The 234,790-nt window shown below is 39.6% G+C and overlaps 17 protein-coding genes and 1 long non-coding RNA gene across 59 annotated transcripts; 7 read left to right on the forward strand and 11 right to left on the reverse strand.

Annotated features, from left to right (window-relative positions):
• Positions 1 to 26,234: 26,234 nt before the first annotated feature.
• LOC125500691 (zinc finger MYM-type protein 1-like) lies at positions 26,235 to 29,823 on the forward strand. Its single transcript, XM_048654299.1, has 4 exons — positions 26,235 to 26,704; positions 26,813 to 27,612; positions 27,757 to 28,769; positions 29,722 to 29,823. The coding sequence occupies exons 1-4, from the start codon at positions 26,235 to 26,237 to the stop codon at positions 29,821 to 29,823; spliced, it is 2,385 nt and encodes a 794-aa protein (XP_048510256.1).
• A 24,197-nt stretch (positions 29,824 to 54,020) lies between these two features.
• On the forward strand, positions 54,021 to 57,637 carry LOC125500692. Its single transcript, XM_048654300.1, has 3 exons — positions 54,021 to 54,139; positions 56,239 to 56,349; positions 56,892 to 57,637. The coding sequence occupies exons 1-3, from the start codon at positions 54,021 to 54,023 to the stop codon at positions 57,226 to 57,228; spliced, it is 567 nt and encodes a 188-aa protein (XP_048510257.1). The 3' UTR covers positions 57,229 to 57,637.
• A 4,979-nt stretch (positions 57,638 to 62,616) lies between these two features.
• On the reverse strand, positions 62,617 to 68,625 carry LOC125500574. Of its 3 annotated transcripts, none has more exons than XR_007277948.1 (3): positions 66,643 to 68,625; positions 66,347 to 66,560; positions 62,617 to 66,126 (listed from the first exon to the last, which is right to left on the reverse strand). It is a non-coding gene; the product is annotated as an uncharacterized LOC125500574 (long non-coding RNA). The 3 variants fall into 3 exon arrangements; XR_007277947.1 differs by having other exon boundaries at positions 62,617 to 65,739; positions 65,905 to 66,560; XR_007277946.1 differs by having other exon boundaries at positions 62,617 to 66,560.
• On the forward strand, positions 68,562 to 73,823 carry LOC125500571. Of its 5 annotated transcripts, none has more exons than XM_048653663.1 (3): positions 68,562 to 69,768; positions 72,941 to 73,100; positions 73,195 to 73,823. In XM_048653663.1, the coding sequence occupies exon 1, from the start codon at positions 68,635 to 68,637 to the stop codon at positions 69,532 to 69,534; it is 900 nt and encodes a 299-aa protein (XP_048509620.1). In that variant the 5' UTR covers positions 68,562 to 68,634; the 3' UTR covers positions 69,535 to 69,768; positions 72,941 to 73,100; positions 73,195 to 73,823. The 5 variants fall into 5 exon arrangements, with proteins under 5 accessions (XP_048509620.1, XP_048509621.1, XP_048509623.1 ...); XM_048653666.1 differs by lacking the exon at positions 68,562 to 69,768 and adding an exon at positions 71,666 to 72,488; XM_048653667.1 differs by lacking the exon at positions 68,562 to 69,768 and adding an exon at positions 71,666 to 72,362.
• LOC125500573 lies at positions 73,476 to 75,756 on the reverse strand. Of its 2 annotated transcripts, none has more exons than XM_048653670.1 (4): positions 75,403 to 75,756; positions 74,985 to 75,305; positions 74,347 to 74,898; positions 73,476 to 74,255 (listed from the first exon to the last, which is right to left on the reverse strand). In XM_048653670.1, exons 3-4 carry the CDS (start codon positions 74,693 to 74,695, stop codon positions 74,164 to 74,166), a joined length of 441 nt encoding a protein of 146 aa, XP_048509627.1. In that variant the 5' UTR covers positions 74,696 to 74,898; positions 74,985 to 75,305; positions 75,403 to 75,756; the 3' UTR covers positions 73,476 to 74,163. The 2 variants fall into 2 exon arrangements, with proteins under 2 accessions (XP_048509627.1, XP_048509626.1); XM_048653669.1 differs by having other exon boundaries at positions 73,476 to 74,273; positions 75,403 to 75,742.
• Positions 75,757 to 76,740: 984 nt separating this feature from the next.
• LOC105691166 (tRNA pseudouridine synthase Pus10) lies at positions 76,741 to 79,206 on the reverse strand. The gene is made up of 7 exons (XM_020855334.3): positions 78,918 to 79,206; positions 78,708 to 78,812; positions 78,315 to 78,625; positions 78,018 to 78,229; positions 77,797 to 77,922; positions 77,366 to 77,558; positions 76,741 to 77,247 (listed from the first exon to the last, which is right to left on the reverse strand). Exons 1-7 carry the CDS (start codon positions 79,053 to 79,055, stop codon positions 76,764 to 76,766), a joined length of 1,569 nt encoding a protein of 522 aa, XP_020710993.2. The 5' UTR covers positions 79,056 to 79,206; the 3' UTR covers positions 76,741 to 76,763.
• Positions 79,207 to 80,431: 1,225 nt separating this feature from the next.
• Positions 80,432 to 82,603, forward strand: LOC105691186 (protein Mpv17). Of its 5 annotated transcripts, none has more exons than XM_012409507.3 (5): positions 80,432 to 80,637; positions 80,731 to 80,846; positions 81,316 to 81,393; positions 81,460 to 81,537; positions 81,631 to 82,603. In XM_012409507.3, exons 1-5 carry the CDS (start codon positions 80,565 to 80,567, stop codon positions 81,775 to 81,777), a joined length of 492 nt encoding a protein of 163 aa, XP_012264930.1. In that variant the 5' UTR covers positions 80,432 to 80,564; the 3' UTR covers positions 81,778 to 82,603. The 5 variants fall into 5 exon arrangements, with proteins under 5 accessions (XP_012264930.1, XP_020711006.1, XP_012264929.1 ...); XM_020855347.3 differs by having other exon boundaries at positions 80,433 to 80,637; positions 81,316 to 81,537; positions 81,631 to 81,811; positions 81,900 to 82,603; XM_012409506.4 differs by having other exon boundaries at positions 80,433 to 80,637; positions 81,316 to 81,537; positions 81,631 to 81,811; positions 82,106 to 82,603.
• A 1,002-nt stretch (positions 82,604 to 83,605) lies between these two features.
• Positions 83,606 to 89,315, reverse strand: LOC105691184 (glutamate--cysteine ligase catalytic subunit). The gene is made up of 9 exons (XM_012409503.3): positions 88,663 to 89,315; positions 87,978 to 88,087; positions 87,172 to 87,357; positions 86,886 to 87,058; positions 86,551 to 86,768; positions 86,062 to 86,430; positions 85,636 to 85,986; positions 85,294 to 85,475; positions 83,606 to 85,196 (listed from the first exon to the last, which is right to left on the reverse strand). The coding sequence occupies exons 1-9, from the start codon at positions 88,810 to 88,812 to the stop codon at positions 85,019 to 85,021; spliced, it is 1,917 nt and encodes a 638-aa protein (XP_012264926.1). The 5' UTR covers positions 88,813 to 89,315; the 3' UTR covers positions 83,606 to 85,018.
• Positions 89,316 to 90,553: 1,238 nt separating this feature from the next.
• On the reverse strand, positions 90,554 to 92,788 carry LOC105691185 (60S acidic ribosomal protein P0). The gene is made up of 5 exons (XM_012409504.3): positions 92,726 to 92,788; positions 92,284 to 92,376; positions 91,516 to 91,926; positions 91,084 to 91,428; positions 90,554 to 90,798 (listed from the first exon to the last, which is right to left on the reverse strand). The coding sequence occupies exons 2-5, from the start codon at positions 92,335 to 92,337 to the stop codon at positions 90,658 to 90,660; spliced, it is 951 nt and encodes a 316-aa protein (XP_012264927.1). The 5' UTR covers positions 92,338 to 92,376; positions 92,726 to 92,788; the 3' UTR covers positions 90,554 to 90,657.
• Positions 92,789 to 93,301: 513 nt separating this feature from the next.
• LOC105691208 (serine/threonine-protein kinase polo) lies at positions 93,302 to 99,382 on the reverse strand. Its single transcript, XM_012409543.3, has 7 exons — positions 98,563 to 99,382; positions 97,633 to 97,857; positions 96,754 to 96,971; positions 96,364 to 96,659; positions 95,864 to 96,157; positions 95,013 to 95,413; positions 93,302 to 94,870 (listed from the first exon to the last, which is right to left on the reverse strand). The coding sequence occupies exons 1-7, from the start codon at positions 98,653 to 98,655 to the stop codon at positions 94,673 to 94,675; spliced, it is 1,725 nt and encodes a 574-aa protein (XP_012264966.1). The 5' UTR covers positions 98,656 to 99,382; the 3' UTR covers positions 93,302 to 94,672.
• A 1,312-nt stretch (positions 99,383 to 100,694) lies between these two features.
• Positions 100,695 to 107,380, reverse strand: LOC105691178 (ras association domain-containing protein 8). 6 transcript variants are annotated; one of them, XM_048653659.1, is made up of 12 exons: positions 105,610 to 105,773; positions 104,918 to 104,979; positions 104,550 to 104,678; positions 104,350 to 104,460; positions 103,812 to 104,147; positions 103,431 to 103,551; positions 103,113 to 103,351; positions 102,695 to 102,856; positions 102,509 to 102,625; positions 102,265 to 102,404; positions 101,018 to 101,325; positions 100,695 to 100,875 (listed from the first exon to the last, which is right to left on the reverse strand). In XM_048653659.1, exons 3-12 carry the CDS (start codon positions 104,619 to 104,621, stop codon positions 100,775 to 100,777), a joined length of 1,707 nt encoding a protein of 568 aa, XP_048509616.1. In that variant the 5' UTR covers positions 104,622 to 104,678; positions 104,918 to 104,979; positions 105,610 to 105,773; the 3' UTR covers positions 100,695 to 100,774. The 6 variants fall into 6 exon arrangements, with proteins under 6 accessions (XP_048509616.1, XP_048509615.1, XP_048509614.1 ...); XM_048653658.1 differs by having other exon boundaries at positions 105,514 to 105,773; XM_048653657.1 differs by having other exon boundaries at positions 105,364 to 105,773.
• LOC105691177 (pseudouridine-5'-phosphate glycosidase) lies at positions 105,919 to 126,286 on the reverse strand. 3 transcript variants are annotated; one of them, XM_048653636.1, is made up of 11 exons: positions 125,772 to 126,251; positions 125,078 to 125,440; positions 124,479 to 124,818; positions 124,196 to 124,323; positions 124,039 to 124,098; positions 116,808 to 116,810; positions 115,327 to 115,532; positions 114,701 to 114,900; positions 108,433 to 108,677; positions 107,766 to 108,085; positions 105,919 to 107,593 (listed from the first exon to the last, which is right to left on the reverse strand). In XM_048653636.1, exons 1-10 carry the CDS (start codon positions 126,027 to 126,029, stop codon positions 107,777 to 107,779), a joined length of 2,112 nt encoding a protein of 703 aa, XP_048509593.1. In that variant the 5' UTR covers positions 126,030 to 126,251; the 3' UTR covers positions 105,919 to 107,593; positions 107,766 to 107,776. The 3 variants fall into 3 exon arrangements, with proteins under 3 accessions (XP_048509593.1, XP_012264907.2, XP_048509594.1); XM_012409484.3 differs by lacking the exons at positions 105,919 to 107,593; positions 116,808 to 116,810 and having other exon boundaries at positions 107,600 to 108,085; positions 125,772 to 126,247; XM_048653637.1 differs by lacking the exons at positions 105,919 to 107,593; positions 107,766 to 108,085; positions 108,433 to 108,677 and adding an exon at positions 112,709 to 113,043 and having other exon boundaries at positions 125,772 to 126,286.
• On the forward strand, positions 109,032 to 111,442 carry LOC105691182. The gene is made up of 2 exons (XM_012409502.3): positions 109,032 to 109,434; positions 109,796 to 111,442. Exons 1-2 carry the CDS (start codon positions 109,299 to 109,301, stop codon positions 110,296 to 110,298), a joined length of 639 nt encoding a protein of 212 aa, XP_012264925.1. The 5' UTR covers positions 109,032 to 109,298; the 3' UTR covers positions 110,299 to 111,442.
• On the forward strand, positions 116,039 to 120,733 carry LOC105691180. 4 transcript variants are annotated; one of them, XM_012409498.3, is made up of 4 exons: positions 116,039 to 116,481; positions 116,657 to 116,781; positions 118,577 to 119,814; positions 119,932 to 120,733. In XM_012409498.3, exons 3-4 carry the CDS (start codon positions 118,719 to 118,721, stop codon positions 120,216 to 120,218), a joined length of 1,383 nt encoding a protein of 460 aa, XP_012264921.2. In that variant the 5' UTR covers positions 116,039 to 116,481; positions 116,657 to 116,781; positions 118,577 to 118,718; the 3' UTR covers positions 120,219 to 120,733. The 4 variants fall into 4 exon arrangements, with proteins under 4 accessions (XP_012264921.2, XP_012264920.2, XP_012264922.2 ...); XM_012409497.3 differs by having other exon boundaries at positions 116,039 to 116,781; XM_012409499.3 differs by lacking the exons at positions 116,039 to 116,481; positions 116,657 to 116,781 and adding an exon at positions 116,814 to 117,902.
• A 1,300-nt stretch (positions 126,287 to 127,586) lies between the features above and the next one.
• LOC125500693 lies at positions 127,587 to 129,516 on the reverse strand. Its single transcript, XM_048654301.1, has 4 exons — positions 129,273 to 129,516; positions 128,906 to 128,985; positions 128,655 to 128,840; positions 127,587 to 128,258 (listed from the first exon to the last, which is right to left on the reverse strand). Exons 1-4 carry the CDS (start codon positions 129,514 to 129,516, stop codon positions 127,587 to 127,589), a joined length of 1,182 nt encoding a protein of 393 aa, XP_048510258.1.
• Positions 129,517 to 129,897: 381 nt separating this feature from the next.
• On the forward strand, positions 129,898 to 131,895 carry LOC105691200 (very-long-chain (3R)-3-hydroxyacyl-CoA dehydratase 2). 2 transcript variants are annotated; one of them, XM_012409529.3, is made up of 6 exons: positions 129,898 to 130,143; positions 130,222 to 130,335; positions 130,794 to 130,911; positions 130,996 to 131,231; positions 131,320 to 131,501; positions 131,658 to 131,895. In XM_012409529.3, exons 2-6 carry the CDS (start codon positions 130,250 to 130,252, stop codon positions 131,741 to 131,743), a joined length of 708 nt encoding a protein of 235 aa, XP_012264952.2. In that variant the 5' UTR covers positions 129,898 to 130,143; positions 130,222 to 130,249; the 3' UTR covers positions 131,744 to 131,895. The 2 variants fall into 2 exon arrangements, with proteins under 2 accessions (XP_012264952.2, XP_012264951.2); XM_012409528.3 differs by having other exon boundaries at positions 129,899 to 130,114.
• Positions 131,896 to 133,277: 1,382 nt separating this feature from the next.
• On the reverse strand, positions 133,278 to 134,471 carry LOC105691201 (60S ribosomal protein L30). Its single transcript, XM_012409531.3, has 4 exons — positions 134,362 to 134,471; positions 134,208 to 134,253; positions 133,773 to 133,918; positions 133,278 to 133,505 (listed from the first exon to the last, which is right to left on the reverse strand). Exons 2-4 carry the CDS (start codon positions 134,226 to 134,228, stop codon positions 133,328 to 133,330), a joined length of 345 nt encoding a protein of 114 aa, XP_012264954.1. The 5' UTR covers positions 134,229 to 134,253; positions 134,362 to 134,471; the 3' UTR covers positions 133,278 to 133,327.
• A 1,529-nt stretch (positions 134,472 to 136,000) lies between these two features.
• LOC105691161 (probable nuclear hormone receptor HR3) lies at positions 136,001 to 229,126 on the reverse strand. Of its 20 annotated transcripts, none has more exons than XM_048653647.1 (12): positions 192,698 to 192,743; positions 191,027 to 191,660; positions 185,130 to 186,300; positions 168,709 to 168,768; positions 157,595 to 157,822; positions 149,400 to 149,565; positions 148,813 to 149,024; positions 147,971 to 148,282; positions 147,066 to 147,338; positions 146,700 to 146,924; positions 145,959 to 146,298; positions 136,001 to 145,236 (listed from the first exon to the last, which is right to left on the reverse strand). In XM_048653647.1, the coding sequence occupies exons 3-11, from the start codon at positions 185,284 to 185,286 to the stop codon at positions 146,039 to 146,041; spliced, it is 1,893 nt and encodes a 630-aa protein (XP_048509604.1). In that variant the 5' UTR covers positions 185,287 to 186,300; positions 191,027 to 191,660; positions 192,698 to 192,743; the 3' UTR covers positions 136,001 to 145,236; positions 145,959 to 146,038. The 20 variants fall into 20 exon arrangements, with proteins under 20 accessions (XP_048509604.1, XP_048509602.1, XP_048509607.1 ...); XM_048653645.1 differs by having other exon boundaries at positions 192,663 to 192,730; XM_048653650.1 differs by lacking the exon at positions 192,698 to 192,743 and having other exon boundaries at positions 191,235 to 192,609.
• Between the last annotated feature and the right edge of the window lie 5,664 nt (positions 229,127 to 234,790).

Here is a 234,790-nt window from a genome sequence, read left to right on the forward strand (position 1 = left end):
CGATGAGAACTGCAAATTAGACGGAAATAGTCAAATTTGTAAAGAACGTGAAACTGACGAAAACGGTTCAATAAATGAGAATGACAAGAAAAATGAATGAAGTGGAAAAATCAAAAATGACAGAGACCTTGATAATCGCGAAATTTGATTAACAAAGATGATGAAATCGACGAGAATGACGAAAACAATCACAACTGCGAAATCGACAAAAATAGTGAAATGAGTGGAGATCGTGAAACTGTGAATGACGATGGGGATCGCAATATAACCAAAAATTGTGAAATAGCCGGAAATAACGCGAAATATAGAAATCGTTTGAATTACAGATATGAAGAAATCGACGAAAATACCAAAAACAATGGGAACTGCAAATTTGACGGAAAAAGTCAAATTTATGAAGATCGTGGAACTGATGGGATTCGTTCGAAAAATGGTGATGACAAAGGAGATAGAAGAAGTGAAATGAACGAAAATGACGGGGACCATGAAAATCGCGGAATTGATAGAATCTCGGCATCGACAAAGATGATGAAATCGACAAGAATGATGAACACGATAAAAATCAGGCCGTTACCAAAGTTCGTGGGTATGATGAAAATTGCAAAACTAAGCTGAATCACGATAACGATGAAAATCGCAGAATTAACGGAAATTGTAAAAAAGCCGGAAATTACGGGAACTACAAAAATCGAAAAATTGACAAAAATGATGAAATCGACGAAAATCACAAAAACAAATGGAACTTCGAATTTGACCGGTAAGGTGAAATTGGTGGGGATCGTAGAACTAACGGTAATGGTTCAACGAATGAGAATGACAAGAAAAATAAAGATAGTGAAATAACCGAAAATTACGGAGACAATGAAAATCGTGGAATCGATGTGTTACGATCGGACTTTCCGTGGACCGCTGACGCCCGCAGTCGGCGGTCACAATGAGGGCAAAGTCAGAGTCAGCGCATTACTTGCGCGGCCACCGCGAGCCAGGCGGAAAATACATCAGCGGGTTGCAAAAATCCACCAAAATTGGGCAACCGACCCCCCACATCAACAGCAAACCCAGGTTTCGTTAAGAACAACGGAACCCTCGGTAGGCAGTCAAAATCTTCAAGGGGACAAGTGCACCATCGCGGCTACACACCGGGGAGGGAATGACGGCAGTGCGCCTCACTACTCAGGAAGAGATCCTACTGACGACGTCTGCACCGACACCCCAACGGGCTGGAGGAGAAGGAAAGGAACCACACCAGGCACAATCAACGGTTCAAACTGACCTAGCTTGGGTTTTTGTGGCACACTGGGCACCATCTCCCGAAACGGAACAGGGCAACGGCGGACTCTTCGCAGCTTGGCAACTCCTGGGCGTAGGCTCTCAAAGTCACGGTCCTTTTTCCTACGGTCATAGTCCCCTGGCTCATAATCCATCAGTTTTCTATTTTTCCTTCCATTCTTACTTCTTCCCCACGTTATTTTGTATTTTTGATAGTTAATCTCTCTCGATTATATCTGGTATGAGTCTCACGTATAAACATAGCAATTTCGTATAGAATTCGTGTAAATTATCTTAGTTTGGGGTTTTCCCCGTATTAATAAATAGTCATCCTTGATACACGGGTTCCTATCCACGGTTATAATCACTGGTATGCATCAGCATTTTATTCAAGCAACGAATCCCCAGTGCTGGTTTCCTCTTACCGCTCGGAGGGCCCAGTAAAGAAGACAGTGCCGCAGACGTAGCTAGAGATCCCGATCCGGCGGTACGATTGAGCAACGACCTTCCAAGCGCCACTTCGTAACGTTAGTAGCAAACGGGCAACTTTGCTGCCGCGAGACTGCTGACGCGGACATTCTATCCCTAGTGGAACACGTCAGCTGACCCATAGCCTTCCACCTGCTTCTCCCCTCCCCTTCCCGGAGTCTCGCCATCTCGATACCAACCCCCAGGGGTGCCAGCTGCAGCATGGCCAACACGGATAGCCTGTTGGAAACGCTCATCGAATATACAAGAAGCTGCAGAAGCCGAGATGCCCCTTTTAAGTCAATGGATAGGATTCCCGAGTTCGACGGGGAAAATCCACCACTTGGGGATTTCCTGCGAAGGGTTAGTGACGGTCTCACGCTGTTCAAAGACGGAGCGGAGAAGGAGTACGTCAAGTTTGTTCTCACCAGGTTAACTGGGGCAGCCCGAATCAGCGTAGACGGAAAGACGTTTACCAGAATCGAGGGGCTGCTGAACCATCTGAAGAAACGTTACGCCCCGGGGTGGGATCCTGCATCCTTCCTCGCGGAATTGGGACAGCTACAGATACAGGAAAAGGAGAGCTTGGCAAGCTATATCAGACGGACGGCAAATCTGGTCCACAGGGCGAGAGCTGCGATTCGCAGTACCTATCGGAATGGGGAGGAAAACATTGCGCAAATGGAGAAGACTGCCCTGGAAAACTTCATTCGCGGGCTCCCTGACCGGATATGCTATACCGTCGCCCCCAGACTACCGAAAACTTTGGAGGAAGCATATGACTTGGTGACAGAGGAAGATCGTGCACGCAGGAACCGGAGACAGCCCATGGGCTATTACCGGGACACCGATCGGAGCGATTCGCCCCCCAGGTATTCCGCCAACAACGACGAACGGCGTAGGTACGATTATAGCCCTCTACGAAGACCCCTGTACGATGCACGGGGTGGACACCAGAGCCGGTACCCGGGACGACGGGACAACATCGTCATGACGACCACGGACGGCACGAGCACAAGAACCAGTGAGGAACGATTAAGGCCATCCAGACGTCACGATTTCAGTCCGACAGTTTCGGCCAAGGTCCTGAACGCTGGATTGAAGGCACTGGGTGCAGGGAGTTCGAGATCACCTTTCCGAGAGCGCAACAACTCCGGGGAACGATCGCCGTACTGCATTTACTGCCAGCGCTCGGGGCATGCTATAGAATCCTGCCAAACCCTGGCCCGCAAACAGAGGGATGCGCAGCAGACACTTCAGCGCCGGATCCCCCGACACGAGAACGATCAGCCAGCCCATCTGCCTCCGCTACCGGGTCTTTGAACTACGAGGGCGGCAGACACGACACCGACCCCGATCGACCGAAGAGAAGCGTCCACTTCAGGGACCAGCAGACAGGGGAGGACCAGACGAGCTTCGCGCCCAGTACCATATTGCGCAGGCCCCCGCCCCCAGAATCATCGTCAGGGCGCCGGAGCTGGAGCAAGGTAAAGGAGAATTCACCGTAGATACTGGTGCGGGGGTCAACCTGGTCAACATCAACGCACTGGGAGAAAGGGCCCCCGTGATCAACGAAACAGTGGAGAAAATCCTGGGAATAACGCGGGATCCCCTGTATACGTTGGGCACGACTACCATAACAACGCTGGGTAAGACAAGCCTATTTTACGTTTATGACACTGAATGTATCGACGGCAACGGACTGCTGGAAGCGCCATTCTGCTTGGAACACCAGGCGGAAATTTCATTCCACCATGAGACCATCGTATCCTGCGAGGCACCCATCAAGCCGATCCCGTTCAGCAACAGGCGGGAAATCGACCAAGTAGGAAAGGAGTACCGCAAGGCCACGCTGCGACTTGAAGCGAGAAGCCGAACGCAAATTCCGATCCCTGTGAAAAATGGTGGCATCCGAGAGGGCTACCTGCCGCGTATCACAGGACGTCCAAGAGTTTTCATCGGCGAGGCAGCTGTCAGCAATCATGACGGTACGTGCTACACCATGGCGACAAATACCGGGGAGGAGGCTGTGGAAATAACCATCGCACCACAAGAACTGGAGCTGTACGACCTGACTATGGAGAGCATTAGCACCGAGAAAGAGGCAGATCCTGACGATTCTGGGAAGGAACGGGTCACCCGTATCATCGAGGGACTCAGAATGGACCATCTCAACGCGGAGGAACGTCAACACGTAGTCCAGGTGCTGAACGAGTTCCAGGATTGTTTCCACCTACCTGGGGACAGGTTGGGAAAGACAAACACGCTGGCGCATCAAATTCCTACTACAGATGACGCTCCAATACATACCCGGCAGTATCGCTTCCCACCTGTGCACCAGGGGGAGATTCAAAAGCAGGTCAGAGGACTATTGGAGAACGGGATAATCAAGCCTTTCTCCTCGCTCTACAACTCACCACTCTGGATAGTGCCAAAGAAACCGGACTCGAAGGGCAACAAGCGTTGGAGGATGGTAATTGATTACCGAGCACTGAATGAGAAGACCGTTGGCGACAGCTACCCACTACCCAATATAACCGATATATTGGACAAAGTGGGTGGAGCCAAATATTTTTCAGTGTTCGACCTGGCCAGCGGATTCGACCAGATCGGCATGGACCCGAAGGACGAACCGAAGACAGCGTTTTCCACACCCAACGGGCACTACGAGTACGCCCGTATGCCGTTCGGGCTGAGAAACGCACCAGCCACGTTCCAACGACTAATGGACATCGTCCTTAGCGGACTTCAAGGGTCTGAGCTGTTCGTTTACCTGGACGACATCGTGGTTTATTCCGCGAACCTCCAGCAACACGGATACCAAGTAAGAAGACTGCTGACCAGATTGCGTAAGCACGGCTCAAAATTGCAGACAGACAAATGCAAGTTTCTGCGCACCGAGGTCACCTATCTGGGGCACACCCTCAGCGTAGACGGAGTCCAACCCAACACACGGAACCTGGATGCCGTAAGGGCGTTCCCTGTCCCGAAGACTAAGAGGAACATCAAGCAGTTCCTCGAACTGGCTGGGTATTACCGACGCTTCATCCCCGACTTCGCGGAGAAGGCGAGACCAATGACTGTTCTGTTGAAAAAGACCGCGGCCTTCGGATGGGGGAAGGCGCAGCAAAGGGGTTTCGAGGAACTCCGCGATCTACTCTGTCGAGAGCCGGTCCTGAAATACCCAGACTTCGAGAAACCTTTCATCCTGACCACCGACCCTTCGGACTATGCCCTCGGTGCGGTGCTTGGCCAGAGCGACGAGGAAGCAGAGAGACCAGTCAGCTATGCATCCCAGCTCCTAACGAAGCCGGAAATCAACTACTCCACCTCCGAAAAGGAGTGCCTTGCCGTAATCTTCGCCATTAACTATTTCAGGCCCTACCTTTACGGAAGGAAATTCACCCTGTACACCGACCATCAGGCACTCGTGTGGCTGCACAACGTCAAAGATCCAAAATCCAGGCTGACGCGCTGGAGGCTTAGGCTGGCGGAGTACGATTTTCGAATCGTTTACAAGAAAGGCACTCAGAACTCCAACGCCGACGCATTGTCGAGGAACCCGGTCGCGCAGTGCCTACCACTGCACCTGAAGGGGAAGGACAAGGACACGGAATACCAGCCACCAATTACGACAGCCCGGGGCATAGAAACCAGCACCATCGCTAGTCGAGTACGGGACGCCCGGAGAACCGTACCCATTAACTACGCAGACGACAGCGACACACCCAACTTTTCAGCTAACGACACGACAGCCGCAAGGGAGGGGGACTGCACGACAGCGGAGCCCTGCGAGCTTACGACGGACCAACAGCAATTCCAGGAGATGCTGCAGGAGAAAGATCCCGCAACTAGCCGGGTCATTCAAGACCTGCTGGGTAAGCAATTTCCTGATCCAGCCAGCACCTGGGATACCATCATAGAGGCAGAGACGAGTAGCGGTGAGGATCCAGAAGACGACTACCCCTGGCTTCAGGACCCCCAATTCGCAGTCTTACGAACGGCCGAGACAACTCAGCAGCGATTAAATCGGGAGGAGGCGAAATTAGTTGGAGAAACCGAGGCACTTATCATGCAAGCGGCAAAACAACGAATCCTGGGACTCTCGGACACCTTACAGGGGACACCGAGGAAGGAAACAAGGCCCGGACCAAGCGAGCTGGCCGAAACTCCACCATCACGGAGCCCCAGCACACCTAAACGAGGCGGAGCGAACGGGGGAACAAGAGTGACATTCCTACCGACCCCAAGGGCGGCTCTACCACCCACGGGGCGCTCTACCCCTTACTCTACCTCCGCAGCACCAGTGGAATCTACCGACTCAGAAACAGATGAAGAGGAGGCAAAGCAAGGCAATGAAACTCGACCACACCCACTGACAATAGCAGTGGAGAGCCTCACGGAATATGATGACACGAGCGACGAGGAAGCAACCCGATACCCGGCACAAGACGCGATAGCACCGCGGCCTAAACGTCACAGACGTCCCCGGAGCAGCGTGCACGTCATCACTGACACGCTGACGCTACAGAAGGGAAACTACGCGCATTTCATATCTGCTGACTGCGCACTGACGACACCGGTGGGGAGGCAGTTACGAGAAATGGGCCTGATACGGCCAGAAAACCTTCTCGAGGCAATCCAGGGCCGAGGCCACGCGATTATCACACCTCATAGGAGAGGAGTTACCTTCTCCATCGCCTGCATGGACCGATATCACCACCGAATGACACCCGAGAGCCTCGCTGAAGGACTAGAGACGCTGAAAGCAGCGATGGAAATAGCCGGAATGAACGAAGCACGCATCGCAGCAAAGGCAGATGGAATTGATCACCTCTCAATCTCGGTGTTAGAATCAATGGCCAGGGAAATCTTCCAGGGAACATCCTACAAGATTAATCTCTGCACCGGGGAAACGGAAACGCCGCCCCCGGACAAGCGGCCAGCAATAATCAAACAGTGGCACGAGGACCACACCGGAGGACACAAGGGGGTAGCAAAGACGTACCACCGCCTCAGACGCAGATACCACTGGCCGGGAATGAGGAACGAGGTCCAGGATTGCATCAGATGCTGTGAAAGCTGCCAGAAGCAAAAGGTAACCCGCATAAAAACCCGGGAGCCCATGATGATCACCGATACGCCGGTGGAGGCGTGGGAGAAAATTGGAATCGACATCGTGGGGCCACTACCAACCACTAGCAGCGGGAACAAGTACATCTTGACGGTACTGGACCTGCTGACCAAACTAGGACACGCCTGGGCCCTTCCGGACCAGAAATCACTGACGGTCATCCGCGTTCTTGATCAGAACTATTTCAAACCCTACAGCGTGCCGCTGATCATACTCAGCGACCGAGGAAGGAGTTTCGACAACGAAAATATGAAGGAGTTCCTGCGGATCAACGGGGTAAACCACGTTATGACCTCCGGCTACCACCCTCAGACCAACGGATCGCTGGAAAGGAGCCACACTGGTCTAGTCGAATACCTGAGGCACTTCACCAACGACCGAGCAGAATGGGACACGTTACTGCCCGACGCCATGCGTTGCTACAACGCCGCAGTACACGAGGGAACTAAATTCACCCCTCACGAGATGGCATTCGGGAAACCAAAACGGACCCCGGGATCGCTACCACTGGCGAAGCACCTCTCTACCACGGTGTAGTATATAGAAAAACTGGTCACCCGGCTGGACGAACTGGCAAAAGAGGGCGGGAACAACCTTAACGCCGCCAAGCGTCGCTCAAAAGAAAGATACGACCGGAAAATCAACCCCGTGACGTTCAACGTCGGAGACCAAGTCTACGCAAAACGTGAGGCCAGAACCAAACTGGACCCCTACTACGACGGACCATACGAGGTTGTGGAACTTCTGGGCCTCAACACGGCCATCATAACGGACCGCAATGGGAAGAGGAAGTTAAAGCACCTGGACAAACTCAAACGGAAGGATGCAGGCCCCAAGGGCTAACGTCAGATCCCACCCAGAGCCGATCCTCCAGCAAGATCACCCTACGACGGCATCACGCGGCGCAAATACTAACGAATAATGACATTCCAGGTAACATGAGAACCAGCAGCCTCATCCACCTCGCAGAGCTGCTCGCAACCCTCGGCAGCATCGTCAACAGTCAGTACGACGAACCCAACAACGAACCCAACAACGTAGACTACGAGATTACCGAGCTGCAAAAGAACCCGGGGTCCTACTTCGAGAGGACTCGCACCCTGCGAGGGTACCACGCAACCTGGAAACTGGTAACCCACCTGGGGATCCAGGATTTCCTGGACCAGAGACCGGAGGTGACTGGGCAGATCATGAACCTGCGGGAGCTATGCATGAGCGCACACGAGCGCTTATGCCCGGCGGACGACATCGAAACGTCACTAATGGGTAAACTCAAAGACACCGTGAAGTACGAGGAGATGCTGCGCAATACACCTCGGGAGCAAGATGGGCCACCGCAGCGGCGACGCCGTGGTGCACCTTTTGGCTTCATCGGCAGCATCAGCAAGAGCCTGTTTGGTACCCTGAGTGACGACGACGCCGCATATTACAACGAGGAAATCGACAAGCTGCACGCAGACCAGCGTCACATGGCGCAGATCCTGGAAAATCAGACGCACATCCTGCGTTCGGAATTCAGCGGGATCTATCAGAATTTGATAAAGGTCAACAACGACACCCAGCAGCTAAACCAACGACTGGTAGCGATCACCGCGGATCTCAATGCAGCAGTCCACTACGCCGGGAAACAACAGATCGAGATGGCAATAGATCGCTGGCGGTCAGAAATGGAGAGAACGTCGAGGAATACCGCATGAGTATAATCATCCTGGCTACTGCAGTAATCTTTGCCAAACAAGGCACTCTCCACCCCGCCATCCTATCGCCTCAGCAGCTGCTGACTGCAGCAGAGGAGATAAGGCGACAAACATCGTACGAGTTTCCGCTGACGCAGCAGGAGTTGCATTCCGAAACGCTCAACGCGGTGAGTGAAATAAGACCCAGTTACACTAAGGGAAACCTGATCCTGCAGATAGAGATCCCACTGCTGGACAAGCGAGCGCACAACCTATACGAGCTACACCCATGTCCATTGAATCAGCTGGTGACCCCGAATAGAACGATCGCCACATTTGTGCTACCGCGTAATCACTACCTCGCCATGTCAACCGATGGATAGTGGTACATGACACCCACAAAGAACTACCTGGACCACTGCCGAACGCACCACGGGGAGCTCCTCTGCCCCCAGACTCTGCCCATGCATGACACCGGGAAGAGACCCACGTGCGAGACCGCCCTGATAGCCGACCCAGTACATGCCAACTGGAGCTCCTGCGACGTACGCGTCATGAACACTGAGCACACATACTGGGAACGACTCGGGAGCGAGGACAGCTGGCTCTACTCAGCTATCCAACCCACGGAAATCCGCATCATCTGCAAGAGACGAGCAGTAGGAAAGGAAACATTGAGGGGAGCGGGAACACTACGGCTGAAGGGGGAATGTAGCGCATCAACAGGAACAACGAAACTGGTGGCCCAGCGGACACTGAGGACCAACGAATTCCACCGCTACCAGCCGATAGCTGCGCTAAACCTGACCGCAATCATGCCAACCATGCACACATCGCACATGACCCCGCTCGTGAACGCCATCCTCCCACAGGAGGAAGCACCGCACACAAGCTGGGACAACAGCGAGAACGCCCTCAGCTTGAGGGACTTGGAACAACAGGCCAGGGACCTAGAGACTCACCAAAGGGCGGCGCAACATCAAGTGTTGACCTACGGGGGTATAGGTACAACTCTCGCGGTGGCAGTAATGATTATGTTGTACTTAGTCTACAGACGATGCACGAAGACTTCGACACCGAGAGTACAGCCGATGGTCCAATACGCAAAAGAAGGGGAGGACAGATCCGCCATGGTACGCATACTCACGGAGGCAACGCGCAGAGCAAACAGACCGACACAACCACCACCCAGACCACCGACATCCGTCATCCGGATGAACCAGGTTCCCGTGCCGGCGATCCGTGCCATCCTGCCAGCACCCGAAGGGTACGTCAACAACCTAGCAGCGGACTTCACGGTTACCTAACGGAAAACAAACCCGGAACAACGAGTAGAGAATAAGGTAGATCTAGAAGCTAGCCTAAGCATAGGTTAACCCACGGTAAGATAATAGGAGAGTGACCGCACGAGGAAACGCGCCCCACTGACGAGGCCCGTCCGCAGAATCAGACACACGGACCGGTACCCCGGACCAGCGTCCTGGGGGAGGGTAATACGATCGGACCTTCCGTGGACCGCTGACGCCCGCAGTCGGCGGTCCCAATGAGGGCAAAGTCAGAGTCAGCGCATTCCTCGCGCGGCCACCGCGAGCCAGGCGGAAAATACAACATCAGCGGGTTGCAAAAATCCATCAAAATTGGGCAACCGACCCCCACATCAACAGCAAACCGAGGTTTCGTTAAGAACAACGAAACCCTCGGTAGTCAGTCAAAAAATCTTCAAGGGGACAAGTGCACCATCGCGGCTACACACCGAGGAGGGAACGACGGCAGTGCGCCTTACTACCCAGGAAGAGATCCTACTGACGACGTCTGCACCGATACCCCAACGGGCTGGAGGAGAAGGAAAGGAACCACACCAGGCAAAATCAACGGTTTAAACTGACCTAGCCCCGGTTTTTGTGGCACACCGGCACCATCTCCCGAAACGGAACGGGGCAACGGCGGACTCTTCGCAGTTTGGCAACTCCTGGGGGTAGGCTCTTAAAGTCACGGTCCTCCTTCCTACGGTCATAGTCCCCTGGCTCATAATTAATCAGTTTTTTTTTCTATTTTTCCTTCCATTCTTACCTTTTCCCCCAGGTTATTTCGTATCCCTGATAGCTGAACTCCCTCAATTATATCTGGTATTAGTCTTACGTATAAACATAGTAATTTAGTACAGAATTCGTGTAAATTATCTTAGTTTGGGGTTTTCCCCGTATCAATAAATAGTCATCCCTAATACACGGGTTCCTACCCACGGTTATAATCACTGGTATGCATTAGCATTTTATTCAAGCAACGAATCCCCAGTGCTGGTTTCCTCTTACCACTCGGAGGGGCCCAGTAAAGAAGAGAGTCCCGCAGACGTAGCTAGAGATCCACGTCTGCGCTTAACAGATGGAATTGGTGAATTTGATGAAAATCTTGGAATTGACAAGAATGCCGGAAACAATAAAAATCGCAAAGTCGACGGAAATGACAAGAGAATGATGACGGGTCAATCAATGGGAATGTGGAAACATTAGCAATGATGAGATAATGGATATCGTCAGATTGACAAAAATAATGTAAACGATGAAAATTATGGAAATAATGAAAATGATGCAAAAAATAAAAATCTTACGATTGACAGCAATGGAGGAAACAACGAAAATGGTGGAGACAATAAGATTAATAAGGACGATGAGAATTGCATGGTTGACAAGAATGACGAACACGATGTAAATCAAACAATAAATGAAAATGACAAAAATGATAGAGATGTCGAATCAATGAAGATGTTGAAACGTTGAAAATGATGAAGCGATGTAAATCCCACGAATGACAAAAATGATAGGAACGATGAAAATCATGAAAATCATGAAAACGATAAAAATGGCTCATCTGCCAGAAATCCTAAAATTGACGGATATGACGATAACGATGTAGATTGCAAAATTGATGGGAATGACGAAAATATGAAGATGGTGGAACCGATGAAGATGTTCAAACATTTAAAGTGATGGAATGATGGATATCAACAAATCGACAGAAATAATAGAAACGATGGATATCGTAAACCTGACGGAAAAAATGAGAAACATGAAAATCTTGCGATTGACAGCAATGAAGAAAACGACGAAAATGGTGGAGACAAAAAGATTGATAAGAACGATGAAAATCGCATAGTTGACAAGAATGACGGAAACGATGAAAATTGCAAAATTGATTCAAAATTACGAGAATGATGAAGATGTCGTAATCGATTAAGATTTTAAAACGTCGGAAATGTAAAGCGATGGAATTCGTCAGATTAACAAATATATTAAGAACGATGAAATTCATTGGAATGATGGAAATGTTGAAAACTATGGAACTCGCACACTTATTAAAAATGACGGAAAAGTTTTGAATGGTCAAAACAATAGAAATTACGGAAACGATGGGATTAATAAAGACGACAAGGATCGGTCGATAGACAAGAATGATGAAAACGATGGAAATGACGAAAACGGTTGAAATAGTGAATATATCAATAATTGTGGAACGACAGAAATGAGAAAACCATGGAAATGACGGAAACGATAAAAATTATGGAATTGACGAAAACACTCAAAACGATGGAAATAATGGAATTGATAGAAATCGCCAACTAGACGAAAATGACAGTAGTATAGGCAAGGTATAGCGGGTTATAACAAATGTCACTGGCGCCGCCAGCTGGTCCCCTCTGCCCCCTCAGGCCCCTGCGGTTATCGTCGCGTGTGTTTTTCTCTACCCTCGTTCTGGCGGATTGTCTGAAGCCTAGACGGCGCCCCTTTCCAAAACACCAGATGGCGACCGTCTTCGGAGCACTAGGAGTGCGTTCCACTAATTGTAAGCGCTCACAACGACGTTGAGTGTAGATAGGAATAGAGGTGCGGAAGACGTGGTGGGGATATGCTTATGTACTTTTCCTTATATACAAGAGATTTGCCTCCCCACTAGTAGATGGCGCTGACAAAAATTGCCCGATTTTACGCACACACAGAGCGGTCTCGCGTACATGAGAAGGCCCACACATGCAAAGGCTCACGGACCGTTGAGTATAGATAGGAATTAATTAATTTGCAATTCTGGTCTCATAACTCGCAGTTTTCCAAAATTGCCTGATTTTACGCACACGCAGAGCGGTCTCGCGTACATGAGATTACTACCCATGCAAAGGCTCACGGACGGCCCGAGCTTTCCCTCCCCACTACTTGGTGCGCTGCAGTCGGTCACTTACACGCATACGGGTCCCTGTAAATGATATGCACGCACACAATCGATTCTCGCTGGCGCGCGGCGTTCTGCGATTTCAACTCACAACAGAATCAGAGCAATCGAGCAACTCACAAGGGGAGGCTGAGAACAACGAATTCAGACCTACATAGAAGTGTACTTCTATTGGCTGGGGTGATGCTTGACAGCTTGGGGTAATACGGCGTAGTACTTACCCCAGCCACTCTGTGTCGCCACTGCAATTTTAAGCGTGTGTAGCACACGGACGTACTCCTATATCATACACAAAGAGAGCATCCATAAGCACCGCCTCCTCCTTATTCTTTCTCTGTCGTAATCATGGAATCACATATATCCGTCTTACTGACCCACGTGAGCGCGAGATTGTTTTGTCATCGCGTTTTGCGGAGAGGGCCGTGTGCAATTTTATTACGCTTGGCGGGAACATTGTTCTGGATAAATCGGCGTTGATTCTGCCAAGTTCTACGTACTTTTTACTAATTTTCAACAAATTATCAGTTTCTTCTCCTATCACTCCTATTTCTCCTTACACTCCTACAGACATGCCGCTGAATTTGTGTGCCTATAAAGGATGCACAAACTCCAAAAAGAAACGACCAGACCTATCCTTCCACCGTTTCCCTCGAGATGAATGCATGTAAGATATCCACTTCCATCGATCCTACTCATTTTTACCTCCTAAAATCTCCTAGCGACCTTTATCATCATCAGTTATGCATTTTTTTTAGCAGTCTTGACACGGGCCTCATGTTTTGTAAATGCTGAAGTCGATTCTTGTGTGATCGTAATTCCTTGAAAATAGTTTTTTGGCGGAAATTCACTGTCGTGAGAGATTCGGTATTTTCAGTAATGGGTCGGTCTTGGCGAGATAATGGAATCGAGAATTTACTCGAAATTTATCTATTATAAGAACTTCACATTATTTCTTCCGTAATTGTTTACTTTATCACCACATCCTCACAGGGAGTGAGGGTAGCAAAGACCATTAGGGCAACGAATTCAGACCTACTCTGAATTCGTTGATTAGGTGCCCGGCCCGTAGCCAAGTGGCCCGGTGCGCCAGCGCGTATTTCACCCTTGATGATCTCCTGGTTAGGGTGGGATTGTGTCTAGGCGCTTAAATACCGAGCGACTTCGAACTATAATTTAAGGACGTCCGCTATTTAAGCGCCTACACACAATCCAGCCCTAACCAGATCATCAAAGGTGAAAAACGCGCTTACGTACCGGGCTACTTGATGCACCTAATGATCTTTGCTACCCGACCACCATCTAATTAAAGACACATTCCTCTACAACCCCCAAAAACCTCCAACTCCTGCGAGGACGGGTTGATAAAGTAAACAATTACCATTTCTTCCAATGAGCAACAAATTCAGACCCTTATGGGCAGCGTATGATAGCATTAAAAATACTTTCCTTTGATCGTCTGGTTATCCCCTGTATCTCTTTGACCTATTCCAAGACTTCGGTTGGCAAAATTAAAAATATCCGACTGAATTCCCCAACCTGTCACATTATTTCAGGCAATGGAAAGATTTTTCCAGGTACCTATAGGCATTGAACGATGCGTTAGACAACAAGATCTAACACTTGATATCTTGCAATAAAAAATCAAATAATTGTTGCCATATTAATTCTATTTATGAGGAATTATAATAACAAAATAACTGATTATGGATGAAAAAATAACGCAACCCAATTGATTTCAATACAGCACATTTGGCAATTTACTTTTCGTACTTACAGTCAGTTGGATTGGATATTGCACTCAGGGAATGATAATTTCCTTGAGCTAAGCTCAAAACAATTAATTGAAAAAAGATTGTGTTCAGAGCACTTCAAGAAGACGGATTTCATGGTAAATAGTAACAAAAATCAATTAAAAGTATCCGCTATTCCAAAGCATGCTTCACAAATAGAACTTACGCTTGATTCGCTTGAGCCTGACAGAGATTCCGGTCAGAATAGTGCTATACTACCTTCTCTTGTTCTTCCAAATCTATCAGCAGTCCCAGGGAATTATTCCTCGATACAACCAAATCCATCATTAGACATTACTTCTAGATATTCTCCAGCTATTGATACAAATATAGATTTGAATGGTACCCCCAACATCGAAGCCCCTCTCTTGTTTAATCCGTTGTCACCTGTCGTCATTGAAAGTCAACCTGAGCTCCTTTCCCAGACTCAAATACAGGTTCCACAAACATCTTATAGGCTTACAGTGTCGCCCAGAAAAAAACGACTACAAAATCGAATCCAGACTCTGACTCGCAAGCTGAAAGTACAATCTAATAAAATTCGACGATTAGAATCCAAAAGCGCACGACAGACTGAGATTTACCGACAAAAACCTCCTGTAATAACTGATATTTTGAAATCTGCTTCTCACTATTTGGAGGGTGAAGTTCTTTTATTTTTCGAGATGCAGCTCAGGCACACTAAAAGATCCAAGTGGACAGAGGTGGAGAAGCAATTTGCTTTGTCACTTTATTACAAGTCACCATCAGCTTATGTATTTCTAAGAGATGTAAAGAAATTTTTACTACCGTGCGTGACCCTTGTACGACGATGGATCAATGAATTACAGCTAACAACTGGAATTAACCAGGGTATTTTTGATAGACTCCAGAAAAAGACATTGACAATGACCAAATATGAACGGGAATGTATACTACTGTGGGACGAAATGAGTATTAGAACTTTGCTAGAGTATAACTCAAAAGCGGACGTGGTAGAGGGCTATCAAGATCTTGGATCTCTAGGTCGCACTAGGGATTGGGCCAATCATGCTCTAGTGTTCATGTTGCGTGGGTTGAAGTACCCATGGAAGCAGCCCATTGCTTATGTAGTTTTGCATGGTAGCATTTCTTCAAATGACCTGACTTTACTCATCACAGACGTTATTACTGCGGTAATTCAAACCGGACTATTACCAAAATCTGTGACTTGTGATCAAGGACCCACTAACCGTAGGGCAGTTGCAAACCTGGGCGTCACAGAAGCTTCTCCTTTTTTTGCAGTGATGGGTCGTAAAATTTTCTTCACCTATGATGTACCTCATTTGATCAAGAGTATCAGAAATAATCTTCACAATAAAGACTTCGTTATAGATGGCGAAGTAGTTTCCTGGGTACCGATTCGGGAGCTACGCGAAATCGAAGCCAAAAGTCCCTGTAGGGCCGCCCCAAAATTGACGGATAGGCATATAGATCCCAACAACTTCCAACGAATGAAGGTTAGCTTAGCAACACAAGTCTTCAGTGGTTCTGTATCTGCAGCAATTACCACAGCCATGTTTACAGGAGATTTGAAACATCCAGCAAGTCCAGCTACTGCTCGATTTATAAAAAATATGAATGATTTATTCGATTGCCTCAATAGTCGTAATTCTTATGATCCAAATCCTTTGAAGCGCGCTCTATCTTCTAAGCAGCCCCAAGTTGAGAACTTCTTACAAAGTGCTGTAGCATGGTTGAAGACGTGGAAGACTTCAACAGGACCATCACCACCTTGTTTTAGTGGACTCATATTGACTGTCAAGAGCATTCTTCAGCTTTGGCAGACGATGCGCGATGAGGGCTCCCTTTACTTACCCACTGCACATTTGAATCAAGACACGTTAGAGAATCTATTTGCAATCCTTCGAAGTCGTTGCGGTCACAATGACAATCCTTCGTCTATGCAATTTCGTAGGAACCTTCAGTATGCAATGACTGTCAATTTAATGAAGCCGCCCAGTGGCACAAACTGTGAGCGGGACGATGCCACTTCGTTGTTTGCTAACTTTCCATCTGAACAATCCCAGTCGTCATCAACTCTCCCAGCCTGTGACGATGCTCCATCTAATGCTGCCATAAATCTCGACATAGACAATTGGGTTAACTGCGACGACCAAATTCGTATTGAATTACCAGAAACAGTTGACAATACATCTTCGGATAGACTTCCCCACTCATTGACAGAACATGTAGACGAATCATTATCCTTATTTTCAGGCGGTTCTCTACAGGAATGTGCCATGAGGTATGTTGCAGGATATCTTGCACATAAGTGTTTGAAAAAATTCCAATGTCCAGACTGTTTACAGGATCTCACTAAAGACAACCAGGATCTCGAACAAACTAGTGAAACCTTAATATTTTGGAAAGCCTACAGCACATATGACGAGACTGACTTGGGACATCTCAAAGCTCCATCCGATAAATTTCACACTGCTGTTACATCAGCGTATCAAATCTTCGATGTGCAGTTCAAACAGCATAGTCATAAAGAGTTCCTCGGTCATTATCTTCGAAGCTGTATTTCTCACTGTTTTGCAAACTGTTTCGACGCCAATCACAAGGACTCCCAAAAGCATCTCGACTTTATTATTGCATTGTTTGTTCGTGTTCACATCTTCTACAATCTCAAGTGGATGTCTAAAGATCGTAGGGATCATCATAACAATAAGCGACCTCCAGTCTCTGCAGGCTCAAAACCTAACCGCAAATTACAAAAAATTACTCATCTGTAATTCACTATAATTTTTATATCATGAGCAACCAACTTATGAATTTTTTTCTTCGGTTTCACCGACCGTTTTAAATCAGTGTGTGGATTCTTTCCATACTCATTCACGCTTACTCACTTGGCTTTGCTTCTAATATACAACGTGAAATTGCGCACCCCATTTGCACATGCGCGACCGTCGGCATTTGTTTCGCAGAATGTCCAACAACACTCCGCTTTCAGATTCAGCTGTCAAATACAAGGACCTAACCTGAACTTTTCGATGCGTGTATTTCTGTCGACATTTAATTAATCTCTCATTCAATTGATCAATTTTATTTGATGCTATGCCACCCTACTTATCTGTGTCTGGTTTTGTGTCGCATTATTCACCTGACACAACATACCTCAGTCCCATTTAAATATCGCGATCTCAGCTGTATTGGTGATCGACAATTTGACAGCTATAGCTAAAATCTGAGGCTGTTGGTACAACACGCTAGCAGCTGATGAATTCGGCTGTCGTTTTGATTCACGCTTGCGCACAAAATCTGGGTGCGCAATTTCACGTTGTCCGCTCTGTACATATTGTTTGCTTGCAAATAATTTACATGAATTCTCAGTAGCTTTGCACGCTTTAATTTACATATTGATATTTGTATGTAGTAGTTACTGTATATACATAATAATATGTGCATGTATGTGTATATTTGTTCCTCCTTCAACCGTTCCTCATAACCTTTCATCCTTCATTCCAAAATCCCTTCCCGATGGAAAATGCCCACCACCTTCTCGTGGTTTCCATTGAGTAATGACAACTGACACCTAACATTGTTATTCCCATCAATTCCTGCAGAAATTAAAATTTCCCTGAATATCTATCTGTCATACTCATGTAATATCTAATAGATAAATGTCAGTTGAGCATTAGCCAAGAGTGGGTTCCATGGTGAGTTCTAACTGTAAAATAATTAAGTAAACAAGCCAAATCTAATGAGTCGAGCTAAATGTAAGTATTTCATTTTTTCAATGCGCTGACCCAAGTTTAATTTGCGCCGTATGTCTATAATCATATTTTTGTGATATCGAAACGTTTTTCTCTGACTGGTTTGTCATACTCATTTTTTCTCTCAATTTTAAAGCAGGCGCCAGTTGCCTTTCGCGCTACTCGAAATTCACCTATTTTACCCGACCACGATCTGAACCGTATAAGCTCCGCCCACTCTATCGCACAGCGCGCGGTTGCCTTACATTACATATTAGTTCCATCTCGCGGTCGATTTTTTCCCGAAATCCTTGGCATCACCTTGATCCAAAGAAGTACACTTCTATGTAGCTCTGAATTCGTTGCTGAGAACTCGTCGTCACCGATTTCGATCAAATTCACAGTATATGTTGGGCTCGACTAGAACTTAAAGTGAGTCAAGTAAAAAGACGAGATGGCCAAGCGTTTTGCAGATATTATTGTTTAAACATTTTATGCGTAGAAGACAAATTTTTTAAGTTTTCCTATAGAACAAATAGTAGTCAGCGCAGCGACAAGCATTCGGATTCATAGCATGAGGCTCGTGGGTTCGATTCTGAGTGCGTGGGTTTTTTTTTTGGTTTTTTTTTTTTTTTCAATTTTGATCTCATTGACGTCGAAAATAAAATGAAATGATGTCAAATATGTAGTATCCACTCTGTTCCAGGCACAGAATCAATTTTACTATCTGACATTTTCGAAAGATTTGATTCTCGCTGGCGCACGGTGTTCCGATTTTGATCTGACGCGTCGATCGAGAAACTGGCAATTGTGTAGCTTGCGGGGTTGCGAAAAGCTCATACAGAAAGTAATCGAATTAGCACTAGGTGAATTTTTTTTATTTCCTAATTGTTACTGTCAAAATAAGAACTAAGTAATACAATATTTTTTGCATTCTTAATTATATCATTCGAATAAGAAAGTGATTTTCAATTTTTTAGTTCTGTCATTCGAATAAGAAATTTATTTTGAAACTACTTAATCCTAATTTTTGAGTTAAAAACCCGTTTCTGATTTTTAATATTATGATTCGAATTCAAAATTACATACATAATTTTTCACTGAAAATTTAATTTCCAGTTTCAATTCGAAGTTTTGGAATTGTAGGCGAAATGAATGTATTGTTTTATTTATTAAAACACGCAGCGATAGATACAGAGTTAGTTTTGTAAGAAGTGGAAAAAAGGAGCCATTAGATTTATGTAAGGGGGCTTCACTCTGGGGCGGACAAAACTGTGAGCTTGACTACTGCAGTGGTGAACTGAGGCGACCTCTCTTCAAAAAGGGCGGGCAGTTTGAATTCATTCGTACTTAGTTGTGCCGATACATATTATCGTTGGATACTAACACCCTCCCTCAACGATATTATGCTCTTGGTTGCATACTTTTAATCCGCTCTTTTCAGCAAAATATCTCAATTTTATCTTGTTCAAAGGCTTTGTTAACATATCTGCTATCATCTCTTCGGAGGGGCAATACTCGAAATCCATCAGTTTTCTGTCTTTAATGTCCTTGATAAAGTGGTATTTGGTGTCGATATGTTTTGCGCGACGACTGCTTCTTCGGTTTTCAATCAATTTCAAGCAACTCTGATTGTCTTCAAAAATTGTAGTGTTGAACTTCTCATCCGGATTAAATTCTTTAATCAGTTCCTGCAGCCATATAGCTTTTTGGCAAGCCTCTGCTATAGAGACATACTCCGCTTCTGTTGATGATAACGATACGCATGTTTGTTTCCGACATGCCCAACTGATAGTAGCATTCATAAATTGGAACACGTAACCGCTGTTGGATTTTCGATTCTTCCTATCTTCTGCCCAATCTGCATCTGCATAGCCGATTAATTCTTCTTGACCGTTTCCGCCGAGTACGAGTTCGTAATCCTTTGTGCCCTTCAAATAACGGGCTATTCTTTTTACCTCGGTCCAATCGGTTGATGTGGGCTGTTTATTTGATTGGCTCAGTATGGTTACACTTGCGCTGATATCCGGTCTTGTATTTACTGCTAAATATAACAGCGCCCCAATTAATTGCTGATATAATTCTTGGTTCTTCATTAATGGCTGATCTTCTGTTACCTTCAAATAGCCAACATCTAGAGGTATGTATGATATTTTTGCATCTTGCAAACCAAATCTTTCCAAAATTTCTTCAATGTATCTAGTTTGCTTTATGCAGTAAAACCCGTTTTTGTTCTTCTTGACTTCTATTCCTAGGTATTTTCGTAAGAATCCTAGATCGATTAACTTAAAATTTTCTTGCAAGAAAGCTACTGTGCTGTTGATATCTGAAAGTTTTTTAGTGGCTATTAAAAATTCATCAACATGTATAATCACATATATAGCGCGATTTTTGTCTCTGTTGATATATAAGCATGGATCAGCACTGCTTTGAATAAAATTCGTGCTCTTCAATCTGATTTCTTATTCCATATGTTTGCGGCTTGTTTTAAACCGTATAATCCCTTTTTCAGCTCGCAAACCATGATCTGTCTTTCTTTATTTTTTACCTCATACCCCTCTGGTTGTTTCATATAAATTGTTTCTTTAAGATCACCGTTTAAAAAAGCAGTTTTAGCATCGAAATGCTTGATTAGCAATTTTTGTTTACCTGCGAAGGTGAGTAAAAGTTTGAAAGTAGTCTGTTTTACGACAGGGGCAAAAACTTCGTCATAATCCGTGCCGAATTTTTGTGAAAAACCGCGTGCGACGAGTCTAGCCTTATACCGGCTACGTCCCCCGTCCTCATTTCTTTTTGTTTTAAAAACCCATTTACAACTGACAATATTTCGATCCTTCGGTGCGGGCACGATTTTCCACGTGTTGTTCTGCAGTAGCGCGTTATATTCTTCGTCCATTGCTCTTTCCCATTCATTTCTATCCGGTCTTGATAACGCTTCACTTCTGCTCTTTGGATCATCTTGTGAGATTGCTGCAAACTTAAAAGTTGCCATATACCTCTTGGGCAGCACACCTTTATTATGCCTCGCAGATCTCCGTATGGGAATTTCTTGTGCATCTGCTCGTGCGTTGTCGCCGCTTTCTGTTCCTTCTGCTCGTGCATCATCGCCCACTACTTTAATCTCTTCTTCTGTACTCGAACACAATGATTCTTCCTCATTTGCACTATCCCGACTTGATTCATCTTCATTACTGTTTCTTTTAAAAACATACTCTACTTGTGAGTTTTTATCCGTATTAATTACATTCTCTTCATTATCTCCATCCAGGAATGTAACATTGCGACTTATCTTGAGTGCTCCTGTTGCCGCATTAATGAATCTGAAGGCTTTTGATTCCTCAGAGTATCCAACAAAAATACACTTTTCGGCCTTTGCATCTAACTTCTTTCGAAGTTCTTTCGGTATCTGTACCAGCGCATTACACCCGAAAACGTGCAAATTCTTGACGTTTGGCTTTTCTTGATGCCATAACTCGTACGGAGTTTTCTCTGTTGCTTTGGTCGGCAAGCGATTTTGTAAAAAATTGGCTGTACTTACGGCTTCACCCCAATATTTCTTATCCATATTTGCATCAAGGAGCATGCATCTTGCCATTTCTATTAGCGATCTATTCTTTCGCTCAGCGACTCCATTCTGCTGCGGCGAGTAGCCGGCTGTATATTGCGCTTTAATTCCATTTTCAGCCAAAAATTCCTGCAATGCTTTGTTGATATACTCTTTTCCTCGATCTGACCTTATGTATTTTACAGTTTTTCCGAATTGGGTTTTCATCATCTGGACGAAACGTTTTCACCTGGGACTCGAGACCAGTGCAAAGTTGGAAATAGCGGTGGTTAATAATAACACGGGAAATTTGAGGATGATGTTTTACTCGAAGAGGGCTTTGGTTTTATATGCTTGTCTCCTGGGATCTGATTTATTGATTTGCTTATAATCGGGAAAATTAAGTTTAAACTCTACTGGAATTTTACTCGTAAGAATCACTTGGTTCTTGAGATAACTACGGCCGGGTTAAGCGAGTTTCTCAATAGTCGCCTGATTCATAAGGAAAATCTAGAGGAAAACGAGCAACAGCCGGTTAAAGCGTGGTCGTTTTGAGACAGACTTTCCCTTTTAATAATTTTGAAATTAATAAAATTGAAGAATTAATTACTGGAAACAAGGGTGAATTTTGAATGAATACGTGGTTATATTTCCAAAATAAAATATAAAATACTAAATTTATAATATAAAAATACTAACTAACTATCAGAAATACTAATCAGAAAACTCAAGTTAGAATCGGGAGTGATATGAATTGGGGAATTAAGAATTTGGAATGAGACGAGTATGTATGAAAATAACACCTTGCTCAAATTGATTTGGATTTGGAGAAGATGGTGCAAACTGCACTGGTGGACTTTTGATTCAACTTTTTAGAAAACTGCACTGAAGTTAACTTTTTGGTGGATGAGTCAAAAAAAAGTCAAGCACTGAATGAATGAGTGGACTGAGAATAAGTGTGTAAGTAAGTAAGTGAGTGTCATTTTTTAGTTGAGTTCCAGTTTTTATACCAAGATTTTGAGGGCGGTGTTTTGTAAATTTCTACAATTGGTTAGAATTTTCTTTTGGTGGTTCTTCCAATCGTATGTGTTTATCTATTTTGTTCAAAATGTGTAAAATATCCCATTGGTTGAGTTTTTCTCCCACTTGGGCCTGGTTATGCTGGGGTAGTTTTCTGGGGTACAAACACTTGAGTTTTATGACTATCTTCGAGATATTGTTCGGTTTTTGAAAGTTTACTATTATTTAATGAACAAACTGGATTTTTACCAACTCCGAAATAGAAAATTCTTAGTGAATTTGAATCATTGATTTGTGTTTTTGAACGAAGGTTCTATCATGTTTTTTACGGATTTTATATTATAAGATTGAAATTTGACTGAATTCTTTCAATTTAACAAGTGTAATGAGTGTGTGATAATGTTTTATTAACGCGGAGACGATTTAAAATTGTTCATTAGTAAATGTTAAAAATTGGTTCTTAATAATTGAAGCAATATATGAAGCTAATGGAATATTTCGAACTCGGAGTAGTTTACAATATGAAGAAAAGGGTCTTGGCTTGAAAATGTGTGCGTGGACCAGGGATCTGTTGAGACTATTCTAGGGTTTTACGACCGACTCTCCAGATTCCACATCTGCAAGATCTCAGGTTCAAATGGTCATCTCTGGAACCTTTGTTTAGTTAAAATCTAGGGGATATTAAAAATTTTGAATTTAGGAGTCCCGTGGGACGTAACAAGACCTTACATGCACGTGGTCATGATCAATTCCACTTGCTGGGTGAATTTGTTATACATGTATGGTATTAATTGTATATCCGTATGCGACAGTACTTGTACTTCATCGGTTTACAGGGGATTCTGGTTACGCCTTACGACCATGGCTTTTGACACCAATACTTGAAGCAGCACCGGAGACTCCGGAGAGCAACTACAATAGCTGCTTTACTAGAACACGTTCCATTATTGAAAGATGTAATGGACTCATCAAAATGCGCTTCAGATGTCTTTTGAAGCATCGAGTATTACATTACATCCCTAGTGTCGCTGCAAGAATAGTAAATTCTTGCGCGGTACTTCATAATATCTGTTTAGACGCCAATGTTGTTATACCACATGATGAAGAGCCATACGAAGAACTGCATGTATGATGCAAATGTTGATGAAGAACCAGTCTTCCGTCGAGTGAATCCAGACTTGGCAAACGCAAGAATCAAACAAGCGAGAATATGGTGCGAAATTTTTTCTCAAATTAAATTGCTATTAAAATGAACACAATATTTTTACAAACACAAAAATAAAAAATATATACTGAATATCGAAATAAAATAAATATTTGAATCCCAGCTCAGCACTACCTTTTTCTGTGATACCGTATAGACCTCATGCTTTTTGCTTATAATTGAATTCTGAATTTTCACTAATTTTTGCCGATGCAAAGCACATTCCATGTAGTCGTTGAAAGTTATTGTCCTCAAAGTTGACCCTTTGACCCCTTTGGCGCGTTTTTTGTCTTCATGGTCGTTTAACACTTTAAAACAATACAATTTCGCTCTCAAGCCTATGAATTCGGTAATTATTTTTCCGTTAGTTTCATCTTTCATCAGTCCCACAACTTTTTAATTCACCAACGGCATTTCATAAACATTATCTACAGGGTATTCGGAGGTATCGAATTTGTATAAATCAGCTTTCATACATTCGTATATATTGGGAACGGTGAAATGATACAGAAGACTATCCGTGTCCGTGCACAACAATTTCGCCTTGTCTCCAAAAGTTTTTTTCACATAATTGTAATGAAAATCGTAAATGTATGTTTTGGAAAGATCGAGAATAGAAAATCCGCTGTATATCGGTTTGTTTAGTTTTATTTTTGTTTTAGTCAATTCAATTATGACCATGTTTTTATCAAAAATCGTACAACTATGGAAATTTGGTTTTGCTATGTAAGATCTGGCACCGTATCGTCCTCCCCACGTGGTAACTAATTTAACGTCTCTGTATTTTCTAACATTTTCCATCGTTTTTCCAAAAACAGCGTTGATCATTAATTTGAAAAAAAAATTTTCAAAGTCGTTATTAGATTTTTTTCGAAGATTACTGTTCAAATTTATATAGCTTTCCAACCAGGGTGCTTGTTTGACTTCAACACTCGATGAATTTTCAATAATTTCATACCCAAACTTAGACACTGTTTCAAAACTATGTAATGAATGACGTATTTTTTTTTCGCGAACAGGGTGGTCGTTAATTTTGGCTGTGCACATCTCGAAACGGGGGGTACATAGTGCGTCGGGCATAGTGGCAAGTCTTTGTGTGATTCGTGAAGTTCTTGAGGATATTGGCATGAATCGAAAAGACTCAATAAATCGATAATTTACGATTGTTCCTTTTACGAATTTTGTGAACGATATATATTTTTCTTTGTTTAAGGGTAGTAAATTCATGCAGGGCCCGCTTCAGGGGCGGACAACCCGGACATTCGTCCGGGGCGGCAAATTTGAGGGGCGGCATTTTGGCTGTCAATGTGTCAAAATATTTATCAGTCAGATACTTAGATAATCAAAATTTATACTTATCGATTTTTTCTTTCGCTAAAATCACCATGCAATTTACATTTCATATTTACTATTCTTGCCTCAGAGCTCAAAAATTATTTGTAATCCTTGATTATGAAAAAAACCATAAAAGAGCGGCATGTTTAATTAAATAACAAAAAAGCCTAGGTATCTATATCGCGCACTGCATAGACCAGCATGCAGGGCGCAGTATGAACTTGTCGAAACAGAACGAATATCGTGCATTGACTTGTATTGCTTCTTATTTGAGGAGGCGGCTTTGTTACACAATAGTATTCTTGCTAATACGTCGGTGGTGACAACAAGTGCAAGTTACTATGTAGAAGCTGTTTTAGTTTATAGAAAGCTATTCAGTACTTTTATAGTTCAGTGTGATTTGTGAACCAGAAGGTAAGTTTACCATAAATATATTGAGCTAGTTATTAGGTCTGATCGACACCATTTTATTCAAATTATCAATAAGTTAATATTTAATTCAATCATTCTGCTTAAATCTCCATACTTTTCAAGCAATAGAAGTTTATATGACAAGGCAAAATCACTTTTTTTTTACCTAGTGATCTTTTTAAGACGAGGTTACTCGTCGAAAAAAAAACGTGATTTTAGGGCTTGCACAATAACTTTGTCTTTTTAGATGTCAAATAAAATTATTGTCTGCTGTTTGTTAATTGAAGGATGGTTCTTATCTGAATAGTACCACTTCTGTGAATTATTCCATTCTTTATTTTGTCATCGTTTCGTGTTACCAAATCAAAAATTTCCTATATTGTGTGATACTTACGGTTTTAGCTATTTTAGGGAGGGTAGATCGTCATTTGTCATTTTATTTCAGAATGTCTGACGTGGAACGAACAAAACTGTCCGGTCACCAGTATAAAAAACGACGGCTGGAAAATGAAACCCAAAGACAAAAACAAGCTGGCGCTTTAAAGACTTATTTACAGAATACGTCGAGTAGTACCAAAACAAAAGACGGCTCAGAGAAACCAACATCAAATCTGGTTATAGAAGAAAAGACGGAATCGTCAAAGAGTGATGATGATAAAAAAATTGACAATATTTCTAAATCGACCAGAACTGGATCAAATCCACTGCCAAATGAAAACACTTTAAAAATTGGCATCAACCCCACTCCTACGGAAAACGAACTACAAACTCTCAGCACAGATCCAGCATTGTGGCCAAGAATTTTGGGAGATGCCGATAGGAGTTTTCTCATGAGGCAAGGTCCACCTGAGCCATTGTATAATTACAAATTTCCGTCCGATGACACTGGTCGAAAATTTAGCGCCAATTATTATAAGTGAATTTTAAGCAATGGAGAGCAAGTTGTAAGAGACTGGCTAGTGTACTCTGTTTCAAAAAACTGCGTATACTGCTTTTGCTGCAAAATTTTTGGCCATGTGATTAGTTCCCTTGCCAAAGAGGGTTTTAAAAGCTGGAAACACCTCGTTGAAACCTTAAAAGACCATGAAATTTCCAAAAATCATATTCAGACCCAGAAATCATGGCTGGAACTGAGTCAAAGGTTAAAGGGTTGTAAAACTATAGATGCGGCTGCTCAAAGAATTATCAATGCTGAAACAAACCATTGGTACGAGGTGCTTCTAAGAATCGTAGCAATCACTAAAATGCTCGGTAAAAAGTGTCTGGCTTTTCAAGGTACAAGCGACAAGTTGTTTGAGCATAATAACGGTAACTTTTTGAAAATAGTTGAGCTACTATCTGAATTTGATCCGATTATGGAAGAACACGTGCGTAGAGTGCTCAAAAAAGAGGAGACTAAAGCTCACTATCTCGGAAAAAATATACAAAACGAGATAATAGACCTGCTGCATCAGAGTGTCAAATCTGATATTATTAATCAAATAAAAAAAGCCAAATACTATTCCATAATTTTAGATTACACTCCTGACGTTAGTAAAGTGGAGCAAATGACTCTTGTAATCAGATATGTTTCAATCAATAAATCTGATTCGAATGAGGTTGAAATAAAAATTAGTGAAAGCTTTTTGGGTTTCCTTCCAGTTGAAAGGTCCACTGGAAAACAAATGTCTGAAATTATAATTAGAGAACTAAATGATTTGGGTTTGAATTTGCAGGATATGAGAGGGCAGGGATATGACAACGGGGCCAATATGAGGGGCGGTAAAGCAGGAGTGCAATCTAGAATACAAAATGTGAATTCGAGAGCATTCTACGTTCCGTGTAGTAGCCACTCTCTCAATCTAGTGGTTAATGATATGGCAAAAGCATCCTTGGAGGCTGCTAATTTTTTCAATATGGTCCAAAGAATATATATTTTTTTTTCGGCGTCTACTTTTCGATGGGCAATACTTTTAAAACATGTCCAAGGATTAACTTTGAAACCATTGAGTGACACTAGATGGGAGAGTAGGATAGAGGCCTTAAAGCCTTTAAGATTTTATATGGGGGATGTTTACGACGCATTGCTAAGTATTTATGAAAACCAAGATATTGATAATTTAATAAGAGACGAAGCCTCGGGTTTATTAAATTGTATTAAACAGTTCAAGTTTTTGTGTTCAATCGTTATTTGGTATAAAATAATAAACTGTATTAATCCAATAAGCAAGCTGTTGCAAACAAAAGGTTTCGATTTAGCATCTGCACTTGATCTTCTACAAAACTGCAAAAAATTCTTTGAGGATCTTCGATCGGATAAGTCCTTCAATGAAACTATTGTTGATGCAAGAGAATTGGCTGACGAAATTAATGTTGAGGCTAATTTTGAATCAACAGTACCACGACACCGCGTAAGAAGAAAGAAAACGAACTTCTCATATGAAGCACGAGATGAAACGATCAAAGATCCCAAAGAACAATATAAGACAGAATTTTTTTATTTTACAATCGATCGAGCACTAAATGCATTAGATGCTAGATTTGAACAACTCAGTCATCATAGTAACTATTTACAATTCTTATATGATATATACGATTCAAAAACCATGTCTAAAGAAACGCTATTAACACACTGCAAGGATTTGGAAAGTATTTTAACTGATGGCGATTCTGTTGACATAAATGGGGTAGAACTAACAGAGGAAATTTCTGCGGTTTCTGCACTTTTAGGCAAAAAAGAAAGCCCAAACGATGTACTCAAATTATTAACAACGTTAAATTTTGCCCCAAACCTAAATGTTGCCTTGAGAATATTGCTGACTTTACCAATAACTGTAGCAAGTGGGGAAAGAAGTTTTTCTAAATTAAAATTGATCAAAAACTTCTTACGCTCCACTACCACACAAAATCGTCTCAATAGTTTGGCTATTTTAGCGATTGAGCATGAAATCGCAGATCAAATAAACTTAAGAGAAATAATAAAAAAGTTCGCAGAATTAAAAGTAAGGAAAAAATGTTTCTTGTGATTTTAGCGTATAGTCAATGACTGTTGATTTTGACTGTTAATTTTATGTCACATACTTATATGTATATCCTTGGAAATGTATACGTTTTTATTATAATTTCAAACTATTTAGCGATTTTTATTCAAAATAAGATTAGGATATATATTTTTTAAAAGTATATATGTTTAACGGGGCGGCAATTTGTCTTTTTGTCTGGGGTGACGTAAACACTAGAGCGGGCGCTGATTCATGTGACCTTCAAACGAGATTGCGAGTTCTTTGATGAAAAAATGTGAATCGTAGCCGGACAAGTTATGAAAAATCACTTGAATACAATGCGAGTTCGTGTAATTAAGATTACAAACTGAGTGGGCAGCACCTCGATACTTTCCCGTGAACTGGCAATGATTACGATGCTTTGTGTCTGCACTAGTAAACGCTTTTTCACAAATATGACAAAAGGTAGCAGAACGGAATTGATTCTCTTGATCGACGTTCAGGGATTCCATTGGCGTTATTGTTTCTAAATAAATTTCGATCGAACTAGCCAAATCCTTTAGTTCATTAACAAACCACTGGATGCAATCAGGTCCACGTTTAATTTCAAATTTACAAATCGAGTCATCGAAAGAACAATGGAGGTAGTATGCTATTGTTATAATCCCACCTATTCTATTTGCTTATTATTTCTTTATCTTATGTCGCCACAGAGTGATATTGAATATGGCTGATTGCGGCAGGATGTTTAGTCTTCAGGTTTAATTCGCCGAAGTATTTACCGGCTAAAATTCACAGTAAATTCAGTTGCCATATTGGTTTTATCACCTCGGAACAGCCACTTTCAACTCACTCTCAATTCTCTCTTCGAACCAGCAACTTCACTTTAATTTCATCGGTTCACAAATAAAGTATAACCATTCTTAGATCTTGAATTTAAATCCTTTACCAGTCAACGGATCCCAACCCAACGGAAGGTAGTGCTCCCAAAAAAAAGGATCACAACAAAATTGGTGGCAGCGTCGGGATAGACTGGAGATCGAAAGACTGGTGAATTAAGTGAAAAAGGTGAAATAGTGAAAAGTGTTTGAAGTAAAAACGAGTCCGTTGTAGAAATCAACGTCATCAAAACCCGCAAGAATCAGTGAATTGAATTTCACCGTTGTAGATATCAACGTTAATAAAACCCGTAAAACCTATAGTGTCTTAAAATTCACCGAGGTGGAAGATTGAAAGAGTGAAAAATTGAAAGATTGGAAGATTGATAGGTTGAAGAAGTGTAAAATTTCGAACGAACCTACTCAAATAAAAAAAAAAAAAAAAAAGACCCCACAGTTGTGCATTATCTACGAAATCATTTGTGTCACAACTTTTGCAATAACCGTGCCCCAAGCACAGAAGATACGTGCCCTACATGAAGAGGCGCTGAAGAAACCTCAAGATCGTCAAGACATAAGCGCAAGAGGAAAATTTCGGTGACAGATCCCCGACATTTCGCCGACGGATACCATACGGATGTGCTGAAGTCAACTGGACGAACACAACGGAACAATTGCATTATGTTTATGGTCATTTCACTCGTACTGCTCCTCGGAACCGTCCAGGGAAATTATAAAGACATACCATACGAAAATTCAGCTGGACTTTACTATGAAGAGGTTGGAACAGTTAAGTTATATTCAACTGAGTGGCGAATAGTAACTTTTCTTGACTTGAGTCATTTTTTCGACCAATTAGACAGAATAGCGATACTCTCGGAAAAGGTTAAAGCAGCGTGCAGGACGGATGGTAGTAGAATGATAATATGCAGAAAGTATTTAGACTCATTAGATCATGTACTGATAGGACTCAAAGAAAAACAAACTGATTTGCAAGATTTTCTTGGCTTTTACGACGCATCCGAACCTAAGAGCAATAGAAATAAGAGAGGGTGGTTCGACGGAATAGGACATGTTTTCAAAGAAATTTTTGGTTTGGTTGATAACGAAGACGGGGAAAGGTTTGATGTGGAAATTGAAAAGCTAACCAAAGGAGAAAGAAAAACCCTCGAATTGGTTAAAGAACAAGCAACAATAGTATCAAGCACGATCCAAAATTTCAATGACACGGTCCAACATCTTAATAAGAACGAGGCGATGATTAACAAAAATCTGAAGGATATTGATGATTCAATGACGATGTGTAAACTGATCAAGAACGACTATTGGATCTGCAGACAAACGCAACCAGTATTCCTAACTCACGCTAGCAGTAGCTGCGAAGTCTCATTGTTCCTCAATGCAAGTCCAATTCCAGAAACATGCGATATCAGGCTGGCAGAATTAACAAATCCTTTATGGATTCAAATTCAGAAACAAAACAAATGGTAATACGTCCTACCGAAACCCGAATTACTTACAGTAAGTTGTTCCGTGCACGACCACATACAAGACATTAGAATGCAGAGGACAGGAATTTTAGAATTAGATGCGAATTGCAAGGGCTATACGAGCTCAGCAATGTTAATACCAAACAGAATCTACAATAAGACTGTCAATAGAATATTTATGCCAACAGTGGACATAAGGTCAGACGACTGTTGTGAAGATCTATCAGAGGTTTTGAATATTACTCAGCTCAATTTCGACGATTCCAATTTTGTAAAAAAATTCAATTTAGAAGACCTGACTATTGCTAGTCATAAGTTAAAAGTGATAAAAGAATCTGCCGATGAAATCCTAAAACAACAAGATAAAGAAGCGACTTCCCGCAGAGTCAGTTACTTAGCTTATTTTGTAACTTCAATCATCACTATTTATATTATATACAAATTATTGAGTTGGTGCAAAACGTACCAAAATCCAACTCCGGGTAACTCAACTGGACTCGGAGGAATGATTCAAAATGTTGTTGTAAACTGCTGTAAACCTCAAGGAAATCGTGCTCCAGTAGCCGTCGTCATGCCGGAAATAACGGATGACGAGGAGGAACCTGTTACCGAATCACTTAGATTGAGATGTCGTGATAGCCGAGATCTTAGAGCGTAACCATTTTTATAAACGAAAATTATATCTAATATCTTTGTATACACTGTTATATGTATATATCACTAAATATGGCCGGTGAGGAAATTATTGTAATCCTCATCTGGAGTAACCATAATAATATTAACCGATGAATATGTTCGCTTCGCTATTATATTCATTCTAAAGGGGGAGGTGTTATAATCCCACCTATTCTATTTGCTTATTATTTCTTTATCTTATGTCGCTACAGAGTGATATTGAATATGGCTGATTGCGGCAGGATGTTTAGTCTTCAGGTTTGATTCGCCGAAGTATTTACCGGCTAAAATTCACAGTAAATTCAGTTGCCATATTGGTTTTATCACCTCGGAACAGCCACTTTCAACTCACTCTCAATTCTCTCTTCGAACCAGCAACTTCACTTTAATTTCATCGGTTCACAAATAAAGTATAACTATTCTTAGATCTTGAATTTAAATCCTTTACCAGTCAACGGATCCCAACCCAACGGAAGGTAGTGCTCCCAAAAAAAAGGATCACAACACTATGCTATGTGGTGTATGATTTTGATAGATAATTACATTCGCTGATTCACTGGCTACAGGTTTCAACAAACATTCAAGATCTGCGTATATACAAAAAGGTACATCCACTTTATATCTGAAGTTTTAGAATCTCAAGAATTTCTCATCCTCTGTAGGCATAACAACCCTGTCGTTATTCAGAGCTGCACACTCAACCTTATGTGCGTTCAAATTTTTCTCAAAATTGAAATTATTCAGACACCTGTCACATAACCAAGTACGACATTTGTGTTTCGAAATTTGTGATCTTATTAATCTGGACAAATTCCGAATCCAAGCAAAGTGATACAACCTATTGTCTTTAACATCTTCGTCATCATCATTATCTTCGTCTACATGAATTGCAACCTCCACCGTAAGAAGGTGAATTACCGGCTTGTCTGATCTATGTTTGCTCAGATAAAGCGGTACGATTTCCTCCTCCTTTCTGTCACATCGGTCTACACCGTAAACGTTGATCGAAAGGTTGTTCATTCTTTCAAATTTTGGAATATTGTGCAAACACATCGGAAATCGCAAACCGTCATATTTGTGCACCGAGCTGAAATGTGGATACGAATCTGGTGCGGTGGAATTATTACTTGCGGGGAAAAGAGCTGCAGTCACTGACCAAAAAAAACAATAGGAGTCTGTGTTCCTTATGTTTACAACAGCTTTCTTATCTCTTATATGTTTTGGTAACTCTACGTAAGTAAATGATCCACCTTTCAGCGGGGTACATTTGTTTATGTTTACAGATAAATTTATGGTTTCTACTAAAGACCACCCCGAGTCCTTTTCTTGGAAGTCCTCAACTTTCACTAACAACTTCTCCTTCACATTCACGTCAAACCACTCGTTCAAGTTTGTTGTTTGTAGAACCACAACATTTTTTGTATAGAAGAATTTGCGTTCCACCATAATTTCGGAATTTTTAACAATTTAAAATTTGCAAAACAAAACCACATTTGCCTTCAAACTGTGGTTTCTCTGTACAGTTGTTCTGAGTCTCGCGGTATTCAAAGTTCTCGAGTCTTCTAAAAAATCCGTCAGATCCCTGTGACGCAAATTCAACACAGCTCCGGTTTTGATGCATCCCTCAAAAGCTGTGTCCAAATCTTCCCACTGCACTCGATCACTTCTTTTTTGTTTTTGCACACCTTCACCAGTTTTTTTTAATTGTTGGAACTTAACTTTCAAAGTCTTTAAAATTCCAATCGTTGTTAATATTTTTGTTTTTTGCCCTACGGTCAAGCAACTTTTTCTTAAAATTTTGTTCAAGAATCTAATGTTTTGAGTTCCATATTTCACCCACTTCTGAGTTTCTGTCACCGATGATTCGTTTTCGAAGAGTTTGTAAGTTTTTTCCATAACGGAAATGAGTTTCAAACACTTATCGGAATTCATATTGAAGGTGGTCTGTATGTCATCGAGTCGAAACGCGAAATGACAATCACGCATCGTTGGAGATCCGTATATATGGTAACGCCGCTTCCGCTCCCCGAAGGAATACAAAGAACGGTCCACGACGCACCCCACGGCGCTCTTCTCTATGCACTTCCAATCTCAAAATCCCAAAAATCAGAGCTCTAAATTCTTCACGCAAATCTCAAAATTAGACCGTTGGGCGCCAGACGCACTTAGCGTCAATAAATCAAACAAATTACAAAACTAACCAAAATACTCAAAAGTGCAATAGAGTCTCACGACGGATGCGCTCGGCTAACTCACCTCCGCGACAGATGTTGTGGTAGAGGGGCAGGGTTGCCAATTCAATTGTTCTTTTATTTGTATAATCATTTGGGCGCCATTTTGTAACACAAAATGTACGACTCAACAAACAAAAGTCAGTTCAGTTTTAACAATATTATGCTTTAATGCAATTAGGAGTCAGAGCTTCCAAATACAAAATTCACAAAATATGGCTCTTTGGCCCAAAAGACTCAATACAATGCAAACTCTATGCTACGGCACGACTCAGAGGGAGTCGGGGCGATATGATAGAAAAAGAGGGCAAGAAAATATAATAGTACGAGATCAAAGATTTAGCAAGGTAAACACCGCAGGCGCTGCCTTGCTGCGCACAAATACGCTAACTACAATTTAACGTGGAGATCAATTATTAATTACTCAAATTACAAATTACAATACTCAAAAATTACGCTAATTCTCCACGGCTACTTCTACGCCTGCAATACTCTCGGAAACGTGACAGTGACTCTAAATTCATGCGTCGCGATCGATCACATGGCAAATACTCAAAATTATCTCGCAACTATATCACATAGCGGATATAGCCAGGAATACGCAATATAAAGCAGCAAAATACAAAATAGCAAAATACCAAATAGCAAAATACCAAATAGCAAAATACACAATAATCAAAATAGCAAAAGCTCCTAAGCCAAATATTATCTCAGATTAGAGCTCCTAAGAGCGGAAAAGAAAAGGCGTCAGCCAGTCACGAATTAACACATTCCAAATTATCCAAATAATCAAAAATTGTCGCGACCTGGTCGTATGCAAAAGAGACTCGAAATACAAAATTACTCGACGGTAGGGCTTTCCCGGCCAACAACCGTGACGAAAATACAAATTTACTCAACGGTACGGCTTTCCCGGCCAACAACCGTGACGCAAATACAAAATTACTCGACGGTAGGGCTTTCTGGGCCAACAACCGCGTGGTAACACCCAAAAATGACCAGGCCTGACCCAATACGTTACATTTTAGGGTTAATTCGTGGCTTTACAGTAAGAAAGTAAGGCTTACCTCAGCGATAGAAGAAAAAGAAGAACGATAGATCAGAGAAGAAAGGGGAGAAAAAGCACTAATTGACTTTAAGCAAACTGTAGGGGGGGCTTTAGGGGAGCGGTACGATAATCGATGATGATTCCGTGTAGCCGGGTCGACGGTCAGACGAAGAAGAGAGAGATCCTTCAATCCGTCCTGCCGAATATCGATATCTGGAGGGAGTAGCTTCCGATGTTTGATTGGTCGCTGGATCACTCCAGCGACACCTTAGCTGCGCTGACTGCGCAGGATGAACTGGATGGCTACTGCTTCAGACTGCACGGACCCTGCTGTACCCTGATGCTTCCCTCGTTATTCGCTGGGTGTCACTCCCGGAACCACCGCCGCCTTGGAGTAGCCCCCCAGCCCTGGGCCCACACGTGACCTCGCTAGCTGGGGGTTGTTTGGCTTTGGTGCGACGACCTTCACTTTGGATCCTCGCCGGACCGCACCAGGATCGGCGTAGGGGGTCACCTGAACCCCGCTCCCGCAATTCTGCTGCTCCTTGGGGTGAATGATGTAGCCGGGGCCTTTCTGGGGCAACCGCGGAGTCAACACGGTGTCCGGAGGGTGGTTGTTGTTGGGGTGGTTCGGCGCCTGGCCGAGAAGTCGGGATGGTAGGAGGCTCTACTGTGGAGTTCATCTCACGGCCTTATACGCTGCCATCCGGCATCCACGGAGTTGGTGCGATACGATAGTTGGGGGAATATGCAGCAGTGGAAAAGTCGTCCACTGTGCTCCCCGGGAAGACATCATGTCGATACGAGATGGTAGACGCTGATCTTCGTCCGTTTCTTGCGGCAACCAGAGCTGAGCGTCTTTTGGGGCTACTTTTACGTAGTCCAATGCAGTTGGGTCCGTGAGCCTTCCACAGTAGCATCCGTCGGGCTATGGTATTCCCTCGGTGGTCGGGCTCGGGGACATGGGGAGGGTTGGAATGGGAGAAAAATACAAAAATTAATGCTATATTACAAACTACCTAAATCTGTCACTGTTTGCCGAGAGTATCCCGCCGATCCGGCCGTATTTTCGCGAGGTTGCATGACCCTGTGACGGGCATGCAAAATGCAACGTCACAATATATAATACAACGGAGGTGGCTTCACATGCAGTTCTGAGAATTAGACGTTGGATTTTTTTCGTTTTTTGTTTTTCATCCATGCAACTCAGACGGTTAATACCGATAGAGTCAAAATGAACGATCTTCGAAAAAAGATGAATCTATAGATACCATGAAAGCTTCGATTGTGTACGTGTATTACTGCATCAGTTATCGATATTAGACGAAGCAACGAGTTTCATTCCTAGAAAGAGCTTCGAAGAGTGAAGAACTTACGTATTTTGAAAATTTGTCGAAGACTTGTGCGTTTTTCGTGTATTTCTGTAAAAGTGAAGAGTAAAAAGTGAGACGAAAGGTAAATAATTGTGTTTTTGAAGTGAAATCCTCAATCGTGCTTCTACTTGTGCGTACGTTATAGCATGTTATGGCGGAAAATGTAATATCTTTCAACTTTTGTAGATCCGACATGAACGACATGAACGACAATGCCTATGTTCTATTTGAGGGGGTATACGTTTCCCATGTATGGACTGCAGAACTGTCCCCCGCAACAATAACAGGTTTAATTGAACGCGCTATGGCATTGGCAAACATGCCCGAAAACGAGAACAACCATATCTATTTCATGGCGGCAGAAACGTTATGTGCGTTTGGGCAATGCATTGATGGCAGCTATATGTTTAAAAAGTGTCGCAGAGCGTTCGTTCTGATTGTTCGAGGTATAGAACGCTTTGGTCTGGACGACGACGACGACGACGACGACGACGACGACGACGACGACGACGATCAAGACGATCCAGAGCTCGATGAGGGGTGCTACGTCGACTGAGGTATACATAATAACAACACTAAAAAAATTTTTTTCATAACATGGTTTTTTAATAATACAAAAAGTTTTTTTTCGGTATAGTTCTCTGTGTAAATATATATATATTTTTTTTTTTTAATTTGTCTTACAATTAGGTGTGTAAATATGTATATATTTTTTCTAAATATACTTATATAAAAAAGATAGAAAGATTGTTTAACAATAATTAAATGTAGTGGAATTCTATTTCAAGGTATTTCAGATTCAATTGTCCTTTTGATGCCGCCTCCAGCATTTGGTCGAACAAACTATTATCTCCAGCGAAGGTGTCATCCCCCGCGAAGAGGGATGGCAAATATACGCTGTATTCGTTTTCAATATCTACCACCACCTTAGGTCCGTATCTTGTCTGGACTTTGCGGAGTTCGCTTATTTTGTAAGTTTTGTTTACTTCAAATTCGGTCAGTTTTTTGGTTGGGAGAAAATTATCCAACCTGGCTACTTTGTTTAGTTGTGACAAATCCAATTTTTTAATTTTAAAAAATTTTTTTTATTTGTATTAATTGGCTCTGAATCTACTTTTTTACTAACGTTTGACAGTTCGCTTTCGAATTGTTGTGATTGTCGTTTCGATTCACTTTTTCTCAATGTTCCACAAAAAAATTCACTCGACAATGATGAGCTTGGTCGATCACTTGCAAAAAAGGTGAGTGTGCTGAGCGAGTGTGCTTGAATAGTACGCTGTCTAGAAGTGTTCCGATTATATACTCTAGCCCTTAACCCCTCTATAACAGTTAGAAATCCGTAATTGTTTATAAATAAAGTAACCAACGCTCACGCTAACGCATCGGTGACCCGCCTGACCGTCAGTTCTTCCCCAGCGGGGTGGAGTACGAGGGATCGAGAGGACCGGTTCGATGACCCCCAAAGTTTCGGTCGAAGCGAGTTCAAACCTACCCGCCGACGCTACGGAATTTGTTTGTTTGCAAATAACAACGACACCAACGATCGCCCCATGTAAAATGATCCCCTTCGATCGGAAGATTCGACAAAAAAAAAATATTTACGAATTCCTTTCATCTCGGCGATAGCGAGAAAGAGAAGGGCTGAGGGGGGCTGCAGGTCAAAACCGCCAGCGTTTTTGAAAGACCAAAATGGCGGTCTCACGATGATTTGTTTGTTTGCAAATAACAACGACACCGACGATCGCCCCATGTAAAATGATCCCCTTCGATCGGAAGATTCGACCAAAAAAAAATATTTACGAATTCCTTTCATCTCGGCGATAGCGAGAAAGAGAAGGGTTGAGGGGGCTGCGGGTCAAAACCGCCGGCGTTTTTGAAAAAACAAAATGGCGGTCTCACGATGAGCGCACACCGTGGGCTACCTCGCCAGCGGGGGAGGGGGAATCGACGGTGAGTCACGTGCGTCTCGGCTGACGGGTTTGCGTCTCGGCTAACGGGTTTGCGTCTCAGCTAGATTGTGGGTAATGAAGGAATTTTCATCCAGAACCCCCCTTGTATATCTACTGATATTGTCAGAAAATCACGAAGTCGCTCCTCAGAATCAAAGATAAATGAACCAAATCACGGGCCCTTAATCGGCCCGCTACACAACAAAATACTCTTTCAGAGAGGCTTCAGATTTCGTAGCACCAGAGTAATAGACCTTACCTTAAATGCAGAGATAGACGAGTAGAACAGAGAAAAAGTGCAAAAGAAAAGCAGATAGATCACAGATATAGAATTTAAGCGATAGCGGTAACAGAAAAACAACGTCCGACATATCTATGGTCCGACCATAGATATATTGAACTAGATCGGACAAGATCATGGCGGATTCTAGTGTATGGGTTTAAATGTAGGCGGCGCGCTCGGCGAAAAAACCCAAATTGAGGATTTAGCTTCAGGCCACTGTTTTACTCACAGAATTACCTAAACCCCATGATTTGCTTAACAGGTCGATATGATAATTTTATGAAACTGTTCGACTTGACCGACAGATATGTGACCAAGCGACATGAGCCATGTTATACACGGTATCCATAAATTTTTAACGTGATATATTAGATACAGTTATACATGGCTGTTTTACCCGTGATAAATTATTGCAGTAATGTCTCAACAAGCAGAACACAAAATCCAAAAATGCACGAATGCACGGCATAGTGGATTGTACCCTCCATGTAAACAGGATATATTTTTCAAAGTGTTACAAGGTGTTTTCTCAAAAACTGAGGATTATTTTGGAAAATTTTTGAAACAATAATTGCAGAATCATAGAAGAAAAATTCAATAATACCATAGATATTGAAATTTAGCTGGATTGTATGGGGGTTTTGAGGGTCACTTGGTTTTCCGAGCGGAAATCCATATTTTGTATTGCAGATTCGTAATTTACAAGAAAAGCTAAGCAGCATTCGTACAAAACATTTTTTTCATAATCATCATTTTGCAATTATAATATACAAAATTAATTTTACACGCAAAAACTAAAACTTCTGAAGAAAAATCGCAGAAGACAAAGAGAAGATATTAGAAAGTTTAGAATTCTATAAATTTCTGAACGAGGAATTTTGGCACTTGAAATGACCGAGAGGGTCATTTTAAAGGCCATGGAAAGTCAAAATCAATTTTTTCAAAAAGTACGGAAAATTTGGTAAAAAAAAAGGTGTATCGAGATTTTTTTTCATTGTTCCGAAATATGACATCCTTGGCTATCTTTGAACTGCTGAAATTAGAATCAATAATTTTCAAAAATCTAAAATTTTTACACAAATCTCAGATGAATATTCTCACAAGGTTCAGAGAAATTTTTTTTTGCCACATACGTACCCATATGTATTCTGTATTGCCTATGTATACAGCTTATGATGCATTGTACACCGAGGATGATTGTAAGATCTAATATCTGATCATAGTGTATCAATCTTAGAACACTGAAACAAAACCTGTGATTTGGCAATGTTGCACCGAGTATATATAATATATATTTATATATATATATATAATTCCTACTTTTGATTCTACAATATACTCGAGATAACTTTATGCGCAGCGTTGCCGGATCACCATTGACCACGAAAATAACGTGTTGGAATTAAAAAGAGAATGATATTTCAAATTATCGTATCGCATCCACAAAAACGGTGAAGTGCTTTTTTTTTTTTCTTTAAATTTGTTTAAAGAACTTTTTTTTTTACTCTCATAAATTTGTTCAAAAAATTATCTCAGAAAAATTATTTTTACATTTCACATCAGATTCTACCTGGTAAGAAATAATTTCATTCTGTATAGAGCTTTTGTGGAATCTATTTTGTTTCAATTGGTGATACGACTCTGTAACGAAGCGTTCCTCTTTATCAAGTTTTTATTAACCCGCTTTCTTGTCCATCTGTTTGTCTCCTCAGTAAAAATTTTGCAATCGATTTTAAACCAACTTCCTAATGAGCTAGATATTTGAAACTTCAAACACTCCTCATAACTGGATGACAATACAATATGAACTTCTTTTCGTAAAAAAAGAAATAAAAAAAAAAACGGATCGATAATCAATGAGATTTATAATAATGAAATTTAACAAAATATAGTTATTGACACGATTAAAAGCAAATAGCTTGTTCTTCGAATAAATTTTGTTCCAATATACCACGTTTGGTTTTTTGCGGATATCTCGGAAACTATTGCAGATATCCCAAATTTGAAAGAAGGTTCATGAAGAGCAGAAAACATACTAAAAAAAAGTCCAACCTTCCTGAACTGTACCGCGAATATTCATAACTTTAATTGAGCTATGAGAAAATGACCGATGACGCCTGATTCGGCTCCCGCGCGCGATGATTGTTTCAGAGGCATATGCGAAAAAAATGTATCCAACAGTCTATATATGAATATTAAGGAATGAAAAAATTCAAGTACGTACTGGACACTCTAGTAAACAATAATCAGTTGGAAAAAAAATTTATTCATCATTTTTCAATGTACTATGCTTTTGTAAATTGAAAACTCTTTCTCAATAGGCAAATAACAAAAAAACTCGGATAATTAACAAACCGAAAGTTTCAAATTCCTTCCACTTCGTTGAAGCTATGGAGAAAAATTAAAAATATAAAAAAAGGAGTGACATTTTTTTTTTAGGAAAACATTTTCTTGTTTAAATCATAATTTCAATTGTTATTTGACATTCTAAAGGAAAAAAATTTCTCAATTATTTTCAAATTGTTTTTCGCATTACAATTTGTTATAAACAAATGAATTTTCGAGCGAGATTTTTTTTTATTACTAAATATGATACAATAACAACTGTGTGTGGGTTTTTGAACAAAAAAAATTCTAGTTTTTTTTTAATTTAAAAAATTTATGGATCTTGAATTTTTTCGTTCTCTTCGAGTTTCTTACCTTTGTTACCAAAATTACTACTATCGTATTATTACTTGCCGTATCAACAGTTAATGAGTAATTCTAGTTCTAATTTTTTTCCAACTGATTATTGTTTATTAAAGTGTCCAGCAAGTACCTAAATTTTTTTATCCCTCAATATTCATATATAAACTGTTGAATAAATTTTTTTTTTGCTCATGTCTCCCAAACGAGCATCGCGCGTGGGAGCCGAATCAGGCGTCATCGGTCATTTTTTCATAGCTCAATTAAAATCATAAATATTCGTGGTGCAGTTCAGGGAGGTTGGACTTTTTTTTAGTGTGTTTTCTTCCCCTTTTGAATTTTTTTCAGATCAAATTTCAGATAGCCGCAATAGTTTTCGAGATATCCGCAAAAAACCGAACCCTACTTTTTTCCATTAAATTGTTTATTACTTTTGTAATTTTTTCAACCGCGTTGTCATGCGATTTCTGAAGTTTCTCGAGCTCATTCTGGATCCAAAAATCACCTTTACATTGAATTCGGCGAAGGCTAACTCAAATTTGACCAAAAGGCACTTGTTGACTAGACTATAGGACTAGAAGGACGAAAAAAGAGCGAGGTGCAAAAGTGATAATTTGCTGGGAAGCGAGTGTTGTCGCTTTGATGCGCGGCGAGCTAAAGCCTGGTTACTGGTGTGAGTGAGGTTAGTTTGGACAGAAATCGTTTAGACAGAATCCGTTTCTACGGAGAAAATTTGCCCAGGGTTCGTTTGGACATAAGAAATTTCGACTTAGGTTCGTTTGGATACAAATGCAAACGACCCTAAGTCGGTCGGTAGAAAATAAACTAACTAAAGAAAATGAATCGAAGAAAATGACAACACGTTAATGATAGAATTAAGTTCCAGTGAAAATTAATTGAACAATCTAATTTCTTTGAAAAACTTGTTACAAGTTTTCTTCTCACTTAGAAATCATTATTTCCCAATTGATTTTCAATTAATTCTCCTTTCCTCGGCATCTTTGGATTTTGATTTTGGTTTTGTTTTTCTAAATTTTTTCTGTACTCGAAAATCTTTCCATCGTGACATATTAACAAGTTCACAAAAAGCTGAACAACGAACAAACTCCTACTCGCAAGCCCCAACAAGAATAACAGTTATATTCAGTTTTTTTTTTTTTTTTTCGACCGATAGTTTGTGTTAGCGAACATGAAATACTACTTTTTTCCAAAGCCGTAATATTGCGAACTATACTGAAATTTTTTTCAACCGAACAAGAATAATTCTCCTTACAGAAAATATTGTATTTCAGATTTTTGTATTCAAATGTGAACAAATTTCACATTTCCATTTGCACTGAAATCATCCTAGTGATGAGAGAAGCTCATCTGCTGCACCGTAATACCGATAGTCCGGACGAGCGTGTTATATTTGTCGCGCGTCACCGTCTATAAGGATGAATTTGAAGATTGGATCTACAGATCGTTCGTGCGGTTGACCGATAATCTCTCAGAGGTCGATGAAGGGTCTGTTTTACCATGAAACGCAGAGGGCGCTCTGGGCTGGCACTCTTATTTTGCGACTTAATACCCTATGACTCTCACTTTTCGCAACTTGTCCGATCTAGTTCAATATATCTATGGTCCGACGTTAATTGTAGCTGAACACAGAAGAAGGAATCGATCTTGATCTTGATCCTCGTAGACGGTGGTTCTTCTCTTCCTTGTCCTCTGGTATGGTGGGGGAGAACAATTAGGCAATACCATTGGTCATCCATCACACGTGATTTTTGCTGTAAGATTCGGGGCGCCTCGTCAGTCGTCGGGAACTTAGGTGTTGACGGAGAGTAGCGAGACGTATGCACTATGCTGCTCTCTTTTCCTCTCGTGCAGCAAATGTGGAACTCAGTACGGTAATTGTAGAATTTGCAGGCGAGAACTTGCTGCGTATGTCATGCGGTGTAGGTGCGTTATTTGGGCTTCTCCCTGGTGCGGTAGCCTCTCGACCTTCCGGCCCTAGCTAGAAAAACACCACAGGTGGAAGGTTCACCAGAAACCAGCAATCAGCTGTGGCACGGGGAGACCTGAGAATGTTGCGCTCATCCTGTTCCTCCTCCAGACGTCGTGGGGTGCTATACTCACCCATCGACACGACGGTTACTTCCCTTTGGGATGCGATACTATCATAGGCCTTTCTGAGGGCCAATATGACGTCGGAACCGGAGACGAGAACACTAGGTGGTGTAGCTGATTTTTACCTCGAGAAAACTTCATTTCTTCCTTCGGGATTCGACCGCAGCGGGACCCTGTTGCCGTAGCGAGTAGCCCTATTTCCCACGCTGCTTCGAGAATCAGTCAGCTTGCGATATTGTTACATCCTCACCAGCAACCCCTAGAAACCTTTACTTATCGACATACGGTTACTACTAGTTTATATTCATATCTTCTGTTTTTCATTATCTTAGAAAAATCCACTTTACCTACAGTCAATCCATCTCCTTCATTCATATGAAATATGTAATTAGAAAAAACTATCCATGGTAGACATAATTTTTTCCAATTCTTTTATCAAACTCATGGTCTTGATTAACATAAATATCATTTATGTAAACTTAAACTCGGAGAATTTCTTGAAACGAAAAATCTCGTTATATTGAAAATAAGGACAACTATTTCCCCTGAGAACCTAGAACCTCCCTTCATTGCTCGTCGCTTGGACCACTTATCCAATCGACTCGCACCATGAAAACTCTAAACAAATCCTGAAAAACCCAAGAACTATCAGCCAATGAAACCACCCTCTCCAGCATCCCGCCAAACTAAAACTATCCCTTCTTTTCCAATATACGAACCTTCCTTTTTGAGTTAAGATTCTATTCCATCTCTTCTATCCAGAACTTTCAAGAGTAAAACATCTCCCCAGAATAAAAACAGTTATTCTCAGGATCATACATTCAGTCCAATAACCGTTAAGAAATCAATCAAAGAAATTCAAAGAGTGCGAGTGTAAATCAAGACCACTGTACTAAACAACATAAAGTTAAATTCAGTAAATAAAATCAAATCTGTTATCCAGTTACAATAATAAAAAATAACCAAAGATCAAAATTTAACCTTTGCAATAAACTGAATTTACCTGAACTTGTACCTAAATAATTATTTCAACTACGCTTAGTAGTGGCTGACAAACCCACATCTACCTTAGTTAGAGTTGTTAAATTGATACGATAATTATCTATCGACCTATCATCGAAGACGTAACAGCTCTACCTAGTAATAAATTTGGTGGCAGCGGATTTGGAATCGTCAGCCGGAAATAATTAATTGAGAAACATCAAGATACCAGGATTGACGGAATTAACTCTTCGAAGAACAAAAATTTCTGCACTGAAAATTATTAACACTGATAAATAAAAGAAATACTGAATCTTCGTGACTGATCATCCCCATATTCCACGTAAAAGAGAAGAAGACGTTCAACAAGATCATCGACAAAAAAAACTACTTGATTTCATCGATCCTGAACCTGATCCATCGCCGCTCAACGGACATCGCATCGCTCAGAGGACAGTGCTCAACACTTCTGCCTACCGCAACGCACACAGATAAACAAGCTCTTTCAACACATCTGCAATCGTCATACCAGTCTGCGTAAAGTGAGTCAAACAAAATTACGACAATAATGCCTAACGACGACGTAAGCAGCATGGAAATTTCCAGAGTCAATCAGACTCAGTCTCAATCTAATCCTGGACAATCACAATCATCAAACACATCATTAGGTCTTAACGATACTAACATTAATAATAAGAGATTTGATTACAAAGATTTTTTCAAAACGATACCAGATTTTGACGGTACTTCCGAAGGTTACTCAATTCAAGCTTTTATTAAAGATTGCGAAGATGCCAAAGAATTCATACCTAATTGTGGAGAAAGATTTATAGTTAGAATGCTATGTTCGAAATGCAAAGGAGAATCATTAAAACGCGTTAGCGATGGACACTTACAAACTATTGACGATCTCGTTAGTTTACTCAATCTTCACTTCAGACAGACGAAACAAATTTCTGTATGGCTTAGGGAATTCAATGACTTTGAGCAAAGACCAGCAGAAAGAATTATTGATTTTAATTACAGAATCGGGAAACATTTACAATTAACAGTCTTAGAAATCGAGCTTGCAGGTGGTCAAAATGTAGAAGCTAGAAAAATAGCAGCCACAGAAGCTGCTATCCAATCCTTTGTATCGGGAATTTTTCCAAGATATGCATTATTTTTACGCGAAGGCCCGTATAATTCACTCCCTGATGTGGTCGCAGAAGCAATGAGAATTGAAAAGCATCACCAGGAAATGAAGAATATAGCGAAATTATTCACATTTCAAGAACTTGCCAAAAAAGAATGTCTTCCGATTGAAACTAATCAAAAAAAATTTGAACCGCGTAATAACAATCAAAATAATCAACCCAATAACTCTAATAACTATAACAATCCAAATAATTCAAATTCCAACTCTCGAACCCAAAATAACAGCAAATTTTGTAATTATTGCAAACGGACTAATCACGTTATAAATGATTGCCGTTACCGTAATAAAAACTCTAATCGAAATTCCAACTCTAATCCTATCCAAACTCGAACGGAAAATCCACACGCGAATCTCGAATGTAATTACTGCAAAAAAAAGGGTCACATAATCCGAGACTGTAGAAAAAGAGCATACAATAACGCCAAACGCCAAACGCGAAACAAGCCAAACGCAAACAGGTAATAACCCTGCCGACCAGGCGGGAAACGAACAAACTCCCCTTCGTTCCGACGCAGCGACGGGGAACTCCCAACCCCAGCGTCAAGCAACACCACCAACCTCAGCGCAATAAAAAATAAAACAAAAGAATATAACATTCAAACCGCAGAATGTAAACTCGGTTCAATATCGCCTCATCATAGATCACCCTCCATAATAATAAAATCAATAGATTTGAACTCGTTAAATAACAAATTTTTAATAGACACAGGATCCCAATTGAATTTAATAAGAATCAACAAATTGAAAAATCCGGGATTAATCGATCCCTCAACCGTATACGAATTAAATGGAATATCTGAATTTGATAAACCAATGACTCTAGGAAAAATTCTAATTGAAATAAATAATGTTCTCGGAGAATTTAATGTTGTACCGCAAAACTTTCTACTAGATTATACTGGAATCATAGATATCTCTGCTGGAATCATTGGATCCGAATTTATGCAAAATCACAACGGAAAAATAGATTATAAATCGAATACCATTACCATCGATGATGTTGAAATTCCTTTCTCGGATAAAGAAAGTATTCTGCTCCCGGCCAGACGAAAGACTATCATGTTCGTTCGAGTAGGAATCCCAAATGTTGAAAATGGTTATGTACCTCAATTAAATCTTCACAAAGGTATTTTTGCTGGTGAAGCCATTGTAACAAATAACAATGGTATAGCTTATTTATACGCGATAAATACCCTGGAACACGAGGTTGAAGTGGACATCCCCGTAATTCCATTATATCCTTTTGATATAAGCGTAGACGAGGACGAAAATTCAGTAACAAATAAAATCACAGAGCACAAAATTACTCGGACGCGAGGAAACCGTGCTAATGAGATTATTAACTTGTTGCGAATCGATCACTTAAACTCGGAAGAGCGTAAATCGTTTATCGACTTAATTGAAGATTACTCTGACCTTTTCCATATTCCAGGAGAATCACTTCGTGCTACAGATACTTGCATGCATCAGATTAATACTACAGATAGTATTCCCATAAATACTAGACAATATAGACATCCACCTTTTCAAAAACCAGAATTAGAAAAACAAATTTCGGATCTATTGAAAATGAATATCATAGAACCATCTAAGTCACCATATAACTCTCCGTTATGTATAGTTCCCAAAAAAAAAGACTCAAAAGGTAATAAAAGATGGCGATTAGTTATAGATTACAGAAAATTAAATGAAAAGACCATAGGAGACGCGTATCCATTGCCCTTAATCTCAGATATTCTCGACCAACTAGGCGGAGCCAAATATTTCTCAATATTTGACCTAGCCTCGGGATTCCATCAAATCAAAATGGATCCAGAACACAAACACAAAACAGCCTTTACTACCCCTCATGGCCACTATGAATTTAATAGAATGCCTTTTGGTTTGAAAAACGCTCCAGCTACGTTTCAAAGACTTGTGGATTTGGTTTTATTAGGTTTACAGGGAAACGATTTATTCGTGTACTTAGACGATATCGTGATCTATGCGCGATCACTTGAAGAACATTCGATTAAATTTAGAAAACTTGCTGATCGATTACGTAAAGCTAATTTAACTTTGCAACCGGATAAATGCGAATTTCTGAGAACAGAAGTAAAATACCTTGGTCGTATAATTTCATCAGATGGTGTTAAACCAGACACGAAAAAATTAGAAGCCGTACAAAAATTTCCTACACCCAAAACTCCGAAAAACGTCAAACAATTTCTAGGACTCGCAGGTTATTACCGCAGATTTATTAAAGATTTTGCAAAAATTGCCAAGCCGTTATCGGATTTAACAAGCAAAAATAAAAAATTTGAATGGAATTCAGAAACTCAATTAGCCTTCGAAACTTTACGTAATAAATTATGCAATCCACCAATATTGCAATACCCAGATTTTTCAAAACCTTTCGTTGTTACAACAGACGCATCGGGATATGCAGTCGGAGCTATTTTTGCGCAAGGTAAGATTGGCGAAGACCTACCTATTTCTTATGCTTCACGCGTTTTGGACAAACATGAAAGAAACTACTCAACCACCGAAAAGGAAATGGCAGCAACGGTTTTTGCATTAAAAACTTTTAGACCGTATCTCTATGGTAGACAATTTACGTTAATCACCGATCACAGACCGCTAGTATGGGTAAATTCAATGAATGATCCAACGTCGCGTGTAATGAGATGGAGAGAACGTCTAAAAGAATTCGACTATAAAATTCAATATAAAGCCGGTAAAATAAATACGAATGCTGATGCTTTATCGCGGAATCCCGTTAATGCTGAATATAGAGAAATATATCCTATAAAATTCAAATGGCGAAAATCCCAAGACTTTAACCATCAACCCAACCCAGGCGTTGCCAGATTAAGATCATCGTCTGATTCCGATATACGGACTATTTTACAACGGTTGTACGAGTGAAACAAATTCTTCGGATGAAGAGAAGAACCAAAAATTGAAAAATAAATATTCCAGTATGAAGACAGAATCAAACAAAGAAACTTTTCCAAGCCCTGCACGTGAAAGTCATAAAGATATGCCTCTTATGAGCACTTCAGATTCAAACATCGAGGATTTCCCTGGCTCTGCACGTGGAAGTCGTAAAATTGGTGAAACAACCAAGTCTATAGATGAAGAAAACCCTGGAGGACCGCGTTTAGACTTGGTCGTCGAAACTAACATAAACCAGGCTCCTGCTGTAAACACTTCCATGGAATTTACAGACGGTCAGCCTGCACTCAAGAGGTCCCATGCGAACTCAAACACTCCAGAATACTCTCGTAGGAAAAAAAGTAAAGCGGCCATGAAGCGAAAATCTGACACAAGACGCTTTACTCCATTCAAAATCAAGGAATCATCTTCGGAAGAAGAAACTCTAAATCCTAGAAACCATATTAAACTATCTACTACTAAAACCAACCTCAATGAAAATTCTCCTAGTAAGCGAGAAATCCAAACTCAAGATGAAAATCCAAACCTAGTTCAAAACATTAGATTATTTGAAAATTTTAGTAGTCCAGATCATACTCAAAATCATAGATCCATTCAAAATGAATCTTCGATCATCTTTGAATATATCGATTCTCAATCTTCATCTAATGAAAGTCTGAGTGAAAAAGTTAAACAAAATGAATCCTCGATTCTCCCGGACTATTCCGATGTTCAATCCTCACATTCTGATAATCAAGAATCTGATAATAGTATAACTCATGATATTTCAGAAAATCTTATGAACGTAAGCATAAAGAAAAAAGATTTTCCAACTAATACTTCAGACCCTAACCACTCCCTTATTTCCTCCCTTACCCCAAACCAAGACTCCTTCGCACCCCCTCGAGTCCTAAGTGCTCAACCTCCTAGCCCCTCCCATGACTCCAGCCCCCAACCCTATAAACCCTCTACGACACAGACTAACATACCCCCTGTATCCCAAGCAACCGATACCACTCAAAGTCCTTCGAATATTCAAACTAATAAATCTTCAAGTACAACAAACAATTTTCAACGAATATTAGCAAGACAATTATTAAACAAACGTTCATATAAATCAGCCGAATTCACTCCGTCTCCAAAATCGAGAACCAAACCAAAAATTGACAGAAGTTTGATTCAACCGATTAATTTAAATTATGAACCACCGAATCATAACGTTGTTCAGGGTAACGCAATATTTTCTTCTGAAGAAGGAAAAAATGGTCCACAAACTATGGAAGTTACAGCACAAGTTCATGCAGTTGAAGAACCAACTCATTCTTACGAAAACCAATTTAATATCACAAACGAAATAACCATGGACGAGCATTTAGAACAAGAAGCTATGGAAATAGAAGAAATTCCTACGGACAATAGCGACTCGGATGACGAAAAAATATTGAAACCCTCGAGTAATATAATCATTCAAAACAGACCGGATACTATAAACAAAACCAGGAAAGCTCAAGAGGTTTCCAAAGCCAGACCAAATGTTCAAGTTTACAAAAAGCAGATGCCTGAATATATGACCAACCGTCCCTTCGAAATTCGACGCTCTACAGGACAACGTAAGCCGACTAAATGTGCAGTTGCAGTGAAAATAACCACACAGAGCGTAAAGAAAAATCGAAAGAACCTAAAAAGACTGCTATAAGTAAAAAACAAGGTCAACAAAATAAAACTTCTGATCAAAGACAGAATATTCAAATCCCTGAAATATCGGCGATTCTTGAAGAAATTGAGGAACTACAAGAAGATAATAGTAAAAATAAAGATAACACAGATCAGAATAATTTAGAAAATGAAGAACTACAAGACGACATGAACGAGGATAAGGACAATATAGATCAAAATAATTTAATTCAAACTGATATTTCGAAGAATCAATCCGAAAATTTAGACCAATTAATAAATGCCAACATAACAAATACACCATTGCGTAATATTCCAAACACTAGTATACGACCTTCAATACCCGGTATAACGGAAAATTTCAGTAACTTGATAGAAACACGGGATAACCTAGAGATGAAAAAAGATAACTACATTTGCTTTATTTCTGCAGATGGTACAGTATCAAGCGAAATAGGAAAACGTTTATTAGAAATTGGACTCCTGAATAAAATTACTCCGTTAAATAAATATAAAATAGGTCAAGTAATTATAACAGGTACTTCTAAAAAAACGGTATTCGCTCTTGTAACGCAAGAAAATGATCAAGATTCCCCGAAAGAAATAAACTTCTATAAAGCATTCAATAATCTAAAATCAACGATGGAAAACATGAAAATAAAAAGCGCAAGAATATCACGAGGCAGAAGCAACCTAAACGATACAGCCTGGATACGAATTAAAAATATAATCCGCGAAACGTTCGAAAAAACCCATATTCAAATAACAATCTGTAAGGACAAAATAATCATACCCCTGGTAGAGCAAAGACAAAAAATAATTCAGGAAAACCATGAATCACCAATCGCAGGCCACAAAGGCGTTACTAAAACTTACAATAGAATTAGACAGAAATATTTTTGGGACAATATTAAAAAACAGGTGGAAGATTTTGTCAGAAAATGTATAAGCTGTCAGAAAAAGAAATTAGTATGAATTAAAACAAAACAACCAATGGTCATTACAGACACTTCTGCAAACGTTTTTGCTAAATTAGCACTCGATATCGTAGGACCTATTAATACACCTTCTGATAAGGGTTATAAGTATATCCTTACGATGCAAGACGACCACTCAAAATTTTGTTCAGCAATACCATTAGTCAACGCAACAGCAGACAATATAGCAGAAGCCTTAGTAGTAAATTTTATATGCAATTACGGATGCCCAAAATTAATTCTAACAGATCAAGGAGCAGCATTTATTGGTCAAGTAATGAAAAGATTAGCTAAAGCCTTCAAAATCAATCAAATAAAAACGACAGCATTTCATCCGCAATCGAACGGCTCCTTAGAGAGAAGTCACCAAGTTCTATCTGATTATCTAAAGCATTATACAAATAAAAAGAACTGGGATGAATGGCTCCCACACGCTACATTCGCATATAATACAAGCATACACGAAGGTACAAAATATAGCCCATATCAATTAGTCTACGGACGTGATGCACGTTTACCTTCAGAATTTCCATACATAGACGAAGTGCTTACCTATGACGATCATGTTAAAAATCTCACACTTAAACTAATCGAATCCAGAAACACAGCTCGCGAAAATTTAGAAAAAGCAAAATTAAAATCCAAACAGTATTATGACAAGAAAATTAATCCCGTGAATTTCAAAATTGGACAAGAAATATATTGATTCAAAAATCAAAGGACCGGAAAATTGGACGATAATTACAAAGGTCCGTATAAAATTACAGAAATTTTTCCAGACAAAAACGACATAGAAATCGAATTAAATAAAAACAAAAGAAAAATAATACATTGCGATCGAGCTAAAATAACTTACTAATCCTTTCGCTCATACGAACATTCCCTCACATCAGCGTACATTTCTTTCCAGGACCGAAAGAATGGACACGTCCAACATCAGGTCAACCCTCATGGGACTTTTAATTCTTACTCTTCGGATAGGTGATAGTTTAATAGCCTACGACTGCTGCGCCCCATCTATGAATATTACAACCTTGTCCCTGCTTAATATCAAAGAATGCGATATTCCAATTTCTAAACCGATAACTAACACTACAAAAATTCAACTATTACAGACCGCAGATTTTTCCCATGTAAAAATAGTACAATGTAAAATCGAGATACACAGATCTGTATATCATTGCGGTATGCATTCGCATATCTCAATGGTATCTAACGGGGACATTGAATATATAATAGAAATTTCACACGAAGAATGTAACAAAATAATTAACACCAGATCCTATACAACATATAATAAACATCTATGATAATAGTGTGTTCTACAATATACCACAGAATACAACCTCTTCTAGAACAATTAAGTTAGCAGGAAGCGTAGATAGTGATGGAACATGTAAAGGTGAACGATTCTCAGATCACTACGGCTCTTGGGACAACGTAGTGGTTCAAGGCCAAATATTTTTTACGATCCAAGAATATCTAGCAACAGTTAACCTAGAGAAAAACGAAATAATCCTTCGTTCCGGTGTTCGATGCACCTATTCCGCGGGAGATTGTATGGATCTCGAAGGTGGTAATACCTTTTGGAATTTAATCCCGATCGATCAATGCAAATTTCATAGATTCACAGTGCTGTACGAAGGGAAGGCCCAAAAAATTAAAGACAACTCAATTCATAAATATGGCGAAGAAATCTATTCCTTAACCTCTGATGAAATAACTTTCGCACTTTCCGTTAGGGGCTACCTTCCAGTCTGTGGTTATAAACTCATTAAAACAGAACATCCACGACTCTTTATCCTGGATAGAGAGGATGGAGATTTTTTCGCACGTAAAACAGGAATCGCAGTAACTAATATGGACATGTTCACCTATATAAATTCAAAATTCGTTTACCTCGAACGCCACCTTCGTAATCAAATAATATCCCTATACAACGACGTAATTATGCAAGAATGCAAATTAGAAAACAGAGTCTTGCACAATTCTCTAGCTCTAGCTCCTCTAGCTCCAGCCGAATTCGCTTACCACTTTATGAAAAAACCCGGATATATAGCACACATCTCGGGAGAAGTCGTCAGGATAGCTAAATGTGTACCTGTTGAGGTAAAAACCCGTAAAACCGAAGCATGTTTTCAAGAATGACCAATCTTCAGAGGCAATGAAAGTTTATTCATGTTACATAGAACGCACATTCTCGTAAAAACTGGAAATCAAATCGACTGTAACTCTTTTCTTGCTCCTATGTATAATATTAATAATGCTTGGTATCAAGCCCTGCCGCAATTAGCCACCGCTATAGCACCAGAGGAAATCTCGGCACAAACTAAAAGCTCGTGGAAATATGAAAACCCCTCTAACCTTGCATCTGGTGGAATCTATTCAATTGAAGATCTAGATAAATTGCGCAACAGTATCATGTTCCCGGTCGAAAAACCAGCAGTATTACACACTATCACAAGAGAGGCTACGGGACAAGAATCCCTAAATTAAGGAATATCAGTTAACAATTTAATAGACGAAAATGCAATTAAGCGCACCATTGAAAAAGCTTGGGGACGAATTTACAGTTTTTTCTATACAGTCGGTACCTTTAGTGTTACGTTAGTCGGTGCATGGGTAACTTTCAGAGCCATAAAATTCGCAATAGATACTCTTGTTCGCGGCTACGCCCTTCACACTATTTACGGGTGGAGCTTATGGCTTCTCGGAGCATTATGGGATTCTGTAACCAACTTGCTTCTACATCTTAATAATAATCGCTCAGCTCGTACTAGGATGAATCAAAAGCCTCAAACTAATGTAGAAAACCCAGAAAACGAAAACGACAATTCCAACAACCCTCGGGCAAATCAAACAAATATTGAAATGATTCAAGTCAACTCGCAGAATAACCAGTAATCGGAAAGCCAAACCACAACTCAAACACAAGACACAACAACAATTAATTCAGCAGCTCAGCAGCGTCGTTTCATGTAAAGAACTAATACCTTAATAAAATGTCTAAAATAAGATCATTGGAATTAAACTACAAATATAAATCTTGAAACAATCAATTTATAAGCGTATGTATTAAACTTGAAATTTAACAAAAATCTTAAATGAATAAAATGTTTATTAAATTACATTCGTTCATAAAACTTAAAATCCCTCCTTCCTGCTTCCAAGCGGGGTGGACCCAATCGTTGACGGGATGATCTTTTCCCCATTGTCCCGCGTGTAACCACCTTATACCGAACAAGTCGAAGGCCGATGATCACCGATTTCGCTTTCGAACTCATCCTCAACACCGCTTCGGTGAACGCGGATCATTCGCCGCTCGTGACGCACAGCCTTCGCCCTCGCAATAGAAATACAGGGGCCGTGCTCCTTTAGGTTTAAAAGACGGATCTATAACAAATAATTCCAGCTTAAATCGCAGAAACAATTCAAACACTGATTCACATCACTCAATAAACAACTCGATAAACACTTACTCGACACCCCCACGACACCGGGATTAGCAAATTAGTTTTCTTAAAAGTCGGATGCATTTTCTTTTTTAATTTTGTTTCTTCGCTTTATAATTACTAGCTACCACAGCGGTACAAAGAGATGATCGTATTAGCCGATATCGCGCCTTAACGCGTGCTTTTATAAACTCTGACCACGCAGAATTTAAAAAAAAGAAACCACTCCCATCAACACAAACTGACCACTCACACTTTAAATTTTTTTTTATTTATTTAAAAAAAAAAACGCAAATGCAATGACCAGTCTCACAATAACCATACCTGAACTTATACCTGACTGACCAAATACCCATAAGAACTACTCCTTTTCCTTTGAACCTTGTACCCACCTTATAAACTAAATCTACGCCCACGAATATCCAGTATAACTCCAGCATGAAATTCAAGAATAAACTTATTCAAAAAAAATAAGAGAAAATCTTACATATGCAAAACTCGAATTGCTAACTACGGACAGAACTATGAAGATCATGAAAAAAAATATTCAATTTTGATTTACATTTATATACTAACAATAGCTAATAATCGAGACACTTACATTTCATAATGTGTTTAAATAATAACTTTTACACTACAATAATTTTACAATTAGTTAATACTTACCATAATTGATTAAGTAATTACTATGAATTCATACGTATACACACTTACCTCAACAATGTAATCGTTAACTATTCTTCAAAATTATATTCGTATCAAAATTATTATACCACACTATATCGAATCATGTAATCAAGCCTAGAATACTATACATTAACCTATAATTATGTAATCAAAATTAGAACATTATCCATTAGTCTATAATCATGTAATTGAAACTCAATATTCATATTATTCTCGTTAATCATAAGTTATATTTTAAGCCCAAGTATCCATACGCTAGTTTTAGAATATTCATGTCGGTACGACAGCTCCCGCTTTACTTCAAGCGAGGACGCTCGAATTCTAAGGGGGGAGGTGTTACATCCTCACCAGCAACCCCTAGAAACCTTTACTTATCGACATACGGTTACTACTAGTTTATATTCATATCTTCTGTTTTTCATTATCTTAGAAAAATCCACTTTACCTACAGTCAATCCATCTCCTTCATTCATATGAAATATGTAATTAGAAAAAACTATCTATGGTAGACATAATTTTTTCCAATTCTTTTATCAAACTCATAGTCTTGATTAACATAAATATCATTTATGTAAACTTAAACTCGGAGAATTTCTTGAAACGAAAAATCTCGTTATATTGAAAATAAGGACAACTATTTCCCCTGAGAACCTAGAACCTCCCTTCATTCCTCGTCGCTTGGACCACTTATCCAATCGACTCGCACCATGAAAACTCTAAACAAATCCTAAAAAACCCAAGAACTATCAGCCAATGAAACCACCCTCTCCAGCATCCCGCCAAACTAAAACTATCCCTTCTTTTCCAATATACGAACCTTCCTTTTTGAGTTAAGATTCTATTCCATCTCTTCTATCCAGAACTTTCAAGAGTAAAACATCTCCCCAGAATAAAAACAGTTATTCTCAGGATCATACATTCAGTCCAATAACCGTTAAGAAATCAATCAAAGAAATTCAAAGAGTGCGAGTGTAAATCAAGACCACTGTACTAAACAACATAAAGTTAAATTCAGTAAATAAAATCAAATCTGTTATCCAGTTACATTAATAAAAAATAACCAAAGATCAAAATTTAACCTTTGCAATAAACTGAATTTACCTGAACTTGTACCTAAATAATTATTTCAACTACGCTTAGTAGTGGCTGACAAACCCACATCTACCTTAGTTAGAGTTGTTAAATTGATACGATAATTATCTATCGACCTATCATCGAAGACGTAACAATATAGCGAGAACCAGTGGTAGTGGGTCGTATGCGGATCTTTTCACTCCATCTGGTTTTGATCCACAAATAACACGACTCTACAAAAAAATTTTCGTTCTTTGTCCTAAAGTTTATACTATTATTTTCCAGTTAGTTATGCACAAAAACGAAAAGAAAATACCTTTTTTCGGTATAAAGTTTGCTTTTGTGATAGTTATAATAATAATACTCATTTTTCAATTTTTTCATAAATTTTAATTGATTTTAAATTTCCAACGTTGCTGAATCGTACTCAAAAAGCAAGTTGGAACAGTTTTAAAGCAGTAGTTTCTGGATTTTTAGGAAATAATAAAGCTGAAAACTACGAAAAGTTGGTTGAGGATACGCTTACAAATTTTAAGGCCATGGGCTGCAGGATGTCATTAAAAGTACATATGCTGCATGCTCATTTGGATAAATTTAAAAACAATATGGGAGCCTATTCCGAAGAGCAAGGAGAACGTTTCCATCAGGACATCATGAATTTTGAACAACGCTATCAAGGCCAATACAATGAAAACATGATGGGCGACTATATTTGGGGTTTATTGAGAGAAAGTAGCTATGAACATAAAAGAAAAAGTAAAAGTGTGCACTTTTAAGTTATTTTCCACTTTTCTGTAAGCTAATTTGATAGTAAAACTTAATAAAAATAATAAACATTTTTATTTCAATAGTTTTATTTTCAATCAAAAATTAAAATCCGAGATTTTTTAAAATTTCGTTCAATCAGTCTTCTAAGCACAAAAGCAAAGTTTTTCATGCCATATATTTTTTTCCGTCTTATTACGACCTAAACTACCGAAATTTAATGCTTTGCAATCAAAGTCAAATTTCATGTTGACCCGTGTAATCAACAGCCCTCTCATATATGGGATGCTACCCTCGGATGCCTTTGCAACGTAGCAATCCGGAGCTGCACATCCGTGAGGTTCGCCATAGCGGTAGATATCAGTGGCATAAAAAATAGCAGGGAGTCATGGTGCAGTACTGAGAGAATCACGGGTGTGGTAGAAATGCCTTCGTGGTGCGGTAGAGATGTCTTCGGGATGCGATGAAGATGTCTTCGTTCAGTCGTAGTTACCGAGTTATGCAAACATAAATTACAAAGCGTATCAAAACTACGTTAACCTGCCTAATGAGTGTCACTTTGATTTCTCCCAGGGTTTTGTCGGTATTTCGGACGTCTTTCTGCCGTAATTTCGTTATCTGCTTCAGTTGCTACTGGGACGTTGAATCTCAAATGCAACGTCACAATCCAGCACACTGTTTATCAAACAAATGAGGACATCCCTCAACCATCGCGATTAGGTGCCGATCAATTTCTTCAGCTTCCATCGTTAAACAAAGAAGTCTCAAAAAGCATGTAATAACATTTAACAGAATGTATTAATATCGCGTATTATTTCCGCAATTTTTCGAAACAGAGGACTCGCGCCGGAATCGGTTGGCGAGGGGATGAGTGCATGATTGGCTGGACGTCTGCACGTCGCGCGGAAATTAAAATTCGACTATTTTCTGCGTCGGCGTATCGTTGAACGCCTCATTGTGAACGCTACCATACGGGGACACATTCTCAACTCCTTACGTCACGTAAACGTGAACGTCTGCGTCCATTGTAAACCATGCTTTAGTCAATGGGACGCAGCGTTCACGTTCACGCAAGAAGTTCAGATGTGTCTCTGTATGGTGGCGTTCACAATGACACGTTCAACGCATAGGGACGTCGAAAATAGCCGAATTTTAATTCCTGCGTCAACGTGCAGACGTCCAGCTAATCATGCACTCATCCCTCTCCCAAACCGATTCCACCGCGAATCACATATTTTGAAAGATTACGAACAAACGTCAAATGTTAGCACACGTTGACGCTTGTTGTTTAACTTTTTCCATAAATTTGCTCTAATCATTTCTACGATGGATACTGAAGAAATCGATCGGTGCTTAATCGTGATGGTCGAGAGATGCCCTCATTTGTTTGATAAACAGTGTAGTCATCATCATTCATCCTATTTTAAAAAGTTGATGACCAATCGAAACTCGCAGTTCGAGATGAAACGAGATGAGCCTCGTGTTTCTGAATTCGCGCAGCGAAACGAGCGAGTACCGATTGGTGCCGTTGAACGCAGCTGAGTTTTTATTCGTTTGCTGATTGGCTGCGTTAAAACTTGAAAGTTGGTCATAACGAAGCGAATAAATATGAATATGATGTTTACGATAACCAAGATTATCAATTCACATTTGATTTACAAAATGACACACACGTCGGCGTGAATAATAGAAATTACATTTTGAGTGTATGAATGATCAATTTGAGAACATGGAAGCTGAAAATGTCAAAAAAATATCATTTCCACGGTGAGCCTGTAGCAGTAGGTTAACCGTATCAATTTGTTGAAGTCTGTCTGATTGTATATTGAATTTTTTGCTTTGAGCGATTAATAAATTCTGTCGAAACTTAACATTTGGTTTTTGAAAAAATAATAAATATGAATATAATAGCAACGACTATAATCAAAATTATTAAATCGCATTCGATGTATGATGACATACACGTCGGCGTGAGCATCGATATATCCGTAATAAAAATTCCATTTCGAAATTGTAAATTATAAACTTGTGAACATGGAAGCTGAAAATGACGAAAACCATCATTTTCAAACTGAGCCTGATGCAGTAGGTCAACCGTATGTTCTATTTCTGAAAATTCGTAATCGAATGCAAAATGTAACTCAAATTTTCAGCTATGTAAAATTGAGTTCAATACAGATAAAATATCAAGTAATGCGTTACGTACAAACTGGAAGCCAAGGTCACTATGCTTACATTGAATCGTGTATCGAAAGTAGAAGAAATTCGAGAGTGCACTACTTTTCAAAAATAATAATATTTTTAGTTTTGGCTGAATCACGATAATATCGTGAACTACTATCACAAACATTTTATAATTAAAATTAGTTTCGAATATTTTTATAATTAATAAATAGCTTTAACTTAATGTGTTTCTCAAAATAAAAATAGCTCTATCTTCTACTGTAAAAGCCAGCCCGCATTTTTTATCATTATTTATCGGAAAATTGAATAGAAATCAATCCCAACTTGTGGAACGCAGGGACAGGTGTCGACTCATTGCGAAATAAGTGATTTATGCCGCTCTACATTGATGACATTTGATTCTTTTGCTGGTTGGCTGTGAGAAACTTGAATACTGCGATAAACCTTTGTTTTTCTTATCGCTTAATTGTTTGTGTCTTTGACAGCTTACAGAAATCATAAAAAGAATATGAAGAATATTATTTCACATATTTTACATAATAAAAGATTATAGTGTGCAAAATACGCCATACTTTACACGACAGATCTGCAATTCTTATCCCTCCGAAGCTTGACGACTTATGGTGAGTTTAATTTGCCTCCCAGAAATGAAAAAGTTGTTACTAAATTTGGCTGCATTTCTTCTTGTTTCTCTCTTCGAATACCTCAGCTTCCGCCGTTACCCGAATTACCACAATACCTTCCCTGACTCTACCAGTTTGAAAGACACATTCCAAATTAATACGTACATTGCCACCGAAGAGTCAAGTTTATTATATCTTGTGGTAAGTAAAATTGTTATTTTCTACACTATAGTTTCAAAACCGTGGCCTTATTATTAAAACTCCTTATTTAAGTGTGCGAATTGAACCTGTTCCATTTTTTTTCTTCCAAGGTGCGAACATTGAAGCCACAAGAACAAAATAAGTTCGTTGTGTCACCACATCTGAGCTTAGCAAATCTGCCCCGAATTTGGTGTGTGACCACACCATTTTTCTCGATTGATTTTGAATTTGAAAGAGTACTGGGATAATAATGATGATTTAACAAAGACAATGATGATGATTTTAAAGACAAAGACGAAAACAATGACTTGTTTTTATGACTAATATTTGAGGTTGTTTGAGCTTTGAAAGCCCATACAAAGGCGTTCACCCAATCCATTTAATCAATTCACAATTGAGATTTGTAATAGATTTTTAATCTATTAACAGCTGTTATTGCTGCCAGATTATATTGGCTGATCTGCCCTAGATTTCCAGCGGTTCGGTCCCGTGTAAAAGCTGCCTGTAAAAATCTTCATTTTCTACAAAAAATGGGCCGTCGAAAAATTTTGAGAAACTTGAATGAAGAAGCAGATATTAAAAAAATTCGTTCACAGTGGCAGCATGAATACCATATCCGTAAAAAAGAATTGTCAATCAAAACTACCGGAAAGGATGCCAATAAGGTGTCTAAAAGCATCGTACATCAATCTGTAAGTTACAACCATAATATAATCATCATCACACATGGGTCATTTCACCAAGGTAACGAGCGATTTTCATCATACAGCAGAGGTAAGCAGTGCACTGCTAATGCTGCAGTTTCAATCGCTATGTCTGCTGTAAAACCAGCTAATCTTTGGACCAATGATATAATTGATAGTGTATTGACATGTGGAGACAAATTATACATTGACAGTATGGCAAGCCGTAAAAATGTGCATCGGGATAAGGATTATGTAAATTACTTGGCAGTTTCAGACCTCAAGACGGATATTAGAGTTTTATCAAAAAATTGTCATTTGACATTTGACGTTGTGATTTTTGGGCATATACACAACGACACTACCAACATTGGTATGCCTAATTTGAAAAACGGTTTACATCGCTTGTTTAGTGAATCAAATTCTGGAATTCTAACATGTAATGGAATATCCGTTGCAGTTGGCAAGTTTAATGATCAATTTTGGTCATTTGATTCTCATTCCAGAGGACTGGATGGTAGAGAAGCGAGTCCAGGAAGGGCTTGTTTCATAATGTTCACATCCATCGATTCACTGTGGAAAATGCTTATTGGAAACATTCAAAAAATAATAGACAGAGCTGGAAACCAGTACGATTTAACGTATGCTCACGTGAATATCACCGATGATGCCGAAACAAGAAATCAGTCAATGATAATGGTTTACGCGAAATATAAGAATTCGCATAAAAATCAACTTTGTTAATAATTTTCCAAAACAAACAGTAATGAACACACATACTCAAATCGATTCAATTGACTATTCTGAAATCAATTCAATTGACTATTCTAACGTAAACCAAATTGAAAACGTAACTAAAACAACATGCAATGATCAACTATCTTTTACTTATCAACATCGAATTGTAGAGCTAGGTTTAAAAATGGAAACTTCTCTCACGGAAAGCCAAATTAAAGATCCAAGTAATATTGCAAATTCACACGTTAATAACAAATTTGTAGAACGAGTAGTAACAGGTAATATACCTACCGAAAGCAACGTAATTAACAATCATTGCGCTAGTCTCGGAAACCAAGTTGAAAGGATTGGTACTGACTACTTAGAATATAGACAACAATCTCGCGCACGTCAAAGATTACACGTCGATTCGCGAAATATCAATACCAGTAGAAATCAATCCACAAAAGGCACCTACGGTGCAAAAAAGTTCGCCAAGTACATCAAATGTTCAACAGGAACTACCATCAAAATATATCTCATGATTAATTAGAAGAATGCATGAATAATAGAAAAAAAAGAATCCAAATCAATTACTGTGCCAAGTACATGGAACTTTGCTACACGAATAGAAATTCTAGAGAAGATTGGAATAAAAATGAAACAACCCTAATAATTAATTGAAAGATGACGAAATTGGAAAGAATTGATGAAAATCAATTCAATGAATCAAAAAACAAAAAAGATTGAAAATATAAATTAAATTAAAAAAAAATTAAAAAAAAAATTGGAGGTAGTAGGACTTGGCGGGCTATTTCGGAGAAAAAATTCAGAATTCTCGCAGGACAATATAACATTAGCCCGCCAAGAACTACGTACTCCAATTTTTTTTTTAATTTTTTTTTAATTTAATTTATATTTTCAATCTTTTTTGTTTTTTGATTCATTGAATTGATTTTCATCAATTCTTTCCAATTTCGTCATCTTTCAATTAATTATTAGGGTTGTTTCATTTTTATTCCAATCTTCTCTAGAATTTCTATTCGTGTAGCAAAGTTCCATGTACTTGGCACAGTAATTGATTTGGATTCTTTTTTTTCTATTATTCATGCATTCTTCTAATTAATCATGAGATATATTTTGATGGTAGTTCCTGTTGAACATTTGATGTACTTGGCGAACTTTTTTGCACCGTAGGTGCCTTTTGTGGGATTTCATAACTTTTTGTATGTTCTCAAAGAATATTGCAGTATTGATTACGGTTTCTTTAGTATCCTATTGTGGTAGGATGATCATCGGGTGAGGAAACATTCAGCTACTACCACATCTGAGTTAAGCAATTATCAAAAGATTCCGTGAAGTACTATGCGTTTCTATTCTAACGATTAGTTACTCTACATATAGGTTGAGTTTATATACATCAGCAGCGGTGGATTTACACTAGGGGCAGTCGGGGCTAGTGCCCAGGGCGGCAAATTTTTTGGGGCGGCAAAATTTAGAAACTGGAAAAAATTTTTTTTAGTTTTATCAAAATTTTTTAATAGGTTTTTTTCATTCCTTCAATTAATCATTTATTATTTAATAGATAGATCTAACGTTTATTCTAAACACAATTATTTTTATATGTTATGTTAAAGTATTTAATACATAGTAAATTGTTTGCAATAGATTAAAGACTTTGATTTTTCAAAAATAAGATGTCAAAACTGTATAACTTTAAGTAAAATTTCAGTGATAGGGCGGTATTTTTTAAGTGCCCAAGGGCGGCAAAAATTTAAATCCGGCCCTGTACATCAGATCATGTGTCCAATTTGAATAAAGGCTTGATAGCTGCTATTTTGCGAATTGGCTTACACGGTTTTTCAGTTCACTAGGTGTATTTGTGCAATTATATTACAAGTCACCAGGCGCATTATCCTTGGATCATTTGTTTGACGAAATGGATCTTGGATTCCAAGCTGCATCTCATAAACGTTTGACAACATACCAAGAGAGAGATCAGTTCCTTTTCGGTAAGATGGTAGTAAAAGTCCAATTGAGCCGCATCAGTTAGCTTGATTTGTGATACCAAAACAGCAGATGATACTTCTTTCATAATCCGTATGATTGTGGGTGAGAGGAGAGCGTTAGTCATAATGAATGAGTACAGTGAGTATGAACTAAAAGAAAACAATTATGGTTGACTTATTAACAACTGCAAAGCAGATGACCAGGTTTCAGTCTGGCTGCAGATTATACCAAAGGGTAACGTAGAGATTTTTTAACTTCATACATTTGATTCACTTCAACTTCAGTTTATTTGTTTGAGAAAGCAGTAACTTTTGGTTTGTGGTATTGGAATTGAAACTGATACGTCCTTCAATATCGGTATGCTTAAATGAGAGAACGTAATATTAAACTTCATGAATCAGTATACTTGGTATGACGAAGGGCATATATTGTAGTTGGCTCAGAAATGATTGCTAGACAGGTGACCTGGACATGATTGGGCTGCAGTTCGTACAGCCATAAATCTTGAATTGAAATCATTTTCATCTCCGCGATCTCTGCTGATTACAATTACGGATTATTCAACGAGTTCCCTCCTTGTCAATCGTAATTGTGTCGGTATTGTTAATTTGATGCGTTAAATATTTTGTTGTACTTATGGACAATGTTTGATTTTCACATTTGACGCTGCAAGAATAAGATGAACGTCTGACATATGATCCTCCTCGTCAATAATGTCGACATTGCCGGACGATGCTCGTTTTATTTATATCCGCCTACTGAACTTACCCCCGAATTATAATCGGTTATTGACTGAAGATCTTTGTTTTGTAAACAACGATAGTCAGTCTTAAGCCTGACTTTTGACTATGGACGGTGTTCGGGGAGGATATAGAGCATTATTTGCCCTTGTATTTTGTTTCGATACGCTTATTTGATTAGCCTGACATTTATTCGAACGATGATTTCGATTTCTGATTGCCAATTATTATAACATTCTGGTTATACAACCAGTTATATAACAAGTTGGTCTGTCAACGGTACCTTATTTTGCCCCGTCGCTATATGGAAACCCGCTTCGATTTTCCTTTGACATTTGGATACCGCTTCAACCGTCCTTGACCTTCAGATGACTACAATACAGCAATTTCAATGCAACGCCAGAACTGAAAATAACATTGATGGTGTCTTTTGTTTCGAATACCCATTTATTACCATTCATTGCAATCACTGCTACGTCAAATAGATCAATCATTCTAATGCTTATCATGTACAGCAATTACTTTGGGACACAGTACTCCGCTCACATGACATGCTTATACCGTGCGTTTCACGTGAAAGTGGCCGCGATCAGAGCATGCGTCGAAATATTCGAATTTCTCAGTCTCCGAGCGAGCCCGAGCCTTGTTATTGCTGGAGTCAGCGTAGCCACCGGCGTAGGCATAATGTTGTGAGATGTCACTTATAAGGGCTGATCTACTGTCGAATCAGCTCTCGCGGGTGACATCCCACAACAAGACGCCTACGCCGGTGATTACGTTATCTCCAGCAAGGCTCGTGCTCGCTCGTGGACTGCGAAATTCGAATATTTTGACGCAAGCGTAGATCGCGGCCACTTTTACGAGACGCGCACGGTAGTCGTCGACATTGGCTAGTGGTGGATGTTGTTTGTTATTGCCGGTAACATGAATTACGTAAACAAACGCTTCCGCACGAATTTCACACTTTTCTTTCGATACCCTTCGTCACAACGTTAATCGATGTGCCGGTTGTTGCGTGAGGCATCGGCATGCATGCTCATTTGTTCCAGTGCGTCGGCATCTGAGGAAAATGCTTGCGAGTCGATAAAATAGGTTCCCTAGGTGACTACAAGACAGCGTCTAGCCATCGTTGATGTATCGTTAATTCAATGGATCTTCAACCATTTCGTTCAACAACAGCTTTGATCAGCGCATACGTTTACGGCAGAGCTCGTGTTGTGTGAAGGGCCAGAAAAAAGACCGTCTTTTTCCGAGTAGCGTGAGGTAGACTCTGAATTTTACGGCGGCCCTTTGTTTGAGGGTACAGGAACTTTTGATTTGCTGGTATCGGGACGGGAACCAATTTTTCCATCGTTATCGGTATGCTAGGAGGAGAGAGGATGGTGTTAGGCATTACGGATTCGTACGGCAAGTTTAGAGAGTGATAATGAATATCGTACTTGAATTACAAGAAATCGTTGGTCCGATGGCCTGGACTCGATTTCGCAAGATTTATCCGAAATAGATCTACGTTTAGAAGGTTCGTTCACCTTTTGATTCGCTACCGTTCTCGTTGCCGGGTAGAATCGCGCTGAGGAAGGTGTTTTTCGTGGGTGATGTGCCATGAGAGAAATTGGTTTCTTTCAGGTGAGGTGAGGTGAAAGTAAGCTCCGGATTTTTCAGCATCAGTTCGCTCAGAATTGGTCTTTGGGAAAAGGCTCTTGGTTTGTTGCAATGGATCAGGTTCTGACGAATCGTTCTACATCTGTACGCTATTGGAAAAAAGGAAGGTGTTGGTTATGATATGAACTATAAGGAAAAGTGTTAATAAAACGACCGACTCATGAACACTTGTTGGATTCTTTGACATTGAAGTGCTGATAGGAAATGGTCACATGGTAGTTGTGATGAATCGATGCAGTAAGCACTAATGAAAGACAAAGGTCGTAGTTGGCTTACCGAGAACTCCCTAGTGCATGATCGGGATTTTACCTTGCGTCGGACCTTGTTGGATGTAGACTTTCTTTGTTTTGCATAGTCTTCCGCGGTTCCGGGTCCTTGGATCTTTGTTGAGCGGGTGGGATTGAAGAGGAGCTTTGCGTTCGTTACGTTTCTGGAGAGGTACCTTCTTTCACGGATTTGTATAGGTAGTGCCGATGAATTTGTAGGTGTCGGTACACCTATGGAAGTAGGATCCTTTGGTATGCTTGGGGTTGGAAGGAAGGTGTTAATCGTGTTGAAACAGTACAGCAGGTACATCATAGAAGTATGAATTATGGTTGACTTACGATGAACTCCTGGGGAAATATGTTGGGTGTTGTGGACTGCGATGTGTAACGATGAGAAGCATCGGCGGAAGACTTCTGTGTTGGCGAGTCTTTCTGCCTCTGATTCTGTTAGAGTATTCAGAACCGAGTAGGATTGGAAAGGAACACTCAAGTTTGTGACGTGCCAGGAGGGAAAGCGTCTTTTTGTAATATCCAGGTGGTGGTGTTGGATCATTCGACGTTGGTTTTTGCCTGTGGGATTAGGGACCCTTGATTTGTAACACCGGAATGTGAGCTGCTGTATTTTCCAATATCGATGTGCTTGGGAATTGGGGGAAGATGTTAGTTCTGATTCGATACAGTGGGCACGTTAGAAATGCAAAGTTTGTGATCGTCTTGCATCCATGATGTTTGTTACCCACATAATTGCTTTGCAGATACGACGACCTTGAACGGCCTGCTTATTTAATTCAATACGTCTGCATTGCGATGCATTGGAAACTTTATTACGCGTTCACTGCCGGTGACGATTACCGTTTACTTACGAGCTGTCACCTCGTAACCTTACAAGTAGTCGACCTTCTGACGAGTGAACTTCCGACGTTCCAATTATCGATAAGGTGGATAAACGAGCTGCGCTTATTTAGGTTCATTTGCGAAACTGAAAGGTCTGTCACGGGCCATGTACCGTACAACCATACGTCCTACGTTCCAGCGATCACGAATCTATCTCTGTCACGTTACGGCCGCCATGATAGCCTTGCCAACAGACGACGGACATTTCACTTCCGCTAGTTCTGTATATCCCTCAAGCATCCAGCGCGGTGATCGGTATCCAATCAAAACGCTGCCTTTCTGGGGGTTAACGAATAGGATTCGCTGTGTGGTTGCAAACTCGGTGCGCTGACACTACCTGCCAGACGGCAGAAAGTAGAACCTTTCTCACTCGCGACAGTTACTACTTTGCGGTGTCACATGTATCACATTTATGTGAAAAGGTTTCTTATTCGCAAAAATATAAGCGGATGTTACGATGATGACGACGATGGTGAATCTGATGAAATGAGTCTGCCGGTGATCAAAGATTATCAGATCTCAACTCTCCGACCACCAATTCCGTTCAATTCAGGCTCAAATGAAAGTTTCACTTCACATTATATCGCAAAAGTGTATTCAAATTTACCAGAAAGCTAATGATTTAGGAAAATACTTAATAAAACAGTCGGCGCTATAGCGTTTTTCCTATCCCCTACCGGTACAGATACTCGGTAGTCCGCGCGTCCTTTTTCTTTTGAATGTATGTATGTATGTACTTGGCGCGAGACTCTACCGAGTCTCTTGATCGGTAGTCCGCGCGTCCTTTTTCTTTTGAATGTATGTATGTACTTGGCGCGAGACTCTACCGAGTCTCTTGATGAATTCGAACAGCATTACATTGGTCCAATGAACATGTTGTGTGGTAAGTGTTCTGCTAAACATTTTGCGGTTGAATGGATATCAAATAAAAACACTTTCAATGATTGTTGTTCACATGGAGACGTGGTCCTCGAGCAAATACCAAATCCGCCGAATGAATTACGAGAGTTATTTGAAAATCGTCATCTTAAATCAAGACATTTTTTCGAAAGAATAAGAAGTTATAATAGTTCCGTTTGTTTTGCTTCGTTCAACGCTAACTTGGTTAACTTCAGGGAAACACGTAATGGACCGTATTGTTTCAAAATTCATGGACAAATATATTATCAAGTAAATACTGCGTTGTATCCAGCAGTGAATGACATTCCAAGTTATGGTCAGCTTTTCATTGTAGATGCAAATGAAGCAACAGATCATAGATTACACAGAGAAATAACGAGCTGGACCGTGAATTATTGCATATTTTCGATCGGTTAATACGTGTTTGCCAAATCTTATCAGATGATGGGTGATGAAATGGAAAACCAACGCAGATCAGCAATCCAAAGGAAGGAGATCTTACCGGAATTACAATTAGTATTTACGCTAAAGCCGGGAATGGATCGTCGTAGATTTAACTTTCAAAGATGCAACGAAGTTGCAGCAGTTTTCTCGACTACAGCTGATAGCGAAATTCCAGAAGCTTTTGTAAGTATTCGGAATAAAAGTACAAAAACATTACAAAATGTAAGCTCAATAGATTCTAATGTAGAACCATGGATATACCCACTATTTTATCCGTATGGTACTCGAGGTTGGAGTAGAGATTTGACGCGTGTCGGTAGAACTGGTTCAACGTATCATAGATATATTGAACTATTGAACGTATGTATGTACAAACGTATTAGCCGTGCAGTATATGTCAAATACAGAATTGCGATCAGAGACACTGAATTTAATGTTTTTTTACTCGGCAGACGATTATTTCAGCAGTGGATCGTTGATTCTTACGTTAAAATTGAAAAAGATCGGATAGATTACTGCAAAAATCATCAGAAAGAGTTGCGTGCCGAATTTTATCAAGATTTAGTGGATTATTTGGACAAAAGAGCGGAAAACATGAATGGTCGTGTTGGTAAAATGGTAGTTTTACCTTCATCTTTCATTGGTTTGCCTCGCAGTATGATGCAAATGTACCAAGATGCGATGGCTATTGTACGTGAGTACGGAAAACCAGATTTGTTCATAACCATGACATGTAATCCCAAATGGCGTGAGATAAATGAAAATATTTTTGAACATCAGCAGGCAACAGATAGACCAGACATCTGTGCTCGCGTTTTTGGTGCTAAAAAAAGTTATTTGATAGATATGATTGTCCGCCAGAAATTCTTTGGAAAAGTAGCAGCATACGTTTATGTGATTGAATTCCAAAAACGTGGCTTGCCGCACATTCATATGCTGGTAACGTTGGCAGAAGGTGATAAGATAACAACAAAGGAGGCTGTAGATAAATAAATTTCTGCGGAAATACCAGATGAAAACGAGAATAAAAATTTACACGATATTGTGATGAAACACATGATACATGGCCCATGTGGAGACTGGTGTATGGAAAACGGTAAATGTTCGAAACTTTCCGAAAGAGTTTAGGGAAGAAACGATAATAGATGAAAACGGTTATCCTTACTATCGCCGACGAGACACGGGGCTATTCTTCGAACGACCTGGCAGATTTATGGTGAACAAACAGTACGTTGTGCCATATTGTCCTCAACTATCAATTACATTCAATAGTCACATTAACGTGGAAATAGTATCAAGTATAAAATCGGTAAAATCATAGATATATTGAAATCATTAAATTGTTTATTACTTTTGTAATTTTTTCAACCGCGTTGTCATGCGATTTCTGAAGTTTCTCGAGCTCATTCTGGATCCAAAAATCACCTCAACATTGAATTCGGCGAAGGCTAACTCAAATTTGACCAAAAGGCACTTGTTGACTAGACTATAGGACTAGAAGGACGAAAAAAGAGCGAGGTGCAAAAGTGATAATTTGCTGGGAAGCGAGTGTCGTCGCTTTGATGCGCGGCGAGCTAAAGCCTGGTTACTGGTGTGAGTGAGGTTAGTTTGGACAGAAATCGTTTAGACAGAATCCGTTTCTACGGAGAAAATTTGCCCAGGGTTCGTTTGGACATAAGAAATTTCGACTTAGGTTCGTTTGGATACAAATGCAAACGACCCTAAGTCGGTCGGTAGAAAATAAACTAACTAAAGAAAATGAATCGAAGAAAATGACAACACGTTAATGATAGAATTAAGTTCCAGTGAAAATTAATTGAACAATCTAATTTCTTTGAAAAACTTGTTACAAGTTTTCTTCTCACTTAGAAATCATTATTTCCCAATTGATTTTCAATTAATTCTCCTTTCCTCGGCATCTTTGGATTTTGATTTTGGTTTTTTTTTTCTAAATTTTTTCTGTACTCGAAAATCTTTCCATCGTGACATATTAACAAGTTCACAAAAAGCTAAACAACGAACAAACTCCTACTCGCAAGCCCCAACAAAAATAACAGTTAAATTCAGTTTTTTTTTTTTTTTTTGACCGATAGTTTGTGTTAGCGAACATGAAATACTACTTTTTTCCAAAGCCGTAATATTGCGAACTATACTGAAATTTTTTTCAACCGAACAAGAATAATTCTCCTTACAGAAAATATTGTATTTCAGATTTTTGTATTCAAATGTGAACAAATTATCATAATATCCATTTGCACTGAAATCATCCTAGTGATGAGAGAAGCTCATCTGCTGCACCGTAATACCGATAGTCCGGACGAGCGTGGTATATTTGTCGCGCGTCACCGTCTATAAGGATGAATTTGAAGATTGGATCTACAGATCGTTCGTGCGGTTGACCGATAATCTCTCAGAGGTCGATGAAGGGTCTGTTTTACCATGAAACGCAGAGGGCGCTCTGGGCTGGCACTCTTATTTTGCGACTTAATACCCTATGACTCTCACTTTTCGCAACTTGTCCGATCTAGTTCAATATATCTATGGTAAAATACTTGTACAAATATATTTACAAGGGTCATGATGCAGCTGCTGTAACAGTTGGCGAAAATCCTGACGAAAATACAGTGATCGACCACGATGAGATAAAAAATTTCATAGAAACACGTTACGTGGGACCTGTTGAAGCGAGTTGGCGAATTTTGGGAAAAAGTTTGCAGGACAAAAATCATGCTATCACACGTTTGCCCGTTCACTTACAAAATAAGCAAAACGTAGTATTCACGGATGACAATGAAGAGGAAACGATACGATCAAGTTTGGAAAAAACCGGAATGTTATTGGATTACTTTGCGTTAAACGCACGTGAGCCTCAGGCTAGGCAGTATTGCTATACGTACAAAAAATACAAAATTAACGGAAATACCGTTCACAGATGGGAACGACGAAAGACTAAATTCAATTGTGTTGGTCGTATGTATTCTGTTAGTCCGACGCAGGTTGAATTATTTCATCTGAGATTACTGCTACTGACGGTCAAAGGTGCAAAAAATTATATAGATTTGAAAACAGTTAATGGAAATGTTCATCAGACATTCACAGCAACGTGTTTAGCTCGAGGTTTAATCGAAGATGACGAAGAGTGGAAACACACGATGGATGAAGCTACAACTTGGATGATGCCACGAAGACTTAGAAGGCTGTTCGTTAGAATACTTATCCACTGTCAACCAGTTCACCCAAAAGATCTTTGGGAAGAATTCAAAGATGAAATGGCAGAGGATTATTCACGCAGGGAGGGATCGTCGCGTGGCCGAGCACGAGCCTATGCACAAATCAGTGAAATGTTGAATGCAGAGGGTTGGAGTCTTTCTGATTTTCCGGAAATGGAACAAAGAATAATTAATTTGAAATCGAACAATGAATTACTTGAGGAATCATCTACAATCGGAGTGCGACAGTATGAAAAATTAAATTCTGAACAAAAAGAAATTGTTGACGCCGTATTGGATTCGATTAATACAGCCGAATACACAGGCGGCGCTTGCTTCTACATCGATGGCCAAGGTGGCTCTGGTAAAACTTACATTTACAAAACTATGTGGCATTTATTGAAAGCAAAAGGAAAAAATGTGATTACAATGGCATTCACGAGAATTGCAGCAACATTGTTACCACAGGGTAGAACAGTTCATAAGACGTTCGGATTACCTGTTCCCCTCTATTCAGACTCAACATTTGCATAAAAGTTAAATCTAAACAAGAAGAATATTTGAAAAAAAAAAAAAAGTTATTGTCTGAGATGAAGCTCGAATGCCACATAGGTATGTACGTGTTAGAAGTAATTGATAAAACATTACGCGAAATAATGAACGATGAGATACCATTCGGTGGGAAGATTTGGATAATGGGTGGCTATTTCAGACAACTACTACCAATAAAACTGAGAGGTACACGTAATGAAACAATTAACCTATGGATTAAATGTAGTATTCTACGTAAATAATTTAAAAAGTTCAAATAAACGCAAAATATGTGAAATTTATCTGATGAAGTAGAATTTTCTGAATCTATAACAGATCTTGTATTAATGATGACAAATTGAATGATGCTGATGATCACGTCAATTGTGATAAAAATAATGTAGACTGACAGAAAAAAACCTGTGTGTGAAGTGTAATGATATGAGATCGAGACAAAACTACGGGTGAAAAATTAATACGATGAACGAAATGAAATGCGGAGCGCGCGCGTGCAGTGCTAGTGGATATAAAGATAAAGTAAAAAAAATCAATTCATGGACCTCAATCGCGAGAAATTTACAAATATCAGATATGTTTACTGTTTAGTTCACATGTACTGAAAACGTAATGTTATTAATAAACTTCAATATAATCTTCAGCTGCGGATGCAAGAAGATGTTGGAAAGTGTTGAGGGATCGTTTTTCAAAAACCAAAAAGAACCTTGACACCCCATAAGGTTGGGCAGGGACTTTGATCCAGTGTTTGTGGAAGCTTTCCGATGCTTTAAAATTCCTTTTGGCCCATGTAGAGAGAAGAAGGTACACGAATATTTCTTATAATATTATAGATATTTACCAGTAGATCATTGTTTTCTTTATTCGTAGCTATCACACTTTTTAATTATCTGTGCAGAACGATTGGAAATATGAAATGTCTACAACAAACCACATTTGATGATAATGACACCACAGATGAAACGCCTGAGCCAGAATTTTTAAAAGATGATGAAGATGTACGACAATATCTAGCGAATGTTGAACAAGCCGTACAGTCTGCAAAAAGACACAAAAAAAATAGTCCAGCGCCAAGCCATGCTAAAAGAAATGACAGTGATAGACCAACAGGAAATACAATTGATAAACAAATAGGTTTAACATTGAGTGAAATACAAAAATTTTATTCTGCAGTAAGTGTAGACAAAAGCCATGATCTCAATTGAAATTTCTGTACGTACAATGATATATGGAGCACTGGAAACAAAGTAAAAAAAAAAAATAAATAAGCATACGCAAATGCAAATTACCCAGATACTATTCGAAAACGAGTCTGAGGACAGCGACGAAAGAAATTAATATCATTGCAGAAAAAAAATGCTATTATCTACAAATATTTACCTAAGAATCGATGAGCCTATTAAAGAACAATTGCAAATGCAAAAAGAGAGTATAACACTGCACTATTTTTTGTTAACAGTTTTTATTACGTTAATTTTCTACCTTTGTAAGATACGTACAATAAAGATATGATTGAGTTATAATAAATCAGCATTTGGGTGATTAAAAAAGTTTTCAATTGCCAAAATATCGCAACGTATACCACTTCAGCGTCGTGATTCAGATTACCATCCCTTTATCAATATCGTCTTATTGCCATGGAACTTCACCTTCTGGCGAGGATAAATAATTGCACAAAATATCTCTCTGGTTAGTTGCAGAGCGACCAGGATGATTCGACCCCATTCGACCTATATTGTTGGAACTATGAGCAGGGTAAGTGTTCAGCAATTCTCCTGGGATAGCATTTCCATCAGAATCATACGTATCGACGTAGTCACTCGGACAATAGTATTGAGCCAGTTCGAGCTTATTATTCTCAGTCTTTTTAATATAATTGTGCAAGGCAATTGTTGCACAACAATTCTTTCAACAGTTTCAACCTCGGCAATAATATTTGAGCGAAGTATTCTCCATCGGCTAGATAATATACCAAAACTATTTTCGATTATTCTACGTGCTCGAGATAGCCGGTAGTTAAAAATCTGCTACGTTCTGTTTAAGTGTGTACCTGGATAGGGTTGCATGATATAGTTCTTCAACGGAAAGGCCTTATCAGCAACAAAAAAGTATGGAGATCTTGTATTTGTCCCTGGTAAAGACGTCGATTCTGGTACATCCGAAATATTTTGATCCAGAGCTTTACCATATACTGACTCTTTGGGGACGCCACCATCACTTTGCGAACCAACGGCACCTACATCAACCATTGTAAACATATAATTTGCATCACGACCCGCAAGTAGGATGATACTAAAACTTTTCTTATAGTTGAAATACTGTGACCCAGATTTGTTAGGTGCTTGTATGGTAATATGTTTTCCATCCATTGCACCTAGAAGCAATTTGAAAAATTCCATCGCCGGTAGAATTCATCAGCGATCATTCGTCAGTCTTCTTGTGAGTCTGGCGATTTGACATAGATTGGTGATAATGTATCCCAAATCACTTGGCATGTTTCCCAAACTATGTTGCTAACCATTGATTCAGCGACGTAAAAGCTCCACGCAGTCAACTGCATACAGCTGCCACTTTTTTGCTGCATCAACAGCCATTACTTGACCTGTAAGAAAATATTCTATGGATTAAAAGTAGACTATACTAATTAAATTTGAGATAAAGAATACAGTGTTTCAATAGAGTACATACCATTCAATGCCCTAGAAACCTCTGCCCATTGAGTTGCTGTAGCCGTTTTTCCCCATGAAATGATCGATAACCTGTGATCCCATAATATTGGGCGGTTCCGTACCTCTGATATCAACATCTCTTCGATGTCGATTTCAGGGCCGACTGATACTTCAGCCCGTGAAGAACAGTCATCTATGTGTCTATATGTCTATCCGTACAAGGAAAGAATAATCCGCTATCGTTTATGACAATATGTTTGTAGCCTTGTATACACAGGTGATCTGGGATGTCTGGTTCGTCGACTTCGTCCATGCAGAAACTACATCTTATAACCGTATGCTGAAAATAATAACGTTATCTATACATCACGGTAGATAAAATAATTATACGAATTATTTTATACCACTACTGTTCATCATATAATAATTATACTAACCTCAGTCATAGCACGTGCTGTCGTTGGTTACTTCGAATCAACGAATTCAGACTTTTCTGAATTCGTTACTTCGAATATATTGCCTTTCCCGCGATATCTGTGATTGTCGCACATTTTTATCGCACCAAAGTTCGTCTGTAGAAACGAACATTCTCGCGTCGATTTTGTAGAAACGACTCTGTGGGACTGAACTCTGAAGAAACGACTCTGTAGGACCGAATTCTGTAGAAATGACTCTGTAGGACTGAACTCTGTAGAAAAGAACCTGTAGAACTTTTGCTTAGTAGAAACGATTTCTGTAGAACGGTTCTCTTCCCCTTGGATAACGCCAATGCCGGCGGTAGCTTTGTTCGATGTTTCGATAGCTTCGAAGTTGAATATCTCAGCACAAAAAAATCGGAGCCACATGAACCAAACGGCATTTTGAAGGGTTGGTTTCAAGCATCAGAATCCCAGAAGGGGCCATCTTGTCTAGATCTTTTCACGCATCTACGATAGATCAAAGTACGAGTTTGATTAATCGTATTTCCAGTATCTATTTTCAGAGCAGATTACGATCGCTCAACCGGAGGGATTTAAAATTTGATACAAGCGTTTGAAAGTAGAGGAATGGAGCTTCAATTTCTTTTTTTACAAGTCCTTTTGCGATGATCTAGGCATCTGCTACGTTCAGCCAAACTTTTCGAGTCCATTTCTGCTTAAAACGCCAATAACTCGGCGGGAAAAAATCGTACGACAGTTTACAAAAAATCGTTTTGAAGCTAAAATACTGACCTTCAGTTGACACGTCTAACATTTGAAGAAAAAAAAATCCCCCGTCCCATGCGATGCTGTAATCTCAACGAATCGTTAGGGTGATTCCGCTTCTCCGAATCCAAAGAGTCATCAACTCGGCCACGAGTGACTGAGACCAATTTTTCGATGAGTTTCTTAAAGTCAAGACTCTAAGCTTTAAAATGCTTTTTTTTCAATATTCTACGAGGATTTTTCACTGCGATTCGAGTGTTTGAAATTGAGCAATTTTTTGGTAAAAAAATGGGTGTTTCCTAGGAAATTTTGAGGAGTGTATAAACGAGAGTTGTTCACTTCAAATCTTCTACCAGAAAATGACACGATAACATATTACCAGGCTCGTTTTTCATCATTTTGTCACTACCTAACTTGTCATACTTTATACAGAATACCAGCAACAACCAGAGTCGCCAAGATGAGTGAGGTACTTATGCGTATAACGTGGTTGGTGTATCGGAATCAGCTTGAAAATGCATGAATTAACCTGAAAGTATAACAAGTAACCCTTAAAGATGAGCGAATTACTCGAAATTTAGAAAACTTCAGTTTGATATCAAAAGATTTATTTTTCAAGGCCAATTCAAGTTGATGCTCGTCACATCAAGCGCTACGATGTCGACTTCAATTTGCAAAATTTCGCAGATGCTTGGCTTTGTCCGACCAAAATCTCCATGCACGAACTCTTTCACATATGTTCCAGCTTGTGTTGTTAAATCCAAAATGAATAGGTTGGTTGCCAAGTCATTGCTTTTCTCTAGCAATTCATCTTCTACTTCTACAAGTGGGTTCTTATTCGAATCCTGATCCCGACATTGTAAGTTGATCGTTTCCTTTGAACTGATCCAACTTGCTTTCATAGCGTGTATTGTTCGCAATCGAGTTGCAAGAGGGCGACGATGTAATACTCTTACTGGAGTCTTCTGAATTACTTCAAGATCACGGATTTCGTTCAGAACATCCAGAGTAGGCAATGGTTGTGAACGGCACAAACACAATGCTCTATAGGTCTTGGTTTTTGTATCTTCGCCTTCTTTCAATGTCTTCAGTTTGTCCCTGAGATGAAATATTTTTTATCAGAATCAGAATACCTCACCTGATTGAGGATGAAAGGATGAATATTAAAACGAGTCTTTTGAATTCAGAACTTACATAACTTTTATGAAATATTTACCTTGAAATACTTTGAAGATTTCCAACAATATGAACCAATTCTGTAGATGTATTTATTTTTTGCGTAAGATCCTGCAAAATTGCCTCTGACAATTTCGTTATTCTAGGATTTAGAAGTTCAACGGCAAATGGACGACCAGAATGTAACGTTCTAACATCCACATCCTCTCGTCCAGAAGATAAAAATTTCATCGCTATTAAAAAAAATCATTCATTGATGATGTACTGTATTTGCATCGAACAAATTTGAAGAGAGTTAGCTATCAAGTATTTCAAACTTTCAAGACGCTATAGCTTGAATGACGTTTTTGAAGATATCAGTCATCGAACTGAATTTTCTGAAAAGGTATTTGGCTGAAAGAATGCCAGACCTGCTCGATGTTTTAGTAGTATCACAGTTTCTCAAATTTAAAAATTTATCCATTCACTCACAATCAGCCTTGACAAATTTTACAATAGGATCGCAGAGTAGTTCTTGGACCGAAGTTTCCATCTTTTTTTGCCCACAGATAAACCATGGAGTTTGACTCAACTCTCTTGAGTATTTGTTATATCTGCCTACAAAAATATAAAATAATACAACAGGATTTTATATCTTCACGTGTACATTAGACTTAGCCAGATTATGTCAAACCTAACAATGAAATACCTACCACCGACAAAAAAACTTGAGTGTGCACATGTCACTTCATTTATAAAGGTTTGCGATGAAGGGTGAGATGGAGGACAAGGGTAGTGTTCCACAAACTGATTTTCTAATGTGTTAATCATTGCTGTTTCTACACTTTTGCGACTGAAAACTCCATCACTATACTTTTTCTTTTGTTGCAACCGTTTTTTAAAGGTATTTCCACACATTTTCAATCTATCAACAATGGGTGAAATTAGAATAGTTATTCTTATATCTAGGAAAAATGATTATTTAAGTGGCTTGAATTTACTTTACTCACAAAGCCTTGCATTCGTCCTCATCCTGTGAATATGCTAAGAATACATCAATTACAAATGGACAAGTAGCTGAGATAGGTACTCCAGTTTTATCAATCAGCTTTTCAACTTCTGGTAAGACTATCCACTTCCATACTTCTTTGATTTGAGGAACAGTGCGCTTGAAGCCAGCGGCAGCTTCTTTGGAAAATTCAAATTTGCGTGACAGATTTATTTGTAAGGAGCGTTCCCTGAGCTGTACAGCTATAGGAATTGTCAAGGCACATGTGAAGACGTCACAATCATACTCTTGGTTATTGACCTCTGCAGCAATCTGAATAAACATGTATATGAAATAACAGTGCTTGGATACAGCAGATCCAACTGCACTTTCTCTACTAACAAAAATAAAATACTTTCTCTATTGCCGCGGTCAATGTTTCATCATCAAGTATTCCCAGACAAGCAATACATGGGTAGTTATTTTTAACTTCTGACACAGAACTGTTGGTATAGCCCAGCTAGAACATATGAGTAAATATTATATTCAATGTAACCAGTGATCGCAACATCCAAAAAAAGTGAAAATGTACGTTCAATTTCTTGAATTCATTGTCAGATATTACCGTGACAGGGCTATGAACAGGATTTTCATAGTGGCTCGGACTTCGAACTCCAGACAAACGCAAACTGCATCTAATACAGCATCCAATACTCAGCGAATAATTATAAATTTCACACTCCTTGTCGATGGAAAACGACATGCCTTCAACGACGGCTGCCTTGAGTCAACCACACTGGTTTGGGGTTTGATTCCAATGCCATTAGTTCCGTCATGGAGGAACTAACCTATTCCTCCATAGTTCGGCCACGTGACTGAAATTACCACGGTTCCGTCGTTGAGTGTACTACACTCGTTGAGTGTAGATAGGAATAGAGGTGCGGAAGACGTGGTGGGGATATGCTTATGTACTTTTCCTTATATACAAGAGCTTTGCCTCCCCATTAGTAGATGGCGCTGACAAAAATTGCCCGATTTTACGCACACACAGAGCGGTCTCGTCTATATGAGAAGGCCCACACATGCAAAGGCTCACGGACAGCCCGAGCTTTCCCTCCCCACTACTTGGTGCGCTGCAGTCGGTGACTTACACGCATACGGGTCCCTGTAAATGATATGCACGCACACAATCGATTCTCGCTGGCGCGCGGCGTTCCGCGATTTCAACTCATTGCCAGAATCAGAGCAATCGAGCAACTCACAAGGGGAGGCTGAGAACTCGTCGTCACCGATTTCGATCAAATTCACAGTATATGTTGGGCTCGACTAGAACTTAAAGTGAGCCAAGTAAAAAGACGAGATGGCTAAGCGTTTCGCAGATATTATTGTTTAAACATTTTATGCGTAGTAGACAAGCTTTTTAAGTTGATGTGTAAAACAAATAGTAATCAGCGCAGCGGCAAGCGTTCGGATTCGTAGCATGAGGCTCGTGGGTTCGTTTCTGTGTGTGTGGGGTTTATTTTTTGGTTTTTTTTTTTCAATGTTTATCTCATTTACGTCGAAATTAAAATGAAATGATGTCAAATATGTTGTATCCACTCTGTTCCAGGCACAGAATCAATTTAACGGGTTCTTAACTCAAAAATTAGGATTAAGGAGTTTCAAAATAAATTTCTTATCCGAATGACAGAACTAAAAAATTTATAATTACTTTTTTATTCGAATGATATAATTAAAGATGCAAATAATATTGTACTACTTAGTTCTTATTTTGACAGTAACAATTAGGAAATAAAAAAAATTCACCTAGTGCTAATTCGATTACTTTCTGTATGCGCTTTTCGCAACCCCGCAAGCTACACAATTGCCAGTTCTCGATTGACGCGTAAGATCAAAATCGGAACGCCGCGCGCCAGCGAGAATCGATTGTGTGCGTGCAAATCATTTACAGGGACCCGTATGCGTGTAAGAGCTGCAGCGCACCAAGTAGTGGGGAGGGAAAGCTCGGGCCGTCCGTGAGCCTTTGCATGTGGTAATCTCATGTACGCGAGAGCGCTCCAAGATACCTAGTAGCGCGCCTTGGTGGCTGGATACGAAACCGTTCTTCCCCTGCCGTCTCAGGTTGGTCAAGCCCCTCGCACTAGCTTCACCTCTATACCCATTTCTACACTCAACGGTACGAGTATCAAATCTTTAACGGTGTAAACATGGCCACTGAAAAGGCACCTTAACTTATTAACAGTTTCTGACAGCTGAAAATATTCTTGTAACGATGAGCGGCATCCTTAAACTGTACAAAAGACTATTAGCAAAATTCCCGTTATATGTTCAATCAGCCCAAGCTGGTGGGTATAACTCTCATTTTCTCACGAGTGTTAAATGTGTCATGGAAACAATCAAACATGAAAAAATCTCAAATAGGTTGACCTCAATTACAGGCATTCTAATGGGAACTGGTGATCAAATTGCTCAGAACTTCGTCGAACAACGCAAATTCAAGGACCTAGATTTCAACCGCAGCTCACAGTTTGTTTGTATTGGCTCTTTCCTGGCAGTAAGTCATTATTGTTATACTTCGGTAAACAATATAGATGTTACCATTTATACTTCGGTAAACAATATAGATGTTACCATTTTATTAGAGCAAAGCTCATGTTCACAGTGCTCTACACTTCATGATTTATCAGTTCAGTCATTTTACAATATCATCATTAATTTTGAATAAGAGCGTGGGATAAGTAACTGCTATTAAAATTGTGTCTGAGTTTGTCGTTATGAGTAAAAGTAAGGCCGGTCAAACAGTTCCTAGGAAAAGAGAATTTTCAAGAAAATATTTGTTCTGAGAAGTTAGTCGCACATACATGCATATATAGCAACAATAAACAAAAAACAATTTTTTCACTAAAACCTAATAAGTAAAAAAGTGAACATCATACGAGTATAAGCAGTGAATCTGAGATGACACTTGAAAACTAAGACAGATTTACTGAGTTTTCGTTTGTAGAAAAACGTTAAATTTTTAGGGTCCTACAACGTCAATCTGGTATAGAATTTTGGAAAGAAATATTGGATCTAAAAGTTCAACAGCTGCTTTGAAAAAGGTACTGTTAGATCAAGGATGTTTTGCACCTTTCTTTATAACAGTATTATTAACAGTTATTGGAAAGTTGCAAGGAAAGGATTTTGAAGGAATAAAACGAAAACTGAAAAGTGATTACTTCGACATATTGTTCAATAATTACAAGGTAATAAAGTAGTGTTACAAAAAATATACATATAGTATGCCACTATGTAAATTTTAACGTATAAATAATGCATTCTTCTATCATATTCTACAGCTGTGGCCCATGGTTCAATTAGCTAATTTTTATTTCATTCGGTTGGAATACCAAGTGTTGGTAGTACAATCGGTCGCTATATTCTGGAATACGTATATCTCATATAGGACAAACCGGGATGTACAACCTCATAACAAAAGTACATAACTCATCAGAGTTGATGATAAATCTTATAACAAAGGTATCGTTTTGATCGTCTCTACTCTCGTGTAGGTATTTTTATGATTACCCACTATAATCACGATTGTGAAACATGAGTATTCTTTTAGATGGGACTTTTAGCTAATAATTAAACATAGTTTATGGAACATTTTTGCAAAATAATATCGAAGATATGGCTATAATTAATTGTCTGAGCTTTAACAATATGAGATGGACTTCCTCCCCACGTGTTCATATCACAAATTCGTCCATTTTAATTTTTATCACAAATACGAATAATATAAAATATAAAAAGTCATCGAATGTTACGAAGTAGGTGACGAAAGGTGAAGGGGTATTTGCAGCCTTTGTCAACCATTAGACCATTCTTGAAAAACAACCTGTTCTTTGCAATATGGAAACCAACTGGAAACCGGTTGTATCCCAACCTGGGATTACCTGTGCCTACAATACGTATGGGTGCACGAATACGCATAATGTGGTTTGATGGACAGTTTCAAATCGTTCTGTTGAAACGCGTCTATTGACGCTCATTAGCATGTATGGAACTGATGTCATCTGTGAAGGATCGAACGATACAGAAGCTGCTATTCTACATGCAACTAGACTATAAATGAATATTACAAGTGTATTGATATTTCAATAATAAGATTGTAAAAGAAACTTCGAAGTGCATAGGTATAAATATGCCCATTATTACTAGCATGACGCACATAAATATTGAGGCAATAAACATTTGTATAGTTACACAGTCATAAAAAATGTCATGAAGCAAGGTGTGGAGAAATAAATGAAGTACATTTTTCCCTAAGCGGCTTGTCAGAAAAAAGTCTGATTAGGTAACATACATATGTATAATGATCAGACACTCTGATTCTCAGATTCGTGTTAATGAAGACAACAATGCTTGAAAGTTTGACCATTAATTTATCGCCTTTTTTCGAATGGGCTTATCACTCTTCTGATGTCATGATCAATAAGATGATAGTTTTTACAACACCGAAAATTGACTTTTATGTGGAAATTGATCGTCTCTCAAAAGTTAACTCTTGACTGTGGATGTGTAAGAGTTTTGGCTTCATTGCGTTCGTCCCCGGGTCAATGTATATAAACTTAAAACTAAAACATTCTACTTAATTACTAAGAGCAAGAGGTCTATTTTGTGGGTGTTTGATTACGTGCACGTGTATTTGGATCAGGTCTGTCTCTGTCAAATGATGGTGTAGATGAGCGTCCTTTGAGTGGGTAGATATGAAGGTGTCGGCGGCAGAAGCAGTAGTCATTATGTCGTTCAGGTATCTCAGTTTAATTTAGATTGCTTAGTGATACGGCGTCCGTGATGAATTTCGTTTTTGTTGAACGCCGAGAACTCGTGGGGTGTACTCGTTCTCGTCTCGTCTCAGTGGGTCTGCTGTGTCGTTCGCTTGCATGTAAATTTGGCCTGATGCAATTGCCACACTGTTTTATCTCTGTATATTAATATGTATGATGATGACTGGGTACGCTTTATTTAGCCCCAGTTGTCACCACTGCCTCCCTGGTCACCCCTCTGCTATACGCTGCTATCAAGGTTGGATGCCGACTGTCTCTTTCCATTCTTATGTTAGTTTCTTCACTTTCTTCTCACCTCATCGTTCTTCTCTTTATTCCCAATTCTCTTTCTCTTTCTAAACCTTTTTCTCTTTCTTTCTAATCCTACTATAGTATAGATACATACACAATCCTACAGATGATAATAGGCAATATGTAAAATGTCCTAAAACGAACAGTGAAAGGTATTTCAGGGACACACTGCGTGAATTCCATTTATAAATATTATTTATATTTGATTTTTTATTTAGCTATTTATTTATTTATTTCAATTTTATCTGTCTCGTGCCATTTACAAAATAATAGTATATTTCGAAAACGTAACAAGTGAATATAAAAAGTGTAAAGGGGGGTGTTCAAAAAATCATTACCATATTATTTACAAATTTTATGAGTAAATTAGATTTTTAGAATACCCTTTACGTACTAAGTACTAGATGGTGCAGCGAAAAGTAGGTGAACAAACAATTTCAATATTTGCTAAAACGGCGATTTTCGTCATCTTTGTTTTCATCTGAATTTCGTCGCATGAACTAGATTAGTATTTTCTATATATATCGTTCGGAATGATTACGCATCGTGGTGTATTTTTACTGTACAATTAGGAATACCTTTGGGGCTATTAAGTTAATAGCACATTTTATCTAAATCAAATACTTATTGACATTGCGGAAATCTTGAATTTTGTGAATTTCATCAACATCACATTTTCGGCAATGTAATAATCATCATTTGATAGATCAGTAGATAGGTTGGGTAAAATTAAATTGAGTAAATCCTAACTAGTCAATTGGTTCCATATTAAGTAAGTACATTATGGGTAAAATACTTGAATATTAAATTGGATTTCGTTGATGATCAATCATTACCACCACCATTAAACAAATTCCATTTTGAAAATTCTCATAATTTTTAAATAAACAAGGTAACTAATAAGTAGGAATTATCAAATTTGAAGTAATACGGTCATCACAGTTTTCAGTTCATCTAATCTTTGATAAGAGATAAAATGATATTTAAGAATTATCAATGATTTTTCTTTCTTTTTACGTGAATTACCTTCTATCGCAGCGAGGGGATAGTCGATTCATATCTTATCAGCAGCATTTCGATAGCCGATTCATATCTTATCAGCATTTGTATATCCGGATGGTAACTGCGGCGTTTATATTGGATCAGATATTATATCACACACGTGCATAAAATTTCAACAAAATTAGGCATGAATTTACACGTGATGATGCAAGTCAACATTTACACGTCTTTTTTTTTTTGTCTGTACATAGAAGCACTACTTATATCTCATCAACCTCGCGTAGACAAGCAATGAGGGAATTCTGATTTGAGATAAATACTATATCATTAGAGTTACCACACATTTAGTAGAGTGTTTTTCGAAAAAAATAATTGAATAACAGACTGATGCCTCAATGAATTTTAAAACAGATCACCCCCGAAGGCAGTGTTGTTTTTATTCATTTTTTATTTTATTTGATATACTTTTTGTGTACCTTGGCCAATCTTTAAGTGCTGTTAAATATGCGGTCATATCTATCGTGTTTTGTCTACCTTGGCATTGATGAGTTATAGAAAAAAAAAAATCGATCCAACTGTGCTTTCAACTCTTCTTGGAACCTCACATATCTACAGACGGAATTTCTTCTGCTTTGGCAACAGCTGCTGGTATGGTGTCTGTGGTTCTGGACCGTGTACAAGGTCCGAGAAGTTTAGTACACGATAACTCGCCAGTTTGAATAGAATGAACCTTCTTTAGCAAGTCGTAGTTTATACGTTGAGTTACGACCGCATCTTTTCTGAAATGAAAGATTGAAAGTAGAATTGTATTGAGCACTGTGGGAAAAAGACAAACAAAATTGTTACGACTTATTTAGCGTTCGTATTTATACGCACTTGTATTCTGGGTGAGTGATTACTTCATTCCTTAGCCATGCGGCCGTTGTCATGAGGTCGCCAGAAGCTCGTCTCTGAATTAATTTCAAATACCTTTGAACGGTACAATGTGTATCTGCATCTACATCCATACTGGTCAAGTAAGAGTTGACTAATGGTATCAGGCCAGGAAAAACACCGTCCTGTTTGGAGAAGGAGCAAGTTGAATAGTTACTATTCTATTCGAATCTATTATTGTACCTACGTATATGTATATGTTCATAGAAAACGCTTTTTTAAAAACAAAGAATCTAATATTCATCTACTCATCTAAAGCAAGTGGTCCAGAAACAAATTATATACCTTTCCATTAATTATTTCATTAACCGAAAATTTGGTGTACTCAGTTTCAGTGTCAACACATTGCTTGGCATCGGACGTTATGTCCTTTCTGAACCAGAAATTTTCTTTTTTGACCGCATCCCGTTTTTGAGCCTTGGCCATATTTTCGTCTACTCTGCTAATCGGTATAAGCAAATTCAATTTGTAGCTAAGTATTACTCTAGTTAATAAAACCACGAAACAGACTATAGCCGCGTTTTCAAAGTCTGTAATTTGTACTTCGCAAGGCCTGAATTCCACGCGCCATCCGATTGAAGAATTTGGAGGCGGTGGCTTGAAGCGCATTGTTTGCCAATTTGTTGATTGAATGTTCTGAAATTTGAAAACTTCTGTACTCCTTCGTATTATTGATAATGAAACGTTTTCAACTCCGTTACTGAAACTTACTTCGAAATGATCGGTGTCCTCCTCATCGTTTTGATGAACTTTTTCTGTGAATAGCGAGACCGAGTCTCTGATGAATAAGTGAGCAACGTGTTGTGCAAGTAATTTGTCAATTCCATTTTTTGAAAGTTGCTTAAATATCTCTTCATCATATGTCAAAGGAACATCGTTGTATTTACCACCTTGTTCACTCAAGTAAGAATCTATTGAGTCATACCTAGATTTGCTAATTCTAAATTTATTCTCTTTCAGTGGCTTCAACCCACGTTCTTCTTCTGTTCTACAGTCAACGGAACATGATATGACGTTCCATCGGCAGTCAACATCAGTTACATAACCTTTATGCAAAGGGCTTGCTGCTGTTAGAGCTAACTAGCATGGGAAAAAGAAATAAAGAGTTTTTTAGTACCTTCATTGCTGGAGGCACGACTTTGGTTTTATAGATGACTTTAAAATAGTTTACCCTTTGCTTGATCTGATTGTTCGACTTACCATTATTGGACAAAGCGGAGTAAGTTGGTCATACAATGTTCGAGCCTCTTGTATATTACATGCTTGAAAGGTCAATTGTAAACAGCAGCACCCCATTCCAAAACCCATGGCATCCATGTAGACGTGATCTTCTTTGGCAGCTTGCTCACTCGTCCCATCATCTCCCAACGAGGCTAAGTCTTCTTTGAATGGTTGGGGAACCTTTTCATCCCGAAAAACTGCAAAGTGAATGAATTTCGTCAATGCTGCCAACTTAACTATTCAAACAACAACGAACTTCCGGGAAAAAACGTTAATGATTTCATCAACTGGATGCATCTCTGTTCTTAACTCACCCGGTAAGTTTATCGCCACTTTTTCACCTCGTCTCTGCCTTATGTTTCTAGTCAGAGTCTTGAACCTTGGATGACCAGGGAATATTGCTTCATCAGGAAAGAATAAGCTGTGTGATGCACCACTGGTTGGAGTGGGCTTTGTCGGTGGATCCGTGAAATCTGGTGCTCCCAACCTACCAGTTATTTTCAATTGAGGCAAAATAAGTTCATTACTCAATTATCACATTAGGTGTCTCGTTTCAACTAAAATATTCTTGTTAAAAGTTCTCAATATGTCTGTAATTACCTTGGGAAACTTGTCAATGACATTAGTACTTCACCAGGTTGAAGCAACATAGTTGCCTCTTGTCTTCGGTATTGCATATTTGCCTCGACCACATTAAAATGTGCAAGTAATCCTCCATATGGTTTTCCAGGTGTTCCTTCAATCATATATGCTCCATATTCTGGTCTCCATAGCGATTTCACATTACTGTGTAAAAATGGAAGTTATCTCATACATATAAACAAAATACATATCTGCTGTGCCATAATTTTATATTATCTCAAGTAGAGTAGAAGACTTTTCGATGCTGGGTTACATCTGTGAGGAATAAAATCTAATTAATCTTTCTTACGAAAGCATGACTCCAAATAACTATAATCTTATCTCAGCAAACAAGCACAATAATGCACAAGTGGCAGACATGTGTCGCTAAATACTTCATCAATAAATTCATTGCCCGCTAAAAGATGATTTGTTCTCTACTCTACAAAATTATGTAATGCACAGTTTTGTTGTACAGTCATAAAGACATGGGAAAGGCCAAGTTCAAAATTTGAATTCGGAAAATGCCATTTACAGTTTCCTGTTTGAGATTATTTTACAGGTGTGCTCTATATCTGGATCTGATTAACTAAAGGTAACTTTGAAGAATTTCTCTGCAACAGAGAGTGCAATAAAATTTAAATTGATCAACTTTGAATAACAGATTTAGAAAAACGTTTTCCCAATTCAATCTTTGAAGAAAAAATGTTAAACTATGATTTCAAGAATGTAGTGCTTTTCAAATACCATCTAGTGATGGAAAATGCATAGTCTATTCAACTTACATTGGATCTTGAAGTTCTTTTTCATTAAGAGTATTCAAAATTTCTTCAGCTCGCAAACTAACTTTAGCCGTTTTTTCTTCATCATTGAATTTAACCAGAACATATTCTACCTGTAATACATACCAAGGATTCTATGGGTTACTTGGGTAGTAGTTTCACTTTATGAAATGTTCAAAAGTACATTTTACATGAAAGGGATATACAGCTTGAAACCTATAATGATTTTATCAATTTAATTACTTCTGACGAGAACTGCAAACATATATGGCAATACTAGGATCCTAAAAGATAAAAAAAGTATATGAGAGCACTGCGTACGCATAAACTTGTTCACTTTGCTGATTTATGCTTTATCTTTTCATGGTATTAAAATGTTCCAAACGCAAGTCTATGATTGGGGTCACTCTTATTAATTGAAGTTAAAAGAAACTATGGATCTAATTCATTTGTGTTGAAAGGCGACGAATTAACTTCGAGGGTATAGATAGACCGAAAAGTGAATATCTTATAAATTGGTGAATAATGGTTTGGGTATAATAAGATTAGTGCAGGTGATATGAGAGTTGAGTCATTTGGTGTGACTGCGCCAAATGGGCCAGAGAGAATTAAGTGTCTCATAAGAAAATGTACGTACAATGAAAGTCATGTAGTCTTAGACGCACATAATTGCAATGTCATCTCATACCTCATCACCCCATTTGAGGATATCTCCCTGTCTGTCCCTCAGCCTTTTGTACAGGTTAATAAATTGCACAATCCCGTGTTTTCGTACATGATCGGATAAATCTTTGGTATCCTCCCAGCTCATGGGGCTTCCTTCAGTCAATAAGCCCATCTTCACGGATTGTTTCTTTTCTATTAAGGCGTTGTTAAAAGTCTACACAAATGTTCAACGAGATCGAACGTTTTGTTGACAGAAGGATCGCACGCCCAACACTGCAGATTCGGCACAGCAACTAAAGTGCTTGAAGCTTAATGACTGGACTTGAACGATTGAATAAGAAGCAGAGCTCTGTTATGTTTTTTTGTATTTTATTTGAATATTTTTTTTTCGTAATCGAATAGGTTTCAATCAAAAAAGTTCCACATTCGAAACGTCAATCGCTAGTTACTTCAATAATCCGCGTGTTTGATGTGCGGTCTAATGACGACTGAAATCCACTGAGGCATCTTGCTGCTTATAAGATTTCGTTATGTGATGCAATTCTTTACTGCGGAAGAGATTGTACCTACTATCTGTACTCAATGTTATTATCGTTAAAATAAATTACGCAAGAAACACGAAATTTTTTTCTCATTTGTCGTTTACATGACTCAGCAATATTGAATTTCAGATAATTGCAGATTGGTACCAGCTCTAGCAGATAATGTTTTCGGTCGATTTACTTCAGATTTACTGAAAACCGTCGTTGCGAGTGAAAATAAAAGTCTCTACGAAATTCTGTCAACCAACAGTGACCGGAGATTCTTAATCTTCAATCAAGGCAAATTCATCACTATTCTTTGAGGTATGCACGTCCAGTAACATTCACACAACAATTTTAGCAATTCATCATTCATGATGAATTGCTAAAAAAAGGAACATTGTTAGTTGTTTTATGATTTATTCAGGTCAACAGGTGTCAAGGCTGCGCGAAGAGAATTGGTACTTGTCCTGTCATTCAATTTAATGTTTGATTTATCATCCGTATGAAGGGACTTCATTTTCTACAATTCAGATCTGCTGTATCCAAGTACTGAAATATTACAGCAATCGAATGATACTTATCCACAAATGGATAACAATGATTGTCATGCTTATCAACTCCAGTTGGAATTATAATTCCTGTGAAGTTGGAAAGGGGATGTTATACGATCGTGTTTCAATATATTACATACAGGACATGCGGACAGACGTCGCAGGACAGATATCGTTTTAGAAATATAACTGTGAAATTGATATTGTAGCAGTAAGAATTACATGGGTGATGATCAGACCACCTTACATCAAAATCGGAGTTCCATCACGTGAGATCTTTGAATTCCTTTTGTTGTACTCTACAGTACATATAATATATGAATATTTACACTCATCAGCCAAAGTTAATCATCTGCCAAGCACCTGATAAGACTCTCTTGAATTCGGTGTGGTAAAACCTGATATACATATACTTTTTGACGACGAACAAGTACATCCAACTATTAGTTATGGATGCTCTCATGCTTAAATATTCCAAGCTCTCACGCACCATTTGGAAGTCTACTTATCTTATTGTTAACGAATGTATACAGGCATCACTTGACATATCCTTGCAACGAAAAAATCAAGTATTGTAGACTGAAATTATTCTCATGGCCACATGAATGCACAACGATCAGCAATAAACGATTCATTTGATGGGAGACGATTCATTGTTTATCAAATACTTACGCGTTATGATATAGAGCGTGAAAATTCATTGATATTCATCACACCAAATTGCACCATGTGTGAGTTAAATAGGTCTAAGCTTGTGACTGAATTCGTAAAAAATCAATTTGAGTTTATCCACCAAGATTAAATGCCAGACGTTCTATAATTAGAAAAACACTTCGAGCAATAAGAAAATGGGCTTTTATTTTTTCTAACTTCCAACTTTATTCAGACGCCAGCATGAAATTTTGTCAGCAAGATCCGCAGATACGAACAGTTGGCTATTGTTCAGTCAAACAGTCCAAAACCCATGTCATCATCTTCTTCTTCAGATTCTTCTTTCTTTTCTTCTTTCTTCTCAGCAGCAGCGGTTGTGGCAGCAGCGACTGGAGCAGTAGCAGCGGCAGCTGCAGCAAACTTGCTGGGATCCTAATATAACATAGGCCAAAAAGTTCCGTTTAAAAAATATATAGATCCTTTTTCAGATGTAGCTCAGGTTTCAATGAAATAGTAACTAGGATATAGACACATTTTCAGACAGCGTATTCACGCGATTTATCAACTGAGAGCAGGCACGTCAGTGGGTTCAGCTATTTCTAGCTCTAACGTGTTATTCCTTTTCTTCAGACGCGCTGGGCTTTCATCATGAAGGCATGATATTCATGTTATGTAATACATCAGTTCGTCAAATTTAATAGCATTCGAAAAATTTACCTTGATGTATTCCTTAATAGTGGTTGCCTCCTTGAATTCGACTTCTGTAGTTGCAGCAATAGCAAGCAAGTTCTTAAATCCGTTAGCAACGCTATGAGGAGCACTGGCAATTGTGGGATAGCTAATGGCTAAGCAGACAGAAGCTAAGTTGGCAACTCCAGCCAAGAACTTAGCACGTAAATCCTCAGGCTTGATGTCTAAGATTTCTGGAGCAAAGATGGTACCAGAATCATACACTTGTTCAACCAACAAACCATACGAGAAGGGGGAGATGTTTAACATGTTTAGAAGTGTAGCTTCTGAAGCTCCCACCTTGTCTCCAGGCTTCAAAATGTGCACGTCATTCTATAAAATGAATTCAAAGTTATTTGAATGTACCTGATACCTTTGTTTCAAACTACATTACAATGTATCGCAAGATCATCAACTCACAATGATTTCAATAGTACCCTTAGAAATCTTGGTTGGAATGCTCAAGGCTTGAAAAAATGAAGTCTTTTCAGGTCCCAGTCCAGTATTCTGAGCAGGAATGATGACACTCAATGGTGCAATAGCACCAGCCCTAGCAGGCGCACGAACTTTGTTCTCGATCAGCTTGTCTCTAACTTCTACAAGATCTCCGCGAGTGAATACAAAGCCAACATTGCCACGGATGTGTGGTAACAGTTTTTCAAGTGCCTGATTGCGTTCAATGTGACCACGAATGGCTTTCCGCATCATGGTGTTCTTGCCCATGAGCACAACAGCATTACCACGTAACGACATACGAATCTGCTGCATTTGTTTCGAGCCAACGTTGTCTGCACCCACGATGAAACATTTTGGGTAATCATCCAGAAGTTGCTGGGAACAGAGACATTATTTACTACACAATCTCCATCACTTTACACGTATAATTTCTACCAAATTTAGTGTTGACTAAATTTTATCAAATGGCAAACTTTCAAAACTGCATTTTACTAACTACACTCTGATGGTTAGATGTTCTGGAATACACAATTACACGAAATCCATGCAGTCGAATTTTAAAAACTTTTGTCATTGTCAACACCGGCATGGAACCATAGTAACGCCAGCATCCGATGCCTATACGATTGTAAGATATGCAGGCAGTCCACAAGGATATTTTTTGTTTTGTTTGCAATCTCTTAAGGTATTCAAAAAACCAAAGAATTTCATAATAATGAAATGTGTACTCACAATGAGTTTGGTGAAGTAGTTCGACTTCCATGTTGCTTTGTCCTCCCTACCCATCTTTGGTGCGTGTAGGGATACCGAGAAGGAGTTTAAGGGCTGAAAAAACAAAGGTGTCGAATTAATATGCTATTCTTAGAAAAAACTAAATTATTCAACAAGTTGCATGACTTTCAGGCTCTGGAGGAATTAATATAATGAGTAAAACAGCCGGATAAAAAACGGATGTAGCGTATGTTTGAAGCGTGGTCGACAACTTAGCATTCGAGCACATGTTCGCAACTGATATTTATACAATTTTGATAAATCAAGTTGATTTTCTCTTAGTTTAGACAATATAGAATGAACATTATTCATCACAACCAGAATAATGATTCAATTCCGAACCTCAATATATTCAGGAAAAAAAAGAAAATGGGAGAAAAGTAGGGTGAATCTACGAACTTACCTCAGCAGGATAAACGGGCGTAATGAACGAAAAATTAGCAGGCCTGAGAGTAGACGGTGGACACCGGATGTAGCCGAGGAACTCGAGTAGCTGCTGCCGGAAGTTAAATATCGATGACTCGAAATGCAGCGATCGAGTTCCCCGGTACGCACTGCCGGTACATTTGAATTGTATATTCGAAAAAGTTTGCTATCAACGGCAACGTTTTCAGTCAACGAGTCCAACCCATTCTTTCAGTTAACAGTCAACGCTACTAATCTCGTTGACTGAAGATTGGTACTTCAGTGAACGTCATTACAAAACTTCAGTCAACGTTAAGGCGTTGAGATTTGGCATAGGAACGCCTTTGTATATGTATTCAATTGACTCTTCAGGATCCTAATTATAAAGTAAAAATAATTATTATTGTCAATTGGACTGAATTAAAATAACTGCTATCGGATGTACGCAGCAGAATTAGAACTCATTTGGGCAGCCTACGGTTACGTGATTAGGAATTGAGTAGGTATCAGAATATTACTCGATGACATAAGAAATTCATTTGCCACAGAGTTAAGAATTCCATATTCTAGTGTGTGAATATTTGCACGTAATCGTTTATTCGATGCTTCTAAAATCTACAGTAAAAAAAAAATTATCCATTGAGAAAATGACAGATCATTGGGTTCAAACTTCGCTTTTAAGAATAATCATCAATACAACTTTCCTGAGCCACTTGACAATGATCAAAACGAGTTTGGCCAACCTCTCTTTTCATGAAATTACATCAATATGAGAAAGAATAATCTGCTCCTTTACAAGCAGTTAATACTGCAAGTTTAGCAGCACGCTTTAAAAGTTACTTTTTCATAAGCGATCAAATTTTAGAAACATGCAGAATACATGATGATTTATAAACAAAGATTGATACATGTAGGTAGTTTACATTGTACTCTCACACCCTGTCGACACAATTGTTCACAAAAATATAGTACTGGAAAATTTCCGTAATCGTAATTCAAAAATATTGTCGTTTTATCCATAAATCGCTAACATTGATATTTCTGTGTAGGTAGATCCTTGTAGGGACATGTTTATAATAACAATAACTAAGTATTTACAGGTGCTTAAATTTAACCGGGTCGTTGAAGATACTTTGACATTACCGCTGAAATAATTTTAACGTTACGTTACACGTCTGCAGTATTCGAGTAAAAATTTATCGTCTTCCGTTTGCCATTCATTTATTATTTCCATTTTTCTCCGAGACGCTTAATCTGTATGATTTCCAAAATAATCTTACGTTTGAAAGACCCGAGTAATACTCGTCCATTTAATTTTTTTTTATAATATCACGTCTCATAGAACTGTCACTTGCAAATTTGAGTATCTCGATTTCTAATGGCAGCCAATTATGCTGAAAATTATACAATAGGGCACTTAATGGCTACTAATGGTCTTGAAAAACTTCTCATGTTACAGTTGAGGAATGTAAAATAAATTGCTGCATCTTGATTTATGACGGATTGTGGAGGATTCATTGAGATGCGTTTACATATTACATATTTCTCCCATATCCTCATTAGCCAGAGGGTTTCTCTTACAAATTATGCTATTAAAAGAGATTGCGCATTTAGGAATACCTACAGCATCAGTAAAACAGTAACGAAAGTTTGTCTCTATTTATTTACTTAGTTCTATCGATCATCTTCACAGCTTTTCAGCGCATATAAAATACCTTATAGCAAAATACTATATACCTATAGCTAAAAAAGAAAAAACAATTAAAATTAACAGGCTATCATTTTACCTAGCTAGCAGCAATTAAAAAAAAATCTCGTAAAAAAAAAGTTTTAAATGATGCTAAAATCTGTTGCACTGGACGTAGTGTTGCTCACTCGTAAGTTAATGATAGCATACAAAATGAATCATCGAATTCTTGTAATCAATCCTAAAGGCATTGAAACACTATCGGGATTGTGTACCACTCATCATAATACCAACTTTCTCATAGGCATAAGCCAAGTTCTTTGCCAGGCCGGCGATACAGCCATGCTGTTGAATCGTCTGGAATCTGTATGTTCGGCAAATCTTTTCGTTGTCAATATAGGTAACAGCAGCCATCAGCGGGCACATAATAATCTTTGTGTGGTCAAGGAAGTTAATCTGAAAATCAATTTGAAACACCTCTAGAACGCACTAAGCACTTACAAAATCAATTTGAGAGGGACGGTCTTCAGAAACATGTGCACACATCTTGAAGGATAAAAAAACGTTAAGAAAGAAAAAATGACTATATTATAAATACCTGCACAGATCCATTGGTCAGCTGCATAACAACAGCGCTTTGTGTTCTGAACCATTGATGCATGTAGGGAATTCTGGACATTGAATCCATCGGCTTGACAGCAATATCGCTGCCGGCATTCATCAAATGCTCGTTCATGTACCGTTGAAAGTAGTTCAACAGTTTCATTTTCTTGTCTAAAATGCTGGGGTAATCCTTGACTGTATAATATAACTCTGTTCCTTCTCGATTTATATAATGAACATTGAAACCATTGGCAAGCATTATTAGACGAGTGCCGTCATTGTACATTACGCCGACCCCTTTGTCAGACAATTGGTAACCAAAACCATATTTATCCGAGTAGTCTACCCATTTACTAATCCAAACAAACGGCTGAGCGTCAGGATCCGTCATTTCATCTAGGCAATACAAAAGCATAGGCTTAGACATGACGATGTATTGGAATAGGTGGAACGGCGTGATAATATACAATGTGTCACAGTGACAAGGCAATATCTTGTTAGCATATATGTATGTAATCATAGCGAAGTAAAAAAGATGATTCTGTGCCTGAATAGTTGCAGCAGGTGAGCGAACTACTACTTGACAGGCTTTCAAAAAAGTTATGATAAATTCTAAATTCTCCAGTAATGAATGCAAGAACATTGTATATTAACATCTTATGAGGAATGGAGCATGCCTGAGGTTTCCAAGATAATCTGATAGGGTCTTGGCAGATCTATATTAGGGGGACAAAATCAATTAGTGAATCAAAATTTTAACGTGCTTATGAAGGGTTGTAGGAAACGAAAAATACAAATATGCAAAGGACATGTAGAAGACAATTGGCATTCTACAGCATCTCATACCTCCACTGCTGACCGTGTCTCTGGCAGGTTTAGTTTTTAAGACTGCTGCTAGCTGATCTTTTAATGTTTGTAACATTTTTCGGATGTCGTGATGTAATTTTTGTTCGTCATTGACTTCATGGGCCTTGGTTTTAACAGCAGGACTACGAGGAACTCGAAACAATATATCCTGCACATCTCCGCCACCATTTCCGTTCATTTCTGTTAGGGGCTTTCGTTGATTGTGCATTTCTAGCACATCCATACGAGGTGCCATAGTGAGGCAAGATATTGGAAGACTCGTTGGTAGAAAACCTGAAAATTTCATCAAGCTCTATTTGAAATTTCTGCCAAAAAAAATAATACTACATTTTCATGTATTAATATTTCATTCGTGATCCAGATCGATGAAGCAGTACTGAACAATCTATCTCATTGAATGAGTTATTTATTTGTATTTGATGACCTAAATTAAACTCTGCTAGTCATATATTTGTCTCAACTGCCTAAAATTTTAATACCACTGGTGAAGAAGACGTCTTTAAGAAGTTTGTTCACGCTAGGTCGTTTAGTAGGATTCCCTTGTAACATGTTGGCAATCATATTCATAGCTGATTTGCTTAGGTAACTCGGACTTTTGTATTGCACTTGTTTAATCCTAGCATAAGTTTCTTTAAGGCTCGCCGTTTCGAAAGGGGGTTTTCCAACAAGTAGAGTATACATTATGCACCCAATACTCCAAACATCAACTTCATAGGAATGACCAGCTTTGTTTAGTATTTCAGGAGCTATATAATTTGGTGTGCCGCACAATGTTCTATGAACATTAAAAAAATAAAATATTTTAAGTTAAATTTGATGTAGAACTAAGACTATATTAGATAAACTAATATTAGATTATTAGAAATTACTTTTTTCTCTCATCATCGTGTTCTAACTTTGTAGCCAACCCAAAGTCTCCAATTTTTACTTGCAGTTCATCATCCAAGAAAAGGTTTCCTAGTTTCAGATCACGATGAATAATTTTGTTCTTATGCAAGTAGGAGACACCATCTAAGATCTGCTTCATATAATATCGAGTCTCACATTCCGTCAAAGCCTTTCTTCTTTTATGCAATTCCATCATTGACTGAAATAATTTGGTGAACGTTTAAAACATGGTAAATATTAGGTATTTGTAGAAAGACCAACTACACTGAGCCTAAATGGTTAAGAAATATTTTTCTCTTTATTGGCACTTCTAGAATTTTCTTCAACCTAAATACTCATTTGTAGGATCAGATTCTGCGAAAGAACTCTGAAAGTCAACATTGACATTACCTGAAACCATAGCTAAAAACTACCAAAATCTATGCAAAGAAAGGACAATGGAGGATGTTATCCGAAATAATTAATATCACTGGTGAGTTCACAAGAGCATATATAGGGTTTTGAACTCCATTAACATCAACTCTAAACTTATTTTTAAGACAGTGTGAACATACCTGAGTTTCAGCTGAAATTTGAATCAAATTGATGGAGTTTGTGAAATATACGTTTTTTAACAGTTCCATTTGAGGACATGGAATTTAAGGAAAAAAAAAAAATACGTAACTTTCAACTGATGTAATCAAATTGTTGAGTGCTCTGCAGCATCAATTCAAAGTCGCGTATCATAGTAGACATCTTTTGTAGAAGTATGCTTATTAGATAAATAACTCTAACCATTGTTGGTCAAAAATGAGATACAAAAGCAGTAAGGGTATAGTGTTGAATATGATGTATAACGTAGATTATTAAATAAATATTACCCTTTTGCGACATAGTTCCAGAATGATATAAATGTTTTGACTATCTTCAAAGAACCCATGGAAGCCAACGATATGTCGATGTGATAGACTTTTGTGTATACGAATTTCTTGTGTCATTTTTTCTCGCTGGACACTCTTGGTTAGAATTGATCTAGGCACAATCTTTCCAGCATACACATGATGACAGTTGGATTCTTTGATCTCGTAACATTTTGCAAAACCACCCTGAAAAAAGAAGTACCGAACATTATATTGAAAACCATACTTTTATCTGATTTTCTTAACCCCCGATGAAATTACTTGGGAACTCACAGAATCGGGTACCAAGTTTTATTGGCATACCCGAGAACTAAATATAGGGGACAAACTTTAATTATGGCATTATTGAATAGATTCATCGTTAACATGTGAGATTGGAATAATGTGATGGATTGTAAATCCTTCCAGTTGACCATTCTGTGGGAAAAAGTTCATAATTCCTTCTTCAGAGTATCAACAACAGATTAGTTCAAGGTGATTGCTTGTATTAAATCATGTCTAGTCAGAACTTCAGATTTCGACCTTGATGAAACATACACTACACATATGATCAAGAGAATAATGCCAGCATTTTTTCAATCCCTGCATGCATCCATCTGTGGCAGGACATTAACGTGTACTATGGGACCAGCAAGTTCGTATACGGAAAGACTTTTGATGGTAGACAGTGAAGTCTTTCGTCGTGAAAATATTATTTTAGTGCCAGAATCAAAGTTTGATAAATTTTTCCGGAGTCCGTGAAGCCCCAGACAACATTCCATCAGAGCATCAATTATGTTACGATGTATTTAACGCTTGATTAGCTCAGCTGTATCTTTGTGAAGTTAACAGCTTTCGTAGGCCAGCAAAACAGACAGAAAGAGTAAAGAAGTTGATTTCTGTTAGACTTGCCTTGCCGAAAAAACGACCCTTGATGTAGGTTTTGCCGGTATTTACGTCGTGAATGGTATCTGGAATAACGTTGTCTTTCTCGTGTTTCGACATTCTGGTTAATTCCACTTAAACTGAGTCACAATGCGGTTGATATATAAAACTTAGAAATCCGTTAAAATCAAAATTGGCAGGCACGCGGTAAACTAAGGGCGGATTTACTAGGGTCACTTGCCTCCAAACTGCTGTTTTGTGTTGAACGGGCAACGGATTCTGATGTTTGAAATCAAAATATTTTAACCAATAGAATACACAGGTAATGTCACGTGACCCGATCAGCCGAGAGTGCCCGAGAGCCAGACTTATAGAGTCGCCTTCGGAACCAATGTCACTAATGTCACAGAATGAGGTCTAAGAGTTTTTATTCTGTGCCAATGTCTAATCTGTGGTCTAACCCTTTGGTTTCGCCAGCCATACATTTCAGTGGTCTATCCTCTAACTGTATAGAGTCGTTAACTGAAGATTATCAATATTCAGTCAACGATGGAGTTATCGGTCTCATTTTCATACTCTTGTCAAACAGAAAGAAGGAATTAACATCTTGTAAATTATATATGAAATTTAGATTAGGTGTTTAGCTGGTCACTGAAAATAGAGTAAAATAGGCAGAAGCGGCTGATCGACACTATTCTACACAGTCGATTCATGTAGATTTTTGCAGCATGTCAATGCCCTGCAATAAACCTACCAATCCTACAGTATCAAAATGTTTTAACCTGGAATTATATAATGAAAAATGATGAGGGAAAATGATGTTCATACCGTTGACTGAGTCAACGTTCATACAAATGGTTGATTTTTAAATAATATCTTCATTTTTTTCGAGAGATAAATCGTCATATTATTGTTAGAATATTTCATTTCAATTCATTGTAAGTTTAGAACACTGATAAGGGAACTTAAAAAAAAGTTACAATTGAGATTCAATTATACGAGTATCACATAAATCTTATTCATGCACAAAGATAATAGTAATGATAGTATTAATGGCAATAGTAATAAAAATCTTAATAATGATAATGACGATGATGCTGATGATGATAATGATGATGATGATGATGGCAATAACAATAATAATAAGAGTAATAAGAATGGTAGTAGGTTTACGGTAATTCGTACGTACGTACATACGTGATTATTGATAATGAAATAACTGGGACCATAAGATTTTGATTACATATAACTGATTATGGTTACATGTCTTTTGAATAACAAATCGCAGTTAAGGTTTGCTATGCATCATATACACACTACGCTTAATTACTACTACTCATTATTCAAACTTAAGTAGAGCTTGTATCAAGAGATCCTCGTGAATAAGATATTCAATTTATAATACAATATTTCTACAGTATGTATTCCAAATAATTGAATTTTTAGAATTCATGATTAAAAGCAATTTAAACATTATTCAGTAAAAACTGTCAATGAATGTCATATGGTAGTTATGACGTGTGATTGGAATTTGATTTTTCAACTTCAGAAATAAAATAGAAAATGTTTAACTCAGAGCCATTCAGAAGTTTTTTGTGATGCTTTGTGCATTTTTAAAGTATGTCATGAAAATATCAATACATTTTACAAACGCTAAGTGATATGCACGAATTTTGCATTATCTGCCAAATACAGAAGTAGTATAATTTCCACATGCACATAAATGTACTTGCAGCTGTACCAACTCCATTTCAATTGGGAGTATTAAGTGAGTGAAATTATTTTATTATTCTTCAAATAACTAACTTTGTGAGACAGTATTCCACTGATGAATGCAAATAACTTTTCAGTCTTTACTCTCTAGTTATTTGGTGATCACATTGAAAAAATAATGTTGAAATTTTCAAGTACTTCTGAATATTAACAATTGTAAGTCCACAAAAACTTTAATGAAACAAAATTATCTAAACGTACTGTGAGTACGATTTTAATAGTTACAATGAACATAGAGTGCAAATGATGAGATGATTTCTTATTGCACTGGCTGGTGTATCATGCTCTAATATCAACTTGTGTGCATAATTAAAGCAATGCCGATTTGATGTATGTTAGAATTGAAATGGGTTAGCAATTACAGCTGTATGTGTGTGTGTATGGTAATTAGATTTTGGTATTTGGATTCATATAGTACGAGCTTTATTTGAGATAGAAATTCCACTGATCAGATTTAGTAGAATTTTCAAACCCAGACCCCATGTGGATTCTTACTGGTAGGGACTGCCGTTTCAAGCTGCCTCGGTGAACCAATCATTTTACGGGTGCTTCCAGGTTTGAGTGCCCCTGAAATTGTTTATATCTTACTAGCGTTTGATTAAATAAATGTTCTTTTAGGAATTCTCTCTTGCAATTGTTTAAATGCTTCTTTCACTTTGGAAGATAATGAAATGACATGCGATATGTTAATGATGATAAATTGTGTCACCTTCGAGGAGATGTTTTATTTGGTCATCCTGAGATGCAACTGCAAGACTTTGCAAATTAGCTTCCTTCATATCAGCTACCAAACGTTCAACTTGTACTTTTTTTTCAACAATGGTCGATTCTAGATCAGCCACTTCTAATATCAAAGATTCTGCGCACTGCGTTACCAGTTCTGCTGATCGCTTTGCATGTTCTACTTCAGACTGTAAATGTTCAACCTCCCCAATTATTTTTCGTTCCATCATCTTTCTTTCATCAACCTCACGACTCATTGTGTGCTGTTCCGATGAAAGCTCCTCTATCACAAGCCTGCAATTTAGGAGATTCAATAAAAACATAACTACGTTAATTAATTAATCCCAAGGCTGCCGCAATGGGTAAGAATCACGTTTTTTGGTTTGAGTTAGACTAAGTTGTTATTGGTTGAAATTTCAATTTAAGGCAGAACAGTAGGATTTGAAATAATAAACAGACAAGTAAATGAATATCTTCAACCGATTGAAATTCCTTATTATAAAACGTATATCGATGAAAATGCTTATGTGTTTTACGTAAGAAAGAGAGAGAGGAAATTTTTTTATTTGATGTTATTTTGAAGCTGTACCTTATATGTGTGTGTCTTGTCGTTGATGATGGTCGCTGTGATTGATGTGCTCATTGTGTGATGGTGAAATGTTTGAGGAGTACTATGTCTGTGTGTTAATCTTCAAATGGATTGCGTGTTTTTGGAGAATATTGTGTTGTTCAAACTTGTACTGTATCATAGATTAAGGTTTTTTTGTGGGGATATTTTTTGGTACATCAATTTTGATATATATGTTCAATGCTACTAGAATGCATAGTCGTTATGATACATTTTTTATTTATTGGAGCGCGCTCGATCTCCTTGATCGACACCTGATGTTGTAATGTCCGCTGAATTCAGCTCTACTTTTCCCCTCTTTTTCTTTTCCTTCTTTTTTTTTTCGTCTCCTTATTCTGTCTCTCTTTCATACTCATCTCGTCCTCATATTATATTAGAGGACTATTCGGGCCTCTATACAAACCTCTAGACTTATCGTGACGCATATGATAAAAATGGAAAAGGAATTTTTACCAAAACAAACAATTATTCTCAGTCAAAAATGCCGGCAGTCTAGAGGTTAAATAGGTATAAGTTTCCAAATTGTTGTGTAATTTACAGATACAAAGACATTGCGTAGAATTCTAGAATGTCAAATTGTATCGAAATTTCATGTGATTGAATACCTAATTTTGTTCTTGCACTGCAGCAGTTCTGTTTCACAATTAGCAAGCTTGGACCTGAGCAATGTTATTTCCGATTTTAAAGTCTTCTCTTGCTGCCTGACAATTTCACTTTCTTCTTCTACATGGGCTAATTCTTTGAGCTGCAATAAACGAGTTCATGATAAATGTCATTAATCTTGCATATTTTTATAAAAAATATCACGTATTGAAAAGTGCAAATACAAGAATAATTTTACTTGGGTACCTGTTCTTCAAGTATACGACCCGTTGATTCGAAGCGGTTCACCTCATGAGAAATAAAATCCACCTGATGTATTTGTTCTTTATTTTTGCTTTCTAGATACAATATCTCTGCATCATACTGAAAATGAATGAATGAGCACAATATGTACTTTACCAATCTTATACACAATTAATTTTTCACAAATACCTTTGTCAAGTCTGCTTGTTGTGCATTAATGGTGTCACGTTGTCTATTGACTAATCTCACCAGTTCAACATATCGCTGAGTGTAGGCAACAGTAACCATGTTTTGCATCTGTCCCGGGGCTTGATTGCCGCCTTGAGTCTGATTCTTTTGCTCGTGAAATTCCTAGAAAGTTACAGGTAATTGGAGGCTTGTGGTATTGAACTCCGATACTGATTCTTTTTTATGGAATACAATTGCATTGACAGTGTATTTTATTGATCAGTAAATTGTGACGGCTATGGTCACAGAGCTGATTTTTCTTTGGCCTGTTTCTGGGGTACTCATGTAATACCTGAGAACTATTTTCAGAAGGTATTCGGTTTTGAAAAAGTCATATTTGAAGTGCGGACCCTGATGAATACAATTCATCAATACAAACCTTGAACAAATTCCTCTTTAACTTAGTAGAGTTATTTGGTGAAGATTGTTCCTCTTTATGAAGCTGTGAGTTTCCTCCGCTACACATTGGCGAAAATTGAGATCTACTGGGGCTGCTAAGATTTGGTGGAGGTGGATCTCTGTAGGGTGGAAGAGTCCTCAAAACAGGAGACACTAGTCCAGGTGGGTCTCGGTATGGAGGTACTTCCCGTATTTTCCTTTGCTGTATATACGCATTATCTGAAAAAAACCAGAGTTGCGGCAGGATTCTGAAATTCATTACTTTATCACAACTGTCATGAGGATGATGGGAACTTACGTTCGCTACTGCTTGCTCGATTCGGAGATTGATTTGCTTTATGTACTGCTTTATGAGCAATTGTTTCTTTTGTTTTCATTTGCTGTGTCGGTTGGACTATTGCAACATTTTCCATTTGAACCTAAACATTTTTGACAACAGTATAGTGAATAGGTGCAATAGCCATGCACTAATAACTCAAAACTAAGATTGTTTGAACAAATGATGAGTGTTCATGATTCTTTTCTCTCATCATGTGTCAGTAGACTAGACAACGATGAATACTATTATATAAAGTTGCTTATCAAAATTTATTTCTGTTACTGAAACTGAGTTTCAACGGTGTCGGTGTTTTGGAACCATTGTGATGTGATATCTTTGCTACCTGATTTAATTTCTTACCTCCGAAGCGCTGTCCGGTATATTACTAGAGAGTCCACCAAATGTAAGTGATGTTCTGATGTCATGACTTCGTTCCATGCTTCTGGAGTCATCGATATCCGGAGAAATGGAGATCATGGGATTGCGCGTGGAATCTTGCCATTCTTGAGATGCGGAACTGGTATGTTTTCCCTCTTTGGAATGAGTACTGTCAGGCTGTGGACTGGGAAGTCCGTTTACTTGAGATCTCTGCGTGGATCGACCACCCAAAGGTCCTTGAGTCTTATTTCCTTCAGGTGACGATCTTCTTAATATCAATTGGACTTCTGACGAATATTCTCCCCATTTAAGCAAAATCTGTGAGATTGAGTCCAGAAGTTAGAATTATCTAATGGTGTGGAACACGCCAAAAACCACACGTTTCGTTGGTTATTGGAATGGAGCTGACTCGACACACTGACTAATCAAATTGGCTCTAATGGTTGCATTTTAGCAAACACAAGGAATTGACATACTTGTGCAGTTTCGATACATTATAAAATCCAGGAAAATGACATACCTTCAGTGGATTTTCATATGGAGCTAGTAAACGTTCATTGGTACGCCAACGCTCAATCAAGGTAAATCTGCCTGTTTGGCCAGTTGCATGAGCTAACGCATATACCACATCCTTTGAACAGAGCAAAATTTATCAAGTAATAATTTTGATGATCAGCTTTCAAGTAGTCATCTTAATATTGTGCGATAAGATTGCCAAACCTGACACGTTGTGGTCTCAGTAACTCCGCAAACAATGCGCTGGAATCCTTCTACCCAGACTTTCAACTCCATCGTGTCATCTGAACTTGTTAATTTGCTTGATTTCTTGCATTTTCTGTTTGAGATTTACTGTCGAAAGTGACAGCATATGTATATTATCAATACCAACATACTCATTTGTTATATAACTTGACATGTCTCAAATATTACACTCCAAATTCGAACACATCATTGTCCAAGTCTAAGATCAAGAAACTCAAAATAATTATAAGCACAGATTAGTTTTAATGACTATATAAATTATTCTATAGTATTACTTTTTTTTACCAAGTTTTCATAGTACATTAAACAATGATACGTGTAAATACCTAGAATTTTTTATGCTAATGGTGCAACAATTGGTTCAAATTTTCCAGGTCTTGATCAGCTTCTTTAAAAATAGCAGTTTGAGTTATTTTAATTATGATGGCTATTTATGGATAGCAGGTTGCAGCTAATTATGGAATTTTCTTTCACTAAATGACCTGATGTTGGCCATTCATTGTTCTATAGATAGAATTAAAATAAATTAAATTCAAAACCACTAAAAAGAATTTAACTACACATAACTGACGCTTTTAATGACTAGTAAACTTATCAACAGAAAATACAGCTGCGTAATTCTGTGTATACTAGTGGGAATATTCTCAACAAGTGATCAAAAAATTTAGGTAAAAGGGGCGGTATTTTGGTGAATAATATGACGAGAGATTAAATACACGCAGAATGTGAAGCGTAATCTATGGAATATCATAGAATGTTGATCGCTACTGACCAATATTTTGAATAGTTAGCAAGCTTATGTTCTGCTTTCAATACATTGAACGTGAAGAAAATGGTGAAAGAATCGACGAATTTTAGTTCACTTCGTCCAAATATTCAAAGATTGAAGTGTAGAAACCAACAGTATAAACAGGTTAATTACAAGTGGATGTCAATTGTTGCCAAACACACAACGGTTGCGATTGTCGGGATGCGGGGTGAAAGAAAAACGTTTGGGAATCGGTCGGACTGTTATTACCAGTTGAAGAAACCAATAAGTGAATAAGAATCTAAAAAAAGTGAAGTTATCGAACGGCAGTGAATTCCGCGACACGGTTTTGGTTTTACTAGGTTTTAGTTGGTTTTACCCACTGAAATAGAGATAACTCTATTTCAGTGGTTTTACCCTTACACCACTCCTCACTTCAGGCACAGAATTTCAAGCTCAATTTCAGGCTCACAGACAGAAAAGAACTCTAATACGCCAACTAGTGGCTACTACTGTAACCTCTCAAAGTAGGCTAAATTATGAATGTTCACATGTGTCAGATCATATCAATAGCAAATATTTCAACTGTTTTCATAATTATTGTATTTTTATAAAGCTCAAAATTATTTTCGTCAACTTATAGGAACATTTTTAATCTATCAAAACGAAATTCCCATCAACACCTAGTAAAAGTAATATATTGTTATGTGTATGGTTGTAAAGCCCGGTGCACACGACGCTTGTTTTGCTGCTGGATTGCTTGCGAGGACCCAGGATGGCTACTCTGCTGGCTGCGCGGCAAGAAAGTGACGTCACTGCTGGCTCCGAAGCGTGCTCGCGTGCTAGATTTCGGTGATAGATTGTGTTGCTATTTTCTTTTATGGCTTGCTTGCGAGATTGAATGGCAGCTTTCCATTGTAAACATTTCTGGTGTATCCCTGAGCCCGGATTGGTCGCTTACGACAGGAATGTTTACACTGTGTGATACTCGTAAAGTGAAAAGATCATAATATTTTTCGCGGTTTTTCGTTAATTGAAATATTAATCAATGGCTCCAAAGTAGTCTTCGGAGCAAATAAACGTCCTAATACACGCATACAAAGAAGAGCAGTGTTTGACGGCAAAAGACTGTTCAAACAAATTCCACAGCTTAAGGAATCAGTTTAATAGCCACAGCACAGCCAACGCGCATAACGGCAAGCAGTGTGAAGCCAATCTCGCAGGGAAGTCATCATAGCATCTACACTCAACGTCATAGCACTCACAATCAGCACCGCTGCCAACTTCGATCCCAGCGGCAAATCTAGCAAGCAATCCAGCCGCAAAAAAAGCGTCGTGTGCACCGAGCTTTAGTGATCATAGAAATAGATTGTAGATTTCATAGATTTTCGGTAATTATTTACAAGTGGGGTCTACGCTATTTTTAGCCATAAAAAATCGAAAAATTAACATTGTATCTTCAATCATTGTATCATTGAAGCAATCTCGTCGATTCTCGTACCACTTTCCCAGTAAATTTGGCAATCAATTTTTTTAAATTAAACTCTAAAGTTCAGTATTTACATGAGTGTTAAACACCATTTTCTGCTCTGATAGTCAATGTTTTTATGTAAGATAGTTCCTATATATTAGACAAGTGCGTTCGACACCAAATACAACTATCTCTCTCTCACCGTAGGTCGCTACACGAAATATAGGCTCGCGCGCGTTCCAGTTTAGTATAGAGTTCAGTGCAAAAATGATACGGTGCGTTTTTTCAATTTTCCTCGAAAAAATGAAAGTGTAGTCATTGTTACAAATAAGAAGAACTCGATCGTTTAAATGCATAGGTTAAATTTAGAAAAATAGGTAAGCTTTTGAAAATCGAGAAATGGATCAAGCAATTAGGTATTGTAGTAACCTTACCGCAGTTTAACAAGAGCCCTATTAATGATGTTCTCACCGCCCGTAAAATTCCTGCTTTGAGGTGTTACATTGACGAAAGGACAAATTTCTTGAATTGACACACGCATTGTTTAATTCGTAGTTATTGAAACATGAATAGATCTGTCTAACAATAAGTAAAAATACCATTTAAACTACGGAGGAATAGTCGTAAACATTCGTAGGAGCCTATCTGTAGTATTTCATATTTTAGCCACCAGAGGACTGATATTCAAGCCACGCCTATTCGAAAGATGCCATAAAAATCCGTAGATCATTTAAAAAATACAAAAGATTTGCCATCTCACATACGCAGAATTCATTGGGGGTTCTGGAATGTAATGAAGAGTTCAAAAGTTTTTTCACGTCCTTTCAGATATACATGAGAGCATAAACTATGACATTATATGTAAGCATTATGGCCTTTCTAACATAATTGATTAATTTTTACAAACTTCGTGTAGCAGTGCCAACATCTATTCTCATAAGATAAAATCATTTACCTATTGATGCATCAACTAGATTTCAACGACATGGCAATGGTTGAAAGTGTTGCTGGAACAGAATCGTGGGATACAAGAGAGAGCGATGCAGCTTGGAGGGCTAGTTTCAAGCACTTGGCTTCACCCCATCCTTGTTCAATACCAAAAATTACGCCTGCAGCAAGACAATCTCCGCAGCCACTGACACTAACTATGTTTTTTTGGTTACCTCCAGATGGAGAAATAGCAGAATATAGTCGTGTTTGAACTTTGGTCTCTTGTAGCACAAGGTGGCCATTCTCATCGTAAAAGGGATCTGTATTTGTTGCTTTTCTAGATACCTGTAAATAGATGATGTAAGTTTTGTACAGTAATTTAATATTTCAATATAGTAATTTAATAATATACTAATATTAATACTAATATTAATTTAATATACTGTGGTATCAGAAATTCCTGAGAGTCTACAGTTATGGTATCAATGTGACTTTGTGAATTGAACATATGATTTATGAAAAAATTTCAATTTTGTGAGAAATAAAATCGGAAAATTGATTAAATTATGAAGAAATCCAGTTCCTTTTGGAAGTTCATACGTCTAGTCAGTTATAATTTTTTCATTATCAGCTGTACTATGAATTTTCAATTGAAATCATTGAATATTCTATTAGCAGGGTAATAATTATACCAGAAGCCCTTGAGACCCAAGTGTTGTCAAAACAACTGGAATGTGTTCCGCCACCTTCTCAGTAATATTCTTAACTGTGTCTATATTAAGACTTGAAGAGTCACTAGGTACAGGAATTTCCAAGTATCTAGCAATGGCCAACAACTCATTTTGGTTGGGGGAAACAAAGTGTAGCAGACTTTTCCAGTGTTCGTTATTTTGAAAAATCTTTGTTGCCTTCCTCGCGTCTGTTGGTTCGTACCACACTGTAAAAAGGCATAATAATATCAGTAGCAATGATCTACCTTTTGTTACATTAAACATAATAAAATCAATATTTCATAATAGTCGGGACAAGAATAGCGTCTGGATTTGTTGTTATTATTTCACTTTCTGACAATCAAGCGGTTTGTCGTTATCATTGATAATCAGTGTGTCTGAATTTGAAATGAAAATTCCAACATCCGGTTCGAAACTACCATATTAAATAGAGAAAAAGGTTCAAATAGGAGACCTAGCGTTAGTTTATACTTATAAAGTAAAAATAGGTTGATCAATTGTGTGGTAATTTTACAAATGATTTTGAAATGAAGGGTTGAATGAACTAGTAACGTCAGGAACGACGTCAGGCTGTAATTGGTTTTCGCCAATGGCCGACCTGCATGAATCAATCGTCATATGCGTGAAGTGTGCGGCATTTACTGAACTAAAAAATAACAGTTTTGTTGTGAGCTTGTATGTACATACGTACGTATGTACGTACGAGCTTGTATATCAGTGGCTTGTGTAATCTCGTAATCAGTCTGGCATTTCCTACGCTCTAGTAAACAAACGAATAATCCCAACAATAAATCAACAAAATTGAACGTAATAATAAAATTAATATAATGGGCAAGTCTCGAACTTCAAAGGTGGCTGCTATCTGTACTGGGCTAGCGTTTGTTTTTGTGGTTATTGCATTCACCACGCCCTACTGGCTAGAAACGGATGGTAAACTAGCAGAGCCAAAGTTCATCAGACTCGGTAATTTTACAATAACAATTTTATAACTACATTGAATAAAATGACACTGTGGGAGTACGTCCACTTTCAAAATTCACATGACGAGGGTGAATCTTCTTCTCCTTTGTGATTTGGATAGTTTTCCATTCAATTTTCGAGTCACATTATTTACCACTCATTTACCTAAGTTTATTGCAATCTGCAGCCTATTATTTGAATTAATCTCCCGATGCAAAGTATTATAGATTCTTAACTTGTGAACTCTTCTACATTTCATTGTATGTTACTGTTTTCAAGAATGTAGACTTCTTATTCAACAACAGAAATTTTTTTCAAAACAATGAAATCCTACATGTTTATGTGTATGATATTCAAATTACAGGACTATGGCAGGTATGCTTCAAAAACTTCAAAGACATAAGGCATCTCTACGACACAAGATTCAACGACTGTTGGTGGATATTTGAAGAGGAATATTACATAATCCAGGATTTTCTACTCCCAGGATTCTTTGTGGCGGTGCAACTTTTCTTTACACTCTGTATGACACTGCTTTTAGTTGGAGGTTTTTTAACGCTCCTGTGCACTTTGGGATCTCGTCAACATGAAAAATATCAATTATATCTTTGGGCTACTGGGGGAACTCTGACTCTTGCTGCTACATTTGGCTTAATTGCAGTTATAATATTTGGAGCAAAAGGTGACGGTCGTGATTGGATGCCTAATTGGGAGCATAATGACATTGGCTGGTCGTTTGCGTTGGCAGTAGTTGGTTCAGTCTTACTCTATACTGGGGGCATCCTGTTCCTGATCGAAGCTCGGAGAACCCGGAAGAAAGAGTCACATATTCTTGTCGAACAGCCAAGAACTCATACCAATATTTAATTATCGAAGTAACAGGTAGTTATCTATCCGACCATTCCAAAAAAGAAGCGTTTCATCCATACTCTCGCTTTTGTATTTAGATTAGGTGTTTTTTTTTATTTCCAACTATTTACCACCCCTAGGGTGCTCAGCCTCTCCAGCTGTTATCACATACTTTAAATAATAAATTCCGTGGTTTAAAGTGCTTTTGATTGTTGAGTTTGACACACCTGAAGAACGGATTGGTGTTTGCGATTTTTAAAGGCAAGGAAGCTACAAGAACTAAATTGTTATTTTTATTCAAATATCGACTTTGAGAGCGGTCGTAAACAAGCCTCTTAGCATTTAATTTGTATTTACCATAAAGTGTATAGGTAGATACGAAACTGCAATCACTAGAATTAGGGAGTTCAGTACTCATGGTTCATATTTTCCTTTTATTTAGACCTCCAGCCCGTCTGTACGGCTTGGATATTTAACGCCTGTTAAAATGACCGAAATCGACTTTATTAATTTCGAATTATATGACATAATTGCCATACTAAATCGATTGACTCTTCGCAAATGCTATTCTTGAAATGTCATGGTGCACTTTATGAAAGGCAGAAGAATTAGTTTTGCTGTCTGATAATTATCTCCAAAAGACACCTGATTTGTTATAGTATCAATTTATATTGATAGATTTCGAGTGGCGAGATTATTGAGATCAGTATCCAGTAATAGGTGTTGGTTTGTTTCTACACAGTGTCAATAGCGTTACATTCAATTCAATGTACAGACAAGCAATACGTTTCATGTCTGTATTGATTGGAACCAATGAATTTCGCGTGCAATACGAACTTTATTGCTTGACTATAAATTACAAGTATATGAGTATTTTAAATTTAATTCAAAGAGATCTACCGATGCTTTCCTGGTTTTAATCCGTCCACAATTAAGTGTAATTATCTGTTAAAAACATAATGGTGAAGTATTGATAATCATTTTACTACTGTGTTAGTTGTATAATAACCATAGATTTTTGAAAGTGCCTCAAGCAACTACAACATAACTAAGCGAATAATTGAAAAATATACAAGTATTTTCTAAACCCCTTTGTACCTTTTATATTATATTTATGAAAAGAGATCTTATTGTAATAAATATGTTAACTTATTAAACTCAACTCTCGTCAGTTGCATTTGCGTAACAACCTATTCTCCCATGAAAACAACAGAAAGCTAATATAATAGTCAAGTTCTATGCAGCGAACAAATGATGACCTCTGATCCTAGATCTACCTATGAATCACCTTTCCCTTAAGGTATACCAGTGCTGTTCATAGTCACATCAACGCTATGCAAGTAGTTTCTCTCAACAATTATAAAATAGTGGCAATAATTATATCCGTGATGCGTCTGTCCGTCTCTCCTTTCATCTATGTGTCAGCAATGTATCAGTTTCATAGCAAGTATGACTAATTCATAAGCTTCGTTCATAGATATAACATATGTTAACAGCTCCGGACCTAAGGTTCAGGGAACCTGATGCTTTGCGTTTTATCATTGATGTGATGAATGCTAGTTATTAAAGACTTTAAGATACGCCCAAATATAAACATTTGTTAGTTGAGTATTTTTCATCAAATCTGGAACATATGAGTTTCGATTACAGAAGATATACAGTTGTAAGTTTATTTTGGAAGAAATTTGTCATCAAATAAGCCTTTACAAGATAATTTATTTTGAATGAGAGGAGATATAGAAATGCACGTTACAATATTTTCTGAGTAAATTTCGCTACTTGAAAAACAATAATTGCCGTGTTTGTTGCAAACGCCTAAGCGATCCTAGCAACCCTGGGGCGCGCCCATAAAATTCGGTCATGCCTACCGCAAATGATACCCACCTACCTACACAATTGCATCAATGTATGTGCGTTTCATGGGGCCTTGTTCGGTCCTATGTATAATGAATGCTGTTATTCAAACGTAAATATGGCCGCTGTCAACGTAAACTGAATGTACTGGATGCAAGAGTAACAGCAGCAGGGCGTGGTTACTGGTGTTCCAGTATAAAATCGGTTCTCTTTGTTAATGTTAGTTTAGGATATTTGTGTCGCATCGGGCGACTGTCATTCAGTGATAAAATTTACGACAAAAGTAGTAACCATGAGTTCCTCATCAAAGAAGATAAGCTTATCTGGAAAGGTGGGAGTGGCTTTGTTTTTAACGGGGTTAGTGTGTATTTGCGTGAGCTTTGGCACCCCGGCATGGCTCGTCAGTGATTACAGGATAACAGGAGCAAAGCTTGATAAACTCGGGTTGTGGACCCACTGTTTCCGCTCTCTTCCTGATCCACAAGAGGCTGACGCACCCAAGCTTTATTTCAGTGGATGTCGATGGGTCTACGATCCATTCACCAAAAAATATTCTGATATCAGAGGCTTCCTTTTACCTCGTAAGTATTTCCCTCTTTAACCCAGACATTCTTTACACAATCTCTTTTTTTCAGACATTCAATTAGAATGGCACTAAAAGATTTATTAGATGCACCTCTTTGGATCTGAATGACAAAGATCGTTATTCGGACTCGGTTCCTTGTTTTGTTTGAATTTATTATTCACCTGACTGCTACAAAATAACCTCTATGCCAAACATGGATTGATGTGAGCTTTGATTTGGTGTTGCAGCTTTCATGGTAGCGACGCAGATTTTCTTTACAGTGGCTTTCGTATTGTGTGTCGTTTCATTTGGATTGGTACTACTGTATACGCTATGCTGTGACCCTGAACAACGACGTTACATTCAATTAATACGAATCATAGGATACCTATTATTGGTAGCTGGAATTTGCGGATGTTTTGCTGTTATCATTTTTGCAAGTCTGGGAAATGCTGAGGGTTGGATGCCTGGACATGAAAACAATTATTTGGGCTGGTCTTTTGGTCTGGGTGTCGTAAGCAGCATCTTATTATTAATAGCGAGTTCTTTATTTCTTGTCGAAAGTAATGTTCAGTGTAAAAAACGTGATCATCTAAAAGAATCTCAAACACGCTTCCAACTGGAATCTCAGGCTTAAGTGTTTAATCTGTTTTAGAAACATTTACTGGACTGGAATTAAAAGACTTTGAATGTCTTTAAAACGAGTTTTCTCAACCATTCAATTGCAGCTTTGTTCGACAAATAATTATATTTTCTGTCCATAGCATCTATACACAATATTCATGTAAAATGATATTTTTCAACTGACTGATAAATCCTGATTGTTGGTTATTAATATTGATTCCACTTTAATATGCAGATTGTTCATTTTCTTAAGTACTTCAGTAATGCGCTAAAACGGCTACACCTCGGATTGTAAGCTTTTTGTTGTTTTGAAGAAAAAAAATCACAAGAATTGTTTCTATATTCACAACAAATCGAGCAATAGGATTTCAAATTTAGTCATCAGTCACATAAGTTGAGGCTTGAAATTATATCTTTTATCTACTGTAAGTTAACTTGAATGATAACTTACCATGGAACTAATAATATGCATTTATGGTACATTTATTTCATCAAAATTGCATACTGACTTGACTTTTACTTATCATTTCAGCATTAACAAGAATAAAATATCTGAGCTAATTCTAATACAATCGAAATCGATTATACTATTGGTACATTACGTTAAACTCCTTGAAAATCAATCCATTTTACACCATCTGTCCGTATGCAGTATAATTGTTAATAGTGTATGTATGAGAACCTTTCTTAGTCTCATAAGATCATAGGATTATGTTGAAAAAATTTATTAAAAACTTCTAATTTGAGTTGAAATCTATCCTTGTGGCGTACTAATCTCTTCGAACGGTGATGTAGTACTGAAATATTTTCATCAATGCTATATAAGTTTGGAAATACCCTCGAAGAGCATTCTTTTATATCTGCTATGGCATAATAACAGTTAATTATTAGAATTGAGGTTTTTGCTAAATTGAGAACTCAGTTTCTCAAATCCGTCTCAGTTATGAAAAAAAATTACAGCACACACCCGAAGGGGGTATAAAAGTCTGTATGTTTATGAGCATCACTCCATGTAACAACTTGCACATTCCGTCCACTAATCGTGCCTAGTATTAGTTTTACTATTAATATTTACATTCGTGTGTACGATCCTTTTGTATTACAAATAAATATTTGAATTTGCATTGTTATCCCGATTATTACGTTCACAAAGAATCTCATTTGACCAAACATCATGGTCGAAAATCATTAAGAAATTAGTATGATCATAGATGTATTGAACCAAAATTCAAAACACGACACCAATTTTGAGATTCCTTTGAATTCGTTTGTCCTCAGACAGGTGTGAAATTTTTGAAATTCGTTTGTTATGATGGATGATGAATTAAATATTTAGTTGAGAATATAGTAAATACTGATTAAACCAATGAAACTTACCTGGAATATTGAATTGGGCAGAGATATTGAAGACTTCTGATAATGTTTCCAAAGGGAGATTCCCATCCAATACAAGTATAGTTGCCTTTCCCAGCTGGGACTTATATTTTCGTATGAGGCTTGGACTAATTTTTTTATGAGCCATCATTTCACCAACCCCAAATTGACATTCTCCGTGGATGTCGACCAGCGCCATATATCTGGTAATGCGTATTTCTGTTCAGTATATTGTGGGTTATAGTTACATTGATTTCATTTTTAACAAAATGATTTCAACAATTTTCAAATTATACCAACAGTAACTGATGTCTCATAGTATTTTGTATGGTCAAATACTTTTGAATAACACCAGCCGAATGATTTTGGATAGAAATCAAGCTATGATAACAGCAGATTGATGCATTGTACAATGATGTATGTATGTACATGCTGTTTTGAAGATGAATGTAAAATCCCTTGAAACCGACGGATATTTCATAGAAACTTGAACGAATAATCGGATATACTCAGCGTCAATGAACTTTCATAGGAAGTAAAAATTTAAGAATCAAGTTGATGTTCTTGGACATAGCTAAAAAATGAATGGTTTCATCTCTCTTCATTGAGCTGAGATTAGCTCTCTTTACCTTGCAGTGTTAACATCTTTGAGAACTTCAACCATTTCATCCCCGCCTCTAAGACTTTCTCTTAAAGTCTTCCCTGCAGCGTCGTCTCCAACAACGGATAACAATCGCGTTTTCTTAATTCCCAAATTGATCAGTGCAGCAGCTACATTTCGGCCAACACCTCCACAACTCTCACGGCTCGTTCCATTGTGCGTTCCTCCGTCAAACTGTAAAATTAAACAACTAAAATAGATTAAGGGACCCTATAAACCAACTCTCACTAACAATAAGTTTCAGTTAATTCAGGTAAACATAATCTTTGATTTTTGGTCCTAACTAATTGAGTACAAAAAGCTCATATGAAATCTCAAAGAAAAAATTATCAGAATTTAGATCAATCCTGCTCATATCATCGTGTAAAGAAAGAAATTGAGAAGTTATTGTGTAATCAAGAAACAGCAAGCCGATCAGATTCAAAATTCAATCAGCTCTAAATTAGATCAGATGCTAATGATTTTGAGAAAGTTGTTCCAAGTTCCAAGGTCGGATCGAGGTGAGGAAGCTCAACTTTTCATTTTCCGGGTGTATACGATAACTTTCTCGGCTGAAGCGGAAAGTTGAAAACAAAAACACAAAAAAAATTTGAATATCTAAAACAATTGCAAATTCAGTTCTAGAAACATGTAAGATAGCGGGGAGTGCAAAGTTTCGTATCATCGGTGTGATCTCCTCTGAACATAATTATTTGATCGTGCAGAAAACGTCCCGGATTAATCCCACTTTGCGACCCTCTCCCTCTGCAATTGCCTCCTTGCGCACGCAGCGACAAAAAATGAAGATTTTAGTTATCATGACGACCGCGAAAGCATCTCGAGAGGGTGAATTTGGTCAGTTGGGTTGCCTACAGCCAGGGAATCGAGATATCTGGTCAAATAATTTTAAATAGATTATTCGGTCCGCTTACTTCGCGTTGTGTCTTCCCCCCTGGCTGTAAAAAAAGGCAAACCAACGTTGTAAATTGAATTTGAAAATCAAAACGCGGATTATAATCACAGGTCATGATCAGTGCTGTAAACAATACTAACGATCGCTTCTCCGGCGTACTTAACAACGATTCGCTGCCGCAAATCTTGATATAGTAAATATGTCAAACTGAAAAATTCTGAGTGTAAGAAAGTACGTAAGAATTATAAAATCATATTGAAATTGTTGTAAGTTAATTTTTCGCGAAGTCGCTTCCACATAATCGAAATTCCGTCGCACATTAGCATGAACTTTAGTCAATACGATTCGTGTGGCGGTGAAAATATCCGAAAACGCGATGGTAGACGTAACGTGACCACAATTACAGGTATTATCCGAATGGTTGCTCTAATTCCTGTAATTTGACCGAAGCGGATGAATAAATCCAATACGGTGTCGTCTAACGATGTCAAATTTATTGAAGAAGGTGCAAATTAATCTATCATATCCGAGGTGAGTGCAGCAGCATCATTTCATACCATCTGTAACGAGAAAAACTCAACTAACAATAAGGTATCATACGATGACACACACAATATAAATACGCCATATTCAGCGACAACAAGAATTCCTGCAACAATTAGTCGAAGAGAATGTTTGAACTCACTATATTCTTGGTCACATCGCCAAGAATTATCCCATTTCGAACGCAGATGAGTAGGTATATGGAAACCTATTTAGGGAAAATATAATTTCTAATCATCGATCGAAAGCGGCCGTTATTCTTATTACGATTATTATCAAAGAAATCTGCACCGAAGAAGCGAATGGAATGGGCGTAAGGTTCGCAAGGGCTGGGGCAGGCGCGAAACCGTCAAACGATCGATTCAGTTCACCCTTACATATGATTTTTGAGGTGTTTGGTGTTTAATTGAAAGATGCTTCGAATGTCTTCGCGTGCTATAATTACAATACGTTGACATACAACTTTGCAACAAATCATTCGGGCATAAAAACTATGATATAATTTTTGCGACACTTAAATATATATATGTCTCTATAAATGGGGTAAAATATGAACTCAGCGTGAATGCGCATGTAAATTGTTGAATGTAAAAATCAGTTGATAAATTGTCACCGTGTAGTGCACGGTGATGCTGAGTTAAGGTTAACATCTCCTCGGATTTACGGATCCCACGATTTTGTACGTAAAAATTAAGGCAGTGGCATAACGAATATAATGCAACTATACGAGTCCAGGGGTTTGCTCGCCGATAGTTGGAAGCTTGCGAACAGTCGTGCGCGGCACTTTGGCAGTTGTAGAAATCGATATTAGAATAGAATATATCTTAGCTATTGTATGCCGCCAGAAGGATATAACTTCGAAGAATGAACGATTCACAAAATTTTATCCCTCGCGTTGTTGGCATTTTTTGTGCCTATGAGGTAAAGTTGATGGTCGACGCGATGTGCTGAAAGCATATAATCAATATTGTGTTATTTGAACAATCGATTATCTGCATTTTTGAATCAGTGAAATTAAAATCTGACTCCGATATGGTTGCGATTTCATTGAATCCTCTTCATTGCCCGTACTCGAAAGCAGGAGATGACTACGATATGCAATCAACGAGGTAGATAAATGAATATTTTATTATGAAAGAGGGGAAAAATAATTCCGGTTTGTTTTTCTCTTTGTGAGATCAATATGTGTATATACATACTACGTGTGATGTAGATAGTGATTACTGATTGCAAACCTACTACTGCAATGTAATAATTAGTAATGGAATGAGAGACGAAGAAAAGAGCTCTGCCGGGTATTTAGTCGCATTGCCAAATAGTCTTTATATAAGTATTGAAAATTACATAATCAATTATACTCTCGATATATTTAAAGCTCTGCTCGACAAATGTAAATAGATTTGCCAGATACAAAAGAGGAATTTGAAAAATGCGCGAGTCAATGTCAACTCTGTATAGTTCAATTTTGCTCTGAAAATAGTTGTGGTATAGTTCTTTGCAAAATTTGTTTTATTCTGTTGCAATTACGAAGTCATTTTTGCTGATTTTTTTTTTACCAAGAGTTATTCTGCCTTTGTGCATGTGCCCTAAATTCGATTTGCTAAATCTCCAGATCTTTTCTCCATTTCCACCGAACACCGAAACAATATAAGAAATGAAGCTTTATTTGTAATCTGGTTTATTTCTTGTTTTATATTTCAAGTACGATGTTAGAATGCTGTTATGTATGCAGGAAAATGCAGATTAAAAGAATTTATTAAAGTACATATTGTATCTGTTTCAGAATGTACTTGCATTCCCAAAGCAAGGACCAAGACCTAGTCAAGTGCATAGACAGTTACCTCATGCATTTGGAACTAACTGAGTGACCTTGAACCAAGGAAAGGTTGTTCGAAGATAAAGTGAAATAAGGGAGGATTGATAGTATGACGGTGATGCTGCTGCAACGCACCGCGTCGCCGCAATCAACGCACAGTCCAAACAACAATAACAGTAGCGCCAAACCTCCGTTTCTATTCCTGCTAGAACAGGGTACAACAGAACAGAGAAACAACATAAATAACAACAATAAAAGCGCTACAATTAATCGTAACAATAGTGTGGTTGTTGGCACCCTGGCCGCTACCTCGCCCCCCAACAGAATAGGTGGTAACTTTGATAGTGGAGGGGGCATCGGAGCTGCTGGCCAACTTCCTGGCGAGGGGATCGCAATGCGATATTATCGGCTCTGGATATACGCCTGCAACGTCGTCCTCTTAGGAAGTGCCCTGGGGTTTGTTGCGGCTGGTGCTCGAACTCTATTATTTTCTGGAGATGCACGACGTCGCCTCGTTCCAGGAGTTCCAGGGCCCTTTGATATTACAACCCTGTACGCAGTTCTTGCTTTAGCTGCACAATTGGGTCTAGTACAATTACTTGGCTGCGTGGCAGCTAGGAGACTCAGTGCGCGTCTTTTAAATGCCTACTGGTTGTTGCTCCTGGCTCTTTTATTTGGAGACGCAGTTGTAGGTGTTGCCTGGGTCTTCCGTTTTGAGAAAATGAGGGCAGAGCTGAGGCCAATATTGAGACTTCGCTTACAGACGGAATATGCTAAGGAGGCAAGATTTAGCGAGCAATGGGACAGACTTCAGCGGGAATTTGCATGCTGCGGTGTAACTGGGCCAAGAGATTTTGGCTCTCGATGGCCACAGAGCTGTTGTCTTACAATGGCCAACATTAGTGACACATGTCAGCAACCTTATGCCAGAGGATGTGACGAATCACTAATAAGATGGCTGAGAAGAACTGCCGATTTACTATTTGTTCTTGGATTTTGTGTCATTGCATTCACCAAACTATGTTTTCTTGGTATACTGAGGTATGAGATTCGAGAAATGATACAGAAAATACGCCTACTTCGAGAACCTCCACCTGCTGCTACACCCTTTGCACAACCCCTAGCTCAGATCGTTTCCGATCCAAGTAACAATAATGGAAGTATCCTACGCCGTACAACTCTGCAACCTACTTCAACTAACTCTGGTGAGTGAGACTGAACACAATGAAGGTTGAAACACAGAATTGTGTTTGTGGGAACTAGACTATGTTGTATTATTTATACTGTCACAACTGATATTCTTATGTCTTTCTGTTTTACAGGAAATGCGACGCTGTTGTTACAACCTGACGAATGTGGAGGAGGTAGGCATCCGTTGTTAGCAAATGCCTTACAAGATACAGGTGCTGACAGTGACACAAATAGTCATTGTGCTTTGATACTGGAAGAAACTCATCCATCACCGGGGAACCATAATTGTACATCAAAGGAAAAAAGCAATGGAAATAACAACTACGAGATGCGGGAATTCAACCGAAGATTGCTACTATCCAACGGTAACAGTCAGGTGTTAGGAATAGGAGGTTCGGCACAAAATAGACACACCTGACTATGGAGATGGTGGCGATACACCTGGAACCATTTTCTAAGAAGCAACAATAGACAGCCCTCCCAAGCACTGTTATATAAGTAAAAGAAACCTAATGTTTTTAATCTGCCACTAAGCCAGGAGCTTAAGAACAGTGTTATGTGTTGATTTAGGAACTCATATAGGTACACAACAAGACAGAAAACTAGTGCTACTGATTGTGTGAGAGACCTCATGATTGTGTGAGACCTTGGAGAAAAACAGGGAGTGCAGGTGAGTAGCCTTAATAACTTTAAAACGAAAATACCATGGAATAAATACTACAGAGGCTGCCGAACAAACAAAAAGCCTGTGGCTCACCAAATGATATGTATTTTCTCTATATAATCAAACTATATCATCGACTCTTTGCAGTAAGCAAAGATTTGAGGAATTATTAAAGACTAGGTTGTGCTGTTTAATGAAATAGTAAGGCTACAGCATCTTTGGCACAAGTATTCTGCGTTGATTCGTGTTACGAAGCATAAAATTAAAAATTAAATATATATGTATATACATGTATATAGGTATATTTGGGGAATTCCACGTTAATTCGATGAACCAAAAACCCTCTTCAATTTTTTTTGTGATTTTTCATATTATACCTCTTGGTTCAAAAAACTTCTTCGATCTTTTTCAAATTTTTGTATCCAGCCGTTTTTGAGTTCTAAATTTTCGAAAACTGAAACCAGTGTTGTGATTGATTTTTTTATAATTAATTTTAAAAATTACTATGGCCAGTGACGAAAATTTTTCGCTTATAAATAAAAAAGTGGGCAGATTGTTTTTAGAAAATATTGTGCTATTTTTTTCAATTTTTCTACCACCACAAACATTCGTTCTTTTAAACCACCAATTTCTTACTTATTTTGAGACAAAAATTGGTAAAATTTTTTCAACAAAAATTGTTCATCTTTAACCATAGTATCTTTGAGAATTTTTCCAAAAAACATCGATCACAGTGCTATTTTGAATTTTCGAAAATTCATAACTCAAAAACAGCTGGACACAAAAATTTGGAGACGATCAGAGACGTGTTTTGAACCAAGAGCTATGATATGAAAAATCGCTGAAAGAATCGAAGAGGGTCACTGGTTTGGGTTCATAGAATTGGTGAAATTCTCCATGTACAAGGTTAATCCGAAAGAGAGGCATTTATTTCAACAGCATATAAATCCCACCAGAGTAAATGATTTAGTCAAATATTGTTCAGATGAAAGTTGTAGAATAACAGAGATACAGGGATGCAAAGTTTCAAATACTGATACATTAATAATACTAAAGAACATGTTTCCAAGAATACTAACAAGTAAAAAAAGTTCGAAAAAAAAATACGACACAGAAATAAATGTGAAAAGAGTTCATAAATGCACTTAAATTCGGAAACTTTGTATTCCTGTATTTCCGTTATCGTATAACTTTGATAGGAATAATATTTGGCTAAATGACTTACTCTGGTGAGATTTATATGTTGAAATAAATGCCTCACTTTCAGATACATCCTTAATACATATAAATGTAGATATATGTGTGTATGTATACATATATGCATATATATATAATAAAATCAAAGGTAATAAAAATGATTGGCTTCCTAGCTAGGATTACATAAAAATTTTACGATCATCGAATCGCAAGCGCCAACGCGATGGATGCGTTCATCTACATGTAGACTGTATATATTATGCTGTAACTAGTGTTACAATTAAACCGCTTATTTTTGAGAAATGCCACAAGTACTGATTCATCTGAATATTAAAGATATGCGGGTATATCCGATGTTACTACAATGGATACAAATATACATATATGTTTTATCAAGCCAGAAAGGAATGAACCAAAGAGGCATTGTACCAACTGCTAGTTTCCCATTAATCTTTGTTTGGTGATAAAATAATTAATTACAGCAAAGTACTTGAACAGTAGTACCTGAAATACGTAATGACATTCTCACTGGTTTACACGTCCTTGGTTTTTTTACAAATATGAGATTAGATTATTATTAAATGTAATATGATTATAAAAATGTCAACGCTTAAACCTCGCTAAAACACAGCCTTTGCAGTTGCGTGTAAATACAATTATTTAATGATTTCACATTTACAAATGTTTAGAAAGCTGCAGCATTGTTGAAAATTGCCTAAACCAAAGACACGCGCTAAATAATAATTACCCTAGTCTGTTACAAATGGCCAAATAACAAAGCGAGGTGGATCAAATAATATTAGGATTTTCATATTTTTCTTAGCCATTCACACCTTTGGTTGTACTGTTTTAAGATTTTTTGTCGGGAATATATTATCGAGTTTGTTAATTTGAAAATACCAATGAAAGGAATGAAGAATCAGTGATTATTACCGAACTGTCAAAATGACAAAACTGCAAAAATGTACCTATGCATACAGTGATTCTGTTACATTGCAATGGGAACTGGTGATAGCAGAATGCTCAGGCTTGCCTACTAAATTATGTCATATCACTTAATTGCAAAGACAAAAATCATAATCATAATCAATGCGTATGATTGAAATATGTATTGGATAAAAGAGGCGGTATTGATACTGAGAAATGAACTTACTGATAAGCAAGTACGGATTATTTCATCTCATGGCAAAAGATAAAACTATTATTCACCTGGTTCAAATAGATCAGAATCATCATATTTTGATTATCGAGATATTTTCCACTTGGGTTGATTGGTAGTTTAACAGTCGTAGCATAAAGTTCAAGGATGTATCATGATTGTTATATACTCTATATTCCTCGCTTTGTTCAATTGGTCCACTCACTCTTGATACATACACAGTATCATTGAAACTAAGGCTTCTAATGTTCAGTAAATGATAGCCAACAAATAATTGTCAATGATATATTAACTGAAAAGAAGGAATGGAAGAAAGAAACGGAATGCGTTTACTAGACTTTGCGATAGCAATTCTCAAAGGATACAAATGATCAAGATTTTAGGAAGGGCAGTAAGAATGAAAAGGAAACAGAGAGCCAGCGAGAAAAAGAGAGAGAGAGGGAGAGAGAGAGAGAGAGAGCTTTGAATAGTGCCTGCTTTAAGTCCAAATACTGACAACTACCAAAATGCTAGATACTGTATTTATCTACTAAATGAAATAATATGCTATACGTTAGTAAAAATATTATCTTCGTCACAGAAAATATAGAAGAATAGTGTTGGATACAAGCATAGATATAATGAACGCGTTCAATATATCCATGCTAGTTTAGACTGGAAGAAAGAAACAGAATCGTTCAGCTCCTCACTGTATCACTTTAATTACTCTGACACAAGAATCGGAAGAAAATCTATCAATTTTGACGGAATATTATATATTAAACAATCAATTACGCGCAAATTAGAAATTTGTTACAAAAAATTATTCATAATGTAGATAGTTTATGTTCTTGTTTATTCTTTTCTAAAACTTCCGAATTCTCAAATACTAATTCTCAATTACTTTTTTACATATTCTCACATTAACGGCACAAGATACATCCAAATAACATTCAAAAATGTTGTAACGCTAGACTGAGAATTATGCTCAGATTATTCAGCCACTAAACTTGAACAACTGATTTCTTCTGATATTTTCTTTGGTGACCATTTTTTTTTTTCCGTATTACGTTTCTAGTTCTCTTTAAATACCTACTCCATTACCCTTACGTGTATATAAAAACTATTCATCTGTAATTACATAATGTTACCATACGTACAATGATTAATATGAGATATGAATATAATAAAAATTGGTTATTTAGTATAATATTTTGTCAGTTTTCAACTTCTACTTACATTTATCGTTGGCTCGGTCAACTGAACTATTGTATCAAAAATTGCTCCACCAATAACTATCTGAAAAAATAACAGATATACTGAAATGACGCTATATGTTCCATTTGTAGTATAACGAGAATAATGCATGACGTAATTTTTATCAAAATTTGCTTACAGGCCCGGTCTTCTTAACGTCTACGGTGGACTGAACGCTCGTGCTTCGATTATCTTCGATCTTCCGCACGGATAAATGAACCGCGATCTTTGCCGCGACTCTGGCATTATTTTCGATAAGCACTTTATCTACAAATACAGTCAAGAACAAAGATACTTAGAACAATTCATGTACATTGCATTTGTATGAATGGGACTGTTGGAATCAATTGTTTTCCAATTAGGGGCATTCTACTCAAGAAATTCAAGTTCGGATAAACTGTATCAATAATAATATGTCATACTAGAATGAAGAGATTTTCCAGCAGTAAGTTCGTTGAGCCTCTGTAGAAGAAACGGAGTAGTATCTTTCCCTTTAATATTTTTCTGGGCAGCATCCTTCAAGGCTTCGTGTATTGCAGCTTCGGCTTCTGCAGGATCGAGACTATGTTCCAGAGGTATTGGTACTGCCAACAATATTCCACCAGCAAATGCAAGCTCTCTTTGTGCTTTGACAAGACTTGCTGCATCCTCCGGAGTTGAAACTTGATAAGGGGATTGGATATTATCAACAGTCTTGCGACAATAAAAGGCAGGAAATGTTTTTTCTTCTCCTATAGTCACCACAGGTATTCCTTGAGTTTCCTGCAAAAAGGTATAACACAAAAGTACTTACAAAGGTTACTCATAATTAATAGTCGATGGTAATTGTCTAAGAACTATATATGAATGCAATAAATTTACTCAAACCGTGGTTGTAAACAATACTACTATATACGCTTATGGTTAAATGGGCTTCTTGCATTGAATTGACGACTTTACCGAACATAGTAGCAAGTGATAAATAATGAAGAATCACCTGTTTTGATCATTAGTTGGCTGGTTAAGCTTAATTTTCACTTACTAAGAACTCTAGAGTCTTGGGAATATCAAGAATAGCCTTTACGCCAGCACAAACAACTGCGACTGGTGTACGTCCTAGCTCTATTAGATCAGCACTGATATCAAATGTTGTTTCAGCAAATCGATGTACCCCGCCAATACCCCCTGTAGCCATAATCTTGATACCAGCAAGATTTGCAACCAGTATCGTTCCGCTGACTGTAGTCCCCCCGTTAAGCCTATTTGCAATAACAAAGGGGAAGTCTCTTCGTGAACATTTCACAGTCTTTGCGCTTTCCGTTGAAGCAAGTTTCTCCAATCCATTTTGGTCAATACCTACGCATACTCTTCCACCCAAAATACCAATTGTTGCAGGACATGCTCCCTAGAAACCATGTGGACATATGAACGATTCATTGAGTTTATAATTGGCAAAACTTTGGGACTCTGTTTTCAATAATGCGGAACAGATAAATGTGAAGGGACTTCCTTTCATATAAGAAATTGGTGAACACACAAATTGTTGAATAATTCTTGTTGAATGATAATAATGACCGAATAGGAAGCCACATTTGAGATCTCTCATATTTTCGATTTAAGGCTCCGCGTTTTTATGGGTTTCTTGTTGAGTTTTATTTTAACTTTTGACCGATCTTGTGTAGGCAGGTGGGTAAGTTCCAGCAACACCGATTCCCTTCAACGAGATCTATCGTTACCTGCTTTCTGATTATATCTTCAACTCGTAAGGCGGTTTCTATATTATCAGGATAAGGCATTCCATGTGTAATTATGGTCGATTCCAAGGCAACAATGGGGCGATCGTTTTTCTTGGCTTCCGTCACCTCGTCGTTGTAAACCAGAGAATGACTATCAACACCAAACCCTCGATTGCCGACCAGGAGATGATTTACGAAGTGTTGCTTGAAATTGGGGACAACAGAGCGGATGCACCACACGCAAAATACACGAGTCATGACGAAATGCTCGTGGCTTTTTAATGCCACTGTTGTCTGAATTACTGACAATATTTGAGATTAGCACTGATTGTTAGCAGCCAGAAAAAGCCGGTGTCTGAACACAAAAGTGTACAAGCATTGAGAATAGATCTATTATCAATGGTATGTGATAGTATAGATGATATGAGCAACAGTCTAGGGACATCTGCGGACGACTAAAAAGACCGCTTTAAACAAACAACGGTGTTCTAAGTGGAGGATGTAAACATTGCGCGATTTGATTTAGGTTCACGCAAAATATCACTAGTCGAATTTACAGCAGCGCCACAGCAGAGGTAGGCAACGAATTCAGAGCTGAATTCGTTGGAGGTAGGGGAATCGCATCGACCGGCCACGATCTGTTATGATCCACGGCATGTTTACCAAAAATATTAGAATCTATCTGTCGATAATATCGTAGAAACCACGACTGATGTTGTTATCTTGATCAGAGAAATGACATGGTGAATTAAATAGGATAGGATGATCTCCGTTGATGACAGAGTAAACACTTGCCATTGATGCATTCGAAATGAGTGTTGTAAGAAAAGGACAATAAACGAGACGCATTAAGGATAATAATGGCATGCTAACTTCTAACTGCTAACTCCTTCAGACTGCCAACGCGTCTCGTTTATCGTTAAATCATCGTTGAATGGCTGTGTCAGTTTTGTGAGGTGACAACGCCGTGGATCATAACAGATCGCGGCCGGTTGATGCGAGTCGAGCGGCGCCGGATTCCCCGACCTCTGCTGTGGCGCTGCTGTAAATTCGACTAGTGATATTTTGCGTGAACTTAAATTAAATCGCGCAATGTTTACATCCTCCACTTATGAACACGGTTTGTGTAGTACGCACGTACGTATGTACGTATGTACATACATACGTACGCCTAGTGTGTTTGATCTTGACCCTCCTAGCGGCCAAGCGCGTCGAGTTAAATCGGACAACCTTCTACTGCCGCCGGCCGCCTCGATTGCCGCCAATGAGCGCTCGCCTTTGACGATCACGACGAGCCTTCATTGGCGCTCGTTGCTAGCGACCGAACTGCTCAGAGTCAGCCCAATGCACGTGGCCGCTAGGAGGGTCAACATCAAACACACTTGGTGTACATACCTCTCACTTTTAATGGTAATAGTTGTCTGAAATCGCCACCCATTATCAATATTTTCCAACCAAATGAGATATCATCGTTCATAATGTCGCGTAATATTTCATCAATTACTTCTAACACGTACGTAAAGTGTGTTTGATGTTGACCCTCCTAGCGGCCACGTGCATTGGGCTGACTCTGAGCATTTCGGTCGCTAGCAACGAGCGCCAATGAAGGCTCGTCGTGATCGTCAAAGGCGAGCGCTCATTGGCGGCAATCGAGGCGGCCGGCGGCAGTAGAAGGTTGTCCGATTTAACTCGACGCGCTTGGCCGCTAGGAGGGTCAAGATCAAACACACTAGGCGTACCTGTGTGGCATTCGAGCTTCATCTCAGACAATAACGTGTGTTTTTTTCAAATATTCTCCTTGTTTAGATTTAACTTTTATGCAAATGTTGAGTCTGAATAGAGGGGAACACGTAATCCGAACGTCATATCAACTGTTCTGCCTTGTTGTAACAATGTGGCTGAAATTCCCGTGAATGAACCCGGGTCATCGATGTAGAAGCAAGCGCCGCCGGTGTATTTGGCTGTATTAATCGAATCCAATACGGCGTCAACAATTTCTTTTTGTTCAGAATTTAATTTTTCATACTGTCGCACTCCGATTGTAGATGATTCCTCAAGTAATTCATTGTTCGATTTCAAATTAATTATTTTTTGTTCCATTTCCGGAAAATCAGAAAGACTCCAACCCTCTGCATTCAACATTTCACTGATTTGTGCATAGGCTCGTGCTCGGCCACGCGACGATTCCTCCCTGCGTGAATAATCCTCTGCCATTTCATCTTTGAATTCTTCCCAAAGATCTTTTGGGTGAACTGGTTGACAGTGGATAAGTATTCTAACGAACAGCCTTCTAAGTCTTCGTGGCATCATCCAAGTTGTAGCTTCATCCATCGTGTGTTTCCACTCTTCGTCATCTTCGATTAAACCTTGAGCTAAACACGTTGCTGTGAATGTCTGATGAACATTTCCATTAACTGTTTTCAAATCTATATAATTTTTTGCACCTTTGACCGTCAGTAGCAGTAATCTCAGATGAAATAATTCAACCTGCGTCGGACTAACAGAATACATACGACCAATACAATTGAATTTAGTCTTTCGTCGTTCCCATCTGTGGACGGTATTTCCGTTAATTTTGTATTTTTTGTACGTATAGCAATACTGCCTAGCCTGAGGCTCACGTGCGTTTAACGCAAAGTAATCCGATAACATTCCTGTTTTTTCCAAACTTGATCTACGCTTTGCTCATTTTGTAAGTGATCGGGTAAACGTGTAATAGCATGAACGTTTGCACGTTGAACCAGTTCTACCGACACGCGTCAAATCTCTACTCCAACCTCGAGTACCATACGGATAAAATAGTGGGTATATCCATGGTTCTACATTAGGATCTATTGAGCTTACATTTTGTAATGTTTTTGTACTTTTATTCCGAATACTTACAAAAGCTTCTGGAATTTCGCTATCAGCTGTAGTCGAGAAAACTGCTGCAACTTCGTTGCATCTTTGAAAATTAAATCTACGACGATCCATTCCCGGCTTTAGCGTAAATACTAATTGTAATTCCGGTAAGATCTCGTTCATTTGGATTGTTGATCTGCGTTGGTTTTCCATTTCATCACCCATCATCTGATAAGATTTGGCAAACACGTTGTGTTCACGTATTAACCGATCGAAAGTATGCAATAATTCACGGTCCAGCTCGTTATTTCTCTGTGTAATTTATGATCTGTTGCTTCATTTGCATCTACAATACGGTCCATCACGTATTTCTCTGAAAATAACCAAGTTACCGTTAAACGAAGCAAAACAAACTGAACTATCATAACTCCTTATTCTTCCGAAAAATGTCTTGATTTAACATGGCAATGTTCAAATAACTCTCGTAACTCGTTTCGCGGATTTGGTATTTGCTCTAGGACCACGTCTCCATGTGACCAACAATCATTTTAAGTTTTTTTATTTGACACCCTTTTACTACCGCAAAATGTTTAGCAGAGCACTTACCACACAACACGTTCATTTGCCCAATTTAATGCTGTACGAATTCGTTAAATTTACTTATATTGACATTTCGCAAATTGCCGTGTAATCTTTGACTTGTCCGAGATTGTTGTCTGTATTCTACAGTACTAATCCTTTCGACTTGGTTTTTGAAATTGGCGCAATGATTATCAATTTTATTGCTTTCGGTATAAATATTATTAGTTTCTACTCGTTTTGCAAAATTGTCATTAGTAATAGAATTTTCAACATCACTTATTGTTAGATCTTCAATTTGGCTTGCCATGAGAGAAATAGCCATATTTGAACCTAACTCTACAATTTGATGTATTAGTCGCTCAGAGACAATGAAACAGACTACTGCTTCAGGCTCACCTTTGAAATGATATTTTTTTTTTACATTTTCTGCTTCCATGTTCTCAAATTAATCATTTGTATACTCGAATGTAATTTTTATTATAATATTATATCGACATTCACGCCGACGCATGTGTCATTTTGTAAGCCAAATGTGAATCGATAATCTTGGTTATCGTAAACATCATATTCACATTTATTCGCTTCGTTATAACCAACTTTCTTTCGCGGCGCGAATTCAGAAACACGAGGTTCGTCTCGTTCCATCTCGAAATGCGAGTTTCGATTGGTCATCAACTTTTTGAGATAGGATATGCCATATCAGAAGTGGCACTCGGCCCGTACTACCCGTGGTTATCCCGTGGTACTACCGTACTAAGGCGTTGACTGAAGAAGAAAAATCTTCAGTCAACAACTAAGGGCATCTAGCATTGGCATGTAGCCATTAACGGATAAAGAAGAAGTTACGACATGATTGTAAGGCGGACCCAATTCAACCTTGACCCCTACTTATTTGTAGATGCTGCATATTTCAATAACCGGTAATCTCATTAACTCCTTTGACTTTTTGGTGAATACTAATGAGTACATTATAATCGTCGCAAGTCATCGGCCATATTCAGTTGTAACTTAGTCGTGGTTGTTACAGGTGAATCGAGATCAAAATATCTATTGAAATGGCGGGTAAAGGTAGCAAAAACAAGGAGCCTGGAATTATTGGGAAAAGTTATTTGATTGCCTACAACTTGGGGCAGGTTCTAGGGTGAGTGTGATAAAAGAATACTGTGACTTGTACCTGCTTATATGCACGTTCAAAATCCCTACGTAGATCAAGGGGCGATTGAAAATTATTTTATCATTACATTAGTCCAAAGTTTATCGTAGCCCGAAATATTGCTCCATCAGACGTATAACGTAAGAAAACTTTTTTTTTTAATGACTTGCTTTTTTGAAGGCCTCAGATTATTCAAGGTAATTGATGCTTCAACGATCAAATTTTGATGAGAATTAATTGTTGTTGACCTTGATTTCACAAGATTAGGGTGCTGATACGTCATTTTTATTCCAATCCCATCCATGAACTGCATTTCAGAGCTTGAATTTCAGCAGCAGTTTTACTTTTACCATGAAGCTCAAATTTGCAAAATCCTCATCTGGACAGGATTTATGGCTGTTTTTCTACTTCTGATGTACTTAACGATTTGACCTTCAAATCTTCAGATGGACTTATTTATTGTACCAAATCCAGGGCTACTACTTGGGCTTAGCCGGTAACAAATCTCTCTGGAACACTGTTGGAACAACAGTTGTCCTATTTCAAAATGCAGCTGTTTTAGAGGTAATAAAGATTCTGTGATACATGCTTCAACCCCAGATGTGAAATACATCCTTTATAATATATATAATTCATGAATGTTTTCAGATTTTTAATGCAGTGACTGGCCTGGTGCCATCAAATCCTCTCATTACTATATTCCAAGTTTTCAGCAGAGTGATGGTAGTCTGTGGAGTCATATTGGCTACTCCTCTAGAGTATGCTGCTGCCTCCCCCGGACTTCCACTGGCTCTAACTGCCTGGTCTTTTGCAGAAATCATACGATACTTATATTATTTCTTGAATCTTACCGGACAAGTTCCTTATCTTGTCGTGTGGCTCAGGTAATTTCTATAAATTTATACGTCACTGTCATTACTTGTGTTCGGAAAACACAATCTGAAAGGAATTACAACTGTCCAAGGGTTACAGGTACACAGGCTTTATTGCTCTGTATCCGATTGGGGTAACTGGTGAGCTACTCTGCTTTTATGCCGCGCAACAGTATGCTCAGGTTAATTCTGATGCGTGGAGCTATACTTTACCAAATGCTTGGAACTTTACTTTCAACTATAATTCTCTGTTAATAGGCGTCATGCTTCTCTACATTCCACGTAAGTATTGATTTCTGTTATTAGCACTCGCATCAAACGCTAAAAATCGTATAGACTTGAGATCGGATGGAAATAAAATGGTTGGAAAACATGAAACGCAAGATGTAGTTTCACTTCAAACAGGCTTATTTAGTAACAGAAAAAATATTGTTTCAGTTTTCCCACAGATGTACCTGCATATGTTTGCTCAAAGACGCAAGATTCTAGGATCTGTACAGGCCACATCCAAGAAGACTCACTGAATTCCTATTTTCATTGTACTTTACTGAAATATTTTGGGGGTCACGTTTTTTATTTGTTTTGTTCCATTTTGTACACTAGGATTTTATACGTAAAAAAAAATTCTGTATGTAATGTGATTGAATTATACACAATATAATTTGAGTAAGGCTTACATAGTGACTTCTTAATTACGATGTACTTCTTTTTTCAAAGAATAACCGCTTTTCTGTGAGCTATCGAAAACTAATGATACCAACATTACATTATAAGCATTTTTTGGCGAGCTCCTGGCGTTGAGTGTAAACGGTGTAATTAGCGTCCCGTGGAAACAGACAAGCCAACTCGACTCGCTCAACGCACCTAGTCATAGCATGGTGCAAAATTCAAAGTTTTTCCGTTCCGTGTTCATTGCGTCAATAAAAAAATTAATTTAAATACAAACTGCTATCATAGCGTATAATTACTATCTATTTCACGTAAAAACTGAATAATTGTTATGTTACTGGCCCCCACTAGTATAACTATTTGAAAAATAAGAAGTTCTTATGAACTTTTTTTCTAAACAACTATTGCATGTAGTATCCTAATCTGTTAAGGATACATGTGAAGATATATAATAAAAAAATAATGTAATTTTGAATACCAGAGTTTTTAAAAACGTATAATTAAAAATAGTCATAGGAAACAATTTTTATTTCATAAATCCAATAATTATTTACAACTAATATAATTCATAAATAGATATTACAAAAACAATTATGATAAAGCCGATCAAGAAATTGATGTCTGATGAACATGTAATAAATGTTAGTTTAGGTAATTTACATGGTGTACGTACCATATAATTACCACTGATTGTGAGTCAAGTCTAGTGTTCGTCGTGCTGATTTTTTGTTAGAGTAGTAGAGGAGTAATTAGAGATGAAGATCATGAGATTATTTGAGCTTCATGAGAGCAGTTTGTATTTTAATTAATTTTTTTTATTGATGCAATGAAAACGGAACGGAAAAACTTTGAATGTCGCACCATGCTCATAATTGTTATTAAAAAAAATTAAATGAATAATATAAAAGCAAAAACTATAGACCAATACTGACCTAACGATAAAGAATGCAGAAATATAAAGATTAAATCAGTCTCTGTTTACATGAGGTGCTAAGTTGCAATTGTTTTTTTGGGAAACTTAAAAAATCATTTATTAAAAAGCTATAGATGACTTAACAAAAATGATAGTGGACCTATACAGACCTATCGATTGAGGTAATTTTGATTTCAAAAGTCCTTCGATGGGGTGCTAAATTTGTGCAGGTTTATTTGCTATCGCTATTGTTTTCTTCAGTGACAGAACCTGTACGTACGTAAATTCCACTAGGGATATTTTGCGCCAACCTAAATTATATCGCGTAGTGTCTAACTACGCCAGTTGTAAATGAGGTTTCACTTTTTTGTACACTTTGGTTGCTGTACCAGAGTTCGCCAAAAATGCCTTGTCACAGCATTTTGTTGGAATGATTACGGGTATGATGGTTTGAAGAAATAACAGGAGATAGAAGATTTGGATGACTTTTCAGTAGTTTCATTGTTTATAAAATATTACATAAAACCTAGGCCTGATCACCAGTAGGCATAGATTTGATGATATCTGAATCTCCAGGGTCCGTGATAGAGAGGGTGCAGACTCTGAAGTATTTTCCGCACGCAGTTCCCAGCTCAATGTTATTGCCAGTATAGTGATGGACACCAGTCTTTGCTAACATGGCGTAATACTCTATCTCAGATTTCCTTTGATCAGAAAAAGAATCGATCAGTATTAGATCTGAATAGAATAACTTACCCGTACTTACGGACGGGTTTGAGACTACTCCGTAGAACTCCCTAAGTCACAGGTGCTATTCTCAATTGCCAGGTAACTAAATACCGATTTTAATAAAATAACAAAGCCTTGGAGGATGAATCAGAGAATCTTGAACACTAGCTTGTTCATATTGTTACATGACTTTTGAGATATTGATCTGTGATGAAAGTGGGAGAGCTACATCTCAGTCTCACCTTAGGGGTGGAGTATTGTTCGCAATGATGACGAGTTTTGCTTTGCCCTGGCGGAGAGATTTCAACGTTTGTTTGTAGCCCAGCACAAATTTTCCAGATTTCATGACGAGAGCAAGTCTGGAGTTGATGCTCTCCATAGCCTTTTTCTGTGGATGGGAAAAACCCAGGAATCAGCCAAAATTGAGCATGGAGATATAACCTCAGAATTTTATTTGAGTCAAGGATCTTTGAGCGGTTCACCTATAGATTGAGTATAAAAAGCTACTTTGACTAGCATACAGTATGTGATTTACAGAGAGGATCGACAAAGAATCTCTTCAGAATGCAAAGTAGCGTGCAACAGACTGATAAAGGAGAATTCAAATGGTAGAAAGATCCAAAAGTTGTGGGCACGTGGCACGTGGACGGGCTGGGAACGTATATTAATATGCTTACCTGCTTCTTTTGTGCAACCATTTTGGTAGTTTGAGTTTCTTCAACCCTAGAAAATAATTAAACAGCGTTGATTACAAGTCAGTCAAGTAAATTTGAATTTATACACTATTAATTTCGAATTATTTGCCGTAATTGTACACCAGACGCGACGTACCTATACGAAAACCGCACGCGGAAAGGACTCAAAATGGCTGGGCGCTTGGATGATATACCACGGAATAGGGACTCTAATACTATATGCTGGCGCTACCTGGTACGAAATATCGGAAATGATAAACAACATTGACGCGCGCGCTTTGCGCGCGCTGTATTTCATTTCATTCGTCGTTTAAATTTTTGACCCGTAATCTTTTCTTGAATTTCACATCACTATATTTCACACGTGTTAGGAGTTTTTTTTGGTGATTTACGAATTTTGCCCATCGAGATATCTCAACTACTCTGCTCCAAAAAGCTAAAAATTTGTTAACCTAACTCATTGTCAATCAGTTTTATAGATAGATCGGTTTAACTTGTGAATTCGTGTTCCTGAGATCTAATTGTAAGTACTTACGTACATACGTACATACATATTGGCTCGGAAATATTCGATTTAATTGAACAACCATAAATCCAGCTGACTTATTCGAAAATTGAATATTTTGTCAACGTATGATTTCAAACGAAGTAGTTTTGTGAACGAAGTACATATACATATAGTAATATTAAGCTTCAGGTATTACAAGACTTTGGTACCTTATTCTTATGTGCGGTTTGAAAGCATTTTTTCAGTTAAGTAATTTACTTGCTTCTTCTGCGAGAAGATTTTTCGCATTAAGCTTCAGGTATTACAAAATTTTGTTGCTTTGTTATTATATTGGGTTTAAATGGATTTTTTTCTTTGACTGGACATTTTAGAATAGAGAAACCAGCCTTCAGCGTTGACTGAACCAATCAGCAGTCCACGCCTCCAGATACTCATTCAAAAACGATTCAAATTATGAATGAGGGGCTGAAAATAAAGTTCGACGTTCAATTTTTCTGATTTTTTTTTGTATAAACTAATTACCCTCCAACTTTGGATGAGGGGCTAATTGTAAGTATTTGAAGGTATTTATGGGGCTAAAAAACAAAAGTACGAGTCGCTGTTGAGTTCGAGTTTTCGCTTGACGATTGAATAGACTTAGGATTTATGGTTGGGTTATTGATTGCATGTTCAGGTTGTATTTCGATGATGTTTTATTACACAGAACTCTGTCCTCGAAAAATTGATAAACAAAATATGCCGATCAGTTTTCAGATCTCATAGTCATATTGTAAGCTAAAAATCCATTTTACGAAAACCGATCGGCCGCAGCTTCATGTCTCCTTAGAATCTGAATAATATTGTGCTGCTTATGAAATTTCGTAAGTCCACCAGAAACTTCTGCTACCTTTTTAATGAAGATTCACGTGAAATGTAAGTTTGTGTTCAGTCCTTGTATTCCTCAAACAGCGTCCGAATTTTTTTTTTTATCACGATACTCAATTTTCCTTAGCGATTGCGAATTGGACGTGGTTATAAATTATAGTAAAATTTCATTTAAACGACGATTTATTGCCGAATGTTGAGATAAAGAGAGAGAGAAAGATAATGATCAAATTCGTACATCAGAGATATAAAACAGATTTTAATGCTCTCAATATATGTATATGTGTATTTCTGTTTTTAAATTTTTTTAACAAAATTTTTTACCTCTCCGGCTCATTTTATCATTAAGGGGTAGATGATATTATCAATTCAAAGGGGGCGACAAAATGTAGACATAAGCATATTGTAATAATCAATAATATTATGCGATAGTAATTAACGTGTATACAATTAATTAATAATTATTGATAATAACTAATTATTAGTTTTTAATCGTAATCATCTCAACAATTCATTGCGTATAAATCTGCTCATTTTCGGATTTTTTTTTTAAATATATATCGCGTTAATTTTGTACCAACATACAAAAATAACATTCCACAGATAGTATAGTTATTATTATAATTTAGTCATCAACAACAAATTATCATATGATATAATATACTTATATTATTTCTTTCAGATATCGAATATGGGCAGATTTTATTCGAAAAATTCACAATGCGCGATAACCGTAAAAATCCTATAGTCTTTTTAATTTTTTAATCAAGAATCTACCTGCAAATAGAACGTACATCTAAAAATTACAATAATAATTTTATATATATAAATATATATAGATATATATATATATACATATATATATACATACATATGTATACATATACATACGTATATGAATTATTCAATAAAATGATACCAACATAACATGTCATATACATACATATACTCCTTGTATAGATATATCATATGTAGTTATATTTATTTCTTATCCGTATTTCTTTTTAACCTTATGGGTGGGTGTGTGTGATGTGTGTCCGCGTGTCTGTGTCGCGAGGATACTTATGTATATTTTTAGAAAAAAATAAAATAAATAACTAGTATATTACATGGTATCAAGTACATAATTGTTTGTTACTTTGTTTGTTGTTTCTCCTCTTCTAATGTCTAATTTTTAATGTATAATATATACTATACTATTTATTCATAAACATAATATATTAATGCTGAAATTGTTGTTTTTGTTTATGTTTGTTTGTTTGTTGTTGTTATTGGTGTTGTTTTTCATTTTATTTTTTTTTACAATTATTTCAGTGAAAATCGCGACAATCAAAGTATTTCACGTGATCATATATATATATCGACGCCTTATCACAACGAACAGCCGATTTCCTTAATAATGCCATGATCTAATGTGCTCTCGTGATTATCTTTATCACGTGGTAAGTAGTAGGACATTTCAGAGAGAAAGTCAGAAATTGCATTTCGCGATGTGGCCTGCCGTCTGCAGTTAACATGCGATTTTACCGAATCTTCGCCATTTTTAGACCCGTTCAATCGGTATTATAAAATTCAAAGAATCATGAAGCTTACCCGCAGCTCATATCTTTGATCAGATTCACTGTAAAAACCAAGAAAAAAGTAGATGAAATAACCAAAAACTCTCACCGTGAATAAGGTTTTAAACGATCGAATTTCCAAGCAACTCCGATTCAAACTTGGTTCCACCTTATAGGTTGCAGATAATGTATTGTCAATCGATATTCCGAATCACGCTCTGGTAATGAATTACCTGATCATAAATGTCATGTCGATTCGACATAGTGTTCCGTTTCTAAACGGAAAAGAGAAAACAGAGGCATTTTATTAAGAACTTGGAAATTGTGATGAAAACCCAAGAAACTAAATTCACCGTGCTAAACATGTATGTCGGTGCAACGTTCTCTCAAAATTCCGAATAGGTATATAGTTTGAGCCGTAATGGATTTTTATTTTCTTCGTTTCTTGTTTAAACTTCAGGAAACTCAATCGTGCTCCGCATACCCCCGCTATGATTTTTTATGTATACGAAATTATTGATCCCACTGCAGTGTATATTGTCTGACAAATTTTCCATCTTAAAATTCTTCGAGAATTACTGTCACGTAACGCGTGTAGCGTCCTTTAATATGTTTATGAGTTTCTATGTGTTGTCTCTTATCTATACGTATTTATGAATTAAAACTATGTAGCTTGATATTCGGTGCAGACGCAAAGCTATTATTTCTTGTCAGCTATATTGAATTTTTCATTTCTATCGGGTTTCTGTATTCAAATTTCCGTTATCAATTGAAAGCCCGTAAGATGTACGGTATCTATATGACTGATTAACAATCAAGCGAAATTTTTCGCCTCGAAAACATGCGAGCGAACATGTTGAAAATATATTACTCTTACTTATGAGGATAAAAAAAAACTTCTTCTACTGAACGTTAATGCAAATCGGTAGTGTTAGAGTGCCCTATTTCATTGTAACGTGAGTAATATACGCGTGTGCATATTTAAAATAGCTTGGGTGCTAATTTCGATAAGACCGCTCAAATTATTTGTGCAATAACAGTTGTAATTTTTTCAAACTTTTTTTTCAATAAGAATTATGAATGAAATAATTTTTCAATAATCAAAAATCGATCAGCGAGGTTTGCGAAATTTCCGACCTATCACCGTGATTTATTATGCACTCATCGTATAGGTAGGTATATAATTGCCATTCGACTGCAGCAGTGGAAAGAAATATAATCATTACGTTTATTCTTACATCAAGATCAATTAATCGAATTAGTAAATACTCAATGAATCAATGAATCAATTAACAGATATAGATTCGAACGAATTACCCGTAGAGAGGATCGCAAAAGCTGCGATTTAAATAATTTTTTTTTAACCTCGTTTGTTATTATATCACAATTAAGTTTTCGCCTGACGTCGGCGATTCCTCCCATCGAGGTTAGAAAGTAGAAAAAAATATGAATAAAAAAAGCAACTATCGCTTATGCATACTCTTTGTCAGTGTCCAAGATTAATTTTTTTTTATTAATTTTTTTTTATACCCTAAGTATTAAAATGTACTACGACGTCGATTCCTTTCTTTTTCGTTTCAGTTTTTTTTTTTATCTACTATTATCGTATCATTTGCTTCTTTTTTTCGGTTTTTTGTCGATTTTAATTAATTTTTTTTCAATATAGGTATAAGGCGCCCGCAACAGTCTCACAAGTATCATCAGTTCTTGTATGAACAATTAAATTTTTGCTTTTTTCTAAACATTAGAGGTTGAATATACATGAATGTATAGTACGACACAGATTACATATTATTTATCATACGAAATTCCAATATTTAGCCTACGCATTTCTAAAAATATGACCAACCCTGAACCGAATGAAGTGACTATATTACAGACTTGAGTCATGTTAGTTCAAGACCGCAATTTATCCGAATAACATTGAATGTTGTCTTAAAAAAATTAGATATTACAGATGGATACACCGCGTATTCGAGTCTACTTAATATCCAGTTAATTGAACGTTCCCAAATGAAAAGAGAAAAGAATTAGCTGACGAATTCAATTACGTGGTATGGTTATTGATAGCGATACGAAAATTCGAAAAATGTCAATTGAGAGAAATAGAACACGGGGTTCCGAGAAGAGTATTTTAGAGTTATTAATAATCACCGTACGAAGTGAGTAGCGATCGATAATATTCAAGGAAAAATTACGTTTAATCAATTAAATCTTCTAATTCTGATCCACGAACATTACTAATTTTGCGTTTTCGGGTTTAAATATCAGTCCAAATAATTGTTTAATATTAGCTTCGAATGCGGAGGTTGAAAAAATGGTTTTTACTCGAAAAAAAATGATAATAAAATTAATGACGTAATATATCTTTTTCTTAGTTCAGAAAAGCTAACAACAGGATTCATATTGGTACGTACGTTATGTTTTATTTCGTAAAAAAAAAAAAAAAAAAAAATGAAAACGAAGTAATGACAATGAGAGTATGAATTAAACGGTTAAATAATAATTGTGGCGTGGGAGGAAATAGCCGACGCTCATGTATAATGTATACAACAGCAGGCATTTAATAATATTAGATAGCAGCAGCACCACTGCACATAGCTGGACAAAAATCCAGGGAGTATAATTCAGTCCATACATACATATAACATAAGTATATGTATACATGATATATATAATATTATGCAATCGCGTTTCGCATATTAAAAAATGACAATACCAGAACGTACATATCGAGACCAATGAGAAGAAGCGCGTAACCCTCAGAAGTGACCGAAGTGGAGAACCTTCGGAACTATATGGTTGTTCAAATGCAGCGAGATTCGGAAAAAACTTCTTTATATTATGTTAATTTTGTATTTTTCTCGAATTGTTACGCTTTTTTGGCATATTACACCGCGTGACTACGAAATTCGGAGATGCTGCCAGAAGGCCGAACCTACCAACAAAGAACCAATTTGTGATGTTCTATGATATAAGTCTCCCTCACATTCCATTCGAATAACTGTGATTTAGATTTTTTGATTTTGGGCACTTTGTTAGAATACGTCGTTATGCCGGTAAATTGATTAAAAGCTCAAAAGTTAAGGTTTGCGCCCGTGCGCCCGTCTAGTTTTGAGTCCTCGGCATCATAATAAACGCCTTGTCTTTTTCACAATCCTTATGAGATTCTTACTATCGCGTTTCGAAGAATCTTCTCTTCTTACCCTTTTGAATTTTCAACCAAAAATTTGCCATTTTTCTCTTTCACTCATGATACAGAAGTATATAAGTAATTACAAGGTATATCATTCGTTGATAGCGGTAATTTTTCTTCAAATTTCTATTCAGGCTGAAAAATTGCATAGCTATGACAATCATTCTATATACCTATGGATGCATTTACAACTCGTTTCTTTTGCCCTATTTGGTATTCTTATTTTTTCATCGTATTAGCTGTTGTTACTACCAACTAGTAATAATTATCAAGTTACACAAGTGCCGGGGTGTAATGTGTCCGTGTGTGAAATTTTTGTTTAAGGATGAATCGACAATTCTTGCACCATATGTTATTGTGATATAATTCATATTATGCATAGGGTATTATACGTAGGTGTATGAGTATCTGTGATAATAGACATAAGATTAATTATGATATTTGTAGCTGAAGATACTTTTAATTATTACTTTATCAACGCGATCAGCTCCAGGGATTCTCAGGTTGCCTTATGCCGATGATTTTTTGTTTATTCGATCCCAAAAAAACACCCTTCAATTTTTACTACGGATGTTGACCCGATCATGGTCGGTTTTGTTTAACTTCAAATTTATAGTCATTGTCATTAATATTTCAGAGATATTATTTATTTCATTACAACAGATTTTCCGAGCTTTCCTCACATTATATACCTACAATTATGGTTAGTATAATTAATATTATTATTGTTATAATGAATATGAATGTTAACACTATTATTATTGTTGTAAGCTATTATTATTATTGTTACTAGTATTATAATTAGCTAACATATTCTTTATTCAAATTCCTATAACGCTTATATTCTACAACCACAGCAGGTACTCGAATACTTTGGCGCCGGCAGTCCTCTTAACATACTTCACGCCGCGTGGCCGTTGTTGTTGAGCGATCTTATTGTTAGACCGTGTATATTCACTCAAAAATTTCGTCTATTCCGTTTTTTGCTCGCCATAGCCCTACTTTTACCTCGATTCTTCTTCGCCTTTCCATCGTTCGCCGCGATATAAATTTGGTGGCATGAAATTCAAATGGAACCATATTGATATCCGAATCACAGAAACTTATTGTTGGTAACGGTGAAACTTACATTTCGACCTTTTGAATGAAAAGCTCATACCGTTGGCGTAATATTCGCCAAATATTCAAATCAATCACACTCGCGCAGTATTTTATACTCTTTTATTTTATTGAACTTTTTTTTTTTTCATTTCTTTAACAGATCTCGTTCTCATGGATACGTGTAAAATGTATCTACATAGCTATTAGTTTCAGGAGATTTTTACATGGGGTCACCGCGATTAACCTTGTCCGAAAAAATCCGTACTTTTCTTCCGTTTAAATTACATGTTTGTAAGAAATTTCGATCATAGACACGATGCAACGATAAACGAATGAAAGTAGTTTCGAAACTGTGTTCGTTGACAAAATAATAATTGAACTTGTCATTTGATTACAATTATTCAGATTTTCTTAGGGAATATTTGAGAGAAAATAATCAGATCTCGAAAAATGCGATATGTACGATTTTAACGAAAGGGCTTCATTTCCATTTCTATTTCGATTTTTTCTGACACTTGATCGTGGTAACCCGATATTTGTATAACCGGTACGAATAACTGAACAACGCTGAAAGTAAAACAAATATGCAATCGATAAATAAAATTGTTGTGAATTATCAATAATTATTGATGGTTGTTTATAAGGGTCGACACAATATCTCAGTGTCCGTTCTACACAAGAGACTCTTAAAGATGCAATATATTTTTTTTGTTTTATACGAAATATTGAAAAAGAGAATTATCCGTTGAATTATCATACTTCTTAAACTGTCTATCTATTTCTCGAGCTATTCATTATAATAATTATGTACTATTTCCGGTCACTTCTTTTAAATCATTATTATTACAATTATTTAATTGTTTTGTCTTCTGATTTCCCTGTATTTCGGATAAACAAAAAACCATCTCGCAGCAACCATTGTATAATATTATAGGTACATATGCACTGCAACGCGCTGCAACAATTAATTTATTCATCATCAAATTTCATCATGATAAATAGGTATAGGTATGTATGTATGTATTGAATCTGATTGTGAGGTGTTAAAGCTATATACTATGTTATATGCACCTCCGCCGAGGCGTCGACCTTCGATCGATGGCGGCTACGCGTGGCTCGCCACGGTTCTTCTTCATTTTATCGATTCTCCTACATTTATACATTCATTGTCAGTTAATTATCCATATCTTTCTTCCTTATATTTTGCGTTTGTCCAAAAAACTCGGGAAACAACTAAATTATATAGGTACCTACGTCCACTATTATAGATACGTATACATACATATATAAATATACTTGAAGGTAACGTGTATAATAATATTAACAAATTAATAGTTTTTTTCTCTTCTCTTTTTTTTCATCGTCACAGTATTTTTTTTTTCTTCCCATGCACGGTATAAAAAATATCGAGCTTTTGGCGACGTGGTTTCACATATCTCGATCGATCGAACATCGCTGCCCCTCTCTCTCTCTTTCTCTTTTCTCTACTATAATATCGTGTATACATATACACCTTTCCATTATACATCCATCAACGTATTTATTATTTTAATTTTCTTCCTTTTTTTTTTTAAATATATTTATATTATAAAATTGAACACCAAATCGTAATAATTTTCTATAGTTTTAATTTCCTTGTCTATGTGTATCTACGTGTAGCTTGTTTGTGTGTCGTGTACGTGTAGGTGTGTGTGTTTAGATATATACATATATGTGTGTATATAGGTATAAATATACATTGACATACATATATATATGTATATATAGATCTATATATATATAAAATTTATTTCATTTCTCTTATACATGTTTACGGGTGTTATTTCTACATATAAATGAACTGCATTTACGTAATCAATTAATTAATAGAATAATATTTATACTTTATTTCCGCTACCATTAACATGTCAGTTTACGCACCATCTCCTCTATTTTTCTGTTTTTTTTTTCAAGGTGTTCGTAGTGTTCATCGGATCTCACGCGTACAGCCAATTTACACTTCGACGAATCGTCGGTCCGTTTCTCAACAATGAAAGCTAAATCGTTACTCCCGAATGGAATATATGTCCGAGAAAATCGATTTCCATGTGATTATTACGTCGCTGTAAATATTCAACCAGCAGCAGCGTTGATCCAGCGGATTATTAACAACGCTCCATATACGACTCGTATATACAATCTATCAATTTCAATTACATCCATTTCTAATCTTCGAATCGTTATGCCGATCCTACAATCTATATGTGTGTATCATCCGTGATTACAGGGGGGGGGGGGGGGGGGGAATTAAATACAATAATATCAAAGGAGTTGTGAATAATTTTTTACCGAAAGCAACGACTCAATTTTTCACGTACGTGTTGGAGCGTTCTATGCTTATATTCCATTCATGGTGCGTTAACCAAAACGTTAATCTGTTAATTAATTAGTTAATTTTAATTCTAACTACGGTTACGAGGGCCCCAAAGACAGTCCGGGGACGAAGATCACCGCGAATATTTATAACAGCCCTTGAAAAATTTAAACCGATTCTCTTTCATTTTTTTCTTTCTAATTTTTTACTAATAAATAATGGGTGCCGAGTAAAAGCTACGCGCTACTTTATATATTTATCTATGTATGTATGTATTTATTATATTTTACTTCATTTAATTTTATTTAATTAATCATTTATGTATACAATACGTAGTACGTTTTACTTTTCTTCTCCTTTTTATTACGTAATCAGCCCAATGAAAATTCGACCGCGTTTTGTTATGCTTTTTCCTATTCTTGATTCTTTCTTTATGCATGAGGGAACAATAATAATATATTCTATAATCATCCCCAGACTGTCCCGCGCAAAATGAGTCTGACTAGCGCGCTTGTAATTAGTTACTTTTTTGCTGTATACTCTTCCTCGTTCTTTTTTTTTTTGTTATTCCTCTCGTTCCCAAAACTTCGACCTTAAACAAAGTTTGTCAGAGTTGTATCCAGGCTACCGTTATATCGATCGTTCTCGGATGTAAAACATCGATTTTCCTCCCGCGTTTCAGGTTTTGTTGGTGACATTTTTTCTAGTCTTCTTACAATTATATATGTAATTGATTTTGAAATTTCCTATTTTCACTAGTAGTATTATGCATTATAAGAGTAAAATCGTACGTTTGAAAGTACGATATTCAGTTTATGTATAGTTATATTTATTATATGTTATGTAATTTACAACGCGCTAGTCGTGTCCAATTTGCTGATGGCAATTTGTAATGATATTAGTCAATATATATATATATAATATACTTTATGTATCATAACAACCGATAGCTCATCTATTTGTATTATTTAATAATATATATTTATGTATGCATATATATATATATTGTTTTTCATTTCTTTATATATTCATTAATTATTTATTCATTTTTTTTTTTTTTTGCGTTTTTTTCCTTTTTTCCATCTCATTTCATTCTTTCTTTTATAATCTATGTATGTATACATACTATATTTGTCTATGTACATGTGTATACAGTCAGATATAAATACAGCGCGTGTACATACGTATATATTATGCATACATGTGCACGTACATGTAAATGTGAATTTCGGTATCACACGCGGGTATCTATATGCTCGTACGCGTATATACATGTCGTTCACATATACTTTATATCGTTTTTGTGTTTTTTTTTTAGTTTTTTTTTCCTTTTTAATGTGTATTTTATATATAACAAGGTTATTCTTTTTATTTATTTAATATTTTTTTTTTAATTTAAGGCCCAATACGTTCAATACGAAGGAAATAATCTGTAACAGATAGAAAAGTTTATTCAATTTGGAGTTATTAGGATCGAATATTCTAATGAAATTAGGCAAAGTAAAATTTGACTCTCTGCAATGCTTGTATGAAACCTTCGATTATATCGATTTTGTTCTAAAATATTTTTTTGGAATTTGCAGTCTAGCTTCTTCTTTGAGGATATTTTTGTTTATATTGTTATAAATCATTGACGACATCGCGTGAATTTTTCGTAGTATCTAGGCAGTATTGACGAAGTACAATAGTGTGAGGCGTGATACGTGAGGGGGTTGTCAAGTGGCGGAAAATAACGTGATGCAATGTTTGAATGGCCCCGTGCGAAACATTGTTTCAACAAAAGACAAAGAAGGTAATTTTCCGTTTCTAGGTCAAAGTAGGTGCTGCTGTTAGTGTTGCACGATTGTTGGTGGACTTAGTAACATGAGTTGTTAGCTAGCTGAATATTCCATAGAAATATTTCGATTTTCTAAATGATTTATGTATAAATTTAGAAATTGTATTATATTTAACTTATATTTGACACATGTCATACGTTCGCGAGAAATATCTCCAACGTAAAACGAGGAAAGAGCAATTAAAAAAAAAAGTTTCGCTCAAAGTTCATCGAATCGAAATATCAAATTACCGATTAATTCCTCGGAGTGTGTTATTATCAATTTGGCCAGATTGTTCATATTGAAAAACAATTTGGTGAAAATATGTTACCAACCTCGACACGGCAAGGCCTCCAGGTCAGGCACTATTCGCGACGCGAACCGTCGTCGGATAGCCTCGCGTTGCGCCGGTCGTTCAGCTGTCGACGCTGAAAAGCTCCTTGTGAAGAGCCGGAAATTCAAGGTGCGGTTGAGACCGTTTGAACTTGGCGAGTGCGTCCATATGAAGCAACGAAATTTCTCGAAGCTGTGGAATCTTCGCCAACATCGCGTCGCACACCGTAACGTCACCTTTTATCGGCGTCACGTGGTTCCGGTCCAACTCCGCCCTTAAAGCCCTTATTACCGCCTGAGACAGTCGCGTTATCTCGGCGAGACCCTTCAATCCTGGCCGATCTGCAACATCCCTCGAATCTATCAGATCTAACCGATTCAACAATTATCACACGTTAACGTACTAATATACCCGTATATCTTGAGATATTCCCACGATAAATGACGAAAGATTGTATTTTCGAATCAAAAATAGTTTAGCAACTCAGAGTTGAGTAGGTCTTATTTTTTTCAATTTGTGTAACGACCTGTGGGAAACACCTTACTCGCTCGAACCCAACTGTGATCGAATCGTAAATTTGCCCAGGGTTGACTGTCTCGCAAGTCCCGAATCGAAGCCGATATTCATTGTCTGTTCTTGTATACAATAAATTATTCAGGAATTTTACATGGGGATCCAAGTGGAAAATTTGAAAAAATTACGGATAGTAAGTAAATTAGTGTAACCTCAAGAAAACACGTACCAGGACTAAGAAGAACCGCCGCGCTGTAGAGCGCGAGTTCCGTTTCTGTGAGTTTCAGTTCGGCGACACTCCTTGCCAGTTCGAAAACGCAGGAGACAAGTTTCATCTCGGCGGTGTCCGTTGTGTAAAAGGCATCCTGAGGCAGCATTGTGTCACCGTAGAGGACACAGTTTTGTTGCAGATCGAGATACCTGCTCATACGCAGTACCGCCAATTCGAAAGAACCTGTTGGCGAATAAAGATATTTTCCGATACTAATTTTTCCACCGATTTCAACGCGGTCACCCCGTCGAGCTAGGCGTGGAATTTTTTACGGAACTACAGAAAGTCCTTTTTGTTCAAGAACTCTTTCCAAGTCCAACTTACCAGCTTTGAGCAGAACGATTTGATCGTCCTGCGAGAGCTTCATGAATCCTGGTACCATTTTCGCAAATTCGATGATTTGCTGAATGACGGTGGTTAGTTTTTGTGCGCACTCTAGCCAGAGCTGTTCATGCGCCATGTTTTTGTAGTATATCAACCTTGAGAGATCATGGGGCTTGCGAAAGGACTCCTGAATTTGCTCTGTGGATACGAGGCACGTCCGCGCGTGCGCGTCCGCTATTGTCTTCGACAGGAGTTCGCTTATTTGCGCGGGGTCTGCGGAAGGTGAAAAATACCGTATTTATCCTTATTCGGGAGGCCCTTGGAAAAATTTGACAAGGTAAAAAACGTGCCGTTCTTCATCCGGAAGAATTTGACACTGCAAATTCTCTATTACATAATATGCATCAGGATTCTAATTAGTCTATAAAGACATGATTTATACACATCCGTATGCCTTCGATCTATACGCACACAACATTCGATCGTTGCGACTATAGCAGCCAGTCTTGAACACTGTCGACAATTTTACATACGACAAAAAACTAGGAGATTTCGGGAACGGTTGTGAAAATGAAAATGTAGAAAATAAATAGAGATCTGACTGAAAGTTACAAAATTATGAAAAGCATGAGAGTGGTAAGTTAAAAAGCGATTATATTGCATTACACACAGCATGCCATTTCCGAGCTACCGACCCTATTTTTTTTATGTAAGAAAGGATAAAAAAAGTTCGCTTTCATAATAGAGGAAAAATTCACATTCTGTGGTGAAAACGACCTTGAGATTCATTTTTTCAAACACTTGTGAGATGTTTCCGAATTTCGTGAGCGGAAGATCCGAGTCCCTATTAAAGTCTGAGATCTAAGAGTACATGCACGTGCAGAGAAAGACAAACATAGCCTCACATCTTGTATGGGACATACTGGGCAGGCTTGGAACTTCGTCCTCCTCCGGTGAATTGCTCGGCCTCTGCTGCTGTTGGGTACTCAGAAAGGTCGTCGAGTCCACCGTCGTGTAGGATCCGTGACCAAGGCTGGCCAGTTCTACTGAGGTCTCTTGTTTCACCGCAACAATTCCGCCTCCACTTAACGAACCTCCATTTCCACCACCACCACCACCAACACCACCAGCACTACCACTACTATTACCTCCACCTCCGCTACCACCATTTCCTCCACCAGTGCTACTTCCGGTAGAAGTCGCCGACAGCGACTTACCTGACGTAGGTGAAATTAGTTTTTTTTTAGAAAATCTCCAGATCGCATTTCGTTATTGTTCGTATGTACCGGTAGGTATTTTATCATACGATGAGAAATTATTGGGTTATTCTTTTTAGCGACTATTCTAGTTACTTTTCTTTCGACGTGATGACATTAAGTTCCCCGAATTGTCAGACGAAAAAGAACTGGTGCCAAGAGTCAATTGGAATCTTTTTTTCTTCGGGAAATGCAAAAAGATTTTGATGCACGCGTCTTTGGTACCCCTGAACCCAAAACCAACGTCAGATTTTCAAGATGTCTATCGGACGATAGCGGGCGAAAATGCAAGAGTGATTGAAATATAGTCGAGGTTACCGATTCGGGGTACGAATTAAAAACTTTGGAAATCTTTCTCCACCCACAATCGGATGCGTAATCGCAATTTGTTGCGAAGCACGCCTCTTTGGTTCTCAGCTCTCGATACATGTACGCCGGAAACCTGACGATGGCAATGGGCTCGATTTCCATTTCAATGTTTTTAAACTCACCGGTAGTTACGACGCTTGCCAGAACACCCCCAGTCGCTGTGACAGACGGTGTATCCGGGGTAACGGCATCTACTTGCGTTTGCGTCGGTCGGGGGTCGTAGGCTGTCGTACTGTCGACGTAATCGGCGCTGAGTTCACCATAGTTGTTCATCGCCGGATGGTTGTAGTACCCCGATCCCGGGGATGCGTACTCGCTACCGCCGTACGGATAGCTAAAATTTTCATCAATAATTCAGAGAACGCCTAATCAGTTTTCTCCGCGGTGCATGCGATGGGTGATTTCTTTGCGCCGGTACATCTACTCTTCCGTTCGAAAATACTACCGATGACGTTAACAATGACAATAAAATGGGATTTACTTCGAAATTGAGAAGAAATGCCGAATGTTTGACCTGGTGATTTTTTTTTCTATTTCCCAAAGGCTTCTTTTTGCGAAATTTGAATCAAGTTATACGAGCAGAAAATGGTCGAAGTTTCTTCGACATGATCGTTCGTTTCTCGATGAGTAAGCGAACATAAATGGAACACACATGGGAAAACTTTTAACAAGAGAGGAAGCATCATCCATCAGGTTAAAATGTACAAACCCGCCGTTATACGAATGGTGTTGATCGGAGCTACTCGGAGTCTGATGTTCGAAAACGCTGCTGTCAGGTGCCGTTTCCGAAGCCGCCCTCATCTGCGCTCTGTGGAACCGCACCTCGTCTTCGACCTTCTCCCTCTGCTTCTTCGACATGCGTCCGAACTTTACGGCTTCGATCAACAAAAATTTCAGTAAAGATGATTATCATCCGTCAATTTATCCATCGTTATTGATGGTTATAAATTATTATGCATACATCGAAGTTTTCTTTCGAAATAATTTCCGGAACCTTGAGAATGCCGTCGCGCAGTTCTCGGATCGGATTCGTCGATACCGTCGACGTAGATTCATCGATCGGTTATCGGCGTTAATTCAGGTGGTAGACGATATCGTCCGTTGGTTTTCAGATGGATCGCACGGACTTTATTATTCCACCGTTATCAAAGGAAAGGCGCGAGGGGGAAGGAAGAGGCGGCAATTAGGTACACCAATAATCGATAGTTTCAATGGATTCAATTACATTTTGATTTGCATTCGACAAGTTTCTGAAGCATCACGATATTTTCATGCTATGCGGATAAACGGCGACTAAAATCATCGACTATCGGGACAACAAGAGTACGTAAAAATTAGAAAGGGAAAAAAATAACGCCAATTTGGCAAGTGTGAAAAACTTTCATCATCTTTTCATTCGAGTGATTAGTATAAGTACTCGGTTACCATCTACGGCCGTATAATTGTTGAACGACAGGGGCCAGACTTTCGTGCAAGACGCAAGGTAATGTCAAAAATAGCTTACGCAGTGTCAACGAATCGTGAAGTTGAGACGACGGCTGGAAAGACGGGAATGTATTTGTTTTTTATCGTTGAACTTCTCTTTCCATTTTTCAAGCGGGTCTCGCGCGGTGGGCTTGCGCTCCATTTCCGAGGTTCGGGACGATCTCAGTGTTTCCTCGAATGAGCAGAAGAGACGGATACGGGGAGGGGGAGGGGGCATTCCACGGATAAATTTCGACCGGGGTTGAAATGAGTCCGGGAAGAGTGGGGGAAGAGAGAGAAAAAAAAGTTCGCGGAATCCCGCTGCTGGCACGGACGTTGGTTACGATAAACAAAGGAGGCGAAGCTGTAAGTTCCGTTCATCCGGGTATCGCGACGTCTTCTCCATTTTCTTCGTTGTCCTACTCTTCGCCGTTCAAGGGGTGAACCCAGGGGGAGTCCGGAGGAGTGGCCGTGGCCTGTCGGGCCCGGGGGAACGCGGAACAGTCGCCGGACCTGGCGGAAGTCCTCCGCTCGTGGTGATGTCACGCTATCTCGTCGCACACGTCACGCATAGGGCAATGGGCGCGCGGGGGGAGGTTCAAGATTGAGAATCGGGTCGGGGAAACCGCGAGTCGCGCGCGACGAGAACGACCAACTCCGCGAGAGGAGGAGGAGGCGGAGGAGGCAGCTTCGTTGGCGTTACGGCGATCTGGAGAGAACTCGAGGGAACGAAGTGGAGAAGTGGGGAGACATGTGACGTCACTCGACGACCCGAGACATAGAAAGAGTTTTAAAAAGGAGACGGAAGAAACGGGCGAAGAAGAAGAAGAAGTGGAGAAGCGAAGGGTGATCGACCGCGAGGCGCGGGCGTCGCGTATGAGAGAGAACGAACTAGGAAGGAACCCGAGGGGATACAGCGATGTGTCGGTGTTGCACCGTGCTCATTGTTGGCTCAGGCGAGGCAGACGCGTGTGAAATACACGTACGTACGTATGACGTATCACGTATACGCAACGTGTGTATAGCACGTAATGCAGTTTGTATCATCGTAACAACTAATACCACGTTCAACGTTATCAGCGACAGCTACAGCAGCATTTATTACAACTATCGGGTGGAGCGACGCGATCGTGTGGGTTCGTTCGTTGGTAGTCGTCGCGACGCCCTGTACTCTCGCGACGAAGCCGCGATCGTAGAAGGAGGAACGAATCACGAGTGACACGCGGGGATTACGATTACGAGTTCAAACAGCGGTTTGGATTTTTGGCAAATGCCCGATATTCTTCAAATTTAAAATCCACACCTATCGTAAAACCGTCGAGTCGGCCCATTTTATGAAACGAACCGTAAACCTATGCACAATTTATAAATAGATGCGATAGACACAAGCAAGACGCGTGTTTTATCGTTCAGTTTGCGGAAGTGGAAAGAGGTGAGGCTCGAGCACTCGGTTGTGGCGAGAACCCTGCAAGCGATAGTGTTGTAATGCGACTTTGTAAATTTTTTTTCATATCTACCAGGTACGTAGTAAGTATGTACATATTATACAGAGGACACGAACGGTCCTCCGCCGAGCTAGACACCATAAGGAAGATAACGATAACAAGTTTCATGCTCCGAAAAGAACTCGCGATGCTCGAAAAATGTAAAAAAAACAGCCATGCGTACAATGTTTCAATACACGCGAATCATCGTCCGATAGTACGAAGGACCCGGGATTTCTAAGTTCTCGGACTTGGGTGCATTTTCGTTCGGAACGAACCTTGGAATGAACTTTCTGCAACGAGGAGGTACTTTCTTCAATCGTAATCCGTTATGGGGAGAAGTTTGAGCGCCGATGCATGGTATCAATCATCCGGTGTACTTATACGCATAATTATTAACGCGCAACATAGATCGAGTGCTCAGATGTAAATTCTAGAGTCGCTCGAATTAGCGGGAGTAGCTCGTGCCTCGCCTATTAATTACACGGATGAAAGTGCGTCCCTCTATTGCATGAAACATGTGTACGTAGGTACGTACGTACGTACCAGGCGTGCACACATCTGATGCAAACATCGCGAATAATTCGAGCTTAGCGATGATAGAGAGTCTCAGATATATTCCACAATACGTCTCAGCGGGTGTACGTTACACGTATATTGTATGTACCGTACGTTTCTTCTATGTAACGTATTCAATAATTCGTTCGTGCGCATATGAGAGATTCGTTGGTGTTTCACCGTCGCGTCGTCGGGGAGAATCAGTCGAAAGAGCGGCGAACTGCGACTCGGAACCGACGATACGGACCGCTGGAGTCCGGGGATAAAAAAACTTAGTGGAAATCCTTGAATATTGAAAAAAAAAAAACCATTAATATTCGAACGTTATTTCACTCGAACCGACGCGAAATCTTACTCCGTTCACTTGGGGAAGATTCTACGTTATTCCGCTTTTACAGCCCTTCTTTCAGAGCTGAGAATTTTCGAAATAAGAATCAAACTTTTAGCGAACAAGGAGGGTGAGTCACCTATCCACTCGGACCATACCCTTTAGGGGAATGGTAGACTTTGGAAAACCCCCCGGGAAAAGAGCTTTCGGCTTTCCCCATCGCGGATGCGCCAACTGTTGGGCCGTATTCGTTCGTCGTTTGGTGGAAGCGTCGCGTCGCAACGTCGGTAGCGTCGTATAGTCGGTCGCACTGATAAGTGGCGAGAAGACGTGTCGGCTGAAGTGGGAACCGAAGAGTCAGAGGTGGGCGGTGAGAGGGATGAGCGGAAGGAGAAACAGCGGTCGAGGGGGAGTGGTGATAAAGGGTCGTACACCCCGACCGGTGCGCGTGCCGTGGTTAATGGCTTCGTATAGCCTCGGGAGTCTTTAAGGTTGCGCCTTCCGCGACGCCCGCGTCTTCTCTCCTTCTCCCCGTTTTCGCTCTTTACTCTATTCTCTTTCCATACCACCGCTATCGCTGCACGCAACTTTTGTTGCTTGAATGCTACTGCATGCATCCCAATTGACGACGCGCGGATTTCAACGTGTACGATATGATATAGGCTAAAATTTTCGTTAGCGTTGAGAGAGCTGCTTTTCGACCACCTGCGGTGGTACGTTGTCTGTATCGAGCACAAAATAAAATTCATGACGATTTATCGAACGACGATAACTGGAAAATAAATCTGGATCGTAGAGAAATTTTGTCAGATCTTAGCCAGTGCAGTAATTGTGAGTAAAACTTCATCGAACCATTCGCGGAATGACTGAGCTGTATGATTTAGAATGGAGGCGATTTCCGCTACGTCATGTTCGATGTATGAGGTACAGCTAACGAAGTACGTAAATAGTTACCCAAACTACGCGTAATAGCTCAACGTTCGTTATTGTGCAGGTGGCGGAATGGTTATCATTATCATCATCATCATCATCATCATCATCATCATCATCATCATCATCATCATCATCATCATCATCATCATCATCATCATCATCATCATCATCATCATCATCATCATCATCATCATCATCATCATCATCATCATTATTATTGTTATTGTTATTATTATTATTATTATCGCTGGTACCGTTTATATTTAAATGGGTATACTCGCTACACGCATATATACGTGCGAAACAATGAAAGGTTGGTCCCGCATGAGAGTCTCGTTATAGGTATGTAGCTAGATGTCTAGAAATACGTCCGAAGCATAACGAAGTGATTCCGAGGTGACGTGAAGATCGGTGGCGCGAAAAAGTTCATTTTCCTCTTCATTTTTTCTTTTTTCGGCTATTCGATTATGAATGATAGCGCGACGTAGACCAAGTATTAAAAATTCCTACCCAAATATCATTGGAAATTTTACGAGACATTCTATTGATTCGTCTGAATTTGATTTCCGTAGAACCGATTACCGATGTTATAATATTACTTTTCTCAGTCTTTCACCTTTGATTCGTACTTTTTTTTTGTTCAACACTGTTTTCGATCGGCGCAGCAACGAATTTCCGTTCAAACGCTCGCTCGTTATCTGTAATTGCATATCGTATAGTACCTAAATGGATGAGAAAAATAAATAAAGAATTAAAATAATCACCGTAAAAGATAAGCCACGTAAAGAAACGACAGCGCTAATCTGAATATACTACATATATCATACAAATATTAAAAGTACATCGACCTTTTAATCACTCATCGAAATGCTAATAACGAAAGTCGAATCTCGCGTCATGGCAAGAGATAAAAATGAATTCATTTTTTTTGTTCCTTAAAATCCATTCAAAAATAAATGGTTTTATCATATTTCCATTTAGTCACGCACACGGATGACACTTGTTAAAACATATTATACATTTAATGGCCGTGTTATACGATGAATTTGATATCATCGTGCTTCGAATTCAAATAAATTTCAATAGGCACAACTGACTCGTTTAATTTTAATCATGTGTATCGATACGTAGAAGGATTCGAATATTTTTGGAAAATCTCCGCGCCTTATGGAGATCAATGGACGATACAACGAAACGAGCAATTCGATAATGTCTGAATTATGGCGAAACCAGCCACCATATTGTGTCAAAAAATCGACTTATTATGCACGTAGACTGCAAAAGTTATCGACGCTTCATGTCCCACGACGTTTCAACGTCACTGACCCGCAAGAGTTGGGAACTTTGGGGCGGGGGGGGGGGGGGGGGGGGGGGGGGGACAAAAAACAAGAAGAAATCGCAAAAGTGAAAAGAGCAAAACGTTGGGGGAAAAAATGTCATTCGGTGCATGACCTTCCAATTAGTCATCGAGTTGGGAAGAATCTGATGGAAAGTCTGGTCAAAGAAATGATCAAAAAAATAAAAAGGAACCCCGCGAATTGTTCGCGTTTATCTTTCGTGCAGAAAACAGCTGCTGGTGCAGCCGAATGACGAAATGAAACGAAACGAACGACATTCGCGACCCGGTAAAGTTTTCGGAGTAGCAGAAGTCGTTGGCTCTTGGAATTAGGGGGTTACTCTGGGTTAAGTCAAGTTCAGTCACCTGTGTTCGGATGACTAAACAGTCATCGCATCGAGCCACGAACGGAGGAACGAAAGAACGAATGAAGTGAAGAGTGAGAGAGTAGGAGAAAAAAAGAAGAGAAAAAGACAGAGAAGAGACGAGCAAACGATCCGGAGTGAGACAGAGATGAGGATAACTCAACGAAAGATGTTCTTTTATCTCCTGTGCCAGCTCTCAAACCGACTACTTTGGTATTTCATAGTATCTCCAGTCGCCCGAAAATTTCATCATCTATTTTTTTTCTCGATATTCCTGCAGGTAGGTAAAACGAATAGTGGGTGATCGTCTCGCGGAAAATTGCACCCTACCGACACCTCCGTCGAGTTATTTCCCGTGTGCCGGGGAGCTGCAAACTTAGATATAATCATGGCATACCGAAAGCCGCGATATCGGTACATATATCGGTATTTGGGAGAATATGTGAGATTCGAGGAATTTATTAATTACTCTCAATGCAGTCAATAAATTAATCGCGTAGATACCTAGCTACCGCTCAGAGGGTAAACATCTCGACAAGTTCGACCAATCCGATGTCCATGAGGTATATTCGTACGCCGAATAGTACGTACGTACCTATTATTTTCTTTTCCGCTACGTGGTATTCGCTAAATTGGGTTTTTGTCGACGTTCGTTCCATTCATTTGGCGCGTCGTCATCAGACGCACGAAATACGAGTAGGTATAACACTTAACATACACCGGCGATTCCTCGGTATCATCTTTGTATGCGTGTATGAGAGATCGCACACATCGGGTACGAGTTTTAAACAGGCTGATTGTCAGCGGTCAATGCCTCGCGAACGCCAAATCTGAGACTATCGTACGTACGGGCTTAATGAATACTTTATACAGAGAGGAAATACCAACGTTCGTATGTCCCATACACCTATATATGGGGTCGTCCGCGAGTAAATTCACTTTGATCGCCCATAATACGTAATTGATTAGGGGCGAGGTTTTTGCGTGGGTCGATAAAATCATACGTTGTCACAAGGTGTGTCTGTGGAAAGTCCATTTTCTGTTGAACGTTTATTTCCTCATGGGACGATACGAATTCTCCGTTTCTCATTCACGCTAAAATTTCCACAACGCCCCGCGTCCTCTGACTGGGTAACGTCTGCTTATTTTCACTTTTCCGCGGGCCTAATTTTCTGGTAGGTACTTCGGCTCAAAAGTCGCCAAATTCTTTTCCGAAAGTATATAAATGCGGGGTGGATCGTGGAGATTGCCGTTGTACGTTGGCGAAGCACCTAATCGGTCGAGACTTCGAGTGTAGCTTTGGAGCCAAAGATCAGATCACACCATGGGATTATAATAAATCTGCCCGAACTTTTTAATTCTATGAATCCTAAGCCGTTGTCAATTGGTAATTTTGTCGGTTACATTTTCAATCTCCTCGCGAATTAGTTTCATTTGAAAGGGGAGAGTGGAAAAAAATAAATAGGTAACCGCATTTGAGGACGAAACGCGCACGATTTGAAATTCATTCTTGGTTATGGAATTCCGTCGTCGCGAATTTTTAATTTTTTTTTTTTTTAGCAACAATATCTCGAAATCTTCCAATCGTTGCACTATCAATAACTATGAGCTCGGGAACGCAGTTCGCGCGGCATTTGACGAGGGGCGAGAGGATCGGGATTGACGAAAATAAATAATGTTTCATTTAGCAGACGTTACATTACCCTCTTTATTCAATGAATCCCCTCTGTACCTAGTAGGTTACCCGTCCGTTCCTCAGGCGCGTGATTGTGTCTCTGAATTCAATTCAATCGCCCCCTCAGAGCTGCTGCACAGCATGCGTGCAAATATGTATTAATTTTAATCTACCCGCGCCGATCCGGTAAAAAAACACCGTATACTCCTAGATAAGCCGACATGCAAATCAAAACGAGAGTATCGAATACGCTGAGGAATTTCCCGAATCACGGAAATGTTGAAATACTCTTTTGCAGATAATTCCCACCTAATTTTGTCTGATTATTGTTTAACAAAAAGAAAGAGAAAAAAACAAAAATCGAATCGAGAGCTGAAAACCAAAAGGGTTTGAATTGAACAGAAGTGGGAAAGATCCCGTCAAGATATATCCTCCGAAATAAGTGCTACTCAAAGTTGAACTTACGGTTCGAAAGTTCGAATCTAATGGTTCGATTCAATCGTCGAGTGTGCAGATCACACCGCACAGTTTTGATAAATTCAAACCTCTTGTGCTGGCCGAACAAATTAAGTTTCGCTTATATTGATTTCGTTGAATTTTTTCAGGAATATATTTCGGGTTTTCGGCAGCACCGAGGGATTCGATTTTGGAAACAGAGCGAATTTCGAATCTGCAGCCAAAAGAGCGGTATTCGAAAAGAATGTAAAATATTTATTGCTTATTTTTCTTCGGGCGAAGAAACGACAGAAATTGGTACTCACCGTCTCTCGACATGCCTAGCCGCAGGCATTTCTGCAATCGGCAATACTGGCATCGGTTGCGGTTGACCCGATCGACGACGCAATTTTTGTTTCTCGGGCACTGGTAGTTTACTACGGAGGATTGCGATCTTCGAAAGAACCCCTTGCATCCCTCGCACGTTATCACGCCGTAGTGAACGCCGCTACTTTTGTCGCCGCACACCTTACACGGGATAATCTCGATCTGGGCTGAAAATAACAATAGAACGACATTAAAATTCGGTCCCCGAATCAAGCTGTAGTCGAACAATTCACGCCGAATGATACGCACGAGTGTACGACTGGATTAAAATATTCAAGTACGATTAATGAACGAAATGCCAGTCGCGACGTACGTGTATAAGCGATAGATTTGATACTCCGCGCCGATTGCGTCGAGACATGTCCGATAACGCGACTTTCATTCGGTTATTATACCTATTTTGGCGACATGTTTTTTTTTTTTTTTGTTTTGTTTTGTTGTTTTTTTGTTTTTTCTTTTTGGAGGTCGACGAAAATTGTGAATCCCCTTTTTTCTAAATGTTAATAATTCTACCTCTGATAGAATTAGCTTGAGCTCTTCGATCGTCGAGAATAGTGTTGCCCGGACTTCCGGCCTGCGGCGGAGGCGGTCCAGGCGCACCTGCAGCGGCATTTCCACTTCCATTTCCATTTCCAGCAATCGCCGTTTGTCCCTCGGTTGGTTGTTGCGGACTGGTGCTATCCGCGCCCCAGGTACCGGGGCCGCCGTAGACTGACAGATTGTTCTCCATTTACGTCTTATTAGGGTACCATCCCCAAACTTTGATCGTGTACCAAATCGACTTCCGTCATTCAGCATATTAAGCCATTCACAGGCGACGCCCACCTTCACGATTTCGCTTATCCTCGAATTCGATCAAACCCCCCGAAATTCGATATACTCCAGTCCTGGACACCGTTGATTGATTTTTGTTTCACTCTTGTTATTGCACTATTTCACTACTTGCGTTATACTTTTACTTTTTCGTAAATTACTTCGTAACTGTTGGAAATCGGTTGAAATTTGATCTGCGAATCACAGCACACCGCTCTCGTTTACAAGAGCACCGAGCATAGTTGAATAGATTTTTGAACACGCGTCTATAACTTTGTTCGGATGAAATTTAAGGTTTTCCCTAGCACCGTTGACAAGATGAAAATACGATTAAAATTTTTGTACGCATATTATACCTTTTATTTTTGAGAGTCATACTTTCCGCTGCACCGACCGACGTAAAAATCAGAAGAAGCAGAAGGAGAAAGGGGAAGCTGACGCAGGCGACGGAGGGTGGAAAATCTGCTGGGTGAAAATTTTGCCGAACGAGAAACCGCTGGTACAAATGTACCGTAGGAATCGAATTATATTATCGATTACGCATCAAAATGCATGGGCGTAAAAATAATTTCCTATATTTTCTCTTCAATGGCTCATAAGCGTATCTTTTACCTAGAGTATAGACTTCGCGACCAGCTCAAAGAATTGAATGACTCGTTGAAGCACGGCACCTCATTTCTCTTCGTTACTCGATTCTCCAAAGCTTTCGCAGACGCGCTCAACAAAGCCCAAAAACATACCCTCGTATAAAGTCAAATTTTCTTCCCGACTTTACCTACCTATAATACTCTTCCTTAGGAATTTGCGAAAGCATTCGGACCGTTCTCAGGGGGTTACCAGATCATTGATTCCCCAACGTTGATATCAATTTCTCTCTTAATTTGGGGTTTATGTTATCTCAGACCGCTGATCGTATTAAGCAAGGCGAAAATAATACCGCGATAGAAACAGCAATACCGAGTGTATATAGGTACCCGTATACCCAACTACATAATACAATATTGAAAATATATGTATTGTACGTACATTTATATATATTTATACACGTAAACCTTATACAAAGACTGCCCACGATCGACCCAGTTTGGAAAAGCGCACCTACCTATATACACAAAGCTCTGTACTTGCACACATTCATACGTAGGTATACCTGCGTATAACGAAGCGCAAGAACACGATGTAGATTTATACCGGATCATACCGGATATTTTAGGTTTCCATTCATTCGAAAAATCGTAAAATTTTCATATCCATTTTCCCCAACAGCGAGCAGTGTACGGTAAATTCCATCCGCGGCCTTCCGGAATGATTATTGAATTATGATCATCGGGCTCGTTGAACCGCTTGCGGTAGAGTGTAAGAAAGAATAGAGAGAAACAGAAAAAAAAAAAAGGAAAACAGAAAAGGGCCAAAAGGAAGAGCACTAATAACGCAAGATTTTGAAAAACGAAACTTGAGAATGAACGCGTTGCCGCATCGAGCATCGCTCGATGTCAACGCTCGCAATGTTATCATACGCGTACATCGCTCTCTGCGGCGTACGTCCGTATATGTGAGTTACACACGTGTGTAAGTTCGAACGTATATAAATAGTTAACACAGTCGTGCGCAGTCGATAATAATTCGTGTTCGTTCGATGTATTATAAGACCGGTGGTATAGGTCGATTCTTCGCGAGTGCACGTTGCCTGGCCGCGAAACGAGCCGCGGAGCTCGGTTTGTGCGGGTATTTGTTGTGTCGTTTGTGATATGAGGAGTTTCCGACTAAGTATGCGTAAGTATTGCATGTGATTATACATAGTTAGGTTGGTTGGGAGGAAAGCAGCGCCACAGTCGAGCAAGAGGAGGCTCTTGCAGCAGCAGCGGCAACGGCAACGGCAACGGCAGCAGTTCTGTTCTATAGGCAAACATTACATAACTCAGAACGTTGAACTCTGAGTACAGTCACCCAGCGCTTCTCCTATAACGTCTTTCATTGTATACGACGACGACACGACGACACGTAACTGAAATGCAATAGCCGCCAGAATTTAGGCGAGATGAAATAGTTTTTTGTTTTTTTTTTTCCCCTTTTTTTATCATCCAACATTCCCCTTCTTCCCTCTGTCTCGATCGTTCTCTCTTGTGGTTTTTCTCTATTTTAGTTACGGATATTTATTTTTTTCATTTTCGGGAGTCGAACACACGCGAAAGTACCACTGCGCTACCGCAATGGCTCGTTATTATCTTTCAGCAATTCCGATATCGAAAGATTCCCTCAACTATACCGGCGGTGCAGCGCATAGATATTAATTCAATATCTACATACATTATTATTTTATATCTATGACGATCACCGATCACGTGACAACTCGTTCCTTAATCTGAAATATCATATGGAATAATAGATTGCGAATTCGTATAGGTATGTTCGCACATTTGTGTAAAGCGTCCATGCATCTATTTCCAGCACATCTCGATCTATTCGTGCGTTTTCGAAACGAGAAAAATTGTTACAAAAAAAATAAATAAATATAATACATGCTTGTTGATCACCACCGCAATGCAGAGAATATACATATACGTAATCCGAGTTTTACACACACACACACACACACACACACACACACACACACACACACACACACACACACACACACACACACACACACACACACACACACACACACACGTATTTATACATATACATGTATAGGTATGTATATTTCCGTTCTCCCGGTGCATTAACTCGTCGTAAATAACCGTAGAGAAAATCTATATTTACCAGCACAATTAGCTGTGTAATTTTTGTATGCGTAGAACGCAGCAGCAGCAGCAGAAATGCGAGTTTCCAATGAATAAAATTAATCGCTATCGCATCCACATGTATTGCCGTTGGTGCAACTGATCAACGATTACCTTTAGAGAAGACGAGATTTATCGTTCGGATTTGGAAGCTGACTCGAAGAAATGATCGGTAGAATATTGACAACGTTGATGTTGCGTATGACAATGATAATAGTGATAATGTCAACAGTAAAGTCGCCGATAAAAAGCATCGAAGAAAGAAACCTCCCTGTAACGACGTCCCTCCTCCCCGCGCTTCCGTTATTATTAAGCAGAGATCAAAGTTTGGATTGCGTCCCTATATAGCGATTGCTGTTGCACGCGCGTAACTGGCCGCCGAATGATTAGTACAGTGATTACGTGTAGCCTAGAAGTTATGAACGCCGGTGGTCATAATATGTATGGTATACGTTGTAATATATATGTATATCATAATGCGTATGTATGTGCACTGTGTGTAACCTATGAAAAATAAGATTGCGGCTGCAGCGAGGTAACGTGCTCCAACGACGATTTTTCATACGTGTATGTTATTAATATTACTATAAATAATTAATTGATCGATCAATCTTCTTACGACGAGGGGTTTCACGATGCTCAAAAATTAGAATTAGAATTAATATATAATTTCTGAATCTCCGACATACAGTAGTGATATTTTTTACAATTCTAATATCAACTGCGATAAGAAGATGAAGAAATTCAAATAATAGATAGACGGATGGATAGACGGGAAGTAAGAATAAAAGAAATTCAGCGTTGGGATTATTTCGTCGATGATCACGTGACGGAGAATTATAGTTATCCGAAGATTCGATGTACCGGACAGTACCCGGAGTATACTTTAAAAAATTTTACAAGCCTTTTTCTTTCTCCTTTTTCTACGTTTCTATCATCTGCTAGCTCTTGACTGTGTACGGTAACGCGTGAGTGCGTAAAATTTGAAATTTCAAACGTATCGAATCGGAGGAATATTATTTGTTTCTTCTCTATCGCAACAGTTCCATAATAATACATACGAGTAATACGAAGGGAATTATCGTTACGATTCGTGGTGAAAGGTTAATCAAAAAATTCCGACACACGGTGTTAAAAAAATTGAAATGACAAGGAGAGAAAAAATCGACACAGCGACGATAGAAGAGTGAGAAAATGAACGGATGAGATTCGAAAAAAAAAAGAAATTATCGAGAAAGGATTCAAACAATGTAATGTATCAACGTCACTTCACAACTCGGATGAAAATTCTAATATATGACGAAACATCGTTAAAAACGTTAATTGCTGCTTCGAATAATTATAATGCGAATATTTCTTCTCGTCTCTCGACGAAGAAAAGGAAAATGAAGCGACCGTTAGCTGGGTCCCTTTTATCGTCGTAAATTCCCTGGGTGAATATATTCCTTGATTTTTTATTTTTTTGTTCGTAACAACGACGATTATTGCACCTCAATTTCACACTATTCACTATACAAAAACGATATTAAAATTTTCCACAAAGGACAAATCGAACACGCGATTATAGATTTTCACACACGAATCGTTTAACAGGCGAGGCACTTGTTTGCGTTAAAATAAACTAAGAAAACTGTCGTAAAATCACTTAACTATTCCGTGACCCCACTGTCCTAGATTACGTATTATATGATTAAAGGGAAATTTTGTTAATCCTCAACGTGTAGTTTTATTATATTCTATGATATATCAATAAAATTGATAGATTTTTCGATATTTTTTTTATCATTCACTTAGCACACACGTATCGAAATATTCCACGATTCGCGTACATTTATAATCATCCTCTAAAGAAGATATACCGATTGTGACATGCCCGTTACTCTCTGTAAAGGAGCAACACGTTCACGTCGTATTCGATCGTAGTTGTAATCCACGTTGCTCGAACACGAATATTCACCACAAAAACTGGTAAGTAAAGAATCAGAGGGTGAGAAAATTGAGAGAAGGAAAAATTTGAAAAACGAAGGAAAAAAAACTGTCCGAAGAGAAGAAACAGAAGAGGGGGAAAAAAAAAAAACCCCGATTTAAACGGTACAGTGAGAGAAAAGTAAAAAAATAAAAATAAAAATGAAAATAAAAAAGCTCTTCAATCGATCGAATATCGATTGGAAAATAAACTTTTCCTCAGACGATGTGAATTGATAAAGAATTCTCTGTATTCCGTATATGCTGTATATAATCTATAATAAAAGGTCCGTTGGGCGTGTGTCAGTCAACGTACCGCGTGCGTGCGTGCGTGCGTCGTGTCTGTGCTTGTGCTTGTCTTGTGCCGAGTTCGTATCTTTTAAAGTATATTACGTAGGTACATATAAGATTCTTTCACCGTTCCTTCTTCACTTCAGAAATACACTTCCTTGTTTGCACGAGTACAGAACCACACCGCGACTGCCGACGATGAAACTGTGGTAAGACCAACGTTTCCATATCCTTACGTCGCGTAGCGATGCCTCGACTCTTCTGCTTTGACCAAGGCGCAGTCGGCAAGTCGCAAGTACCAAGTACCAAGTACCAAGTAGCAAGTAGCAAGCAGTGAACCGGGTGCAGCTGCGGGCGTTTTTGTTGTTGACGCGAACCGCGGTAACGACGATTTGGAGTATCGATAATCGTACGTATATGCACGTTAAACAGATATCGAATATTCTTATCCATGCATCGTTTAGTGAATAGAAATTTTTTATTTCACGTTTTTAACAATTTTCCGTTTCAGTTTCTCGATTTAGTTACTTTCTTCCATTTAAACGGGCAATTCGTTTCCCAATTTCGGACGATAACCGACGAACAACGGTAAGATAACGAACATCGCGAGCGCGCTTGTTGAAAACTACAACCGGTAAACGCATTAGAAAAGCTCGAAAGGCATGAATTTTTTCGGGGGCTTTCGTCAACCGAGCGTTTTAGTAGCCAGCGGACCAGCCTGGCATCCGACAATATGTCAGAAAGAAACCCCCCCCGCTACTATCCAAGCTGCGCCAGGTCACTGAACTGTATTCTAGCGATGATAGCCGAAAACCCCTCGGCTTCCCCCACCTCGAACGACTACCAACACCGCGAAGTTGCCCGAGTCGCGAGCGCGCGCTTTCCGTGCGTCTCTTGTTTCGCGCCGTCGATATAGTTGGAAACTTATTTTACACCCCTACCCCTACCCCCACCCCCGCCCCCGCCGCAGCTCCCCCTCGCTCCCCCTCGCTCCCCCTCCCCACTCGCCGTGATTACCACCCGGCGCCGGAGGACAGCGTGCTTGCGGGCGTCGCGACGCATCTTTTCGTACCTTACTTCACCAAATGTTATTTTGGAATAGCTGTCATCGGCCGTGAGTTTTAACGAATGAAAAACCAACGTACGAATGATTTCGATTTCTTTGTTTTTGCTATTTTTTCATTTCAGGTGGGCAATTATCGTACAAAACGATAGCAATGTTTTTTGGGCTTTTTTTTTTTTTGGTATCAATTTTATCGGGGCAGTGTCCGTGTCGTCTGTTAATTGTCTATCAATCATCGGGAACGAGCCGTCGCGCGTATCATATTGGTCGAATCGTAATCAGGAAATAGAGAAAAAAAAAACAACAAAATGACAAATCAATCACATCGTTTTCTAGTATACACATTTCCGTACTGTGGCGAGAAAAAGGAAAATTGTTCGAGAGAAATGATCTCGAGTAAAAATGTATGGAATGATAATGAGTTACGTTTAATATCGGTAGGAAGGAAGGCTGGAATTCTTGCTTCACGTTCTGCCGTTATGAAAAAATAATTTCCGTCACATCGAATATCGGACATTCTTTGTAAAATGATAATTAATGGAAATTGAAATGACGACGAATCGCGAAGAAATTATGATTTTACAGACCGTGGGAATTTTTGTCAATTCCTACCACTTTTCACCGAAACAATACAGAATGTATCGGTAGTAATTATCGAAGCGCATGAAACGAGAACGTAATGTTATAAAACTCGAAGAAGATCCTTACGCGTGTCGTAATAGTTGCAATAAAAGCATCATTTTAATTAGTGTCGTACAACGAGGCATGTAACAGGCGGTGGTGACGCCGCTAGGCCGTACCGTGAAGCTCAGTCGGTGCCTCCGCACGTGCCGCGGAGGTCCAAGCGAAGAGGAAAAAAAGGCATGCGAGCGCAAACGCGGAGACCAAGACTAGAACGAGAAAGAGGAGAAAGAGGAAGGAGAGGAGGATCGCGTGCAAACAATGCTATTGATAAGAGGAGTCTACAGAGACGCATGCGAACGCAAACAACCGACGCATCGAACGACGCGTCACATCGCACGACCAAAGACAAATCCGTCTCTTTCCTTTCCCGCGTTATAAAATCAATCTATGGATTATATGTATACAAACACGGTGGAACTTTGAGGTATGCGCGAACTTTGGATCCATCGATTACATTGTTGAATAAAGTGCGTTCAAGATTTTTTTTTGTCCCTTTTTTCGTTCGGTGTGAATACGGAGATATGTGCATACGTCGGAGCAGCATCGCTTTCGTCCAGCTTAGCGCCGTGCGTGAACACGGTTCACGTATGCCACCCTTTTTTCAGATTTTTTCCCTCCACAAGTTACACGACTTCCTGTTTTTCATCCGCACTGCATCCGCAAGTCGGACGGTACTTTTGTGCGGTGGTGGAAGATGGATATATATTTTTTGCATCGCTGCTACGTATAGTTGCGCTATGCAAATTTCCTCGCTCGGCTGCCCTGGGGGGATGAAGAGAAAAATCCGACAGTTGACGGATGAAAATAAAGGGCGGAGGCATTCAGCGGCAACACCGATCAATCGTCGCTCCTTCAATCCTTTGGAAATGAGCACAAAATGTGAATAGTTGGAGCTGTTTTCAGGGGGTGTTGCGGGTGATAATTCACAGATGATTTTCCTCTAGCGGACGCCCGAAAAATTGGATTCCGAGGTCACTCGCGATCAGAACCTCTCGCCATGGTCTTACGTATCGTTAGAGAATCCAATATTTGTATCCTCATACCGTTACGTTAGTATCGTATCTGGAAGGCATATACACCTACTAGTAGATACATTTAATGCAACGACGCATACCTACGTTACCTACGTCTAGGCTAGACCAGCCTATTCAGAGACCACGTTACCTACATTTGCTTCTACTGCGTTACCCACGAACAGCTCCCAGAGTTCGAAAACCTTTTCTCCCATCGTCATTTCCGACCGGCTGATGTTTAAGCAACGATCATTCGTCTCGTTTGCAATAATTGTTCGTTTCGCAGGAGCAGGGAAATACTATTTTTTTTTTTTTTTTTCATTTTGTCTTTGTATACCTTTTTTTTCCGAGAGGCGTCAGGGAGGACGATTCACCTGTGTAAGAGCTCAAAGGACTCCACGTTTAAGGAACGGGCACGGACGAACTTTTTTCTTTCTTTCAAGCTTCCGGCTCCGGGAAAAATAATTTTGAACAGATTCAACGATTTTGACATCTTCTTTTTACGGGTGGATACGAAACTTTTATTTTCTCCTTCCACCAACTCGGCGCGATACTTTCTCCGTATAAGGCTACAGTATTCGCTGGCTATCGCGTAATCCTCGTGCGGTTCTCTCCTTTTGTTGTTCATCTTCTTCTTCTGTTCTCTATGCAGCATCTGTTTTTTCTCTTCCATTGTCTCTCAGTTTAATATTCATCTCCGTTCGGCGAGTGTTCTTCGGGTTTGTTACATCCTTGTCTTTTATCTCTTGGAAGCGAAACGTTGCGTTGCGTCGCGTTGCGCTGCACGACGAGGTATACCTACCACCTATAAGTATAACTCTTTCCTTCTCATTCATTGCATAACTGCGCACGGGGTTGCCAACCTGAGACACGTAACGCGCTATAAATAACTGTAGAAATAAATAATTGTGCAGCGGCAACATCAGCAGAAACAGTAACGGCGACGATGCGGTGCGGCGCATAATGCGCACCGCTGTGCACCGCTGTGCACCCCAAAACTCGTCTGTACAGGGCGGAAAATCTGTTGTTCGTACAATTCGATGATTTTCCGGCCATCATCCCCACCCCCGAATCGCGAAAATCAATTTTTTAGTAACAAACTAGCATCCTTCTTTTCACCGGACTTGGACGGTTTCTCCCGTATATCACGAGATCGGGAATCCGAATCTTCCCTTCGAAACGATCGGGTCAGCGCCAATCCGTCGTTTCCCTGCAGGGCAAGAAAAATGAGCTGTCGAGTGTACATCGCGACTTCCTAACGCAGGTTCATTTCGATGGTTTTTTTTTCACTGCAAAATCTTATCTGTATTTTGTCTTACACATATGTATGTCAATGCCATTTTTTCTTTCAGATCGGTTCAAGCGTATGATATAACTTGAAAAAGATACGAGTCTGTAGAGAACGAAGCTGGCGATCGTGAGGCTTTGGCAGGATGAGTGAATCCGAAATACGACCCTCTGGTACCAATTTGAACGAAAAGGTTTTGCGCAATGACGAAATCGAGAAGGAGCTCGTACTTCGCCGTGGTATAGCTGGCTCGTTTCGACTAACGTGGTGAAAATAGTGGAAATGGAGATGAAAGAGTCCCAGGATTCCGGGGAGGAGGATACGAGGAATATATTATACGTATCGCACGATTAAATGCAATTCATACGCGTGAGCGTATCGTACATATCCGAAGCACATGTACACGGTACATACACGTACGAATGCGAACGAGAAAAAGGGAAGACAAAGATGAGAAAACAAAAAACGAACAAGAACCAAAATAGAATGAAATGAAATGAAACAAGATGTAATGGAATGGAATGGTACGGAATGGAATGGAATGAAACGACTGAAACAGCCGTGTCAAAGGTACAACAAAAGCCACCGGAGGCACAATGGGTCATGTTAAACACGCATCGTCGACAAAGTGAAGAGCCCAAGACACTCGCGCTCCAGCGATGCCATCAGCTCGCGTCAAAGTAATTAAAAACGTAACGTTCTCCATACCTACGATGTGGTACAATACACCGATACATGTGCACGTATGGTAAAATTTTATGGTTACCTGAACATTACATGTATACACGTAGTCTGTGAATTTTGACTGCCGGTAATAAATATTCCCGGACAACCGCACGATATACCTCATACGTCAATTCGATCGAGGTAAGTTGTACGCACCTCGTGTAACACACGGGTATTCAAATTCGATGACGACGACGATGCGCGATCATACCTCGTCGTGAGGCGATTTCATTCCTGCGCCAAATTGGCTTGAATCACGTTTGCTTATCGATAAATCTCGATCGATGGGAGAACAGACGGATTTCATTTCTCGAAAAATGACACGGGGAAGTCGGCGACAAACTCCGACGGCAACTTCCCCTATTCGAGCACGCCTTCGTAGGTAAATATGCGTATTGATGTATTTCTTTAAAAATTACATGCTCACCCCTGCTACGGTGCCATGGCTGACGACGAGTTTCGGTTATTAGCATAGCGGATCGCTTACCTGAAACAAACGGAGAAAGTTCTTGGTTATCGATTCAAAGAATAACGTCGTACATTTTTTATACTTCAACTACGTATGCGGAGACGATCATCTTTCCGTCAAATTGCACGGCGACGAACGGAGGGTGATCTTCGACGAATCCACGCGATATCATCGTGGTCGATTCATGCAACGTACCCCGTACACGGACCAAGTAGCATCGCGGAGCCGCAAATAGCGAAGCTCATTGATCGGGGCGAAGACGGCGCGACCGCGGTGCACGGGGAGTTTTGTTTTGCTGAAGATTTCCCCTCCCTGCGACGCACGCCCGTTACCGACGGATCATAGAATCCCGGCCGCTTCGTCGGATGGATCGTGGAACGACGTTTCTCCGAAAATATTCAAATGCGTAGAGATCGCGCCGCGCCGCGCCGCGCCGGTTCTTGAGCGAGGCGGAAAACCGGGCGAGACACCGTTTTGCGAATTTCCGGATAACCGAGGACGGATCTCCGATCAGCGCGATAACGGAGATAAGGGAGCGAATGCCGCGGCAACGTTGGATGCGATCGGAATCGTTTCGTTAAGAAAGTCGAGGCCACGCTGTTATGTGGCAAGTATTACGACATTGGCGAAGAATAAGACGGCGAGGGGTAGGTATATAAATGATCGCGCGAATGTTCGGTCGATGCCAAGATCGCGCGGCATTCGAAAAGATTTTTGAATTAGGGCCGTGGGCAGCCGCGAATAGCCGATACGCGATCCCTTGCGCTGTTAGGCGAGCGCGGTTAGCCCGGGCCTTCTTTTTGGCTTCCGCTTAATGTCGGTCCCGCGTAGATACATGTGGCGAATTACGAATCGGGTGCAAAACGCCCGTCAGCGTCAACGAATGTGGAACGACGACCGACTGACCTACAAGCCGACCGTTCGTTCTTTGATTTTTTTTCCAATCGCCACCGATATCACGAGCGAATATACGCGGGTAAATCGATAACGAACCAAAAATCGAGCGAGAGTCGGGGGTAAAAACTGCGAGGAGCGAATCAAGGCGGCGAAAAAAACCTTTTCTGCGTTCCCAACGTTGGCGAGGTACGCGTTACGTAACGTCACCTAATCGCTGCAACCAAGAGCATTAGCACAGTTTTATTTATTTTTACTGGCAACGCGGTAAATCATAGTACTTGGGGGTTTCTCGCCTCGGAAGCTCCGCGGCGGGTTTCACCTCGTACGAACCGCCGGTACATTCGCCGTGTTTGATTCTGGTGCTTTCAGCGGCAACTGAAAATCAGAGGGTCGCGAGTGCTTCGAGAATCGAACCCGTTAGGTCTACCGATCCTACCAGCATTCTACCTACATGCACGTTACCAAGTTCGATGGTGAAAAGGCAAAATTTTTCCGGCGGTCAATACGCAGCGGGGCAGTAGGCGGGTTGGCACTAGGCTGTTGTGCGGCTATGGCAGGTTAGTAACTTCGTCGGTGAACGACCGGGGGGCCTGAGGCGCATGTGCAACGACACAGCTGACCCAGATACGGAGCGTGATAGTAAATCGGCTCTTTCCGCGGTATTCTTCGGCTACCATCGGCCGCTACGGGTGTCTTTCAGCTGACCCACATCGCGGAACGAATCGCACATCGGCAACAGACCGCGGTCGGCGGGCACCGCGAAAGGTGCGTGGAAAAACGGAAGATCGACCACGCCGGGATGATCGAAACTTAAAATTTCAGGACTGCCCGATCCCCAAATCCGAAGGAGGGGCACTCGACGTGGAGATCCCCACCTCGCGCTCGCAATCTCTTTCTGAAAACAACGGCGATTATCCAAGGATTTTCGACGCGAAAACGTCCAACTACTTGGACGATTCAAGTTCCTCTCCAACGTTTCGTCCCGTTGGAACAAGATTTGACGAAGAACCACGATCGCGAACGAGTCACGACCTAAGTTTGATTCGTCGGTGGTCGGTGGTCAGTGCTGATCCGTACCGAGTACCTAAACACTCTGTGCAACTGGCGCGTATTCCGCAGTTGCGAGTGGTCAGTGATTAGCAATTTCTTCTTGGGTCATAGCCACGGTTATACGCGACGATTTGTCGCTCCCGCTCGGTCCGCTTAGCCCCCGGATATTATGCTATACCTAGATCGTACACATGCACAGCTCGCGTGTGGCGCGGGGAAAAATTTCATAGATCAGCATCCGGTTACGCGATTCCCCCCGGATCCCATGAACTCTATCGTCCGCCTATACGTACTTGCTTTTTAGTGATTTTACTTTTCATCGACACCTCTGGTGATGAAAAATAATTTGGATTTCAGACGCGAATTACTTTTCTCGAATTTCAAGGAATCTTCGTGATCTGGGTACTCCGTCGTGATGCGGTTCGGAGGTCGTGAAATCTGGTCAGGAACCTCAAGTTTAACGCGCATCTTCGCGCCACGACGATTTGATTTTTCCAAACAGTTTCTTCATTTCGGTTCTGATTTGGTATGCGTTTATTTTATTGCTGTACCGCAGCGGAGCGGCAATACGGCAGAAGCTGCAGGCAACAGAGCTACGCTATTCGGATACTCGATAAATATTTGTTCAACAAATGTTTGCCAAACACCGTGTGCGCATACACGGCGCCATTGCATTACGTGCAGTTGAATTCGGTCGGATGATTTTTATTTAAAAAAATCTTCGCTCACCAGAACCGCGTTGGAAAACTTTCCGCACTCGGCGATACGCGACGATACAAAAATAGACTCAGGTGTGACAATCGGGTTTCGAGAAGAATCGTTGTGTTGTTGTTTCAATTTTTCGAATTCGGAAATTTCAAATAAAAACCTTCGTCACATTCGTTCTCCCATAGGCTGTTCGACTTTCATAACTACGTCTCGTCGAAGAAAGAAAAAAAAAAAAAAAAAAATACGCGCAGTACCGATGAGTAAACTCATGCACCGGTAAAAAAAACATCAGAGCACGTGTGACCCAGAAAAAAGTACGGTGATACGGTAAATGCTATGAAAAGAACATCGTACTCGTTATGCATTTCTACACTAAATTCATATTTTATCGTCCGAATTAGCTACGATACACTTGCGTACATACGTATGTGATATTAGGTGAAAAAACGAAGGAGAAAAAAAAATTATCCACCGACGGGGAAAAGTTTCGTTAGTTAATCGTTAGATAGAAAGTCGATCAAAGATGACTGAGGCTATAAATATAGCTCTATCGATGTGTAATAAATAATTGTCTCGTTCATGGCAAAAAGGTTATCTCTTGCGGTGCCACCGATGCGATGGAAACATAATAATGTAGTGCTGCGGATTTATAAGGAAATATTCAGATGGCGCGTGTGGATTAATTCAGTTGATAAAAAAGAGCCGTGTGATGATATAGAAAAAAAGAATTCCCCGACCGAAAGCAAATCCCTGCCGTACTCCCTACACGGAAGTACACGGAGCCATGATACGTTCACGTGTATGTAACTATGTATTTCATTTTTTCACCTAGTCGATTCGTTGTTGATATTTTTTTATTCGTGAGCGAGAGAGAGAGAGAGAGAGAGAGAGAAGAGTGGAGCGAAATAAAAAAAAAAATAAAAAAAAGCAAGATTTAAAAGCGAGTCGATGCGGGCATGCACGATGCTTTCTAAATTTCACCGCGCGCATGCTGCAGAAGCTTTGTTCGATTTGCGTTCGATTCTTATTCGTATAAAATATATCATATGCTCCCACTAGCGGGGAACAATCGCAATTCATTCGATGTGGGCGCGAAATTTGCGCGTGGCAAAAAACACCGATGCCCATAGTCATAATTCGAAAACTCGACGATTTTCATCAGTAGCTAAAATTGCACAACTCCAACATTCGGTATCGATATCGAGGACTCGAGCTGTCTCAGGAGTAACGATTTTTGGGGTGATATTTGAAATCAGAAACGCTGGCGCGCTATATCGGGCGAAACTGTTGAACATCTCGGTTCTCGTAATCAAACGATGATCGGATTCACAGTCGAATCCACACAAATCGATCGGTTGTGACGATTTGGCGAGTAGAAGGTAATAACAAAGTGTAGCGATCGTTGTTACGCCGAGAGAATCTCGCGTCGCGATCACGCGCTCTTCGAGAGCATCCGATTGACGGACGTATTGGGTATACAGGCGTTATTTTTAATTCATTTCTCTGGTCCACTGGATTTTCTCGCAGCAAAAGCTGAATATACATACCTATACACCGTTTATAAACGCGTCTTACACCACTCTCTCTCTACCTCTACCTCTCTCTCTCTCTCTCTCTCTCTCTCTCTCTCTCTCTCTCTCTCTCTCTCTCTCTCTCTCTCTCTCTCTCTCTCTCTCTCTTCTTCTCACCCTTTCCAGAAATAACCCGACAGATTTTACGGCTCGCTTGTGCAGGGCCGCCCGTACGTGCAGCCGATGCAACGTTCTCCTGAGGTGGCAGTGTTCGATTACGTTGCTCGAGACCGACGTTGAATCGGCAAACATTTCTTCCCCTCGGTCGATGAATCGCGATTACCTTTCGAGACATGAACGATTCGTCACGCGATCCGCTTTGGTAGTGATTTCTTTGATGATGTAATACATATGAAAATGGAAAATATACAATGCAGATACTTTATCGATTTTGGGCGTGTGTTATACTCGGCGAAGTTATCCGCGTATAATGATTTTTTCGTAGGTACGTGAGTACGTACGTACGTCTGTACAAAATGTATGCTAACAAACGAGATTTCGCAAACGTCTCGACGGTAATGATCGTAGGTAGGTAGGTAGGTAGGTAGGTAGGCAGGCAGGCACTACATTTTATATACGTGACCATGATAGAGATACCCAGGCCATTCGTTACATTACATTACATTTTATAGGCACGTTCACCTTATATTCAAGTGTACCTATGCGGAGCGTTCGCGGGATATTTTGAAACCTGAGCAGGCTAAGATTTCCGAAAAATATGAGGGAAATTTGGGCACTTTGATTCATCCCGTGCTCTCGATCGTCGGATGATCAATATCGTTCGTGCGACACGTCGATTTTGAATGGAACACCCTGTACGTGAACAAATAATTCACAATCACCGGCGCTGCAGTTTCGCCCGGAGGCAAAAGCCCGCGGGGGCCAATTCCAATGGTACCGTACCTGTGCAGGTGCGCACGGAATATCATTATTTTTTAAATTATTGTCAATATTATTATTACCATCCGTCGCATGGAACGCAAATTTTAACCATGATTATGACCGTATTCATTATTCGCGTCGATTGAAAATATTACCGCAAGCTCGCTCTCGCCCATGTCGTCCGCGCTCTTGCAGTCACGTACGGATATCATGCGCTGAGAAGATGACTCTTCTCCCGGGAATCATCGAAATAGAAGGATTTAAAAATTTCACTCGTGATTCAGCACTCGAGTTCGTTTTTTCATCTTTCACCTTTTTCGTGTTTTGCGTAGCGAGGAAAGTCATCGTTCGTGGAACTCGAGTGCGGATATAAAAATGATAATCCATTCCGAAAACCATTTACAATCGATTACGGCAATTCGATTTCGCCCAAACTGACGTGTTTCCGTTACACGTGCGGACACGTATCGGTTGCAAACTATTTTCTGAAAATAACAATCGATGGTTTTTGTTCTTGTTGATGTAAAAATTGCGATTCGCTTCGGCATAAAATGCCCCGCATCGTTTGTCTCTTCGGTTTACACCCACCCTGTAACGTGCGCACGGCCGAGATATTTTCCATCTGTATAGGTAACCTATTCGCGAATGCACGCACAAATTTACACAAATACTAGGTTTCGTGTGATATGCGACTGGCATCGGATGCGAATGTATAGATTCGCACGCACGCGTTACCACATGCGCAACTTGCGCTGCAGCTTTGACGGTATACTCGTGACATGTAAGAGACACTTGCAATTATCCTAATTTGTTGCACCGCAACGCCAATCTTCTTTGTTTACACGCCCACATGTAAGTGAGTTGATTCAGGTGAAGTTGGTTAGATATACCTCAATATATCATATAACCTGCAGCGAGCCGCAGCAGACGTATAAAAAAAAAAAAAAAAAAACAAAAAAAAAACAAAGATCTTTAGGATTTCAAGTTTTTTGTGGAACGCCATTTGATTTGATTTTTTCATCTTTTTTCTATTCATTTTTCAGATCCTTCTTTTTAGTTTTTATTTATTTACGGTAATCTTTCATCGTTCTCACGCGTTGGGCCTACTTTTTTTTCCTCGCGGACTAACGGCAGTTAACGAAATATAGGAAAAGAGAAAAAAAAAAAAGCACAAAAAACTAAAAATCATTTCGCAGTACCAATTTCATTTACCACATGCGAATGCGTGATGAGTGAGAAAGAATGGGAGGTAGGGTAGAAGAAGATGGAAATACAACGGAAAACGTTAATGTTCTTCGTAATATTGCGTAAGGAAAGGTGATTGCCTATGTTTGAATTATACATAGTTGTGTATTATGTACATATATACAGAAATTTATACGAAACTGTATACCTCGAACAAAACGTGAGAATCACTGCTCCGTGTCGACTGTTTCATTGTTCAAATGATGATCGTTACAATGAACGGTGCATTTTCTTTCACCTTGTCTTTTTCCGTTTCAGCATCCATTTCATGTTCATATTGTGCCGATGCGGCTACCTATGGAGCCACCCGGGCTCTATTCCATTCATCGAATCGCAGTGCCGCCGATCCCGATGATTTATTAGGAATTCTTTTTGAATCGATTTTTCGGAACGCTATTAAATTTTCGTTAACCCATCGATACGCGCTAAACAATACGATTTTTATATCTTATCGAACCGATTGTATCGACGATTCCTTTTTTTTTTACCTCGTTCGTTGGGAATCTCGCGGATCTTTTTCGTATAGGCAGTTTTGTTCGTGTTCTTATTTTTTTTTTTCATTTTATTCCACGTTTTCTTCATCTATCCCTCTATATCTATGCGTTCTTCTCCGACAGCACACATTTTATCTGGCGTGTCGTTCAGCGGCGGGTCTATAGCGCGAGAACCGCGCGCGTCGTATACGTACAATATATACATACGCAGAGACATATATACGTGTACACATATGTATGTTCACGTATATATGTGTGTACGTGTTAATGCACACCGCATGCACCGGGTGTCTCGGTGTAGGTGCGTAAGTGAAACTGGGTCGCGGGTTCGACAACTTCAGCCAAGGCTGCCTAACGCAGCGGTACTCAACCGCCGATGCATTTACTCGCGATGATAATACATCCAATTTTATATTATTCATGTTACGTAGATTTTTCCCATAAATTTCACACACACGCACTTGTAACCGATCAAATCATCGGGGATATTTTATCGAGACTCAACACTCTAATACCGACCGTTATTTTTACATTTTCTCTTCACCGGGTCGAAGGAATCCAACCTGCTTCCGGCGCCTTGTCGTTGATCTTTCATTTTTTCTATTTGGGCATTTTTTTTTTTTTTTTTTTTTTCCAAGGCGCATCTTGTAATTTCACTTTCCCTTTGTTCAAATAGTCGGGAGAACATGATCCAAAACTAAATACGACGTTCGATAAGAAGAGAAAGAAAAAAAAAAGGAAAAAAGTAGCAGACGTTAGCGCTGCATCTTTGATTAGAGTTAAATGGATGCGTTGTTGGACATAGTAAAGACGAGGGACAAGTAATGGATGCTTCTCGTTGATATACATATTTTATAGCTTCAGCGTTATGTTTCCTGTGTTATGCGAATCATAGATAAATAGCCGCGAATCTATTCCACCAATAAAGATTCATTGTTTCGATTAAAATTCGATTCATTTCCTGGTTATAATAACGTACCGTGAGATTGAGTATCAGTCGAATCGTCGTTTTTGTAGAGGAATGAATGAAAAAAAAAAATGTTCGATGCGAACTTAAAAATCAAACGCATCGAAAATTATCACGATTCAAAGTAATCTACTTTGTTGTGATCGTTAAGACTTATTACTGCATGGAAACTGCGTTCTAACGTATCTATTATAGATCGCGGTCCGTAAAACGTCTTTCCTTATGAAACAAATTATGTTTGATCGTTACCCTAAATTTTCATCCGAATAACATAACTATGTCCAATAAAATTATAGAGACGAATGAATGGACGATAACAGAACCTCGAACAATTTTCGAAAGCGATGAGCCGTATTTGTTCAATTTTTTCCCTCCTCTTTTCACTTTCTATAAAATACAATGCACCGGAATTTGAGTTTCCATTATGCTCAGTCATCACAGATTAGAAATTGATTCGATCGATAATTTATATAAATGAATCACCGAACGTATACATGTAACAGTCATCTGAAGCGATACATTTATTTATTCACTTTTTGTTGACTTCCTGATGACAGCGCGAATGAGATAACAGAATGATTTTTCAATAAACTCATTATTACTCGTTTATTGCGTTCAATAATCGATAAAGACAACAAACAACCGATAGTTCAACGTTGAATCTACATTGTCTCGCATTGAATTGGGAAAAACAAAAAAAAAAAAAAACAAAAAAACAAGTAAATTCCAAAGTAAATTTAATTCCTGACAGTGTTCGCGCGTACCAAATATTCTATCGGCATTTATACGTACTTAAGTTTAGCCATTAGGAAGCTTCAATTCAATATTAAATTAATGCAAGAGGAACTTTTTTCGTTCGACTCCAGAATGTTTGGAGTCCAGCGATTGGCCCCGGCGAACGCCAATAAGAATATGAACTCATTCGATTCCCAGAATTTTCACCCTTCAGGAAAGGATTTCCAATGCATAAGTCGGAGGAACTCTTTCGTGCAACTCCAGAATATTTGGAGTCCAGCGATTGGTCGAAAAAGAAAAAGTGGTTTCATTCGACACATGTGTCTATTGAACATATCATGTTATTTATATCATGGCTTTTGGGTTTCAATTCGATTTGAGCTTTGAACTGAAAAATACTCGGAAAAATCTAGGAGTTTTCTGGAGAAAACGGCTAAATGGATGGTGAATCTGACTTAGACGGACTTAGACCTTGAATAACTTTTGATTGAGTTGACTTATCGAAAAATGACCACAGACCAACAACTTTTCAAAACGACGTATCGTTCGTTAGTTATAAAAATCAGAAGGAAAAGTCATAATGTTTTCTGTGTTATTCTTATGAAAAATCTAAAAGGGTGATGCAGAAATTCTGAAAATTAATATGAAGGGCGCATACTTCGGGAGGCATATCCTTGGCATCCAAACGAAACTTTTAAGCCTCGTACCGAGAAAAAAAACAAATCGTTTTTCTTTCGAATCACCCTAATACTTATGTGTGTCTTTCATTCGCATCAATTATCCTTCTCTTTTATTATTCAATTATTGAAGTTTTTTTTTGCAAATTGAGAATCTCTGTGAGATGCTATTAAGCAGCTGTCGCAACGTGTATACGTATACATATGTATACGTACATGTACGATACCTGTGTGTATAAACGTATAGCTGCTGTCACCGACTTCTATCCGTTATTTCTAGGAGTTTCTACCGTACTTCTTTACCTGCCACATTTTCCGTCACTTTTTATATGTGTTACGTATCATGTATGTACTTTTATACGCATGTGTACATTTATTTATACATACCTCTACCCACCTGCAATTACTCCGCCATACTATGCGTGCATCCAAAGTATGTAAATGCCTTGTAAAATATGTACCGAGAAGCTATACTATTTGAGCAAAAAAATAATAATTGATTGTATTGTGAAAGGTTGCTGCACCGTTGCAGTGAGAAAAAAAAAGAAAAACAAATCAAGCAATTGATCGAAGGAATCGTAAAGAGATCGACAATTTATCGACAGAAAAAAAAACGATCACGTTACAGAATATTAGGACAGGTGATTTTTGTTCTTTCAATATCGTGTGTATGACGATTTCAGGCAGAAAAAGAGAGGTGAACGTTGAAACAGAAAAAAAGGATACGAGCGTTTTTTGGTCTTGTATTAATGTTGCAATAATTTTGATGGCGAACACTGTGCGGTAAGATATTATGTATCATAAGAGTCGCGTGAAAAAAATTCTGTTCCCTTTTTTAATTTGACTTTTTTAACCTGCTTCTTATCTGTATCTGTCACGGTAATGTTACTCTAGTAAAATGAAACTTAATGAATAGAAGAAAACGGAAAGAAAAAAACAAGTTAGATAATAAAAAGACGAAAAACAAGGCAACTCATTTGATTTTTATGATCCTTTAACACGTACAAGGATAAAGGTTTAACGTTCTCGTACAAACAGCTGCGTTACATGCTCGGCGGGAAACATGGCGAATCGACTGGACGATCGACGCCCGATTTTTTTAAACCCAATTTTCACATTTAGTTGTCATTCGATCATTGGCATGTTGATATAAAATCATTATTCTGACTTTCTTGTTCGAATCTAACCGAATTCGAAAAATTATACCAGAATGAAACGGAGCTTCGTGTGGTTCAGTTCTGATAATTCTGACGTAATTGCGTAAGGTCGATCGCAAAAAAGTCGTGACAAAATTTTGAAGACTCGGTTCGACTGACCAAATTTACGGACCATTTATATTTGCTTATCGATCGATCGAGGTTGGAGGTACAGAAATCCTCAGCGAACGTAACGAATCAATGCGCGGTTAACCTTAAAAGTATAGTTGAATAAATGTACGAACGAAGACAAGAAATAATTTTTACCTGGAAATCGACGAAGGACGAATTGTCAAATGAAAACGTGCGGTAGACGGTGTGTTTTCGATTCGGCGCAATAACGTAATATGCACAATGCGTGACATTGTCAAACGGTCGATCGCTTCTATTGCTGCCGATTGCGCCTTCCTATTTATTTATAACTATATACGTAAGAATGTTAATTTCAATGAAACAATCGACATGCACGGCGTCGCGAGTTTCTCTTATAGGATATTCTCGACGGAGCGACTTTTTAAATCGAGATCTAATTCCGAAGCTAACGAATAGGCAAACCAAACGAATACCAGCCCATTGCCTCCTATTTCACGTTTTACGGCTATATGGAACAAAAATATGGTATTTACGACACGATACTATAATACAACAGAGACAAATACACAAACACCTCTTTTTATTAGACATTCGGCGCGAAGTAATCATCGAAGGGCAAATTATCACCCGCCCAATTTTCAGGGATTTTTCATTCGACACTCGTGAACCGCGTGTAAACGTGTGAAAAAAAAAAAAAAAAACAGGTGAGCGAAGCTTTTCGAAAGGCTTCATCGTAAGATTCTCCGTCCATCAGATTTGGTACGATCAATTTTGTGCATAGGAAAAAATTCGTGACGTTCGACGTTTCGAGATGCATAAAAATTTCGGACTCGTATGACACCACCTGCGGGGAATCCCGAGGCGTGCAAAAACAAAATGACGAAGACGTCACACGTGGTCATCGGCGTCGAGGACAACGAGGAGGACACGGCCGCGATACCACGCCGCCGACATATCCAGGCGCCGTATTCGCGAATGCTAGTCGCGCGCGCGCGCGCGATGCGTGGTTGTGTAACATCGGAGAGGGGCCCCTGTTTACTCCTCTCGTCTGTCTTCTCTCTTTCGTTGTTTCATTTTCTCTTTTTCTCTCTATCTCTCACATCGAGACGCGGGAATCACGAGCTACCGTCCCGCGTCCGTGTCGTCGGGCATTACGCGCTGCGAGACTTTCTTGTCCCCGTCGTCCTCGTTGCGTCCTTTTTGTATGGAAAAAGGGCTGACCCGCTCTACCGTTTCAGGACGATTCGCGATATCGACGTTCGCAGAGATAGGTCCGAATGTCCTTTCGCTAAACAACCGCGAAGCTCGCGCGGACCGCGTGACGACGCAGCGGAGAAACTTACCGTCCGCATCGTGGGGATTGAAAGAAAAATTTTCCACCCGACGTCACCCCCCAAGAACTGAAATCGGAAATGGAGACTTGAAAAATCGATCCGGTCGATCCGAAGAGCGGATCGATACGTTGGAACATAATCACAGAATCGGTCGATGTATAAATGTACAAAGACCATAAATTCAACGCTGTACCATAGCGGTAAACCTCGATGTGGCGTCGGTAAATTTCACTTTGCCAAAACTTTCGCTCCCGCCAACTCTCACTTCCTATGCGAGTATATGGAACACGGACAAGCACACATCCCCACGACCGTACCTAAATTCATGTGGACCGTATAATTTGCAAAACATTATACGCGTATACCCGTTCGGTTAAATCAAAATGACGTCGCACGCGAAGTGTCATAATCTTTTGTTTTTATTGCTGATTATTTTCACACGACGCAGTCTAGTGTTGTGTACGGGGCGTTCCGTGTCGATCACGTGGCCCGCGGCCCTGACCCTCGATCATTTTTTTCGAAAATTTTCTCTTCGTTTTCCGCGCAATTCTACTCCTCGCCCGAATCTCACCCGAACAACCCCGAAGATGAGAAGCAATTCCGTTGCGAAAAATACCCGACATAGTTTCGTGAAAAGGTAAAAATCTTCGGCGAAAAATGCTCCAAACTTATCATCGACGTGATATTAGAGGTGTCGACTGTTACATTCGAGAGAGAATAAAATTAATTTGGAACGCTGAGGATCACGAGGCTCGGTGATTTAATAGGTATCGCATTACCACACGTCGTTATAAATAAGGAAAGAAGACCGACGCCGACAAGGATTACCTGCGCACGAGGGGATTTTTTTCCTTTTCCATTCTCAGTGCAAGTTTTCAATTAGCGAATGATTCCATGCATCCATACCCAGTACCACCGGTATACGCGAGATCTCTACGAAAGTCTTGAAGTGGAACAACCCGATCACCGACCAAACTTCCATATACGTATATTTATTATATCACTGCCGCGAAGCTGCATTCATTCCACGGAATCCTGCGGACGTGTGCGGCGGTGTGCGCGTGTGTAACCCGTACGATGGCGAACTATACATTGATTCACACCTCGCGCGATACTCCAATTCGGAATAAGATCATATCAGCGTGTGTATAACCGGAATGTTAACATTCGAGTTTTACCAAAGACATTTTCTGCGGGTTATGCCTTCCATTTGTCGTCGATGCGAAGTTCGTTTTTTTTTTTTCTCTTTTTTTTTCTTTTTTTTCTTTTTTTCTCTTTTTTTTCACGTTGTTCTGAAAACCGAAGTATCGAACGAGGGGACGTAATCGATGAGCGGCAATGTCGGGCTTGCGGAAGGGAGCTTGAGAAGTTGCCGGTTGATAATGTTCAAGTTTGAAATGAAATGGTACACAATCGTTGGACGCGTTGAAAGGAGCCGAGAAAGAAGGTGCTCCGACGTTGCCGCAAAGCTGCATTTCATTGGAGTTTCACGGGCCTTATGCACGCGGACGATGTATTGATGTGGCAGCGGTGTGTGCAGGCTTGAGTTGCACAGTTTGGTATCGATCCTCCGGCCGTGCCACCGCTGCCGCTGCCGCTGCTTCACCCTCATCGCCTTCCTTGTCCTTCCTCTCCTCTCCTCTCCACGTTACTCTTTTCCTCTCCTCTCCGCACCTCGCCGCTCTCTCGTACTCCACTTCTCTTCTTCCTCTGCGATGCCGAAAGCTTCGCTTCCTGCACATCAAACACCGGCGCGGAGTTTTCTCCGGGGAAAAGTAGCGGAGTATCGCACAAACTACGAAATATGACAACGATCGACGTTTCCCGTATCCAAATCTCGTACGAGGATTATATTGTTGCGACCCGACGAATCGTGCGTATCTTTCGCGGACGTTTTCTCGTTAACCTCGAGGAAATTATGCAATTTTTCAATCGCGATAACTCGGTGCGTAACGCTGCATATTTATCGCTGCTTGTATGCATAGCGGTATAGATTAAACTGGACTGGAATTAGAGCAGCCTAAAAACCAAGGGGATCGTTGCGCGGCGTTGTCCTTTGCTGGAATCGTACGCATGCGGTTTTCTAAAACAAATGACTCACGCGAGATGAAAGATAGTCCGCGGGTACCTGTATATATTACAAATTTCGCAAAAGTCGGACGTAAAAGAAACATTATACGAAAACGAAGCCGCCTCAAACGCCGATCCAGGGGGATTCGCGACTCTTGACAATCTGACGAGAAAAAAAAATGCCATCCTCCAACTTGCAATTGTTTATCGTAGAGAAGTTGATCCTCGAAAACTGACTTACGGTTTACAACAGAATTTATTATACACCCCGAAGCGCGGTAGCCCACGAGATGACGTAACATCGGATCACCGATAATTTTCGCGATTTAATTTACCTTCTTTATTATTAGATTAAGTTTCGCAATAATAATGGAAGCTTATCGTCCGTCATATGTGTGCTCGATCCGTCTATGGAAAATCGGTGGGCCGTACGCCGTACGCACATAGAAATTGTACTGAATTTATTACGCACGTCGCTCCTAAAACCTGAACCGTTCGCGGTTATGTAATTGGAAAGAGACGGAGACCACCGCTCTGAAATCTGATCCTAAACTCCAGCTCGCGCGATTAGCGGTCGTACGCGTCTCAAAAATGACGATACGTCCGAAAAATTCCCAATACCGATAATGGGAAGTCTCGGGCCTCCGAGAGGAGGTGATCGGACGAGAATAGTCGTCGTTGCGAAATTCTTCGATCGGAATAACGAAAATTAAAGGTGCAGAACTTTCCAGGTTCTCGTGCAGAGTACCAAAATGAAAGTATGCCCATTCGAATGAGAGAGAATCTGGTGATTCCGATTTGTAGCGCCGTTTCGTTTTTCCCCGCCATAGATCGGAAAATCCAAATTGCATCCGATCGTGATTTCTGTGAATTACGTTCGCTCGACTGTTCACATTATCTCCAGTTGGCGATTAAAATACACCTATAACTACGTATAACCGCGTGAGCTGTTGAGGTTTCGTCATCGCGCGGGTTGATTTTTTTGTAAGTGAAAGTGCCTCCAGCATGTGGGCATGTGTCGAGACTACTCTACGCGAATGACGTATTTATATACACGCGCACACTCGCATATTCACCGCATAAACCCACCCGTACACGCGGATACATCTGTTTATGTATTTTACAGCGACGACCGATACACCTTTGGAATCGTTACCCACCTTTGCGAATAACCAATTAACATTATACACGCTGCGAGAAGTTCGTTGTTACTTGTAAATAACATACGCGAGTGTACGTAGGTACGCGAGGGATATGTACACACTCGCGTACGTGATATTCGGATCCGCAGGACCAGTTCGAAATTAATCGCTCTTACAAAATGTACGAGCATAAATCCCGATCGAACGGAGATTTTCGCGTAACCGATCGACGCCGGCTGCTTTCGGGCTTCGCGAACTTGAATACTGCTTCGCGGAGACGCGAAAAAGCATCGCTCTGATACTAAAACCCACGGCGAAGATTCGTCGCAGATCGAGGCAGAAAACCCACGCGATCGAACGAACGCGTAAAAATGCACGCGGGATAAATATTTCGAGCCGGAAATTTGTTGGCGGTGATTCGCGCCTCGAAGCGTGAAAATCGATTCGATTCGATTCCTTTGTAGATACCTATACATGTACGCACGATAAATATGTATCACCGTATCGCAGACGTACGTCTATACGATCTACACAGCGACGAGAGAGCCGGCGGCAGCGGTAGGAGCTCGAGGGAAATTTACCACCTGGAAATTTCGCAGGCTCGATTTCTGATTCATCGTTTAAGAAAGCGGAGTGGGTTGGTTCGTTGGTACGACGGAGTTGTGTATCCGTAACGCGTTGAACATTTTCCCGATCGTAGTAGCACTTCCAAAATAGCCCCTCGGATTATTTTTCCGAAGCCTTTTGTGAGTTACGACGAGTGAAAATTACGAATAAATAAAGAACGGGGAACAATCGAAGGCGATTTAGCGGACGACTGGTTCGTCGAACGGGTCAATCGTACGGTAGAGTCGGGGTACCGCGACACTACGGTAAACCGGCGGTGGGTCGTCGGCGAGGGGCTCCCGAGGGGCCGGCACTCCGGAGACCCGATCGTCGTCATTGTTATTATGATAACTGGTTCCGTAACAGGACTTGGAAAGTTTACGTCATTCCGATGCGAGCTGTTACGTTCGTATTTCACCTATACCCACAAATAACGGAGAACGGCTGGAAAATATACGGCGGATCTGCCGTCGAAAATCATATCGATAGCAAGGGGGCGAGGAAGACGCTCGAACGGATGATTCGCCGGCGAATTATTGGTCGGAAGAGAAGATGAAAAAAAAAAGAAGGAAATCTTTCACGACCGTGAGCCGTGATTACGATTGAAGAAAGCTCTAATTTTCGGAGACGCGGAGTGTAACGCGGTCCGAGTCTGGGCGCATTTCGCGCGATCGGCGTCGCTCGGTTATCTTCCTTTAGAAAAACAAAATACCTTTAATGCTCCCCGAAGAAGTGTGCGGCGTCTGTGGCGCGTGTGGTGCGTGGGGCGCGTGAGCTCCGTGAGTAGCGTGCGCCATGGGAATCGGAGATCCCCCAGACGCCCCCGCATGCTCCAGTTTCGTGCTCACCGCACTCCACATCTCGAACATGTTGAACGCCGTTTTGACGGCCTTTTCGACCGCTCCTCTCACCGTAAATCCAATTGTTGATGGATATCCACGATTACTTATTGAACTGTCATTTCTACACCCGCTGATTCTCACCCCGAATCAAACCGTGTATCTCGACTTTTTTCTTCCCTCGCACTTTTGTTTCATTAAATTCCGGTTCCTTCACAATTGATAATTATTCATTCGATCGCTTTATCCCCCTGACGTGGCGTGTCTTGTCGTTTTTTTTTTTTTTTTTTTTTTTTTTTTTTTTTCTCTTTTCTAGGCGTAGGTATGATATTTAAATTCGGTTATATTATCGTTGATTGCTTTATGTAGACCCGCGGTTTCACTTTCCAACTTCTTCATTTATATTCATTTATGTATCACTTCGTGCTTGCTCCTGTTTTTAGTTTGTTTTATTTTATTTTATTTTTAATTTTTTTTTTTTTTTTTCAATCTTATACTCCGTATATTTTTGTAAGATTCTGAAGCATTCTTTTCTTTTTCCTTTTTGTAATTTATTTTTTATCGATACAAACTTTTACGCAATAAATATGTTGTATTTTAATGAATTGTTTTTGTTTTTTCCTATTCTTTAGAAAAACTTGGGAAGTAGCTGCTATAAACGATATATAACTCTGCGATTTAAAAAACTATACCAAAATATCGCTCGAGTTTTATTTTATTTTATTTTATTTTATTTATTTATTTATTTATTTATTTATTAATTAATTGTTTTTGTACTTGATCGGTTATTATTATTTATTTGTATCTCTGAACACGCTGCCGCTAACGCTACTTTTACCCCTAGTCGTGGTGCTTGTGCAGCTGCGTGATCCGACTTTCAACATTTTATCATAAACCACAATGATCAGTCGAAAACGGTCTTTGTCAATCTTCATCATCCTTTTCGCATAAAGTTCTCATGAATACGTTCGCTCGTTCTCGCGGATAATACGAAGACTATTTCGCTCGCTGCATGTTTTTTGTTTCTATTTTTTTCTCGGAGATCTAAAAATTAATTTAATCATCAAACATCACGTGATTATGTTACATACGGGAGGTACAGGTATACACAGGCAAAGAAATTTGATCGGCGATTTGGTGGAATTCTTTTTTTTTCCTCTCTCAATTCGTTTTTTCTTCAATTTTTTTTCCTCTCGTTACGTCACATATAACAGGTAGGTATTTCGATGTTCGCTTCTTATTCTTCCTTTTCATAATTACGTAGACGTATCGACAAATCGGCTATCGTAATCGTAATGATCGACGATGTAACCGATAGGTAGGCACATCGTTGTTTTTCTTTCGGTCTTTCGTGATTAAAAATATGGCGACGATTGATTTTGGAGTCGCACGAAGGCGGCTGGTTTGGTTCGCCGTACGGGACACGCTGTTACAAGGCTGATCGTGAGAGACGACGACGACGACGACGACGACGACGACGACGACGACGACGACGACGGCGACGAGGCAGAGGGACGACGTACTTTGAAGAGAAAGTGGCCGTGATGTTGCATACGTTACGTTGCGTCTAAAAAGCACAACACTTTCTCTCCGTTTCAACATATATTATTTTTTATAATACGCGAATAAAGTATAATATCATCGCGTCGACCGCGCGTACGACACCCCTCCGTATTCCGACGGGAATTATTTCATAAAATAAGCGAGGGCCTCGCGTGTCCTTCGCGGGCACCGCGAGTTCGACTCGCCGAACGTCGTTGGAAGCTTTAAAAAATTCCAAATCCCTCGTAACGTTATTTTCTTCCCCTAAATTTCTTCGCCCCAATAGTTTCGAGTTTCCGATTTCTCGCATCTCCCTCGCGCCCCGCGCATCTGAAAATCTCCATCTACCGCGGCGAGGCGAGGCGACGGATACCTAAGCGATAATCGGAAAGCCGAGCGAACCAGCGAGAATTCTTCGGGCGTTTCCACTTTAAGCGCCAACGGTGGTGCAAGCACGAATTTCCTCTCCCGCCAAGAGGGAGCCGGCGCACTCGCTATCGAGCGAATCCGCTACCACCAGACCCAGTTGCTGCTCCGGCTGCACCGCGACCACGAGGCTCCCCCGCAACCACCCCCTCGACTCCCTCCCTTCGTCCGTCCCCCGCACCGGAGCTTTTCAGCATAGGTATACATCGCGCGGTGCTTCGCCTGACTAGGTACTCGCGTGTGTGCGCAGATTCATACATATACCTATACATAGTTCCTCGCGTGCATGCGACTTTCCGTCCTAACGAATCCCCGAGCTAAGGTTTCTTCGGAGCTTTTTCGGTCAATCTTACGCCGCGGAGGCTCAATTCCTGCGAGATGGAAGGATTCGAATTGAATGGCTCGTTCGGCTCTCACCGGTCGTTCCTCTTAGTTTTTCGTAAAGCAAAACACGCGAGAAACTTGACACCCCGTATGCACAATATCCATATAATAATAGCTCCACATTTCTCGGAGGATCGTAATGTGCAGTTGACGGTCCGCGCGTGCGTCGAGGGTGCAAGAGGCGTCAGGTTGCGTTAGGTCAGGCCATCTCGGGTGAGGTTAGGTATGTGCATGTGGACGTGCATCGTGCATGCGCCGTACATTTGTACGATATATGTATATTTTCACAGTGCAGAGGGAAGAGGTGAATTACACGGAAGAGGGACCCGTGCATGTGGTCGTGTCGAGGATACCGTTGGTCCCAGTGCCCCACTGACTGACTCTGGAGCCGACTTCCATTTGCCGTCGCTACTTCGCTACCTCGCTACGCACACACGTTACAGTCAGTCCTCTTTAACGTTCCGCACTAGGCATCGCCGTCGGTGCATTCGCACGTCATTTAACCAGCCTATGTGTATACGTTTCGTATTCGCGCTACGCGTTGCACATCCATGACATACACCGCACGTGCGCTCTATGATTCTACCGTTCTACCGTTAAATTCATTGTTATTATCATCTTTCGAGTCGTCATCATCGCCGGTATCGAACATTTTCCACGGAGACGGATGCGCGAAAATGCGATGCCCCCGATAAAAACATTTTTCCCCTGTTTCGCTTCATTTTCTTTTGTTTTTTCACGATGATTATCTTTTCCTAATTTTTCGTTCCTCTTTGAGACCAGAGCGGACGTCCGAAGGGATGTGAAAATGTTGAGGAATGAAGGAAAGAGAAGAGAGGCTCGGTCAATTTGAATCGAACGTCGTAGTTGATGGACAAAAATGATCTGGGCTCGATACGCCAGAAACCAAAACTAATCGGTTTCGACGTAGAAGATGATTCGAATCCATCACGCGGAGTGGAGGAGAGATTTTATTCATGAATGTGAATCACGTTATGCAGTTAGTGTCGCAAGAGCACATATTGTTGCAAGTAGTTGCGTACGATTAGAAATTTACAACACATTTTCATTCATGCCCATTTTACACTCGGACGCGTGGTGATTACTTCGAGTGAAGTGTAGATATAATTACACCTATCTATCCGTATGCGGTATTCTTCATAATTATATGGACAATTATATTCCGCGCTTTGCGCTCGTTATATTTAACTTGAAGTTTGCAACTTTTGCTCACTCACTCTCCTCGTCTACGTTACCGAAGGAAACCTTATTTTTAGTGTGGTTATTTTTTCCTTCCTTCTCCCATTCAAAGATAATCTCATTTATAAGTGGACGCTGCATGTACATTCAATGAAGGAATCAATCCTCTCGGATTTCAAATATGAGCTACGCGGACGTCGTTACGACGTTTTTTGTTTTATTTTTTTATCCCTCATAACTTTATTTCTAAATTTTTACCGAATAACTAGGGGATAGTCGTACACATGTACGGCGTACGTCGTTCATCTTCACGGGGTGGATCGCCCGGCCCACGGGGATCGAGTCGGACGGCGCGGCGATTCGATCCTACGCCGGTCGATATCACGGCCGGTGATCGCGAATACGGATAACGTTCAGCGTCGTCGTCGTCGTCGTGGTCGTCGTCGTCGTGGTCGTCGTGGTCGTCGTCGTCTCGGTCAGCTCGCGAGAAGAAGATGATGAGAAACTTAGCGAGCTCTGGCAGAGGCGAGGAGATATATTATTCGTACGCATATACTTGGAGAGAGAGAAGGCAAGGCGAGACGAGAACCAACGTGTACGACCCAAATACGAAGCAATGCCCCCGCGGCGAAAATAATTCATACAGCCGTTGCCATCGTACATACGTCTTGGACTTGTGAGTTCCATAACGTATATAATGGCAGGTATACACATATACGCACGTATGTACGCGAGTATGTATTCTATATCAATATATACCATATATACGCGCGATACTCGTATTCAACAGAAGACTGCGTTGTGTAGTCGTCGTCGCAGTATTCACGAATTCCCCGTTACGATATAATAATATTAATAATATACCCTATGTATAGTTTTGTATACTTCACACATAATACACGTGTATTCACGTGCAGCTATATATTCATACACCGATCTTTCCGTTTATACGTGTATAGCAAACTCGGCGAGGAAGTGCAGCAGACGATGTATACGAAAGGCTCGATGTATAACCAATAAAATGGGCATTAACGACCCGCGCGGCATGCTCTAGTAATTGTCTAACCAGCGAATATGTAGAACTGTGCTCGCTTTGTTATCTAGCCGTTGAAAAATTATTTTAGGGTTGCTGGAAAAATTCAAAATTCTGATTCGACCGGCTCATTCATCACGTATGATTCCGTCGTGCGTAAGTCGTTGCTGATAAGCCCGCCAAGGAATCCCTAAGGTTCGCGGTGTAAATAACGAATCACTACCGTACGTCTGTCGAGAATTTCCAAAATGTTCCGAGCTTTTGCCGAACATCGACCCGTGGAATAACGAAGCAGAAATGGAATTGGTACTTTGATTCGCGGGGAGGCGTTGTTACATAAAGTATCGTAGGAGGAGGTGTGGAACGCGCGTTCCTCCAAGTTCATCGGGTTCCACATGGTGTGGCGGTGGTACAGACCAACTGTAAGCTATGGTTCGTGCGGCGACGAGCCACGTGTGTCTGCGGCGTGACCGTGTTACAACCACTTTGCTCGTGGAATTTCATACCCATAGGTATACGTAATTCTCCCTCTACTTCGATATTCCCGCACCTGTGTTAATAATACCCACTGTACGCGCGACAACTATAATCGGGATGTCTGTATTTACGTCGCTCGTAGCCCACCCGTTGGGCACAAATGCGTAACGTGACCTAAACTGATTGTAAGGATCGTTCGATCGTCGATTTTCTTCCACGATTTCAGAGGGGGTCCGACAGACGCTGTGGACGCTGGAATCGATTGGTGTTCTCTTTTGCGAACAACGAAATACCCGGTGACGAGTACGGAGGAGCCTGCGAACGAGAGGAAGCCGGAGGATTTGAAAATTTGAATGAAAGTCGACGTGTCCGATCGATTTTATCAAATTTCCTTCCCGTTCTCCAACGCATCGTAATTCCGTCCAGTTTTTAGGATGAACACTATTTTCATTTCTGACAGAAATCAACCAAGAAAATTCTCCGGAAAACCGAAGATGTCATTCATCGCGTCTGCAAACTGTAAGATGAGCAGTCATCGTAGAATGTAACGTAACGTAACGTAACGTAACGTAACGTAACGTAAATCGTACGTGAGTGCAAAATGTTCAAGTATTACTCAATGATAACTCCCCGCATGATTGGATGAGAAAAAACGAGGCGGAAAAAAAGAAGAGAAAAAAAACTGAGAGAGAAAAAAGATTGGCGTACGGTGGATCTACTTGGACGAACGATCAATTAAGTAGGTATTAAACAATACATGTAGAAAAACCGCACAGTTGCAGCCAACCTAATCACTGTTAATCCAAAAGACTTTCACTGATGATTTTCCCACATCACACGATCAGATTTACATACATGTATTTATATATATTCTATATAAACATTATATGTTTGCATATTATTATCGTTTGATTACGTCGTGTTTGCAGTCGTTAATTTTTTTTTCCTCCTTTTGTCTCTTCTTGATTTAAAAAATCATATCTCATGTTCAATGATTATTAGAATAATATTTAATAGGCGATTTAGGTATAAACGTATCTAAATAAAATTATTAACCATGTATATGTAACTGTTCATCTATCTTTTTATTATCATCATATTTTTGTCATTAATTTTCGTGTGTGTATGTAATATGTATATTATGTTATATACAATTATTTTTTTTTTTCAGTTAATATTCACATTGACTGTATACACACAACTACGTAAAAATCACAACACTTTTGAATCACAGATTTTTTTTCATTTCTTTCCTTTTTTAAAATTTTTTACTCTTTCTATATTCCGTTTCACAACACCATACAGCTCCTTCTATAAATGTCGATCGTTGACACTTCCACTTCTAAATTAACATTTAATCGATGAGTTGTAGTCGCAAGACTTTCAAAATTACGAAACAAACGAAAAAAAGTCGATGCGACAAAATAAAAACTATTCATATTTTATCGAAGCTCAATTTCGATTCTATGGTACACGCAACATACGCACGTGGTGTGCATTTTATTTTCGTTTTTCATTTCTCTTTTTTCAATTTCGTTTTGTTTTGTTGTATTCTTTATCCGACAATTTTAACTGCACACGGAAGGAGAAAAAAAATGACAAAAAACGTGACGAAAATCGGAAAAGAATTGAGACAATTTCGATAACTACGTTGAAAAAATAAATCAGACGGTGAGAGTGAAAAGAATTTCGATTTGTGAAAAATAAATGAAAATCCCATTCAACTTTCAAAGTCCGCGGCACTCGGTTAACGATATTTATTTACAATTCCACCGGAGCACTGACACTGCGTAGGTGGATTGCGAACCTATACATTTACTATCTACCACCCATTCAAGCATTCGTTCGTGTACGTACATAATATGCATTATGCACTTCTCATAACTACATCTACATCTGCGTTGGCATATCTATATTTTCAGAATCTCAATCGATCGCTCTTCGTAATATATTTCGATTCTTCGCACTTTTATCAATCGACTCATCGAGATCGATGAAATATTTCCGAAAAATAGCGAAGGAAAAAAAACCATCCGCATACAGCGCGCACGTATAATCGTATCGAGATGGATTTCCCTCGTCAATAGCCAGTTATCGAGTAAATTTACCGTCGAAAGAGAAGAAGAAAAAAAAAAATCAAGGAACAAAAAAATTTCTCTTACGACACGATAACATTCGATCCGGTATGAATTATCAAAATATGAATCATATTGTCGAACGAAACGAAAAAGAGAAAGACATCAACGATGATATAATTTTTGTTTTGTTGTTTTTTTTCAATTTTTTTTCTCTATGATCCCTAACGATAAATCGATATCGTAATTTTGTAAATCAATGAACGGACCACCACCACCAAATAGTATTAAGAGATTTCGTTACTTCGAAGAACACGATTGTCGACGGTGTGGTTCGCGCCGCGGTGGCTCTTGGTTGACTGATGCGCGCAGACTTCGCATCCCCACCAGTATTTTCCGCGGGTAACAGAGCGAGAGAGTGAGAGAGCGAGAGAGTGAGAGAGCGAGAGAGCGAGAGAGAGAGAGAAAGAGAGGGAGAGAGAACGAGAGGGGGAGAGAGGAAAGCGAAAGAGAAAGAGAAAGAGGGCAAAAGAAAGAGAAAAAGAGAGGGAGAATCGCGGCGGTTAAATAATAGGTAGGGAGTTTAGGTCGCGGTACCGATGGCTTGTCGAGAGGAACGGGAGGAATGGGAGGGAGGAAAAGCTCACGCCGTACCGGGGGTTGGGGACGAGGGGGTGTAACGCGAACGAAGTTAGGGTAGGTCGCGGGACCGGTCCCGTCGCAAGGAACACGATCGTCTACGTCACGGGGCACCGCGTTCGAGTTAGTGCGATTCCTCCGGTATTTTTTCAGGGGGTTGGCGCAAAAGAGAAAATACCAAATTTTCATCCGCGAGTTCGGTTAGCGACACGGCATGTTCGGGATGTACGCGCTCCCATTTCCACCCCCCTCGGGATAGGATCGAAGACGATGTTCAGTTTTTTTACGGGTGTGTTCGTATTAAATTTTTGTTATATAGCTCAAGTTCAAAGGTCTCGGGTTGTCGGTAACCCTCGAAATATGGCGCTTTTGTGAAGCTCCTGTACCGATCAAAAGAACCTGAACAATGAAATCTCGATCTTCGTAGCGATCTTCCGAGTATGGAAAAAAAAATGAAATTGAAATCTATAAAGAATGGATAGAAATATACGGACTACCGAGAGAACCGGTATATATACAATATGAGGAAGACACTTGATATCCTCCTACCGTTAGAATCTTTTCTCATACCTCTACGTGGAGCTAACGTACGTCGTACATAATATAGCGAGCATATGGGGGATGTGGGAGGTTTTTGGATACGGAGGAGGTGAAAAAAGATTTAGAAAAAACACATCTCCTTACAGTAGATTTTTCGTTTTTTCTTCTCTTTTTACCTTCTTCTTCGAAATTCTATTTTTTTACACCCTAAAATCTGGCGAAGTTCTTTCTCTTTTCGTCCTTCATTCTATTCTATAAGGGAGAGGAAGGGAAGGAGAAAAACTCTAAAACTCCACTTCGAATTACGTCTCGTATAAGTTTCCTGTGCTTTGTGAAAGAATCGTATTATACGCGCAGGGTATACATATATTCGGTTTACATTTATTGTTGTAAAACGTCATTCGATAGGCGAAAAACTACCGTTAAATTACGGGACTCGAGGTGCAATTCTACCGAACACTCGGCGTACGCTCTGCTCGCCATTTATCAAAAATCGAAAAACTACAATCAGAACAAATATTCCCGCCCGACCGATGCCAATTCCTGTGAGAGAAATATGAGATTTGTCTTATTTTAAATATGACCGCGAGCGGAGAATAACGCGCGCGTCCAAAAATTGCGTACATCCTCGCGTATCATACGACGTGTAATTCAATCGATGCACCGTCGTGATTTGGAAATAATTTTATGCCGGTTTTCGCGCCCTTGCGAAACTTGGAAACCGGATAACACGTGTTCTTGATACGCTCGAGGGGAACCGAACGCCGGTCCGTACGTCGCGGGGAAGACGAAGTATACCGGCGAGTCATAGCGGGAAAATTGAAACAACGAAAAGGGAGAATGGAAATGCAAAAATTTTTCTTTCCCAACTACATCGAGTACCTTGTCATGGGATATTTCTAACCCTCGCGTCGTACGCGCACGCTGTACATGGGCGATGGTACTGTACATAGGGTAATTATATACGCGAGTGATAACCCGGGCATATGGGTAATCGGTAGGAGTATCGTATTACGACTACCTGTTACGCGGGTACAAATATCGTTTATAGCGCCGGTATCATAGGCGGCATGTATGCAGGGTACGTAGACGATAATTGCCCATTATCATCGCAATTTCGTTCAGTCTACGGAGACCGATTCGGATTAATTTGGTCGTAGTGTTCGGGGAACATTTGGACCGCCGACGATTTGGCAGCCGGGACAAAACGCGTTCGTTCGAATCGAAATCGAAGTTTCCTGCAAGCGGCGCGCTGTTCGCGAGGCAACTTTTTTTTCTCACTCCGAACGTAACCGGTCGGTGTATGTCCGGAGCCGGGGACGAAGCTGGAGGAGAAGGAAGGATCTTTCGTACGAAAATGGTAGGATTCAATTTTTGGAACTCGACGTCTATCGTTCGTCGTTTGCTCGGCGTTGGACAGACGCGGGCTTCTAAATACGTAAAATATCTAGACGCGTATAGCTATACTGACGAAACACGTGCGGTAGATAATATACAAAACACGTTGGTATAGCTGCCAAAAAGAGCAACTTTCAAAAGCGTTGAGGTTGAGCAAGAACTCGTATACGAGCGTTATAATACCGTATACGCGCATAACGTACCTCCTGGGTGTATGTATACATATACGTGTAAAGGATACGTACTCTACGCCTACTTGCCTTATACTTTCTTGCACGGCGTTATACGTACGCCATGGTATCGCCTTGATCCGCGGAGAGCAGCCGACCGCTATAGGTATTACTCATACCTACCGGGTGCCGTGCGAGAATTTTTCCTGTCCTTAGGAGCGGACCCTAGCGCGCGTCAAAATTGGCGGTACTGATTGTGAGTGTTTCGTTTTTACTCCGAGTTCTTAGCATTGGGATAGCTATCGTAACGCCGAGTTGACCTAGCTCGTAGCCCTGACCATTTTCAATTTTTCAATTCTTCTTACACCGCGTGGTCCTTGCTCTATAAAACGCTTTCTCTTTTCTTCATTCGAGTATGAAATAAAAAATAATACCTCGTTGTTGCGGATGGCTCGAGTGATTTTTCTCAAAAAGTATTTCACGTGAATTCTACGGCGAAGCTAAATAAATTCGGAATGAATCGACGAAAAATCCAATTTCGATGAAAAACCGTGTGCGAAATTGCTAGAAAAAATTCGAATTAAAAGTTCACGTAATAAAATATATTGCCATACACATATTACGGTACGTCCGGAACGCTTTGTTCTAATTACGAGTTTGAACGTTGCAATTCTTTTTTTTTTTCGTTTCGTTACTCTGCGTATTGTCCGGGAGCATTTTGCAGCGAGTGTTTGAAAAATGAATAAAAATATACTCGCGTATATATATAGTTTTTTTTTTTTTTTTTTTTTTTGTTGCACGCGCGGAACTAATTGTACCCACAAGATGCATGTATATAAATGTCGTTATATTCGCGGTATCATTATAAAATTATACGCGCGATGGTCGGTATCGTACATTCATATTACAGAATATTCAGCGCCCGCGCAATGCTTAGCTATAGATATACGCGGTAATATTATACGCCTGACAATGAGAAAAAGAGTTTTCCTCTTTATTAAATATATATATATATACATATCTCCTATGTATATATATAGGGAGAAGACATAAAATTATAACGTTATAAAATCTAACCTCGTCCAATTTCACGCTCTGTGTATTCGAAGAAGTGTATATTTTACTAATTGGATTATTGCTGATGATTATAAAATGTGCTATTACGCCCGCGAGTGTTGCGGGGATGAATTGCGTTATTATATACACGTGTATACGCGTATACCTGTATATACCCCCCCCCCCCCCCCCCCCACGGTATAACGTGCACCGAGAGATAATTGACGTTAAAGTAGAATAATCATACGCATAATTTTTCTAATTTTTTCCACAATACTCACGCCGCACGCATCTCATCTCCTTCGGCTCGGAGTAATTAATTTTTAATCAAGGTATACGTGCTGCGGCAGAGGTATGCGAGTATCGCGTGAAACATATCTCATCGAATTCCGGACGGTCGACCGATTATTTACTCATTTATTCCGATACACCATAGATTTTTATTGTATGAGGTTATATAAGGCGTGTTGTTCCAGTTACTTGACTCGCTATTGACTCGAATAAGTGACGGTGATTGCATTTCTGATCTCACCGAATGAATTAGATTCAGCTCTTTAATTCCAACTGGAGAAAACTCAAGTTGCTGCACTGACCAGTAATCGACCCAACCGCGATATAACTAGGTACGTACCTCTACGTGCATCTCTGTCGCGTACGTAGGACACGTAAGACCGATACGATGGTTATTATACGTATCTTGACTCGCGGGAACTGCATCGGGTCGAAGTTCCACCGGAGTATAGCGTTAACGTCCCGTGCCCTCCGCGTTCATTTTTTACGCATACGCGGGCGGCACGAACTTATAACAACGGAATCTCCACCGATCGCGAGATCACCCTGCGCCGACGGGATGGAAATAAAAAATGTACTCGGGGAAAAGAAGAGGAAAACAGCGCGAGCGCGAGATGAAAAGGGTGGAAAAGTGGCGAGACGGGAAACATCGAGTGCCGGAGTGGCGTACCTATACAATACCAACCCGACAGACCGGAGTCGAAACGAACGTTATTCCTGGTCGTTTCGATGGTTTTCGGTAGTTTTTACCGTTATGTTATACGCGATGCAGACACGCAGCTGTCAATGACCCGAAAGTTAGCGGGTATAAAATCCTTTCCCCGTGTAAACCACCACCGCTCGCACGAAATGGATGACGATCGTCCCGCGTCTGGCGATGACCAAATTCGTTAGCGGACAAGTCGGGCGATTTCCTTATTTTTTTATTTTTTTTTTTCACCTCTGTCGTACTTTTGTGCGTTCCAACAGCTTATCTTTCCACGGTATTTTCCGTCACGTCGTTTTCCTCGGCGACAACGGTGCCGCGGATCCGAAGCCCGTCGTCGTGGTTAACCGTCGCTTTCACGAATTACACAAGTGATGCAGCACCGGCACCAGCGGCGGCACCGAAACCGCTCGCGATTTTTACTGACTTGAATTTAAAACGCACTCGCTGCACGGTTTAACGGTACGCCGCCTCGTTTTTGGACAGAGTTCACTCTGTACGCGTAATGTGGTGAACGGTACATTTTTTCCAACGACATTTTTATTTCCATCATAAAGTAGAGAATACGAAATCGTCGTGACAATCGGTTCGTTGTGTTGGCTAAATGAAAATGAGGGTGAGAAGGAGGAGGGGGTTGCCGTTTCAAAAATAATTATTGAAAATATATGATCGTCAAAGTTTAAGTTTCAATGAATATATTAATACGTAACGGGATTTTGTAATTAAAAATAATTATACCAGTTACATGGGTATTGGACGAAAGGGAGAAGAGAGAGAAAAAAAAGTATCATTTATGAAAGGAGTCTTATTTTTAGTTTTTAATTATGTTCATCGATTTTTTCTTCCTTTCTTTCTGCCGAATACATTATAATGTTAACGTAGTTATACGCACGTGTAAAAAATGTTACACGTGTGTACATGTTTTTTCATCTTTTAGTCAGCGCGTGGTTATAGTCATGATCGGCGATAAAAGACGCGTGTCCGAACCGTAAAACAAAATAGAAAGTCGAGAGTCTCTCGGACAATAATCTTGCGAATCTCGTATCGAAGGTTGCGCCATGTTATCATTATACGGACAAAGCTGCAATTAACGCCGCTGCCGCCGCCAATCTGTCTTCGCCTTGTAAACTCCGGCTCTCCGACAATGACCGGCACATATTTATTTTAACACTGCACCGCCGTGATTCGAACCAGTTACGTACATAGTATCTATGGGTGATTTAACATGACAATTAGTCTCCGACAAAAGCATGCACTCACGCGCCATTCCGTTTCCATATGAATGTCGGCTCTCGGTATTTTCGTTACGCACGAAAAACCGGCGGATTTTCTTTTCTCAAATTCAGGAAAGAGCGGTTGGTAGAGTAAGCCTCGATTTTCGGGGAAATCCCTTCCATCGATTATAGGTCTAAGAATATTGATCCCAGGCAACAAAATGGTTAGGATCAAAGTTACCGGAAATGAAATTTTTTATCTGATTATTTCCCACCATTTTTAGGATAAACTTGATAATGAGCGAGATAATTGTAAAAACTAACGAATGCACTCCTATAAGAACGGAAGTATAACGAGCAAGTGTTTTTACGTCGGGATTATGAATTTTCAGCTCGATAAAAATGATTTTCATTTGTGCACAAGTTTTCAGTTGTCTGTCGCAATTTCCAAACTTTTGCCGGCTTCTCTTCAGATTTTTCTCATATCAGAAATATGATCGGTCGAAATTTGACGATCAGTTTCAACGAAACTTCCCATGCGTTCAGATAAAACAGACACTTGGAACATTTCATCTAGATGCAAAATTTTTCAACGATTCATTTCTAAAATGCCCACACGAGTGATTCTTCCGTAAAAGTAATTGTGCGTGGAGTAATTTGCACTTGTCGATTATCCTTCTCAGTCGATACGATACCGTGAGCTTTCCTCGTGCAAGTACGAAGAAGAAAAAGGTGCACAGGTTGTAAAATAGAAAAGGGAATATATTAATTTGCGCTGGAGTCGTGCCAAACTAATCAAACCCAGTGAAATCTAGGGCGCCCCTTCTTCTTTACCGCCGTCTTCTCCTCACCCGGTTCCGCAACATTTTCGCTAATTTTTACTTTCCATCTTCGTCATCTCTCATCTCCCATTTCCCATATTTTCCACATCTCCCGTGGAGTTTCCGTTCCACGGAACAAACAATATAGTACATACGTATGTATTTTCGCGCTAATATCGTATGCCTATACAAGTTTTATAAATATCTTAAATTATTTTTATTTTTAGATTAAAAACGTAGACACTCCTACGCCTCGCAGGTGCGGAACAAGAGCAAGACTTCCACGTGAAGTATAGGAAGCCAACGTTTACCGTCTTCGATTATTATTAACCCTTTCTAAAGAAGCTCGCGTCAAAAAATCATCACGAAATTATCGTTGGATTTTTCCATTTTGACGAGGGGAAAAACGGCAATAATTCGATAATTCCGGTGGACAGTTCAATTTGAGTGAGTAGGATTGCAGATTTGGATTTCTGAGCTCGAAATTATAAGAAAACGTCCAAATACTGTGAAACATCCACATTTTTTATAATTGGACTTCACTTGGTAATCTCGTGTACTTTGATATCAGGAATTTGAATCCGTAAGCTAAATTGATCTATGGATGGAAATGATCCAGTTATTGCCAATTTTTCGCTCTATAAAAAGTGAAAGAATGCAGATATTTTAATTGGATTGATTCGCAGCTCGATATACTCGACGAATTCGTGTTCCCGGGGTCAAAATACGTTAGAAAAGTGTTCTACAATCGATTTTTAAAATACTTCACTTTTCGCCCGAAAATCGAAAAAATCCAAAGTTTTTACGATTTTGGGGTCAAAAATCGACATTTTTTTAAAATGCTACTCTTGTGTATTTTGATCTCAGAAATCCGAATTCACTAGTTACATTGCTCCATCTGTAAAATCGAACGAGTTATCGCTAATCTTTCACTCCGTGGAATTGCGATAAAATAGCGAGAAAACCATGATTTTTCGAGGTGAATCAATTTAATTCAAAAATTTCGATTCGCGAGCTTGAAATACACACGAATGGGGTCACGTGAACGACTGTAATTTTCACAGACATTGTAAATCAGATGTGAAAATTTATGGGAAAATGATGATTGGTTTTAATCATTGGTATAGAACAATGGCTCGTACGTATCAAGGTAAGAAGATATACGTGTATCTATAAGAGAATTGCAGCCACATCTACATATGTTACGTACGATACGTAATAGTCGATAACATAATTGTCGATCTCCGACAATCTCTACTAGAGGAGAGAAGGTTTCGTCTACCAAATTTGGTAAGAACTGCTCGATCTCAGTCGATGATAAATAAGGCCCCAGACAGAGATAGTTTGTTTTAACACGGTCATATACCGTATGATCGATGATTATCTATTAATGCATTAAGTATATAGGTACGAAAATTAATTAGAAAATCATAATACAAGTACGTATATCAATACCTGTACAGACGTGTATGTTCTCCGAGGTATTTCATAAGCGGAAGTTTGTTCCGCACTCCACACTACCTACTCATCTTCTCAGGGGGCGTTATTACATCACTGAACAATGCTTTATATAGGGACCATTGAATTGAACAAGACTAGAAAAAGTCCTTTCGTAAACGGCGTTATTACCGCAGCCAAGATAAGAATTGGAAATAAATAAAAAGCACAACCAAATAAATGAATAAATTTCATGAAAAAATCATACTTCCTACATGGGATATTCATCCCCACGAGTGATACCGAATCATTATATCATCCGCATCCTCGCGAAGTTCCGATGACACGCATCAATCTCAGACTGTCGAATTGTTAAAAGCGTTCCCACATACGAACATTCCTATACATTTTTACTTATCGTTAGAATTAGAGGTATGTACTTTAAATTTATTTAATCCTTGGGCGAATAATAAGCCGCCCGCTATTCGCCTGTATATACCATGTCGCAACACGATACATAAGCAGTAGTATATGTATATACGAGTCATATACGTGTATACGTATATATACATGTATATGTATATAAACGACGAGGCGCAGAGCATTTATAGTCGCGGTTTTCGCAACTTGCGCAACTCTTTCCTAACGCGAAAAATATTTATAGGTATTATACACACATTTTCAGATTGTTACACGGGTTTTGTTACACATATATGCGCGCATTTTTTTTTTCTGTTTTTTTTTTTTTTCTTTACAAAACTGAAGGTCATTTTAACCGCGCATGTCGCTATTGATAATAACGATAATAATATCAATAATAATGATCACTGCAACGATCTACTCGATAAAAATATTGTTTCGGATTTTAAACAATTCGCGCGACGGTATAATAAAGTTGGAAATTGGGTCGAACCCCGTAAAAACCCACTACTTCGAATCTATACCAAATTCGATCCCATCTTCTCGAATGGATACGCCTGCAAGTTTTACAATTAAACTTTTCATCGAATTGTTTTATTGAACCGAGATTTATTAGAATTAGCAAAAATCACCTTCGACTCAACGATAAGCCAATACCGTTCTCGCATCACCGGCCAAAGATTACGATCGGTGGAAAAGAGAAGCATCTAGATTCAATTTTTGAGGTGTCGAATTTATAACAGTCTGCGAAACGTACGAAAAAAAGAAGGCGAACTAAAAATGTATGATGAAAAAAAATAATTCAACGTTCTCTTCAGCGGGGCCCGGAAACAGTTCGATGCCCGGGGCGAAGAAAGCTTGGACCGACTCAACAGATGGCTTAAATCCTTCTTGCCCGCCACAATACGTACGTTATACATATACGCGGATATCATTCTACATCTGTAGGTGCAATGCGAGGCATAATCCGCCAGGGGGCGAATAAATCTAAGGGAAAATATCCGAATGTGCGTACATATATGTATAGTGTACTTTATTTCATCCGTCTCTATACACACGAGACGTGAGATTGCAGCGCGTGTAACGGGCGAGCGCGCGTAATCGAAAGTCTATATCGATATCGATTCGCGCGAGTATCAGACTTCTGTAGGGTGTATTTTATATAGGTGATTGTTTTCCAAATCGTCTTGAAAACGAAGAGAATAAGGTTTTGCAATTTTACCCCGATTTTATCGCCAAGTCGCGATTTGCGTTCGGGGCGAATCGGAGCTTTTTCCACGATGACTTTTAGCGCTTGATTACTCTTATCAGGGATGATTCATTTCGGTCGGAGCTTCGAAATATATACCCACATGCGGTAGAACATCCAGGCAATTCGTAAAGTGCAGGGTACAGGTATGCATTATATGTTAATACGCATGCGGTATATCAGGTACTATGTATTCATAGGGGGTTGCAGTCGCGCCGCCTACTAGCGTCTATGTGCCGACCGATATAAGCATATCGTACATACGTATATGTCCATCAAATTACTCACCATCTATCCAGCCGGAGTGTCATTGGGCTGGTTCGTTAATATGTTCAATGAATGAGCAATCAATTGGAATGTGTGAAATTGAGACTCACCTGGGAAATGAAAGAAAGAGTTTGTTAGAGAATTTCTCGAATCGATACACATCCAGGCAATGCTGATTATTATCATTATTATCATAATTGTCGCAAGTTTATTTTACGATATAAAGTTATAGGGTGGACCGAAGCAGAAGGGGGTTTGTAGGGCATAAATTTTGTCTCTCAATAGTCGACCTGAAACATTTTTATTCAAGTTTTCGATAGATCGTCAAATTATCGATTGATTAGAAAAAAGTTTGGTTTTTTTTTATATCCAAGTGAGACGGAATAATGGTGTGAATTATCGTGAAGTCGAAAATTAAATGACAAACTGTCATTACCCTCGCACTACTGTATACTTACGTACTGATTCAGATTCCAACTTTAAAAGAAAAAAAAATTATCAATTTTTGTGGTGAAGAAGCATTTTTTAAAAAGGTAAAAGCTGTGCAAGATGCGTTTAGTTCTTGAACGATATCTTCAAGTACACTCGGGTACATTATTGTGGACTGAAGAAAAGCCTATGCCTTAGCTAACAATAAGTCAATATGGCCAAATCAGACACAATTCAATCCCTCGAGTCTACCATATAACCACCGACTTCGTAAATACGCACTGTTTTGCGGTTACATAGAAATTCCGAGAAAAAATTCCAGCCGGGAAGTATTTAAATGCCCGAAATCACTGGAGAGGGATGCCGACCCCTAATTGGATTACGAGGTGTGAACAACTTTGATCAGGTGTCGACAAATCGTTTCACACCTCTCAACAGTGGAAGAAAAAAAAAGGCCGAGAAAACGATGTTTACACCTCATCGCCTATTGAATACCCGTAAATTATTTTTACGTTCAAAGGACATGCCGCAGAGTCAGACGTCTGAAGCATGTCTTGCAAAACAAAGTACGGATCCTTCGTTGTAACATGTGGTAATGGCGAGCGAGGGCTCACGAATATGAGATCGTTTCGAGCGCTGCGCTTTGTCTTCGAAAAAATTTGGTTTCCCTTGCGAGAAAATCTATCGAAGCTGGCGCAGCGCAATGGCGAAAATGGAATTAACCAGCGGGAGTTCGAGCGCTGCTCACTTGGAGCGTAAAATTCTCCCTTATTTCAGTCTGCGGTTACGTTTTCTATCATATCTCAGGAGATCGAATGAACCGAAATCAATGAACTTGGGCGCTTTCGATTCGTCTTGAAGTAGCAAATAATTTTTTCGTATAAAAAATAAATTTGGTGCAGAATGTGTGCGTAAAAAAATCAAAACAAAAGTCTATGACTAGGGATTGAAGACGGAGCAATTAGTTAAAAATAACAAAATTTCACCGGTCAGTTACCGCTAACTTCATCGATGAACAAAAGTTGTTATTTACACAGAGGATCGTAATTTTGGATATTTTTTTATTTTCTATTTCCCTCCATTTATATTGAGCATCGGTATAATTGTTCTTTTAATTTCTCATAGCGAGACTCGATCGTGCTTGACCGATTCAATAAAGATATTGAATTGATTTTTGTCTGATTTGAAAAAAAAAAAAAACAAACACAAGTATAAGAATATCGAGAACCTTTCGCAGCGTCGCCTGAAGCGACGTTGATTCTAAATCGTACAGTCACTTCGCGGGGTTCCATTTTGAAGCGTTGTCCTAACGATCGTAACGACAATCGCCGCTGATCCTATATCAGCTTCGAATCGAACCTAGAGTGTGTACTTATCTTTTTTTGACAAAAATGAAAACTTCGTGTAAATTTCAAATAGTCTGGCACATGTTATGTCTTATAAGAATTGTGTTTTATATGAATATAAATGTAACAATATGAAACGCCGCTATTTCTGATGCGGACGAAAGTAATATCGTAACGCATTTGTGTAAATATTAAAATTCAAGACATTCATGAATATACATCGCTACAGAATTTGGGACAGAAAGTTCAAAGATATTTAACAAATGTTTGCTGATGCGATGAATTAATTTAGCTATCAAAAGCTACACAAAAACAGAAGGTTTTTCTTTCGTTCCAAAAAAATAAAAGCTAAAACTCACTTGTTTCAATATTAATCCTAGACATTACCATAGATACATTCTCATTCGTATGCAGACACTCATACTTCGAAGAGGTTTTTTCCAATTTGAAACATTAGTTCTCTTCCCCCTAATTTTCAAAAATAAATATTAGAATAAAAAACTGTGCCAAATCTATATACTCTATTATGCCAATATTTCTATGTTTAATAACACTCATATTTCATATACGAACGGTAACCGAAAAAGTAAGTAATTAATGTGAAAAAGAATTGATCGTCTAATGTATTACGCGAACCGTGTAGAAGAGAAATAATGAAACAAAAATTGAAAATAACAAATAAGAATAAAAATGAGAAAAGATTCTCGCAGCTCGCTTCGTGACCGGCGAGAACAGTTATCGCCTTATATAATCACTGATTCCCGGTTTGGCCGACGTCACAATCCCTTCCAAAAGTTTCATAGAAGCAGCATCAGCTACGACGCCGTTACAGTTAGACAAACGAACGGTGGGAAAAGTGGTTGCTGGCAACGGTACCGTGTACTACTTCGTCAGAACGACGCGCGACGTACGTCCAAAATTCCCGTACAACGGCTCGAGCTCTTGTCCGTTCGTTCCACTTGTTTCCTTCGATTTTTCGAACACCATTAACAAAACAGAAAAATGACACGCGCGGCAATCGCCCTCTGAATTACGCATTTTTATTTTTTTAAGAAAAAAAAAAAAAAACAAGGGTGGCTTGAGAAACCATCGTGAAAAATACTAAACTCGACCGGTTTTCATTTGTTCTCTTCCTTTGTCGATTGTACCGGACGTTTCCAGGATACGGAAGTGAATGCAAAAATTTCCAAATATAGAAAATGTATTCACCTCTGCTTCGTACATTATTGACAAAAAATTTGCCAACATGCGGCGAAAAAATGAGACCTGCCAAACAGAGAATGATCGTCGCATCGAAGACCAATGAAAATTGAAAAATGAAAAACGAAAAACGAAAAGAAAGAAGGATAATCGATTTTTTTAGATCAGCCGGAATCGGATGTACAGTACGGAAAAAAGCATGTGATCACGGTAACGAAATGAAATGGAATAAAAAAAAATTTATCGGACCGTGATAACGCCATTCGATCGTATCATATCTGCGAACTCCTCGCGAATTTCGCATCCCGTATTTCTCCGAGGCTAACAACATTTTCATTCAGTAGTCGTAAACGTCGAGTCAATGTCTTGTTACGACAGCAGCGGCAACAGCAACGGCAGCAGCGGTGCTGGCGTTGCTTCATCGACGTGTCGCAAGCGATTACCCCACACCAGGACGACACGATATTGGCTATACGTATATATACCCAAGTTTCAGTTATATATATATAGAGATAAAATGTATACGTGTATACGTGGCGGGGAATAGCGTGAGCTTTCTCGGACTCTTCGCGAGTTGAAAATCGCGGTTCTTTTTCGGTCGGTAGGGTAGCGTGGTCGGACTTTGATTATTATTAATATTGTTGTTATAACATTGTTATTATCACTTCGTTCAACGGCCGTTCAACAGTTGTTCGACTTACCAACGGAGCGAGAATGGTTAAATATTCGTTCGGTAGTACAGTTTTGCCGCCCATTTTAAACGGGAATACCAGCGTTATCTAACGGACGATACGAATACGTTGTAAATTTATACTATATAACCGGAGGATGACCGGCCTTGCAAGGTTGTCGGACATCGACCTCTTGCCCCAAATAATTTATAGATGCACGGATAGAAATTTACCACGAGCCTAATACCCTAAAAAGGGAGAAAATTATCTCCAACCGTCATAATTTGCCGAGGTATCGAACGCTGTTCGGAATAACCGATCTGATATGATCTGCGCGGGATGGGAGAAAAAAGAAATTGAGCAAAACGAAAAAAGGAAATTTTCGGCAGACCCGATAACACGATGTATTATACAATCCCTCTTTCTTTTAACTTCTATTTTCATTTTACTCCCTTTCTTTTCCGTCATCTCTGTTTGTTTTTTCTTTATCAATTTTTTTTTTTTTCTCATTTTTTCGCGGCAGTGGCGCGGGGAATGCTTATGCAGGATCGATCTGTCGCCATTAGTGTTATCTATACAACGTTCTGATTAATTAGTCAGCCGTAAATATAATTAGTGCTCGAACACGTAGGTATGTATAGGTGTATATTCCAAGTTATATCCGCTGCGATGACCCGCGACAATAATCCTGTAACAATAATAATTCCAACGAGGTAATTTCAGTTTTGTAGAGTCGCATTTATATCGAACCGAGTATCCAACTATCTCTGCCGGATCGCAACTTCTGCAACCATCGTCGAACTATGTATTACAATACGATACAGCTGATATCAACGGGATTTTATAGATTATATGTGATTTTGACTCTGCGCTAACGCAAGAAAACGGATTGGAATATTTTTCTTTCTTTCGTTTAATTTTTTCTTTTCTCCTTTAGATGTAATCTCAACCCACGAGAATAACGGGTAACATATTATAGCAAAGACTGTATACACTTGTAGCTTTTATTTCAACATTCGAACGGTAGTTTGCGGTCGCCGACGTCTCATTCGGCAACCAATTTTTACGCTCATCATTTGAATGTATTATTTAAATTCACTGACGAGTCAGATGCTTCGGTTTCGCGTCGACGGTTTGTGCCGAATGAGCGTTTGGAAAAAAAATGTATTCGACCATTTTTTTTCAGAGCCCAGTTTATTAGAAGATATCGGTGTGCGGAGTACGTATATCCGACTCGACTTGATGAATAAAAAGAGAGCCGATGGCGCGGTCCACGAAGCGGAGGTGATCGGTCGTGGAATGCATCGTATCCGTAGAGCTACGACACAAGTACATTGCGTATAGATTGGATCGCAGGGCTAACAATACGCCGCACAAGGGCGCGTGGCAAGACTAAATCGATAATACTTTGATTTTACTTTGATTCCTCCCCAAGTTCTCCCTAAGCTCTGCTCTCTAAGCTCGCCCGCTTGTAGGGACGAGCCACGTGCTGTACAGGGCGCGAGCTTCTTTCGCGTTTGGCAAATACCTTCGATGGCTGAAGATTTCACTTGTTTTCAAGATTTTTCACAAACATTTCAATCTCATATCAGCTATAGAATTATCAACGCGCGATTCTCGCCGCGGTGCTACCGAATATACCTGTATCGATAATGAAAAAATGATAATGTAGTACAGGAGAAAACGCGATGCGGGGCTTCGTCTCGTATCCCATAGTCGACTGGTTCTACGGTGAAATTTATAATCGTAACCCTGTCGTCACGATCGTCCCGCCGTCTTTGACTATCGGCCATAAGGGTTGAACTCGCGCGTGAATTTCCATTTCGTCCACTTCGTATGGATTTTTTTTCAAAAAGCTCCAAGCTTCCAAGTTTAGCTAGTTCTCACAGTTCTACAGATATGAGAAAACTTTCGTCGATTTATGCTCAACCATCCGTCACTGCCGAAGGTTATCATCGCGGACGCCGCCTAGCGATTTATCCGAAACGATCGATGGGTCGCATACGACCGTTCGAAGTAAATTAATGGCGATACTTCATTTTTTTGTCTTTTTTTTTCTCCAATTTGGGGTTACTCAATATTTCGTTATTTCTCGACGATTTTCGGACTGGTCATCGAGTACAATAAATCGTCGAATACCCGTTAAAGACGACGAATTCCGATCGAATGACCGGCGAATAATCACCTGCCACGCGTGTTGTATTTTGGTGTCAGTGATGCGATTATCTCTGAATACATGATGGTAACTGTAAAAACGGAGGATAAAAAAAAATTCTCAGCTATGAAAAACGGAATTGAAGGTCCCGAAAGAGAAACACGACGCAGGAAACGTACGGGTTCGTTTCACAGAAATGGTAGAGAATTAAACGAGTGGTGAAAAAAGTAAATGAAATAAATAAAAGTAAAATGTAAAAATGGTTTCCATCGGTGCGTGCGCTTATTCACGTGTCATTCGAGCTTTTCGTAGCATTATGTGTATCGGGGGAAACCTTAAAATTCGTAATAGCCGCGCGCACATGATATAATCTGCGCGCACGCACGTAATATCTATAAAAAGGCGCAGGCTTCAATTGAGAATAGCAAAAGTCATTTACCCAAATTGCTCGTCATTTTATTCGGATACCTTGGTAAAATTGTCGGACGAGCTTCGCGGTACGGGAGAATAAAAATCCGCAAGGTACGGTGACCTGCATCGGACGGTCGACTGTATTCGGTAGACTACATAAATTCATATGTTGCGCGATGCAGTTTCGTCATTGCATGTGTCTTCGCACGTACACACGAGTACAATATCACACGACCTTTCCATGAATGACGGTAAATTTTCACCGTATGAAATTTACGCGGCTAAAAAGGCATACACACATATATATAGATGTATATAAATAAATAGCGGTACACCCAACTCGGAATATACCTATATACTTTGGTGCTAGGTTTTACCGCAATCCTGAAACGCATCTTTCCGGATACGCGAGTAACACATACGAATGCGTATGAATCCACACATCACACGATGTACTACCTTATTTTCTACCATGGGCGAAGTTACGCATTGTATGTACGATTAAGTAATAACATTAGTGGGCAAATCTATCGATTCGATGGCGTTCGGTTTCACATGGAACGGTTATTATCAAGTTCGTAACTGAAGCAGTTTTTTGTTCATTTTTTGAGTAATTAAACGAATCAAAACGTCGAGCTACCGCGAAAATATAAGGAACGCAAAAATTATTATTATTATTATTAGTTAATTGAATCGAAGGAATTGAATTTCTCGCGCTCCTGGTTCTTATGTGACGTACCACGTCGTAGCGAGGATTGATGAAAATCTCTTCTTAAATTACCTACTATGGATCACAACAATGCGTAGAGCGCAGAAATTGCTACCGAAAGGTGCCAACGTTACATTAGCATCGTGCAGGTTAATTGATCGATTTTTATTATAAACGCGATGTGTTTTACCTCTACGACTCGCGCCCTCCCACTCTCTTCTAATCTACTCGGTATACCCGTAAGCGAAAGGTAATGGCAATTCGCGAAACGATTCGGCATCATCGCGAAGCAACGGGACATCGTTGAGTTTTATAAATTGTTTTTATTGGCAAGGATGGAGTTGTCCGGTGCCCTGGGATATCAAAGCGACGAGGAGAGTTTCGCCGCGAGAGTTGAAACGTTCGCGTTTCACGATAAACTTTCATGGCGGCACACACGTATGAGGTACGGTATAAAAGCTCTGCGGAGTATCGGTACCAGTCGGATGTAACGCGATTTCTGATTCTTGATGAGTCGGAGTACGTAGTCGTCGTCGTCGTAGTCGTCGTCGTCGTCGTCGTGGTCGTCTCCGTCTCCGTCACGTGCAGCAAAAGCAGCGGCTACAGACTTCGCCGTTGTAAATACAAGACTAAAAGCTAACGGTGATCGGCAGAACACGTCACGCCAAGCCTTCGCGCGAGCAGCTCTTATAGCGGGACCGATTTTACTCCGTTACTTGACCGACAGATCCGCGAGCAGATCCGCTAGCCGCCAACACACACTTTTAAGCGTCTCCCACCGTTGATCATGTTTTTATTACTTACGTTTGCTTCATATTGTTTACTAACCAACATCGCACCGCGGCGAAGCATCGGATACTTTTTACTTCGTTTTTATCGTTCCCATTTGTGTCCAGACTCGCAATAATTATCTAATGTATAAAATATGTTACGCTGTTGCGGAAACCCTTTTGTTTGACATCCACGTGTATCTCGAATTCCCCTCCACGCCGCGTTCGAACTAATTAGCTCGATTGAGAGATTGTCGAGATGGAATCGTCTTACTTGATCAATAATCACATCGTGAGGGATGAAATCGAACACAATACCTGTTCCCGTAATCGGTGGTGAAGTCAGCTGCGAGCTACTGATATCTGGTGTCGGATGCTGGGGTTGTTGGGTTTGTTGTCTAGTTTGTTGTTGCTGAAGTCGCGGTTGTTGGGGGCTCCCCGCGGCGGATGCGGAAGTCGGACTCCCAGCTACTTCCGCCATGTTTTACTTATTTACTATTACTTTTATTAAATTTATTTCTCCGTTGTATTGCTATTTGTTATCTTCTTCCGATTAAAGTAACGATAATTCGAGAGTCATCGGTGAACGGTAACGTCTATAATTTACCCTATGATAGTTGTACAGTTTAAATTCGAATAAAAGCTCCAATAAGTTTTAATAATTCAACCGAGCTTTCGATTTGGTGTATAATTAAAACGTTATTCAATACGAGGGGTGCGCGCGGTATATTGTTTTATGCAAATTTGTATGTACGTATACGGTAACCATGTAGAGTCTATGTATGTTATCTATGATTACTCGTATTACAGCATCCTAATGCGGGTCAAAAGTGAAAATTTAACTACGATACGTATCGTTATTAATATTATTATCAGAATTATTCTTATTCATCGAATATTAAATCGTTTCTATTATTTTCTGATTATTTGGGGTGAATTTAATTCAGTAATTATTATGTATTACAATGGGGTGGTTTCTTCTTTTATTCTTTTTATGCAAGTATCAGCGCGTCGAATATAATTTCGATCGCCTTTTATTCTATAGGTTATTACAACGTAGTGTATAGATATATAACATTATTTCCCGTGGCATTTGAAATAATATTTTTCTTTTTTCATCCCGTGGAAGTAGAGTAGAATAGTATGGAGCGGAGCAGAGTGGAGTGGATAACCTTCAACAGCTACTTAAATAGGGATTGAACTTTAAGGCCATGTCGTTCATGGTATAATTTCAGTCCTAGAGTTTCAGTCTTCTCTTAACAAAGTTCAAGCAGTCACGCCGGTGTGTGGAGTAAATTAGATTTTTCAATTATACTCCGATAGTATTGAAATGATAAAATTAGACCATATTTTCGAAGGGTCTACGCTACATAACGTCGTACCGAACGTATGTTTCGCTATTTCCTTTTCTCTTCTTTCAAACGTCCACGAACAATCGAATGGATAATTGACAATTTTCAAATCGAAGATAGAAAATGCATCCGTTTTGCGTAGAGTCGTTTGGTATTACTTCTGTATTGTTCAAAAGATATCTTCTATTCTATCGCAATGACAACACAATCACTCGGCCTCTTTAACTTTGAGTCTAACTTTTATGTCATAGAACGAGGGTAGTTACAGGGTGGGTTATAAGGTAGGGTAAGGCTAGGCCGGAACAGGCTGCAGGGGAAAAGAAGTCAATAGGTTACTAGAACCAGAGTTATGACCGCCTCGCTTTGCGCTTTTTCCCCTGTTCTTTCCTTTTGTTATTTTAAATCGTTATCAGCTTCATTGTTCGTACGAAATGATTGGATTTCTCAGGGTATCGGTTCTTGCCTCCGAACACCGACAAAATTATTTCTTCTATTCAACGTCCGACACTCCGTTGATTCCATCCGATTCACCGGATCGGAGATACGAAAATTTACGGTCAGCTTTTTGTTTCGAATTACCTCGAAAATCGTTCGAGTTTGACCGACCTAATCACGATTGTCATAGTTAGTTTTCCATGAGAGTAAAGTTCGAAATAATTGGAAACAAAAACCGACGGACTAAAAAAATACACATACACACAATCGCGCACACACTACCAAATACGTGTCACGAAACGTCGAACAGAACTGTGTGATTTCATGATTTTTAACGACTGCACGTCAATTTCGAAAAATTCACCCTCCGTTGGTGATATCAACTGCACCAGCGAATTTTTAAGCAGGACTTGATTTTCAATCGATTTATAAAAATCCTTCCCCATTGTTATTAGGTTTTTTTTTATCAATATTCTTATTATTACTTTATGTTATGACAGTATACGAGAGAAAAAAGCACTATATCAGCGGCAGAAAAGCTTAATATTAAATCGAGTGTCAACTTTTACGCGTCGCCTACACGAACACTTTTTGTTAATTATACTTAATAATTAAAAAGCTCGCACGTTTTTTTGTTCGCGAATAAAATTTTCAATCTGTCTCTGCGACGTTTTTCAATACAATTTTTTTATGTTCCTATTTCTTCTTTTATCGGTGTAATTATCGGTTAAGCTTGAAAAGTTGTTGTTTTTCTTCCGCTTCCTTTTTTATTTTGGTTTCGTTTTTTTAATTCTGTTCATTTAATGACCGATTAGGTTCCTTTTTTTTAAACATTGAATTTTCAATTTTAATTTTCGTCGTCTGCTGTTCGATTTGTTGTTATTGTTCAACGTTTGATTATCGATGGTTTATTTCATGGGACACCCCAGAGGGTTGGCGAAACTGGTGTTTCGTTTCGGTGGTGCACTTGTGGAGAAACGTAGGATAGCTGCGAATTTCAGCCACTGGATGCCACCGGTGCGCCCTGTTCCGAGAGAGAGGCCACCTTACACTCGATTATATATATACCACCTGAGGGGTTGGGCGCCCTTCGGATAACGGATAATTTTCAAATCTCATCACTTGTCTGCATCGCCAAATATCGTTTCGACGACAACTCCTTTTTCTTGTCTAGCGAATTGTCGAAAAGTATTCCTCCAATATCCTTGTTTGATTTTCATTTTTTGAAGTGATTAAAATTTTCAAAAGTAATCGGCCGTCTTTTTATTTACTGTTTTTACTTTTGCGCGGTCAGTCATCGTCAAATTCGGATATCGCGATCACTAGATATCCATGCGACTCCCGATTGGTCGACTATCTACTTTTACTTTCGTGCAGGCTTCGCGGGGTACGTTATTCCCGTTGGCGCACGTGTATCGATTCAACGATGCACTTTTCTTCTGCACGTCACCGGTGCATTATATACGGAATCATTTGTCTCGGCTGGTGCAGGTGAAAAATATTTATACAATCTAGCAGCTGGTGATCAACCGTGACAATGGGAACGTGTAATTTTCGTATACGTATAGAACATACGTGATCGATTCGCACCCTGGGATTTGACAGAGTAAAAAACTTTCGTAAACTTTTCAAATCTTTCACGCCACTTAATTTCTCTAGCGCGTAGTAACCGAGAATTACACGCGCTGAGCATACAGATTGAATGTTTTAAACAAACTAACGGTGAATTATTCCGTTTCACGCAAACATTTCGTTGCGTTGCGCCGTATTACATGTCATCCCGATCGCAGGAAAAAATCGTGGCAAATGTTTTTTGTTTTTCCCATCAGCGAGGCCAATGGCTGGTTTTTGTCGAAAAATCGTTCGAACATCAACGAAACTCCGACGGGATTTCTCGCCTTTCCAAAATCGGCTCCCGAAATGAGAGAAGAAAAAAAAGCGAATCCTCTTCGAAGTTCTATATTTTCGGGACGACGTCAGCGCGTCGTGTCGTTACGTGTATACATCATTTCCCCGGAGGGGTGGATGTGGTATTTTTGTTGCGGGGCGTGGGCGTTCGAGTCACCCCTGTAGTAGTGCATCGCAGCAATAAAGTGTAAGCCGGCCTTTGGAGTCCCGAAGATCCCGTGCATGCGCTTTGCGCCCGAAAGCCCGCACTACTTCGATCCAGGGCCTCCGCGCTTCCACCCCGTGTATGTATTGTAAATACGGTACGTTGCTTCCTTTCCCTTCCGCCGAAAGCTCGTTGCCTCTTGCCACCGTCGATTTAATCCGGCTACTGCGCATGAACGAAAATACAATACTTGCAGGTATACACATGTACGTATTTTACCTTCGTGATATTTCTCCACGTTTTCACCTTTTTACCCGCGTACGCACGTCGGGGGCCATCATCGTACCACGAAATAAAATTGCACGTCGAAGAACGGATACAAAAGTCATGGAACCACGTCCGTTTTTCGTTTTTCGTCGCATTGAATTCGGAGAAATAGATCGAACAAATCGATGGAATATTGTTCATCGATTTTTGTTCGCTGAAAAACTAACAAACGACGAAATCCAATTCGAATAATTTACCGTCGTTTCTATAGCGTACAATTTTCATGATCCATCATGTGGAAAAAAAAAGAAATGAAATGCAGGAATTATGGAAGCTGACTGGAAAAAAAATTCGGAAAAAACAATCAGCGGTGTGCTTTTTGTAAGGGAGAAGAAGCGAGGAAAGCTCTGCAGGAATAAAGAGGGGAGATTTTTTTTTAATAAAAAAAGAAATGAAATAGCGATCAATAAAAAATACGCTCAGAGGCATGATATTATTGTCAACTGTATTATCAGCTGAAAAAAGCGCGCAAGCTTCCTGCAACATACGCGATGGCGTAACGACTTTGATAATGCTTTTCATTCGTAAGGTGCCTGTAAATTACTATTGCTGCAACGCGTTGGATATTGTGCTCGACTTATGTGAACCTACAGACTTTTTTTTATCGTACCTCCGTTTCTATAAATCACTTAAAATAACACAGGTATCAGACGCACGACAGACTTCTATCGATTCTTAATTTACAGCTATTTGCAATCAAAAATTCGAGAAACTCGTTGCAGCTTATCGGTGCTCGTCGACTGAAACTCGGTGATTGCATATAAGGGCAGCTAACACCACCGGCCACCCTTTTGTTCGCATACACATAAATTTGCCTATCGTCGAGACTCGCGAATAAAGAAAACCAGAGAATTTCGCTGCTATTCTAACGCGATGTTCACAGGTCGGAGCTTATCGAACATGAAAAAGGCGTTGAATTTGTATTTTGTTCTTCGAATGGTCAGGGTCGCGGGCTCGGTGGATTCGGCGTGGAATGCTCGATACTTGCACGAGCAGCAAAAATGGTGACAAGTCCGCACAGTCAAAGTAAATTAACATTACATGCAACCCACGTACAGAAATTGAGTGGGAGGTCTCGCTCATGCTAATCTTGCATCATCAGCTGTTGGAGTTTTTTGACTCCGTGAAGAATGACGAACGCAAAGTATCGCGGTAGACAGTACCTACTCGTACGTACATGTATACATGTACAGATGTCGGAATGGATCATGTATTACCTATGCGTGCCTGTACATAAGTAATAATACACCGATGGAGTGACTAACGGTTAGAGATCATTTTCGTCTGAATCGAAACCTGCAATTAGTCACGATGCAAAAATTTCGAAAGAAATTTCTGGACACATCCGCGATCTATACGTAGCGTTGGTTCTAAACTGATGCAAGCAGAGCAGCTCTGTGCCATGAAAATTTTAATATCTCTCGTCTGTTTATTATCTTCGATAACCGGATTGATTCATTGATTTTTTGACGAGTGCAAAGGAAGTGCGACGATGCGAAATATTAATTCAATTGCGTGTATATTTATCGTGGAAGTTAATAATGAAGTATAAAGCAAACAGCAAATAAGAACTTGATGTTGAGTCACGATTAGCATTATAAACTTCGAGTCTGTAATACATCAGCGCCGCGGGCCATCGGATCGCCAGATCAAAGATTCGAAGCGCTAGTGGTCCAGCGTCGGCAGCGGGTGGGCTCAAGCATTCTAATCGGATACGGCTGTATAAAGTCCGTTATATCCCGGCGAGAAGCGACCTCGTCTACTGAAACCGTTACTGTCCATTTCCAAACCCTGCACCGGATTTTACTGGAAATAACTTGCAATTTACTCTCGTCTCCGCGAATCGTGTTATATGCGGCAGATAAATTTTCTCAATCCAGGCAACACGATTTTTCAGTTTTTATTATTCTCTTCGGAAAATCATCAAATCTGATCCCCAGCTTCCGTTCTCACGGCGTCTTTCCGAACTAGAAGAATTTTTCTACGAACGCTGCACATCTATTTATTAATTCAAACTATTGTACGTAGCAACGCACGGTACAAAGAACCAAAAGAGAAATAGACCTCCAGCTTCGTAATTCACTGACGAAACGTTTTGGAAATTTTTTTATCCAAATATTTCGGGGACTGATGAATAGATTTTTTTGAGGTCGCTGTTCATTGTGATTGGTTTCAAAAACTAATTTAATAAAATGCATTTCTTCTCATGGTACATTGCTTCTTTTTTTTTTAATCCTGTACATCAATCAGGTCGAGACTCGGCAGCATGGCGTTAAATTAAAAAAAAAAAAAAAAAAACCAGACTCACGCGGTTTGAAAAACGTGAGCCGCGTCGTCGTAGAGACGTGCGACAATCTTTTTTCAAATATATTTTACGTATGATATGTAAATATTTATAGACGCATATATATTCAAACGTAGGTATATAATGCATCCATTTACCACCTTATCTTTACATACGTACGGCACGTATTTAGCTATATGTTGTTTGAACGTCATACACCGATTGTGAGATTTTTAACGGCAAATAGTTTGAGGAATTTTATGTTACAGGAACTAACTCCGAACTGCGTGTATTTGTGAATGTTTGTATCCACGTGCTCGAGTGATCTGCTCGAGCAATAATGAACACGGTAACAGCTGTAACTCAAAAATTTTAGAATGATTTTGCTAATTGATTCGAAACGTAACATTGGATAGGAAAAAAAAACAAAAAACAAAATGGATCTCGAATTGAAAAACTATTTCGTGCAATTTCAACAAACGAAATATAAGAAGAAATAACTGAAAAACATCTCGCGGCAAAAAAGGAGTAAGAAAAGTTATTAGGCAAAAAATATCGGTGGATGGCAAAAGAAGAAGACCCGTAGGCTCTCTGATTCGGGCAGCGCGTTGAGATGGGCCAATGACCTCTGCGAGTAAGCACGTGGACCATCGCGACCCTTACCGGGAACTCCCGTTCAACCAGCGAACTGAAAGAGAGGCGGAGGCAAAAGCAGAAGCAGAAGAAGCAACGGTGAAGAAGCGGTCGGGCAGCGACGCGGCCAAATAAACCGACGAATATAATATGTGATCCATCCGTCCATCTCACAAGGAAGTTATAAAAGTTGGGCGGGAAAAATGCAGATTCAAGATACAACCTAACCACCTAGCGTCAGGGATCTTCGGAAAAAAATGAATAAATTCTTGAGCTTGAAAAAAAAAACCCGTTACCAGATTCGTACTCCCGAGGAAGCAAGTCCCGAGAAAATCCTGTGATTTCAAAGACGAGAGAGAAACAGTAAGACTGGGCGCTGGTTGATTGCATGGAGAAGTTAATCTTTTAGTTTCGTCTCGACTACTTGAATTCTTTTCCACTCATTATATCCTCTGGCACAGAATCTGATTTTTGCTCATCAGCAAACGAACTTTTCGAAATTGAATAAATTTGTAGGCAACCCTGTAAGATCTTGAAAGGAGAAGAGGATTACAATAAATGAGTCACAAAAATCATCAGGGAAAAAAAAAACTGGGTAAAGAAAACGGTTTTCCGGGGACAACTTTCTTCAACTCCAACTTCCGTGTTTATAGATCTTTGTGGGTGGCGCTTTCGTAGCAGATGGTTAGAATTAGGTATGCACCTACACGGGGACCTTGAAGAGTTGATTTTTTTTTTTCTTCCTTTTCGGTCCCTCGGATATCGAGAATTCCGGCTAAGTGTGTAAACTATAAAGCATGGGATTGTAGGGAGTGTGGATGTGATGCTGCTGCTGCCGTCGGACGAAAGCGGGTATAAAGGAAGCTGAAGAATAAGGAAGGATACGTGTGCATGTGGATATGGTATGGGATCGTAGGACTATGAAGGTGGTTTGACCAGGTGGTCCCTCATGCACCGCACCACTATGGTCACCCACCACCGGGGTCGTTGTACCAACAAGACGACGTCCCTGCAGCGCACCCGTGATACACAAAACTATTTTTTAGTAAACGCAACAAAACCTGGTTAAGAACAAGAAGGAAAAAAAAAAAAGTTAACCCACTCCTCTCGTCAAGGGGACACCGTGCGCCTATATAGCTGACGGTCTAATCGTCGCGAAGTGTCGAAAAAGTGATCGCCGAAGCGCTAAACTTGTTTGACGATTGCTGATTATTGTTCACGTCTGCGCGCATATAGTCCACTTTTGTATCTCTCGTTTCCGATATTTTCGCTTTCAACTTTCGCGGTCAAATCAACTTTTCGTCTCATTCCGAGATGAATCACCCACGTAGTAGACGCACACCGTACGCACGCACGTAATACGTAGATAGTGAGAAATTGAATAGCCCTACCGCGTTAATGATTATCGGTTCGAACGTTGAGGTAAAAACGATTATAAAAGTGGCTCGTAAAATACCATAAATCGTTCAAAAATACAGGTACTCACAAAGCTCTCGTACGTACGAGTGACACCTACGTGTAGGTAGGTTAGGTGTATAATAATCGTCGTCATGGTCTAATTTGGTACTATAAACTTGGCGATGAGATTTTTAGTATGGGTTGGCTTTATGACGCGACGCGGGTAAAAATATACCGCGCGCGGCTACTCTTTCGGCGGACAAAGATAAAGAAGAATGAAAAAGGAGAAAAAAGAGCGAGGTAAGGAGAAAAAATAAAACGAAAGAATGGAGTTATAGAAGGATCGCTATGCGTTATGGTATAACTATAAGATGTATCAGTGGGTAGTTTCGGCGTATCCAAAGCACACAAAGAATAAAGAAACTCAGCGCCAGCGCCAGCAAAGTCCAAGTTAAAGTTGGTCGTTGTCGGAGGTGGAGGTAAGTGAGAAGGGCAACCAAGGCAACACCTGCGGTCATCGACCTTGCCGCCCGTCGAATATCTCAGAGTATCCAACCGAACAGCGAAATATTCCTAAAACGTTCGACCGCGGACCAAACGAACGAGGAATCCTTCTTTTATTCTTCTCCGTCGATACGCGCGCAACTAAATGTGACTCGTCCAAAGTGGAACCTACTCACTCATAATATAGGAAGGGCATCTCGATTTCAAGGCCCCCGAAAAAGGGTAACGCGATTCCCCGAAATCCTCGAATTCGTTACCGAAGCGTCGCGATGGCGCCGGCGACGCTGCGAGGTGCGCGGTTCTACCTGGCAGAATGACGGATGTGTCGACCGATCGGCGGTTCGATCTTCTCCGAACGATTTCCGAACTATTCAAATACATCCACCCGTGTTTGAGTTAAAATTTCAACGAGGGAGAGGGAGCAAATGAGGAAGTCGGGAAAACTAAAGCCTTTCAACTCTTAATGACGAGTTCAATTACATAATTATTTCGAAAAAAGCAGAAGACATGGCGCAACGTTCGAATGTTCGTACCGTCTAGAGTACAGGCAACGTTACAGCGGAGACTTTGTCTCCGTACAATCTCGCGCATAAACTGACCTTTAACTTCAAAGTGGTTCGCGTGACTCCAATAAGCGGTATTATAGGAGTGCAAGAAACCAAGTATGACGCGACGATGTAACCGCGGATGTTCGAAAGAATCGAGGAGAAGTAGAGATAGAAGAGAGGGAATGGAGAGCGAAGAGAAAGAGGAGGAGAATGCTCGCGATCGCAGACTGCAGGGAGTCGGAATCAGCTGTGCAGAGGTTGTAGTCCGGAGTTGAACAGCAGCAGCTGTATACATGTATAATAAAGTTGGCAAGTTCAATGACTGGGCGCGCGCGCGTACGGTATAATATAACTTAGCTGGTATCCGTGACTCATTATGCGATCCGAGAGTCGACGACGACGGCGACGATGATTCGAACGATTCGAACCTCGTGTATCGATGGGGAACCGCCGACTGACTCTACTCGATGGAACCGCGCTCGTTATCGATGGAAACTTTTTTCGCCAACGAAAATTGATTTCGTCGAGTCAATTGGTACCCTTTTTTTTTGTTTTTGTTTTTTCTCTAGAAGAAAAAAGAAGTTTGGTATAGCTGATCAATGATTCATCGATCACCTTAGAAAACGTGGCGTTCCGTTGTTGCGTTGATTTCGTTCATAATTAGCGATGTACAAACGTTAATTTTGCTAACGACTTTTTGTATTTTATTTTCTCCATTACGTTAATGATGCGTCGGATTATATTGAGTTACGTGTCAGCGAATAGTTTCAACGACTGATTTTCGTACTCGCTGCACTCCGTATAGGTAGCACAATTAATTCGAGCCTCTCGAAATTACGAATCAAAAAAATCCGAGCATTTCGTTTATCGAACAGAAACTACTCGCCACGAAAAAGCGATGATATTCCAGTGAGACGAAAGCGTAAGAAAAATGGAAGGTTTTTTTTCTGCCCGTTATATTCACGCTTGCATATCGGTGGAGAAACAAACCATTAAGATGAGGAAAAATTAAGAACTATCTCTGAAAATATACAGTTTTAATCCAGGTATGACCATCGTTAATTGCGGTACAGTTATACACTTGAATACATACCATACGTATACGTACAACAGCATCTTAATTAGCCAGGTCATAGATCCCAGACGTTACCACTAGGTACCTTAATTTTAGTTTTTCCCACGGTTCTCTTTCTTTTTCGTCTCATTTTACGAATTTACAGATATAAATACTACACCCAATTTTTGCGTCTCATTAGAAACAGGTTCCCTACATTTAATAATAATTTTTATCTCGGTTCCGCACGATCAAATTTCAAGCTCATCGAATCGATATTGCGTAAGTACCCATAAAATAAATCGTTTTCAAGTTTACTCCGTAACCTTCGGTTAATTATAACAATTTAATTTTAATCAAAATCCTATAACATCGGTCGTAATTCGCTTACAAATAAGTTCGTAATTTCCAATCCAAGTCGTGTACATATTTATCCTAATCGCAAATACAGTCATGTATAACCTACACGAGTCCATAGGGTTTTAACTTGCCGTCTCACGTATTATAGAACATAGCGATGAATAGAATGAATTACCACATGCCCACGCAGCTTTTTCAACGCTTCGTGCGTGAGTTTCTACGAGCAACCGACGATCTACGCGTACCACAAATTGACTTGTAACTGTAAAACGTACGCGATGTGTTTCCTATCGTTGTAAATATAAAATATACCTCGTACGAAATGGTGGCTCCCGACCGTCCGCATCGTCTCATTTCCACGTACTACATACGATTTATAAGTACGAGGCATTCCACGCCAAATTTCTCCTATTTTTGAAAATTTTATCAATATATGAACAATTTTGGAATCTTGAAAGAAAATTGTGGCGATTATTCGAACAGATGACAGAAGATTATCTTGTCCTAAAGTTAACGACCAACCCGCGCGTACTTATACTTATAGAAAATGAAGGTTGGGTTCAATCTGGTCCGAAGGAGGCGGAGGCTGCTAGACCTTCACGATGACTCGAAGGGAGGAGACTCTATGCCTCATAGACCTTGACCTAAATTCCTAAAATTCGAATCCCGGTACACCTTGTAGGAAAGAAGGACCGAATTAAGAGACGCGTCGATGCCAGCACGCGGAAGGATAAAGATGAACCGCGCTGTGCATCTTCTGTACGATAATTGACAGAGAAATCTGTAACTGTAAGTGGGGCTAATTTGGACGTGATATTTTACGGCTACGGGACACAAATTGAAATGGAATCCAACTCGGTCGTTTCGTGTACTATGAACGTTCAATTAAAGGATAACGATCAATTTTATTCTACGATTTCCTTACAGATAAATCAATCGAACGATTATTTTATCACATTCGGAATCATCGCTGCATTTTTATCACTTACGACGGAAGAAATTTGTCGTATTTATGTTCTCATTCTTAATGTACTGCACAAAAATAACGGTCGATTTGTTTTATCATCCAAAAAATCCGATGCCACGACGACCGGCCACTCGAAAATCTAAGGAGTCGACGCTCAAATCGATCTTACGGTGTGAGCCGGAGAAAGGTGTGGAGGAAAAGTTGAAAGAAAAAAATAAAAGAAAGAAAGATCGAATCCCTAATATTTGGTGTTGCGATCCGCGTGGCCAGAGGTCAGTAGCCGCTACCACCCGCGCGTTTTATCTCACGGCAGATCTCCATTGGCGCCACAGCACGAAAATATATACGCAACGATTTTTACCTCCTTAATCTCGACTTGGTCCTTTTATTGTTATAATACGCCAAACTTGCGGCATTACATAAGACAGGTATGTACCCGCAGGTACACCCAAAGAGTTGGATTCCGTCACGATTTATATTATAACCCTTATCATCCCTTCGCTTATAAATTAGTGTCGTTGTAAAACTGGCTACCTTCACCCGCAGCGTACGTGTAGATAAAAAAGTGTTAGGCACATAAAAGAATTAATGCAATGGAAATAGATGTGTACGTGTAGCTATGTGTGCTATGTACAGGGCATGCGTGTGAATAATACATAGGGACATATACAAATTTTGGTATATACCTACAGGACCTGTAGGACCTATCGCATCCTTCGGTCGTTGACGATTACGTAACTTGAGCCAGCAACATCGGTCACGCCAAGTTGAATCCTTCTTTTTCATTCGGGTCATTGGCCCCACCCCGTTGGTATACCGGGTGAATCGTAATTAATGAATTTTCAAAGCTCGACGCGATGTCGGGACTGAAGACAACGAATATTATTTCTACGTGTACGTTATACGTGTGTATCTCGGATTAGACACCAATTTTGATTGACGGATATTTCGGGATTTTTTTTAATTATCCCTATTGATCTGAAAATTATTAACGCCTACTTTCTTCAATTCATTATTTGGTGAAACGAACATTTCATCAAAAGGAACAAAAAAAAAGAATATCCATCGTACGTCATAAATTAAGAAGGCTTCACTGATCGCTTATTCAAATATTTGAAGACCGTATGGGAGGCGTTTTCCGAATATCATTTTTATTGTGTACACATACGACTTTTATAAAGTGCTGGATCACCATATTATACCATTTTTTTTTCTCGTTCTTCTTTCGTTTTCTCTACCGGCCCTCATATTCTTTGCAATCCGTTCCAAATTCCAACCTCATACCTTATACACCTGCATACTCCGTAATTACGTTACCTACCACCTTTGCATATCTGCGTATAAATTGTAATACCTATACCCGTAAATACGTCGCGTGCGAACCGCGAAACTAGGAAATCGATACCTGTAGGGATTTTCCAGCGACAGATACGTGAACAGAGAATAAATTCATTCATTCGCTCATTCATTCATTCGTCATGATTAATTTGACGTTTCTGATTCCGCTGTAGTCTGCGCGTGTTTTCAAAATTGCTTCCATTTTTTTTTTTTTCGGTCGAACAAATCCGAGAATCAACTCTATTTTTCCGTCTTTGAGACCACATTTTTAAGATTCAATTTCCTCGATATCGGTCCTTGCATGTAGAGGCGAAAAAAATTATAATCGATATCCGATTGCACGAAAAAATTTACGATTGCTTCCAAATTTGCAACACAAATGTACATAGGTGCATGCATATGCATATATTTACGATATAACTATAGCGTGCGGTATACTACCGCGCGGGCCGCTAATTCGGCGATAATATCGCGACCACGCGGTCCAAAGGGTTATCGAACTTACACGATTCGCAAGGTATTCGCAGTTCAACGCGAGAATCACTCACTCGTGAATACATCGTCCCAGCGCTTTTTTTTTTTTTTGTTTTTATTTTTTTTATTCAATTTTTTTATATCTGTGTAATTAAATATTGAATATCCGAAGAAATTCGTACTAGTCGGCGGTTGGAATCTGATGAAAAACGACTCCGTATACCCAACATTACGAGGAATTTTGAACGATATGTAACTTGTGTTTTTTTTTTTTTTTTTTCAATAATGAGGTAAAATTCGCACCTGCACATGCGATAATAATTATCGCATGCGCGGTATAATTGGGAGTATAGGTATAAGTACATACCTGGTCAGCTACAAATTCGCGCTTTATATTGTATAGTTGTACACGTACATTAATTCATAAGTAATTATATACAGAGGTGTAACATGCAGTACCTATACGTATTACACGAAGATCATTAAAGGTAAGTCACAAGTGTGGCGACCACCTCGATACAATGAGTTACACTTACGTACCTACGGTATGTGCTATAGGTATACGCGGATATGAGGCGATAAAATTTTACGCCCATAGTATCATCTATATTTAGACAAAGTTAAATTGATACGCATACCTCGATCGACAAAATCTAATTATTCATTCTAGGCACTCGTCGTTCGTCTTACATGGGTATCGACTATAAGTTCCCAATAAGACAAACGAAAGTCGGAATTATGCGTCGTCACTAGTTCCATTTCCCTCGTACGATTTCGATATATACGCATCACCGGCCCAGTTCTCGGGGATTCGCTTCCGAAAGCCAAAAATTGTTGATCGATCACCCGAAGAACTCGACAACGAATCGCTCCTACTTATTGCACGTGGAAAATGAAACTTGCACGGCGAAATTTCCCCGACAGGAGGCTTCGGATGGAAACCAGGGTTCTTTACGCACTTCGTACGCGTACACATATGTACATAGTAGGTACCGATAGGTGCGGGACTGAATTATTTGTTCCTCGTTCGGAAAAAAAATTCAACAGCTGCGCAGCACGTCCTCTCAGCTCCTGTGTAGCTGCGATATCGAGGCGGATGAATATACGTGTATAGGCAAAGTAAAAGATATAAGAAAACGACACTGGTTATGCCTACGACTTCTCTAGCCGACGGCGGGTTTGGCTCTAACGCATGATGTTGTACGGGGTCATTGACCCCGTGGCCTTTGTTCGTTCGTGGTTGAACCAGGGTCCACCGTTCACGTTCGCGTCCACCACCTTGCCGGTACAAGTCTTGTGAAGTTGGACTCCCGAAACCACAGAGGCCTCGAAGGCCCCGCTACAACACACCGTTCCTCGCTTCGTTCCTTCGTTCCTTCGTTCCTTCCTTCCTTCTTTCCTTTTTTTTTCCTTCCTTGTACAATTAGTTTCGTTCCGTTCGTTTCGTACGCAGCCCGGTTGAATCCGTTGCCGTACCTCCTCGCCACGCCGGGCCTCCGTACGTTCCGTAGTTTCTTGTACACGCGTATGTATGTATATGTTTAACGTTTACCCGATATCATCTAGCCACGTTCGCGATCGATTCCGTGCAAACAAGGTCTTTGCCACCTGCTGTACATTCTACCTGTGTATCTAAATCTGTACATTTTCGGGTGGAAAATTTACGTCAGAAAGGACCGACGACGACGTCGAGACACATGAAGAAGGGGGCTCAGGGGCCGAACCGACCTTTCGACGTAGGATACACACCGCGCCATTTATTCATTGTTATTACTTTGCCTCCTTCACCGGGTATACGGAATCGATTTCGAACATGTGGAACCAGATGCCAAGATTCTTTGTTCTACGATTGATCGAACGTGGGAAGAGATGAAATTTTTCAGACCTTTTTTCAACGGGGGTTTCAGGGGTGACGATGATTCCGGGCGAAGACGAGAAAAGAGACTCCAAAAAAGAAGAAGTAAAATGTGTCGTGGGTCAATGGCTGGCTAATTAATTTCGTACGGAATGCCCTGGACCGGTTGAATGTATTTTTCGTAGGGGATACGACGAGGTGTGAACATGTGTAGAGGCAGCGATGACACGGTTGATATTTTCGTCGTTCCGTGACGTATGCAGTTCCGCGGTTGGATTGAGTTAGGTCAAAAAGTGATAGAGTTATGTTAATTGAATTCGCGCACGCCGCGTACGATAAAGAAACATTTCGTACACCGATTTTAGCATACAGGGATATATGTATGTACAGATGTAGGTAGGCACACGTATGTATAAGCATATACCCATCCATGCGTGGAATCTGCATCCCAAATAAACTCGATTCACTAGCACCGAGTGTTCGATATAGGAATCGTATTCATTTTATTATTTATTCATCACGCGCCTCGGGATATCATTGCTATGTGGCTTCGGTTTCTCGATTACATACACATGGCTTGCGGAGGTAGGAATTGCATATTTTCAGAGCACATCATATCATACGTATACACCGATCGCGTGATATTTTCAATCCCATTTATAATTAACGGGGCTTTGCAAATTATAAATTTATAACCAAGCAGGTACAGTTTACAACCAAATGACAATTTAATGATATAAGGTGCATACGAGGTACAGGCTTATGTATGTGGTTAGTGCGATAGAACTATACCAATATTATTCAGCTACTTGAGGTGCCCAATTTCACACCGAAAAAAAAAGTAATTAACGCAATCAGTTGAGTAAAGAGATGAGACTTCATGTACGATTTCGCTGAGCGGGGAGAAATTGTTTAGATAGGCGGCGGGCGTTGGAAAATGCGGTATGAAATGACATCGAGATTACCAAAATTTGAGCAATTTGAATTTGAATTTTACACATTTATTTATCTACCGATTAATAATCAAGAGTATTATAAAAATATACCGTAAGCGGTTCTACAGCCCGTTCAGAAAGTTCCCATACTACAGTGTTCCGTTATTTTTTCGCCTCGCATGTGTGTATATGCAGATTCACGGAAGAAAAAATAAAGCAAATGAATGGTTGCTCACAGCCACGAACGTCCTGAAGAACAGAAAAAGTCGTTTTTTGTTTTTTAACTTTTATCTTTGCGTCAATTTTTGTAATAATTGTCATAACCAAGCCGAGATTTCGATCAGTTCGGCGTTATCGAATATCATTTCTCCTTGCTACCGAATGCGAATTTTCGTCACTCCGAGAAATTATCCCGACCAATCGATTGTAAATAATCATCAAACGCTGGAATAGAATTGAAAATCATCGTTCGGTCACCCCAGAAGCTTCCCTAAACGCTGCATGGTCCGTACAGACGCGTCTCAAAAAGTCTACGGACGAGGGTAAAGTCGTAAGCCAGAGGTATAAACGGTAGTGTGTTACTGACCGCTTGTGACCTTAACTTGCCTTCACGACCGCAAGTCAGAGTACTGTTACCGTAGTGTAAATATTCCCGGCTTATAAAATCTTCGATAAATTTTCACGTCGCACGCGATCGTACGACCTCGTGTTCGTTGATCGTCGACGATTGCTTGAATCATATTTAATTACCCTGGCGCGAATTAAATTCTAAAAATGAAAATTTTCACCACCCCGAATACAATCGACCCGATCCGACAGGTGCAGTCGGACTGTACACGACTCGTAATCGAACGAACAAGGCCATGGCCGGACACCTCACCGAATTTGATTTTATTGCCCTAGGACCCAGGAATTTCGCCCTCCGGTATCCTCGCTCACCGAACGGCTCGCCAAAAGGTAAGGCCAATTTATTGAACCTCTAGTGCGAAACAGGCGCAGATTGTACGCACTGGCACGAGTATTGCTTCGGGTCGACACCTGTCACCCGAGTAGAAAAAATTTTCGTCGCTGCGACTAATTCGGAGAGGTAATTGAAGAATTTTTGCCCCACCTCGTAGGATCGTTACGACTAATCCATTTTTTGGAGAAGCAACTCGTACGCTGGTACGTTATAACGTGGTCGGTTATAATATGGGTGTAGGTAGTTAGTGTTTACTGACCTCTGATTGTGCTAGGCATGTTGTCTGAATCGCATATCCTGTTATCCGAAAAATGTTAAAGGTATCCTGCCTGCACTTCGGAACCTTTTATACACTTCACTTAACGTTGTCACTAATTAGTACTATTAGTATAGTACTGTTATTAACATTAATGAATTACTTCACGTTTTCAAATGTCTTCAATCGGCAGCTTAATAAGTTATAACACAAAATTAGCAGGCGCCAAAATGTGTTTCCGTCGCATTTTGAACGGAGAATTTATCTATCCGTTTTTTAATTTTTTTTTTTTCAATTTTTGAACCTTAAACTTCTCTGCACTGTTTATGTCTTTTGAAAATGATAATTATTACACCTGAATCCACCCTCATAGATTTAATAGTCCGGTTTGGAATTTTTCTTCAAACGCGCAGAATTAAAAATAGCAAAGTAATCGCGTATAATTGTTTGAAAATTGATCGAAAGTTGAGCTAACGTATACACTTCTTCAGAAGCGCCAACTACGACAACAACAACAACAACAACAACAAACAAACAAACAAACAATAACAATAAAGATCAAAAAATGCCCGAACCCAAAATTACCAGAGCCTACTCAAAATTCACACAGGTGTACTTTCGACGAGATCTATCCGCAGATTCGAAAAATAAATCACGGATCGGTAAGATGACGGCGTTTTTCTAGAGTCCTCGTTAACGTCCGCGTGGTCTTCGGGTTGTTACCGGTTCACCGCGGTTCCTCGGAATACGGTAAACTCTTCCGATCGAATCGAAGGTCAATGAAAAAAGAATCACTCAATTATCTCGCGATTTGTCTCCCGGGGTAATTGTTCTCTTCCTTTAAGACAAGTTTCTCATTATTTTTTAAAACTATTTTTTACATTTTTTCACACTTGTATTCGACCAATGACACTCCAAACTTTGAATCGATGGATTCTTTAAAATTAGAATCGTTTACGGAATGCGGGGGTCGCGATTTCCACGGTTATTATCGTTAATAATATTTTTTTTTAATGATAATTTTTGATGCAAAAGGCGTACGGTATATACCCTATTCGACAACCGAAATAATTGAGTAAGTGCTTCGGAGGTGCGGTGGTGGTGGTCGCCGAGTGACTCTGAGAGCGAGGCTATCCAAGAGCCACAGGTGTCCGGCGTCTCCCCTCCTCACCTCCTCTTTACCTTCTTCCTTTCCTCCTTTCCCCCCACTTCCACCCCCCTTCATCATCGGTCACTCGGGAATTTGAAACACTCTGTACAGTATTTCATATATATACTATTCGTCGAAGATGATCCGTTATCCAACGAATATGCAGCGCGTATAGTTTCGATGATATTTGGACAACGTTCATCTTCTATGGCGAGATGGAAGTTGATCTTCGGGTGACTGTAGCTTAATTTCTTGCCGTCCGAAGTCGGAAAACATAATTTCCAGTTCCAAAGAAATAACGGTGAGGGCGCAGATCCGAAAATTATTGTTCAACCGGACCGGATGTTGAAAGGATTGATTTTTATGATTTTTTCAAAACCATCCCCTAATTTTTGAAGCAGGTTATCGTACGAACGACGCGATGCCGAAAGAGTCCATTCTTTTTCGCCACCAACTCCCTTGAAATCGTCGAATTAGAAACACTGGTATCATCCCACAGGATGTAGCGTTGCTACTTCGTTTTTATTTTCTCAATAAATCCTAACTGTTTATACCGACGATGAGGTGTCGCAGAAATTTAACACCTGTTTCGGCGCTCTCCTCGGCTGTGAGCACGAACCTCCACGTACAACGTGCAATAAAGTAACGCGCGTAACTATCCGATTATAGATTGGCGAATCCTTTGGCGCATTCGGACTATTAAATACACGTGTAATCGATCTTCTCTAACTAAATTCATGTTATCCAGTATTTCCAGGTCTTCCGAAGATAACGGTCGTGCTGAGTATAATTTTCTATACGCGTTTCACATAACTACACAACCGATGTGAGTCCATACGTTATACCGTACTAAACTTACGTCAGGATATCGAATCGGCCATTCGAGTCACGTAAATCCTCGAGCATACTTCATTTTTTTCATACGTCTGATTATCGAATATAATTCACCACTTATCCATCTTAATCATCATCCACCGCTGCACCTCGATAATTATCATTCACTCTACGATCGGTTATCTCGGTAAAATTGAATATCGCATCGAGCTACGATGCGATTTAACGAAATATCACAGAATTCGACGACTCGCTTGTGAGTCGACAGCCCGTACGTATACCTATGATTGAAGAAAAGTGGGAAACGATCTAGAGATATTAATTCCAGAGAAACTGCAACCCGCGCTACTTGTACCGCATACGGTTATGTCGCGTGGCAGCATAATTAGGATTGTTAGAGTATTTTCAAAGTAAAAGGAAATATAGAATTGTATAAAAAATACGGGGTAGAGTCTCGAGGTAATTGTCCATAATTAGTTAATTAGATTGCTAATTAACATCGCTGTATTATAGCCGAGATTCATGTTACGCGAACAAAACCCGTTACTAAACTTACCTATACCAGAGACGGTAAACCCGGAATTATATGGTGAACTTTGCCAAATCATTATAATTATGATATACTACTCCTTCTGCAAATCGCCGACGATGGAGAATCATCAATTGAGACGGTAATATTGCGGTTGGGTGTTCAATTTCAACCGAGCCGTTTCCGTATGAATCGCGAATTCTATAACCCCGTCGCCAAACATCCTCCGCCAACCGAACGACGGTTGGTTAATTTTTTGGCTTCCACTCTGAGAAATGATTTCTTTTTTCTTCGAATAATCATTAATATCTACAGTATGATATCCGGACGGTTCTAGCGACCGTCAATCGCCGGAGATATAAATTTGAGGGCGCCAATTTCAGAGCTCGCGCATATCTCGGCACGCGATCCTCGAGTTCACCTCTTCATGTTCGCGGTTATAATTTACGTGAAATTCATAACGGTTAAAGCTTCGAAAATTCAAGATGGTCGCGCGCCCTTTACGGCTGTACACCGATCGCCCGTAGGCGGACGCCGCGAAGAACTTGCCTCTCAGCTGGACTCGGACCCGACTCGACTCCGTCTGCACCCGACGATAACTTGATAAGCCGTTCGTTTCCTGGTCCGTTCCCGCAACCTCCGCCACACCTCATCCTTCGATTGCATTCTATTTTTACGAGTTACCAAAAAATTCCGCTTCGTCTTCGGATGAACATTAATATGCAATCCTCGATTATTTCTCCACGACAGACACAAGCTCGAGAGTCTACGCTTCCGATTGCTCGAGAAAACTCTTGAAGCGGAAATGACGAAGCGCGATATTTCGATACATTTTATACGAACACGAATCTGCACAGGTTGACCAGGTGGTAACTTGACGCCAATTTTTGCACGATGTAGATTTTTCGATGAGCAACTCTTGCGGACGGATGATCGAAAATCTCGGTCCATACGAAAATCTTTGTCCATGTCGAGTACACGCGTGCTACGCAGATTCTCTTCCTTCAACGATCCTTCGGGATTTCAGACGTTGAAAAACTCGTGATGGGATTCTAAATCTGTGAAAAATTTGTGCCTTGTACGGTGAAGTAATCGTACACGTATCGTATGGCACATGTACGAATACATTATGACGTGGTATATGGATGCGGAAGGACATACACGGTGCGGTGTAGTAGCCGAAAGTACAGGTCGTATTCAGCTCCTTACACCACGTGTTGAGTTCGTTGCTAACCGCCAAATTCCAGAGTCGCTCGCATGCGCGCTAACCAGTATAATGTCGGGTTCGTTTTCTCACTACCCCGATATTTTTCATTTTCAGCTCTACCTCCACGTCGAACTGATTTGTATTACAAAATTACCCCCGGAGGTTGATTCTTTCACAGATATCAGTTATGCAGAATAGGTATTTTATATCGACATCGTGAAAATCATACCAAATATAGGGTGAGTCCTAAATGCGGGAGGGTTAGTAACTTTGAAAATTTCAAATAGCAGGGAGGTCACCATTTTGAGCACTTGATGTGAGGAATCGTTTGGAAAAAAGCACCCCGATAGCGAGAGGTGAGAGGACTCCCTGAAAACAAGCTGCATCCCGAAAGTAACAGGAAACTATCAAGTCCACATCCTCTTTCCTGGGTATCGCTAAGAGTGACTGTGGCGATTGGGGTGAAACTGTGCACAATTGGATTGATTTACTGAAAACATTCGACACGTACTTCCTTATCTTCGATTTGGAGCGCCTTTCTTGAAATAGTCGAAAATTTGATTTTTCGCGAATCAAGCGGTATCTGTCTCGAATCGAGAAAAATTTTTACAATGAAAGTTGCCCATTTTTTCGTGCAAAATTCGAATCTGCGATAAAAAATAAGGGTACCTATTTGAAATTTCAAAGTTACTACCCTTCCCGAATTTAGAAGTTGGGGTGGATGGTTGATTTTTACAGAGTCAATTTTCCCCCTCGAGATCAAACAGTTTTGATTTCGAACGTTTTTTCGTACGGCGCGTACTTGTTGAGATACTTGGATGTCTCGACATAAAAGACTCACCCCGTCTTCTATGTACCTCGTTGGCTTATTACCCTTACGGGCATAAGACTTATGGAATAATCAGGATCGGCGTTGGCATTCTGTGCATATCAAATAATGATCAGCTGGACCATCCATACTCGTTGCTCGTTGCTCGAGTGAGACGCGCGCAACTAAACGTAGTAAAACCGGCATCGGTTCGAATCGGCTTGGCATAAGGCTGGCCTTCAGAAGTCAAGAACCTCTTCGGCCACGCTCCGACGCCGGGTATATAGTTGAATGAACTATAGTTTATCGTACGGCAGGCTACAACGAACCAACGGTAAAACGAACCGGTGGTTGAGGGTCGATGTAACACTGCCAGCTAGCGGTATATCCTCCCCTCTTCTCTTTTTACCACCACCACCGTCGCCATCATCCACGATGGATCTCACAGGCTATGTTATATTCCTATAACGTACATGCACATATTATATTTAAATATACATAGGTACGTGCGCACGTCCACGTACGTCGTTACATTATATGAATAATACCTATAAACAAATGTACATAGGGCTATCGAACGTGAACACCTATGGCTACTACAATTATACGATGCATGTGTGTGCTGTGGTATGGCAGCAGATTTCGAACCGGAGTGGGTGAACATTTTTTTCTGCGGCGGAGGGTCAAAGCGCAATAAATAAATTCTTTGAATTTTGGCGAATTCTGGGACCAAGAACGAATATTATGCAAATCGTTTGTGTCAGTGTTATCCAAAATGTATTTTTACACCAGAAACACAAAACTTTGAAACAAACTGAGCTACGACTCAAATTTTTCCACCCCTAAAAGTAGAAAATTGGCGATAATTCGATCGTTTCAATTTAAATAGATCAATTTAGTTTGCGGATTTGAATTTCTACGCTCAAATTACTGAGAAATACTCCATAAGACCTAGTAAAAAAGATATTAAGTTTTCGCCCAAAAATCGAAAAAATTCAAAGGAGTCTCCTTTGGATTTTCTTCGATTTTGGGGTAAAAAAATCAACATTCTTTCTATCGGGTTTGGTCGGATATTTTCATGTATTTACATCTCAGAAACTCGAATCTATCGACTAAATCAAGCTACGACGAAAACTACTCTAGATTTCTCAATTTCTCAGCTTCCAAAAGCGGAAACTTTTTGAGGTAACTAGGGAATTTCTCAAATAATGTAAATGAAATCTTGTAATTCAAAATACAACAAAGTGCAGCGTGTGCTTTGCTGGTAAATTTCTAACCGAACCTAATAGTTATCGCAGCAATCTGTATGACCAACTCGAAAAAGCTCCAAAGAATCCAACTGAGCTTTAGCAAATAGCAGCCCCATCTTCAGGTTAGCCAAGATTGTTAACTCGACCATTTCGACTTGCACCCTGTCGGGTCGGCAGCAACGAAGTGCCAACGCGATTGAAAACAACCGCGACTGTTGGTTATCAACTAGATTTACCGGTATCTGTTTCTTCTACAAGTACCTGGAACAAAAAAACTGCGTTTGATTTTTTTCGAAATAGCGGCTAGTTTATCATCTCGTACGCAACAGAGGCTGAGATATTGAAAGGATTTTTTCATTTCCTTCTTTCATATTGATTTTTTTCTGTTTGGTTCTATTGAATATACTTTGTGATTAGAAGAAAGCTTGTTTAGTTGCTTGATCTTGTCTTTTTTTCGTTTATAACGGATTCGCTTCGTATGTGTATGACGAACAGATGGCGAGGCGATTTTCCCAGAGACTGTATTATACCGCTATCACGCGGTTCAAATTTATCGCGTGAATATATGCTTATACATACTTATAAGTACATATGTTCACACCAATGCGACTTGTGGATGTATGATTTTAATAGTTCTTCTCAATAGTCGGATGTACACACAATAAGCGTTTCTTATTGTTAGTCTTCTTTTCATTTTTTTTGTTTTCTCTGCATATAGGTATCTAACGGTTTGTGTCAATCAAGGTACCTTTTCGTTTCCCAAGTAACTTGAGTATATCGCGAAAATTCGAAGAGATGGTTGAAATCATCATCGGTTTCATCTTCGAAGTGCAACTTATCGGACAACGCGCATAATTAAAAGAACAGCTGGGACTCCTCGCCACCACTGGGAGTACTCACTGTAATTATGGGTAAAATTATCCCATGAATTATGTACGTGTCAAAACGGAACGAATGACTGCATCCAGATCACTCTCCTAACCAGA

This window comes from Athalia rosae, chromosome 4 (genome assembly GCF_917208135.1).
Source record: "Athalia rosae chromosome 4, iyAthRosa1.1, whole genome shotgun sequence".
Taxonomy (NCBI): Eukaryota; Metazoa; Arthropoda; class Insecta; order Hymenoptera; family Athaliidae; genus Athalia; species Athalia rosae.

Bases quoted from the DNA above. Each gene is read 5' to 3' on its own strand.
- LOC125500691 (XM_048654299.1), top strand. From the start codon at position 26,235: ATGTCTGACGTGGAACGAACAAAACTGTCCGGTCACCAGTATAAAAAA. The intron at 26,705-26,812 runs GTGAATTTTAAG...CCATGTGATTAG, and splicing joins TTTAGCGCCAATTATTATAA to TTCCCTTGCCAAAGAGGGTT. The intron at 28,770-29,721 runs GTAAGGAAAAAA...ATCCTTTACCAG, and splicing joins AAAAGTTCGCAGAATTAAAA to TCAACGGATCCCAACCCAAC.
- LOC125500692 (XM_048654300.1), top strand. From the start codon at position 54,021: ATGAATCAAAAGCCTCAAACTAATGTAGAAAACCCAGAAAACGAAAAC. The intron at 54,140-56,238 runs GTAATCGGAAAG...TCTTCTATCCAG, and splicing joins GTCAACTCGCAGAATAACCA to AACTTTCAAGAGTAAAACAT. The intron at 56,350-56,891 runs GTAAATCAAGAC...TCAAAAAGCAAG, and splicing joins GAAATTCAAAGAGTGCGAGT to TTGGAACAGTTTTAAAGCAG.
- LOC125500571 (XM_048653663.1), top strand. From the start codon at position 68,635: ATGGATCGTCGTAGATTTAACTTTCAAAGATGCAACGAAGTTGCAGCA.
- LOC125500573 (XM_048653669.1), bottom strand. From the start codon at position 74,695: ATGGAATTTTTCAAATTGCTTCTAGGTGCAATGGATGGAAAACATATT. The intron at 74,274-74,346 runs GTACACACTTAA...AATCGAAAATAG, and splicing joins TATCATGCAACCCTATCCAG to TTTTGGTATATTATCTAGCC.
- LOC105691166 (XM_020855334.3), bottom strand. From the start codon at position 79,055: ATGTCGTTTTCCATCGACAAGGAGTGTGAAATTTATAATTATTCGCTG. The intron at 78,813-78,917 runs GTAATATCTGAC...CATATGTTCTAG, and splicing joins CTGTTCATAGCCCTGTCACG to CTGGGCTATACCAACAGTTC. The intron at 77,923-78,017 runs GTAGGTATTTCA...ATATTTTTGTAG, and splicing joins CTCAAGTTTTTTTGTCGGTG to GCAGATATAACAAATACTCA.
- LOC105691186 (XM_020855347.3), top strand. From the start codon at position 80,565: ATGAGCGGCATCCTTAAACTGTACAAAAGACTATTAGCAAAATTCCCG. The intron at 80,638-80,730 runs GTGGGTATAACT...CCTCAATTACAG, and splicing joins TGTTCAATCAGCCCAAGCTG to GCATTCTAATGGGAACTGGT. The intron at 81,538-81,630 runs GTAATAAAGTAG...CATATTCTACAG, and splicing joins TATTGTTCAATAATTACAAG to CTGTGGCCCATGGTTCAATT.
- LOC105691184 (XM_012409503.3), bottom strand. From the start codon at position 88,812: ATGGGCTTATTGACTGAAGGAAGCCCCATGAGCTGGGAGGATACCAAA. The intron at 86,431-86,550 runs GTAAGTCGAACA...TTCCCATGCTAG, and splicing joins CTCCGCTTTGTCCAATAATG to TTAGCTCTAACAGCAGCAAG. The intron at 85,197-85,293 runs GTGCGTATAAAT...CTTTCATTTCAG, and splicing joins ATCACTCACCCAGAATACAA to AAAAGATGCGGTCGTAACTC.
- LOC105691185 (XM_012409504.3), bottom strand. From the start codon at position 92,337: ATGGGTAGGGAGGACAAAGCAACATGGAAGTCGAACTACTTCACCAAA. The intron at 91,927-92,283 runs GTGAGTACACAT...CTCTGTTCCCAG, and splicing joins ACTACTTCACCAAACTCATT to CAACTTCTGGATGATTACCC. The intron at 91,429-91,515 runs GTGAGTTGATGA...TTCATTTTATAG, and splicing joins AGGGTACTATTGAAATCATT to AATGACGTGCACATTTTGAA.
- LOC105691208 (XM_012409543.3), bottom strand. From the start codon at position 98,655: ATGTCGAAACACGAGAAAGACAACGTTATTCCAGATACCATTCACGAC. The intron at 95,414-95,863 runs GTATGAGATGCT...TGTATTGCCTAG, and splicing joins AGACACGGTCAGCAGTGGAG to ATGAAATGACGGATCCTGAC. The intron at 94,871-95,012 runs GTATTTATAATA...ATTGATTTTCAG, and splicing joins TGACCAATGGATCTGTGCAG to ATTAACTTCCTTGACCACAC.
- LOC105691178 (XM_048653660.1), bottom strand. From the start codon at position 104,621: ATGGAGTTGAAAGTCTGGGTAGAAGGATTCCAGCGCATTGTTTGCGGA. The intron at 103,352-103,430 runs GTAAGTTCCCAT...GGTTTTTTTCAG, and splicing joins TCGAGCAAGCAGTAGCGAAC to ATAATGCGTATATACAGCAA. The intron at 101,326-102,264 runs GTATTCAATCAC...CCTAAATTGCAG, and splicing joins CAGTGCAAGAACAAAATTAG to GCTTGTGATAGAGGAGCTTT.
- LOC105691182 (XM_012409502.3), top strand. From the start codon at position 109,299: ATGGGCAAGTCTCGAACTTCAAAGGTGGCTGCTATCTGTACTGGGCTA. The intron at 109,435-109,795 runs GTAATTTTACAA...TTCAAATTACAG, and splicing joins GCCAAAGTTCATCAGACTCG to GACTATGGCAGGTATGCTTC.
- LOC105691180 (XM_012409497.3), top strand. From the start codon at position 118,719: ATGACGGTGATGCTGCTGCAACGCACCGCGTCGCCGCAATCAACGCAC. The intron at 119,815-119,931 runs GTGAGTGAGACT...TCTGTTTTACAG, and splicing joins ACCTACTTCAACTAACTCTG to GAAATGCGACGCTGTTGTTA.
- LOC105691177 (XM_048653636.1), bottom strand. From the start codon at position 126,029: ATGACTCGTGTATTTTGCGTGTGGTGCATCCGCTCTGTTGTCCCCAAT. The intron at 125,441-125,771 runs GTAACGATAGAT...CATGGTTTCTAG, and splicing joins AAGATATAATCAGAAAGCAG to GGAGCATGTCCTGCAACAAT. The intron at 114,901-115,326 runs GTAAAGAGAGCT...ACGCATTACCAG, and splicing joins AAAGATGTTAACACTGCAAG to ATATATGGCGCTGGTCGACA.
- LOC125500693 (XM_048654301.1), bottom strand. From the start codon at position 129,516: ATGGCTATTTCTCTCATGGCAAGCCAAATTGAAGATCTAACAATAAGT. The intron at 128,986-129,272 runs GTAAATTTAACG...GGTTATTTTCAG, and splicing joins TTTGCGAAATGTCAATATAA to AGAAATACGTGATGGACCGT. The intron at 128,841-128,905 runs GTGAATTATTGC...AAATCTTATCAG, and splicing joins GAGAAATAACGAGCTGGACC to ATGATGGGTGATGAAATGGA.
- LOC105691200 (XM_012409529.3), top strand. From the start codon at position 130,250: ATGGCGGGTAAAGGTAGCAAAAACAAGGAGCCTGGAATTATTGGGAAA. The intron at 130,912-130,995 runs GTAATAAAGATT...GAATGTTTTCAG, and splicing joins AAAATGCAGCTGTTTTAGAG to ATTTTTAATGCAGTGACTGG. The intron at 131,232-131,319 runs GTAATTTCTATA...CAAGGGTTACAG, and splicing joins TATCTTGTCGTGTGGCTCAG to GTACACAGGCTTTATTGCTC.
- LOC105691201 (XM_012409531.3), bottom strand. From the start codon at position 134,228: ATGGTTGCACAAAAGAAGCAG. The intron at 133,919-134,207 runs GTAAGCATATTA...TCCCATCCACAG, and splicing joins TGGTTGCACAAAAGAAGCAG to AAAAAGGCTATGGAGAGCAT. The intron at 133,506-133,772 runs GTGAGACTGAGA...TTCTGATCAAAG, and splicing joins AACAATACTCCACCCCTAAG to GAAATCTGAGATAGAGTATT.
- LOC105691161 (XM_048653647.1), bottom strand. From the start codon at position 185,286: ATGTTCGAGATGTGGAGTGCGGTGAGCACGAAACTGGAGCATGCGGGG. The intron at 168,769-185,129 runs GTATTTTGTTTT...CGTTTGTTTCAG, and splicing joins TTCTTCGGGGAGCATTAAAG to GTAAGCGATCCGCTATGCTA. The intron at 149,566-157,594 runs GTGAGTACCAAT...TGTTGATCGAAG, and splicing joins GCTAGGCATGTCGAGAGACG to CCGTAAAGTTCGGACGCATG.